Raw genomic sequence first — 250,703 nt, 5'->3', positions numbered from 1 at the left:
GTGCTGGGGGAACCATACATCATATGACTTCCATAGAAGCACACATACAAACAAAACTCATACAGAAAGCTGAGACACTCATCATACTGACAATCCAAAGCAAATAGCCTCTTATCTGGAATGGCACTCAGTTGCTTTACGAACAAATATCAACTACTTTATTATGTGTGCTTATATTTATGTATACATTTAATCTTACTATTCCATAAAGCTCTCTTTAAAGCAAAACTTAAGACAGTCAAGAGTCAGGAGTACTATCCAAAGTAACTGGAACCATTACTTTCTCCTCACATCTGCACTTCATTTTTTTTTCACAGCTGACATTCTGCATGTTTTAGGAACTGGTTACTAATGCAGAAGCTCCTTTCTGACAACGAAATTAAATCAGATGCTTTCTCTTCCCTGTTCAACTCTAATCTGCTCTGAGGCTATGCCAGTTTCAGCTGATCAGCCAATGTCATGGAGGCACCGCAGAAATCAGTTTAGTCAGGTGATAAGATACCAGTTAGGAGTTCAACTACTACACAGCTAATTCAAACTCAAGGGATCCCAAAACTCTAGAATGCACATTCAAAATGCACATCTTCCTACTCACACAAAGTGACAACTCTCAAGCACACCCAGAAGATGGGTTACCAATAAGGCAATCATCAAGGAAATTTCCTTAGATGGTGTCCCAGCTTAAGGAAGAAAGTCCTCCACTGCAGACCTGCTGCTCTGATGAAGATCAACTCAGAATGGGGTGTCTATCAGGCTCCATTTATAACCTAATCGAATCTGAACTGTGGTCACTTATGGTAGTGGTCTAGAAACGTCTCTCAATTGAGCCATTTCATTGGTCAAAGGCCCTGTCTGTTAACCAAGGGGCATGTGCATGACCATAGTGATCCATTGGTGTAGCAGTTTCTGGTGATTTTGGCACAGGGCATGGGAGGGTGTGGTGGGAAGTGCATCTGCCACACATCCACCTTGTGACCAGAGTAATGATGCAACTAGTCTCTTTAGAGTGGTGGTACAGCCATCTCTTGCTTCTGAAGTTGAGGGAGTGCAGTTTCAGTGAGTCTTGCTGCACACTATGAATCATCTTTTCTCAGTTATCTTCCAACTATTACAAATACTATCAGTAATCAATAATACACTATAAATTGTTAATCAAGGATAGAATTATAACAACAATCATCAACAGCAGCAGGGAGCACTATTCTGTGGTTGTAGAAAGCTGATTAACCATCCTGGCAAAGAAAAACTATATACATCTACACTTTTCCCAACAAATTAGTCCCCAGTGCAGCAGCAATTGCTTCTGAGTCCCTTGATGCTTTCGTCTTCTGTGAATTCCATTATGTCAGAACCCAGTTTATTACCATCACCATCGACATTAATAACCTTGACTTGTTTTGAGGGTTATCTGAGAGAGTTTCTTCATCTGGACAGCTACAATAGCTAACCATGTCTTCTTTAGAGGACCCCATGATCTCTAGATTGGGCTATTAATATTCCCATCCTCTGCTGCAGTATCACAGCTTCTGTTATACTTCAAAAGTGCCTGTGTTGGTCACTGGCACCACCACTAGGAGTGACAGGGTGATCTATTCCTCCACTATCCAGTAAGAAAACATTAAACTCACCTTGGGCTTGGAAACTAGGCCTTTGGTTAAAGGTCCAGGATTATCCACTGGATGCTGATGCAGTGGGTTTTCCCACTCCTGTTCAGAGCTTCCCAGGCATATAAATTTCTGGGTTTTGCCATGGTCATAGTCACAATGCCGATATATGGCAGCTTCAACATAACATGTTGTCCCATGTGTGTTTTTAGTGGAGGCTGGTCCTTTCCATTGTTTGATGTAGAATCATTGTCTATTGGGTGCTTCTCAGGGCAAAATGTCCTGATTTAGGGGCTTCAATAACTCCCTCAGTTGTTATTAACAATGAGGAGTGGTTATGTTACCCACGTGTCCCAAGTGGGTTGCAAGACATCAGTATGCTTTTTAATGAGACCGTTAGTCAGCTCCATGATCCCATTGGCATGCAAGTAATATGGTGTATGGAACACCCACTTAATAATCTCCCTTCATGTCCAATCTTGAACCACTGCAGCTGTCAAGTGTATTCCATTATCAATTAGAATAGTCTCAGGAGTGGGTAAAACACTGTATCACTCAAGCAACACGCATACTGTTTGGTAAAACAAGAAGTGTCTGGCCAGCCTTTGTGGTCCCTTTTGGAATGTACTAGAATAGGATAATAGGAAGCACGCTCTGCAAATCCCCATTTCACTTTTAACAGATCTTGTGGGTGCAGCTGGCCCAGCTTCTGATAAATTTTCAGTCTGTCATTTGGAATATGAAGCGCCTCTGTATGCTGTGAAGTCCAATCCCATTTCCTGTTCTTCCAAAGCAGGTCATGTAGAGGGCAGGCAATCATTAAAAATCTTTTAATGTGTTTTCTCCACTAGCCCTATGTGCTCCATAGGTGTTGCAACTCCACTTTGCTATTTGGGGCCTGCCCCTCCTCAACAGAAGATAGGAAATCAATGGGTACTGCAATAGCTCCCACTAGTCACCAAGCCCCTAGGAATTTAATTTTCTGCCTGGAACCTTGACATTTGGAAGATGAAATATCAATTTTTTTTTTGTCACTCAGTTCCAGATAGCTTCAGCTACCTGCCCAGCCTCCTTATTATCTCTGCCCACCAAGATGGCATCTATATATTGATATATGTGGATACCTGATTGCACTTTCAAAGTGTCAAGGAGCACAGCTAGGACATTGTGGGCAATAGTGGGATAGTATTTAGATCCTTGCAGAAGACAACTGAAAATGTGTTGTCTCCCTTCCCAGGTAAAAGCAAATTGGGGTTTGTTCTGCTCCCTTAGGGGAATAATGAAAAACATATCTTCGACATCTAAGGCAGAATCCATGGATGGGCTGCTGCTTGTATCACAGTCACCACAGATGTTATGTTTGGGATGGCGGCCATTAGGGATGGGGTGTTACTATTCAGTTTTTGATGATCAATAGTTAAATCCCACCACCCATTGGGGTTGTGAACTGGCCAAACTGAACAATTATAAGGAGAATGAATTTCAAGCTTGTTAATGACCTCTGTAATGCCCTGGTTTGCTGTACTCAGCAGGGGTTATTGGGGGTTGTTTTGGATAGTGGCAATGCAGAAGCAAGCTGTAAAGTTCTAATGTAAACACCATCTTTAGGCTGCAGTAGTGTGGGAGCAAAGTGCAAGGTTCCTAATGCAAGCAGCTTCCTTAAGTTTTAGCAGCACAGGAATGAGCTGTGAAGCCCTAATGTGAGTAGCTTCTATCCCACAACTCCTATATTAATAAAAACCTCTAAACTTACCCATTTTGGACCCACAGGAATATAAGGTTTGTAGTTAGTGGACCATTGGCAAAAATTTACCCACATGGGGTGGGTGTCCCATATCCCATCCTGCGACTTAATTCTTTAAATCATTTTGTTCTCCCCACAGAGGCACGAATGTGTCCCCTCCTGAAGGGTGGGGGTGCAATTGCCAAACCTTTTTTCCACTCTAGCAGTTCATTCCCTCCTGGATTGTAAATTTGACCTGGTCTACCTCAGGGAGGGGGGTTCAGGCTCCTCGGGAACAGGGGGTGCTGTCCAGTGTGGGGCTCAGGACTGGTCTGCTGGATCCCTCTAACCCCTCCTGCACTGCCTGTATCACCCCCCGCCCCCACTTCGTACACCTGAGAGTAACTACATCATGCAGTGTCTGCCATTGTGAGCACATGCAGAGGCAGATTTCATATTCCCTCCACTAACTCAAACAATCTCTTTCTCAGAAGCACTCCAGGTCCCCAGCACCCTCCTGTCATTGCTTAATAGTGCTCTAGTCTCTGTTTCTCTTGGTCCGACCAAAAACTTAGTTTGCAATTCACTGAACTTGGGTCCCATCCCTGGAGCTGCAATGACAATAGCTTCGGGTTTCCTGCCTTGTAGACCTGTGTATGTCTCTGTTTTAGTAAGAGGTTGCACGTCTTTTCACTCCAATTCCTCCATTCATTAAAATTACTTTCATCAGGGTCTCTCCAGACTTTGACAACCTGATCCTTGGAATCTGCGCCCACCATCAGCTTTCGACTTCAGGCAATGTGGGGAGGGTGTGCTCTCCTGCTTGTGCAAATGTAAAATAAATCCTTTGTTTCAATGCATATGTCCACTCACTTTCTCTTTGCAATTCTACCTTTGCACATTCTATCACTGATTGTCTCCTAGAGTAGAATTAACCTGTTCCAAATGCTTATAGTATTTATGCAGGTGCCAAGCTTGTTTTAAGCAGGGGTACAGGATGGCACACGGAACAGCACACATGGTTGTGACCACACTAGGATTGAACCATCTCCGTTCCACCCATTATGTACTGGGGAGGGAAGCATTACAGATGTGCCTGCATAATAATGTCTCAATTTTTGATATCCTGGTTGGGTACACTAATTTAAATGTCATGGAGGCACCCCAAAAATCAATTTAGGCACAACTTACACTGTGAAAGCATTGTTTCTTCACATGACTGACAGGGGACCACCAGAATGAAAGACTGTGCCCAAAAATAATTTAACAACTTAACCCTCAACCTCACATAAAATGCAGCTAGCTTCAGTCAGTGCTTTTCTCCCACTGTTACTGTGACGAGATTGTGAACAGTATTAGGGCTATCTTGTTTTAAATGTCCTTTACACAATAAGGACAATCTGTAAGCTGCAGCTCAAAGGTCAGTATCATATGCAGAGATCTCAGCAAGCTAGATGAGTAAAATTCTCCAAGAATGCACTCAAGAGTTATCTTCCTCTGTTTTCTGTCCAGTGTTGAATTTGAAGTGCATTTGTTAGTAATTCCCAGCAATCTATCACTAGTGGCTTTGTACTTGAATCTGAGATGAAAAGGTAGTAAGACTACTACTAAGGCATGGGAGAAGAAGTTTGGGAAAAAACAGTTCTGTTCCTCTCTGATACTGCAGACATGTTGACCACCCCTTCAGTCCAGGGCTCTGTTCATGTTGAAGACTGACTTCTGTGTGGCCAGAATGACTTTCAAAAATGTAAAGTGAAAGTAAAAAGTCGATATCCACACATTTGAACTCTGACTCCTGCTGATATCATTTGTAAGAACAATTGGTCACTTCTTCTAGAACTAAAAAAAAAAAAAATAAAAAAAATATAGTTAAAAAGTGACTAAGCACAAGGATCGCTCTATGTTTCTGCTGTTCATCAAAGGACATATGTGTAAAATTTGATTGGAGGCTGTAAAACTAAGGAGATGAAATGGGAGATTGCATTTTCTACCTCTTTTACAAGAGAAAAAACAAAACTGTTAAGAGACTCCCCTGAAATTATAAGTAGAAGCACATGGTACAATGGACAGAAGGTAGACCTTCTAATTTCCAATCCAATTTTTTGTTACAAAATTGTCTTTCCAGTTTTTGAAGGTATCGCCTGCCCCGACCTTTCCCATTCCCTCCAAACACATTCAGTGTGATGTTGATGTAATACTCTTATCAAGTGATTATAACATGTAACAAGCCGTGTAGACATGAACTCACAATACCCAGCTTAACAAGTTACTATATAAAGTATTTATTTTAGTTGTAAAGGCATTCTGGGGTTCACTCCTTCAGTCAACACCAGTACAGGATTGTTGTTATTATTAACCACTAGATGCCACTGTTGCTCCTATAGAAGCAGTACAGTCTACGTCTTGGTCTGTCTATGAAAACCCACAAATCTCCAACAGATTTACCCATGGTATATCAAAATACTGGTGTAGCATTGAACTAAAACTATAAATGCAGGTTCACACTTATAATATATCTGCTCCAAATATCCTTGTACTCAACTCCTTTATAAATGATAACACGAAACACCTTAAGGTCCATTTTTATCTTTCTGGTCACCTCTCATGGAGTCCAACTGCTCTTTTTGTGGCACAAATAACTACTGTAAGACCTGAGGATTTGGCACAGCTGACACTGTCTGGAGTAATTTCCGTGTGTGCATAAGCAATAGAAGTGCTTAGTGATGACACTAAGCTGTATCTCTGCAACCCCATAGCAGTAAGTTGTCTGGGAATTTAGGACACTGTGATGACAGGGTTGTGTAGGTATGAAGGAGCTCTTCCTACTGGAGGTCATACTGTGGATGACTCGCTGGGACCTGGCCACCCCCAACTATATGCAAGGAGACGGAGGGAAGGAGTGGGAGATAGTATTTTTAAGTGGAACACCCATATGGAAAGCTGAGACACTCATAATACTGGTAATTGCTAGTGCCACAGTGAAGGCTTTTTCAAGGACAATGCTCCCTCTCAGGTTGGTCCCTGTTAGTAGCTCAGTGAAGGCAGACCTAGGATCTGCCACCCTGTTGCTTGCAGTACATCTTGCATGGCATTTATGTGCCTGAACACATTCCTTGGGCTGTTTTAAATGGTGACAGTGCAGTGAACGTGCACATGTGCCTGGTACCTAATGCCTTGCTGTCTGGTAGTATAAATGCTTGTGCCTATGTGTATGTAGAGAGGAAATTAATGATCAGCTGCATTGGAAAGGATGCTCAGCCCTTGGGAAGTTAGAAGGTGTATATCCTGAGGCTGATGCTCACATGTCTCAAAACCACAAAGAACACACAGCCTTCTCACTGCTGTGGAGGAGGCAGAAGGAAAAACAGAAAATCACTCCAGTAAGTGACCTCTTCATAGCTAATGGCTATGCAGAGTAAGCTTTTTATTTCATTAGGTGGGTGAAATAATTTCTGTCTTTTTGGAAAAAGACTTGAATTTTTTCTCTCATGACTATTCCCTCACTTTTGCTAACGTCATGCAGTAACAGCTTCCATACTCTTCGTCTTGCCCTGACATATGTATCTGACAATTGATGAAGCCACGTGAAGTGACAGACAATCCCATAGACTTAGGTACAAAAATGTGTGGTTTTGCAGACTAATGATTAAATATATGCTACTGGATCTTCAGTAACTTGGATGTATTTCAGTGAAATGACAAATGGATGTCAGGAACAATTTATGGCTTTTGCTGGAGATGAGCATTTTGCACAATGAAGTTACGGATGCATATAAATATGGAGAATATTAGGGAGAGCTTAAAATTCTGAATTAAAGATGTCTCTACAGGCACAGAGGCCTGAACATTTAATTCCTATTGTCCGTCATCCTGGGCTGTGGACAATGTAGTCACCCTGAGGTCATGAGGAGGCTCTGCTCCAGCATCTTGGAGCTCATGATAATCATGATATACTCCGGCTGTGGGAATCTGCGCCACTGGAAAAGACATCTTCAGGGAAGGCTACAGTTGCTGGCTAGAGAGTTGTTAACTCTTTGGGGCTGAAGGCCAGATGGCAGAACAGGGGGCAGAGGAGATAGCTTCCCTCTTGCTGAAACTGCACCCCTGACCTGCCTTTCCATGACCACCCTTGGATTGAATAACAAGGACAGGACAGTCCTACGCCGCGTCCCGTGGCCGCCCTCGAGCGATGTGAAGCTGCTGCCGCAGATGAGCCCCCGGGCTCTCCCAGCGCGGCGGCGGGAGCGGGGCGCACCGGTGCGCGGCCGTGGCCAGGGGCCACAGCCGAGGGCAGACTCGTCCCACCGCTCGTCGGGCGGCGGCCCCAGCCCCCGCGCCGGAGGGCGGCGCGGCCACGGCGCGGCAAAGCCGCGAGCGGCACTTAAAAAAATCGTTTCCTTCCGGAGCGGCAGCGGCGGCCGCCACTTCCCCGGCGCGGCTCGGGCACCGGCGCCCTCCGGCGTGAGGCGCTCGGAAGCCGCGGAGGAAGCCAACTGAGCAGCAAGCGCGGAGCGGGGCGGCCGCCGCCGCGTGGAGGAGGCTGAGCGGTGGGAGGGGCGGGGAGGGACCAGCCGCCGCGGTGACAAGGTGCCAGCGGAGCGGAGGGGCCGCTGCTAGTGCTCAGCTGTCCTCGCCGCCGCCCTCCCGCCCAGAGAAGTTTGACTGGGGAGCAGCACAGCCGCCCGGGCCGACGCGGCGGGGCAGGGAGGCGCGCCAGGAGTCGCTGCGCCCGTGGCCGCCGCGGGACGGGGGTCTCCTCCAGAGAGAGGCAGCGGGGGCAGCGACGCTGCGGAAGCCGCCCCGCCCGCGCCATGGCAGCGCGGTCCCGAAGACCCTGGCTGAGCGTGGTGCTGGGGTTGGTGCTGGGCTTCACCGCCGCCTCCTGGCTCATCGCCCCCAAAGTGGCAGAGCTGAGCGAGAAGAAGAGGCGCGGCGCCAGCCTCTGCTCCTACTACGGCCGCTCGGCGGGGCCGGGGGCGGCCGGGGGCGCGGCGGGCGGGCAGCAGGCGCCGCCGGAGGCAGCGGCGGTGCTGGGCGGCACGAGTTTCAGGAGCAGCCCCTGGGAGCTGCCGCCGGCGGCGGCGGAGGGCACGGTCTCCAGCCCCGCCGCTGGTGGGGAAGGCGAGCCGGAGGAGGAGGAGGAAGGCGGCGAGAGACGGAGCGGCCGCACCGGCGTCAGCCACAACGGGAGCGGGGACTGGGGGGGCGCCCCCGGCTGTGCCAAGCCCCGCAACTTCCTCTACGTGGGGGTGATGACGGCCCAGAAGTACCTGGGCAGCCGGGCCGTGGCGGCGCAGCGGACCTGGGCGCCCTCGGTGCCCGGCCGCGTGGAGTTCTTCTCCAGCCAGGGCTCCGCCGCACCCCCAGGGCTGCCTCCGTTGCCCGTCGTCGCCCTGCCCGGTGTGGACGACTCCTACCCGCCGCAGAAGAAGTCCTTCATGATGATCAAGTATATGCACGATCACTACCTGGACAAATACGAGTGGTTCATGCGGGCGGACGACGACGTCTACATTAAAGGTGACCGAGGCGCGCCCCGCCTGCGGGATGGAGAGAGAGAGAGGGAAAGAAAGAGGGAGGGGAGCAGTGCAATAGTGGCCTGGGGGCCTGGCGTGGTCCCACGGCGGATGCGTAGAGTCGGTTCCCGCCCGGGAGAGGGAGCGCAAGGGATACCTCCATCCACCCCGCGCCCCGGCGGCCTTTGCCTACAGCCCCCGTATGCGGGAAGTGGGATGCGATCCGGGCGCTGAGGACCCGGTGGGAACCCGGAGGTGCCCCCACGGGGCCGGGCTCTGGGCGGCCGCGGCGTCGGTGTGTGTCGGAGGGCTTAGGCGGCGGGTTGGACCGCGCCGGGCACGGTGAGCGGTCCTTGCGTGGGCGTGGGATCCCGATGCTGCGTCCCCTGCCCTTGCTGGGGTACAGCTGTCTAGCAAGGTTCTGCTGTGGACCGGCCCAGAGGGTCCGGCCCGGCGGGCGGCGGGTCTGGGCGTGGGCAGGGGAGCGGCGGGGCGGTGCCAGTCCTGCGCCCGGCCGTGCTCTGCTGCGCAGCCTAAGGGTGGCGGTGCCACCTCGTCCCGCTAGCCGTGTGCGAGGGGCGGGCGGGAGCGACGGAGAGCGCTGACAGCTGAGTCCCGCTCCGGCCGGCCGGCCCTCGTCGGGGTTGCGGCTCAGCCCGAAGTCCGCTAGTCCTCGGAAATGGTGTTTTCATCACAAGTTCTGCTGGTCTCCTTTGCAGCGTGTATCTCTGTAAAGCACTGGCCCTCTTTCCGTGCGAGTTTTGTGGCACTATTAGAAAGGGATGTTCCTTTTGGTCTGTGTTTGTTGCTGCTGTTGCTCGTGCAGTGTCTTGCTCTTAGGAAAGAGGAGCTGAAGTTGTAAGCATAAGCCTAGTTTGTGAGCGTGGTCGCTTGCACTGCTGAAAGTTAACTGGAGGTAACTGTAAACTTCGCTATTTGTCACTTGATTTTGTTTGAGTCTTTTAATGGGCTGCTTGCTTGTCAGCTGTCGTTCATCTACGAAATACTTGCACGGGCGCATATTTATATATGTACATATATTTTGCTGCAGGTGTAGAAGTTGTCACTGATTTCTTCGGGCTCATTTTAGAGTTGTAAAGATCCTATCTTTAACCGCTTCCAAGGTTCCAAGTTAAACCTATCCAGAAACTTTTAATTTCAAGTAAATATAGATTCACAATTTCTTAAAAGAAATAGGTAAGGGGTTTGAAGAAGAAGTGTGTAGACATTGTAGCACTGGAATTGCTTTGGAAGGAGACTGAGTTTTACCTTGTTGCAACAATTACTCTGTAATCAAGCATCTTGTTTAAGTTAGATTTGCTCTTGTCTTTTCAAAAGTGAATCCTGTTACAATAATACCTGACATTTCCCCTGCCTTTCCCTTCCTCCTCAACCTGGAACTATATTGGCAAATTGTTTTACTTTAGAGAGTTTTAAACTAAGAATGGAGTGCTTTCCATTAATGTTGGTTGAACAGAACAAGATTTACTGTATGTGAGTTTTGATCATATTCTGGCTTTCGGATGAATTAAAATGTCATTGCAATGTTAATTAATTAAAAAAAAAAAAAAAAAAAAAAAGTGTGAAGGATAAACTTGTCCAGGGATATTTTCAGTGAGGCATGAATACTGGGATACTGCTTTGGAAATTATCTCCTGTGACAGTCTCAGGTGCCTGTTATACTTTTTAAAAAAGCTTGAGGAACAAGAAAAGAGATGGCTGGCACACTAGGCAGAGAAATAACAGTAATTTTTTTTTTTCAGGTGAAAAACTTGAGGAGTTTCTTCGCTCACTGAACAGCAGTAAACCTCTATATTTGGGACAGACTGGTCTGGGTAATATTGAAGAACTTGGAAAACTTGGGCTGGAGCCTGGAGAGAATTTCTGCATGGGAGGACCGGGAATGATCTTCAGCCGGGAGGTTCTCAGGAGGATGGTGCCACATATAGGTGAATGCCTTCGAGAAATGTACACCACTCATGAGGATGTGGAGGTTGGCAGGTGTGTCCGAAGGTTTGGAGGAACACAGTGTGTTTGGTCGTATGAGGTAAGTGACAGTGTAAATTGCAATGTGCTGTTTGTTTACAGAGTTTTACATTTGTAAGTAGCTGTATCCACAATCTCCTTCCACCATAATTATGTTTTAATGTATGCATCACAATGTAAACTGCAGACTCTAAGGAAGAAACAGAGGAAAACATTCATGTAATGCTGCTGTGAGCATATATAATCTACTTCTGTCTTTCAGTTTTCATTGGTAACAATTACTGCAGCCATGTTTCAAGTCTTGCTATGCTATAGGTTGCTTGACAGGATGCTGCTGTATTTGATGTATGCTGTTCAGGTTGGATCTTTTTATGAACTTGTTTTCGGAGAAGCATGAGGCATATTTGTTTGTTTGGTATCATAGGTTCTTAGAATACATTTTAGTATTTGAAGAAGAATTGCCTGCATTCACTTACTTGCTCAGATGTGTTTTAATGGAGTTCATAACTGGTGAAAGCAGAAATAAGTTGGTGGTGTGATTTTTTTGTTTTGTTTTGTTTTTGCTTTTGCCTTGTACAGAAATGAAATTTGTTACACTGACTGTGTATATGATACACTTCTAACAGTATTTTTCTTAGTGTAAAACAGTGTTAAAATGTATTAAGGACACATGCAGTGTAACAAATCTTCCTATGCTGAAGTCACTTCAGGAGCAAATCACTTCATTCAGTAGTAGCATTTTCTAACAAAATGCTAACAAAAATGTGTTTCAGTACCCAAAAAAGTTTATTTGCGATTCTGTAGCTAAAATTCAGGCCTGGAATATTTCTCTGGAAATATTGTAGTTAGTGGCAAGACTATTTTATAGGCAAAAATAGGCTAAATGTGCAACTACCAGAAGGGGTAAAGGGTGACAGCTAAAATGATGAATATGATTTTAGTTATATTGACCCGTTCTTTAATATTAATATTAATATATTAGCATATACTAATATATTAATATTAATATATGCTTGCCATTGTGGAACTCCCTTGTTAAGCAAGAAAAAATTATTTAAGTGCACCACTGAAAGAGGTTATGTGCTATTAAAAAGACAATAATTAGTGTTTTTTTGAATGGCTTGGGGAAAGGTGGTAATTTAACAAATGGGTTTGATAGGCTACAACGTTGTAAATAGGTGAATGAAAGTAAATTTTGAACAATGGATGCTAACTAGGTAGAAATCTTAAAGGTGGAAATTCTATCCTTTAACACACAATAGGAAAGTGCTTTTAGAGACTTCCAATAAATACAAATGCCACTGTAAAATAATGCACCTGTTGTACTGGTAGAGCAGGGAAGGCATATATTGTGCAGATGGATATCAATGTAGGACTAGTGGTTCTTAATCAGACTTCTAAACCCTGTGCTATGTTGGCAGCTTAATCTGGCACTGGTGTGTTTGGGGCGTGTCTGTACAAAGTCGTTTTCAAATCCTTTTGGGCATGTGATGCCTGCTGATCTGTATCAGACAGCAGAGTTATCATTCTGCCTTGACAGCAGTCTCTTGGAAGGGTTTTGCTGTAGTTTTTCTGGTTTGTCTTCTTAGGAGGAAATCTGAAGAAGGGAAGAAAACTGATGATAAATAACATTATCACTCTGGTTGTAGTTTTTTTGATGTTGAATGGCAGGAAATTTTGACTCCAAACACTAAGCATAAGTGATATAAAATGGAAAAATATGTTTACTTTCTTCCATTTTCGAAACCACGTTATATGACTACTCTGATGCTCAGCTTTTCATGGTAGGATTGGTGCCTTGAAACAAAAGCTTTTTGGAAAAAATGTATCTTTTTAGGGGATCTGGGATACAGTGACATCAGTTTTCATTGTCAGTGCTCTTGAAGGCCCTAGGCCTATACATTAAGATATAGAAAAAGAAAATATGTGTTTGGCATTGCAGTAGCAGCTGCTAATTTCTGACCAGTCTTTCCATCTGTTAGAATAATCTTTGATGTCAGTCAGCCTCAGGAGATACTCCAGAACATGCATATGATTAAGAAAAAGCTGCTTAGGATGCTATCCCAGCATTAAATTTGTGTAGAAGGAAAGGAGTGAAATAGAGTGTTCAGAGAGACGGAAGTCGCATTTGTGCTTTGGCATAATTCGTGTTGTGTAGCTGGCTGTTTCAAGCAGTCTGATGCTGCACCTGAACAGATTGGCATGTTATGGGCTGGTAAATCAGGTGGTGGCAAGGGTGCCTTTTTCCCTTGGGCACTGAAACTCTTGCTGTGTGCTTTCTCATTCCCACTCTAGATCAGAAGCACTTTTTGTATGCTAGAAGGGGAGTTACTTCCTCAGATACACATGTGCAAAACCTCAGATAGGGGACAGGACTTTCTTCATAGCCAGTTGTATTTTTGTACTGAAGTTCTCTTGTTGTATGTAAGTATTAAACCAAGTCCTTTTTAGCTGCAAGATCTTTATGAACTTCATTGCTTTTGGGAAGACGCATAGTTTGTATTTAGTATGTGTTGCTGAAGAGTAATATAAACTTCAAACAAAAGTTGAATCACTCTGACTGCAATGGAAAGTTTCTTTTTGGTGAGGATGAAAGAAATCAAAGATTTCAAGAGAAAACCTAAAAATCTTGATCTGTGCTGTGTGACTCCACTGGTGTAGGTAAGACTGGCTCCCTATTTATTCTACTGCTGTTTAGAATTAGCTAATATGCTGTGCTAACTTATATGTATAATATGCTTGCTGGCAAGGAGAGGGCTACAACTTCAACTTTTTGGGGGGATAGTATTTTTTTTTTCTTTTTTTGACAAAATGTATAAAAAAATAAGAGGTATACAAGCCTGCAATGAGCCGCTCTTATTTTGGGTGCTTTCTAGTGTTTAGTTCTCATTCTGCCAGACTTGAAGCCAGGGCTAAAGGGTGGATCTCCCACAAAGCAAATGGATTATGGCTGAGGTGATGAGTCTCTCCCTCTGCTGATTGAGCTCCTCCACTTTAAATAAAGAATTAGCCATTGCGTTGCTGAAGAGAGTGAATCTAATAACAGGTTTTTTAGGGCACTTGTGCAAAATGGAGGATACAAAAACCTGCCCTCAGGCTGCAATTTGGCAGTTGCTCTAAGCTGACATAAATAGGGGTTTTCACTGGAGGGTGGTTGCTCCTTTCAGTTTCTGTCCTGTTCTGCAGGACTTGTGCAGCCCAGTGGTGGGCTGAAGCAGAGGAGGGATCCACTTGAAACCTGAACCTGACCAGAAGTGTTTTCTTCAGCTGAATCTGTTCTCGTGGCAAAGCTTAAAAGCATCAGAAGAGAGATGGGGTGGTTGTGTTCAGCCAAGAATGAAGGGACAGGATAGTGTCAAATTGCCCTTCTTGGCAGCACCTTACATTCGAACTGGCTGGAAGCAACAGTTCAACTGCAGCCTAAATCTAGAACATTTCCTTGCTGCATGAGGAAGTATCTGCTAGAAGCATTGTATTTTGGATGGATCATTTTCTTTCTACAGAAGATCCACCCTTGTTCTGATGTATTTCATAGAATTGTAGAATATCCCGAGTTGGAAGGGATCCAGAAGGATGTATTCTATTTGTCAACTATATCTTATCTTCCAGTTTTAATGATGCTATAATGATTAAGGTGTGATAAACTTGACAATTTTGTCTAAAATATCTCTGTAAAAAGTCTTTTTATTTTTGTTAGGTGTTAGCAACATCTGCTTCCCCAAATCACTAACAGTCAAGATTAAAAAGGGTCTTTTGCTTTTGTGCTTTCAGAATCCATATTTCAAGCTAGCACTCTCTCTTCCACTAATTTTGAAGCTTTGAAATGTTTTTCTTTAAATGAATGCTGAGATTAGCTTGATTTTAGTGACTCATACTTGTTTTATTCTTTGGAAAAAAATATAGTTAAAAAACTGAGATGCAGTGTTTTTCATCGCTTTGCTATTTAGGAGGAACTTGACAACAGAGGGAAATTTCCATTTGGAAAATAAAGGCTGGCAGCTTTATCCCTTACCTCCCCCCACCTTTTTAAGATGAAATTTCTGTTTTCAGAAGACCATTTGGTAATTTGTAACCTAAGTTTATAGCAGATCAGATAGTGTAGTTCCACAAAAGGACAAAATAAAATGCAATCAATGGATCTAGATTTCAGCGAAGCCTTTGACACTGTCTCCCATAATATACTCCTGCGAAAGCTGGTAGCCCGTGGCTTGGACAAGTGCACTCTCTGCTGGGTTAAGAACTGGCTGGAGGGCCGGGCCGAGAGAGTGCTGGTGAATGGGGCTGCATCTAGCTGATGGCCAGTCACTAGTGGTGTCCCCCAGGGGTCAGTGTTGGGTCCAGTCCTGTTTAACATCTTTATTGATGATTTAGATGAGGGGATTGAGACCATCATCAGCAAATTTGCTGATGACACCAAGTTGGGAGGGAGTGACAACCTGCTGGAAGGCAGGAGGGATCTGCAGAGAGATCTGGATAGACTGGAAAAATGGGCTGATTCCAATGGGATGAAGTTCAACAAGGCCAAGTGCCGGGTCCTGCACTTTGGCCACAACAACCCCCTGCAGCTACAGGCTGGGCACAGAGTGGCTGGAGAGCAGTGAGGCAGAAAGGGACCTGGGGGTACTAATTGACAGGAAGCTCAACATGAGCCAACAGCGTGCCCAGGTGGCCAAGAAGGCCAATGGTATCCTGTCCCATATCAAAAATAGCGTGGTCAGCAGGACAAGGGAAGTGATCCTTCCCCTGTACTCTGCATTGGTGAGGCCACACCTGGGGTATTGTGTTCAGTTCTGGGCCCCTCAGTTCAGGAAAGATATTGAAGTGCTGGAGCGAGTCCAGAGAAGAGCAACAAGACTGGTGAAGGGACTCGAACACAAGATCTATGGGGAGAGGCTGAGGGAGCTGGGGTTGTTTAGTCTGGAGAAGAGGAGGCTTAGAGGTGACCTCATCACTCTCTAGAACTACCTGAAGGGAAGTTATAGCCAGGTGGGGATTGGTCTCTTCTCCCAGGCAGTCAGCAACAGGACAAGGGGGCATGGGCTTAAACTCTGCCAGGGGAAATTTAGGCTGGATATTAGAAAGGAATTCTTTACAGAGAGAGTGGTCAGGCATTGGAACGGCCTGCTCAGGGAGGTGGTGGACTCGCCGTCCCTGGAGGTTTTTAAACTGAGATTGGACATGGCACTTAGTGCCATAGTCTAGTGAACAGACTAGAGTTGGACCAAGGGTTGGACTTGATGATCTCTGAGGTCTTTTCCAACCCAGTCTATTCTGTGATTCTGTAATTAAGCGGCTATAACAATTCAAGGAATAGTCAAACATTGTCAGGGTATAAATACTATTGGAGAAGGTTTTTCTTAAGAAAATTAAAAACAACAAATCCAGTATAAAAAGAGTGAAAGATCATTTGTCAGTGTATTTGGGACATTTATTCTAATAGTAATTTTGAAAGCTTTTATTTTTGTAGCCCTTTTTTCCCTTTCTGTGGGAGAAAATATAGACTCACGGACTATCTCAAGTTAGAAGGGATCCATAAGGATCATCAAGTCCAATGCCTACTACATTCACTTTAAACTTAAAAACTACATGCACACAAAAAAATGCTTTCATAGAAAACACCCTTTATACTTTTGGTAATGCATACATTGATACTTAAGGAACATATTGTACTTTGTACATACAAGCAGTCCATGTTAATGATTGTGTCTGTTTTCCCATTGTTTCTTTCCTTTTACAAAGTTCTATGACAGTGCTAGAATACAGGCTCATTACTATTGTCTCTCCTTGGTGAAGAGGTTGGTGGATCACAACTCAGGTTTGAGTTGAATACTTCACCGAACAGAAGTGTTAGAGGTTTATTTGCCTTTGATGATGATAAGATGGTATTTTACTCATTTGGGTACCGGAATGATCAGTCTTGAAGCAGTGGTACCCACTCTAACTTAAGATGTTGGTTTTCAGCAGCTTCATTAGGAAGTTACATGAATGCAGCTGTCATTTTAAAAAAACACAGGGTGAGCTGTCAGTGACCCTAGAATAGAAACTCATGGAAGAGTGGATAATTAAGACTGTAGCAGAGGTCTCTGTGGGTATACAGAGATGAATGGAATGATCACAGAGGCCTCAGGACTGTTTTCAAAAATGTCCAATTACTGATACAGGATTGTGTATATGCTCTCTTAACTATTTGTTATTAATAGCTATCTGATTACAGAAATGTGAAAGGTAGTTATCAAACTTTTTTACTTTATTGTGAACCTCACCTGGTTACAAAAGTCAGTTATATTCCCATAGCATTATAATATAGTGTTTCTTTGTGTACACAATACCAAATAAAATGCAAATCATTAGGTGCATATCCTATTGCGGTAACCATGGTTACCATTTGGATCGTTACTCTTCCCTTGTGTGACTCTGGCTGGTCCTCATCTGAGCTGCCTGCCCCTGTTGTGCTTCACAGACTCCCTGCTCTTTTTTCAGCTTTGTAAGTAACCTCCTGTCATTCATTTGCTCTTCTGCCTGGGGAATTTGGAGGGACTGCCTTGTGTTCACATACCCTGGGGACTCCTTGTCTTCTTGCCCCATCTCGATCATGCAAGATCAGCTTGGCTGAGAATTGATGAAGTACATGGTGAAAAACCAGTGGACCCTGGAGATACCTTTCTTAAGCGTCTCTATTGTGAAGGATTCAGATGGTATTCCCACAGGTACCATGGAGGTCTGCACCAGCACACAGAGATCCATTGCTGTGGTTCACTGTGTGATGGAGCCAAGAGCTCTGGTTGAGAGCTAGATTCTCTTGGTTTTCTGGCTTGTTTGCAGATGGGGTGTCCTGTCTTTCCTGCTGTGCCCCAAGAATGAATACTGCTCGTGCCTTTTTGGAATTTGACAGCTGTGTAGTTCTGACTGCTGTTGCTGAGTTGCTAGTGTACTGGAGGACTCCGGGGATGTGTTTTCGTGTCCATGGTGTGACAGAAATGTGCATACACCTTCCTCTTAATGTACTTTCTTCTAAGATGACAGCAGCTATTTACGTGCAGGGCTGTGTGGGCTAGCTAGCAGCTTTCTAGTCTGTTATGAATGTTTGTATGTTTTTAAAGGAAATATTTCAAAGGTTTTCCTCTTTTAGAATAAGCTCTTGTTTGAATTACCAAAGCATCCCACAGACGAGCAAAAGAAACACATCAGGAGAAGTTCTTAAATTATTAAAAATCAGTTCTGCGTATGGGTTCCCTGAACCATCTCTCCACCTATGTGGACATTTAGACTTTTGCGCAATTGGTATATTGGAGGTGATATTTCCATAGAAGTCTTGTGTGGAAGGCTAGCTGCTCAAGTGTACTTAAAAATAGTGTTTGACATGAGACAATGCAATTGTGGCACAACTGTTGTAAGAGTCATCTCATTGAAACCCGTCACAGCATCACTCTTGACAGTGCCTGTCATCATACAAGGAATAATCTTCATTTTTAAAAAGAGACTTAGAGATGAAGAACTCATCTGCTTTGGGGTCAACAGTGGATTCAGTGCTTTAAGTGAATCCACAAAACAAAGCACAGTGAAACTGTGATGTCTTTGATTTTTACCCTGAAATAGTTTTCTATACTTTACCTTAAAATCAAGTAAACTGAACATAAGAAACATTAGTTTATATAGGTATTCTCAGAATTATTTTGAAAATTTTTTCTTTCCTAGGTGTTCTGAAATAAATTTCCCTTTCACATGTACTTATTTGATTGTGGTTATTGGTTATACTTTGACAGAGCATTTTGTTAAGCTGTCCTGGTTGAGCCTTTTTGAAGGTTAAGTGTTAAATGCATGTTACCAGGTAAATCAAACACTATAGAGTTGCTCAAAGCATATGCAGTCTCATTAGAAAACACTGATAGTCCACAGGTTGTTTCCTCCTGCTCCCTCTCAGCCCCCAGAGTTGCTGCGTTTTGTTACTTTTTCTGGACTGTTCTTTGTATGTCTTCTTGTCCTGACTTAGAAAACCTCCCTGAGATAACTTTTATTCCTGAGTTTCACTTCCAAGCTTCATGTTTTTTGATCTCATCAAAAGACGAGGTTCTGCTGAAGCAGAAAATGCTCATAGAGAAGCTGGAAGTTGTAAACAAAGAGAGTTATGGGTATTATTTGAAATAAGTGCTAATTAAATGTACTTGTATTTACTGTGGTATTTCATTAGGTGTCAAAAGTGGGATATGTTTCTTTTTTTTTTTTGAAGAATAAGCTTTCAAGCTACTCTCCTAGTTCTGTATGTTTCTTGTGAGTTTTCTGGAAGTAGGCAAACAGGTATAAAGTGTAGCTGCGTCATTTTAGGTCTTCAGACTTTGTTTTGTAGTTCTCACTACCAAACTGGTTTTCATTTATTTTCAGTTCTCACGTGGAAAGATACATATTAAGTCATTGTCAGTATAAGCTGCTGTAATGTATTCTCTAAAATATGCTTTTATTTAGTTATTTGATTTCATTATGTAATATGAAATGTTCAAAAAATATGTACATTATTTAAAGCGTAGCAAGAACTGCTACGCTTTGCAGAGTTTATTCCATCTGACCAGTGCTGGCTAATGATTTTAGCTTAAGGTTAGCACACAGGTTGGTTACTCTTTAGTACCTATTTGGAACGGGGCAGCAAGTAAATGTGTGGTTCTACCCTGTCTGCAGTATTTTTGGCTTCCTGGGTATCACACTAAGGAAAGGTTTTTGGCCTGCTTTTAATAATTCTTTTGAAGCATACATATACTTTAGAAAACAAAAACTGACTTAAACTAGAGGTATAATTTTAGGAAATTCTGGAGAAGGATAATCAGCCTGGTAACTGACACAGGCTTCTTGAATGCTGTTTTATGTATGCTTTAGTCTTGAAATGGACCTAGAAAAGGGGAGGTTACCTTTTTGTTTATTTTGTATTTAGCGTTTTTCAGACACATTTTCTTTCCGCAGTTATTTTCCACATTAGTTGAAGTTTTACCTTTAGTAAACTAACCTTTGTAAACATTTAAAAATGAAAAAAAAAAACCAACAGTATAAAATTAATCTTCTGGAATGCGTTGGTTTAACCATGCAGTTAGAATATTGAAGACTAAAACCTGAGGTACTGACTGGATATTTTTTTATATATATATTTTTTTTAGTTTGTGATGAAATATTTTATTTAGGATCTTGGAAGTATCCCTAGTATCAAGGAGGTGTTTGTTCATGGGGCCCTTTCTGAGTCTAACATGTGTGAATGAGCTACTGATGGCCTGGAAGCAGATGTGCTAAAGAGATGCAGTATTTCTTTAGTGGTATATGTGGCTGCAATGCAGTAAGTGTATGTGGCCTTTACAACATCAGGCTTACACTGGAAATCTATGTGCACGGAAATGTGCATTTGTATGTACATATGCATAGATTTAAAGCTTGTACCTAGTTGATAACCAAGTTCCCAGGGGCATAAGTGAAGGTCCTTTGGAGCTTTTAAGTTGTGCTTCTAGGTTTTTATTGCAGTCTCTCTACTGTAAAGCTTAAGAATTTAGCGCTCAGCCTATTTTTGATTTCTCTTCATAGTTACAGCTATGACTTTCTCTTCTGTTCATACGTGCATTTTGGCTTCCAGCTTCAATTCAGCATAGCTTTTCACTTTCCATATCCCTGAAAGCTTTTTCTTTCCAGCTGTAGGCCACCTATTATTATAATAACTTTTAATCACCAAAGGGGACTCTCTTATGGACCAGATCTTATCCTGCCTGAATTGCACTGCCTCCTATTGTTGATCAGTATAAAACACAGTGCCTTTTTCTGTCACTTTTTATCAGTTTTGGACAAAATTTTCTGAAGTGCCTGAGTATCAGTTCCAGAGATCGGGGAATTTAACTGGAATGGATGTAGCTGATGACAAAGCAAAGTGCTTAACTCAACAAATGAAAAAAAATTGTCATGTACTGTTGACGCTCTTAGTGGTTGTTTTAAAATAATTTGTTCAGTCTAAATTTATCCTGCTAGAACGAATGAAAGTAGATACTAGTAGTTTGGATTCTTCTTTTCTTCCACTCTAAATTTTTGTGTTTGAACGTACTTTTTTCATGTGGTGGGGGAAATAATTGCGCCTAATGGAGGCAGCTGACTGTAAAAAGTATTTTTTATTAATATTTGGCTGTAGTAATTTTGGGAAGTGAAGTATTTTTGTATCCAAGAGGGTCATATAAATGTGTATATATACTTCTTTTGTGGCATTTGATGCTTGAGGTTTGCTTAGAGTTGTAGACTGTATCTATTATATCTTTGCAAAAATTATTGTTTGTACCTTCAAGAAAGAATTCTGGACTGAAACTATGCATTGGGCATTCCTCCATCCTGGCCATGGTAAGCTGCTGCTCACTTCCCTCTTCCAAATCAGTTAGCCTCATTTTTTACTGTACTAAACCCAAGAATAAACCTACCTTCAGACTCCATTCTTAAACTCTTATCACACTATGCTGTTGGCATGTATGCTTGAAAGTGGGGACAGAAATGTAAGACCTTTGGTCTTTATGGGATAGAGAGCCTTGAATGAGTAAGGGCTGGTCTTCTTTCTTCATAAGTGTGCTTATGAATTATCCCAGCCCAGCCTGAGCTTCCTAGCTCATCACTGGAAAACCAGTTTGAACAGCAGTGGCTTTACTGTTTTAGCTGCACATGATTATAGAAGCAGGAGGAGAAGCTGGAAGAAGGTAAGTTGGAATAACAGACCGACATGTATGGCAGTTTGGCATGTTAGAAAACAGTTACTCCAGATCAGCTGCTCATGACTGGGAGCTGCATCTTCACAAGACTTCTTTTTTTGCCTTAAAATAGGAGACGGTGCTGATGTTCTGTGTATGTGCAGATGTGTATCTATGTGTGTGTGTGGGGGGGTGTATGTATGTTTTTAAGAATAATGCCATGTATTGCCTTTTGCCTTTTTGATCCATTTTGAGCGATGGATAACTGTAAAGGCCATTAAATTTATGTAATTTAGCTTGTTGCCAGCTGTTTCTGGTGTTGGTTATAAAAATTTTGTGCCTCGACCTATCTAGGATTGTAGGAATCTCACCCTCATAACGGAATCCAATATTATAATGTTGGTTTGTTTCTGTTAAAGGTGCCAGTTACTTTCTATAGTATTCACCTACTGACTGGGTTTTGCTGGTGCATTGAGGGATGTGAAAGCACTGATGCTCCCACATTGATCTGAATAGGATTTCCATTAGCTGTGTACTTTGTTGATAAAACACTGAGAAAAGTTTGTTAGTTCACAAGGGAAAAGTCTAACTGAGGCCCTTGGAACAACCGTGTTAAAATATGTTCTTGAGTGGTTGTTCGTTATTGACTTGATTAAATGGGAACTCTCAAATTTTTCGTATTTCTGAATGTTGGTGATACCTGATTTAGTGTCTGAAAACACACCAGTGGTAGCATTCCTGCAGGTAAGTCTAGAACTGCAGGAGCTTCCCACTCATCTCAGTTCAGAAGAATTTTGCTTTTGCTAATTGGTATGCTTGGTTTAGTACTAAACTCATAATTTTACTAAATAAATTCACTGTTAATTTTCCATTGCTAGATGTTATTTGGAGACCTCCTGTTTTCCTTGGAAAATGACTTCAAAAAGATTTATTTGGAGGTTCTGCCATGAATCTGTGGAGTTGCCAATGAAAATTAACCAGCTGATGGTTTCACCAGTTGTAATGTCTGTGTTTCCTGTAGTATAGATAGACTTGGTGTTCTTGCAAACTTGAAAGAAAATAAAATGCAATGCCCTGGGTTGTGGGAGGAAGGGATTTGTGCTTTTCTTGTTGATTTTTTTTGTTGTTGTTTCTGTTTAGCCATGATTATAATAATCAGCTTGCTCAAAATGCATCTTTCTCTGTAGACTAGATAACTACCTAGTACAAATGAAATAACTTTTCATCCTTGTCACATCCATTATGGTCATGTAGGTAGGTAACAAAACTAGTTGCGAGATTAAATACTGCAGTTACGTGGTAAGAGAGGCTTTAATGACTAGTTCAATAATAGACTCACACAGTGTTTCTCTGTTATTTTTTAAACAGTTTCAGGAAAATGTATATGTGTTTTATAAAATAATTATGATTCTTTGTTCACTGGGGATCAATACATAGTAATGAGAGATGTCCAGTAGAGTTTTTGGTATCTGTTCATCAATACAGATAATAAAACAGCAACACTACTGTATTTAACAGGTTGATATTCACATTCATTCAAGTAATTGATGGAGGTATTTAAGAAACCTTCCTCACTTCCCATCATTCCTTTTTACAAATATATTGAGGTCCATCTAAAATAATGGAGTTTTCCATTTTACCTGCTTTATGCCACTGGAATACAGTTAAAGAAATGAAATGGCTGCAATAAGTAGCTTCTTTGCTTACGCTTTTAACTTTGAGGCAAATGTGCAGCCATTTGTTCTTCTATGTGTTGATGTTATTTACTTTGGCAAGCTCCTGTTTTATCCCTTGTACTTACACATACATATTGATAAATGCTACAGAACTCTTTTATTTAGTGAGTTACAAGGATCCATGCTTTTTGTTCCTCTTGTTCTCTTAATCATAATCACAATCACTCTTACACTCTTACTTTTGCTTTTCCTTGCCTCAGTCTCTCTTTTTTTTTTTTTTTTTAAATGAGTGATCAGGGTTAGGTACAGTACTAAGTGTGGGAACTTATCTGCAACTTCTACAGTGGTGCTCAATGTTCAGCTTCACTACTGCAGCCCAGGATTACATTTATCAGTTTTAAGGCTTCATCACACTACATGTTCATCATCATTTTGCAGTTGGTTAGTACTACTAAGTCAGTGTCATCTTTGGCCATTTTCACCTATTGAGCTTCTAACTAGCAGAATATTTCACTTGTGTTAAAGTTTACTAGTGCTGTAGTCACACACTTAATCCTGTTGCTGTTGTGAAACTGTGCTGTCCTAAATACGATGTTGAAGAATCAGGTAAAAATTGCCTTTTCCCATGTAAACGGGACATACAGTGACCTCCCATAGCAAGGGCAGATGCTGTGTTAGTAGGAGAGGGAATGTGCTGTATTGCATGATCACATCCCATTTGGAAAATGCTAGCCATCGCTCCAAGTCTACTTGTACCTCCTAGAAGAAAAAAAAGAAGGATTTAATCTCACAAAGAGTTTAATCGTACATGATGTTAAATGTTGAGAGCTTTCATTCCAACTAAATGAAGCAATTCAGAGGAAAGTCTTAGAGGAAAGTTGCCTTTTGGTCTTTCAGCTTTATACTCTGTGATTTGCTGTTTTCTTTTTTGATGTTGTTCATTGTGAAATTACTGCAAATAAACATGTACATAATCAGAAACCCTCAAAAGAGCTGAAAGGACTATCCTTGAATGATGGACATTCTTTTTAAACTCAGTTACTTGAATTCAAAGGTGAACAAACGTGGAAGACATACATGCAGTAGTTTCCAGTTTTGCTCTACAGCTGTTGTAGCCAGGACAAATACAGAATGAATACTGGAGTCTGGTGGTAGAGCTGATGTTTCTGTTTGAACTATGTTGATTGTGTAGCACAGATCTTTTCAAGCCATGACTTCATATCTACTTTGGAAAAAATAAAGATCCTCTGTGTACTGTTTGAGTGTTTTAATTCATGAAGAATTGAATTGAAAGACTCCAACCAATTTTTTAATGAACCAAAACTCGAAGAAGTGTCTATGTATATGTGTATAGTCACACATGTATGTGTGTACATATATATATATATATATATATATATATACATACATATAATGGTAGGAGAGCATACCCATACTTTTGAAGCTAACAGTTTGAGGTAATTTCCTTGAAATATCTAAAAAAAAAAAAGTATAAAAATACAGATTTTTAAAAGAGATTTTTGGATAGGTCAGAAAATCTGATGAAAACAAGGCTTGTATAAATGCATTGGTTTCAAGAGATAAAGGTCTCTCAAGAGCAGGTGGCATAGGTATGGTGGAAATCACCTCTTGAAAATGCATGGTTTAGGAAAGACATTACTGCATCATGCAGACTGGATTGATAAACCGAAATGTAAAACGAAAAGTTCTGATGCCGGCTGGATGTGTCCTTCAAGCTTTCAGATTTCTGTTTTGTAAAGCCAGCAGTCCTGGCTTGCTGCACTGAGTTTGCTTCTTACTGGCAGGCTGAATGAGCTTGATGAAGAGACGTGCTAACAAGTCACCTGTATGAGGCCTGTAACTACTATGAAATGACAGTGATTTCCAAAGATGATGAAGCCTTTATCCAAGGCCATGATTTTTTTTTCCCAGCCATTTTCTTAAAAGACTTTTGTAGTAGGTACAGGATCACCTGTGCATGTGATTTAATTACATATCCTGGTATCTGCCACCCATTATGTCTCAGAGGAGGGGGCCATGTTTCTGCTGACTACTAGCTACTTGACAAGGACAGCAGCACAAAGCCTTCTATCACTGTGTATGCAAAGCCTTGTAGAAGTTACACTGTTTTGATTCTTTGTTTCATTTTGTTTCTTTGTTGTTCTTAGGAAAGATGAGGGAACACTAAGGCACAGATGGAAGCCAGGCATCAGCTAGAACATACTAGTGTTGACATGCTATGGTTAGCGTGAGCCTCTGAGGCTGTTCTTGCACCATGAGCTGACAGTCTGTGCTTGGTTTTGTAGGTCCTTCTACACCTGTTTCATCAGGGATCTGGTTTAACTTTAGTTGCAGAGGTCATCCAGGATACAACAACGAAACATGTGAACTAGGCCTTGCTTGCTGGCAGCTGGAAACCTTGTGGGCAGTTCCTGTGTGTGTCTTTTGCCAGTGCTAACAGTGTGAAGAGCAGAATTTGGCTATGGGGAGGCAGTGAAAGGCTTGGAGGATTCAAGAGAGGAGGAAAAGAGCAGGGAAAAACATCTGAGCACTGCTATGAGAAGGTTTTTAGCCACTGGTGCATGCTAGTGAGTGCAGAACACTTCCAGATGACTTTGGTTGTAGCTCCTAGTAAATGTACATTATAGCAAAAGCTACATCAGGAGAACTACCTGTTTAGTAGTAGGAAACATTCTGATTACAAATGGGAAAAAATGTACAGAACCTGTTTTTCTAAGGAGTTTTAACTTTCTCACTGTAGTACTAAGGAGCTGTCATCCTCACGTTTGTGTTACCTGATTAGATATTTAAGTAGCTTTTATTTAACATAAAGTCAGACTTGGCATATAGGCAAGTTGGTGTGTTCATCTTGGGTCTGACATGTTTGAGGATGTGAGTTCATTGTTGCTATTCCAAGGCTATCTGGGAAACCTTTTCCCTGTATTTAATCTAAAATAGGAGGTGATTGCTTGCTCTTCTGGGTTCCAGATGCTGATATGCTCATCCATTGGTCAGCAGGTGAGGTCTATCCTCACTGATATGGTCTGCATGGAAGTGGATCTGCAGAGAGAGGGAAGAGTACTATGGATTTTTGCAGTAGTTTTGCCATTTTGTTGTGATGATTCCATCTTTCTTCACTTTCCTGCCCTTCTTAGAGAGAAGAGCTACTGGCTATTCAATGTTTGGTGGTTTGAGGTGGATGGTGTGGGAAAACTTGGTTTTGTAAGTGGTGATGCTTTGGATTGTATAAACAGTGATCTTTTTCCCAGCTAAATGAAACTAAGCAGAAGAGCAGACAGGGGCTTCCATTATGTTCAGGTGGTCTTTGAATCAGTGCTGAAGCCTTTGTACACCAACAGCAGAGCTATCTTATTTTTTTAGACTTCAGAAAAGTCAAATGTAATTGTTTATATGGTAGTATGGATCATTTTTTTAGCTGACAATAGATGAGTTACTGTTTAAAAAATGATGCAAGTGTAATATAAAGACCCCCTTTCAAATTTAGCAACAGACTTTTAAACTAGTTTCATTAAATTCATTTAAATGTATATTTAATAAAAACACTGATGCATGGCTATGTGAAATACATTAGCCATTGTCTCTAGTGTGGACTTGTTTTGAAGTGCTAATAAATTATATACCATTTTGTAGGTGGTATATCCTAGGCCAGGAACAATACTCATGGAAAGAAAGAGAGTCATTCAGACACTTATATCAGATTTCACCTCAGGAAAATGTCCATTGTTGCATTTATTTGAATTGACCTATTTCTATATAGTTTTTTTTAAATGTAACTCCTACAAATGCAAGTATTATATCCAGTGTTAATGCTTCTTCAGAGCTTTTCAACTTCAGTAATAAGTAGTCTGTGTTAAATGTCATGTGTACCTATGTTCTTTTAGGAGTTTAGAGCATACCTGTGTCTTGAAGATGGCACCAGTCGTGCAACATATTAATATGAAATGAACAGCTCAGTCTTTGCAGCATACAAGCAACCTGCTCCTGCCAGCTCTGGGAGCTTTCTTGGAAGAGAAATATCAACTTTTGCAGAACTCAGCTTTTTCTAAGTAAATAAATTAATGTAAGTTGTAGACCTAAAGGTGCATCTGGAGTCTCCTTGCGGTGACCTGTGGTACATGCTGCTACCTACTTAGGTATGAAAAAATCTGTTTTCAGTGCCCCTTTTGCATTTAAATGGTGAGACTAGCCATAAAAGTCTTGAGGAAGCTCTAGGTGGCCATAGCACACGCAGGCATTAAAGCTGCTGTCCATGACAGGTGGTGTGAGCTGAGCTGGAAGCAGTCCACCTTCTCTCCTTTCTCAGATCAAAATCCTTATCTTTTTATATGCTTTTCTTATAGTTGTAACAGGAAACTCTTGGTTTGCAGGAGAGATTAAGCCCTTGAATTTGGCATAGGGTGTAGAGGCTTATTTGTGTTCTGCTTTTGGCTAACACAAAGGTCTGTGGGTAGCAGGAAACTTTACAACAATGTTTGGTTAAGTGCAGTCGGTCCTCACCCAGGGAAGGTTTGTCCTCTCTCCTGTCTTACTCTGTTTGCTTTATGTATAGAGGAACAACAGTGTTCATTCCTACATTTTATATCTTTAGCCTACTTTGTGGAAAGTGTCTTCAATTTAAAGTTCAATTAAATATATGTCACATACTGAATATAGTGGCTTATTTTCTGCCATGAAATTCCCTTCTTGCTCAATGCTCACACTCCCTCTGTCCTTTGTCCCTTTCTGTGGCTTTGCGTGTTTATGTCCTGTTGCCACCTTGTCTGCTTTTGCAGTAAAAATTTTGCTGTGGCTCTTGTCTCTGCTTTGGAAGTGACATAAAAGCCTATAGAACCATAACAAATTGCTGTGTGTTAAATGAAACTGTTTTCATAAAATCTACAATCTGTCTATAAAAAGAAAAGAAACTTCTTAATGAAGTAAATGTGCAAGGAAAACATATTAAAGGAATGAGGTGGGCTCTTAAAGTTTCATTCAGTGATTTGAACATACCTAGAAAGAGGAGATGTCATTTTCAGTACATGAAGCAGTAATAACTTTTTGAGGTTATTGAGGAGGAAGTACGTTTCTTCTAGTCATTTTTGAACTTTTATTTTTTTTTCTGAAGTCTCAGAAAAGTAGATGTATTTTCCTTGGCTTGCTTAAATAAAGAAATATGTGTATAGACACTTCTCAGCTGCATTCTCTTCATCAAATCTCTGTTTGAAAACCCCTTTTTTTTAATCTATACACACATTTTCCTAAGAATACAGCATCTATAGTCTTACGTTTCTGGAGAAAGTCTTATTATTTTTTTAAGGGTTTTTAGTTTTGCTGTTGTAGGAAGGTAACAACTGGGATGTAATCTTCTGAGGCTGGGTAGGGAACAGGTTACTGCTGCGTTGATTTGCAATGCAGTCTATCCTGGAATGGAGGAGTGTGAGTCACTAGATTTGTGTTTCTCACACAGTGATGAAGGCATTGAAGACAGTGCTCTTCCTTCTTCCTTCTGTGTTACCCTGTAGTGCTGAGCAGCTGAGTGCCATTGCCTGAAGTGCTGCTTTGACACCAGACATATTTTAAGATAAACACAAGCTTTCTTGGGCCTTCCTGTACACCATTATGTCATGAGTATTTTTTATTATTATTAGTTTTTCTTCACTACAATTTTTCTGTTGTACTAAGTCATACGAACTCTTGCTGAAGTCACAAGGCCACATTGTTTATACGCAGCCTTTTCGTTCACTCATTATCAAAAGTTCTTTAGCTATTAAATGTTCAAGGTATGTAGCATTCTTTGTCACAAATTTCCAAAGAATGAATAATGTGATCATCATGAAGCACATATGTTGAAGGTTTTGTCTAAACTGAAGGGAAGGAATAGCTTTTAGAAAGCTTTTTTAATGTTTAATGATTTCATAAACATGAATACCATAATGTTCTCTAAATTATGAAATCACCCAGCAATAAAAGTGCTTTCAGCATGGTAATGTGTGTTTTTTGTAGAGTTTCTCCTTGAATGCCTGTAGCTATGTTTTCTGTTGTAAATCTTTCAGATGTGGTCAGTTAAATATGGTTAGTTCTCAACATTATTTGGATAGGAGACATATGGAAGATCTTAGGTGTTTGAAAGAAATTATCTTGACAATACCTCATGCAGTTCTCACTTTCCTGAATCTATGCTCAGTGAATGCCTCCAGACTATAATGAAGATTGGAGAACTTGGGGTAGTGATTGTTGAGACGCCGTGCCTACAAAAGATACCAAATTGTGGGCCTGGTAACTACTGACCCAAAGAGATCCCACGTTAAATCCCACGTTAATCTACTTGACAGCCTTTGTCTAACTTTTTTTTTTTTTTTTTTCATGGTCAGCCTACATAAATGTCTTTGCAAAATGTTACAGTATTGCTATGTGTTATTAGCTCATTAATGTTCATTTTTTAGCTAGACAAATGCTGGCTTTATAGAATAGCTGAAATCCTTGGACTTCTGTCCAATACAGATAATTATAAAATCTTTCGGTGTTCACATGGTTTATGACCTTCATGCTGCTGACTATTCTTTCACTATGTGAGCGATTTAAGTAATCGATGGAACACAAAGCATAACAGGTTGTTTGGCTAGTGCATGCCATTGGATTGGCTACAGAGTTTCTATAGCAATATTGTAAAGTGTTCCTGAAATGCAGTTACAGAAAAAAAATACATAAAAACTTTTATTTTAAAGCTTTAGAAGGATACACGCACTCAAGTGATGAACAAACTCAATTAGTTGCCTTTGATCATAGATCACATAAGTTAATCTATTGTATAATATATTTATATACATACACATATGTATATATACATACATTAAAAAACTCTTCTTGAGAAAAATAATATTTAAAGTAAACTTTTCTACTAGAACTTAAAGAATATGTAATTAAATAATAATTTATTTTACCAAATATAGTTTTAGAAATAGTCATTAAACTGACAGGCACTGTCATTTGGATGATTTAGAAGCCTTGACAGGAATTTTAGTCTTCATATCAGAAAATGTCTTTGCATGTGTATTTACAGCTACTAGAGGTTATTCTCTATGCTAGTGAAAAATTGCATTGTAGCTAGGATGGAAGGGATGTTCTTGGTTCCAAAGGATGCACAGGAAAAGGCCCTGACCCAACGAGTGACTTGTCGAAAGCAAACTCTGCCACTCTGAGATGCTGAGAGGGATGGGAGCATCACATCTGCAGCTTCTACATCTGCATGATCACTGCTGAAGACAGAAGGTGAAAAGATGGAAGGCAAGATTGTGAGATGTTTTTTGTAGACAGAACAAGGATACCTGAGCAGATGCTCCCTTGAAAAGTTCTTTTTGAGTTCTTGAGAGACGAAAAGGAGAGCTGTGCAACAGTCTTGCTATTTTCTCCTGCGCAGGGGAGAAGGATGTGACAAAGTGAGAGCCTGAAAGAGGAAAGCAGAGAGTAAGGGAAATATGTGGTCATCTAGGAAGGGATAACAGCAAGTATGTCCAGTCTAGGGTGAAATGTACAGCTCCGGGCAGGGCTTTGAAGTAGAGGACTTTTGACTACATACTGTTAGAGCAGGAAACAAAGGGACACTTTCTGTAACTGTGAATGAGTTGTCTCTAGCAAAGGAGATCCATCTGGGGCTCCTGTAAGTAGACAAGGAAAGGATAAATTTGAAGCACAATTAAATTCTAGCAATGTCAAAAGGCACTCAGTTTAAAACATAATGGTAATGGTGATGGGATGTTCTGAGTGAAATTAAAGTGTCAGTAGTTAAGATGTGATGGAAGTTTGGCAGGAGCAGCTAATGTGCTGTCTCTTTAAAAGAGCCACTTAATAAAGTGCAACTTGAATGAAGGATTTAGTCGATTGTAGTTTTAATAACAAAAAATCCTCTCCCTGAGTAGCTTTAAGAAATTGGACTTTTCTTTACAGTTTTCCATGTTAATTTTTTTTTTTTTTTTTTAATAGCAGAGGTGTTGGGCACCTAAATAAACACAAGCTGAATAAAGCTGCAGAAAAAAAACCAAAACAATGATTTGTGAATGAAAATAAAGTGTGGGATTAAGTTTAAATGAGTAAAGGCATTTTTTATAGTAGTTTGCCACTAATCTTGTCTTCTTTTTTGTTGTTCTTTTGTTTGTTTTCCAGTTTAATGGATTAGTGTTTCGTTCAGGCATTCTTGGTCTATAATTTCTCAGGATTATAAATCCTCAACCTTTCACTTTTAACAACAATAGGCCGATGATGTTGTTCATCTTCACTTTCAAGATGCATATAATGCATATGTGTATCTATCTTGTTAACTTGTGGAGTGCTGGGTTCAAACACCCGGTTGTAACTGCTGGTTGCTTCACCAGTTAGGTCAAACAGAACGTGTCCATTCTACTGGGTCTGCATCTGGTTAGGAACCAGATTTTGTCAGCTGTAAAAATTTGTGATGTAGGTCCAGTCTAAATATGCAGCAAAGGTTAATGGGCAGCTTTAGTGAGTCCTAATCAACTTATGGCAACCATTTATTGGTAGAAGTTCTACTGTTTAGCCCCCATTTAATACCTTGTAGGCTCATGTTTTCCTTCAATTGTTACTTTATACACTTTGGATGAAAGCAAAGCTCTTTTTTTCATTGTCCAAATACACAGTCCAAGTCAAGAGCATCTCTCTCTCTGAAGACTCTGGTTCTTGCCTTTTCAGACATGATTCCCAGGCTATCGGGAGCAATATGGGGTTTGAACACAGGATTTTCAAATTCCTGAGGCTCTTTTTGCTCTTTACTCATTGGATGCTTCCCATCTTCCTTGAAATGTTTTTTTGGTTTCAACAGATTTGTTCTTTTCCTATGTTCTTTTCCTACAGGAAAAAAAAAAAAAAAAAAAGACTGGAAAACATGTTCCTATTTATTCTGTCAGTTTTACTGTTTTGCCCCATTGGCAGTGTCAGACAATTTTTGATTCTACTTGGTGATGTTTTGAGACACTATGTCTTATTTGTAACTCAGTATATATCTTATGCTGCATATAGTCCTTTTTTACAGAATTTCAGTTGAAAATATATACTTTTACTCCACTTCTATCAACAGTTATCTTCAGTAACCTCACTGCAAGGCAACTCAGACTTTAATACGCTGCAGCAAAGAGCAACTTCTTCAAGTGCAAACTAAATGTAAAATTCTGTCACCTTGGTAAGTTTTTGCAGACAGTGTCCTGTGCAGTACAGAAGTAGAAAAGCAAACTAAATTTGGAACAGCTAGTGTGTAGAAAAAGATTATAACCAACATAGTTGATCCCTGTGCCTATATAGTCTATAGACTTCAAGGGTTTTAAGGAGCTTGTCTAAAGACAGTAGCTTTAAATAATGTTTAAATTGTGTAGTGATATATGTTAATAAATTTTAGCAATATTTCTTTGCGTACAGTTAACAAATTGTGATTTCTTTCAAATGCTTGCTAGCCAGATGGAATTAATTTGTTCTCCCTCCCAATACATTTCAAGAGAGTTATACTGAAGGCAAGAATCCAGCATGAAAATCAATGATCTTCTTATAAAATAAAGCCTATAAACCCAGGGATGAAGGTACATGAATTCTGAATGTTCCTTTTTTTCTCTTTTGCCATAGTCCACAACACTTCCATTGCTGGTGTCATCTGTTGAAAAAAGCTCTTTGTGAGGAAGCACTGTGAGAAAGTTATCCAACAGTGCATTTATTAGTGTGAGGAAGTGGTGGGAGACACACAGAGGGGATGGTGAAATACTGTCATTGTCAGTTGCCTGAGGAAAGCAAAAGCAAAAGCAGGAGCCTTCGGTGTGGCAGCCAGGGAGGGGCAGAAATGTGTTTTGCCTTTCCAGGTGCAACTAGCCAGGAACTGCGATACCGGAGGTACAGTTCAGGTAGTCTTTCTCCCCTGTTGCCTGCTTAACAGCATCTTCCAAAACTGTATGCATGGTCGTCCTTTACTTGCCATAACATAGGAGGAATATAATGCATTCCTGTGTAAAGGGAGTTGGGAGGATCCTAAAATAGGAGCTTTTCTGAAAGCATTTTTCCTTATTCGCTGACATTTGCTACTCCCAAGAATTTTCCCATAAAGAAAGAGCTGGTTCGAGATGGTGTGATTTGCCATGTGAATTTCCAGCTCTGTGAGAATTAGGATTTTTTTAATTCTGAATTTTAGTCTTTGAATATTTTAAATTATCTAGGGTGTATATGACAAAACATGGCCTTGCTGTCCCTGATTGACTTTCAAATGAATAATTTTACAGACATTCATTACAGCTTTTTGTCCCGCAAAATTTAAAAGTTTGCATATTTCCCTTTCCTGGATTTTTTTTTTGCGTGTGTGAATCTGCCTGAGAAGCACAGAAGGAAAAAAAAAAAAAGTATAATTATTTTGTCAATTGTAGCTTATGATTGCATGTTTAATACTCTGATCACTTTTCTCCTTCCTGATTACTTTATCAAGACTATTTCATTTGCACCTTTTGTTTAAAGTCCATACTAGTTGTAACCAAGTCAGCATCGTACTTGGAATTCCTCTGACAAATAAGCCAATGTCATTTACAAGATGCAGGATTTCTACAAGGAATGGCAGCTATTTTCTTTTGTGCAGGTGCAGGACAAATATAAATATATGTGTATTTACTATGTATGGGAAAGTAATTTTGTGACTGTGTGTCACAATATCTCTTTTGTCATTTCTTCCTCTAGCCTTTTGTTCCAAAATTTCTTTCCACAGATTTTGTTTTGGCAAGTAAATGTCTTGAGATTTCAGATTTTCCTTCATGGAGTCCAACACTTTGTCTCTTACCTAGTGAGATGCATGGAAAAATGGATCTGTATGGTTGATGCACTATATTGAAGAGTTTGTTACCACATGAGTAGTGTCTTGATTTCAGCAGTTTTGCTGATAGACTAAACTCTAATATGGGATTATCTGCTACTTTTTGAAAGAGGAGTTATTGAACCTTTTATTAAAAACAACACCAACATACTGCATTCCAAGTAGCATGTGTTAACTGCTCTAGCTCATAGCCACAGCATTCATGAGTTGTACTACAGTAGAATGACATCATCATTCCTGCTTCATACATTTCTTTGTATTAATTCTATTGAAGCTTGGAATAAAGTGTTGCAACTTTTTCCCTTAGCTGGTGTTCCTTTTGGTTCCTAAATTAGAGATGTTCTTCCACTATGCTTAATGGTTTTGATAATTATCCAACAGCTTCCTAAGATTTTTAGGTGTTTGACTTAGAATCTACTATAATAATTAAGCAAGAATGAATACTAGATAAGATTTATGAATTTTCCTGTTCTGATGATTTGTCAAGATTTTATTTAGCCAGGTGTTTTTTTTTTTTTGTTTTACTCATTCAAAAATGAGCCATAAAATTTATTATTAAAATAAAAATAGAGATTAGTTGACTGAAAGCAATATTTAGCTGATACAGTATTCAAAGGATGCATTGTTTCATTTTTTTTAGCATTGCTGGAGGAAGAAGCATGATCTTAAGTATTCATCTTGTTGGTTAATAAACCTTGTTGGTTAATAAACCTAGTCTTTTGACTAATATGTAGGAGAAGAACTGGTGATAAACTCTGAACACTTAGAGATGCGTAGATTTCTTCTGTGATGATACATCTTCAGTGATGGTATCTTCTGGTTTCTAACAGATTTCTGTAAGTGATCAGGTTAATTCACTGGCAATAGTGTAGCTATTGTAAGTAGATTATTTTGTTTCTGGTGCACTGAGTTCATAATTGCTATGCGCCTTTTTCCCTCTGCCTTCTCTGAAAGACTTGACGTTATGATGGTGTTCTGTAAAAAGATTGGTAAGCAAAATTATTCTCTTATTATTTTGACTTACACAATCAAATACAGTTAAATAAAAAGACTGATTAGAAGTAAAAACCTATTTAAGAAACTTTTATATCATTCTACCTACTCTCAGCTTCTCATCTTGATACCTCATTATCCTCACACGTTTCAAAACATGTTGTTCTGTGTAGATGCTTACTTATGTTCTTCTGTTTCCAACCCTTATGTTGTATGAACTCTGCTTCCTCTTATTAATTATGCAAAGAAACCTGCTTTTTAATGAGTATTTTAAAAGTAAATGAATACCTAAATACATGCACTTTTAATACGTTTTTACTTTGTTTACATTATTACTGGAGAAGATGGAATGCTATATGACAGTTTAAAAAGTGTTAAAAGCAAAATTGGGAAGATCTCAGACACAGACTGAAAGTGCCCTTTATGTCAGTATTCTCTGTGTTCAGACTCAGACAGTAATTATAAGTGCAAATAATTTGCTTTCTCTACATCAGAAAAAAAAAGAAAAAAAAGAAAATAAAAGAAGACCAAAGCTGGGGAAAGGCCCTGTTTCTTCCCAAAAGGCAGTAAACGTTTAAATTGATTTGAAAGAATGTTACTTATAATATCTTCTAAGCTCTTGGCTATAAACATTGTATGTTTGTTGCATTCATTTGCGTATACAAAATGAGTTTTATTTCAGTTCATTAATAGGACACAAGAGCAGGATATATCAGAAAAAACCACTTAAACTATTTGGTTTCAAGTAAGCCAATTCTTACTTATGGCGGGAAATACAGTAAAACCACATGACAAAAACAGTAGCAAGGACAATCTGTGTATTGTATGTTTTCTCCCAGTGGTGAAATAGTTCCAAGCAATCCTAATACAGACTGCAAAAACTACTTTTCCTTTTTAAGTTCTGAAGCAAAGGCATTTTTAACAAAAAATGTTTCTGTAATTCTATTAATTTGTCCCTTTTGGAAATTTAGTTTTGTCAATATTTTGTGAGTTTTTATTTATTTATTTTTTAATTTCTATGGCTCATTTAAATGGCATCAGTAGCTCAGGTATTAGCTAATGATAATGCCATTGTAGTGAGCAGACACTCATAAAGATGTCACCACCATTCTAGTAATCTTTAATTTTTATGATCTATATCTTATGCACAAATCATTACCTTTTTTGAAAATCACTCTGAAATGTTTTCCCTTAGGAGTTATTTTTCCTTTCCTTTAGCCTTAAGTAGCCTTTTGTGGCTTTCAGTAGCCTCTTATGTACCACGTTCAGATGTGCTAAAATATAAAAGGTAGAAAAAAAGGGAGATAACGGAATTTACCAAGGTCTGCAGAGCAGGACTGAGTTCTCTGGTTTTGTTGGGGTAAGCAAATGTTCCACACTACTCAGCCCAAATCCTCAGGGGGAACGCAAGGGAAACGTGCAAGGAGACAGAAGTTAATCAAGAAGAGTTAATGTTACTGAGGTGAGCAGTGCTTGACCAGCCTCTACGATGCCTCTATAATGAAATGACAGGCTTTGCGAATGAGGACAGAGTTGGGGACTGAGTACACTTTCACTTTAGAAGACTATGATAATCCCCTATTACTCGCATTTGTAAGCTGAAGAAGTATAATCTGGATGAACAGGGTGCTAGGTGGGCTGAAAAATGGTGGGACTGCAGGACCTGATGGACATGAGGGATGGTTCAATGTCCAGTTAGTGCATGGTGAAAAGTTGTGTAGCCTTGGGGTCCCCTTCCAGGTGCAGTATTGTTCTGTATCTCTGTCAAGAGGCTGGTGGCTAAGATGGAAAGGAAGACTGTACCCTCAGCAAATCTGTAGAGAACATTAAACTGGGGAGCGACACAGATGGAAGAGGTGAGGTGCAGTATGGAGGGACCTTAAAACACCTGAGGAGTGGGCCTTAGAAACCTCATGAGTTAAACAAGAAATATTGCAAAGTTCTGCAGATGCGGTGAAAGACCCCCATGCTCAATACCAAGGCTGTCAAACTCATGTAGGAATAGTTACAGTTTTACAGTTCTAAAATTACTTCTGTCCCTTTGAAGGCAACCATGAGGCTGATGTGGCCCCTGATGAAAATGAGTTTGACATCTCTGCTCTATACCATCTGTGTGAGGACTGGCTGAGTAGCAGATACTCTGAAAAGGACTTTAGATTTCCAGGGGATGCCAAGTTGAGCCAAAAGTACACTCACATAGCAAATAAAGCAAGCTACATGTTTGTCTGCATTAGGAAGAAGCATGGCTGGCAGACTGAGAAGTTTTTTTACCCTCTATTCACTACTGGAAGGATGATGCTTAATTCTAAAGGAAATGTAATAGTGGCCTTCTATAAATATTAGAAGTACAGTTACAAAGATGATAGAGCTGAGCTCTTGTCAAGATCATTAGGCAGTATAAAAAGGAACATTTGTCAGAAGCTGTGGCTTTGGAGGTTCGTGTTGAACATTAGGAACTTTTGCATGAGGAGGATAGGGCAGTAGTAGGAGAGGTTTCCCACAGGGTTGTGCATACTCCATAGAGGAAAGTTTGGAAGCTGCATCCTGAGGCTGGACTGGGCAATCCCCTAGCTCCCTGCAAATCAACATGTCTGTGAGGAGAGAGTGCTCTGAAGAATGGGGAAGAAAGAGGACGTCTTGAATGATGGAGAGATCTCAGCAAAGCTCATGTGGGGTCCAAGTCTGTAATGCAGCACACTCTTAAGGTAGCTCTGAAGTGGAAAACAGCAGTCTTTGAGGAAGTTCTGCATGTGAAGTATCTAAAGTAGTCAGAGCAGAAGCTGACCCAAACATCTAATAGAGTCTCAGTGCATCAGTAGAATGAAATTGTTTCTCTGGAACTGTGTATGTTAGGAGAATGCTAACCTGATTTTTTAATAAAACCCTACCATAATACTGATTTTCTCTCAGTATTAAAATTATTTTTTGTCAATATCCGTATGAAATTGGACTTCAGGCTAGAAAGAGGTGTGGAAATAGGGCAATAGAATGGAAACAGGTCATCATAACTTAACTCTTTGTTTGTAAGATTTTTTTTTTTCTGTTAATTTTCAAGCCTCTATCAGAGGTTGATTCTTTTTTTCAGTGCTTGACAAAACTAACCTGCTTGATATCTTCTTGAAGTTTTGAACTGCCTAATTAATTGCAAGTATTTTTAGAGTAAGTTTTCGTGTTATTAATGTGCTGGACTTGTACTGCATTGGCCCTTAAGCTACAACAGATTCTGTAGTTCACGTGGGAGCATTATCCTAATTTATAGTTTACATTATTTGACTAAGAATTTTAATGTTTATATTTGATAAGCATAATGTAATGTCGTTTCTCTGCATTTCCAGGAAGCAAATTTATTTTGAAATCTCTGCTCAAAATGGTTGTGATATTGTAACGCCAATTTCCAGTCTCTGACAGATATCTACAGGAAGATGGATTTATTTGGCATGAGGATTTCAACATGCTAGTTTAGGCCTGTATGCAGAAGGAAACTAATCCAATCCACTGTCCGTTTGTTTCCTTGACCCCAAAACCTCAGTAAAATACTGCTCTGATTGGTCAAGACATGAAGGCTTGGTGAAGGTTCTCCAGGTCTGATTGGTCTACAGAGGTAAAATGTTGAAAATGTAAAAGAATGTGTTACAGTGATCAGCTTGTATCTTGAGTAATGATATGGCTGTAGGGAATAAACTAATCTGGTAAAAAAGTGGTTTTGTCTGTCTGTATGCCTGCTTCATGTGGCTGAGGTACATGAATGGGGAGAACAACAAAATAGTAAAGGAAGACTGGTGGAGGCTTGGATTGTAATCCTGTTTGAATGGAAATATTCTGGGTTAAGCAACATGCAGAAAAAGCGGACAAAACATGTACCTACTTTTTTTTTTCGCTAATAGAAAATACTAAGTAGGTGCAAAAGGTCTATTCTCTGCCTTTCAAATGCAGGCTTGGTATTTACTATTTAACCAGTAAAAAATAGGAACTGAGCACTGTAGGTCACTGGTTGTTTTTATATTATCTGGATACCAGCTCTTTTTATTGCTTGACAAAGGAAGGGTATGTGCTCTGCTTGATTACTTACTGGCTTAATAATGTGTAGCTCTCTGTTCTATTTACTGTGACCAGACCTTTAGGAAAGGCAAATTGAATATTCTGTATTTAGAATTGGAAGAATTCTATCCATATCCTATTTAGTTATTTTTAATTCTTTAGTAATAAAAACAAGATAGATTTTTTTTTTCCTATTCTTCTAAATATTACTGGTAGCAGTAAGGTTAAGTCTGTACATGTCAGCAAAACATTGTCAACTATATGATGTGTTTATTTCTTCCCTCTTAAATGCTCAAGAATATTGTTTTTTAATTTGATGTCATGTCAGTCTCCAGTTTTAGAATTTGTGGGATTATGTTGACTGAACAACAGACTGTGTGTCGAAACTAATTTGGTCTGTACCAAAGAGACATTAAGATGCTGACCCTTGCCAGTAATTAATCTATGATGCTGTCTGGTGCTAGGGAGATCAGTCCAAGTTATAAATTCTTTGAGTGAAGCGTCATCACACCAATTATACCTTTTGGAAGTCTGGATCACTGTTGTACAAATATAGCATGCTGTACAAATATCTGTGCATGTTTCCTTAAGTACCTTTACACTTACAGAAAATAACTATGGATCAAGACAGGAATTTACTTGAAGAGAAAATAGTGTGGGAAAAATGGGTTGTTTTCATGGTTTCTAGCACTTTACAATAACAAAGTTATGGCACTAGAATTTCCCAAGGTGTTTAGAAAAATCAAGGTTTTGGCATTCATACGCCAAAAGGAGAAAAAATAAATGTGACTTGAGTTTGAGAAAGGCAGAATTGCATAAGTCAGTAGCTTAAGTTTTGTTTTTAATCAGAGTGGAGCCTTGTGAAAAACACATTAAAATGTCTAACTTTCCATTATAGCTTTAAATGGTCTCCATTGTTTGGTTGCATTGATTGGCTAGTACATTTAATTTTTATAAACTTGGTTCAGATATAAAGCAGGATTATAGTACCTTTCCAGTACCTTTCATATTGCCCACTGAGACTCCTTGTTTTTTATTTGTATCTCAAGTTTTTTTAATTTTTGCTAAAGAAAAAGTAGTGTTAGTTGTTTACACTCTTTGACCTTTTCATAATAACAAATTGCAGCAATATTCTGTCTTTAAGAAGGGAACAAGGAATTTCATTGCCAGACTGGCCTTAAGTCATAGATACTTGGGGTCACTTTTCTGTACTTTTGTTAGCCTTTTTTTTCCTCATAGTGAAGAGAAGAGACTTATTTAATTTATGGAATTATTAAGACAGAACATGTTGTATAATAACGAACAATTATCAGAAACAATTGTCAATATATATAACAAACTTAAATGTATTAATATATGAAGATGCATAGTTGTCATCAGAATGAAATTCTTTCTGTAATGACAGTTGGTAGTAACATGTATTGACATGTAAGATTTGTGGTCTTGTAATATTGATGATCACAAATTAGACTAATGGCTGTTGTCTCTTTTTTTAAAGACATGTGAGCTTTTCTTTCCTAGTTACTGCACCTGATTTGAGGCTAGCCAAAGAAAGGAGGCCAGAAGACTTGGCTGCATTTAAAACCAGAAAGAAACTCACAATTTTACAATAGAAATGGTCTGTCTTCCTTCCCTTAGTTTCCTACCTTTCCTTCCTTCTTTTCCTTCCTTCCCTCCTTCCTTTATTTCCTTTCTTTCCTTCTCAAGGATAACTCAACATTTTTATTAAATATAAAAAAAAAAAAACCCATGGCAAATGTCATATTAGCTTATGCGAGAATTGTAGTCTACTTCTAAAGCTGACCTCAGCACAGTTTTGGGTGGTGTCTGTGTCCTGTTCCATTCTTTCTCAGTACGTTCTTAAATCCTGTTGACATCATCCCAAGTGCATAATTTCTGTATAAGTATTTCCTTGGCTTCTGTCACAAGACAAGTGTGTAGACCATGTACCTATATTAAAACTTCGCACCTTACTACTCAGAGAGAAATAATGGAAAGATAACGGAAAGATTCAAGATTCAAGAAAGATGTCTGCTTGTTATAATTTTATCTAGTGCATAATATAAACAGACCAAATATATTTGGACCAGACAATTCAATAGATTTTTTTTTTTCTTGTTACAGGAGCAAAATCTGCAAACATTAATTAACACACTTATTTTGTTTTATGATATATACTGAAAAACCTCACTTGTCTGTTCTGGTTCTGCAAAAGTAGTTGTTTTTCCTCACTGCAGTAGAGGGAAAAAACAAACAAACAAAACCTAGACAACCAGGAAACCAATTTTCAGCCATAATTTATGGCAATAATGTATTGTATAAGTTGAAAACTGTTGCAGCTTAATTTCAGACACTTAAAAGCCTTGTGAGGGGTGAGAAAGAATGCTGACTGTAGATGAATCAGATTGCCTCTTTATGGAAATTTCTGTTTTACATGAATTTATTTGTGGGTTTTAGAAATTAGTCTGAGGAAGCAAAGACTAAGAAGGGCTTTAAATACAGAAAACAGCAATTTTGGTGAGAGTATGAATTGTGTGTATTTAATAAGTTGCTAGAAAATATGAATTAGTTAGAATTCATTATTGCAAAATCTTATGCTTGAAGCTCTTTCAGGAAGCACATCAATCAGGTTTATCTTTTTTCAGACCTGAATTCCTCTTAAATTGTTTGAAGCTGCTTATCTGTTATAGACATCAGTATTGTCATGGTTTAACCTGAGCTAGCAATATAATGATGATAGCTGCTCATTAGCTCCCCTCCCCACCCCCCAAATAGGGAAGAGAAGGGAAGGGAGAAACTTGGATTGAGATAAACACAGTTAAATAAAGTAACAAAATACTAATACACTAGAAGTGTATATGTATATGTAATAGAAATAGATTGTAAAATAAAAGATACTCAATGCAATTCCTCACTAACTCCATCCATACCAAGCAGACAGTCCCAGGCAGCAGCACCTAGTCCCAAAGCCGAGCCCAGAGAAAGAAAATAGGAAAAAGGCAGAAAGGGGGGACCTCTACAAAACGACAGGATGGCATAAGATCAGACTGATGAAAGTGCTGAACAGAAGTCCCCCAGACAGGTCTCTGAGAGCAAAGAAAAGAACCAGAGAGCGAGTGAGAGAGTGAGAGCGAGGAAGAGAGAGAGAATACTCTTATTGATCAATCTGGATGTCAGTCAAGCTCTGCCCCCTTCCTCGATGCCTCACACCTGTGGGCAGAGCACTCAGAACATCCTTGGCTCTCAGACCATAGCAATTAAAAACATTAACTCTGTGCTGTGGTCTTATCTTATTGTTCTCAAGCTAAGTCCAAGTAATGACTATGCTAGCTACAAAAGAAAGGTTTCTAACTGTATGAAGAAAATTAACTCATTTTCAGACAATCCAGCACATCTATGTACCACGTGGATATTGTAAATTCCAGCTGATAAATTACAGATAGGTGATTCAGCTTCTTCACCACAGGAAACTTTTCAAGGTTGCTGAATGCTTTGAGTAATACTTTGTCTTTTGTAAATTTTCTGTTTGTGGTTGTGGTTTGGGGTTTTGATTGTTTGTTTAGGTTTTTGTTTGTTTGTTTGCTTTTAATAAACCTTCACATCATCCTAAATTGTCCTTTGGTGACTGGTTAGCTGTCTGGGACTTGTCTGAAGAAAGATGCTGACCTAGTAGGCCACTCTGCAGTGAGATGTTGGCTATCATCAGCTGGTGCCAAGGTCGTGAAGCTCCCTGGGATGGGAGGGTCTGGCCCGGTTCTGGTCACCATGAGCACATCATCTTTGTCTTATTCCTTTGTAGAAATTTTTGTCTGGCAGAATACAATCGAATGCTCTCAGAGCAGAAAAAAAAAAAAAAAAAAAAGAAAGTTGCAATACTGGACTATATTTTTAAAATTAAATAAATTTACATATATGTGTTATGGATTATAAATTACTGTCTTTATCAAACTTATAATAAGTAATCTTGCCTAAGTATAAACACACAGAGAAGCAGAGATGTGATTCTTGTACTTAGTGCTGCTAAATATGTCAAACACATGTCAAACAAACAAATATGTCAAACATGCTTTAACACTCAGATCAGTTTATTTTAACATGCAAGACCTGACTACTGAAGCAACTTACTTAATTCATTTTTTAAGCTCTCTTGCAAATTGGGAGTTATTTAGAAGCTACTGAAAATTGTTCTATCTGTTCTGATCACTTTTCTGATCAGAAATGCAAAAATATGATCAAGTAAAATAGTTTAAGTTGTTTCAAAAAGGATGTAATAGTCTGTTTCAAACCCCCGGTTGTCTAAATATAGTCAAGTTACTAAGGATTACTCTGGTTAATTCCATTTTTGTTAAGTCTGCTGTGTGACAGGGATATATGTAATCTCTTGAAATAAAGCAGACAATGTAATAGCTCCACAAACTACTGTAGCTCTTGTGGTAACAATCTCTCTGTATGCACTGAGACAGAAGAATGAAAACAGCACCCTGTGAAACAACGAACTTCTGAGGACAGTAAAAAAAAACCAAGAAATTTCTCTCCCTGGTTATGGATTGCCTCTCTTTGTACATAGATCAATCAAAATAACTCTTCAACATAAACAGCATTAAAAAAAAAAAAGACCATTTAATGAAATGTGTTCAAGTTATACTACTAATAAAAAAAGTTGGCTGATGTGAAAACATAAAAGGAATGTAAAAATGTTTCAAAACTTAATGTAGCTTATTTTTACATTTGTATATTACATAATAAAATCAGGGACCTTTTTAGGGGAAATACATGCTCAGGTATCCTGATTATATGTCACTTTATGGGTCTAGAAGTGAAATAGGGTGATGTGACTTGAAGAGGAATGAAGAGACTGTGTGGTATATTATAATCAGAATTCATAATTGAATTTATGATTAATCTTGCCATCATGAACCTGCTCACTGATAGATAGTTCTGTCAGCTGCTAGAGATAGAATCATAGAATCATAGAAAGTCCTGAGTTGGAAGGCACCCACAAGGATCATCAAGTCCAACTCCTGTCCCTGCATATGACAAACCCACAGTTCACACCATGTGTCTGAGGACATTGTCCATTCTCTTCCCAAACACTTTCAGGCTTGGAGCTGTGACACCTCCCTGGGAGCCTGTTCTAGTGCTTCACCACCCTCTGGGTGAAGAACCTTTTCCTGAAGTCCAACCTAAACCTCCCCTGGCACATCTTCCTGCCATTCCCTTGAGTTCTGTCATCAGTCACCAGAGAAAAGAGATCTGCGCTTGCCCCTCGTCCTCCCCATATGAGGAAGCTGTAGCCACTATGAAGTCTCCCCTCAGTCTGCTACAGGATGAATAAACCAAGTGACTTTAACCGTTCCTCACTCAGGTTCCTCTCCAAACCCTTCTCCAGCTTTGTATCCCTCTTCTGGACATTCCCCAGTAGCTTTATATCCTTTTTATCTTGTGTTGCCCAGAACTGCACACAGTGCGCCAGGTGAGGCCACACCAGTGCAGAGCAGAGTGGGACAATCACCTCCTTTACCTGGCTGCCAAAGCTGTGCTTGGTGCACTCAGGACACAGGTGGCCCTCTTGGCTGCCAGGGCACTGTTGGCTCATGTTCAACTTGTCATTGACCAGAACCCCCAGATCCCTCTCTGCAGAGCTGCTTTCCAGCATCTCGTCCCCCAGTCCGTATGTACAGACAGGGTTGCTATGTCCCAGGTGCAAAATCCAGCACTTGCGCTTGTTGACCTTCATGTGGTTGGTGATTGGCTTCTAGAATGGTGTTTTGCTCCCTGGTGGCAGTGCTAGGTCTCTGTCAACTCTTGGGACAAATCTGTGTGACAAGGCTTGTGTTGTATTTTGTTTTGTTTGTGATGGGTTTTTTTAAGCTCTGCACTAGATTCAGCTACCATTATATGTTTTTAAATTACTGCCAGCATAATAAAATAAACAACTGAGTGTACTTAATTGAACCTCCTTCTGAAACTGTTCTATGAAACTTAATTCTGGAAGCTGCTAAGTTAGTTTTCTTTCTAAAATGCTTTTCCATTTGGCAGTGAATTAAAAGCATATATACAAAGCAACAAACCCCTCTGTTTAAAGCATTAAGGTTGCTTTGGCAAGCATTTAAAACTCGAGGCACCAGGATGCAATTTAAATGCATCTTGCTTATGTTAAAGTAGAATTTCTGATGATAGCCTTGCATGTAGGTATTCTTTCAGTGGATAAATGTAAAATTTTGCTTTAAGGGGTTATCCCAAATCATAAACAGGTAGAGCGTTCATTGCTGTACAGTAGTATGTAGTGGCCTTGAAAAGGTGGCAGATCGTGATTTATTTTGTCTCTAATACACATATCACAAATGACAACAGTCCTATATGGTGTAGTATGATGATTAATTAAGTCTTCTTTCTAATGCATATTCCTAATCCTTATTAATATGTTTTGTAGACTATAAAAACAGGCTTTAATAACATAACTACATACTGTGCTTTACATTTTATACACAAGAAAGGAAATAATGAGTAAGGTATCCTTGTACTCTGTTTCAGCATTTGTGTGAATTCAGAGGTCCATCCTGATTTGACAGCATATTTGACAGTTTCATAGTTTTTTAGTTAAATGTTTGGGTGCGTTTATTCCTGCTCCCCTGTGATGTTGACATAAACTTTCTCATAAGATTTTTTTTGAAAGTCCTTAAATCTATTTCACTGAAACTTTATTAAAAAGAATAAGGAATAGAAGGAAAGGCAAAACGTGGCATGGGACATTTTAGTGAGACTGTTTGCCATAAGGGAGTTTGATACTGCACTGTTCCAAAATTTATTTTTGATGCAGTGCTATATACCAATACTGCAGCTCAAAGGGGCATTATTTTAGAAAATGCACTGGAAGGTATTTTATAATGAGAAACCAAAATACTCTAAATGTAATTTTTGCAGCAGTAATACATCTTAGCTGGACAGAACTATATTACAGTTACTAGTAAATTCCAGAGTAGAAGATAGTACATAGGATAAGAAACCTTTAAAAACACAGTTATGAATGCAGTGGGAGGGACTTTGTTCCCCCAATTCCTATCTTCCAATTCATTCTCACTTTCAGGAGAGTGCATTTAATATGAAGGCTTTAGCTGACAGGCAAATTCACTAAAAGAGAAACTTGTTTTTAACAAAACCAGGACACTATTATGTCCAGTATCACATCCCCTCTAGTAGGGCTGTATATGACCTGACTTAAGAAGTTAACCTCAATGCACTCCATGAGTCTCCTGGATTGCCCACAGATCACTGTGCTACTTTTCCAGCAGATGTCATGGTGGTTGAAGTACCCTAGCAGGACGAGAGTGTGCAAGCCTTTGATTTTAAGGTGTTTATTTCTACACTGATTATTGAATACCTTTTTTATTAGATCAGCATCTAGAATCTAGAAGTAATGTGTTGACTTATTACTACAGTCTCTCTCCCTGGCCCATGGCCAGTTGCAGGCAAAGCACAAGCAGTGCATGCAGAAGGCCATGCGAGCTGCATTTTAGATGTCTCTTGGGCAGATGGGGAGCTGGGAGTCTGCTGCTGCCTCTGCCAGCCCTCTTGGGGCAGTTAGCTCATGCCACCATCCTGTGTAGCAGTCCTGCTCTCCCCCATGGCTTTCTCAGTGCCCAGCAGCATGTCCTGCTGATACAGATGTGTAAAGTGCTTGAGCTTGTCTGGTGCTACAAGTGGTCAAACCAAGGAAGCCTCAGGAGGCTGTGTGAGAGAGAAAGCAAGAGCGTCCCAAGGGCTCTTCTTGTGGCCTGGAAAGCAGCAGCCTCAGCTGTGGGGCAGGGCTGAGAGATATGGGGCTGGGCTGGGATGTGCTTTTTGTCAGATCAAAGTCTAGAAGTATTGTGTTAACTTATTACTACCACAAAATAAGCCTAGATTCTTTGACATTTGCAGTAACTGATGATGCCTTATGCTCAGCCCTACCTTTTGATTATTCTCTCTTGTCTGATGTCTGTTCTAGGTGTTGAAATGAAATAGCTCTTTAATGAAAGAAACAATGAGGTGGAACTTGCAAAGTTCAATGTCTGTTATCTCTTAATAAAAGTGTGATTAAAGTAGGCTTGTGCAGTCTTGAGAAAGCAATCTAAATATTTTTGTGGCACTTCCTACATAGCATATTTAAAAACTGAAAAGTCTAAAACCTGAGGTAACCATTTAGTGATTAGTCAGTGTACTCTTCCCATCAATTTTAAATGAAGAAAGCAAGAAAACAGACTGTTTTATCTGAAGGATAAAATAACCTTAAACCAAGCAATTTTAGCAGGAAAATTAAATAAACTAAATACCTGCTTCTTACGACCAGGTATTTAGGTATTGTTTTTCTTTTCCATATATATAGTGCCTCTGGCCATAAATAAATGATCTTGCATCCCAAGCACTTCTACTCTAAAGTAAACAAATTTTTTCTTTTTAATAAACTCTATATCTTAAAGATACTATAATATTGGATTTAAATTCCTTTTAGACTTTGTAGATGATATTTTTAACGGTGTTTGCTTTATAAGAGTACTTTGGTATCAAAAGGTATGTCAAATGTTATAATATCTACATGTCTGTATCTGTTGATGCCTAAACACTACTATAATCTTGCCTTAGAACTTTATCTCTTAACTGCACTAAAGGCATTCATACTATTTGCCTGACTTTTGCTTAAGGAATTTCTTTGAGGTTAGTGACAAAAAATGCAAAGAAAATCCCAGCTTCTTTGCTACAGAGAAGACAAGTTATTTTTTTTCTACAGCATATCCTCTAACTTTTCTTTATGTCATCTTGTTATTTCAGAAAGCTAAGATGACAACAAAGGATTACACTGATGAGGTTCTGCTGCTAGCATAGTCTGACTCACTTCTGTGTTTGGCAAGACAAAAACTATTACATTAAATTGGAGGGATGTTACCTGATGGTCACATTTGCAGAATTTCTTGCATATCTATGCTGTTAAAATATGCTATTTCTTGGGATGAGCACTGGGATGAGTCTTTCCATTCTTCCACATACTCTTCTCACATTCAGTTCTTCCGAGTGTGTAATTTTTTTTTAAACAAGATTTTTTAGCAGAACTATGGAAGGTCAAATGTTGTACAAGTCAGTAACGTGCCAAAATTTTTTGTCAACAAGTATATTCAGATACACTTCTTTTTAATGGAGGGCAAAAATCCCAACAAATCTCAATATACCTTGAGTTAAAATTGTCTTGAAAAGAGCGTGCCTCAACTAGTTTGTTTTTGAGGACTGCAGCTGAACTGCTCACCTGAACTTGGCAATTATTGCTTGGATTATGGAGATGAGAAAAGCTGTCTTTAGTGTCTAATTTATACAATCTCAGTATAGTCCTAGTACTTTTATGGTATTCAAATCCCTCTCAATAGGTGCATTACTCTTTCATCTGAGTATTGATTTGCGTAATTGTCATCACTGTTTTTCATAATTGTGTGGAGACTGCCATTTCCTATTCTGAGGACTATCATTAGCTTTTTCTGGTTCCTGTGTTGGGTTATCAGATATCTTTACCGTTTGATGAGGTCTGACTTGAGCCTTCTCTTCTCCAGGCTAAACAGTCTGAGCTCTCTTCGCCTTTCCTCCTATGGGAGGTGCACTAGCCCCTTTGTCATCAACAAAGTACTGGTCCCAGTATGGACCCCTGAGGGACATCAGTTGTTACTTATGTTGAGTCATTGTCTACAACTCTTTGGATGCTGCTGTCCAGCCAAATACTAACCAATGGAATAGTCCATCCATCAAATCCTTATCTCTCCAATTTGTTGTCAAGGATGTTGTGTGAGACTTTATCAAAGGCCTTACGGAAGTGCAGATAGATGTCATCAGTTGCTCTTCCCTTATCCACCAATGCAGTCATGCAACTGTAGAACACCAGATTAGTCAGGCATGATTTTTTGTTGGTGAAGCCAAGTTGGCTGTGTCTTCCATATGCCTTGACATAGCTTCCAGCAGGATCTATTCCATGATGTTGCTGGGCATAGCAAGATCGCAGGGTCTGCCTTTTTATCCTTTTTAAAAATGGGCACAATGTTTCCCTTTTTCCGATCACAAGGGATTTAATCTGACTGCCGTGATTTTTCAAATATGCTTGAGAGTGGCTTGGGAACTATATCAGCAATTTCCCTCCCAATTTCCATGGATTTGTGTATGTTCAGGTTCCTCAGAGGGTCTCAAACCTGATCTTATACAATGGGAGCAAGTTCATTCTCCCAGTCCCTGCCTTAAGATTCAGGAACTTAAGAATGTGGGCAAAGCACTCGCCAGTGAAACTGTGGCTCTTGCTCTATATTTGTGGGATCCTGTTTTCTCTTTCCTCTTCTTCCTCCTCCACGCCCTCCCTAGCTAGCATCTGGTAAGCTGAATTGATTCAAGATGCAAATCCTTTTCATTTTTTTTTTATTTCTCTCTATTCCACTTCCTCCCTGCTCTCTACTAAATTCCGTGACCTAGACTTACCCTGTAACTTCTTCCAGATCTGCTTGAATACAAACTCCTTTTGTTCCTGTGTTTTGGATGGGTGAAACTTGGATTTAATAAGCATGACTGAACACTGCTGAACACCTCACTGATACCCAGTCTTTGTAACCATGGTACTAGCCTCTGTTATGAAACCTGGTTTTGCGGTATGTTGCAAAAATGTTACAAATATATTAACACACTTTTTGTTGTGACGTCTAATAACAGATTTGAACTTGAAGTTCATAATACATTAAACTTCTAAAAATAAATTTTGACACAGCTTCCCCTGCCAGTGAACAATGTTAAACTGTCTGTTGGTTATTTTTGTGATTCACAGTGGAGTATTTTCTGCAATATATTAGTAGTGTTGTCATTAGCACAATCCTGAGTATGTTCAAAGCAGATCTGCATATTATAAAAGTAGCCATAATTTTTTTGAATGCTGCTGGTAATAAATGAATTAGATATAAACTCACTGTTGAAAGATTTCTTTGTGAATTTATTAACTGATGCCATTTTATGATGCTTACCTTTTGCTCCTCGTTGCTAGTCTTAGTTGGCATAAAATCCTTCTGTTTATTAGGACAAGCCAAATGTATTTGTAATTCCTTAGTAAAACGATGTCAATTGTCATTAAGACACAATTACAGTGGAGACCTTTAAGCCTTTAGCTGCATCTCGTTAACTGGCTTATGATTTTCTAAAGTAGCTATTAATCATACACAAGACATTGGGTGAATATCATGGGTGATGAAAAGACAAGCTGTCTTGACAGCTGGTTTTGTCCTTAGGTATTGTGCACTCTCACTGTCAGGTCTTATTTAAACTGGATGTTTAGATTTTGCTATGATAACAGACTAAGGAGTCACACCCCAAATTGTCCTTTGTATTTGGAATCCTTTTAATTTAATCTATTGTCAAGTCATTTATCCTGAAATATTTGTTGGAGGCCTCTGATAGCTGGAAAGCAGCAAATAGAGTTCAGGGTGAATAAAATCTGACAGAGAGATCTCTTTTAATATGAAATCCTACCCAAGCTGTAAATGATGCTGACAGTCTGTTAGAAAGTGCCACTGTGAGTTATACTGTAATATGTTACTGTGTTGTAAAGGCATGCAGTTCAGAATATAATTACAGGTTTTATGAAGATGTGTCAAAGAATATGTTGTGCATTGTTAACCATATCATTTATGAGAAATTTTCTATTTTGTATTTGCCATGGTTATATAGTTAAACTTGGATAAGACTTATGGGAAACCAGGTGTATTTTCAACAGCGCAATAATAAAATCAGTGAAAAGGTAAAATAAATGGTATTTGACTGAAATTTAGTGGAACCATGTGTTAAAAGCAGAGTTGTTGGTTTGGCATTTGTTTGTTTGTTTGTTTGCATGAGAAAGTACTGACTCATGGGATCACCACACTCTACAAATCTCTTGCAGGCCCAAAACTTCAGGTGGTATGGCATAAGGAGGGGTAGGTGAAAGATGTAAAGCAGGGGCAAAGGTAGCTTGTTACTGATTGGAAGCACTAATAAAAGTATGCTTACTTAAGGCCTTGATGTGCTAATGTTGTGGAACTTGATGTGTTTAAGGAGGAGTTAGAGATGTGATATAAAGTAGGCTACAATCCAAAAGACAGAATGATTTAGTTTAAATTGTAGGCAAGCTAGGTCTGTTGAGAAAGATGAGACAGCAGTGTGGTCTACTGAAAACCAGTAAAAGCCTAATTAGTTATGTCCTGACAAAAGAAGTTGGGGAACTTAATAAATAGTTGATAATATGCTAGCTCTAAGCCTGAAGAGCATTTGCTAATTTTTTTGTTAAAGTTCCTGTTGTACTAGGGAGAAAAATGGGAAAAGTAAAAGAACATCTTTTATTTTTTAAATTGAAGTGAGGTGTGGATGGAGGAGCTGTTGTTCCTTCTTCGTTTCCATGTAATAAATCACAAGTAATAATGTAATTATTTATATTGCATTAAAAAAGAGGAATTAATGTTTTGGAAGAAAAGTAATAATGAGAATACCCTTTAGTAAAGGGGTTTTTTAAAAAAGAAAACCTTTTATATTTTAATCTATGGAGCATCTTGGCTCTTTCTGTGTGAACAGACATGTTATTTGCATTTGGTAGTGATCTTAAAGTTGGGCAGGGCAAATGTCAGTCAGAGCTTGGAGTTGCATCCAGCCTCTCAGTTATTTCTGACTAATGCTGTTGTGAATTAGTGTTATTTTTGGGTTGCACATGCCCCTGCTAGTATTGCTGTTTTTCTGCTTCATATCAGGACAGAAGCTCAAAGGTGTTGATGTAGCAGTTGGGAAATGAATCCACTAATGCCAGTGCTCTCTGTAATACAGAAATTGTGTCTGCCTGAAAGGATGAAGTATACCACATGGCCTGAAAACTTAACAGAAAACTCTGGAAGCAATGTCAGCATGGAGAAATATGACACTGATTTTAGGGGCTTATCTTTGCTGGGAGAAATAAGTTTTTGACCCAGCAGATTTGTGTGGATTTCATATATGTTGCTGAGTGGGTAACAGATTTTATTATTAATGGTAATTCCTGAGGTGGAAAGTGTGCGTCTTGGCTCTGAGCCTAGTCTAAATTTTCAGTACATCAGTTAGGAAAGCTTTTTGTCTACCACTTGAGCAAATTTTTCATGAAATCTGTGAGACAAGATAAACAAGGAATACCCAGCTGCTTTTTCTAGAGTCTTATTTTGGAATTGAGTCACTTTCAAAGGTAATTTATTTCTGAGGCATGTGTCTTTTAGAGGATTGCAAGCTAAATTCCTATTTTTGTGTAATAATTCCAATCCTGATTCACATGGTCTTCTCTCGGAAAAGTCAAGACTGGGTTTAGAAATTACTTCTGGAATAAGGCTGATTTTTCTTTTGATATTGCAGAAATTGTTTCAGTGGGCAGAGTGATATAATTATTGTACTTTCAGTTCATGTCTGTATCTCGTTCATATCCATGAAGAGAAAGAAAAAAAGAAAAAAAATCAAGTGATCTCTTTACAACTGATGAATACCTACATGAGAAGTATTACCAAAGAAAACTTAATGAAATACATCATGGAATCACAGTCACAATCTGAAAACAACAGCTGTATGAACTTAGATTCAAAGGAAGATCTAAAATAATGCCCAGGAAGAGAACCAAAGCATTTTGAACACTTACTTAGGCAGCCAGTGTACAGGTGTTTCGAAAAGATGAACACAGTTTGAATCACACTGCTTTGAAATTGGGTCCATCTTTTTTAAACACCTTGTATTTTTTACCAGGTGTTTTTTGGTTTTTGAAAACTAGATCTCTATTACATAATACCTATAGACATACAAGACTATATACAGCGACAAAAATAAAGATTCCAGTGAAGTTTTCTTAGCTGACATTGTCCAGCGTTGGATTACTCTTAGGGTTTTCACTGCACTTGAGTTTTGGAAGTTGTGACTCTTGAATATATGAAGTTTTTAAACATGGTTAGGAAAATATACCTGCCTGTCAAGAGACATATAAATAGTGTTGGGAGAACTTTTTTTTAATTTCAACCAATGCAGCTCTGCAGTTGAAAATAAAATTTTTTGATCCAGTATGTGTATTTGGTCAGTTCAAGGTATGTGTGGGAAACTGGGAATAGCATTCTTGGTCTGCCTGCAGTTGGAGTCACAGTGATTATTTGCTGACTAGATGGTGCTTTTTCCAGCAACATCAATCAGCTGGTATTTCATTAGCTCTTAGTGAGTGACGTTTTCATATTAGGTCATAGTGATGTGACTTAAAGCAAAGTATCTAACAGATCATGTTTTCAATACAGCAGTGGCTCTTTGGGAGACTTGTATTTTGGACACATGAAGAAGAATCAATTGCAGGACCTGATTGACTTGGATCATCAGGATATATTAACAGAAACTTCAGCAAATCTTTTCTGCCATATTAATTCAAAAGCAGAACACAGCATGCTCTGAAGAACTGAAAAGTATTTGAATATCTTCGGTGTGTCAGAACTGGGCATGCAGGCTTTTTTTATCAGTTAAGAGCTTAGCCAGAGGTGTACAGCTGCCACTGGAGCACGAAAAAGTGTGTGGTTTTCTTTTTTGGGTGAGCTCACATCAGTTTCACTAAATTAATTGAGCTAGTTGGCAGAAACACCTCCTTCTGCTCCAAAATCAGAAAGCTGTGATATTTTTGTTTCTTGTGTCCAAATGACTTTGCATTTGGAAACTAATTTCAGCTTTCTCTAAAAATATGTAGCATGTCAAAAGAAACCTTTCAATCAAACAAGGTATATCATTCAGTCTGATGCTTGTTTTCCTTGATTTGTCATTGGTAAAAGAGCCCAGAGCTTCCATGGATCCCAAAGTCATTTGTCAGACACAGTTCTTATGCAAAATGTTATGGTAATTTTTACTGGCATGCACAAGTTACATTTTTGTGTTGTTCATGTTTCTGCAGGCACTGGATGGGTCAAGGTTGGGAAGCTTCTTACCTGCCTTGTTGTTGTGAATAGGAAGCACCACCTTTAGGACTACAATAGGAAAAAACATTACTGTTGCTGAGAAATGGGACAGAAAAATAAAAAAATAGGGTATTGTACCAGTAGGTACCTGCACCCCTTGACAGGCTCAGTGAAAGTACCTATTATGTGTAAATTGCAAAAGAAACAGTGGCTAAATGTCAAGAAAGACTTAAAAACAATTTACATAGTAAAAAAATCTTATTGAGACTTTTTTCTTACTAAGACTTGAAAAAAAATAAAAAATGACCACTCAGTAGTCAGTACTACTCATCACTTTAATGCACTTTTCTCGCCTCTTTTTTTTTTTGTTTTGCTACTAACTTATTACTTGCTGTTTAGTATATGTTTATTTTAGATTATGGAATGGAATGATGTTAAACAAAAAGCAAATTTGAGCAATTTTCTTATTTAAGTTCAAAATGGGTTGTAAAGCAGTGCAGACAACTTGCAACATCAACAATGAATTAGGCCCGGGAACTGCTAACGAACACAGTGCAGCGGTGGTTCCAGAAGTTTCGCAAAGGAGATGAGAGCCTTGAAGATGAGGAGTGTAGTAGTTGGCCAGCGGAAATTGACAATGACCATTTGAGAGCGATCATCAAAGTTGATCCTCTTACAACTACCCGAGAAGTTGCCGAAGACCTCAACATCGACCATTCTATGGTCATTCAGCATTTGAAGCAAATTGGAGAAGTGAAAAAGCTTGATGAGTGGGTGCCTTGTAAGCTGAAAAAATATTTAAAAAATAGTTGTTTTGAAATGTCATCTTCTCTTACTCTATGCAACAGCAACAAACCATTTCTCAATCAGATTGTGACATGTGCCAAAAAGTGGATTTTACATGACAACCGGAGATGACCAGCTGAGTGGCTGAACTGAGAAGAACCTCCAAAGCACTTCTCATAGCCAAACTTGCACCAAAAATGCTCACGGTCACTGTTTTGTGGTCATCTGTTAGTCTGATCCACTACAGCTTTCAGAATCCTGGCGAAACCATTACATCTGGGAAGTACGCTTAGCAAATTAATGAAATGCACCAAAATCTGCAATGCCTGCAGCCAGGATTGGTCAACAGAAAGGGCCCAGTTCTTCTCCATGACAATGCCCAACCTTGCGTCACACAACTGACACTTCAAAAGTGGAACAAATTGGGTGAAAAAGTTTTGACTTATCTGCCATATTCACCTGACCTCTTGCTAACCAATTACCACTTCCTCAAGCATCTCAAAAAGTTTTTGCAGGGAAAACACTTCCACAACCAGCAGGATGCAGAAAATGCTTTCCAAGAGTTCATCGAATCCTGAAGCACGGATTTTTATGCTACAAGAATAAACAAACTTATTTCTTATTGGCAAAACTATGTTGATTGTAATGGTTCCTATTTTGATTAATAAAGATATTTTTGAACCTAGTTATAATGATTTAGAATTCACAGTCCAAAGTCACAATGACTTTTGCGCCAACCTAATAGTTGGACTATTTGAAGAATTACCTGATATCACAGTCACAAGGGTAGGACAGCTTGAAATAGAAGTAAGAAAAGAAACTGGAAACTCGCTGTATTTTTTTTCTCATTTTGAAGTGCTAGTTAGATGAGAACTGTAAATGACCTGTGAAAGTATATTGCTTTTCTGATTCTTTTAACCTCAGAAATGTAATATAGCTAAGGAATTCAAATTTATTTGTGTATGTTAGAGACATAGACTGAAATTATTACTTTCACGCTACAGCTCTGATGCTTCTATTTCTACACAAAACACACAGAAAATTCAGCCCAAGCACATGTAACATAAGCATATGTACACACAAACACACATTTATTTGTTTTCCAAATTATGTGTGTGTATTCACGTATTTTCATGCTTTATCTGCATTATCCCATATGTTCAACTGAACAGTATGTAATGTTTTCAAGATGTGCTTTCCAAAAATTTTAACTGCAGGAACAGAGCAGATGTTCTTCTCTAAGTAAGCAGGAGACATGTTAATTTTCTGTATCAAAAATCTTGTATTTTTTCCCCGCACATATATGGATGGGCACTCAAATAATGGCAGCTGTTAAAAAAACCCATATACTTTTGTAGTGTTTATATCATAACTGACCAGAGGACTGTGCCGTGTAATTTTGTAATTGACAAAAACAGTTCTTAGAGGGCAGTTGCAGAGAACAATTTTTTTGAAGGTCTGTTCAAGACTAAGAGAATCCATTAGCATAAAAACTAGAATGATATTTTTATGCTGTAGTGCTCTAATCCAGCTCTCACTTGACGGTGAACTTAAACGTGCTGACTTAGTTTTAGTCTGTACAGGCTTCAACAGAAGCAAGTAAAGGATTTGTTTGACCTTTAAGTTATAAAATTAGCATTAGAACAAAATGAATTTGATAGACAATGATTTATAATATAGTTGCATGTCAAATGTCTGTCTCTCAAACATAAATGATTACAGGCCTGGCGCAGCCTTAAATGGGGAGATGTGTTGTCCCTCTTGTTGCTGCCTGTGCTGAGCTTGCCTGCTGAGTTGCTAGGAGTGCTTGGGCTTTCCAGACCTGAACAAACACCAAACCAAAGGACCTGTTTTTTTGCAGGATACATTCTGACACAGAGCTAGTTTCTGATTATCTGCTTCAGTGAGGATATGCAAAACTGTGTTAGAACTGTAAATGCAAATTCTGGATTTTTTTCCTTCTTTGCATTTCAGATTGGTGTTAGTTAGATGTACAAAAATAAGCTTGAATGAAAATATTACAGAAAGGAGAAGTGTGACTATTACTTCGAGCCCCCAAAAGCTTCTCCCTCAAGTGAGAACACATACTTGTTTTCCTTTTGTGGTTCCTTGATTTTTTTCTTAGTGTTTCTGTGTGATGCTTAGTGCTTTGCTTAGGTGCTGATAAACAGGTAGAGGCATTTAATCTGCTATGTGATACTAATGACAGCCATGTTAACTTGCTGGTGTTTGTACCATATGGTGTGCCCCTGTCAAATCTTTTATAAGTTGACAAAAATCTTCAAAGAACCATGGTCTATAAAGCAAGTTAATTTGAAGCAGTGGGGGATGAAAAAGACAAACCCAACCTAAAAAAACCCAAAGCCAATCACAAGGAAGTAGGTGGTTGCTGTCCCAAGTAAGTACATGAAGTGAATAGTGAGTGCACTTGCAGTTCAGGTCCTAGAGAAGAACAATGAGGTCCTGGTATCCATGTAGTTTGTGTTTCACAGGCTTTGGCTATATATGAAGTCCTGTGTTGTACTGACATGTAAAACTCTGTATCTACAATAATTATCATATTCCCCCTTCTCTGTTAGCCATGGGGAAAACCACTGCTAGCCTGTAATACAATTGTATTGATATAAGTAACCTACAGAACTACAGGGTGAATGGTGGTACAACTTCCACAGCATATGCATGACATGTTTACTGTAACTTGTAGCCTGCAAAGGTGTTCACATAAAAGTTGCAGGGTTGGGTTTGTTGACCAAGATTTTAATGTTTTAATGTTTCAGGCTTCTGAAATAAATCCAGATATTCCCATTGCAAAAAAAAAAAACCAAACCAAAAAACAGAATATATTTTTTACTTGCTATGATTTGGAGAATCTGGTGGTTTCTTTCACCAATATCAGAGTGAAAATCAGAGATAAGGTGCTCAAAATATGTATGAAATACAAGAGAGTCTATTAGTGTTGTGTTTGTCACAGTGAAACAAAGCAATATTTTTTAAGCTCTTCTGATACTGATTTTAGCAGTTAAGGCATATCCTAAATGAGGATGTTAATTATTATTTAATTTCTTCAAGAACATAGAGAACTTCTACAAAGTTGGTTTTAACTCTCCAGTCCTGTTTTGCTACTATAACTGGTAGACTGGTGTAGTTTAGGTAATACAGGAATGTATCCTTGTTAAGATGGAAGTATTTTTCCCTAACTTGACTGTTCTCATTCCTAATAGCTTAGACTAGTTCACTAACTCCTCAGATCTCACCATTTATTTGAATTTGCCTGTGCTTTTAAAGAAACTTGCTTCAGCTTTGCTTTGCTTTTTCTCCCTAACATTAGAAGCAAGTGTTTTATTTTTAGAATACTGTGCGTTTGATCCCGTGTAAATAATTGTTCCCTATCGAAAAACTGACAAAACGATAGACACTACCTTTGTGTCAGTGCCAACGTGATTAAGCTGAGTAGAACATGACATTTTACACTGGAAAGATCAGATGTTATTACTGTGGTAAGTATGCAGTCCTCGTAAAAGGCAAGTATATGAGGGCTGGGATTTTGTTGAACTGTACCCTTGTAGGGCAGTGTGAGGTTTGGGTCCTCATGGGATTGAACTTTCCTTTAGCAATGACTGAGAAACAAACAATCAAACAAGAACAGTTAGCAAGCTCGTTCCTGGAACAGTTTGCAGATAATTTTACAGTAGTGGTATTTTGGTCAGAGGCCCAGTCGCTCCACGCTCAGAGCAATTAAATACTTGTTATTTTAGACTACAGGATAAAACTAAGAGAGGCATTTTATTTGCAAGCACTGACTTTAGACAGAAAAGTTATCCTGTACAGCTGAAAAGAGGTGCCTACTTTGCATTATACTTGATGAGAAATTTACCTTTTGCTACAGACTTTAGATAAACTACGTTAATCCCTGCAAGTGTCTATAAGACTGTGCCCATTCTGAGGAGAGCAGCTTGCCACTTCAGTTGAACTAATGTATCTCAACAAATATATCTTCTCAGTATCTGTGTGTGTTGTCCAGTATTTGGTGCTGGTTTGATTTTTAGCAAGAAGGTCAAAGTAAAACTAAAACCTCTAAAGGAAAATCAAAGGGAAAGGAATGGGTATGCTTTTATTATTTTATTTGCAAGTTGTAAGGCATAGTCACTGCCTTGTCACATGCAGCGAAATAAAACTGGTAACAACTAGCAAACATTCAGAGCTAATGACAAGAGAGATTGCTTCCTGGAAAGGAGGGGAGCAAGCATGTTAATGTATACTGAACTTGACTAACAGGGATTTATTCCAAAATACTATAAAGTGCTCTGCTTCAAATGGTTAAAAGTACATCCACAAGTTATGGTTTAATAACGATAACTAATGACTGACTGCAGAGAAAGTAACAGTAATGTCTTAGAAGAACATGTAGCACTGTTGAATGCCAAAGAATCTAGGCACTCTAATTGAGATGGCAGGAAACGATTCCATTGTTGTTCATGAAAATAAACTAGTCAGCTTAAAACAATTATGCTTGTAAGATCCTGTAGAGGTATTATAAAGACCATTTTATGTAGTCATTTATATCTAGAATTTTGAAAGCCATCTTTAATCTCTCGTTTACTCATTTTAATGAGCAGACAAACAATGTGGAAGTAATATTCAAATACTAAAAAAATGACTACTGTAACATAATTTAAAAATACTGTGTTTGTGACACTAGAGTTCTGTTCTGACAACCCCAAAGTGATAGTTAAGCCCCCCAAATTATTGGAAAAGTGAGAAGCTGTGTGTTCTTTAGTGCCTGACTTTAGTCCCACTAATTTTTAGTGTTTTGCTTTTGTAATTTTAGAAAAAACACTTCTGAACTTAATTTAACTGTTACTTGTGTGAAGCAACTCTAGTTTCTGGTGACTGACTCTTTGATTTCGCAGGAAGAGAAAGAACACTTGCCACAGATAAGATTTGTAAAACCTCAGGATTGTACAGAGAGGTGGAAGCAGGAACACTGTTGAAATTTTGGATTGATTTTAGTATGACTATGTTTCAAGCTCCTATTCTGCTCTTAAAAACTTGGGGACTTACCCCCACAAGTGCCAATCAGCCACCACCTCTCTTGCTCTTAGCTGGAATCATCTGTGCTCGCTGCTCTGTACAGTAATTGTAAATCCATTGTAATCTGGGAAGTAGAATTAGATAATCCTTTACATAATTCAGACATATTAAGGACAGGCATCAATGAAGGATCTTTAAACCTTCATGAACCACTGAGCAAAACACAGTATTAATTGTGTGAATGTGGCACTTGTTATCTTTTAAGTGCAGATATACTGTGACAGTTGGCTGCTTGTACTAGAAAGACAGCTTTTTAAGTTACTGCTTCACCATCGGCACTTTGAGAACCATATAATATATTGGTTTTCTGTGGGATTTTATGAAGTTACATGATGGCCTCCAGACAATATGCACCTCAAAACACAGGGTTAGTCAAGTTATGTGGAAAATTGGAAGTTACTGTACCGTAATCTGAAAGTTTCAGTGAGCATGTGATGTGCCCTCCTGTTCAAGCTGTGTCACAGGTCAGCTTACTGAACAAAGTACATGAGGTGTAGCAATCAGAACCCAACTTGAATTTTTTAACTGCAATGTTTAGCTTTGATATAATGATGTGGAATAATAAGAGGTCAATATTTTGAAACATTTAGTCCTGACTTAAGCAGGTGTATGAACTAAAGCAGGGAGAAAATATGTAATCAACTAGTCATATGATTCTTGATATCTTGTCAAACCACTATTGCTCTTCAAGTGTTAATTCCAGAATGGTCATATTTGTTTATTTAGTTCTTAGTTGTAAATTGTATGTGTCTTGTGTATATGCAGGATAAAGTTATGCTATATTCTTCTTTGTTACAACACAGCTTTTTATAGAAACAAACAGAATCTCTGCACATGTTGTAGAGATTTTGTTCTGGTGATCTCTGCCCAGGACAAACAAAAGAATGTTTTTATTTTGAAATCCTTGGCCTTCTACAGTTGTCTTGTCTGACAACAGATATTTCACAGCTGTTGGTTTCTTTCTCAGAGACCCCAACACTAAACACTGACTCTCTGACTTTCAGCAAATACAGCCAAGTTCCACAGTCTATGTGGAATGAACTTGGATGCTGAAGACTTGAGATGTGCATCCTGACTTATTCTCCTAGGTCAGTAGAATGTCATAAGCACCTGATGTCCAGGACTTTTTTATTATTCATGTCCAGAAACATTTATTTTGGCAGACCTTAGCAGATGTTGTTCATATCTGAGGCTCTTTAGATTTAACAGTTTGTTTTAACACTGCAAATGTTATATTATTTTTAATGCCAAACCCATGACAGAAGCACAATTAGTGCCAACATCTCTGTCTGCTCAGGCAGATTTCTCTGTTAGAACCATGGAGCTGTGATCCCTTTCTGTTCTCATCAGGCTTTTTGTTTGTTCATAATGACACCTCACTCGCAGCCCAAAGTCCTGGGACATGGTAAGACTTCAGGCATATCCCTCTCTTAGGTGCTTCAGCTTCATTTGGCTGACTTAATCAAGCTACTGAGGCAGGGAGAAGGCAGGAATATTTTAGATGTTGCAGGTGGTTTTTTGTTTGTTTGTTTGTTTGTTGTTTTTGTGTGTGTGTGTTTTGTTTGGTTGGTTTTTTGTTTTTTTGACTGCACAAGTTCAGCATGACATGGGCTTTTAAACCTGGCCCTTGATGCTGCTCAGCAAGTCTTGCAGAAGTCATGTATGTTTGTAACATACTTATGTTTGCTCCAAAGATTTGTTTTGTTGCTTTTCTAGCAGTGTGTTGTAGTCTGTTGTCTGTTGTCTAGATTGTAGTTGTTATTATTTTAAAGACTTTTGAAATCTGAAACTTTCCTGTTTTTCTACATTTACAGCTACTCCTGCCAGTGCTTCCACAGATAGTCTTGTGTTTTGTTGGGAAGACTTATATGCCTCATTTGAACCTCTTCCATGGTGCATTTTATGAAGTCCTTAATACCTGAGTGTGTCAACCAGATAATCTTTTAAATAAGGAGGCTCTAAAGCAATGACTCCTTAAGTGGCAGTCCTACAGCTATGTCTTGTGACCAGTGCGACTACTGATCTCTTGTGTGATGTTAAAAAGCTGTATGTATATATAAAAAGTGCAGCAAGAACTGGAAAAAAAGTCTGAAAGATAGAATATTAAAGTTGGTTCATGATGCTCGAAGGGAACTATTGAGTAACAGTGAGTAAAAAGTCTCAAGCTTTAGCTGTTTCTAAATTTTAAGTGTAGAAACATTAACACAGGGGAAAGTAGGATTGAATGAAAGGAGTTTCTTCTATGCTGATGCTACTTCCTGCATGTGATATCTTTATTTTGCCCTGAAATATTAAGGATTTTTTTTATCAAATGAGAAAAAAAAATCACTCATGGAGTTTTGAACTGCTGTGTGAGTTTGTTGGTTTTTTTTTCCCTTGAACCCTTATGCTTGCTCATGATGAATTTCTTGTGCTCTCACTCTTGGGATGACATTGTATACTCCTAAGTAGTGCGGGGTGTCTGCCAGGAGAAGACCAGGAAATTGGTCCAAAGCAGACATATTTTCCAGAAGTCCATTACATTGTTGGATACAAGATAGAGGTAATTTACATAGGCCAAAATTATTTCAATCTTGAAAATTGGAGAAATTTTGAACTAGAAGAGACACTTTGAATTGGAAAAATAAATATTTTGTCTTTTACTAAGTAGCATTTGCTTTGATGTTAAAATAGAAATACTTCCAGCATAATCTCATAATCACTGTAGTGCAACACCGTGCATAACTACTACTGTTAATTCCATTTAATTAGACTTTTGAATTTCATCATGGAAGGGAATTTAGAAATGTGGATTTTTCTATTACTTTTAATTTTAGTCCATGCTAGAAAGTGGGGTATTAGAACACATAAATTTTAAGTCCAGCTGGAGACTTTGGCAAATTAAACCCATATACAGTAATGACAGATGAAAAATGAATTTTTCGTTCAGCTCAAGAAAATAAAAATTCAGACCTTAAATTGTGCTCTGCAATTAATTATCTTAATATTATTCATCTGCTTAAATTAGCTTAGTATTATTTTTAATAAGGCTTAGAAAATTAACTTATGCTTTAATTAAACATAAATACACTCAATAGAGATTGAACAGCTCTGGTTTTTTTTGTGTAAAGGTAGGATTTTTTGTTTTTAGCAGGAGTAACAGATCACTCCTCTGCTTGGACTATGGTACAGCATAGCTGTTGACATAAAGGGACAACAATTGTGATCCTTTTATATCCTTTTTCACAGCATATAATGTCATTTTAATTCAACATGTTATTCCATTTTGTGATACAGAAAAAAAATTGTCAGTTTTTCAGAGAACTGCTTGGCTTTTAAGATCACGATTTAATTTCTGGAATACAATTTTTATCAAGGCTTGTCACTTCAGGTGTAGGTGGTGGAATTTACTGAGGTCAATTTTGTAGTTGGGGTGAAGACACAGCTTAGCGGTAGCTTCTGCATCACTTATTTAGTGCTTTTATCCACATAAGGAGGACTGAAGCATGGCTATTGAGAATGTTAGAAAAAAAAATTATTGTTGTCTTCTAGTCCAAGCACTAGGGCAGAAATTTGTTTGATGCTACATTGGAAATATATTTTATAAAATCAGGATATAGATGTGAATTAATTTGCAAAATACGTGTTCTTATTTTAGCTCTCATGCTGGTTGCAGCATTCTTAGAAACACAAGTTAACTGTTCCATATGAAGAACAGAAGTGTAAATAGAAGATGTTTGAATATTTGCCTGACAGCAAACCCCCACAGAAAAGACTGGTCCTAAGCTGTCTAGCTTTCCTCAGAAATTGTCAACCTATTTCTCTTATCTGTCCCTGATGTAAGCACAGGTTTTCTAATTCCCACTTTGGTAAACAGAAGGTTTTGTTAAGGTAGTGAGGGTAATAATGACTATCACAGAAATTGCTGTTTGATCTGTTTCAAAATTTTATTATTTCCTTTCACTTGAGCTTTATTTTGGAATTATAATCTTGCCTGCCACAGCTGTTGTGTAAGCAGTTATGTTACAGCTACGCCTATGGCATTTCTCTGAGCAGTGTGTCAGTGTCATCTATGTGAAGACAAATCGGCCTTGCTTTACTCTTACAAATACTTATATTGAACTAAATAGGTTAATTGTTATTAGGCATTTTCCTGCTTGAAATCATTTCCCTTTTACTGTAATTAGCCATTACATTCATCAAAGGTTTGCTTTGAATTTTAATAAGCATTAGTAGCATTTGTAGTAAATTTTATTACTAAAAGTTGTAGTAAATTTTATTACTAAAAGTTATGTGAATGACTGTGGCATTTATTATAAATGTGAAAAATAGTATTGTTTTTGAAAGCATAAACAATGTTAGTAATAAGTTCCATTATGTGACACAACTGATTTACATGGATAATATCTTTGCAGTGCTGATTTCTCTTCACAGTCTTCACAGTGCTGATGTGCTGATTTTTCTCTCTCTTTTTCTTTCTTTCTTTTTTTTTTTTTTTTTTAAATAATTACTAGATATAAGCCGATCTAGCATTTCTGCATTTGGAGAGGAAAAATGGAAATTGATAGGACTGAAGACTAACGAGAATTAATTCCATTTCATTCTTTATTTTATAGAAGCACATTGTATAAAAGCTGGTGACATGTCAGTTTTCTTCACTATTTGTTTATTTCCCTGTTTCAATGGGGCATGATAAAGAATGGTTGGAATTGTTTTTTACTGTGATGTTATACCCTTTGGGGTGGGGTTGGACTGGATTATGAGAAGGTATTTTTTATTTCTTATGGACTATTCTCTCTTAATTGGAAAATAATCACAGAATCACAGAATATTAGGGATTGGAAGTGACCAAAAAAGATCATCTAGTCCAATCCCCCTGCCAGAGCAGGAACACCTAGATGAGGCTACACAGGAATGTGTCCAGGCAGGTTTTGAATGTCTCCAGAGTAGGAGACTCCACAACCCCCCTGGGCAGCCTGTTCCAGTGCTCTGTCACCCTCACAGAGAAGCTTCTTCTCAAAATTAAGTGGAACCTCTTGTGTTCCAGTTTGAACCCATTACCCCTTGTCTTACCATTGGCTATCACTGAGAAGAGCCTGGCTCCATCCTCATGATACTCACCCCTTATATATTTACAAACGTTAATGAGGTCACCCTTCAGATTTTGTTTGTTTGTTTGTTTTGTTTTTTGTTGTTGCTGTTGTTGTTTGTTTGTTGTTGTTGTTGTTTTGGTTTTTTAAATTTTAAGTTACTGTAAAGACTTTGCTGCAAAGGATCCCTGGCAGTTTCAGCTCACTATGCATTACTAGTCTTCATGTTTAGAAGGTAATGAGGACAGTGTTCTGTAAAGTCCCTAGGCAGTGCTTAAAATCAGGTATTGAAGATGTGAATTCCTTTCTTACTCCAGACTTTGCTGTCTGGAAGGCAACCTGAGTAACGAGGTTGTTTACTACACCCCCTAGACTCTCTGATCTTGTGTTCATTTTTTCAGCCTGCTGACTCTCCATACCTTGCATTGTCTTTCTTGAGGAAGTCAGGTTAAAAAGAGGTACAAGGCATTCTCCAGCCTGCTGCATCCTGGTGATAGAGACAGGACTCTAAACAGGGAATCTAAGCCCTCCTCTGCCCTGTGTATGGTCAGTAGCTTGTGTTGTAAGCTTGGTCACCTGAGTTCAGGGGAATTAAATATATCTTTCAGTCAGTACACTAATTTTATGTTAATTTCTTCTGTTATCTTCCCATGTGTAGAAATGAATCGACTGCTTTTATCCTCACAAGCCTTTAAGTTTTAACTGTATATTGTACTTAGAGTGAAGAATAAATGGCTGTGACCTGCATATTCATGTGGTTATTTTTATTGATTAGCTATTGCAGGTTCTTGAAAGGAGCTAGACCTTTTGAGCATCTTAATGTTACAGCTGGTCACTGGATTTCCATTTTCATTTGTCCCATGGATGAGTCATCTTTTCTTAAAGAGTAACCATGTGTCTATATATATATGTATTTAATTTCTTTTTAAGTTTTTTTCTTTTGGTTGCCTTTCCCTCCTCTTTTGTCCTGGTGATCAGCCCAGCACCGTGAGTACATGACTTGACTCTTTAAAATTTGGTCAGATGTCTTTTGGGACTGGGAGAGTGGGAGAATGTTATCTGAATCACGTTCACACTTACTCCCTACATGATGTTTCTTTTGCAAATCCATTGTGTATATTTGATACAGACACTTGGATTTTGCAAACTCTGTCAGTTTTGTTTTCAGGAACCTTAAGCACATCTGAGCTGCTTTCATTTATCTGGGATGTGAGCATCATCTTCTGCTGTAAGAATGGTATTCTCCTTCCCCTTTAATGGTCTTTCACAGGTTCTCCGGCGATTGTTATGTGTGGTCCTTGTATCTTCAGAGTTATCCCACTTTAAATTATATCAAGGGAACCTGGTGTCTCTCTTGATTTTCCAAATTAATAGAGATATAGATGTTGCATATTTTGATTGGTAGTAGTATAGTAACTGTTGCATGTTATTTCTCTGTTTTGTTTCGGTTTGAGTTTTTTTGTAGTTGTTGTTGTTGTGGTTGTTGCTCTTTGTTTTTTAATTTATTTCCTTAGAATACTCCCTCGCTGTGTTAAAGTATCTGGTTATTTTAGCCAATCAGAAAATAAATTAATTTTAATGATGCTTCATAATTTCAAAATATTGTTTCTTGAATATTAGTGATGAATTCCTATTTGGATAACTCATCAGTAAGGAAAAGATTTAACAGAAAAATAGGTGAAAACATTAGTTAAATATAACTAAGTAATCCTCTGAGTTAATCTTACTGCAGCTTCAAATTGAGGTAGAGTTCCCTTCTGACATGATTGTACAATTGCTATTTTTTGAGTATTCTTGCAGAGCAATGTAACATAAATTGAAAATTTATGGTAATGACATTCCTATTCCATTCAAATACTTTGGCATATGGCTTTTTCTGTATTGCAGGATTTAAGATAATAAAGAGCTACATGAAGTAGCTAAGACGAGCGGTGCACAAGGCATGGCACCATTGAGTTTGCATGCAGTAATATAGTTTGCACCACTTGGGTTACAGTGTACTGCAACTGTGGATCTTCACACCATAGAAGGCTTGTTATGTTTGGGGGTCTTACAGTGTAAGAGTAGATTTACACTAAAATAGGGTAAAAACCTGAGCCCTTGAAAGAAAAATAGGATAACTATTTTATATTCTTAATTTCTGTGACAATTAGTATTTAATTCCTATCACCTTTTACTGCCAGTTTCAAGACAGAGAGAAGGAAATGAGATTCGTTCTTATTTCCCCATTGTTGCCAGCAGTAGTGAAAGTTGCAGTAAACTACAACTCAGAAGCAGTTATGTCTGTAATGATACTGATCCATGTATAACGAAGGCATGAAACTCATTGTGTTTACATCTGATTTAAAAACAGTTCTGGTAATTCTTATGGATGAGTCACTGACAAGAGAACCCCCCCCAGTCTTTGGTTTTTCACAGGGTAGCGCTTGCCCTGAAACACGTAATGCATCTCCAAAGCTATGATGGATACAGAGCAAGATTAGACTTTATTAACTTAGTATGAGTAGCAAGAAGTTTTTATATTGGTAACAAGTTCTTGAGGTGTAATTTTATTGTTCAGAAGCTGCTGATTCTGGTAGCCTCTAAACCTTGCTAATTTTGTTCTCAGTAGGATCATGTTGGAAATGGAATATCACATCTTGCAAGCATTTTCTGTTCCATCTGGCCAAAGTGAGGAATATTTTAGTAGCAGTTTGTACATTTATTTTGCTTTGAGCAAGTTTTACCATTTTTTTCCTCAGTGAACTCATCTGTCACTTTTTCAAGCTTTCAGTTCATTGAAATGATCTTGGAAACAGAAGACTTAAGAGAATCCTTAATGTTAAAAACTGACAGTCTGATCTATTTCTGCTTCCTCTAAAAATGCATATCATGGATTGGAGCTTCTGCATCTGAAACTGATGCTCTAATCCATCAGTTCTGTAATTGCTTCCAGAAGGTGAAGTTTAGAACTGCAGGCTATCTGTGTCTTGTTCAGTGACTTTTCTACTGACTGCTTGATATTTAATCCTTTTAAATATGTACCATCAGCACAGCCCAACAGCATTTTCTGCTTAGACTCTGTAACAATTACCTCTTGGAGCCTTATTCATTGTTGTATAAAGAGTATACCATTAAGCATGACTCACTAGAAGTTTTAGTATCTGCTTTATGGTCTTCACTGAATATAAAATGAATTTTTCTGTAGTATATTTCTCCAACAATCATCTAAGTTGGCTGTATTTCTTCAAAATGTGTTGCACTCAGAAGGGAAAAATATTTGGTAACATTACTTTGCCGTCTTCTGAGTCAAAATCCTAAACCATGTGAAATAAGTAATATCTTTTTCAGGATAAGCATAAACTTTATGAAAACATGCTAAATTTTTGTTGGTTATGGTGCTCTATCTATTTTTCTGTTCAAGCACTTATATTGTTATTAGTTTCCCACTCAGTCTGTTCACAGACATATTTAGAGTGGGAATAATGTGCATTTTCATGTAATGGTGGTATATGGCTCTATTCTCTCACACCTCACCACAAATATGTCACTGTCAGCAATAGCAGTTCTGTGTTACTGGAAGGAGATTGATTGCTACAGGCAACCATTTACCTAAATTACCACGCAATGACAGATATTCTGCTTCTGCAAGAAGTTATCCTTTGATGTCAAGAGTCAGTTATCAGCCCTGTGAACAACAAGAAGCACAAAACCAGGCTCCTGAAATGAGTAGAGCTCTAGGTGTGGAGAGGAAGAAAAAAAAATTTGCAGCTTTGAAGGTGTGTTTAAGGAGAAATAAGTTGATGGGAAGAGGGGTGGCAGCTTGGTAACAAGTGACATGAATGAGAAGACCAGAAAAGGGTTTTAGGTAAGCATAAAATTGTGAACACTGTTGTTCAGCATTTTCAACCAAAATCAGTAATATATTTATCTTGTTTTATATAAGCACCTATGGACTTCAGAGATTATACTTCAAATAGAATTTGGAGGTATAATTTACTTTAAATAGGTCATTGCTTGATTTGTAGTTCTGTCTGTCTCTAATTCACCGTGTGAAAAGAATGTATGAGTTTACTTTTATATGATGAAGTGTGAAGTGTATGATGGTACTCCTTATGGGAAAGTATTATACAGAGAATCAGATTGGATACCTTCTGTATCCTTTGGGAGATGTAATTTAGTCTGTAATATACTGATCTGCTACTTGAGAACAGAGCTAGTACGGGTCATGCTTTCTACCCTTGAGCCAGAATTATTGTTTCTATTTTTTCTAATATAACCAATCTGGGGAATTTTGTTCTCTATAATGTAGTAGTTTCATGTGAATATTTTCGTTTGAACTGCTTTTAAATTGTTTGGATGCTTAAGTTTGGTTGGTTGGTTTTCTGGCCTTTTCGTGTTTGTTTGTTTGTTTGGTTGGTTTTTGTTTGTTTTGTTGTTGCTGTGTGCTGGTTTTTTTGTTGTTTTTTTAATTCAAGTAGCTTTTGGAGCCAGTAAGATGATCTTGTATCCACAGATTTCCCATGAAAAGTAGTTGTAAAAGCTATGTGAGGATGCCCTTTTTAGCAACTTTCCACATACTCTTCAGTGGTCAGTGTAATCTCCAGGGAGAGAAAACACAGGTTTTCCATAGACATACTGCAGAAGCATTTGATGAGGACCGTGTCACTGTTATAACAATGCAGTGCCTCAGAGTGTTCTCATGTTGAACAAAGATGTTTGGCACTTGAGACCTTGTTCTTTTTTTCGTAGTAGACCTCTGTGGCACAAGCTTTGTTCTGTGGAAAAATAATGGAGGATAAATGTATTTTTACAGCTGCTCTTCTTCACTGAAAATGCTAAGGGACCATTAATTTTATTCCTATTTCTTTGAGAATGTGTGTTAATAAAAGGCATCAGGTATTCACTCTACACAAACTGTTGGCAAAGTTAAGGAAAACATATGTGGGTACCTATGGCATGATGTAAAATCTTCATAGTACTATTGTGCCATGCCAAATAGTCATCCAATATGCGTAGATTTCTAAATTATTGACCAGACTGCAGGTATTAGAGACAGGATTATGTGACCCTGTGATGCAAACCAGAAGAGCTTTTACAAGGAGTAAACCAAATACTGCACTGTACTACCATAAAAGTAAGTTCCTCTGAAGATAGATACGTAAATAAAGGCCTTATCTGCTAAGATCTGGGACAGGAGTCATATATTCTGAATAGAGCAAAATCAGTGAAGGCTGTGTGAAGCTTAGCCCTTTTCGATTGAAAAACTACTTACAAAAATGGCTAGATTTGTTGCTATTGATGTGATAACGCAGAAAGCTGTACCAGATTTCCAGCAAGCACATAACTCTCTGTCTTCCTCAAATTTCTGCCAGATTTCAAGTATCTTCATTTTGCTTCCAACGTTGCCAGTATAGTTCTCAAGACTTTTGATATATCAAAGAGTGGTTTTTTTAGTTGACATGACATTTCTCTTCTCTGGCCTCCCTCCTTTCTTCTCCAGAAAACAAAATTTATCCTAAGGTAGATAGTTGCCATGTTGGAACTTGGTGGTGAAGAGTTTGATGAAGTTACTTAAGTCCAGGTAGGCAGTGTCTGCTGCTTTCTCCTTGTCTCCAGTTGTTTTATTTTAGAAGGTCATAAAGTTGATCATACATGAATTCCCGCTGGTGCCTGGAAATGGTTCCCAGTATTGGCTGTTCCATCACATTCTCAAGGATCAAGGTGAGGCTTACTGGTTTGTAGTTCACTTGGTCTTCCTTCTTGCCCTTCTTGAAGACAGGAGGAGCATATGCTTTCCTCAAGTTCTCAAGCATCTCTCCCAATTACCGTGATTATTCAAAGATTATTGAGTGACCTTACAATGGTATCAACAACTCCTTACTTGTTTTCGGGTCATCTTTAAAGGTATGATGAAGTTATTTCTCTAAAGTAAAGAGGTTAAGTTTACTTTTCCTTAGAAAATTCAGGAAAACACTATTTCTTTCTGTTTTCAACTAGAATTAGGTCAAAGCCACGAAAAACTGTTTTGTGCTTTATACCGTTACAGACTAAGTGCGTGGCTGCACATGAGCATAGCTTGAATTGAATGTTCAACTCTCTTGTCACTGTAACTGGACAGCAGTCCTATCCCCTCCTGGTCCAGCTTATGTTCCCCCGACTCATAAGCTATATCTGCTCACTGAAGCAGCCAAGTAGTGACCCCAGAAACATTAATAATTTGAAATGACTTACTGGAGTTCAGTTGGCTTGGAAGGACTTCAGAATTAAGCTAATATAAGCAGTGAGTACACACAGCCAAGAGGTGACAGTGAGTCATGGAGGGGAAAGTAAAGAAAGAGACCTTGTGTTTGAAAAACTGTTAATTCATTTCAGGAGTGTAGAAAAATGATTCTCTAATAAATGAGACTGAGCAGTGACAGGATCAAAGAAGTTAAATTTAGGACAGAAGAAGGGTATGTCATAATTCAGAGAAGAAACGCAAGTTTTAAAATCAGTGTGTTAATTACAGTGACATTTCATTGAATATATTTTAAGTGATCTGTGTCTTAATAGAATATAAGGCAAGTATGTGAGTGTTTGAATATAGTAATAGTTTCAGGTACATTTTAGTTAGTTTTGCTGGTAAGCCTGTATTTAATTTTTCTTTGACAATGATTAAATATTGCTGAGATATGTTACAATGGTATAATTTACTATTTAATGAAGATTAAGTAACTACGGGTTTTTGTTTAATATTAAGCCAGTTTTGAGGATTACTGCTTTAAACGTAGCTTGTTCACTGTATACACAGTGCAATGTAAATTATTGACACATTCTGGATATGCAAATCTCCATGGCTGTGCTTGGATTTGAATCAGAATTTGAAGTAGCAGATCTCTTGCAAGTATTCTGGTTTTATAATGAGGTATTGCTTCGTTTTGTTGTAGTTCAGTTTTACAGAGCATTACTTTGTTCATTCAGCAGTTTAGTATATTGCCTGCCAAGAAGATCCTGATGACTTCCAGTTTTCCTTATGAAGAACAGAAGCACTTGAACACTGCAAAACAAATGTGCTTTCAAAATGATTACCACTAACTGCTGGCAGGGTGTCTGTCTCCCTTTGTTAGTTTCACTGTAAAATAGAGTGTGTTTGTACAGAAGGCTTTCTATGGTAACTTTGTTAATACCGAAGATGAAGGTAATATCTAATGAATGTCTTCTCTGTTTTGCCACACCTGTGAACCTCTACTTTGAAGAGAGGAATTGTTATTTCTGTCAGAGCACTGTCACCTCAGACAGTATTTCAAGCAAATTCTGCAGCTCACAAAGCACATAGCTAGTACTGAAGATTCTCAGTCCTGACAAACCAAAGCCATTGTCTTGGTTGGTAGACATGAAGTTTTCATACTTTTTGTGTTGTAGTGTGGCTGGAGAGGACTTTGTAAAACATGAGATTGCATAACTAATTAAATCTACTGCGAAACTTGAGACTTTGGCAATTGTAAGATAATGTAGCATTTGTATTATTGCTTTACCACATAGTGAGGTTTTATATAAGTGAGAAATAAACAGAACTCCGTGTTCTTAAACGTGACTGAATCAGTGCAAAGGTTGGGCTAATATTTGTCAAAGTCAGTGAAACATTAGTTTAAATAAACCTTATTTTCCAGTCCTTTAGGTTATTTGAGCAAGCAGACTTACTTCCTTAATTGTATATTATGCAATAGCATTTGATTTATGAAGATTTTAGTGATTTGATTCTTTTGTGTGTATGCTGTCAAAAGGAGCTGGCACTAGATAAGAGAGAGATAGAACAAACTAAAATTACTTTAAAAAAAAGGTTTTGTTCCTTTTCTATGTCTCTAATCTAAAATTGTGGGGAGTTTTTAATGTCGGCTTGTGCTGACTTCTGGCCAGTGCTTCCAACCATTGCTTTAGAAAGGAATGCATGAACCACTTCAGTCTCACTGACATAGGGAGCTCATTTTCCATGATATCACCAACAGAAATACGGCTTCGTTCCTGAAGGCAACACTGTATTTTGAAAACAACAAGATATTTGTGCATTCCATTGAAGAAAAATGCAGTTGCATATGATATAATTATGGCAATTATATTGCAGTTCATTTTCATCATCAAGTTTCTTGATAATGCTGTATCTTATATTGCCTATAGAAGCATATATTATGCTATTAATTTCATCACTGTGGGATGTCAGATGCCACAAGAAAAAACAAACAAACAAAAATAAAAATAAAGTTTTGCATTTCTCTTAGTAATTTTTGTTGTGTTTTGTTATTACAAGTGGTGTTTAAAAATAGCTATATTCTTAAAAACAGAATTGTAATAGTTTTTGCAGTTTCTTGATTCTGATGTTATAAATGCCTGCAGTCTGATTCAGTTGATAGTGCTTTCTCTTTTGAAGCTATGCTTATATTTTTGTGTGTGTGTGTATGTTTATTTCAATCTGCTTGTTAATTAACATTTCTGCCCAATTGAGAGGCCATCACTTCTGCTTCTATAGCATATGTGCTCTCTTCATCCATTCTGTCATATAAGCTAAGTGTATTTGTCTTACCCAGTAACATTTTCTAACCCTTTCCTTTTCTGTCTGTGTTCAGCTACAGCTACATCGTCTTACGATGATGAATTGATTTTATCCATCATTGCTTCCTTCTGTGTAAAAACTTTTTTTTTTTTTCCCCCTTTGGAGGAAGTAATCTTTTTCATGGACCTTTTTTTATTTTGAAGGTGATTCTTTACTGCAATCTCAAGTGCATTTGGTATTGCATTTGTCACACTATATCATTTTTATCGGGGATTGGTGCCTGGGAACAGCTGTTCAAAGTAATTTTTTAGGTGTCCTTTCTCCAGTCACTTTGATATTTTTATTAGGCAGTACTTTCCCTATTATTCTATGTTTATTCTTACCCTACTATTTTTTTCTGTAGTTTTGTTTTTCTTATTCTTTCATATTTCTGTCAGTCTTTGTTAAAATCTAGTCAGTATTCAGTGTCTTCTGATTTATCCTTTCATTTTCCTTTATCTAGTGTATTGGTATATTTTCTTCGAGTTAAAAAATTGCCATTTTATATTATGATACTGTTTCTGGTGGTCTGCAGCAGCACACATACTGCTCTATTCACGTTCTAAAAGGTATCAGTCTTCTCTGTCTGTATATACAACTCCAATTCTGACCTAGCCAGCAAAAATAGAAGAAAGAGCTGTTCCATCTATGCTTTTTTTCTTTTCTTTCTCCTCCCCTGTTTCATGAAAAGGGGAAGAAGGTTTTCTATAACTATTTAACACATTTCTCGTTTTGTCTACTGAGACTACCTATATTCTTAGGCTGTTTGTTCTACCATGTTTTCCTAAATCTTGTGTTCTATCAAAAGTCTTCTTTCAGTTCATTTCATATTATTTGTTGAGATCTGTTCTAATAATGTTTTCTTTGTCCTTCCTTCAAGGTCCTTCTTTCTACCTATGATTCCTATCATTGATTAAGTCATCGAAGTCCTTTCTGGAATCAGGGGCTATTTTGTCTTCTGTCTGTTATGTCCTGCAAAATGCGTTTCCTTTTGACAACTGTCTTTTAATATGTACATTTAAGTGCTTTTTTGACTGTCTATAGGAAGACATTTTTCCTCTACCTGCCTTCCCCCCAACCCCACTTCTTCTGGGAGAATAACCTTTCAAGTAAATCTGTTTCTGTGTTTTGACACTGTACTAATTTTCACTGCATAAAGTTAATGTGATCAGAAAGTGATTGCAGATTTTTCACATGTGAATCTCTGACACTTCATGTATTCTGTAACACTGAAATTTGGTAACATGTTTAGTCCTAAATTCTAATCGCTGGTTGCTTATTCACATGCTTGTTCCAACATGAACTGGAATTTCAGTAAGGTCTCTACAGCAGGTTATTGCACGGCTGCTTTTTTTGGATTTAATATTTATTTATTTATTTATTTATTTATTTATTTAGCTGCGTTTCATACATAATAATAATTCCAAGTGTTGAATGTTTTTCTTTTTGCTGCCTCCCTTGTGATTATCACTGTTGATTGTAAACACTATCTTACCACCATTTGTTGGTGCAAAAGTGTAAACTAGAATGAAATTATATGATTAAAAAATGGTATGATTAAAAAAAAAAAAAGTCCTTACAGTTCATACTGTAGCTATTTAGGTGTTTGGGGTTGTTAGGTTTGGTTTGGTTTTTTGTCGTTTGAGTTTGTTTTTTCTTTTTAATCTTAGCTCTGACTGTCAGAAAAGTATCATCTGGCTGTCTGTTTCTTTGAGAATGTAGATATGAAACTATTCATAGCACTGTGCCTATGTGAGAGACAGAGAGTGTGATTTCGTTTTTAGGCTGCCTCATTAAGCATTCCATTCCCCCACTTCTTCTGAGTTGTCCCTTTAATCACCTCCGGCAAACTGCTACTTATGGGAACTGAATCACAAAAATGTTGGCAGTTTTTTCTTCCAGTGGCTTAATCAGTTCTCCAAGCTGGGTGATGTCAGAGCAACCAGACAAGAAATTTAATAAAGATCAGGCTCAAAGTTGTTTGTCCAGATGCTTCTTGTAAAGGCCATTCCTGAGGATTTTAAAGAAGCTCTGAAGAAGCTTGTCAGTTTAAGCAACACACAAAAGGAAAATAATGTTTTTTTAAGAGTAGTTTCTAAATAGTCAAATAAGTTGTTTGTGATGATTCTGCCGATTCTTTACACAGCCTTCTGTCATACATATCTGGTTTATTACCCTGTGCAAGACAATGTAATTACACAAAGATTCTGTGACTAGTTGTAGTGAGAAATACAAATATGAAAGGATAAAATTAAATACTTCGCTAATAATGGTTTATTGAGAACGATAGGCAATCGGAACTGCTTAAAACTTTATGGGCCTGAGCAAAAAGCATGAAGTTTCCTACTGTTTCCTCTCCTATTGTCTCCAGCAAGTTTGGATTGCTGAAATATTTTGATACTTAATGCAGTGCACAATATGGTATTATATTGCTCAGGTATTGTTTAAGTAGAAAAAGAATCAAAATTATAAAGATATATTTGAAATCTCTTTAATTAGAAATGTATTAAAACTTGCAGGTTCTGCTGAATTGTTGTAAATTTTATTTAATACAATTTAGTCAAAGTGATTTTATAAAAGGGTTTTTTAAGCAGTTTGGGTTTTTTTAACTGTTTTTGTTTTGGTTTTGGTTTTCTCCTAATTGCCAATAGTCTCAAGTTTTAGCAGCGAAGTACTTTATATTGAGGATTGTATTGCATGGCAAAAAGTCTCATATAATATATTTCAGGGAAGAATTTTTTTAAAGCTTGCTTTGTACATACGTTTTTAACTTTGAATCCTGTGTTGAGTGGAAGTCATATTTTTACTTAATTTTCATTGCTGAATATTAAGATACAACTAGATTTATTTTTTCTTTCCACTATATTTGGTTGTTTGGTTATTTTGTATGACTGTTGTAGAGTAGCTTAGTTGGCAGCTATGAGGTGTGGCATGGGAAGCATAAAGGTCAGTACTAAAACAAGTACCATATTGTTCAGGTAGGTAAACACTGTCAAGGGAGATGCCTGCTCACGAGTTTTCCTCAAACTGTGTGTAATTCACTTCATGGAGTCGAGAGAGTGAGCCTCTAAGCTAGGCTAAGGTCCTGCTGAGTAGCTGCAGTTAGTCATCTAATATAGTTCTAAATCTTAGTTATCCTTAAGGTAAAATCAAGGTACTGTTTCTGCTGAAGTCTCCTGAAAAATATATGACAATAATCGTATTTGTACCTCTTCTAATATTTGTGGTGCTTGAAGATTCTGTGCTTCCTTTTTCAACTATCAGAGCAGAGGGGAAACTGCAATTACTGTTAGATCGTGGCAAACATCTAGTCTTTTGGCTTGAGTTTTAAAATATGCTTGTAACTTGATCAAAGATATGATGAGACGTACTACCCCTGCTGTTTTTTTTCTTCTTTTCTTTTAATATCTTCAATTTTCCTTTTAAATCATGGGCCAGGAAGAGGAAGCAGAGGAGCAGAAAATGTTTTAGATCAGATGTATCTGTTTGAATGCGAAGTAGTTTTGAATGTTAAGAACGTTCTGCTTAAAATGAGGAAATTTCATTAAAAAATAACTTCTCAATAAAGTAGTTTGTTGGAAACATTGAAACAGAAGTGTTTTTGTTGTTTTGATACGATTTGACAAAACTCTGGTGAACTCAGAAATTGATTTGCATAAGTTTACTTATTTTTAATTCCTAAAATAGTTTTAGTTGGAAATTTCATGTGATTCTACTGGAAGTCAAAGGCTCTTCCTTGTTTTACATTTCCTGACTGCGAGCTTTGTTGAAAGCATATCTGTACTTTTGGGAAGTGTGTTGAAATATCCTCTGCTAGTTGTCTCACTTATGTGGACTCCAGTATTACTTCTGAAATAGTTTTATTTTCTGAAGATTTTTGATTTCTCACACTATTTTTTTTATAAATTATTGCAGAATTTGTTAAAGTTGGTTTGTTTGTTGTTTTATTTTTCCAAGTACTTGTTATTTTTTACTAAAGATGAAGCTGTTTAGCCTGATACATTCTGAGAACCAGCTTGACTCTTTACATGGGTTACAACATTATAAGGTTGAGGTATGGGCTCTGTTCCATATCTCTGCCTAGTGTATTGCTTTGGTCAGATCATCTCATTTCTTCTAATTAAGATGTTTCCTCTCTGGTGAATTACATTTCATTGTAAAGGGTTTCTAGTTTTCTCTCTATATAAAATATTTGAAGTATGACTATTTTTACCATTTATTCTTTCTGCCCTCTTTGCTTGATCTGTCTATTTTTTGCAGAGAGAAGATTTATCCTTTTTCTCCCCACTACCAGGTTTGCTACCAGGTGTGACAGCTCAGTTTTGCAGCTATCTCTTTTGCATTCTTCAAGTAGTTTTATTTTTGAACCTGTGACTATATGGAGTGGAGTTTCATTCATTACTTATTTATTCTGAAAGACAGTCTGTAGGTAGAGTAATTTCTAAAATACATGTTGACCCCCATCAAATTTGAAAGAAAACTTCTTGTGGCCTAGTTTGGCATTTGGTAAATACCTTAAAAGAAGTTCCTAAAACACCTCAGGTTTTTACTTCTTGTTTAGGACTGTATTAGCACACAGAAGGCATACCTGAGATTTTACGGAAAAATTACTGTAATATCTCTTGATAAAAAGACTATGCAAGCAGCAGAGTTAAGTGACCTGGCTGGAGAAGGAGAATAATTCATTCATCTGACTGTTGGATTGAATTTTACAACTAAGTGAAGAACTTAATGTTTTCATTTTGAAGATTTTTCAGTCTAACTTTGGCTTTTCTAAATATATGTCCTTATGGTACCTATTTGCCTTCATCTCTCTCTATTTTCTATTGTGTTGGTTGGTTGGTTTTGGTGTGGTTTTTTCCTTAGTTTTGTTGGGTTGGGTTTTTGTTGTTTTTTTATTTGTTTGTTTGTTTTGTGGGGTTTTTTAGTGTTCTTTTTGGTTGTTTTATTTTTTTGTTCTCTTATGAAAAAATACTTAGATTGTAAATATTGCCCCTGAAAGACTGAAAAAAAGTATTTTTTAGTTATTAGCTGAAATTGAATATTTTTGTATTTTTCTTTATAATTTGTTTTTCCAGATCTTGTGATTGAAGAATTTCAGAAGCATCATTTTTTATTACTTTTAATTGGAATTACTGATTAAAAAGAAAGCTATTATCAGTGCTATTGCCCTTCATTTGTGGCAAGACAGAAAACATACTCAACTTTTATTACTTCAGTTCATTTTACCATAATATTTAAATATCCTAGATTCAAAAGTGATTTTACATGGGAGTGAATATTCACATGTCTTGTAGCAAGACCAAAAGCAGCACATGTGTATGTACTGTGAACTTTATCTCCTTGGAAAATTTTGCTTGGTCTTTAAATTTCAATTTAATTTGAACATTTAATAATTTGGTTTCCTTTGCAGTGTTTTAGTTTCCAACACATAGGGCTTGGAATTGTAGCTTTGCAGGAAGTGTATATTTTTCATTCACAGTTCCTAGAATATGTGTAATGTTTCCAATAAGAAAATACTGAAACTTGAAACTTAATATGCTATTGCTAATCTATGGTATCACCTACTTAACTCTAATTCTGTTGTATTGACAGAAAATAGCAATAGTGGTAACTAAGACTTCTTCTATGATTGAGTGATAAGCTTTGAGTAAGAATATGGTTTTGCAACTGAATTCTTTGATAACAGAGCTGTGAAGCCAGAGCCTGTGTTGTTGCCAGCAATCAATGGCAAATGGAAGTGTTCACTGTACTGTATGCTGGAAAACTGAATATGGACTTCAATATTTGGGATAATTATCAATGAGCAATCTGTTTCTAATAGTAATAGTAATGCTAATACCAATACCAATATCAATCAATCAGTTTCTAATACTGGACCTTGTTCTGTGCAGTCAGTCTTACAAAAACAAAACCAACCAAGCAAAAACTAGATTATACTTGGTCTTTGAAAACAAGGACAAAATCTCTAAATCAAATATGTTATGTAATAAATATGATATCCTCAAAGCTTTTGCCAAATAATTTCTTTCACTATTCTTTGCCAATGAACCCTGCATAGGTTTGCAAACAACTTCCATTTCATAGCATTTCATTGCATACTACAGCATGGCTTTATTTGTTGGTGGTTAGCTGTAGAACTAATTCTGTTTGTATTAATGTGTCACAATTACATATATGTTATTATTTTGAATTAGTGTGGAGAAATTAACTCATCTTCAGGAAATCAAAAGTTTTCTGACAGTTGGATTACTGTGAATGCTATTAAAAACCTGTCTTGTTTTGTGTCTAAATTCATTTAAGGTATAAAATAAGCAGCTAGTGCTGCCATTGTTATTTTCGTGTTGTCTTTAGGGTTGCAATGCTCCATGCATGGAGCATTGCTTAACTGTGACAGGCTGCACAGATATTTAAGGTTTCTGCTATTCCTCATTTCCATACAAGCAGTATAAATGAGAACATATGCACAGAATTAATTTAAGGACAAAACATTCAAAGGCAGGTACAAAATCCAGTAAACTGAGTAAAATACATTGACGTCATCAGATCCAAATTAAATGAGTAATATTGGGGAAAAAAAAAGGAAATCCCTTCACAATACCTCTTTTTCATATCATCTGCTAATTTATCTAGTATGCTAAACAAAAAGCAATCTATAAAGCACTCAGATGTCTGGTTTTGCTTTGTTCTGGTCTTTTGGAGAATAATAGACACAGGTACATGAATCTGATTCACAGTAACTGAAGAAGTCTGTTAAGTGTTGGTTCATGCCTTGAAAAACTTCTGATACTTCAATTTAAATAGACTTTTTTAAAAAAAAAAAGGAAAAGTGATTTCTTTGGTTTTAAAATAATTATGACCTTTTTTTTTTTTTTTTCCAAGTTAATAACTATGCAGATAAGAAAGATTACTTCCAGTTTCCACTGTCGCTTTTGCTGGTTTTGGCATGTGATGAAATCTGAACCCTTTCTTTATGTCATTATGTGAAATTAATGTTAGCATTTGTATTTTTACTAAGATTTCTGTAACTATTTCTCAAATGCAGTCAACAGTTTGGTCAAACAATTACATAAATTGTGATTATGAGCTTGTGACGGGATTCACTGTGACAATGAGGAAATGATCTTTAACAGCAAGTCAGTGCTTAGAGAAGCTTAATGTTAGGTGCATATTGCTTCTTTCCACAGGAGCTGTCATCACCAAACAGGTGTTATTTCTGTCTTTATTATCATAGAATTAAGTTATTAACATAAAAATAGGTGCTTGGTTTTGCAGAGATAAAACCGATTGAATTCATTTAACAGTTCCATTTAAAAGGCTGAGGTGGAGCAAAAAGCTATTAAATGTACATGTTCTCTCTTAATATTGCTGTACTGTTAATGAGAAATGAACTCTGACTTGGGAAAATATAACATCGTATCATGAAGTCAGTAAACAGGAGGTGTCTCTGTGTGAAGCTCTCTAACTATTGTCTTACTATGCATGAAGAAATAGTATATGTAAAAAGCTTTCGACCATATCTCCTAGAAAACAAAGCTCCCATTTAGTGATACTTGTAGCATAATTTTGTTCTGGGTCATGGTATCCTAGTCCTTCATGTTAGCTGTGTGGAAGATACAGTAAAGTAAGAATTTGCATTTTCATTTCTCAAAAGAAAATGTGAGTTTTGTAGATCAGAGCTTGAACTCTGGACACTGGGTAGGGAAAAGGAGCAGCTGCTAGCTACTAACTGCTTGAGCAGGGTGTAGCCTCAGGCTTTAAGGGACACTTTATCCTCATTGTCTCCAAATAATGTGTCAAGAGATGGATACCCAAAGTTTTTAAAGATGTTATAGTTTATTTACTTGCCTGAGATTCTTTTTTCCCCCAGAAAATTGTACTTGGCCTCCTGATCTTGCTCTGCAGATCAGTCCGTATCAATTTGGCAGACTCTTTACACTGACAGAGTTGCATGAGCTGCATAGTTATGTTTATTGAATTATATAATACTTTCCAAGTTTTTATGTGGTTTTGTCTCTGAAATAATCCATTGGGTGTTGGTCTACACATATTGCATTTGAATTGCAGTTGAACTCCTTATTCTGCAGAATATTGAACATGATTTTAAACAGTTTCTATGCATAATACTCCACTTTGATGATTTTGCCGTTTAATTTGGAAACAAAGATATGAGTGAGAAGATCCAAGGAGTAGATGTTTCATAACCTCTTTCTGGAAATTCTTGATAGCTGCAAAGTGAACAAACCTCCTTTGTCTTAACTGTCAACAGCCAGGCTAGGAAATACAACTTTCGATTGCACTCTTTGTTGAGAGATTGCTAAAAATAAGATGGTAAAGATTTTGATATGAGAATTATTAGAGTCAGATGTGAAAGAAAACAAGGGACTTCTTAAAGTTCAAGAACAGAAGTCAGCCAAGGAAGGGCAGAATCCACATTTAGATATAATAATAAGTCAGAATAATGAGGTTACAGAAACTAACAATCAAATCTGAATGGTTTGGTCATATTACTAGTGTTTGTTCAACAGACTACCAATTTCAGTTTTACAGGATGTAGAATCATAAAATTTTTTCCATCCTAACTTATTTGCTTGACTATTCAAACATGCTTTATATTGACCTTAGGTATACATACTATCATTATGCAAGACTTAATCTATCTTTTATTATGCTTTAACCTCTCTCAAATTTATCTGCAGAAGCTAATATTTTTTCTTTCTTATTTTCAGGAACATTATTGTTAATTAACATTTTTAAATCAATATTTTCTGATTTGTGATAAAGTTGTGATTTTATTTTTGGCTCCAGATTGGTTCAGTGAACAAATTGTAAGAAATGTATTCATGCACGTATTGTGCATGTATATATGTATTATGTGTAGTTTACTAGTTTACTAGCTTACAAAATTAACTTGATTGTTAGTATACCACATGGATATTTAGGACAGAAAAAAACATTTTAGTTAAAAGGGAAAGGCTGTCTAATGCTACAGCGTCTGTTGATTCAACTTGACTCCAATTTGATTTGGGTTTGGGGTACTGAGTTTGTTAGATTTAAGAGAAGGAGGTCTTGAGAGGAGAAAATCTGCCTTTTAAATAAATTTGCTATGTAGTTGGATTAGACACACCGTAGCTACACAAGCATACAATATGTAGAAATGGAATGTTAGAATTCGATCTGAACATAACTTAGAATTATGCATACTGCTGATACAATTTAGTCAGGCTTTAATGACATAGTTGATCCTTAATTTGCGACTTCAATATCAGTTTATATGTGTTTTTAGCATTTTTCTGTTGTAGCCCATTTTTGCCACACAAGCATTAACTGAAGCAGGCTTGAGGGTGAGAAGCAGTCCTTATATTTTAGATACATATATGTCCTTATCCTCTTACTAATATGCTTTGAAGCTTCCTTCAGAGAAAGTGAGATTTTCGAGATTCAGATCCAGGTTAACAATTATGCAATAAGAGAAACAGCGAAGTGGGATTCTCTAAATAACTATTAATAATATCATGTGTGCATCTACGTGTATATACATACATAGAATTAATTAAAACATGTAACTTTTTTTATAACATGGCCAAGCCAGCTCATGCATCTTAAAACTGATTCTCGGATGCCTTGTGACATACTTGTTTATTGTTTAAAAAGAAGAAATATATAAAGCATTCAGTTTTTGCTTTTTGTTATTGCTTTTAGGTGAAGATATGCTTAGATATTAAATGTTCAGCACTCAAATGACAAGCATTTGCTGATGTGAAAGGAGCATAGACCACAAAGCAAGAACCTATATTCAATGAAGTCTTCACCACTTTTAAAGAAAAACCTGAAGTAGTTCTTTCAAAGATATACTCAATATATGTCAATAGATATTAGGCAATGAAATATATGTCAAGGATCATTAGCACAGGAAATTCAACTGTTAGGTTGTTGTTTGTAATGGTAGTTTGAAGAATCTTCCAGGGGTACCTGTTACACAGCCCCACTGAGCTGACTGAGAAACTGACTTTGCAAGTCAGGCAAACAGGATACTGAGCAATTTCTGTGAAGCTCAAACGCCTCAAGCGACGCAATTGTAGCATTCTTTTCCATAGCTTCTGTTGAGCCATTCTGTGGAGATCCATGGAAAGTATAGATACTTCTATTAAATTTGATGGGTGCTTACAGCACTATGTGGAAATGTTGCAATTACCTATTAAATTGAATATTTTGTAAGAAAAAGCATTTGCATCAAATGTAGGGGGGAGTTAACTGTGCATCTTAGAGAGCAATCTGCTAGATCCTTCCTTGGAGGGCCAGTGCACAGGGACATGAGCATGTCAAATCAACACTGCTTATATGTTTGTTAGCTTGCGACAAAAACACCTGGCAGTCTTCTGTAAAATACTACAGCTTTTTCTGCTTTTCTGGCCTTCTGAAGAACTGCGGTTGGTCTCTGCTGTTTTTCCAGAAAATAAAATGCCTGCCCGTGTCCCCCACTGTAGTTAGCCCCCTACGAGTTGCTGCTCATGAGATGCAGAGCCAGGCTGGTCCTGCTGGTCCCTCAGCAGTGCAAGGGAGTTATGGAAACCTGCTGCTGCACTCAGTGAGGCCTTCTCTGCCTCCAGCTTCAAGAAGTAAGCACAAAACCACCTCCTTCAGAGGGGTGGGAGCATTTCTTCTCTTTATCAACCAGATCCCATTTTTTTAATTAAATAAGACCTGTTTCAGCAACCTTGCTGGTATAAGCACCTTCAATGCTTTGTTGTCTCAGGGTGAGTGCATTGCCCTAGAGATGACAGAAAAAAACTGTCTGCCATCTCAGTCATCACATATTATAGAAGTAGCTTCCATAGGAGTATTGCTGATTTTCCAGGTTGTCCTTGAAATACTGAAATGTAGTATGTCCATCTTCTTAACACAGTGTTTGAGGAATTTCAGAGTGAAGTGACAGAAAATTGCTGGGTATATTTTCTGCATAGAAAAGTGTGAAATGATAGACTGTGTCTTTGTTTTAAGTCTGAAGAAACTGTTATTGAAATCTAGGCAAATCTTGGTCAAGAATCAGTTCAAAAGTTTGTGTTAAGGCCATAATTTGGGATTGTGCTAAACTGAATTCTTTGGTTCAATTGTTCATTTTTTTTTTCCAAACCCCTTTTTACAAATGCACTTCATGAGACTGTATGAGTGTAATTTATGAAATATGTTTATTTTTATCTTTAGAAGCCTGCATATTCTTGGTAGAGATGAATGTATTTGATGTCATGTCAGGAGGATTAGAAATCATTTCATGCTGACTGTCAAGCCTTTGAAATGTGGGTTTGTTCTGCAAATAGAGGTAAATACCTAAGAATGTTTCAGAAAAATAGAATTGTTTGGAGGTGTGACTGCATCTGTATTTTATCAGGTAAGTAGTGACAATTTTGCTGCCTAGTACCTGGCACCTTTTCCCACTAGTATCTATAAATATCTGTGGAGGTAGACACGATTCAGCTTTCAAATGGGAGCATCCCCACCCATGGGCATGTAGAAGAGAGGCAGTATAAGTTCATAGAATCACCAGAATGGTTTGGGTTGGAAGGGACCATAGAGATCATCCAGCACCCCTGCCATGGGCAGGGACATCTTCCACTAGACCAGGTTGCTCAAACCTTCATTCAGCCTGGCCTTGTTCCCTGTAAACTGTGGCCATTGATTTGAACTGGGCACTGTGTGAGTTTGTGGTGTTAATTCTGTCTTTAGATTCTTTACATAGTCATCTATCCAATTATATTGTTAAAGTATGATTACACTTTAAATATCTGTGGTTACTACATGCTGTGAAATTTGATTGTAGACCAGCATATTGTCAAATACTCTGATGTTGAAGTTTTGGTAAATATTTACATCTTTTATATAAGTTGCTTTCTACCTACCTCCCTTGTGTAGCTAGTGTGGTATGTTGGATCTGGACAAGACTGTCTACCCTTCACTAGATTTGGCACATGGTCAAACTTTATTTGCAAAAATTTAATTAATGCCTGCTGTGGTAATCTTGTAATTTGTGTGTGTGTGTTTTATTTTGTGTTTGTGTAATAATGACATGTTATTTGTGAAAATTGCCAAGAGAATTCTGAGTATCCCTCCTCCACCTATATTGGTCTGGTCAATGAGATCATTAGTAAGTGGGTAGTGGAGAGGTCTGTCTTCATATTTGAAGATACTTGTAGTAAAGGGAAACTGACGATGGGGAGGTCTTCCTTCATCATTTTTTCCCACTTACCATTACATTAAGAAGACACAGAGGATAGCTTTTGCCTGCATTGAAAAGCATTATCTTCATATTTCTCTTATCACTGCTTTATCCATTTCCAGTTATGCTGGAATTAGGTCTGGATAATTAGGAGGACAAAAAAAAAAAAAAATATGTTTAGAGTAGCCTTGCAGACTGAAGCATTTTCAGTTTGAGGAAATAGTTTGTTAAAATTGTATGTACCTCTTAATTATTGCTTAAGATAACTGTCCCAAAACAGTGGACAATACATGTATGCTATGTGTTGGCCAGAGACTGGGCCATGTGTCAGCAATGTTTATTATAGCATTAGAAAATGTATATCACTTTTACTCCATATTTAAAATCAATGGAGTTCTACAACTAGCTTTTAACATAGCCACGGAAACTGAAGGTGTGCCCTGGTTCAATAGTAAATATACACCTTCTGCTCGAAGTAAGGGAAGCCTCTGACATTGTGGTGGCCAGAGAGGAGTAATGTGCATAGCTGCTGATGGAAGGGGGATTAGACATGTTGGCAGGCTAAACTAGCGTGGACTCAAGTCAGTCTAAAATGCAGTGGCACTGCAAACTGCAGTGTGTTGCAGCCAGCAGGTAGTGCATTTACATGGTTTGCTTGACTATTTCACCAGTTTTATCACTCTGCTACTTCACACTTTCAAGTCCTTAACTATCATATGGACTTATCACTGTAGGAGGTTAGCTATGATTAGGTCAAAGTCCTCAGGGGAGCTTGTTGTTTTGTTTTGGTTTTGATACAGATGATAGAAATTTTATTGTTAAGTTAGACCTAAAGAAAGAAATTATTTATTCTGGCCAGTCCTGTTGATTGAGTCCAGTGCTGACTCAGCAGGTGTGTCATGCTCAGGCCTCTGAAATCCAAATGTAAATTTCAACGTTAAACATGGTTGTCCTAATGTGCATAAGCTATACTGATTAATTGAATTAGTAGTTTCCTTTATCAGGTCTTCATGGACTGTCAGATTTTTGAATACCTTAAATGCACTTTCTTATTTATGATATGAGGATACTTTTATGCTTTTCACTGTTCTCAGTTGTAAGGGACATAACCTTTTTGTGAACCTGTAGGTCACTTATGAACTGCAATTCCTATTTGCATACTGAATTCTAAAGGTATTGCAGAATTTAATCTCCCTAAACTACTCCACAGGCCTGTTACAGAAAAGATCGCATTGAGCTTTTAGGTGGAATGTATCAAGAATGTGGTAGAGCACCTTAAAGAGAATGAAAGTAGATCAACTGAAGTTCCAAGTGAAGTAAATTTAAAATAAAAGAATGAAATCATATAGGGCTTTGCTAAATGTTCCTGTTTCTCCAGTTGTCTACAAAAATGTTCTTAACATAAAAAGAAAATGAAAATTCTACCTTGCATGAAGTCATGGACAGTAATTGTAAAATTATAAGTGAGCTGGTTCATATATTATTCATTTATGCAGGCTTCTACAATTCTGAAAGGCACAGGCTTAACTGAGGATAAATAAAAATGATACACTTATTCCCATTTTATTTCTACTTTTTCAGTCTTCATCTGAGTTAGATGCATGGTTTCTGCTCCACTCAGTTACGATGGTCATCTCTAGAAAGAATTCTGGTGATGCATAAGTAACAGTGATTTTTGGTAGTAAATTGAGAAGAGCTTTTCTTGAAATATGGCTGAAATTCATACAGAGGGTTTATGCTCTACTCAGTTATGATGGTCATCTCTAGAAAGAATTCTAGTGATGCATAAGTAACAGCGATTTTTAGTAGTAAATTGAGAAGAGCTTTTCTTGAAATATGGCTGAAATTCATACAGAGGGTCTACTATGTTGCATTGTAATTTCATTCTCTATTAAAAGTATCTGAGTGCTTCATATTCATGCACTTTCTACAGTAAAAATGTATTTGGAAATCTGTAATTCCAGTGCTGTGCAAAACTCCATAAATGCTCCATGAACAAGTGTATTAATGTAGCACGTTTATGCATGCTGTTGCAGAACAGATTTCAAAAATCATTGTAAATGAATGTGTCCTCAAGCCCAATAACATTTGTTTTGAGTTTATTACAAAGACATGCTGTAAATTAAATAAATTTCAGGTTGATTGTTTTTATTTTTTTGTTTTCCTTAAATGGAATAAGCTTTTGCTTTCTAAATTTATAAGTGCCAAAAGCCAGCCACACAGATTGTGTTCAGTTTGGTTTTTAAGAATCAGATATGAGAAGATGCTTTCTGTGAGAACTCTGCTTTTCAAAGTTACGTTTTCACAACCTAGGAAAGCATTAAGAGTACATGCATTTTATACTATAAACAATTTATTCTTTGATTAGCCATCTGATTTATGTGGCATTTAGATGTATTATCGTTTCTTTCTCTTAGGTAGTGAAAGCAAGTGATTTTGTTGTTGTTGTTGGGGTTTTTTTTAGGTTTTGGGGTTTTTTTTAGTTTTAAAGACCAGCAATCAATCATTTTTTTACCAGAAGTTTTATTTTAACATCTATAGAATTTAAAAAAAAATAAATAAAATTAGAAGCAATTAGAATAAGATAAAGGTAATTTTGATTGAAGCACATTAGATGAAATGCAAAAATGACTTTTCAGACATCTGTTTACAAAGCCATTAACTGCACCCATTCAGTATATTAGTAAATCATATACGTTTTTATCCTCAGTCTAAGTCTGTAATCAGATTTCAGTTTTAATGGTGCTGTTTCTGATGAAGATTACAAGAAGCAACACTATGAATACAGAAATTGCTAACTGTAATTGCTACACTATATATGATGTATTTCATACATTTAATGAATTATGTATAATTTCAGCTATTATGTGATATTTCAGTTTTTTTGAGGGAATGATAGTATTTTTCAGTAGTTCTTTTTACCAACATTCAGTGATAGATTAAAACTAATCAACTAGTGTTTCTGTAAGTCTTTCTTCTTACAGTGTCTAAATGGTTGCAACAATTCCTCTGTTTTGTTTGTTTGTTTTTGTTTGGTCTTTTTATTTGTTTGGGGGTTTTGTTTGTTTTTGTTTTGTTTTGGGTTTTTATTTTTTAAAAAATATTATTTTTGTTATATATTGTCCGTAAGAAAATTTTGTATTAGAAAGAAGTGCCCATAGAAGAAGAAAACATGCAACATTGCAATGAGGTTTTGAGCATTTGTAACACTTATCCTTTTTGCTTGTGGAACCTGTGTTATGGGGTTGTAATTTAGGGTACTGCTTGGTGGGGTCCAGTGCATCCGCTACAACCTGTCACACTGTCTTTATATACATGTTACCTATATAATACTTAATCACAACTCTGTGCACTATATGGAGAAAATAGAAAGGGAAGTCTGGAAAATGTCTAAGAAATATGCGCACAAACATTAGGTATTCACATATGTGCTATTTGAAGCTTTTCTATTATGGTTAACTAATAGAGATGAACATCCTGTATTTTGCTGAGGCAAATGCATGTTAGCACCAGTAGTTTGAATACTCAGCTTCATGTCATGCTTAAAACTCTTGTTTCAATGTGGACTGTAGGTTTTTAAAATGTAATCAGAGCACATGCCTAAAATCCTTATCTGGAATTCAAGGAGTGGAATTTTGGTCCAGCTGTGGAGTTGAGAGTAAAACTTAAGCTCACTCAGAGGCAGAATTTAATCATAAATACCAAAGACATGCACTCAGCAGGCTTTTTAATACTCTTAGCCATGACCGTATGAATACTTTTGTCAGGTCTATTCACATGCTTAAAGCTGGACATTTTCATTATTTGAAAGCTTTGCTATTTTTTAGAAGGACAGAAAGAACCGTTTTGGAGTGTTAATGTTTTAAATGTATTTTGGTGTCAACCACTGTTGTGTGTCCAGTAGTAATCAGTGATATGAAGTATAATGGTAGAAGCCTTTTGTTGCTTTTTTTTTTTTTTTTAGTGTATGTAAAAATTTTCTTAATTGAAATACACCAAATTATTCAATAATGTTCCCCTAACACTTAACCATAATCATATATTAGTGAGATATCATCCTTGTGATCAGATTAATAAAGAAAGTAGAGAAACAGGTCTTTGGCCAGATTTACTCTAAAATTTGTCTTGCCATATCACTGAATTTCTCATCTCTTCTTAAGTGAGAACCAGTCTAAACATCAAATATTGGTGAATTAAGCTAAAAGTTGTCATTATAATTATTTTTACTATTTTACCCAGCAACAAATATGATCTGATTTATGCTAAGAAATTTTAAGAAGTGTGGAAGTGCACAAGGCAATAAAATAGAATCAGTGTAGTGCAGCCTACATTACACCTTGAATTTGAGTGACACAGTATAAAGCTGTTGCATTTCTTATGTTCATTTGTTCTTTCTCAGCCTCATTAATCAATCTTTGATTAAGAGACGAGATTTGAGATTCAGTATTCTTCACAATATGCTACCTCTTATTTAAGTGTTTTCTTTACATGTCAAAAGATGTGTGGAAGGATCTTTGTTCGAGCACCTTGGCCATATTAGCATGCCAAATTATCCAATTAAAAGCACATTTGTTTTTTTGAGGTTAAGATTGGAACAAGGGGTATTTTGAGAAGATGAGGAGGCTATTGTATTTTGATAAATGCCGCAGGGGAGCTGTTCCCTTATTTATGATCCATCAAAAAGGTGAACTGCATATGTTATCACTGCATCTGAAATGAAGTTACTTTGTTCTGCTCAAAATTTAGTAAGAGCCAAACAGTAATTTAGTTCATTAATATCTTCCATTAGGTCAGAAGTTGCCATTTGAAGACTTTTCTTCAGGCTTTTCAAGACCTTACTAGACTGTCATCTTTGTGCTGAGATGTTTTGCTATCTTGAAAATCCTGTGCTTTTTTTTCATTTCTGTGCACACCCTAGGTTCACTGCAGTGAATACAATTCATTGACCCAGAAAGCCTTTGACAAGAGCTACTGGGGTCTTGAAGCAAACTGTCTGGTTCCACTGGTTAAAGCTGTACCCCATTAAAGATGAGGAAGAAAAGCCCGACAGTATGGTGTTCATGCAAATATAAAGGAGAACGATAGCAGTGTGTTGGTTTCTGTGTTATAGGTTTCTTTCCTTCCTCTTTTTTTTGCCACAGCTGTGTTTATTAATGTATTTGTCTTGGGCTATTAGTGTAATAAAAACAAGTGCTTTTTAATAAAAGGAACTGTTTGATGCATGTGGATGCTTAGGTGATAGTAAACACTGGTGCTTTTAAACCTGTACTGACTGATAGGTATCTGTGCTTCGTAACTTTTTAGATTCTTTAAATGACTACGTAGCAACAAAACCAGAAGTATTAGTCATCACAGAAAAGCATATCTGCTGTCTTTTTGCTTGTGGAACTTAATCTTACCATATGAGTGTTAGAAACCTGAGCTCCCCTTTCTTGGAAACCCCATCTCTGAGGCACCTGGAATTGTATTTTTCTAATTATTATATTGTATCTTAATTATGAACTGCCAAATGTTTGATTGCACGACTAAGTGTTCTATGGAAAAGCATGCTCTCCAACAATTTCAACTAAACTAAGCACAGATTTGTGGAGTGCTCTTCCTTTTTGCATTTAGATTTCAGCTTCTCAGTGTCTACTTACCCTATTTACAATACTTTTTTTTTTTTTAAAATAATTAATTAAGTACCCACAATTGTTAAAAATATATTAAAAAGTGATGATATAGCAGAAATTTTACACTGCCATCCTGCAGCCTCAGCCTTTGACTGCATGGTAGTGAAGCCTTTGGGGTTCTTATACTTGTCCATGTTTTGTCTGTGCAGTTTCTTTGAGACCGGAATGTACTCATTTTCAAAGGAAAGTTGAGATTTTTATAAATGTGCAGGCTGAACGCCGTCACTTCCTATTGCTGTCATCATTCCAGGGAAGGTCACTTCTCCCTGCCACTCTTGTTCTTGGAATGACATCCTGTCCTGTTTTTATGAAAATAACCTAGATTCCTTTAAACGTTAGTTTAAGGTAGCCTGACTGATAAATCAAGGGACCAGAAGTGTCTGTCAGTGATGGGCACTTTGAAGTGGTATCGCTGTCATGTCAGCTGGAATAGATACCCCTAAAGGGAATCTGTGGTACAATCCTGAACTGGCCCTTAGCTTCATCATTGATCAAATACTTGATGTAAAAAGCACAGGAAATTGATATATTTAATGATACTGTTTTACAGGATGAATCTGCTTAGCAGACATTGATTTTCCTTTTGCTAAACAGTGTATAAACATTTAAAGTTTGTGCTTCCTAGAAGCCGGTAACATTGTAGCTGAAGATTGTGAGACTCTATTAAAGCTCAGTTAGCCTGTAAACACTTTTGTGGACTGTAGCATTGAATAGTTATTGTGGAGAGACATTACATGTAACTTGAGGTCTCTCATGTAGGAAAGCTGGCCTTTTGGGGCTACCTAGATAAATATTTTAAATGTAGAAGCAACTGTAGTCTTCTTCCTTAACAGGGGTTGCAAGACAAGTTGAAAAATAAACATGGAAAGTTAGAAAAATAACAAGCAGAACACTTGATAAGTTAAGTTGCTACTTGCAATAATGCCAGATTATAGGTTAGTATTTATTTGCACTTAAGCATTTCCTTATTTAGTTCTCAAATAATTTATTTTAAATGTCTATTTAATTTAATCATTAACAACTGTCAGCTTGGAGGTTGTCCAACACATTGCTTATGATAAAAATATTGTTGGGAATTACACAATCTCTGTATTTGATAATTAGTTTGAATGGTAATTCTAATCATGAATGTCTGTGGATTCTGATAAATGGATGTAAAATATGCTGCAAGAGCTTGTCTGTAGGGGGAAGTCCCATAATTAACTCCTGCTGTTTGTGTGTGTCTTTATTTATTTTGCCCTGGTTTAATCTAGTTCCAAAGTATTTCAGTTGGAATTAGGGTATTATTCATATATATGTGTGTACGTATAATTATATAAAAGAGCAACTCTTAGTTTATAATTTCTATTTGATTCAATAGACTTATGTAAGCAGGCTTCAATATATGGTACACTCTCCTAAAATAGGAATTACTTCTTCATTGAAGGGATCTGGTCAGTATGAGCAATATCACATTTTTGTTATTTATTTGGCTTTACAGTGTGGCATTTATATGAAGTACAAAAATAGTTTTGCTTTTTATGTTAGTCCTCTACTGCTTTGCTTAGAAGATCATATATTGTTTTTCTCTCTAGACAGCAAAAACCCTGGATCAAGATTTGAATTTGGTTTATAAAATTACAACTATGAAAAAGGTAGATCTCAAGAGGTAGTATTTTCTGCTATCGCCTTCCTCTATTCTTTTGCAAGCAATGTGCAGATCCTTGTCAAGTACGTTTTATTTCTATGTTACGTTTTACTAGCAGCCTAATTCAGTATTTTTACTGGCTCCTTTAGTTATTCTGGCAGACAGTGCTCACTTTTAGGAAATGACTTCACAAATTGAGTTCTTTTCATAAATGTTTTCGTAGTGACCATCAATTCTAAGATAAATTAAAGAAGATGAGTTAATTTTAATAAAAGCTACTAGAAGAAGGCTGTTTAAGAGTGGTATTATAAATGCTCTAGAGATTCACTACAGAAGTTATGCAATGAAACAGCTTTGAAATTTAAAAGTAATAAAGCATTTAAAGAAACAACAGAAATAAATTGCAACCAATGTCTTCATGAACCACTCAGTTCTCTGTCTTGTTCTCTGTATCATATCCTTGCTGGTTTTTTAAACCTGAAGTGTAACATAATTAACCAAAATGCTAACAGAAATCAGTGTTTGTTATCATCTCTACTGTAACAGCTTGTTTATCTTCTTGATGTGTAAACTGCAATTTGGAAAATGAAGAGCAAAAGCTGAGTAGTTTTACCTCTCTGGGTGAATGAAAAGGGTTCTAAATCTTAAAATATTCTTAGAACTTTGTAACATAATTAATTTCAATTTTTGATACATAGTTTGTCACTGTGATCCAGGTAATGTTGAAACATTAAATTAAGGTTGTATTTTTATACTCTTGAGAAGAATTTCTGGAATCAAATGCCTTTCCCATCAGGACAGGTATGCAAGTTTGGGACTTCTTTTTAGTGCCTAGGTCTTACTTCTCAAAGACTTATAAAATAGTTAACTACAAACAAAATAAAAACCTGATTTTAATTATAAAATCTGTACTTTCTTTCATATTTTTATTAGGAAATATTAAAAATTGGCACCTTTGCTCCATTAAGACCTGTCAGTTTTTTCCTCTGCCTTTATGAAAATATTAATGGTAATTATAAGCTATTGTAAAGATAATATTCCTTGTTCTTGCAGCATTATGAATAGTTCTGAATTGTTGCTACAACATAGAAGAGAGTGAAAAAGGTGCCGATCAGACACACATCAGCTTTATTATTCATTTTTCCTTCTGTAAAGTTAGTGTGAAAGAGAGAGTAAGAGCACCAGGACTGCAGTTGGGTACCTCATTGTTTTAAGATTGTTATGACTCAAACTAAAAAGTGACAATTAAACTCTTAGGAAAAATCTTGATCGTCATTCAGAGGGTTTTGATTTTAATTTAATGGTGATTCTTGTATAATGGAAATACACTGAAAATGTGTTCTTGGGATGAAATGAATACAAATACCTGTATTATTACTATGCAGATGTGCAAATGGTTTTGCAACAATAATGGATGTTTTTGAAGTCTTCTTTATTTACAGACCAGAAAGTCCAATCATTTGTTGGCAGAAGAAGATATTAGATGGTGGTGTAAACAAGGATGTGTATACCTTTTATGTTTTGTAAACCATGGAGCACTGGACAGACATGCTATGCAAGGTTTTCCTTTTTTGGTTGATTTTCTGACTGTGTGTTATAAATATAACTTTACTTATGTAACTTTCTTTGGTTAGCACATATTCAAGATTTGGCTCAAAGCCACGTGTATGCAGTTCTCACAATAAATGTGTTCTGCCCCACATTTGCATTAAGCATATTAAAATTAGTATTATTTGTTTGTGAATGACAAGCTATTCTGTTTCTAGCTAAACAGCTTAAAACATGTTTAGATTATATCTACTGTGTTCTTCGTAAAATTCTTCCATTTGTAATTTTGGAATTCTACTTACAAAGATAAGCTACTAATAGTACATGATGCACAAATTGTTTGGGAAGGCACCATAATAAATGGGAAAAGAAAAAAAAAAAAAAAAAGAAAGAAAGATGAAAACATTGACTTAAAATTGAGGAATTAAAAATACTGTGTGCACCTTTTTTTTTTTTTTTTCTCCTCTCAGCAGCTTAGTATGTGTGTAGTTGTAGTTAGCGGAAAAATATTTTATTAGAATTAAGAACGGGTTAAACCTTCCACCTGCTTTCTGTGCTGGAGTATATGAAGAAGGTTAATTATATTTGCCGTTTGCAGAGCCATTCATTCAAATCATTGTTTCCTGAACCATTTTGTCCTTAGACTTAAAACATTGTGTACGTTGCCTAAACTTTACATCCCAGCCATGCCCAGTCTCCATATATGGGATAATTTTCCTTCAGATGTCATATTTAGATGTCTTTGCATTTACTCTTCGCATCACAATTGTTTCTTGCTGAGTTACTTTTTGTTGCAGAGTTCAGTTTTGTAAGATAGGCTTGTTTATAAAATGAGTAGAAAGGAATATCTCATTTACATCACTGTTCAATAAGGGGCGTTAATGTTATTGATGTTACTATAACTTCTGTTGTATTATTATTCCATGGAAAGACTGATGAAGTGAATGTTTTGAAGTGTGGCTACTGAGTAATTTAAAATTATTTGCCAGAATTTCTATGGTAATATCATATCACCTTCGTTTCACACACATTCTACTACATCTTAGCTTTATGATATTTAGGCGAGATCAGTGCTAAAGGAAATATGTTAACCTAGGGGGGATGTTTCAAAAGCTAAGAATCAGCACATTACACAGAATTAAAGAAGTAGTCCTGTAATTGTATTCTGACTTGGATAAAGTACTCTTTCTATAGGATAACACCTTTAAACAGTAGGGTCCTGTAAGCTACACTTTTTGACATTGTTCAGAAACAGACCATTGCACAGAAAAGCCTCCAGCAAGTGTAGCGTAGAATGGCCACATTTTACAGGTAATTTGCTGCCTATGATACCCCTTCAGCTGAGCTTCATCTGCTCACTCTATATTTAGAGCAATCCAATTAATATGTGTAATTAATAAGACATCAGCATACTTTAATTTGGAAAGGGAAACCACGAATTTAAAATTAAACAATGGATAAGACTTAATTAATGGACAGCTAGAATATTCTTGTAGGAACTTGGTTCATTGATTTTGAGCTCGTTGTTCTTCAGCTATCATACGCATCTACCTTACCTGAACTTCTCATTACATAAAACCAGACAGAGCAGGTTGCTGTTGAATCAAAGGTATCAGCATGTCTTCTGATATATTTTTGTCTGCTTCCTGAAGATGGGAACTTTTCTGTGGTTTCTTCTCCTCCCCACTTCTCACCTATCTTAATGGCCATAAAATCTTGTTTGCATTATAGCAGCAGTTCTCATTTGATACTTACAGTCCTCGTGTTGCTGTTGCATCGCTTTTTGTCTACCTTTTAATTTGTGAGCATCACTACAAGCAACAGTATCTTTTATGAAGAATCATGTAGGCTAAGGAGAGAAAATGTATGGCTAATAACTTCTAACGTCAAAAAGTGGCAGGAAGACACATCTCAAAGAGTAAGGATAAGGTACTAGAGCAGAAACTAGAGCAGATCTATAAAGCTGCTAAGGATATGATAATGTTCCTGCTAGGAAAGAAAGGCTTTCAAGAAATATTACAAAAATTTGATTTTATTAGTCATCATGTGTTACAAGTTTGCCAAGTCTTACAGCTCTGTAAGGCTCTTCCGACAGGGAATGAAGCATTGTGTCTGGGGTGCAAGAGGAGAAACTTACAAGACAGTCTTACTTACAAGACTTATTACTTACTTATTACTTACTTACTTATTATTACTTACTTACAAGTCTACTTACAGACTTATTTCTTAAAGTCATGGGAAAGTGGGAAGACACTGAGATGGAGGCAGCTGAGCAGCGTCCAGCCGGCATCCATAGATCCCAGCACCAAGCGGTCCCTGCAGCAGGGATGGTTCTGCCATGTCCCCTCATGAACTGTGACCCACAGGGCAGCAACAGCCGTGACCCAGTGAGAACCTTGGGGCAAATCCATGGGGGAAAAAATCCAAACCTGGTGGCTTTGTCAGAAGTGCATCCATTTTCAGAGATGATGGAAGTGGTAACAAAGCTTAAGAACCAGATTTGCAATTCAGATTTTAGTTAGATGGCTGTTAGGTTTTTTTTGGAGTAGTTACTTCTACAGAAACAAGGAGTTCAGGCAATTGTCTGCTTTATGGTGAGATTTCTCTGTATGGGCAAAGCACTCCAGCAGCTATCACATTTTAGGCAGCAAATACAGCCTTCATGCCTGTTCTCTTTGTGGCTTTGAATGGTGATTGTTTCTTGCGGGAAGGCACTGGGACCTCCTTCCTCTTAAGACAAAAATAAAAGTAATGAAATTTGCAATATAACACAGCAAATGCATCCGATATTGTGGAACAGGAGTTTTTTGAGGCTTACTGATAAATAGTATAAACCTGTAGCATTTAATGCACTACAGATTATCCTTAATATACTCACGTTTCAGAAAAGTATACTTTCTCTAAAGAACATAATCTTTCTGGTGGGTTTCTTAAATGGAAGCTGTAAATTCTGTTACTAAGAAGAATTCTTATTTAGATTCTTACTTTGAAGTAATGAAAAACAATGAACAGCAGTAACTACCATGATAAGTAAGTTGCACCTAGGTTTTGGGAAACAAGTGTGAGAGCTTATTGCATGTCTGTTACAAAGTAGTGTGACTATAGGGACAATATGTTTGCACATGCACATGCTCTACTTTCAGCTTGTTGGTGATCCAGTAGACAAAGTAGCAGCTCCACACTTGGAAGGTCTGGATATTGGCCTGTTAGGCACTTCTGTAAAATAGAGAATGGCAGTTAAGTCCTGTTGCTGGCTTCTTCCATCAAAAATTATCAGTTTATCCCTTCTTACTGACAACATTCATGCAGTGAGAGAATACAGACATTGAATTAGCACAATGACTTGGAAGTAAATCTTTTGATTACAGTTAAAGCTTTTAAAAATAGTCTGTTTTCCCTAAATAGCTTTTTAAGCAATTTAACACAGTTATTTGACCAGAGGGAACTATTGTTTTTTGAAAATGGATAACTTTGCCTACCTGGTTCTGCTTACAAATGGATGTATGTGTGTATAAAGACTATTGTTATCTCCATGAGGTCACCTATAAGCCCTTAAAACGTGTGTTTGTGAACCCAGCTGCTCTGCGCAAACTTAAAAGCATCCCTTCATTCAACTCAGACATCACGTATCTTGCCAGCCTTCACTATCTGCTGTGTTGGGGAAAAAAGATCCTTTCATAAGATCAGATGCAAGGTTGAACTGCATCAGTTGTTACTTCAAGGATTTATCTGTAGCCTTTCAGATCCCATGCCAGGAAAATACATTGAATACTGATCATTCTCAATGTTACTGAGAAAATTGTGCCACTCAGCTTTTCTGTGCAAGTCTGTCAACATATAGTCTTTAAATGCCATGTAGAATGAAAGAAGAGAGGCATGATTCTTCCTATTTGCTCATGTTATGCGGGTCAAATAAAAAGAAAAATGTACCTGTAGGATGTCAGTTATTTTGTCTCATTTTGTACTGTTTTTGAATTGATGTACTTGAAAGCTGATGAAGGCAGATAGTTTCATCAGGATGCTGACTGCTCCTTAAAATGTTTAATACCTAGAGTTGTTAACATTAGGAGTACACTGTGTAAAAAGGATTGCATTGCTTTGTGTTTCGATCTTACCACTGGTTAAGAAACCTGATATCTTAGTTTAAAAATAGTATATTTGTCTTCTTGTCTGGGTGGAGAGAAGGAAAGTAACAGGGAGAGTTAATTTTGGTTTTTGCTTATGAGCAATATCACATCTGCCTTTATTTGCCAATAATTTCAGGAAAACTCTGGAAGTATTAAGATAGAATGTTGTCAGATTCTGAAGCATGCCAATATAAGAAGGAAGAAAATTTTAAGACTATTTTTAAGAAGGGTTTTTGTTTAACCCCTGCTTAACCTTACTTCTTTTTAAAATTGGCCATTGTGCTTCAGTGTATTATAACATGAAGTATTTTGAATAGCATAACTTTATTTCCTTAATGTTGGGTAGTATGTTCAGTGTACCTTCAGTAGCTGGATTTGAGAGGTTTTTTCTTAAAGGTTTTTCTGAAAAGAACTAGATGAAATTATCCTTAGTGCTTTTCTATTCCTGATGATCCTATATTTTTGTTGTAAATGGAAATACAACCTAACAGAAGAAAGTCCTTCAGCATATTTCAGAGTACTGTTATAAATTTCACATATGTTTTCTTCTCCACTATATCTGTAAAGGAAACAGTCAGGAGGAGATCAGTTTATAATTAAGTAGGAGATACTTACTTTTGAGCTGTATTGGCAGGGTTATTTCATCTATAAGCAATGTAAATGTATGATATAGAAAGTCGAATTGCTTTTCTTACATCTTGCACTGTTTTTTTTTATAAAATGGAGAACTTTATTTACGCTCTTTCTGAATGCTGAGCCATTGTGCTCTATCTCTGTTTCTTTTTGCATCTTCTTTGGAATATTTTTGTTTGGGTTTTTAAATTTAAAAAATGGCCATCTCAAAAAAAATACTCTGTGTGATACAACCATGGGAAGAAATTAAGTTTCTTTTTTTAAGGTGCTTGTATGCTTCATGTTCTGTTAACTGTTCTGTTTTGTTATCTAAGAAGTACTTGTTACAGTTTTGCTGGTTTGTGTTGCATGAAATGCACTGACATTTAAGAAGAGTCTAATTTCTAGTATCCTTGCAGTTGCTAGAACAGCAGTTCAAATTTTCCCCTTTTCTCTGTTTCAAATTAATTATTCATAGCCTGACAATATTATGACCGTAGGAGAATGTGATCTGCTACTCTAGGCTGATGAATATCCAGAAAAAATAAGAAAGCTGCAGGAGCTGACTGTTCCAGATTTGGGCCTTAACTTACACCATTTATCCTTGAATATTGTTCTAACTCCTATAATCTTTTATATTAATCCCTTACACTGCAGACAAAGAAACATTTTCACTATATAAAACTGCAGACGCTGCTTCTGCTGAATTCAACAGTAATCATTTGAATTCAAGTGGAATCCAATTTAGTGAAAAAAATTCCCTGATGTCTTTATCTTTTCCCTTATGTACAAAACACTAAGAAGAGAAGACGTTCAGCAGTAATTATCACACGATGACATTTTCTTTCTTTTCACTGTTTTTCATCCAGCATTTTTGCTACAAGCATATGCTACTTCAGAACATACTAACTAGTAGTACAGAGATACTAGATAGATAGATTTGGATATAGAAAGAGTACTGTTTCTAATGGAAAATATTGACTCCTTTTTTACTTTAAATCTACAAGTAACAGAATTTTTTCATCCTTGTGAAGAATAGAAAAAGAGCAGGATATTATGAAGGCAACCAGGTTTGTTTTCACTAATTTCAGTGTTATATGGTTTGAAGTAGCAAATACACTTATACATATGTGCACCTTTATTTTTATCTGCCAATACTACGTGTGAAAAATTGGAAATATGAAGCAGAGCTTCAGTTAGTAAAGAAAATGAGATTTAATAAAACTTGCTGAAAGAGCAGTCTCTCAGTTCTTTGGTTGTTAACCATAAGTGAAGATGCCCTTCTCCAACACATACTGCAAATTAGAAATCTATATTGAGTTTTTAATTGTTTGTTGATTGTTGTTGTCCTTGTTGCAACAAGGAAAAGAAAGATTGTTTTAAAGGCATGTTCAAATATTCTTCTGATACTGTTTGTTGCCAATGCAGCGAAGTAAACAAACAAACAAATGTTCATCGGGGAACATTTTGCTAATGAAAAATACTGTAGATTGTTATGAATCTTAGCTATCTAAGAAACCTACTGGAAACAGGACAGTTGAAAGGGAATTTGACTTGTAGAAGTTGGCTATCCAGTAGGTAGAGGATATTGTTATTTTTAAATTGGTTAAATCCAATGTATGTTTTATGTGTTACCGAGTACACAAGTGTATTCTGGATTCTGCATTACTTCTAGTTTTCTTGTTTGTTTTACCATGAGGATGCTGCAGTTGTACTCCACTTATGACAGCAGGCCTGGCTGTTTACTGCACACTGGAGTGCAAAGGACACACAAGAAATGCAGGCAGTGGTTAACAGTGATGACTACCTTCTTCTGAAAGGGTGGTAATGAAATCCCATACTTGTAAGGTGTCTGAATTTGATAATGGAACTTGAGGAATATTTTGACTGCTTTTTAATTTTGGGCTTCTGCAACATTACCTATTTTTGCCAGTAGAGTGATGTGAGGGGAGAACAGCGGTTTTATGTGTGTGTACGTGTGAGCTTCACTCCTGCTAATGTCTTATTGCATCATCAAATAATTTTCTGAGATACTGGTGAATATATTCTTTGGGTTGTACAAGCGAAGAATACTTACTCTGTAACTGAGGGTGTTAATTTTCCAGGTAATTTGTGGCTATCTTGGTGCACGTGCACACACACAGTGTGATGGGTTGACCTTGGCTGGCTGCCCACACAGCTGCTCTTTCACTACCCTTCCTCAACAGGAGAGGGGAACAAAGTAAGACAGAAAAACTCGTGTGTTCAAATAGACAGGAGATCACTTACCAGTTAGGGTCACGGGCACAGAAAACTTGGGGAAATTTAATTTTGTTTATTGCCAATTAAAAATACAGTAGGACGGAGAGAAGCAAAGACAAAATTAAACTCACCTTCCCCCTACTCCCCTTTCTTCCTAGGCTCAACTTCACTCCTTTGTTCCCAACTCTTCTGCCTCCTCTTTGCCCCAGGGCACTGTGTAGACAGCAGAAATGTTTGTGTTTTGACTGTTGGGATTATGTTGGCTCCAAATTTTCTTCTGACTTCAAAGTACGCTATCTTGCTTTGTTTGATGTGTTTTTTTACTGTGCTGGTCACTGTCAGCCTCTGCCATTTGCAACAAGTACACATATTAGCCACATTATATGTAGAATAAATTATACATATTTTCTCTTCCATTTCCAATGGGTGTACTTTGTTATTTTTAAATTACCTTTGCTGTTTCTCACACTTGGAGATTTTCCAGTGGCTCTTAATTGAATGATTTATTAAACTTTTCAGGTATGTTATTGATGAACAAATTATCACATAAACGTAATTATTTCTACTGCCAAGTTTTCAACGTAATTGTTTCAGTGATATTGTAAATTAGCCATCTAAAAATCCATCACCTTCTATTTACTGCCCAAAGCAGCAACATAAAATTGAAATAATTCTATCATCTCTGTAATAAAGCTAGTTATATGGGGCCTAGGTTTATTCTAAGTGATAATAAAACTTAAAATTTGCCTACTAGTTTAAAGAAAATTGCGATGTAATATTTAAATATTTTTCACTCATGTAATATAAAGCGTTCAGGGCAGAGAAGGCATTTGTTCCTTCAACTGTTACACTGTGAAAACTTTTAATGTGTAGATCAATCAGGTGGCAAAGGTGTTTTTTTGTTTGATGAGCAATGCTGCTTTGATATTAATTTAGAGGATACCAGGATACCAATCTTTTCTCAACCAATATTAGCATACATAAAAACTTCATTAAATTGATTAAGTAAAATTTCACAAGTTTATATGTGACTATGTCTCATTGCTTTGGTAAGTATTGCCCTTTAAAATATTTGTAACTATGTACTTGAGAAGTTGGTACTGAATTTTACTGAGTTGGAAATCTATGCTGTAGACTTTAACTGCTGCAACTACAGTATTAAAAAATATGTAGTTATTCATTTGACTGTGTAGATACTATATCTAAAGGTATGTTGCACAGTCTTCATTTGCTTAATTTGTTCCCCTCGTTCATGTGCATTATGGTACAATTTCCAGTTTTATATCCATGTCCTTTTTAACCAAGATACTGGAAAGTGATGCTTTGGAAGTAAACAGATGGAGATCTTGCCAGTAGAACAAAGGGAAAATTATCGGCTCACTCTCATAAGGCATATTGAAAAACTGCAAATCTCCCCACTGTGCTTGGTGGGAATAAAGTGACATAGGTTAATAAATATGGCTTGAAAAAAGTAATTTTAAGGGTGAACCAAATTAATATTTATGATTATAAATATCAAGAATCCATCTCCGTGTTGACAAACAAAAATGATTTCTGTCCTCCGATTCTTATAACTCACATCTCAGTCAGCCTGAGTCCCTCCAGCAGTGGTGTTGCCTTTCCAAGGAGCCAGATTCCTTGCATCTTCAGATTTTTCCTTTGTGCATAGATACATATCATCCCCTCTTCTTTTCTCAGCACCTCCCATTTCTTCCCTCTGTTTTACTAATAGCAAATCACTTAGTAATTCAAGCCAGCCAACAGGACTGCAAAGCCTCAGAGGAAACTGAGAAGAGTGAATGGGGGGAAAAAAAAGGAAACTTGGGGGCTTGAGCAGGTGGTAAAAAAAGGGAAGAACACTCCACATAAGACCTGCAGGAGCTATACAAAACAGGACATAGATTTGAGTAGCTAGAGCTGTTGTTGCATGTCTTTAATCACCTACAGTGATTAAGTTTTTTTTGTTTGATGTTGGTGGTGGTGGTGTGTGTGATTTTTTTGCTTGTTTGTTTGTTTGCTTGGAAGTTGTTTTAGTTTTGTTTTGGTTATTTATTTTTCTCCTCTGCTTTTATTGTTTGCTTTTTCTTCAAAAGCTAGCTATTCTTAGGCATGTGTGAAACATGATAAAATATGAGTTTCATTTCTGTATTGTGTACAGTAGCTTAAGTAGACCCTGGATGTAGCTGTGAGTATTCTAGAAGTAAGCGTTTCCTTCTTTAAGGTGCCCCTCAGCCTGTAAAATGCATTAACATTATGGATGTATGTTAAAGCATGGCAACCCACTTCTCAGATTATCAGCCTCCAGCTGCAGTTTGCTGTCTTACTATGAAATAGTTGTACTTGATGTTTTACCAGAAGATAAATTTTAATGTATTTGGAACATAACCGGCATTCTGTTGGGTTTTGGAGGGGAGGATTTAATTTTATTTGTTTGTTTGTTTTCGTGGAAAACTTTCTTGTTCTCTTTAATTACACAGGCATTATTTATTTTCTCTTATCTCGCTTTCTCTGATTCCAACTTCTTTTCACGTATCATTATTTTGAGCTTTCTCTGTTTTGTAGAAGTAGTGAGTTTATTAAAAGAGAAAAATTGGCAGGTAGTATTGCAAAGGAAGAGGTTCAAAAGAACACGTGACTGAATTTTACTTTAGCTATCCTGTAATGGTGTCTTGATCACAAGATAAGAAATAGTTGTATCAGTAGCTGAAATCTGGAAAATATTTCTTCAAAGTCTGCATCTTTGTACTAGATGAGAATATTGGCTAAGACCTCTCCTGTTGTTTAAAGAGCAAAATATTAATTATATTCATGAGAAGTTGTATAATTTTGTTCTTCACAGAGGTATTTAAGTTCTGCATTCCAGAAATCATTTGTACAGATTTGATATTTTGACATGTACCTCTGTATGTGGGTTTTAACAAAAAGGTGAATTTTGTACTTATTATTCCTCCAAGTATTATAAGCCCTCTTTATTAAGATATTTTTAATCCTGGGAATGAACATGATGCAAATAGTAATCTGACTCATAACTCAAACCTGTCTTTTTTTCCCTCTATCCTTTTCCATCTAGAAATAGTTTTCTTGCGTTACACTCTTTGATGACTAGACTAGAATGTTGTGCTCATGTGTGTATGCTAGGCTGCCACCTTACTGATTTTTCCATAACCTGCAGTCTAATTATGTGATTTTTAAGAGGTGAGGTACAATAGAGACATAAACAAAGTGGGAAGAAGAAATGAGACATGCATGCATCAGAGTTTATGTTATGGAGCATCCCAAGTGTTTGTGGGCAATTTTTTTTTTTTTTTTTTTTTTTTTTATGGCATACATCAATTACATGTGGAAAATAATAGCTAGCTTCTTCTCAAGTATATTATTAGACTGAAAGCTAATGTTTGTAAAGTGGTTTGAGATGCTCAGATAGAATTAGCAGTTTACAGGCAAATAATGGTACAAGTGCTGTCTGATTTGGTTCTAATGTAATTAATCTAGTAAGATTGTTGGTCAGTGCTGTCTCTGGTGTCAGTAACGGTCAGTGTCCTGCAAAAGTAATGTGATATTTCTCATCAGAATATCATGAGAATACTCAAGTGCAGATATTCTGAATAAACTGCCCTTTGGAAATTCTATGCTTCATTAGTTGAAGAAAAGTTGCATTTTTGTTCTAGGAATTACAGAAATGTGCTCTTCTTTTGTCAAGACAAAGCAGTATTCGCTATTTTCCCACTCAGTTGCTAACACCTTCACTTGAAAAGAAGTAGAGTTCATTCCAAGCTGAGAAGAAGTAGGCTTCGTGCCAAGCTATAGCTTGGGTTGTAGATATCTCACAAAAGTAAACCTTCTTGTAATGCAGTTTGGTTAACATATCTAGGTTTTCACTGACAGTGTTTTTACTTTGCAGGTTGCTCAGAAAAATAGTGGAGGTTTTTAAGAGATGTATAGTTGAGGTTCTTAAGGACATGGTTTAGAGGTGGACTTGACAGTGTTAGGTTAGTGCTTGGACTCGATCTTAAAGGTCTTTTCCAAACTACATGATTCTATGAGACTGATTCTATACATATCATGACCATGATATACTGAGAATAGTGAAAGGTCTTGCATGCTGAGGCCATAATAAAATTGCTTACAAGTTTCATTTTAAGTTATTTATATAATTAAGTAGTGAAATGTCAAGTGAAGAGAGAGTTAAGGAGAGAATGTTAAGGGAAATTCACATCTCTTAGCTGTTGTAGCCTAAGAATATTCATATTATAGTCAGATAATAATCAAATATGAGATCTAGCTAACTTGGTCAGATAATCCTCTAGGAACAGGCAACCTTCACAATTCTCTCTTCAGGGCTATGTATCTTTCTCAGGGTTTTGTGTCACTTTCAGTCTACAGTAATAGTATTTGTTTGCAGTCCATCTTCTTTCTGTTTTCATTTTTCTCTCTCCACATACCTCTGTTTCTGTTTCTTTTGTTTCCTCTGTTATTTGATTTGCTTTTTCTCACTGCTAACCCAAGCTTGTGCAATTACAGTCTTCCTAAGAGTGGATGTTTGTCTTGATGAGCAACATTTTTTTATATTTATCCAAATTGTTGATCTGTTTCTTAACTACTATAATTTCAAACGTCTCTTCAGTTACTTCCCTGTGGATTCTTTCTTTTGCTCTCCCATCTTCTGATACTGAAGTTCATCTCCTATTTTACTACTTATCTTACTATAAGGATTATGTAATTAATTCTGCTATATTCTATGGGTTATGTTGTCTTGAACTTTACATCAATAGCCATCAACTAGAGACAAGAAATGATGACAGCTGGCGCTGAAAATTAAGTATTTATCCAGTACCTGATATCTTATTCTACTCTCTTCACAAGTAAGATCTTTCCCATAAAACTTTCAAACTTGCAATACATTTTCAAATTACATAATACTAATGATATTTTATTCAAATTATATATTAATGAAATGTTATATTAAATGTCTCCAGACAGGAGACTATTTCCTTGGCAGAGGAGGTTAGCACTATGCTGTGCAGATCCTTACTGCCAGATGTGAAAGAAGAGACATGTCTCCAAAGCTAGTCAGACCCATTAGCTTTTGTGTTGACTTAATGCAACTACCTAAGAACCCATATTTTATATAATGTATAGAATTTTCTGTTCTAATTTTAGTGCATCAATTTTAATTCACATTGTATTTCCCAAATTATTTGAATGTATATAATCCATAGACATTAAATTTTTATTAGCTAGCTCCCATTACTATTGTCTTGGTTTTTGCATGTTGTGTGGAAACTGTATGTGCCTTCTACGTATTTTCTTCAGTGTTAAACTTAGCCAAACACTAGGTCTCATCTTTGTACCCTTCTTGTTGGAGAAACATTTAAAAATAACAAACAAACATAAAACCATGAAAAACACCTGTATGCTGCTGGAAACAATTCTGAGTAGCCAGATGATAAAGGAATGCAAAGACAGAGGAAGATGGATGCAAAAGGTTAAGATGAGCTGAACTTCACAAAACCTGTAAGGTCAGATACGAAAAGGAATGGGCTTCGAAGGGCCTGACTGTCTGCTTTACAAGTGAGTGAGGAGGGAAGGGGGATGGTAGGTTTTCTAAAAAAAGGGTTCTTGCTTTGTGTTTGAGTCTGCCATGTTTACTATATCCATGCATGGGCATATCTGGATGTTGAGACCTCTGACTCTCTTTTTTAGGAGGACCAGAGCTCAAGTGTTGAAAGAGATGTTGTTTCAGAAATTTTTAGATGTGCATCCTTGCACGTCTTAGATAATATGAATGACTTTCTGACTTGAACAGTAAGAGTGCCATTAATAATGTGGTAAACTGTTTAGGAGATAAGTAATATATTTTGTTTTAAAATACTAATAGGTCTAGCTGATAACTTTAGATCAGCAGAGGTCCAGTTTTCATCTTGTGTAATTTATGTATGCTCACTAATCTAATTTATTGTTAATTCAGATCTTTTTTTCTAAAACTTTGGAACCAATTATCTTTGCCCTTCTGTGCAATTAATTTGCAGTGGCATTGTCTTTGGCTGTCCAAATCTACCTTTGGGTTACAATTGCTAGGCTTATCTGTGTCTTTGATGAAAAAAAGAGGAAAAACCAGCTAATTTTAGTAAGTGTAGGAACAGTAATTCAACTCTAGCAAAAGGGGAAATGGTAAATAATGTTTTCTTCCAATTCGCAGTGGAAAAAAATAGCTTTCAGACATTAAAGGGCTGTACAATGCCTTTACATTATGCTTATACTGTAAGATTTGAACAGATTACATTAATAATAATGATTTCTAACACATCTGGGTTTGTTTTTAACAATTATTTTCTCAGTCTATGGGAATAACATTTTCCACAGCAAATAGTTCATCAGATTTATCTGCCTCAGTAAATCAGTCTTTGCACATAGGAAAAGAAGCAGTTCATACATGACAGTTTAAGTAAGGTGCTAATTTGCAGAAGGCAAAGTAGCATTGTAAGAAGATACCAAACTGCATACATGGACTACTTTGGTATTAACCAAATACTGTATTTGCTGTAATAGCAAAACATTTATGAAAGTAAATCAAGGAGAGTTTGGGTATTTTTTCTCTTTTTTTTTTCTTCAAATTAACAATTTGACCATCAAAATATACATATAAATTAAAATTCTTTTCAAAATGTGATGAAACAAAGATTAAATATCAGTGCTATCTATTAGCAACTATTTGATAAAAATATGTGGCGTCAAAATTTGTCCTTTTCTGGCAAAGATTTACTGCCATGGACTCTCCTGAAGGAGGTTCAGTTGCTGTCGAAGCAATGTAGTTTTATGTTTGAACACATCTATTCTGATGAGATTTTTAACTTTTATTATTATTTATTAGAGTGAGTAAACACAATCACTTTCATGCGGTAGTCACTACTTGTCAGAATTTTATCACAGGGCAGGACATAAGGAGTGAATATTCTGCTGCAGTTATCTTCGTAAGAATTGATTGTTACGTTTGTCATGACAGCTAATTTAACTGCACGACGTCCTACTCTTTTAAAAATACTAATTGTAGTCACCAGTACTAAAACCAAACCAAAATAAAACCTAGCAGTTCTCATTCTCATTGAAAAACTTTATTAAAGACATTTGCTGTCAAGTATACGTACATATGTGGATGTACCTGAAGAGCTGTGGTGCAGTAGGAAACTTCTGCCAAAGTAATGCAAACTGTTTGCACCCGGTAACAAAAGTGTTACTACAAAGGGTGCTAGTGATATGTTGTACTCTTCTATTGTAGTACATATACACATTTTACAGACTTCTTTTAACACTTTCAGAAAGCTGTATGCACATTTTTTACATCAGTTTGTTTCACCTCTCCATTTTAAAAGGTTCATTTTGGAACCAATGTCCCTGAACACATGCTTTAATCTCTAAAAATGATTGAAACAGATTTTACCTCTGAATAGATTCTTCACTTTTCACGATGTTACTTCCTTTTTGGCAGTGGCGGCGGGGGGTGGGGGATGGTTTTGGTTGGTTGCTTTGGTTTGGTTTGGGTTTTTTTTTTTTTGGTTGATTGGTTTTGTGTGTTTGTGGTTTGGGGTTTTTTTTTGTTCGCTTGCATGTGGGGGTTTTGTTAGTTTCGTCTGGTTTGGTTTCCCTGTGACTGCTTTGAAAAAAGGAAAAAGGGTTGGAAAAAAATAAAAAGAAACACAAACACACACACCACCAAAAACAAACAAACAAACAACAACAAAACAACCAAACCAACCAACCAACCAAACAAAACAGCAAAGAAAAAACTGCACAGTTATGTTCTTTCCATGAGCAGGTTTTCAGTTGACTTCAGCTGGATAACTGGAAAAGTGAAATACATATAATCATACAGTAAAGCTGTTTTTTTTATTTCAAAATCTAAATAAACATGGCATGGTTTTACTGCAAGCAAATCCCATTAAGTTGCAGGGATAGTGAGGAATACTGCTTCTGCAATCCAGAATTGCATCTGAAAAGATGCTTTATGTAATTATATACATATACAACTTTTTTCTGCTACGGTCTCGTGGAGTTCCACTTTAAAATTTAGTTTTTAGTAAAGAATAATGCTTTCATCAGCTGATAACTTTATTTTAGAAGCTCTTGTGCTAAATGAAATAAAATAGTGGAAGTAAGTGAATTTGAAACATAGTGCTATAAGTATTTGAATATTAGGTATATCTACCCAAAGCTGCCACATGGATTTTAAAGTTTGAAAGTCTAATTTAACTGGGAACTTGTCCTGCAAGAATTAAATTAAATTGTGTGACCACTGATATTTGAGATTTTAGTCATAGCAGGAGTGTAATTGTATCAGAGTTCTGTTCTCAGCCTTGTTTGTGTTCAAAATCAGCTATTATAAACGCACAATTACTTTTCATTATAACTGAATACTTAGTTTCTCCCTGAGTAACACCTTACCTCACCAGCTGATTGCTTGAAATACTTGTTTTGTTTACAGCCATAATTATGCCTTTAGAGACATTTTGGCATCTTAATTGTAATGCAATATATATTTTATTGAGTAGTACTGGAACAGTCTTTGGAGAACTTACCTTAATGTAGTAGAGCATACTGAGATCGTTGAAGCAGACGGAAATATAGTCTCCAGTTTTATATTAATTTTTAAGGTTTCCAAAACCTTTTCAGAGAATACATTCTCAAGAGTATTTTGCATGCTAAAATGTAGAGTACATTACACTTGGAACAAAATGGATTGCATTATTGCTGTCTAATAAATACAGCTTTTGAAAAATTAAGAGGAACAATATTTACTGTTAGAGTTATAACTGATATCTGTATATACGGGCAGACGGTACACCGCAGTTTGCTTACTACAGCTCTTAAGGCTGACTTTTTCTGTCTGTTATTAATAAACTCTTTTACTGTTCCCTATAGATTGAACCTTGTGTATTAGGTCTTCTAACATAAATGCTTAAAATTAAATAGGAATTGATCTGGACACTGTTCTATTTTTAAGTAAACACAAACCCTTATGCTGAAATAACTATGATGGTTACAGTTCAGGATTGTAATTTATCACTACAACTCCCTCATATGTTCCCTGATTTCCAGTACTATTGTGATATTTTACTCTTTGATACATTTTGCTCACTCGTAATAGTTCTAAGACACTTGTAAGTTGTGCACCCATTAAAGAAGAAAAAATCTTTCAAGTTCTCTAATCCAGTTTGCAGTATAAAAATAAGTTATCTTCAAACTCAACTTTTTCTTTTGTTTTTGTCTTATTTTGTCTGTGTGACTTTGTTCTGCACAAGTTCTGTACGAGTAAACATGTAAGTATACCAATTTTATGTCCCATGACAGTGCGCTATATCATTGGCTTGCACTGAAATTATTTTGGGCAGTTGCTAACATTTGTGTGTTTTGTGATTTCATACTAGAATGCTATGTGCATTTAAGCTACAAATATACCAGGTTGAGATAATGTACCCTCTTGATGACAAAATTAATCAGAATTTGACCAACAGTAGAACATTTGGAAATAAGTTTTCTTTATAGATGGAACCTTATATTTGGGAAATGCAAATTAAAGTTTGCTGTATTATGTGTTAATAGACATAAATTTGATTTACCTGATTACTAAAATGTGACAGCTAATGAGAAACTCTTTTGTACGATTTTTAAACTTAATAGAATAAATTAGAGTCCCTATGTATTTTAGTTATTTTAGCACTGCAGACGAAACCCAACCCAATCAACAAATAACCCAACCAACCATAAATCTAAGTACTAGGCTTTCTCAATTGCTTTTGAATTGATTGTGCTTTTCCTACCTATCTACAACAGTCAACAATGTGTTGTTTTAGTCAAATCTTTCTGCAGTGCTTGTATGGGTAAAAAGTCGAACAGATTATTATGATTTTGTCATTAGTGCTTCTACTGTAATGTAGGTGCATTTCAGGCAATGATGCGCTTATGTGCGTTTAACTTAAGACTTCTGAGATTTGCTGCATTCAAAGTATCACTTTTCAATATGATTTTAGATAGCTTGATTTATTGGGTCATCTACCAGTAAAGCAGAACATATAGTCAAATAAAGCTTCCAAAACATATGGATTTTTAAGTACAACTTTTCTCTGTATGTACAGTCTTAGGAAGTTAGACAGCAGGCAAGTGGAAAAACCATTAAGGAATCCTTTTTACACTTGAACGTTATGTGTAGAAGTCACAATAGTAACAAGGGGTTTTCTGTTTATTATTTCTGAATGCCAGCTGAGAAGTCTGATGTGATTGCTTTCTGTGTGAAAACATTTTATGAGAGAAGATTTGCTGTAAATTTAAGAAACTTTCAAAAATCAATCTCGATCTCGTGTTGATGAATTAAGGTTTATTTTCTCTTCCTTCCCAAAAAGAGAAGTTATTAAATTTTAGTGGATTTACAACAACTCTAGTGATACTTGAAGCCACTATGCTGGACAAAATACACACTGGCATAGCACACCGTGAAAGGACTAGGGATGACACAAACAAAAAGGAATTATGTGTTTTAGGAGAGACTGAAGGCAATGCTGCATGCAAGAGCTACCTTTGCAGATTTTCAGACGTGCAATGGGAACTGATGTGATATGGATGATCTAACATACTATTTCTTCAGTATAACACCACTACCCAACCATATTCTCTCACAGTTTCATGGCTACAATTCCTTTCACTGCAACGTTCTGGCCTATGATTGTTGGTGGGTGAGTGGGGATGACTCATGTTTTCAGTAACACTTCTATATTGAAAAACTCTTTGCTTTTTGCCTTCTTTTCACCAGATACTTCCATTTTAATTACATCTGTACTGTTAACAGGAAAGTAAAATATGGAGTCTGCATGCAAAGAATCAAAAAGATGAAAGAGTAGAAATAAATAGAAGAAAAAATGGTTTGTCAGGTATTTGTCCTAATAGAAGAAAATCTGGTAAAATAAGTGTCAGAGATAGACTCTATCCAGGTAGAAGTAACAGTGGAAGTATTTAAGGGTCAGCAGAATAAGCAGTAATCTGAAACAAGAAATTTGAAACAGAAATAGTAGCCTCAGAATAGAACAGGCAACTGGTGAGAGTAGAGAGAATACAATTAAAGGACAGCACATCTAATTAATATAGTACAAACTAGTGCAGGATGAAAATAGAATTAAATACTGAAATAAGTATTTTGAGATGGATCTAAATAGAATTAATTATGGTGAAACACACAGTTTCATTCCTATACATAAACCTGTGTTGATACATATATCTGCTGCCAACAGATATGTTGTCTGTCTGTCAACATAAATATGTTAGACCAGTAAGTCCATATTTATTATGAAGTAAATAGGTTCCTCTTTATACCATTTGTCCTTTCACTTTCATGTGACAGGATTTTACAGCTGTCATAGACTGAATACTGCAATATTTTACTGTTGTTTGAGCTCAAACATTAGCTAACTTCTCTCGCATAAGCTGTAGGGTTGTTGTTTTTTGGTTTTTTGGTTGTTTTAAATCACTGTAATCTGTATTTTCTGAAGACCATGAAGTATTTTTCTTTTAAATTATGTTAGTTACATCTAGAGCTGTCACAGATAGCTGAAGTGTTTGTCTGCACTGCGTGTGGACATTCTAGTAGGGACAGCACCATTTACTTACAGATTTTCCAACATACTCTTATGAACTCTTCAGCTGCTTTACATGGAAGATTTGTTTGAGAAACTATACTTTTAAAATATGACTTTCAAACGACATCAGCCCAAATAACCCTGGAGCATGTCTGGATGATTTTGAGGACACCTGGGCTGGACATTATTGCAGGGAGAAGATTGTTGTGGAAATTTTTAGGTTTTATGCGATTACTTCAGTATTACATTTTGTTTGATCAAAAATGACTGATGGTGTTTGTTTGTTGCAGCCTCACAGGGCACTGGAAGTATGTTTTGACTGTAATAGTGCAAGGCTCTTACCTTATATAAGTCCACGCACAGCAGAACTTTACACACCTTGCTAAAATAATTCATTTTTATTCTGCTTTAGCAGGAACAGGCAGTGGCAGCATGGTGCAGGGGAGGTTTAAGAGAGCACTGTTACACACACCAAAAATCGTATAGGTTATTCAGCATCAAAACAATACTAACAAGATGGATATAGCAGTTAGGTGTTTGAGAACAAAAAAATTGAATCATTCCATGTCAAGCATGTTGTGGTTGTCTCCTGCTTGGCTCTTTTGGGGTTCAGCCTGAGCTGACACAGCCCGTCTCTGCAAGCTAGCGAATGGCAAAGTTCTCACTGAGAGCTGCCTCTCACGTGCAGCGTTGTTTGCTCTAAAATCTTATGCTAGCCTATGGAAAGGACAACTGAGGCTTGTGTATAGGAAGTACATAAGTTTTAGAAATATATTTATCTGGGCACCATGCAACACAGAGAAGTCTTGATAATGACTAAGAGGTACTGTTCTTCCCTTGGGTGGTAGCGTTCTCCACTGCTGCAATGTATGCCTTGGTACATGGACAGATACCTACACACACACCAGCTACAAAACCTTCAGTTGAGCTCTTCACTTCTGGAATATCACAGGAGCCCATACGGGATCCAATTAACTTTCTGTGCATGGAAACGAAGGCCTGGATTTCCTCTCAGTATGTTATGCAGTTTGTTGCAATCAGCAATTCAGGATAATGCCGTGGTTGGCATTTCCTTGAGGGATCTCTTTGGTCTCAAGTGGATGTCCAGTTTTTATTCTTCAGTGAGCTATGAGCATGAGAAACTTGGTATTTTTAATGCCTCATTTTAGAGCAATTCCTGATTAATGATTTTCAATAATTTCATATTTTAGCAGGAGAAAGTGGGATGACTTTCAGGTGGGCAACTTCAATAACAGAATAGTAGAGATTCTGTTGTATATTTAGCTATGAATAATGTGTTATACCAAAATATTATGTTATAATAATAAACAGACAAATTCAATCATTGGATTCAGATCCAGTTCCTTTGTTGTCCAGTTGGTGTTCCAATAAAGAAAAATAGGCTGATGTGAATTTTCTGGGATGCATTTATTCTGTATTTAGAGACACTGAAATGAAAAAGTTAGATGTTACAAAATTGAAAAAAATTGATATGATACCAATATTTACATCTTTTACTTTGAGTTAAAGCTAATGAGGAGATTCCAGTTTTCTGGCATTGGCAGTGAGATACTTATATAAGAAATGGATTAATAAATTAGGTGGTTACTGTGGGAATATAATGTAGTTTCCATTGAAAACAACAGACTTTTTAAAATGCAATATGTAACCCATAATGACTTTCAGCTATTAATTCTATAAAAGGTGGTGATAATAATTTAAAGATTGTCCGAACTGCAAGAAAATATTCAAAAATAACTGAGTACATTGTGAATATTTACTAATATAGTATTACTTTTTCCCTCTGAGGGAATCCTGTCTTTATTGCTTTTAGAGATTTAAAAGTAATTGCTCCAAACTCTAAAAAAGCACACACAGCTTACTTTGTTATTCTTATAATATTTTTAATTTAGTACTACTGAACTACTACAACAAGAAAGTTACAGTTAGGTTGATCTAGATTTCTTTAATATTTGCAATAGTTACAGAAGTTACTGTGATTTAAATACATATTTTTGTCTGTGGCACAACTCTGAAAGACCTACGTTAAGCCTAAAGCTGTGGTAAAAATCTTCCCATAGTTACAAATCTTGATTACATGTCTATAATTAACAGCAAAACACTGATTGTTAGCATTTAAAACCATACCCTCATTCCCCTCCAGTTAGCATTTTAGTTGTGGGATGGGTGTGCTTATAAAATGAATGTTCCAGTCGTGGCCACTTCCTGCATCATCCCTTTCCTGACTGAATAGATTTTCACTTTGGCCTCTAAATGTGTTTAAGGTTTGTGTTTCACAAAGTACTTGTTTTTATATGAATATTTAGCTTCTAAATATCTGAAATGTGTGACATAGTTTTGCCCCACTACACAGTGTAGTAGATAATTACTGCTTTCGTTCCTTAGTTATCTTTACAAAAGTTGGATTTACAAACTTTTGCGTGTGAAGGCTGTCACCCTGACAGGGGAGTGTGAACTTTTGAGCTACCCCAGCATTCTTCTTCTTCTTCTTCTTCTTCTTCTTCTTCTTCTCCTTCCTCTTATTCTTATTATTCTTATTATTCTTATTCTTCGTCTCATTCTTCTTCTTCTTCTTTTTCTCCTTCCTCTTCTTCTTCTTCTTCTTCTTATTATTATTATTATTCTTATTCTTTGTCTTATTCTTATTCTTATTCTTATTCTTATTCTTATTCTTCTTTTTCTCCTTCCTCTTCTTCTTCTTCTTCTTCTTCCTCTTCTTCTTTTTCTTCTTATTCTTATTCTTATTCTTATTCTTATTCTTATTCTTATTCTTATTCTTATTCTTATTCTTATTCTTATTCTTATCCTTATCCTTATCCTTATCCTTATTCTTTCTCTGAAGGCATTTTAATTACCAGGCCAAATCATGGCATATTGCCCTGTAGATCTGTTCAACAAATAGTGCAGTTTTACAGATCTGTAGATTCAAAATATTTAGAGTTAATTTCTACTATGGGTAAAAAACAGAGTGTAACCAACATGTCTAGTTAAAATATCAGCACTAGACATTAAACCACAACATTATATTTTCCCATGAATCTTCATCCACAAATGGATATTTCTGCCTTTCCAAAAATACTGATGTAATTTAGAATGTGATCATCCACAGAATGCCTAGGGACCTTGTGTTCTTGACCTAGAAGAATTTTTGAACTAGTTAGTTGTTTGGGTCTTGTTTTTTCTTCTCTATAATCTTGTGGTTCCAAACTGCTGAATTCTGATGACAGAAGATATAACATGCACTGTTCGTTTCAAAGAAAGAAATTAGAATTTCTTTCTTTCATAAAAATGAAAAACCCTAAAACCTCTTCATCCTCCAGAAGGAAGACTTGAAAATGTTTTGAAATGAAGTGCCAAAGTCTTGGAAGCACTTCACTGCAAGACACCCAGCAAGGAAAAAAAAAAAGGTTTATCAGTGGGAGAGTAGGACACAAGTTGGTTGCCTCCATCTGCCTAAGGTGAAGCTTCACTGCAGTGCAGTCCTCAGCATGTCAGAAAGCAGAAAATATGCTATGTTTTGTATGTTTACTGTGCAGGTAGGTCTTCTTTGATAAGTTCTTCTTGCATGACCTATCATTGCAGATACCTGTTTCTGGCTGGATTGGATTTGAATGCTTAACAGAATAAAAAAGATGGAACAATCTGCTCAGTCTTCACTGTTAGTGCACACAGAAGAACAGTATTCTCTGAGGAGCAAGCAATTCTGGTGCAGGTCATAAAAGAGCTAGGAACACTTTTTATAACCAAATGGCATATCCAGGGTTTGGCCAGCTCTCGCACTTACCTAAGTTGAACACCTCTCCTAATTTTTTTGCCGAAGGAGCTCTTTCATCCATTAGCCCTATTGGGAGCTGTCGGTGCTTAAAACTAATTCTGATCCCTGTGTGAAGTTAGATAGTGCTGAATTATGGTTATTTGTTTCATTTTAGCTTTGTTTGATCCTACATGTGGAAAGCAGGACCTGCTATTTTAACTCGGGTCAAGCAAGTCAGCTCTTTCTGCCTTTCATGTTAACATGTGAAAGAGGAGCTAGCTAGTGAAGGTAGGAGGACTTACAATCACTTAGAAAATTTGTTATGTTATTCCTCTAAAAGTTCAGGCAGCAATTGCTTGTGAAATTATTCTAAGACAACACAGTCTTAACAGCCTTGCCTAAATTGCCTCAGCTAAAAGCGACATTTTAGGCTTAGTGTGTTTGCGTGGAACTCAGGAAGATTCACTGCTGGTTTATTAGTAGTATCTTTAGGCATTTTGCTATAATTGTTGGGGAGAAGCCTGAAAATATGTGCTGGGAAGAGTTTCAAATGGCTTTAGGAACTATAAATTTTTACAATATGTAGTGCATAGTCCATTTCTTCTTTTCTTCAACAGCCTCTCCTTGAGAAACATCTTGCATAATAAAATATTCCATTTTTAAAAGAAAGCTAAAGCTTTCATTTTTGATGGTGTAAATTGCATGTTGAGATCCACATAGAAGAGTGAAAATTATTTTATTAGCGATGCAAAGTGGAAGACAGAAAAAAATCACTCTTAAAGCAATATTTATTTTATCCCATTAGTCCTTGATGTTATCTTACTCATTAGTGTATTTAATTTTCTGTTTTCTGTAAACCAAAAAAACTGTTCCTAAGACACACAAAATCCAGTACCTCAACTGCCCAACATTTTGTCCTGTACCATATTCCTAATCTGTCTCACCAGAGCAGTACAGCTGTTCTCTTTTATACCCTTTCATGAAATTTGCTTTTTCTGGGCCACCTACTTACAACTCATTAATTAGTAAAGTACGGTAATATTATGAAAGGACTACATATTTCTGTTGTTACTGCTATTATTTATTTATTATTGGTTTCAGAAGCCAGAAGGGTAATAACAACAGGAATTGTACCTAGATACTCTGCTAGAGGAGAAGGAAGAATTTATTACATTTAGTATTAAATACATATAACTAGAAATTTGTGTATGATACCTTGTCCTGCTTTCTTTCCTTGTAAGTTAAATCCTTCAGATGCTTCATAGCTGTGTAGTCTGGAGTATAGGTAACACTTTAAAAGCTTACTACAATCAGACAGTAATATTTGCCTGTGAGCAGTTCCAGGATAATTTTCAGTGTCTTTATATACAATCTGACCAATCTAATCTTCATTAATAGCTTTCTATTCCTGCTAAAGTTTATATCAGTATTTAATTGTCTTCAATATTTGAGGTCTTAATGATTGACTATTTCCTGTCAAGATATGACATTTAAATATAGTATCTTTAAATCTTATGTTCAAGCTACCTATTAGTGACAAAATATTTGTCTCTTATTTTTTATGTGTGCCTCATGTTTAGCTTGAAGTTCAAAAGTGAGTTCATACTGAAGGCCAAATAAACCAGGATGGTAATGGTGCAAGGCAAGTTTTAATTAGTGTGATATTTTAGGTTAGTGCTTTGAAACAATGGCTTGTGTTCCTTTTGTTCTTTCAACAGTGCAGAGGACAAACTTAATAAGCAAAGGAAAACTTTTTTTAAGATGGAAAGGTATAGATGGGAATTTTATGGTCACCTACTTCTGAGTCTACATGTCAGCTTACTGCATATCAGCTTCATTAGCTCATCTTGGACTCTTTCTACACTGAGTGGAAAAAGATGCCTCCATCTTTTTGAAGATGGTTCAGGGAGGAAGGAAAATCAGGTTCTTCTTTTATACAATTCAAATGCTTGTCTTCTAGAGCCAGATGCATTTTCCCCTTTTTTGACTCCTGCTCTACCCACTATGTACATTATAATCTGTCCTGATATCTGTCCAGTCAAAGATGACAAGGAATTAGATGCTGGTGGTGTGTCACTGCCTGTTTCTGGGTCTATGATGACCCCCTTTTCAGCCTAGGGGCTTGTCAGAGCTGGGGCTTCGTACACACAGGCTTTGCTGCACCGAAATCCCATTTCTGTTGGGCCTGAGGCTCTTGTATTATGTTGTCATGTAGACAACCTTATAACTGAAAAATATAATCTAATTAAGAGGAATCATGGTTTTCTGAAAATATTTGGAAAATGTTCACATAAAGGGTTGTATCCATAAATGGGATCTATACAGATCTAAGTAACTCGATCAACAAATTAACATACTACATTAGGCAGTCCTTATCTAGCAATACTGGCAAACTTCGTTGATGCTGTTTCACAAAGCTTCTCTTAGATCTTAGTAAAGGCACTGTCTGGCACCTTTGTAAAATGTGCACCCTTCCTGTAGCTGTCACTCTAACTTGCATGGTGCAGAGCTCAATTCCTGCCAAAGTTCAGTGTTTGTGTACATTTGGAACTTGATGAAATCATGAGATGGTAACAAATCTGAGGCCTATTGGTGTTCATAGTTAAACTGATTTAAGTTGGTTAAACCAATTTAAGTTAAGCTCATGGAACTTTCTTTCCAAATGTTTAATTTGGCTGCAGTACAGTTAAGTTTCATTTAGCCTGTGTTAATAAGGAATTTATTTGGCTAGGCTGAGTTCTTGTTAGTATTTTTAGCACTTTAAACTTCTACTTTTAGACAAACTGTTAAAATTGTCTTTTACAGAAAGCATCTGCTCTTTTAAAAACTGGAGTGTGCAAAATAATGTGGTTTGAACCCATTCCCATGTCAAATGAATAAGCCAAGGAGATGTGCCCCCAACAGTAACCATGCCAGTAAAAAAATATATTAGGTATAAATCCAGATTCAACCTACGGGACTGTAGGTCACATTAGCCATGGAAGTGTCCATATAAATAGTTCATAACTAACAAGACAAAGATATGTCTGAGACAGGACTTTTTTTAGCCCACTCGAACAGTAGATCTCTGTTTCAAAATGTCGATACAGGGATATTGCACCCCACTATATATTTTACTCCACAGAGGCAACAAACAACCTTGCCTGCTTGTGGCATTTGTAGCAGGTATGTGAAGTTGTGCATTCAATACAGAAATATTATTTTAAAAGCCATAGTCAAGAATTTGTACTGAAAACCAACTTTGTGAACACACATGATAAATGTTCTCCTGTCAAAGTCTCCCTGCAGCCCATCTGCTGGGCTGGTGTTCTGCACGCCCACACGCTGTCTGGTGCCTGCCCTGTGTTTAGATCCAGGCAGCAGGGTTTTTAGATAAGTAGTTCTTCAAGTGAGTAGTCAACACCACCACTGATGTTCTTCAAACTTGCAGTTGCTGATGTGATTGAAACTTAATGACCAAGCTGAGACTGATGACAAGCATTGACTGAACTGTGCATAAACTTTTGTATGGGGGAAAGCTCCTATTATTTAGTCTGTTAGCTGACAAATAATCAATTAGATGTTACCCTGTATTTCAATTTCAATATTGTATTTCTTTGCTCTCCTGCTTGATTGTTTTGTTACCTTTTCTATGTCGACGGCATGCTGTACGTGTATATATCATGAGAAGGAAATGGTGGTTGGGGAAAAAAAGTAGTAATGATTTTTTTCTTTTTCCATGTTTTCTTCATTCACATTCCTTATAAATATTTTTCTGTTCATCTCCTCCATTCTTACCTCATTATTTTTGTGTGCACTTCTGTTCTGTTCCGCCATCTCCTTCTCTTAATTTGTAAATAGAGAAAGGCTCTTCTAGCCTTTCCTATTCTTGTTGTTCCTAAAATTTTGTCTGTTGTGTTTGACCACAACCTAGCAACGACCTGAAAGTTTTTTAGAGTACCTATTAAAATACCAAGATCTTGTTTGTAGTTGTTGGTCATTGATTTGGAACATACTTAAAAGCTCTTTTCTGTATGATTCAAATGTTGCATGTTCCATGGTGAGAGGCAGTCACATTATGACATTTTCACATCACTCTGAAAATGTGGATAAGGTGGCTGAAACTTTTATTCATTGACAATCTGTTTATAAAAGAACCAAGTGGGAGAAACTCAGAACAGTGTGTTGTTGTGAACCCTGAGTCAGAGCGACAGTGGCAGTGGAGAAGAGTAGAAGAATTAATGAAACATGGAGATGAAATTAATGAAATGGATCTTAAATTCACAGGTGGGAATTCCAAATGTGCCTGTTCACATGGGTGTGGTTTTTTTGCACACAAGCTGAGCTTAAAAGTACCTTGCTGAACATGGGCTGCTAAGAGCTCTGATGGGGTGTAATCTCAGTCCCCAGAAGGCTGCTGCTTGTCCTTGATGTCATATTGGTTCTATTCAGACCTCTGATGTCTTCCTGGCAGAAGTCTGTTGGAGCATATGGCTGCTGCCCATATGCTGGAGAGCCTGAGCTCTTCTAGGCAATGTAGTGTTGCAGAGGTTTTGCCACTTGATTATGAATGAGTTGCCACATGTTGTGTGCCCTTGGAAGCATTCTAAAAAGAAAAACCTTGGAATTCTCCCTTTACGAAGCAGTCAGTAAGCAGGACAAAAAAAACCAGTGAGAGTTATAAAATAAACTTTGGTGCCTCTGAGCAAGGGTTTACTAGTGGTATTCAGTAGGAGAAATTTAAGGGATACGTATAAAAGCTTTGATAATTTCAATAGCCGACACAGCCCTTCTCAGTTAGCACATGAAAGGCATTCCTCTGAGGAAACCATGAATGTTTTCACCTGTCTTTGTATTTTAGAGTCAAACAAAGTATAGCCTTTGAGTTAGAACTGATTTTTTATTGCTGAGTTATTAGGTTTGAGACATTTAGAAAACTCCCAAGGTTACTGGAAGTCCTCCAGAAAGAAGTATTTCTCCAGATACTGATAGTCTTACTCAGATCTTTCAACAATCATTCCCAGGTTTGGGGAATTTTGTTTTCATTATGCTTTTTTAACTATTGTTGATACTATTTAAAATTCAGAAGGTTTTATAAATCTGTATCTATATAAAAGTGTTTCTGTGTATAACTATTATTTCATGAATCCTTAGACCTTTTTCCAAAGGATCATTTTTTAAAATAGTTCACTGTTAAAATATATTTAATTTCTGATTTGTTCTTTCCGATATGGATACATAATTTTTTGATGTTCGAATTTAACATGTGGGTCTAACTTCTTCAGGGTTATTTAGACACACAGAAATGTAACTGCATGAAGGTCATCTGACCTCAACTGATTCATGGAGACATGCTTAACGCTGCTTAGACTTCCCCTTATATTAATATGAATTTAATTAAACATAAATTTAAGAATGTAAAAATATGTTCTTAAAAATCTCCCAGGTAGGATACTCTAGCATATCTTATTTAATGGTGTCATACTTTTTTCACTGTATATGTAGCTAAAATGTCAGTTTCGAATGTGCAAGCAACTTTGCTGCAAATTAAATTTCCCTTTCCCTGGAGGCCAAATAGACATGAGAAAAAGTTCATAACCACATTTTGATAGTGGTTTTTTTAATACTAAAAGGTTGCTACCTTATTTTTTCTCATTCTTCTCTTCGTAGTTTTGTCTGGTTTTGCCAGGTAGGTCATGTTTCCAGCGTGAGCTGGTTTTGTGCTTTCCTAAACATTTGCAGATTGTTGATATCTGGATTAAAAAATTATATATAGCATCTTAAGAAGAAAGTTGAAACCTTGTTTTTGGACCTCACTGCTCTCTGCCTTAGGCTCATATTAAAAAAAAAAAAAAAAGTTAAAAATTAAGAAGCCATGTACTCCTCACTTCTCCCAAACTCTCATTTCTTCCATACTCTATAATCACATTAGCTCCAGGCTACATACATCTGTCCTGTATTGGAAAGAGTAGGGCATGTTTCTATGGTGGTTTGTTGTTGGTATTGTTTTTTTTCAAAAAAATCTTTTGATGGCTTTATTAGGTCTAGAGCAGTGAATGCATATAACCATTCGAGTATTTTTCTTTTCTCCTGTTTCGGAGGTGTTAAAATACCAGTACTGCTGAAGCTTGGCTGAGTGAAAAGCTGTTTTCTAGAAAAGCTAAGGAACAACTGTTAGGTTTTTATCTGTCACTTTGTGTCACTGAATTCTGTCTCTGGCAAATGCTCTGGTGGTTTGTATGTCTTCAAGATGAGAAAGTTAGCCGTCACGCAAAAGGCGTATTGAAAAAGATACAAACTGAATAGATCAGTTACATTTTGTATTAACTTAGATTCAGTTTATTCTTTCATCTTAAAATGAGTTTTGCATTATGATTTGTCCACTAAGCGTATTGATTTGGCCAGGTTCTCAGGAGGTTGTACTTTATTTTAGTTACATTGTGAGAAATTTAAATCTTTGCTCAGATATAGCTACTGGTCACAGTCTTACGTAGCTTAGTAAACCTAGGGTATATTCATAATATGTGCTGGTGCAGTCTGGAATTCTGGATTCAAGCGTGTTTTCAGCTTATTGGCTCAGAGTTCTTGGTGATATGTATCCTGGCAGCTCTCTTCAGACAAAATTAGGAAATTAGGTCATGAACAAGCCTTGTGATTAAATATATTGTTGCATCTGCAATGTAGAAGCTTTTAATGCCAACAAAGTGTTTGGACACTATTGCTCTGGTACTTGCCCTTGTAGCACTTGTTAAGCATTTGAGCCAGCGTGGTGGGTCACTAATCTCCCACCCAGCCGCTTGCTCACTCCCCTGCCTCAGGGAGTGGGGAAGAAAAGACCAAGACAGGGAGATCACTCAACACATGCCATCACAGGCAAAGCAGACTCAACCTGGGAAAATTAACTTAATTTAGTGCCAATTAAAATGACACCTCCTTCTCCTCCTTCTCTGACCTTGATGTTCTATCTGCTGCTCTGCTGTTCCCTCTTCCAAGCGATTTTTGCCTTTTCTTAAATATGCTTTCACAGAGGCACCATCAGTGTGGCCGATGGGCTCGACTGTGTCCTGCTGTGTGTCTTTTGGGGGTGGTTGGGACTGATTGTAACCATCTGTGGCAGCACATGGTGCTGCAGAGCACCCTCCCACCAGCACTGGGACACGGACACCCCACACATGCAGAGCGTGGAATCTGCTGTGTTACATAAGTCCCAGCTTCACAGGTGCTAGAAGATACCTCTTGATACAACCCAAACTTTTGATACACTCCAAATTTAAATGTTATCTATTCAGTGCAAATAACATTTTGTGTTTTCACTTGGTGGATTCAAAGCTAACAACTGGCTAGCTACTGGCCTCAGCATGTAGAAATGGTGGTATTTTCACTCTATGAGTTTATGGTGAAAAAAGGACTGTGCACTGCGTGGAATTTCCTTTTAATTATTTTTTTTTTTTTACAGCACAATGTAAGTTTGTGCAGCTTTTACGTGGGAGAAAGGAAAAATTTTTCTATTTATGAAGGTATGCTTGATTCTGTGCTTAAAAGCTTAGCAATAATAAACTTCTGTTTTTCCTCAGCATACAGGTTATAAATTGATTTAGAGCAGAGCTGTCCAACTCATTTTCACCAAGGGCCACATCAGCCTCCCAGTTGCCTTCAAAGGGTCAAATGTAACTTTAGGACTGTATAAATACAGTATTTATACATATCTTTTCTATATATATATATAACCCCGATCTAGAGCATTTCATGTTTTTCTTTTCTTTGCAGTTGGGGTCATACTGCTAGCAGTGGGGCGGGTATTATTAAGGTTTTCTCCACCAATATCAGGACTAGTAATCCTATTAGGGCTCATTACTATCTATAAGGCACTCTGTAAGCCTATTTTTTAAGATTGTTTTAAAGTGTTTTTAATAGCTTAAGCTAATTGTTGTTAATAAGTGCAACCTGATTTTTTTAGCTCTCTATCCTCAGTGAGCTGGACTTCTTACTTTGCACTGAAAAGCCTTTGCCTTTTCTGAAAGGCAGAGCAAGACCTCATTTTGTCTCTTGTTTGTTATTTTAGTTCATTTAAATAATTACAGCTTCTACATCCTGACTGTTTTGTGGCTGAGAAACCTGTAGAAAGAACAGTGAAATAGGCAGCACTTGCATCTCTAGCAAGTATTGTTAGAGCATGTTGTCATCTACTGCCAGAACCTGCAGACACGGCAGCTGCTGGTCATTCCTGCAGAGCTGCCTGCCAAGATAGATGAAATGGTAAGAGAGGAGAGCCATGAGTGGCAGATGCTTGAAAAAGCAGAGTAGCAGTAGGATTATGGGAGCTTAACTAAGCGAGTCCTATCCATGACATACAGTTGGCAGATGTATTTAATGTCATAGCTACATAGTGAGCAGGGTGGAAGGATGTTACATACTCTTTAAGCCACTTCAGTGGTCCATGCAGATTTCCACTTTTTGCTTTGAAACCAATTACTTTGTACCTGAGAACAGAAAATTAAAAACTTTTGGGATAGGCTGTTACTTATCTGTTGCATAAGGCATTATTTGGGGAATGTATATGCCACAAATGTGTAGTTTCTGAGTTTATGAAAATTCTGTTTGCTGAGATCATCTACTTGTAAAACAATTGGTTTCTGCAGAAGTGATGAGTATAATGCTCATCATGTGTATTTGACAGCAAAGCAGATGTGATTATCCATGGATTTGAGATTATCCATGGATTTTGAGTAAAAAAAGAACACATATAAGCAATCTGGTTCCTCTTACAGTGATGCTATATATGATGTATTGTAATTTTATGACTGAAGTACTATAATTGCAAAGCTCCTATACATATATTTATACATTTAGGTTCCTCTGAGCTCTTGTTTCTGGAAAAGGAGAAATGTAAAAGAGGGTCATGTGTATTTTTTTTTCCCTTTAGACTTGAATCTCTGGTGCCTAATCATGCTACAGTAAAATCAGCAGCTTTTACTCAGTAGTTTCTTACCACATTAGCTATATTGTTATAGTCAAACACTTTTAGTAGACTTGGATTGTGTGATTAGGTGAAAAGGTTAAGCTATAAGCTACTCCTTTAGAGTCTGAAATCTAACCAATGGAGAAAAGCATCCGATTATATAAAGATTAGATTCCCTTGAAACAAATCTGGATGAAACAGCCAAACTAATGACCGTTTTAAATGGGACTGAAAAGTAATCAGCATGGAAAACTAAAATAAGCAAGACAGGGGGTGGAGGAAACAGCACTGATTTGTTGCCACTGCCTCTGAAAAAGAAATAAAATATTTTGAAGTATGTGTTAGAGTACATTTATGCCTTTGTCCTTGTGGAATACTGACACCACTTGAAGATACATCTAGAGGAGATCAGTTATCTTATTTTTTAAATAGAATGAAATTTATTTACAAATTGTGGCTAAAGAGAACATTTGGTGGTAAATTCAGGCAGATGTTGCCCTAAATATCCTAGTTGTGTTTATGAACAGTGTAAACCAAGAATGATAGAAGATAGTGTTCAATCTTGAAGGCTCTCTTGGAAATGGAAGTAAGCTGAATAATATGACAGTGTTTTCACCCCTTTCCAGAATATATTTTTGGTGAGCCTGTTTATTTTGCTGTGCCGTTTTTTTTTAAGACTTGTATACAAGCTTAATACCTTAATACCTTCTTTACTGTAAAATGTATGGGTTTATATTATTCAGAGATGTTTACATAATGTGCAGTAAACGTTAATCTGGCTAAGCAATATTGTACCCTCTTGTGTTTTTCTTAATGCTATATTCCTGTTTCATTGTAATTGTAGTGTGATTTATTTAAAAAAAAAAAGGTTGCCTTTTCTGTCTTCTCCCACCTATCATATGCAGCAAGCACTAACTGTATTTGAACCATTTATCGTAGTTTGTTTCTTCTTATTTTCTAAGTATCATATATCTGACTCTAATACTTAATTTTCTGAGTACAAATGAGCTTTTATATAGTTACATTTTACTATTTTATAGCAGTCTGTGTATTTAATGATGAACTGTAAAACACAGGATAAGATTTCAGGGCATAAAACTTAGCTACAGGTTTTGACAATATGCTTATAATAGTGGATTTCAGCCAGGAGTTTCAAGCATTAGCTCAAAAATATTATGTCATCTGGTGACAGGATTTACAACTGTGAAATTACGTAATTTACTGTAAAGGCACAGTTAGACTATTTGGTTATTTTGGCTGCTGGACTCAGCCAGTTATAATCAGACAAAAGAAAACTTTGTTCACTTTGGAGGTTTAACTGTTGAAGTCCACAAAATGCATATTATCTCAGGATGTTGCCATTCTGTTTGCTCTTGTCTTTGTGATTCCCTGACCTGGATGTTTTCTGATAGTTCTTCAGCAAAAAGTAAGGGATTACTATGCTTGCGAGCAGCTCAGTGTTCCCAGTTATTTCCTGCGACCTTGTAGTTAGATTCTGTACTTAAGGAAGAGAGAGAAACTTTGGCTGAAACAACAAAGCATGACCTTCATTTGAATTTATCAGGACTTTCATGTCTTTCAAAAAAAAAAAAAAAAAAAGAAAAAGCCATTAGGTGTGCTGTTGGACTAGTGATGTGGTAAGACCTTACTTTTTTAAATTAATAACTTTATGAAATATTTTACTGTATTAGATCATAGCATGTCTATCTATAGACTGGGACAGCTGTTTTGCAGTTGCCAGATAACTTTCTTGTACATTGGTGATTATTTCCTCTCTCCACATCCATACACAGATTGCCTTGCTTTGTCCTTGTGTAGTGACACTAGGGAATCATATGCCCTGCAGCCTTTTGAAATCAAACTCAAAGTTAGGTAACATAAAGGAAATGGCTTGAACATAGCTTATTTTATACTCCTGTTTCAGAGAGGTTCTGCAAGGCCACACATTGGCAGCTCTAAGTCCCTGCTTTCTCCTTTGTTGTGGATTGTCCTTCTTCCATAACTTGTTTCTGTAAATTTGTTCTGGAACCTGATTAACATCTCTGAGTTAAATAGCCCACTATTTATGTTTTTAATTTCTGAAAGAAAAATTAATTAGAGTTAAAAACGAAGTATGTAGTTATTAATAACATTCATCAGAACTGTTACATGGAAAATAAAAACTGTCATCCAGATTCAATTGAATCCCTTGGTGAGATTCAGGTTTGCTTAATATAGGTAAATTGTGTAGAACTGATTATTTTTGTTAACTGTTTAATACTGCTTGGCATAATTTTTTAATAGCATTGTATGCTATGAAGAGAGTACATGTTAAAGCCATTAAGATTCAATTAACAGTATGTCAGATCTTTAAAAACATTTGGCAACTGGGAGAGATCATAATCAATTGTTTCTGGGAACTGCATTTTCTGCTAACCAGAGAGCAATGGTGAAAGGCACAATTGAAAGATAGGTTAAAAGAAAGGAGAGCAATGGTAAATTTGACCAGTGTATGCTTTAACCAAGGCAACTGAAGAGTGAATACTTCAGGAACATGAAAAGGAAACTGTTCCTATAAAATGTGGTGGGAGGCGTTTTGTCCCTGAAAACAGCTTCATACAGGTTTCAAGGGCCAGAGCAGAAAAGGCTGAATGTGAGCTCCCAGTGTGGCTACTGGAGTTAGTGAAATCTTTGGAAATGAGGAAGAAGTAAATAGAAAGGATGTGGGTTTAGTTCTATGGAGAAAACCTGTGAATGTCACTTGCAGGAGTATTTGCATTTTGAAAAATGAGAATTCAACAGACATGACAGGATTGAACACAGAGGTTCACAGAAGAAAAAAAAATTACTGATACTAGATGGTTCCTTTTCTTATCACATAAACAAAACAAAAACAAAAGGCTGAAAGTGCAAGCAGACAAACTGAAAATTTTACAATGTTGAAGGAAACGTTTAATTGCTGGATTGACAGCTGAGGCACACAGCAGATACTCTGATGCCTTCAGATCAGGGTATGCCTTTTGGAAAGCTACATATTTGCCAAAGATGATATCTAGAATTTAATATTAGGCTTAATTAGAAGGTATTTAAGTAGCTGTGGTTTGTAAGCTTGACTGTGTACTCTGATGGATGTTCGGGTCTACTAGTCTGTCTATTAGTCCATGAAAATGGATTACCCTTTTGAGTTACTTGCTGCTAGGTTGCTCTTGCTTGTAGTGCCTAGTTAAATTGTATTGCTGATGTCTTCCTGGAGTGAGATGAAGGAAATGGCAAGGGCATAACACCCACAAAAAATGATGGCAGAGGAGGCAGAAGGAAAGCTTGCATGATACTGTTGTAAATGAAAATACAAGTCTGGCACTAAGATGGAGTTAATTGGGAGGGAGGGTAGGAATGAGAAAGATGTGTGCGGTGGTAGGGAAGTTGGTCATCTTATAAAGGAAAGAACTTCTAAGAACTAGACTGAGTTCTCCGGAGGAGTGATTAAAATAATTTGATGATTCCATTATTCTGGATATGAGGAAATTTATTCACTGAAAAGGTTGTCAAGCACTGGAACAGGCTGCCCAGGGAAGTGGTAGACTCACCATCCCTGGAGGTGTTTAAAATATATGTGGAGGAGGTGCTTAGGGACATGGTTTTAGAGGTGGAAGTGGCAGTGCTAAATAATGGTTGGACTTGATGATCTGAAAGGTCTTTTTCTAACCTAAATGATTCTATATCTACCTATATTTTTGCTAATAGAAATAAGCAGGGTAAATAATTTTAATAACTGAAGAAGCACATCAAACAACTCAGCTGTGTTACTCTAACTTCCTGGTGGACTAAATAATATCATAACATAATTAAAATCAAACAAATGTTGAAAACTGTTGGCACCAAGGGGAAGAAATCGAACAGATTGGCACTTGAAACACAAGGTAACTGTTATTTGATCAGAATAAAGCAAATATGGCTTGGAGAGATCTGAGACTTTGGGAATGAGAACCAAACAGATAAGGTGACATGTAAGAGAAAACCTAGGGGAAGATCTGTCCTTTGCATCCTGTCTGTGGCTGTGATCATCCAAATGGGCAGCAGCAACACAGTGGGGAATTCTTCAGTTGCAGCAGTAAAGCCAGCTTTGTACCAGTACATTCTTTAAATGTGTTGCTCTGGGTTTGTGGACAACAGCTGTCATCTGTGCTATGCTGTTCACTGTTGCTGCTCTGAGCTGCAAAGTGCTTAGAAGTGGGAATGTGAAGGTGCAGTGAGCAGAAAGGTTAAAGGCAGTAAAAAACAAACCAAAAAATGAATAGAAACAGAAGGGTTCCACCTTCCTGTTCTAGACAAAGTCAGGAACTGCTCAAAGCTAGTACACTGAAAGGAATATGAGAGGCACCCAGTAAGTGACAAAAATAGACCCTGAGCAGCAATAATGTCTTCAGTCATTAAAAAAAAATAAAAAGAAAAAAAAAAGAAAAAAAAAAGGGCAAACAAAAATCCTCCCACCAAAGCTTTACTTTTTTAAGAGCATATTGTTCCAAATCAAAGTAAGTGCATTTCTAACAGAGATGACCATTTGAATTCATGAGATTACTTCATTTATTGCAGCACATTTTTTGGTTGATAAAGCATTTTAACAGACTGAGGTCCAAATCAGCTACAGTTCAGAAAATATACGAGAGATGGTGCTAGACTAAGAAGTTAGTATTTTCATCAGGCCATGGAGAAACTTCTGTCATTCCTTTCTCAAAACCGGTGCAGAAAATGGGGAAGTCACCCCTCCCTAATTGCCACATTTTCTTACTGACTTCACTTAACCTCAGGAGATCTTCATTACTTTCCATACCACAAGAACTGAGAAAAGTATCAGTTTAAACACATCTGAAAGTGAAAAGTGCTGGGGTTTGCTTGTCTGTGTAAATAGCAGATCTGCAAGGAAATAGGTGGTCACTGTTATACGTGCATTTTACTTAAGCAGTCTTACATTTGCTGTTATTTTAAGTGATGCTTCAGAGCATTAAGACGCTGTGGTTGGGTTTGTAGGGAAATTCAAATTCCTATAGGTATTCTTTAACTAACCACACTGAGAACTTTTATACTCATCTATTACATATAATCTTTTTTACATATTAAATATATTATTTCATATAAAACAATAGATTTTCATGAAATACATGCACAAAATACTTCATGAATTCTTTGATTTACTTCTCTTATCCATGCTGCAATATACAAAACCTGTCTTTTTTCCCATTCCATGCATTAAAAGTATGTATTTCCCATAGCTTTTCCTTTAAAGGAATGTGGTAGGTTCTCTTAGCATTAAGAAACAAACATGTGATGTAGAAAAGGAAGCAAATTTTGTTCACAATGTCAATACCTGTATTTTGTTGTAAGACCTGCTGATCTCAATTACAGTTTAAACAGAAGAAAGAAATTATGTGTTTACTAAAGATTCAGAATATCCAAGTGTCTCCAATTAAAGGCAGAAAACACAGAAATGTCTTGCTATGTCAATCCAGTCTTTCTAAAGATAAAATGCCAAAAAAAAGATTGATTTTCCTGTTACTTCTGTTACTGATAATCCAGAAAAATATATTTCAGAACAATAACACTAACTTTTCTAACCTTTTCTTCATGAAATTGAGGCAACGAGGGGTAAAACTATTATTTCATTTAAATGATGAGACATATAATCAGGCACTCATATGCTGGCATTACAAATTTTGACATCTTTCTTCTAGAGTTATATATTGTAATGGAAAACTTGATGCTGAATGTATGGTATATGTGAAAATGCAATAACTTGTATGGACTGTTGAAATAAAATATCAATTTTAAGTTTATATTTGTTGAGAATCAAAAGGTATTCAATTTTTAGATATCAGTGCTGAACATTGTCACACCTTGTTAAGAGTTATTTCCAAATTGGGTCATCTTTGTTTCTTTGGCCTTTAAATCTAGAAATTCCTACAGAAACTAATGATCAAAAAATCCTAGTTAGTTAAAACTGTCAGACTGTTTTATTTCTTCCAGTATTGGCTTGACAAGGGAAGATAATCAAAACTGGAAGTATCTTAAAGTTTTTCATAATCTGTTTCTGTGTAAATTTTATTTTTTTATTCTGACCTACCAGGTCTTACGTGTTTCCTGTCAAAACTCAGGCAAATAAAATGCTAATCTGAGAAGCCAGTGGTAGAATTTGGTTATATTCTCCTGTCATTTGGGGACCATTGGATAACCAAGATTTGAGGTCTGTATTTTGTATACGTCTTTGATGTTTAGCAATATGTAGGGTTTGATTAAAGATTTCATGAGACCGAGAAACAGGGCTTATTTTTTGCAGAGATAAAAATTTATCCTTTTCTTCAGGTTTGAAAACATGGATGCTTGTTTCCTTATATTACCTTAGAAGATGGTAAAACACCAAAGACGAAAATATTGTCTGAATTAGTGATCACCCTTAGTCTTTGATAAAATTAAAAATGTATTACAAGTCTTCAAAGAAATGCCTTTGTGGGTTTGATTTGTTCTGAGGACTCTTTAAAGCTGTTTTAGTAAGTTTCTGGAACATTATAATCAGATTGTTTTTCTGCCTTTCAGATTACTGCTCTGTATAGTAGAAAAGGCAGGCAAAAGGAGCAGTTAAATGATGAAATAATGTGTACCCAGGTCTCCTGTAAATACTGTGAATTTTACAAGGTGTTTCAAAGAGGTGGACCCAATAGAAATGTGGATACTACTGGTATATAGAATAAATTATTTTTCTCCCTTCCTTTACATATGCACTTATCCTTCTTCCCATTCTCAGAATGTCCAGCAGTATTAGATGGTTTTCAGTACAGGTAAATTATTTGCTAAGACACACAAATGTTTAAGGGATTCTGGGTGGAAGTGGTGGAACTCTACAAAACCACCTCCATCTGACATTCCCCAGGCATTCCTAATCTCTTTTCATACATCAGATTTTGCATGGGTGGGATATTTTGGTTTGGTGAACACTTTTCAATCCCAAAGGCATTGCAAAATACCAAGGCAAACACAGGTTTAAACAAGACAAATTTAGGCAGGAAGCAAGGCACAATGCTTCTTCATAATTAAGGTAAGTAACTGCTGAAACAATTTATGGGTAGGTGTATAAGTTTTTTCTCCCTGGATCTTTTATGATTGACAGTCTTTTCAAGAGAAGTGATAATCAGAATTGGTAGGATTGTTTCAGGAATTTCAGCATAAAATATTGTAGAATATGTCATATCAAAAGTCCAGGTAAATTATCACAATGGTGCTTGCTGGCCTCAATATCTGTGAACCTGTTGAGGGGGGGGACAAGGAGGAGCAGCTGAAGACTCTCCCATTAGGCTGTTGGATAAACCACCTTAAAAAGTTTCAGAGGAGTGATTCCTGGATCCATTTCCACAATTCATCATGGTAAATATTCTCATGTCTTTCCTTTGAGGTTTCCTGTGGCTGCATCTTAAAGTTCCTCAGAATCTGATTTGAACACCTGTGGCACTGCCTTGTTCTCACTCCACTCCCAAGACTGCTGTCAGCGATCATGATTACGTGATGGTCAGGGAGATCATTAGAGCAACCATGTATTAAAGCATGGGCAGAACTACCTAGGGGGTGGATAAGAAAACATCAGATCCACTGTTCAAAAAAAAAAAAAAAAAGAAGAAAACCCCAAGGTGTTTGGTGAAATATTGTCAGACAAACTGACACAGAGAGAATGTATGAGTTTGGTTTATGCCAAATGCAGTAAAGTTACTCTGAAAGCACATGTAAGTGTTTAGTACGCCTCAAACCATTGATGGATAGAGCTTTCTACCACATTATAGAAGTCTCATTAATTTCTGGTGATAAATGATAGATTTCCCATGCTTTTTTTACAAGTCTTTCCTTAACACACTGCAAGTGTCTAATTATTTATTCTAAGTAGGGTAAATGAGAAGAAAATTTAGGTAGACTAAATTTAGGTAGACTAAATGAGCTCAGAAATTCAATTGCATTAGTGTGATTCTCTCACTGAAAACTACTAGGTAGTCATACAGGGTTTCGAATTTCAGATACAGGGACTTTTATCTGTCAGGTAATTGCTACTTAAGACTTTCTTTCTTTATTTATTTTAAAACTACATTGAACTGGGTTGTGTTTTATTCTTACTTCTTTGAATATCCCCTTCCTTTCACTTTCAGAGAAGAGACCAGAAAGAAATAGAGCCCTGCACAATTGGGAAGAGAAGAACAAGGAAAGACAGGAAAAGGATACAAAACCTGAAGTCTCACGTTCCTGAAGATAGCTTGGCTTTAGCAGGAACACTTGCATGAGCTTGTGCTCATCAGATCTTTGGGAGTCAGTCAAGTGACACCTAAACTGTATCATGGTGCATCTAGAGTTTTATTTGCAGTCAGTGCCTGCTGTTGCTGTTGTTATTTAGCCAGTTTACTGAATACCTTTTTGCAGGTGACATTGGGTAAGTGCAAGTATTACCTTGGATATACGCAAGCATTACTGTAAGATTTAAAACAAATTTCAGTGAGACTTTGGATTCTACATGCCCCAGTCTCTAGTGACTTCTTGTTTGTGTCCTTTAGTTTTTTCATCATGACTCCAAGTGACTTGTCTCAAGTGTCACCAGTAGATTTCTGGTGGCATGAAGAACTGAATAGGGATTCCTCAGACTTCAGTGCTGAGTCACAGAACTGCCATTTATTTCATTTGTATTTATGTACTCTTATTCTCTTTGCTTAATGAGCATTTGAGGTATGGTGAAGAGGAAAATCACAGTTTTTACAAGCATTATGTCAGTCCATTTCTGGGATGAATACATCTTCTTTTCAAAGCGATGAAGACACTCTAATTTCTTAAAAAAAAAAAAAAAACAAAAAAAAAACCAAACAAAATGCACAAAAAAACCCCAGCACTCTATGCACCCATTAAGCGATGTATAGCAATAGATCTTGCAGTAATTAATTCATTTCTGTGGACCCAGAGAGGTTTTGATCACGTCCACTGCCTAAAGCAAATGAAAAACATGACTGATTCTCTTTATGAAAGAAGCAGGAGACCAATAGGGAGTATGATAAAATCTGTTAACATAGCAGCAAGGTTTCATATTTTGGTAAGCATTCTGCAGCTGCAAAATGTTCCCTAATGGAAACTTGAGGTTAGTAATTCTTAGGCAAGTTTGGCACACAAGTCAGATGTGCTGGAGCTCTCCAGCACAAAAAGCTAACCTTAAGTAACCTTAACCTTAAGTAGGTGTATTGTGTTGGAAAGTCACAGAGAAAAGCTGAAGTCTTTGATTTCCGGTGAAAATGTCTTACTTCTAGGCTCAATGTGACTTTTTTTCCCCTTGCAGAATCATTGAAGCCCTTTTTCTGTGTATGTTTGCCATGTCAGAGTAGGAGTTAGTGTTTCACAACTAGTTATTTTTCAGTGAAACCCAATGTTAGGGTCCTGTCAATTATTATAAGAATTTTGAAGGGTACAGATTGTTTATACGTCTTCTAATGCTGGAAATGTTAAATCTTGTTTACAGTACGTAAATAGTAAAACAGTATGTGGCTATCTGTAGTGGAAATAAGTTTCCAGATAAATTCTAAAGGATGTTTGAGAAACTGTGCACAAATACGCTGTATTCTACTCTGCGCTGAAGAAGCCTTTGTGAATCATAATAGTACATGAGAGCTAAAATAGATAACCTTGTGGTGGGTTTGGTTTTATTAATTCTGTATTTTAATGGTAAAAGAGCCACTATCAGTCCAGCAACTGTAATGGACAGCCATCACCCCCTTACCTTACTTAAGGATGAGAGTCCATTAAAATACACTGGCAGCTGGGGAGAGCTCATATTTACTAAGTAGTGTTTAACACATTTGGAGGGAAGAGTAATCACAGGAGATAGTATTTCTTTAGTTTGAACACTGTAAATCGATTTGAATTACAGAATCAGAGAATCATAGTGAAAAAGGTATTTTCCTGTTGTTAGGTTACTTCAGTGCCCCATCTTGATGGTATACGTAGTCAAAGAGCAGAGCTGCTGCAGCAGACTAAGCCGAAAAAAAACGAACAAGCTCCCTCTCCATCAATGTAACTTTTGACTTGGCAGTGGACGCAAATAGCAATCCTTAGGATTTTTTTTCCTGATTCCTATTCAATATTTTTACTGGATTCTCTTCTAACTAACAATGTTTCATTTAGAAACTGTTTTTGTCTTAAAAAGTGGAATTTGAGTTTCAAAAGACAAGTTGTAAAGCTTTTGAGTTCTTTCTTCTAGTCAGATGACATACAAAGTATTGCAGTAATCCAGAAAAGTAATAGTTACTTCTCCTCTTCTCTTACACTGCCTATGTGTAGGTGATTAATTAAAGTGGAGTGAGTGCACTACAAGTTTCTTGATGAAAACAGATGGTGAGACAGGAGGTAATGAGTCGCAGTTTCCTGTATGCCTGTGGTTGTTCACCTGTAACTGGAACGCTTCTGCTGCATAGAAGGTGTGTAAGTGGTCACAGACTCTGCAGATCATTGAGCTACATTGCTGCCCAGTGCTTCAGGTGGGCTGTGATTTCATCCCTAATGGTTCTGCTGGACAAAGTGACCCTATCTGCCAGAGGAAAATACAGTGTTTGGCACCGAAGACATAAAACCAGCATGGCTTGGGTTGATTTTTATTTTTTTTTTTTTACCTGGTGACACTTGAATGATTTTATGATTTCAGAGAAACAATCCCCCAGCATGTTTCCTGCTGAGATTTGGTGAATATCCATAACCAACTGCCCACAGTTAGGTTGTTAAAACCAAGAGTTTGTTATGCCATGTTATTCTTTTAGGCTTAAAGAATAATTTTTCTCTTACATTTAGTACTTTCATTAGGTATATCTGAATACTGGAAGAAAAGGTGAGGTGTCCTTCTGTACCAGTCTAGAAATATGAGAACACATAGGATCTTCCAACCAGAAACTGGCAGTGTCTCCCTTATGCTTTAGTGAAAGTAGCAAACTCTAACACTTAATGAAGATATTGTAACTAGATAATAATTTTTAGCATACTCCTTGCATCAGTTTTTCAATATAGCCCACAAATTGCAGTCTTGTTGCCACCATTACCATTTTTTTAATTAGTGCAGTTGGAAAATAAATGTGTTTCTTTTATACTTTAGCTTGAAAACAAGCATTTTCTGTGGAATGTAGTATGTCTGAAGCAAAAAACTACAAAACACAAGGAAAACAGTTCTGCAAAATAAGTTATATGACTTTGTGCTTGCAGGTAGCAGTATTAAAGAACAATTGTATTTTGAATCCAGCCTACAAAATTGCCGTATTTCAGTTTCCATTTGCAATACAATAATAATGGTTGCTATATTGTTATAGCACTATTAGTTGCTCTCAATCATCTTTTAGCTGAAAAGAAAATTGAATTTGCAGAAAAGTTTTTTGTTTTCTTACAATATTTTGGATGTGAGAAACCTACAAGACAAACTGGGAAAAAACATAAAGAGTTGGGAAAAGTATGATAAAATTATGTTTTGTTCAGATTAGGGAAATAGCACTAGATATCGTCTCCCATAAATGCTTTGAAAAACAGTTTTGTAATAGACCATGTTTGTCAGCAACATGCAAGGCCAGTGTTTACAACAAGGGGACTAAGAGAAACACAATACAGTATTTTAAACATAATATCTAAAGATAGCTGAATATGTCTGACTTTGTTTGGGGTAAAATTTGACGGTTTTCATCAGGCAAAGTCTTTTTGTGGCTTTTTTTCACATGTATCCTTTTGTGTGAATTAACATAATCTGTGCGTACAATAAACCTATCTACTTTAAAGTGCAGGAATCCTTAATTTTCTAAGTATATCCACCCAACTTTATAATAAAAGTAATCAGTAACCTAGAGTTCCTGCAGTGTTTATTTTGAGATGTTCCTTCGAGGATCCAGTAAGTTAGGGAGAGATTTGTAAACATTGATCCCTGTGTCCTGGGGCTTAACCATGTGTTACGGCATTGTCAGTTGTTTATGTAGTATATTAAATACATTGTTCCAGCAGACTACCAGCTCTGGTGTTATGACTTGATGTTACTGGTGTTTGTATAATAAACCAAAGTATTTCTGTTATTGCACACAACCATGCCCCCTCTTCAATTGTAATGGTGTCTTAAATTGCAATTTTCTTCTTAAAGTTTTTGACAGATGAAAGAAGACAAGGCTGTCTGCAAGGCAGCCCAGTTACAGTAGCCATCCCAAGTTAAGGCAGAGGGAAGTAGTGGTCAAGGGAAGTGATGACCTGTGATGAGATTATATTTCCAGATGCGATGTTAAGGGTTTATCTCAACCATGTCTCCTCATGTATCTTCTACTCTGACTGGAATACTTTCCGATTCTTTGAATTATTTTATTTTCTGGCACACAATACTAATCTTGGGGAAACCAAAACAAAACAGAACTTGGTTACAACTGATTCACTCTCTCCTTGTTTAGGATTTCATCATTTTATGCATATCTGTATGCTCCTCCTTGTTTCTAATTCTATCTCTTGGAAGTTTTACCTTTGATCAAGCTACCATAATTGAAGAATATTCAGGCAATTATTTAAGGTTCCGTCTTGAGGAATGCAGTTTAAAAAGAGAGAAAATGAATGGTTCCTTTTAATAGTCTGTGAAGATGTCAGATTAGCTACAGGCTACTGATGTTAGCTGCTGTTGTAAACTTAATGGATGTCTTTGTAGTATTGTTTTAAATTCATCTGCATTATGCAGAAATCAAACACACAGGTAGATGAAACTAAGTCCACATTAGTCTCAGGTTTTTCTCTATGTGTGCTGCAGAGTGCATATTTGTTTTTCTCTTTTTTGGGGGAAAAAAGGTATTGAACATTTGGTTTACCAGGATATCATTATAGAAGCAGTGTTTCTTTGTGACTAGGTACTGAAAAAGTCTCAACAAAATCTGGAATAATTGTGCTTAATCACCTTCTGAGACCCCTGTTTTTTTCAAAAGCTGGTCTCAGATATACCTCACCATTGTACATTACCCTTTGTTGGTGAGGATATGCCAAGGATTTACGCTGGAACTCTCAGTATCAAGGTTTCTAAAGAATCCCACAGAAAAGGAATGTTTTACCTCTATCTAGATAAGGAGAGCTATGATATCCTTGTCTAAGGAAACAAGAATTTTAGTATCATTTTACAATAGCTAGCATAGGAAATCCAACCATATAGCTTTAAGCAGCTAACATACCTAGAAAAGATAAAAACATATGGCTTTAAACATCTAAAATAAATATTATATGAATGAGAACTTTTAGGGAAGGAGAATAATTAAAAATCACAGAATCACAGAATGTTAGGGATTGGAAGGGACCTCAAAAGATCATCCAGTCCAATCCCCCTGCCGGAGCAGGAACACCCAGATGAGGTTACACAGGAATGTGTCCAGGTGGGTTTTGAATGTCTCCAGAGTAGAAGACTCCACAACCTCCCTGGGCAGCCTGTTCCAGTGCTCTGTCGCTCTCACTGAGAAGTTGTTTCTTCTCATATTTAAGTGGAACTTCTTGTGTTTCAGTTTGCACCCATTACCCCTTGTCTTACCATTGGTTGTCACTGAGAAGAGCCTGGCTCCATGCTCGTGACACTCACCCCTCAGTCTCCACTTCTCTAAGCTAAAGAGACCCAGCTCCCTCAGCCTTTCTTCATAAGGGAGATGGTCCACTCCCTTAATCTTCTTTGTTGCCCTGCACTGGACTCTCTCCAGCAGTTCCCTGTCCTTCTTGAACTGAGGGACCCAGAACTGGACACAGTGTTCCAGATGTGGTCTCACCAGGGCAGAGTAGAGGGGAAGAAGAACCTCTCTGGACCTACTGACCACCCCCATCTAATCCACCCCAGCATGCCATTGGCCTTCTTGGCCACAAGGGCACAGTGCCAGTTATGCATAACACAAAACCCAATTTAGCATTATAGTATCCATCTTTTTCTGTTGTATTTTTTTGAAACTTATATGGTTTTCTTGGATCAAATAAGATTTGCATCGTCCTTGGAGCAGTAAGATGACACAAGGGTGATTATCATGCATTCTTTGAAAGTAATAAATGTTTTTCTCAAAGGTTTAGCTAATTTAACATTCCGTACAGGCTAAGAAGAATCCTAATTTCTCAGTAAAAGCATCATATACAAGGCACTGACCTCATCAGTTGAGGCAGACATAGGAGAAATGGTTTCATATACGTATCAATAACCTGGTTGTAGGAATTCATCGGCTTGTTGATGCAATGAGTACGTAGTCACAAAAAATTAGTGTGCTTTGGCAAAGAGATGAAATAGTAAAACTAGTTGAGAAGTTTGCCTTTGTGAAGTAGCATGGGACTATAGTGCTTACCATGCTCACTTGCTATGCAAATGTACGCTTTTTTGTAAGTAAAGTGAGAAATGTTTAAAAGCTATTTGCAAACTCTATGGAAATTTTAATAGACATAGCTACACATAAGAACATGAGTAATCGTGTCTCCAGTTGACACAGGCAACAATTAACAAAGGACACACTTTCAAGTTTTAATGCACACATAAAAACGTCTTTGGACTTGGGTTAGTGGTCTACAGTCCTTCAGAAATCAGATATAAAATGGTCACTGCAATAAATGGTGTTTCTGCAAGCAACATGAGACTGCATTGCTGCAGTTCATAGTCTTGTGTGACAGATGGTGCAGCTGGCTTAGAGGTCATCTTCTCTGTGCTCTCAGCTCTTTTGCAGGGCTCTCACTTTAAATTGTTAAGGCTGGATTATTTGAGCTGCTAATTGAGTGGGACATGGACAGGAGCATGGATCTGGTCCCACACCATGCTGGCTCAGGGCAGACAGGGTGTATTTGCTCCAGTGCCTTCTTCACAGATACAGCCCTGTGGCTCCCAGGTAGCAAAGGGCAGTGTGATGCTTGGCCTGATAAACCTGCAGCAGGCAGCACACAAACCCATGCGGAAATGCCACTTGCAGTCCATTCCATTTGCTGTATAATACTGTTATTTCTGTTTTATCCCATCATCACAGGAATCCTCTTTGTCCTTTCTCCCCATTATTGGAGATAAGAAAGGTGGACTATCATTGATCTTGCCTTTTACCCATTATCTATACCAAATTCCTTGATTTAAATGGTGATTTAAGCTAATGTCAAGCAGACCAGGCCACAATGTGGAAGGGGTCCTAAAATCCATGCAATGCTGACAACAGAAAACTAATTTAAGGGAGCTGTGTAAGCTGCAGTTACAGAAGTACTTGGGGTCATCATCAATCATGCTGATTTCAGTATTGATTCATAGGATGTCTTCTTTCATTTGGGCTAAAGTAAGGAGAGTAATTGAGGTATAATAACTTGACCTAATTGCTCCAATAAAGCCCTCACTCTGTCCTTACAGGACCAAAAGAGGTACATTTGCTAGATAAATTTCTTATTTTTTGAAGATCTCCTAATGCTGTATAACTAGTAGGTATGAAAATGTGATCTTAATCTAAAATGAAGATCAAGCACAACAAACTACCATTTTCAAGTTTGTCCTTGGTGATGAAAGGAGGTTGTAGCATGGAAGGTGTAGCAAGTAGCAAGTGACAGGACAAGAGGAAATGGCCTCAAGTTGCACCAGTGGAGGTTTAAATTGGATATTAGGGAAAATTTCTTCACTGAAAGGGCTGTCTGGCATTGGAACAGGCTGCCCAGGGAAGTGGTGGAGTCACCATCCCTGGAGGTTGTTAGGGACATGGTTTAGTGCTAGAGTTAGGTTAGGTTATGGTTGGATTTGATGATCCTGAGGGTCTCTTCCAACTCAAATGATTCTATGATCCTATGATTAAAATGACGTATAATACTTTTGTTAACATGAACCCCGTGTTCTTGGTCAGTGATGCCCTAGTATGTTCTTGTATTTCACAGCAGCTTTGAGACAAATTAAACACAGTTGCTGTTTACAAAGAATAGTAGCATATAGTTTTTGTTTTCTTCCATCATCATCATTATTATTATATCAGTGTGACCATTGCTAAGTCAAATGTCAAAGATGTCTATTTGGGGTGCAATTTGATAGCATTTGTATCAGCCTGTTGAAAGTTTATATGCATTCTTAAAAAGACACTCATAATTTGGATTTATATACATATTAGCCTGCAACAATATTACTACTTTTCTGCAGGCTTTGTACATAATTTTGCTTACACTAGAATTGCTTTTGGAGAGGAAATTATTTATAAGCCATACTCATAAATACTTATGATATTTTACACTCCATTTGGTTGGAAACTTCTCATATGTAGAAGAGCCAGGATTAAAAAAAATACTGTAAAATATTTCATATGTTGAAGCAACCATGCCAGTTTTACTAATCCAGGTCATCTAAGGAGTTAACTACACCATTTTCCTAAATTTTATATATTCTCATATGTAACCTCCCAACTGTGAATTGTGAACTGAATCAATCACACTATTTCTTTACTGTGTTTCCTTATGACTGTTTAAGCACCTGTGCCGTTTAGACAAGATTGTGTGAGATTCCTGCAAAGTTTCATAACAGGACCCACATTATGTTTTATGGCTTTATCAAAAAAAACCCAAACCAAAACAAAAAAAGATGACACATTCTCTAGGGAGAGTGCTCTGTTTCATTGTATATGCAGAATTGCATCAAAATCAGAATGAGTCTGTCCAAGTTTGAAAAAGGAATGATACTAATTGTGTTGTAGTGTTTACATTAAAAAATAACGGACTTTTTCAGAGACCCTGAGATAGAATTTGTGCATTTGCAGAGACAATTGTAAGGCAATTCTGGGCAAACTTTATGCAACATAAGTTGTGATCAGACATTGAATTAGTATATGTATTATTTTGTCTCATCAGCAAAACTGTTTTTTACAGTTAGCTGATAAAATATAGGGACTAGTAAAGGAAATTGCAGTTATAGTTCTTACTCTCTGCAGTTTGTTTAGTTATATGTGATGGCATGTCCTATCTGTGCTGGCTTTAAAGATGCACCGTCACTTTCGTAAGGAAAATTAAGTTATTTGCATTCTTCACTATAGCCAGTAATAAAATACACAGAGATGGGTATCTTACTAAAATGGGAAATGAATCAGTAATTAAACTGCACAGATGGAATAGAAATAATTCAAATATATATAAAAATTTGCTTTATAAGCCATAAAAAAGAAACCCATCTGTTTTAAAAGAAAATATAACCAAGTATAAAATCAGCTTGACTTGTAATACTTTTCATAGCTCTTGAACATCTGTGCAAAGCACTTCGCTAGTGTAAGCGATGGTGGTTTTGCTTTTATCAGCAAAGATTTCATTCATACAAGTAGAAGCCTGTAAATACACACACTGCTGACTCTGCAAGTGTAAGTTGGACAGCTTCCATCAAAGGTTTCTTACAAAGGTGCTGCAGTTCTGCTTTGAGGCTTTTATTAGTGCAGGCTCCTGTCTCTATGTCGCATCCTGCTGGAAGGTCATAGAAAAAGTTATGGTCTGCATGATCGTGTCTTCTGAAGAAAAAACTAAGTAGGGATTAATTCTGTGAAATCATTTATTGCATTACTATCCCTTCCAAATTTTGGATATATTCACACAGGAACACTATATTGAACATTGCCTTTCTTTTTATTTTTTAACCTTTCAGGAATTAAACTTATCTACTTCATAATCCAAAGACATCGCCTTTCATTTCTTTTTACTTAATTATCAGGTTTTAGGGTTTTCTTCTTCACTTTCAGCATAGTTCAAATCCGTGGTTATACATGGCAAGAAAATTCCATGACCGTCAATTATGTATACAGTGCCTGCAATGTCCCGTATTGACAATTCTGAAGTGTACCCAATGCACCTTCGTCTTGGCAGTCAGCTGGAACCCAGAATGGCTTCTCTCAAAAAAATGCCTGGCCAAAAAAGGAAGAATTAAATTTTACAGTTAGCTGTTATCTGCAGTGTTGTGTCCAGAGAAAATAGTTATTTGGGAATAGAAATAATAATGAAGAACCTTAGTTAAAATACCGTATTTTCTGCAACTGGACATCTGAAGAAGCAGTTGCAAATATCAAACTTCAGCCACAAATATGTAGCCAAACACACAGCAGCAGTTTCCTTCAAAAAGGGAAAGACATTGAAGTGCTGGAGCGGGTCCAGAGAAGAGCAACAAGACTGGTGAAGGGACTTGAGCACAAGACCTATGGGGAGAGGCTGAGGCAGCTGGGGTTGTTTAGTCTGGAGAAGAGGAGGCTTAGAGGTGACCTCATCACTCTCTAGAACTACCTGAAGGGAAGTTATAGCCAGGTGGGGATTGGTCTCTTCTCCCAGGCAGTCAGCAACAGGACAAGGGGGCATGGGCTTAAACTCTGCCAGGGGATATTTAGGCTGGATATTAGGAAGAAATTCTTTATAGAGAGAGTGGTCAGGCATTGGAACGGCCTGCCCAGGGAGGTGGTGGACTCGCCGTCCCTGGAGGTTTTTAAAGTGAGGTTGGACATGGCACTTAGTGCCATGATCTAGTAAACAGACTAGAGTTGGACCAAGGGTTGGACTCGATGATCTCTGAGGTCTTTTCCAACCCAGTCGATTCTGTGATTCTGTGTGAAAATTAATTAACTTTTCTAATAAAGAGAAATAAATGTTGTGTTTTCCTATTGTCCTGGTTTTATTGTCACCCTGCAATTTAAACCCTTAACACCTATCAAAACTTAAAAAGTCTCTGATGTGAAATGAACATCAGTTGTATTTAAATTTCGTTTAATGCCAAGAGGTATTATTTCTCTTAATGGCCCCAAAAAAATTCACTATGACTGTTGTTAAAAGGTGATAGAAAATAATGTAAAAATAGAAAAATACATGTAAGTAAAATGATGAAAACAGAATTTAAAAGTCCAGTATTTTAAATCTTAAGCAGATTTTTAAATCTTAAATAAAATACTGAAAATCTTTACACAATGAAATTAGTACTCAAGCAGCTGCAAATCTAGCCACAAACCCTGAGAAGATGAACTCAGCAAGCACAGATACTGTAGGAGTAGAAGTGATGGGAAATTTCAGGTAAATCAGAACGCATCATGTAAACATGTCTGGACTTTTGATCAAAGACATTTATTTGTCTTCTGCTTTGGTGAGCAGAAGGAAAATTTATTTCTGGATAAGAAGCCCAAGGTTTCCCTTGTTCTTCTACAGAGCGTATGCTGTTATTTAGTGTAGTATGGGCTAATTGTGCTGCTGTTAATTACGGACTGCATAAATCTTCCTAGAAAATGGCTTTCTTTCCTTTGCTTATCATTTTGTGAGATTTGAACCATTTGGTCTTAAATTTTTCTATGCCACGAACAGATTTCTTTAAATATTGTGAAAAATGTTGTGGTCCTTTGAAGTACAAGATTAGGGAAACTATATTGCTGATCTGTATTAAGGAAATCATAAATGCCTTTTACTGATAAATTGCTTCACATTGAAACTTACTTGAAAATTAACAGGCTGGCGACCAGGGTGGAGATGCGTACTGACATAACATCACTGTGAAAATTTACCTCCAAACTGATGGTAGTTTTGTAGGAAAGCCAGAGACAGTGATGATCTCCAAAGATGCTGTCCACTGGAAGGATGTTTTGCAATCTGACAGTTCTTGCCTGCCAAAAAAACTCGTTACTCATTATCCCACCAGAGCACACCAATGCACTGACTCAAGGGGGTGAAATAGAAACATCCTTGAGCAGCAGAGAGGAGTGTAGAGGGACAGAAAATCGCATGGGAATGCAGGTAGGAAAGGAATGGGGAAGTCGAGACTGTAACTGGCAGAGGGGCACTGGAAGGACCTAGGCTTTTAGGAGATAATACACTAGGAGTTATCACAGATACCAACAAGGACAGAGACAGAAGAACCAGTACTTTGTAGCACATGCATCTTTTGGAGCCATCAGTAGGAGTTCTCATTTCTACACTTTGTTCAGCAGTAGCTAAAAGCAGGCTGCAAATTTACCTTCATTAATTCAAAGGATGAAGCCTGAAGATCTAGGAGATCAAACTGATTTAATAGTAGCAGATAGGAGTAAACATGGCCTTACCTGGCTATTTCTGGCCCAGGCTTGAGCCTTTGTGCTTTGACCATGTCCTGTACCTTTGATCTTGAACTTCCTTGTGAGGTCCAGAATTTGAGAAGAGCAATTACTTATGTGGTATGGATAGGGTAGCAGTTACTTGGTTTTAATTTTTGTTACTTGGCAAGGAACGGGAAAATTGCATCCAGAATTTAGCAAAAAATAGAAGCATTGAAATCTCCCACACTCAGAAACTGGGGCAGATCAGACTTAATTCTTTCTGTACACTAACTCTTTTGAGTGTTTTTTAAGAGAAAAGGCATGTAGGGAGACATAATGCTGTTTATTAGATCTACTATTAGATATAGGTTGAAACAGGATTTGGACATACAAACCCTCTTCAATTCTTCAATGCAGCATTCATTTCCAATTAAATACAATTTTAAAAGAATTATTTGGCACTTCATTATATGAAATTGCTTAGATCATCTGAGGAAAAACTGCAGTGAGTGGGAGGATGTGTTGACAGGGTTGGAAAGGTGAAGTCATTTATGGGATGCATTTCTGTGGGTGATCTTTTTGCTTGCAGAATATCAGAAGTGAATGTTTTAATCCTTTTAAAATACAGTCACTTAATATTTTTCTAAAGAGCCCAGTTTTTTCTAGCTTCGGAATCTTAATTTGCAAATCTAAATTATTGTAAATTTGGGTTGTAATTTGTGTAGTGTTTTCAGAAATGCATATTTTAGGTACTTCTGTTTCCAAATATATTTACGCAAGTTTTCATTCTTTGCCACTTTGTTCACTTGGGGATATTGAGCTTATTGAATTTATAATCCATATCTGGAAGGTAAATGTGTAGCTGAGGGTTTCAAGGATGTTGACTTGCTTACTGTAATTCTCAAGTAGCTGTCAGCTTTAGAAAAATATTGTTTGTACCTTGAGATCTAAAGTTAAATGTTCTGAAAATTTAGTTGTTTGATTATGGTGAACAGCCTTTACTGTAGTGTCTGGGTGATGTAGAAGCAATGATTAAGGATCATTTTGTGTGGATACTTCTTGCTGTGTGTGCTGCATCCAAGTTTTTCTTTCTCTTCCAAGTCTTGCATGGGAAGGAGTGTTGTGAAGTAAATTGATGAAAATTCAGTGATTATGATTCTGAATTTATTTTACACAAAAATAGATTTCATGTCATCATGTGTTAAGGCTTCTAATGGGGGCATTTTTAAGTTAGAGTTCAGTAAGGAATTACTTTGTAAACACCTGTCTTGGAAAGAGAAAGGACTGGTTCATATGTCTGCAGCTTCTTTAAGCTGATGCAAGAAAGAATAAATTGTAAAATGGCAAAAGAGGTTTTTCAGTTTGATTCAGGTATAGAAATGAGTTGAGGCAACTTACATGTATCAACCTGGTGACCATTTTGGCTAGATGGGGTTTTGTTCCATTGTGGTGTTGAACTGTTCTGTGTTATCAGTGTAACTATAATTCAGACTGGAGAGATACATTAACATATAGCTGCTGTCACATAGCCAGGCTAAGTAAGTCTAAAAAGGCTTAAAACTGAGTTACTAACACCAATATTTGTCCTTTTACAAACAGATTAAAAACAACATGCTTATTTGGTGAATGAGGTGACTGCAATTCCAAATGGTGCCATATCTGTATGTTTAGACCTCTTTTTGAAAGGAGCTCCTGTTGGTGATATCTGTAGGGAAAAATATGTTGATATATGTTCTAAATGTTGAAGATCTCATCTGGCACTGAAGAGAAAAGACCAAAACTATTTTCCAAAGTGAAAATAGCTGATTCTTCTGCTTGATTGCTGAAATCTTTCAGCAAATGATTGATCACTTTATAATATTCAAAATGGTGGTAGGAACAATAACCAATTATGTATCTATTTCGTAGTCTTAGTGCATTTTAGCTTATTATCAGTAAGTTCCAATACATTATTTCTTTCTTCATTTCTGATAAGGCTTGTGAACTCCATATATGAGTGAGGTCATTGGCATGTTATAGGGTATAGTTTTTCTCAGAAGGCAGAGTCTAACTGGTTTTGAGAGAGAGAGAGTGACATTTCAACCCATTCTCCTAAACCCTGTTTCAGTGTAACTTGAGTGTCAATACCATCTTACCTCTTACATCCCCGCATTCCATATCTATCTTCAGTCATAATACAGGAAAAATAATTTTGTTGCCATGTTTTTGAATGAACTCATTACTGTTATCGTATCTCTCTAAAGGTCTTTGTTGTTTTCTGCATTTCATTCAGTATTTTAAACAAACATTGCCTGGTTTTACTCTTCATAGGAATTTACAGGCATGGCTGTAACAGAAATAACAGCTCCCTGTAGGCATATATCCAAGAAAAAAAAAAAAAAAAAGTAATAATCCTGTTAGATGGGTTTCAAACAACTCTGTAATGTTTTTTCAAGCTGATAATAAAAAGATATTGTGTAAGAAAGACTTTGTCTTGCTATATGGTATCACTATCATTACAAAACTGAAGTATTTGCTACCTTGACAGAGGAGTCTTTTTCTTAATATCCATAAATGTAGTGTTATCCAACAGAAATAGCCCCAGCTCTCTATAGTCCTGGTTGCCATTCCTTCAAGGTATTATAACATTTTACAGTGAGAGACGGGAGAAAATTTAAATGAACTATTGCACTTTGGATTTTTACTCTCCTTTGCCTGTTCCCTTCTGCCCTACATCCTCCATTCAAAACATAAATTAAGCCAACGAACAATTTAATAAAAACAAGGGCCATATACTTTCTGAATTATTTAGGTCAATTGTATTGGTAAAATTTGAAGTCCTTACTTTTTTTTCTGAATTATATTCTCTGGGAACTTGCTTCTTTTGAGTATTTCTCCAAATATATCTGTCCTGGCCGTTTGCCATACCCCATCACACTTGCCCATTTGTCGTATTTTTTGTTCACTTTTGTTCTAAAATCTATGGTAAGCATTTACAGAAATGGTTTCTGTGTATTTTATTATGCTGTGACAGATTTGGTATAAAACAGAATGATGTGATATAATGTTATACAAGACAGTGCATGTAGATTATGAATTCCTTAATGACTTAATCGCCAAGAAAGACATGCTTTTGTGATTTGTAAGAAAATTGCTGGACTTTATTACTGACAGAGCCAGTGAATGCACAGGTCTTTTACTACCTGAAAGAAAAACATAGTTTGAATTCTATGGCTTGAATCAGAAATTGCCATTAGGAGGGTAATACCACTTCTTTCATAACATAGCTCTTCAAGTGTGTATTAAAAATAGGAACATTTTCAGCCATAAAGATGTATGAGGCAATGTAAAATGGGTTTTAAATTAGCACTCTGTAGCTGGAAGTCTTTTTCTTTTTACTAATCAGCAGGACTTCCTAATTCAGAAAACCAACAATGAAGTATCTTGTTAAGAATATTTTATAATACTGTTCATTGCACCATCTCCAGTACCCATGAAACATATAACTCACTAGGCTTGGATTTTGTTTATTTTTAGTGCAAGATTAAGTGTCAGTGATGATGTAAGAATACATTCTTGTTAATTAATGCTATTTTTTCATCCCATCCAGTCAGAAAACAACTCAGCTATGCCTGAGGAAAAACAAGATGGCAATATAATTACGATTTCTTCTAAGAAAAACATTGTAACAGACATCCTGCCATGCTTTTTTTATTTTAATTGGATGTTTAGCTCAGGGGGGGTTCATAATTTATCATAAACTTAATGTTAGTAAAATGAACTGGAAGAAAGCTATACTAAATCTCCTTCATTATACCATAAGAAGAAAAGTCTTAATTTAAGCATCTTTTTTTTTTTTCTCTTACTGACAAAACAAGAACGGAAAACTGGGTTGACGAGGAGATCCCGCTGTTCACTTTGTCTGCTGAGTAGTGACTCAATCTAGTGCAAGTGTAGCGAAACTGAAGCAAAAAGAGGTTTAACCTGGTCTATCATGCAGGCTATCAGTATGCAGGCTGTTGAGCAGCTTTTACGTCAAGTTAAAAAAAAAGAGATAAGTTCTTCTTAGTTTTTTTTAATTTATTTTGTTGTCCGAAGGTATTGAAAATCCTGGTTTCAGTATGTTAATGTCACGCAATATATGTGAAAGTGGTGAAATTCTCATTTTTTACTAAATACATTTGTCTGGGAAGAGTTACTAATATTGCATTCTGTAGGATTGATCTCTGCAGTGAGGTAATGCTGAGACCTTGCAGTTGGACATTATTGAGCTACCAAATTGCTTTTGCTGGGGAGCAGCAAGGGTTCTCACTGCTCATGTCCCTTATAATGTTGTCTTGGGTATTCCTGTTATCTGTATGTTTAATCATTTTAGCTCCACGCTAAGTTCTGAGCTTCAGTAATGTTAAGAAGCCATGGTTCCCTTAGGTACTTGATCACACACAGAGTTTGTCCTTCTCCATTTTACATCTGCTGATTTTCTGTTTCTTCATCCTAGTAAAAAAGAAATGTCTCATTTCTGTTATCTATTATATGTAAATTATTCCTGTGTTACTATAGCTGCATGATGGTATGTTTTCTCTGTGAAGTTAATATTCCTAGCATTATACGAATCTGGCTGGAGGCAGGTTTTAGTTCCAATTATCTTTGAGGCTCTCCCCTCAGTGCTAAACTCATCCACCTGCCTCTGCCTGGGAAGTACAGACCGTGCACCCAAGCAGGCGAAACTTCTGCGTGGTGGGAATATAAAGCCCCACCACTAGTTGAGTGAGCAAAGAAAGAACCTAGGCTTACCCATGCAGAAAAGGGCTCTGTAAATCTCCTTTCTCTTGATAATAAGGTGTCATGCCTCACTGAACTCTGTATTCGCACCTGAGTCCCCAAAGGTGAACCTTAAATTATAAAAAAAATATCTGGACACAGCAGGCAAACATTGTGGCATGGCCAAAGACAAGTGGAAAAAACATTTCCTCCCTCTTACCTCATGTGTATAGAAGGATATAACACCCTGAGCAAGGCATTTCTCAGTGGTTTGCTGTAATAATACAATTTATGCCTGTTTTTTCAATCAAATAAGAAAGGTCAGGATTACTACTCAGCAGTATTTTCTGCTGTGGGCAGCCCTTTGTCACAGCTTTAAGTCTCCCAAACCACTTCCATATAGATGTATATAAACAAATTAAGTCATGGCTGAGTGCTTGAACACACTTCAGTGCTTGCATCATCTGTTGTTCGTCTGTCAAGCCTCAATATATTGAAACCACTTGAAGTGGAATGACATTCATGGTCTCGTATCCAGACAAATGCATGCAGAAGTGGCTGTAGCTTCTGCTAAATTTAAAAAATTAGTTATGATTTTGGGGTTCTGTGTCATGGGTTTCATTGTTGGCTTTTTTTTTTCCTGGATGGTGTCTTTCAGGGCTCCTGTGCTCCAACATGTCCTTAACTGAACACCTACTTTCACCCAGCATTTTTTTCAAGCTGCAAGATTTCAAGGGCAGTTTGAATAAACATGTAGGCTTCAAAGGAAATCAAATAAATTAAATGCCTTTAGAGTTTTAAACAGGAAGTTGGTGCTCTGCTACAAGTGCTGATTTTTATGAGATTGCCTTTTTTATATTAATAATATGTTCTTCCTTGTAAGTCTTAGGTATGCACTAACCCTGATCTGTTTCTCTTTTCAGTTTGACGGTTTCCATAATCATCCTTTATCCTTTTTTTGTCAGTATTTTGCATTTATTACCAAAAAACTGAAATCCAAACATGGCCTGAGCTTGAAGCCAGCAAACATCTTAGCTGTCTAAGATGTCTGAAAGGCTTCCAGGCAGCTTTGTAGGTCTCTTAAAGTTTTCTTTCCCTAGAAGCATGTTTATATTTTCTTTTTATGCTAGTTAGATTTAAAAGCATGTATTGCCTCTACCTCACATTCTTGTGTAGATTTAAAAACATGTATGGTCCCTACCTCACATTCTTGTGTCTGTCCTTAGACCAGCACTACATAAAAGACTGCAGTGAGTTTTTATCTGATGCTGCCTGGCTGAGTGTAATTTAAAATGGATGCTGCAAACTGAATTCTTATTCTCCATCTTTAAAGATATAAGCAAGTATCATTCCTATGCTAAGCTTTCCATTATGTATGTCTCTTTACAACGCTTGTCCTTTTTTATTTTATATATAAAATCTATTCAAATGAGGCAAGTGGGCTGGGGAATTGAAATACTTTTAATTCTTTATGAAATATTGCTAATTGTGAATAAACAGAGACATCTGAGGCCAAGAGTTTTCCTACACATTTCTGTTGTATGTGTTTAGGCATTAATGGAAACAAATGTGTATTATATTCAGACAGTGGATTTATTTTATTGAATTCGTGGTGTTACTTAATGGGAGACATTGATGCTGTTCTTCGCACATCATTTCAACACTATCTAATAGTACTGGAATATAAATCTGTACTTAATCGGTTATGAAACATTTTTGAATTTTCTAATAATTAAAGGCTTTTAAAGCTTATTTAAAGGATAAAACTAGCAGTTTTCTGAAGTGTATTTGCAGTAGAATGATAACTTCTTAAGATTAAAAAACCAAAAGTGTCGTTGGTGAACAGAACAGTAGAGAAGAAAACAAGCTATGTGCCTGTGCCTCAAGAGAAATAAAATTTTAGATGCATAATTATGAATTGTGTGGAAATAGTTCTGGGATTTTTTTTCTAGCCAATTTCATTTTTTCCTGAGGACCTCAATGACTTTTTAAACAATTTTTCTCATGTTAGTGCTTGAGTTGTTTTTTTTATTACTAATCTGATTTGCTATTATGCATTATGAATATTTTCAGATATGAAAATGCTGCTTCTGCGATGTGCCTATATCAGAGGAGAAAATACTTCTAGAAATAATCAAACAAGCAGCAGTGAAGGCAAATGTAGCATTCTGTTTCTTTTTTTGCAGACTACTCAGAGATCTGAACAAACTGCATTGAGAAACTCACCAAACTCCCTTCTGTTTGGTTCCAGTCTGCAGGTGATAGCAAACTAATCTCATGGCATTTCAGCCAGGGACCAGCACTGCTCTGCCTAGCAGTCCCAGGCCTCTTTGGGACTGATCTGATGTCTAGCAGCCATTCAGTATTAGAAAAGTTGTCTTTTTTATGAACCTAGTGCTTATTTCTCATAGTCCCCTGTAACTAAATACTTTAATTCCAACTGTGTGAGCATTCCTGGCATGATTTAACTTAGCACTGGGAGGAGATGGGTATGGGCAAGACTTACATTGCAGAGGTGTTAGGAGCACACCGCTGGTATTCGCTTGTACATGGTTACTGACAAAGCAAGCCCCATGCTCATTTCCTTGCTTAGTTATCGTTACCGTGCAAAGCTTTTTATTAGCAGGGAAGAGATCTACTAATACACTGCATTCTTCTACATGGGGCAAGATACGTTTTCTGATAAAGAAATTCCTTCCAGTGTATCTTGCCTTCCCAGTTCTCCCTTGGTCGTGTAAGTGAATTGATCCTCACTACTCCCCAGGGTAGGCTGGCATCCCGTCCTTGTCTTGTTGTGAAGTTTTCTCTTTTGACTTTTTCTTTTGGCTTTAAAATGTCTCTTTCTTGCTGACTTCTATTCTTGCCTTCATGGGCTTTACGTAGAACTTTAGTAAACTGATTTTTCTGCTCAGGCAGTCCTTTAACAGCTCTGCTTTGACCAATAAATAAATATCATGTATTCAGTATTAAGCTAAATAATCTCATTTGCCACTTATCTGGTAGATGTGCATGCAGTCTTGTTAGTAAGAAAAGAAATATCACATTCTTCACAATATGTTATACAATACTCTTTATGGCATCAGCTGCATGCTACTAAACTATCAGTCAGCTTTTTCAGGTTACATGGAAGTTCAGCTGATGACATTGCCATTGCTGTAATTTTGTTTAGCTGGCTGTGTACAATACTTTTTGTTGAGACTGTGTATTTCATCTTCAGGAATATTATGGTACTCTTCTCAGAGGGCTCCTATTATATAATTCCAGGCCAATATAGACCTAATAGGGGGGCGAAAAAAAAAAACAAAAAAAAACCAAAAACAACCAGGGGAGGAAGAAAAAAAAAAAGAAGGAAAAAAAAACACCACTAGGTATCTGATTAAATGGGCATGTGTCAGTTAAGCACAGGAGAAGGTGCTGTATATACTTTCCAGAAGTCTTCAGAAGAGAAAGACACTCCCAAGAATAGAAGTAAGTGAAAATAATTAACTGTAAGATAAAGGGGAGGAAATAAAATAAACAGAGGAAGTAGAATCTATTTAAGACTGAGTTACTCCAAAAAATTTTGCATCATGCTAAATGTTTGCTTCTCCATATGTGCTGTATACCATAGGTCATGTATTAACAAGTTAAAAACACCCTGAATTGTCAATGTTTCCAGTATCACAAAGCTTATATTTTTGTGAAAGACTTCTGGAGGATGCCATGTTCAGATTCTCTAATACAGTGGAAATTCCTGCCACCTGTTCCTATTCAAATTATGTTTTGTAACATCAGAATACCTATTAATGTAGATTTGTAGAGTCATAGAATAGTTTAAGAGACCTTGGAGATAATCTGACCCGGTGCCTTGCTCTACAAGCAGGATCAGCTTAAAGGTTGAAGATCAAAGTTGCATCAGGTTGCACTGGATTAACATTACTTAACAAGTTCCTAAACTGTATGTTTTTACAGAAGAGGACAGAATGAGAAGGCAGAATGCCTATTGCTGTTCAAAGGCAGTTTATATTAATTAGCTGTCGATAAATGATTGTGATGCTAAGCCTAAAAGGGGAACTTTTCTGGTGCATTGCTTATATAGATAAATCTTGTAGTTACAGTAAAGAGATTCTTATTATTTCTTTTAATGTTTGTGGAAAGTGAGGTGCTGTTTCCAAATCACTGTGGACTTCGGAGAGAACAGGGCTGTTTGTTTTTACTGTCTTCCGTATCAAAATGGATTCTGCAGACAATTTGGTAAAACTGAGGGTAAAAAGCAATAAAAACAAGTTGAAATATTTTTTTTTTCATTTTCCTTTTAGCCTCTAAGATTATTACTTATTAGATTCCTAAAACCTACTAAAACAAGATGAGGAAAACCCTTTTGTGTCCAAATAATTGACTGCACTGATACATAGTACCTCAAAACACTTCCCTTTTGTAGGCTATGCTAAATATATTGTGCATATTAAACACAAAGTGTGGTTACTGGGGTGGGTGTATGCGGGGGGCTGCTTCTTCTTGCTTTATAAAATTATTCTCTCCCATGGTATTGAGATTACATACTCAGAGTACTTGAAGCATGAAGGCTATAGAAACACTGTATTTCTATATTGCACCATAAAATTGAGGCACAGAAAAAATCTCCCTGTTCTTCATTCAGTGGTAGAGATTTCGTGCATTGCACATGACAGGGTTTACAGTGGAAGCAGTTACTTTCCCACATCAGGCAATGTGACAGGACTGTAGATCATGTGCTGAGACTCTGGCCTTGTGTCAGCTTATCTGATAGTAGTGAAGTCACAGTGTGAAGTACAGCCAGATAGCACGGCCTCCGGCCCACGGCAGGGTGTTAGTTCTCTTGCCCCAAACGTATTTGGGTAACATGAAGTGGGGCTGGATGAACCAAAATTCTCAAACACATCATATGAGAACGCTGGTCTCTACAAGTAAAGAACAGAGGGGATCCGTTACAGCTATGTTTTTTAGAAATAGCTCTATCCAAGTTTCTATGAATAAATACTGTCCTCTGAATCTTCACACAATCATAGAACAAACTGCTCTTTGGTGTAACACTGTAGAGAACTTCAGCCTTCTTACTGTGCTGAGTACAACCATGATAAAAAACGCTGAGTGTCATTGTAGGTTATTGGCAACAATTGTAGGCAAACACGTACTAGTTGCTTGATGCACAAGGGTCCAGAGGACATCCAAACCATCTGTCACAAGCCACAAAGTATTCCATAATTCTCTGTAATAAAACACAGGATTAGAAAAACCAAAAGCTTGAAAAACCCAGCTTGTCATTAGAATAATGGACTTGCCCATGACCTTTGTCTGTGTAACAAAAGGGAAATTGTTCAGTAAAAATTCCTTCTGGGGTAATCCTGTAAAGTGGGATATGTTGCTAGACCAAATGCAACATTACCCATGTAGCACAAAAAAAAAAAAAAATCAGGTTTACAGTTTATATATAATTTGTGTATATGGAATCAGTTTTTGTGCTGTTAATACACTTAGAAGAATAATAACAGTGTTCAGATCTTTGATCAAATATGCAGATGCACAACACCATGTTTTAGTGAAGTTTATCATTAAACAAATAACACTAGGTCTGAAACAATTCAGAAAAGAAAATCCGTCATCAAATGACCATTTAATGTTTTTTCCATAAGCCAAAGGATGGAATTTGATGTTTATGACTAAATATATGACCTTTAAAGACTTCTTCCGTTTTTGTTTTTTTTTTTTTTCTGATGCAAATGTTGAAGCCTAATAATTTCACGTTTCTATGGTTTTGCCTCTGTGTGGTCAAATCAGTGACACAGTGAGAAAGAGACAGTTTAAGATCAAGAAGTAAAAATAAATACATGATTCAAAATATATCTATTATGTAATAGAGTTAGTTGTAACTTTCATTTATTTTAATAAATAATTTCATAGTCACAGTAAAACTTTCATTATTATAAATTTTTGCTAACAGAAAAAGTTGGGGAACGACCTGTAAGAGAACAGTGTAGGGGAAAGGGACCTGGGGATCCTGGTGGACAGCAGGATGACCATGAGCCAGCACTGTGCCCTTGTGGCCAAGAAGGCCAATGGCATCCTAGGGTGTATTAGAAGGGGGGTGGTTAGTAGGTCGAGAGAGGTTCTCCTTCCCCTCTACTCTGCCCTGGTGAGACCACATCTGGAATATTGTGTCCAGTTCTGGGCCCCTCAGTTGCAGAAGGACAGGGAACTGCTGGAGAGAGTCCAGCGCAGGGCAACAAAGAAGATTAAGGGAGTGGAGCATCTCCCTTACGAGGAAAGGCTGAGGGAGCTGGGTCTCTTTAGCTTGGAGGAGACTGAGAGGTGACCTCATGAATGTTTACAAATATGTAAAGGGTGAGTGTCACGGGAATGGAGCCAGGCTCTTTGTGACAACCAATGGTAAGACAAGGGGCAATGGGTATAAACTGGAACACAAGGGGTTCCACTTAAATTTGAGAAGAAACTTCTTCTCAGTAAAGGGTACAGAACACTGGAAGAGGCTGCCCAGGGAGGTTGTGGAGTCTCCTACTCTGGAGACATTCAAAACCCACCTGGACACATTCCTGTGTAACCTGATCTAGGTGTTCCTGCTCCAGCAGGGGGATTGGGCTAGATGATCTTTTGAGGTCCCTTCCAATCCCTAACATCCTGTGATTCTGTGTCTTAAGTTTTTGATTCTATGATGGCTGTAAAATATCTTCAGAAATGGTTTAGCCTTAAGTGAAAGATGTTGGCAAAGTAACTTTCCTCTTCTTTTGCTCATTGAGGTTTTTCTCAAGTGCATATTAAAAAGAAGTATGAGTTTTGTAGGTAGAAATATTTTTAAATGCTCTGATGAAGTTTTGTTTGTGAACTTTGGGAAGTTTTAGTGAGTTGTACTGAAGATGTTTTGTTTCCTGCAAGTGATTATGTGTAACTTTTGTGATCAAATTTTGAAATGCTCTTTTAAAAATATAATATGAATTCTGTAAATAATGCAAGTACATAAAAAGCTAATGTTTCTTGTCAAGTGGAGTTGATACAGATTATAGCTAGCTGGTAGACAATTATAATGAAATTAAGCATGCTATTTTAATGATGAAATATTTTACAGACTTGATACAAATGCAGAAGGAGTCTGTTTTTATTATTTCTAAAATGCTGAATTAAAGTTATGAAATAAATCGTAAAATTTGTGAAATAGCACTTATTAATCAACACTGCACCTGTCTCATACTGTGTGTATCTGAACCAGAAATCATTGAAATCTTGGTCTTTATATTTGAAATGAAAATTGATTTTCTTTACATTCATCACAGCAAATTATTTTAGGGCTCAGCAGGAGAGCATTTTAATGTACTACTTGTTGACCCTAGAACATTTACAGTCTGAAGATAGAATTTCAATATGTATTGTATTTTCTGAATGATTTAAATAGATACTGCTGTAGGATGTTACACAGCTTCAAGTTCTCTGAGCTGTATACAAAGCTATTAAAAGGATGTCTTGTTTTAAGGAAAATTCCAACCAAAAAAAATTGATTGGGAATAAATGTTAACTGTGAGCAAGCTCAGAGTAGAAAAAAAAGCAGTCAAATTCAACACCTTTTACACTGTTCTTCCAGATCTGACTTTTTTCTGAGAGCTCACTGGCAAGTAGCAAACAGCTGTCAGATCTCTTTATCCTTGAGGTGGAACAGTTTACTCAGAAACCAAGGCAGCAATCTCTTAAATTTTCCAGCAGGGTTCTAGCAATCAAATATTGGGCATCTTTCTTTACTGCAGGAATAAAATCAGAATCCCTGTTTCTCAGGGACGAAGTACCCGAGGCACAACCACCACGAGTGAGCGAGGGGCAAAACCCTGAGTAAGTGTGGTTGTATGGGGAGCTGCAGCAGACTTTGTGGCATAGCAGGAACATGGGTGAGATCTGGTTTGGCAGTAGGTCCCTGAGGGCTTGCAATGGTTTGGCTCGCCTAAGGGTGATCTGCCCCTTCACCTGGCTGAGGGAAGCCCAAGAACAGTTTTATCACTTGGAAAACTTTTAAGCAAAGATCTGTTGCTTAAGAAAGTGTATGTGTCTGCCAGGGTCTTCGAAGGGATATAAAGTACATGCATGCTTGGGGCTGTCACCTGGATCCAATAGCAAGCAATACTGCTATGATAAATCACCTTCAGTAATGTGGCACAACTGCAGACAGACATAACTGCTGTTGGACTGCAAATATGTTCAGTTAGTTCAGCTCCCAAGACTCATGTTGTAAGCATGTGTAGCTGGTCCCAGTGCACTTGCCAGTGTCTCACTGTGTAACTCCGTGAGAATATGGATGTGCTTTGCTCTCCTGAGCTCTCAATGACATGAGGGTGGAGGAATAACTACAGGTCTGAAGATCACTGAATTATACAAAGCTTAAGCTATGTTATGAAAATCAGTTATACCTTTTCCATGATCACCGCTCCTTTTTCATCCAGGACAGAGAATGAGTCAGATCTTCAACATCATCAAAACTTCTGAGCCAGCCTTTTCCCTTTCACGTGCCAGTGGAAGGAAGATTTTCAGTGACTGGGGGGCTGTTGTTCACTGTCATTCTTGGACTTAAGCAAGTCATTAATCCCTCACTTTCCCCATTACATGTGGTGCTCTGAAGCCTGGTTTGTGCCAAAGAAGGGGGTTAGTGACAACAGACAGACAAAACGTAAGCAAGCTGAAAGGGTGTCAGTCTAATTTCTTTAAACCACAATTACTCCACTTAGATAACGCAGAGGGTAATGGAAAACATTTTGCTGTTTTCTTCCATGTGTGCTGTTGTATTTGCATGACAATGCTGTTTAATTTGCCTGTTTATCAGTTATATTCCAAAAGTTCAAGTATTTACCATTCTTTTTCTAGCATATGCTTTTTTTGTCTCTACTGATTTCTTGGATTTTATTACACTGTGTGCTTGGTGAAGTATCCCTATAGCAAGACAGTAGCTGAAACAGCATGACTTTATACATCCTTCTTGTATTGTCTGTCCTACGTTGCAGGAAAACTTTGGGATTTGGAGTGGGTTTGTTTAGTTTAGAACTATAAAGAGATGAAATGTCAAAAAAGTCTACTAACAGAGCAGCACTGTTTCATGAGTGCTTTATCTTAGCTTTTCTTGATATCACCTGCCTGAACTGATTTCAGTCCAATGGCTTGACTAATGTGAAGAAGGAGGTGCAGAGAAAATGTTCCAAAAGGGTTTGCTATTAACCTTTATTTATTAATCTCATTAAAGTGAGGACCAGCAGAAGAGTTATAAAGTTCTACTTTTAATATGCATTAAAAAAATAGCTATTTTTTAGTTTTGACCACTACATATCATACCTGGCGAATCTGCAAATAAGAATTTAGATCCCTTTCTACTCAGTAAACAGTCCTAATGCTGAAGAAATTATTAATTTAATTTGTAATTTTTTTCCTTACTAACCCCTACATACCGGGGCTAGAATCAGTACATCAGATTTTGTTCATCCAGTGGATGATGTCAGCAGAAAGACAGTTGATTCTGGTGCTTAATTTATTTAATGTGTCTGTTAATGATGTGTGAAACAAAAGAGTATGGTGCACTTTCTTGTATGGCCGTGTGGGCTCAAACTTATTTCTCTAGGAGAATTAGTGGATTTGCCTTTCAATATGCAGCAGGTTGTAACTCTTGTATATATGGCATTTAACTATCATGCACAGATTATAATTACACTGCAGTTTTTCCTGTTGTTTCTGCGTGCATCATATGCTAAAGTGATGGACATAATATAGAGATAGCAGCAGGTTTTAATGCCTTACAATAATTTGAATATTTAAACACGAATATTTGTTCTGGTTTTGTGGCAAAATGCTTCACAACATTGTTGCTCTGGTAGCATTATAAACTACAAACTAATGGTTGTGTTATAAAGCTATTACATTACCAGTCATCATTTTTGCAGATATAAAGCTCATTTTTTAGGTATTACACTAAGTGGAAATATAAGGAACTACTGTTGGCTGAGGACTGTGAATAGAAAGAGGAAGTTAGATATTTTCAATGTAATGTCTGTTTGTAGGAAAGTTGACTGCTGCCTATTATTAATATGTAATTAATTCTTACTAAAAGCTGAACACTATAGCATTAGGAAAAACGGAATGGATCTCTCAGGTCATTGATTTCTCTACTCACAAGCAATTGGTTTTTTTTGTAATGTGATTAAAAGTATGCGTTACTTTTATTGAAAATCCATTCTATACCCTTCTTCTGACAGCTAGAAATTTTCCTTTAATTTCCTTCCCAGGTAAACGTAAGGCTAGTTTGCTTTCATTATCACTTTCTTATTTACTTAATGTATTTATATACAATACTATTCTTAACCTTCATTTTGCAAGGTATAACAAGCCAAGTAACACTAACCTCTTCTCATAGGAAAGTTTCTGTCTTGGCAAATCTCTTTTGTGTTGATTTGGTTTCATGCATTTGACAAAGGTACAGATTAAGAATTGTGTGAAATTGCCTGGTGTGTCTTTCAGAACTATTCTGACTGATGCAACACAAAATCACTGATGTTTCATAATCTCTCCATGTGACCTGACTATCTGCTAGTATTATGTTCTCCTTAGTTGTCAGTTATTTCCAGTTCAAGAAGTCAATTTTCCTGAGATATTTAGTCACCTACCTCTTAAAACCATGGATGTAAGATTATGTGTGTTGTATTATTATAACAGCTGAATTTCTGAAGTGTTGCTTCTCCAAGTTCTCTGGCTCCTCTTGTGGAGTGTCTTCTCCTCTTCTCTCTTCATGTTGTCCCTGACTTCGTGTCATGAGCAGTGTCTCAGATTTTGTGCCATTGTCACTAGGTATGATATTGTTCTTCGGAAGCTTCTGTAATTACTTCCCTCCAAACTAACAGTTCCCCATTTAAACATAGCTGGCTATTGCTTCTCTTTTATCCAGTGCATATGGATTTCATAATTCCAGTCTTAATCCTTGTCTTTTCCAGGCTGACAGTTTTTCTTGTAGCATCATACGAAATGACTTGCTGAGATCTCTTATGTCATCCAGAAGCTTATGACCACCCATAGCTTAGTGGTGCACTTTATTATAGCATACATTATTGAGAACATCCTCCTGTGCCTCTAGTAACCTGATTTTTTTTTTAACTCATCATTTGATTAAAGTACTCAGCTTGCTGCTGCTCAGCCAAATGATTTCATTTTGAGCACAGTAGATTTTACATGTGTTCTTCAAATGGATTAAATGCCCCTTGAAGTCACTGAAAAATTCAGTTATCATCAGTGAATAGATATTCATCTTTAGGAGAGCTAAACTCTAAAGAGCAGGGTGAAGAAAGACCAGAAATAGTTACTTCTCTTCTTATTTCTAAATTTACTAAAAGTCCAGTTTTGATAAAATGGTCAACAGTTTAGTGCTACTGTAGATTTCAGTACAGCTAGAGTGGATGAAGGATTAAGTTCCATGTCTTCTCTGTTAAATGGGAAAAAATGTTGTTAAACAATGCTCAAAGAAAAATTGTGTTTATTTAAAAACCACCATTTGCATTCAATCTTTTAATATGAGATAGTCTTGCAATAATAAAGTCGGTTGGTTTGGGCTTTTGTGTATATGTAATAAGAACATTCATTTTTTTATTACATCACTAAATCACAGAGATTACAATTATTTCCAAGCTTGCAATGCAAATTACACTGTGCTTACGTATTAGCTATTGTATTTCTCTGCCACAATAATGAGGTATTGCCTTTATTATAATTTGTTTCTTTTCATTTTATTTTTGTATTCCTATTTGCAGTCCAGAGTTCCTCTGAGCACAATTAAATTATTCAGATTTCTTGCCAGCTTCAAGTTTCAGCAGCATGAAAAGAGGCAAGCAGAAGTCCTTGCCAACTCTTGCATTAGTTGTGCTGTAAGAATTGTTCAGAAGACAGGAAACTGTTCAGGAATGTCACAAAGGCATGCAATATGAAAAAATAAAGTCTTGTGCCTCCATGTATTGTATTGAATTGAAGACAACTTCTCCCATTCACTATTTTCAGTGAATGTGAAGTGGTTGTATCATCTCAGACTAAATGTTCATTTAACAAAATATCCTCTCTCTGCAGTAACCATTAGAAAAAGCTGAGGCAGGGGTGTACAACAGTAAAGACATTTTGTGACATTTTGTGGGGCTCTAGAAGTCTTGAGCACACCAATATTGTGGGGAAAGTGTACCTTTGCATTTAACATAGCAATGATGAAAGTCTTCCACTAACGTGCTGGCTCACTCTTTGAAGCCATGCAAGATTTCACCATCAGCAGCTTACTGTGCCAGCAAGTTCTCTCACTGAGCTATGTATTTACTTTTCTGGTTTTGAATCCTGAGAGCATAATTACATGTGGTGTAGTTCTGTATGTGTGATGAGATGGTGACTTGCTATCTTTTCCCTTTATGGTGCTACTGACTTTATAGATCTTGAGGTTGGCCCTCTTTGGATTACTCCCTTTCACCCTAGTCATCTGTTCATCTAACCATCTGTGTTTGTGATCATCTGATGGCCTTGGTTAGTACCTTTCTAATCATCTTATCAGTTTTGGATGGGACATCATGATATTGATGAGGTACCTGCCCACAGGTTTCAAGATTCAGGTACACTATGGACACAACCATATAAGGATGTTTCTGATTCACTCTGGACCTGTCGTCATGCGATTTGCTTTTCCTTTCTCGCACAAAAATTGCTTACTGTGTAACTAGGTTCTCTTTCCAGAGTGCTAACAGCTTACACAGTCTGACATTCTTCAGGTATAATTAGAATTGCCTTCTCCACATGTGCTTTGCATTTATCTGCACAGAATTTACACTGCCATTTTATTACATAGGTATTAAAAATAATGAGAACTTTTGCAAGCAGGTTTACTTCTACCATGCTGAATAAATTTAATATAGATTCAGTAAATCTCACCACTTCCCAAATCACCTCATTTTGCAGATCCCTTATGACTCCATTGACCAATTCAGACACTTGCACAGATCCATTTTCCAGGAAACTTAATAATCTTTCCCTTTGCCTCCAAGGCTTGACCACCTTGCTTAGAAATTTCAAAGCAAAGTTAGGATCACATTGAATTGCTTTCATTTAGACGTTAATAATTTGAGTTGTAAAAACATATTTTTGTCCTGCAATATTGGAAATAAATTTCTGTGTGGCACCAAGATTAAAACCAGATAACTTCAGAAAGAGTTTATGATTTCAGTGTCATATTTGTTTTGAACTGTTTTCTCTGTATTGAGATCTACTAAAAGTGTTCAGTAACATAATTTAAAATGGATTAGTACAGTTTTGTGTGTGTGCGCTAATATTGTATTGCTGAGTTGATTTTTTTTTTCATTGCTGCTGTTAATCTTTTGTTGATTATAAAAAGCAAAATCATTAGTATAATGGAGTGCATCCTCTCACTGTGATTTCAGTGGAGCATATCTAATACACCCAGGCATCTGAAATTGGAATGTAATAAAAATGCAGTATTTATGTTAATACAATATTCCTGTTAAATGAGTACTGCTAATGAATCTGCTGTGAAGCTCAGCTTGTAATAAGTCGAGGGTTATAAAAGAATTTGCACAATAGGAGAACAGCATTTCATTTTACAGCGATAGTTTGTTATCTGTTAAAAATCTTTTGGATAAAATATATTATATTACTTTAAATGAATATCACTATGAAAATTAAGGTACCAAAAGTTAAATGTGCAAAGGTTGTTTTTTTTATACTCAGATACCATTCTTCACTGTGGATGAAGAAAAACTCAAGTGATTAGAGGACTTAGGAAAGAGTGAAGTGTCAGGGTTTGTGGGGAATAATGCTGATACCGTTTAGCAATTAAATTATTTTAGCAATTAAATTTATTTTCAATGTTATACATTTTCTTTATTTTCCTACAGGAGTATTTTAATATGACATTCTAAACATGAAAATAATGAATTCCAATTTTTCCAGAAAAATTGGAGAATACAGAAGCACAGTCACCTTGCAGAGCACACAGTGGACAGCTTTAAATAAAAAGGACCAGCAAGGGAGTGTCATTTATAATTGGAGAGACTGAAATCTCACCTGATCATTTTGATTTTGCCAGCACTGCTGGTTAAAAACGGACTCAGTACTGATGGTGTTGATTCCTGTTCTCTGTAATAGCAAAGAAATCCCTCAAGCCCTCACATCCCTGGTTCATCTCATATCCTGTGACAAACAAAATACCCACCTCCCAAGACAGAACAGATGTCCTTTGACAGCTTTAGGTAGGAGTTCTGGGAATAATGACTATTTGAGTAATTTTGTAAGTCTGTATGTTTTTTCACTCTCAGAATTAGACTCTTGCTTTTCTCCATGTTACATGACTGTAACCTCAGAAACACCAACCTGGCTAATAGTAGTAGCCATGCAAGAAGAGTAATTTGTGGTCTAATGGGGTGGGAGAGAGATTCTAGACAATTTGTATTAAAATCCTATTTTTCTATATATGACAATGTGTACCTTTTGTATGTGCTAATGAATTTTAAATAATTGTCATGGTGCTTAGCTTTGTTAGGAGTTATTTTACTGCTATTAGCAAAACCTTTGTTCTAGAAAGAATTGCAGTAAAATGAGCTAAATGTTTTGAGTCTGAGACATTGTGTAATCAGACCTCACCTCTCTTGATTTCCTCAGTGTATAAAAGACAAACTTCAATACCCATCTCAAAATCTAATTATAGCTCAGTCTTACAGCACCTCCTTGAACAACATTTCCTATCTAATTAGCACATTTTCCTCATGTGTTAGTTACAGACCAGTCTGTTTGTAGATGAAAAAGTCAGCCTCTTCTTTTTCTGCTACTTGTGGGAAATAATTCTATTTCTCAGGAGTTAGTAGGTGTTAGCTTAGCAAAGAGCAGTGAATCTTAGATGTATTTATGACATTAATATTTTACTCCTCCATATCACTTCCCATTTAAGAATAAACATTCATCACGTTAAATAAATATTGATCTAAGTTTTCTTTTAGGAAGGAAACTGAGTCAGAGAAAGTTTTATTATTTACTTACAGTTCAGCTGCTAGCACAGAAAGGTAAAAAAGGCAGATGCTTTAAATCCTAGACCTGTGCTTAAGCCATAAATTGTATCTCTTCTATTTAGAAGATATTACAATTGCTAATTTGACAGAAGTAGGATGTATTTTCTTGCCACAGAAATACATCGGAAATTACTCAGGGTGAGTTACACTAGCATGATCTATAGCTTAATTGACGTACTCTATTATATGTATTCCTGCCAAAACACATATTCCAATGGTTATATTTCAGTCATTGAATTCTTTGTCCACATGGAAAAAAATAGTTTTGTTGAAATGAAGTCCGTTCAGTTTTTTAATCTTAAGTAGCACTATCCCTTTGCTTATGTCTGTAGGAAATACGAGCAGCCTTGTACTCCATAGACATAAATCCAAGGTCCTTTTGAAAAACATAATAAGTGTTGCTAACCTTTCAGTAAAAATCTATGCTAATAAGGGTTTAGATGTAGGCGAAGTCTTAGTGTTTCATGCATAGCAGCATTCAGCCTGCACCTAGGAACTCAGAAATATTACCTACAGACCTTTGGTTAAGTGTTTAGTTTTGCAGTTACATGAAGTGAAAATAAACCCAAGATATCTGCCCTTCTGTTTAGTTAGAGGACAATATTTGCTTGCTGTGGAGAGTACTGAAACTTAGACCAAAACAGAGTAAATAATTCTTACTGAATGCTTTAAATTCTGTACCTAAAAATAGCTGTGATCTATTAGAATTGGTAATGATCAACAGTGCCAATGTGGGTCCATTTGTGGGTTAGAAGTGCTTCCACTTAATGTCTTTTTTTGTCTCTCTCTCTTTCTAGATGCAGCAATTGTTCCATGAAAACTATGAACACAACCGCAAGGGTTACATTCAAGATCTTCACAACAGCAAGATCCACACAGCCATCACACTTCATCCAAACAAAAGACCAGCCTACCAATACAGGCTGCACAATTACATATTGAGTCGCAAAATTTCTGAACTCCGCTATCGGACCATCCAGCTCCATAGGGAAAGTGCCCTGATGAGTAGGCTGAGTAACAGTGAAGTAAACAAGGAAGATCAGCTGCTGGGATTGATGCCATCTTTCAATCATTTCCAACCACATGAAAGGGATGAAGTTATTGAATGGGAGTTCCTGACAGGAAAATTTCTTTACTCGATGATGGAGAACCAACCACCCCGGCAGAGCCTGAGCAGTGTCCTGCGGGCTGCACTGGACGACACTGTGATGCAAGTCATGGAAATGATAAATGAGAACTCCAGATCTAGAGGAAGGCTCATTGACTTCAAGGAAATACAGTATGGCTACCGCAGGGTTGACCCTCTGCATGGAGTAGAGTATATCCTGGATTTACTGCTTTTGTACAAAAGGCACAAAGGAAGAAAAGTGACGGTTCCAGTGAGACGCCATGCTTACCTTCAGCAATTGTTTAGCAAACCTTTCTTCAAAGAAGCAGAGGAGCTGGATGTAAGAAGCCTGCTGGAGGATACTAACATTGACGCTCAGTCTTTCTCTTTTCTTTCAAATTCTTTAAAGATTTTTTCCTCATCGTTCCAAGGCACCAAAGACATTGGGGGACGCAGTGACAAGAAAATACATATTCTTGTCCCTCTCACCGGAAGATTTGACATTTTCTCAAGGTTTATGGATAACTTTGAGAAGACGTGTCTGATTACAAGGCAGAATGTAAAGCTGGCAATAATTCTTTTCAGTTCCGAGTCAGGCCAAGACTCCAGGAAACACATAGAGCTAATGAAAGAATACAACATTAAGTATCCTAAGGCAGATATGACCCTGATTCCCATGACAGGAAAGTTTTCTAGAGGTTTGGGTCTTGAAATGGCCTCATCTCAATTTGACAATGGCACTTTGCTGCTGTTCTGTGATGTTGATCTGGTATTCACACCAGACTTCCTCCAGCGATGCAGAGACAACACTATTCAGGGAGAACAGGTTTACTACCCTATCATCTTTAGCCAATATGATCCAAAAGTAACATACAGAGGCCACCATCCAGCTGACAGTAGCTTTGCTTTCACAAAAAGAACGGGATTTTGGAGAGAGTACGGATTTGGAATTACCTGTATTTACAAAAGTGATCTACTTACCGCTGGTGGATTTGATACCTCAATTCAAGGCTGGGGCCTTGAGGATGTAGACCTGTTTACTAAAGTGATAACATCTGGCTTGAAGGCTTTCAGAAGTCAAGAAGTAGGAGTCGTCCATATTTTTCATCCAGTTCAGTGTGACCCCAATTTAGATCCGAAACAATATAAAATGTGTTTAGGGTCCAAAGCAAGTACATTTGCGTCTACCATGCAGCTGGCTGAACTCTGGCTACAGAAACATTTGGGTGTCAGGTACAATCGAACTGTCTCCTGACATATCAGCCTGTTTGTCCTCTTTAGGGGAGTTTACCTCATTGTTGTTATTATTATTTGATTTTTCTGTCATAGTTTTAAACTCCCTCATCGTTGTCTTCCAAAGACTGTTGACCTCAAGCGAGATGAGTCTGCTGTTCACTGATGTTTCTTATACCTACTGAACTCATGAGGTGAATTCCTTGATATTTCTTTATTTGAAATTTGGTCAAGTCACAGCAATCATATGATCCCATGGAGGACATCTATCATAAGAGACTGCATCAGAAGAATGTTCTAATTCAGCTTTGGGATGCACTATCATCTTTGTTGCATTTCTCAGATTTGATGTGATACAAATATTTACTGGTGAAGGTACCACAAAAGTGCTTTATGCTTCTTCTGGGGATGGAACTCTATAAGATAAACTTGAGTTTTATAATTTATATGAGGACTTATATGTATAAATGCTACTTTTCTTCATCTTTAGAATTTTTAAAGTAAATTAATAACTATGATTGTACCTTTATTTTTTTTAAAAAAAAGAAACGCTGGGGAGCTACTTGCAAATACAACTGGTACTGGCTACCAAGGTCCTTAAATGTCTTATTAGAACAGGAAATTCCTCGTGGTGATTCATTCCAAGTGTAAATGAAGTTTATTTTCGCAAGGAACAGGATTTAATGAAATGCTCATTTACACTTTAGAAGATTTGTGAATCAATGTTTTTTATTTGCAGACAAGAAGAAACTATGACTTAATGTTTTATTTATGATAAAGTACAGACATATAATTTTCTTTTTTTGTAACACATAGTATAAGTTACTGTTTCTGTTTTTAGAATGAGTGTCTAATACATCATTTTTCTTTTACATTCCTTTCATAAAGCTGCACTTGATACAGAGTGTTAGAAGTATCTTTTTTCTTTTTACATTTTCCATGAATATTGGTACTCATTAGCAATTTTTTGTTTAAAAATAAATGTAGAATAATATTTTAAGTTTCAAAATTTACTATTGCTGGTCAAAGTTCCTTGCCAATATATTTATATTAGTGCAGGTTATAAGACTGTTTTAAGATTTATCTTTCTGGACAGCCTGAAGTTGTCATATTGTGGATTCCCAGAGTAAAGTATTTGAAATGCACCCAACATAAGAAATAATTAAATAAATTTTTGTGTTTTAGAGAAATGTTTCTGTAGGGATGTATATATGTGTGTGTGTGTATATTTAGACAGACAGAGAGAGAGATTAATTTCAAAATATGTTCCATTTTTCAATTCAGGCAGCAATTTGTTACAGTCATCATTATTTTTGCCACATGCTTAGAATGTTCCACATTATACTGTGATAATAGCTCAAATGCATACAATAAACCATCAGAATTCAGCCAAACTTTAATATGGTGGGTACAGATAATAACCTCAGTACCCTTGATTTCAAACTGTATTTCAAACACAGCTGTATAAGAAAGAGTAAGCAATTACTGAATTTAAGTTTTCAGATGCTTAAAAACATTTTAAACTGTAACTGACTCCTTCTGTGTGTCCTTTCAAAAAACAGCTAAGACACTGCAGTTCACTGACACATCAACTTGTATGAAATTATCCTGATATATTTCCTAAGGCACCAGGAAGGTGTGTAAGTCAGTTAATGTCTCTTACCTGAAGTTCTCTGTTCTGGATTTACCATGCAAGGAAAAAGGCATCCCTCAAAAGGAATGAGTAAACTCAGAATAAAAGAACAGATAGACGGTAATTTATGGTTGTCTGCCCTCCCCAAGGACATCTCCTGGCTTGTTATTCTCCTGGAGGCTCTTGCCTTACTAGCCCACTATTGTTAGCTCCAATGTCTGGAGAAAGTAAAATTCAGTATTACTTATGAAATAATTATTGGAAAGTGCTCTTTGAGTGCAAAGGTCGTATTTTATTCAATTAGAGAACCAAGAACAAGGAACATACAATTTATTCAATCAATCTCAAGTAACTGGTGGAGCTCAGATTGCAAATATCAAAAATTGAATGCCTGTTGGTAAATGTCTGTGATGATTTCATAAACAGGAAAAAAAATATAATTATTTACAAAGACATCTAAGGGAATCATTGTTTGCTGGGTTGTATTCCAGTGCTTATTTCAATTATATTTAAATTGGTGGCCAGAAAGTGTTTGCTCAGCTCAAAGTAAAATAGTAGATTAGAACAAGAAATGAAACCAATCATTCAGTGGGGATAAAGATGTATACATAGGGCTTGCAGGATCAGGTCCTACATGATATAAGCAAAATGCTAGTATCTACCAGTACAAATATTTATTTAGTGTCTGACTGATTCATTTGTTTATATGATGAATTACTTTGTTAAAAACCTGATTATAAATGTTTATTATGAAATATGTTGTATTGTCTTTTGAAATAACTATCCTGAGATAACTTGATAACTTGTGTTAGTCTCTTTAAGGAATAATATGCCTCTAAGGAGATCATATTAAAAGAAATAAAAGCACAGAAGTGTTAGAGTAATGTTATGGATGTATATAGATTAAGATGGGAATGTCTGTGCTAATCAGCTGTTTGCTTTTATCTAGTCTGAATCATAATCTTCATTGTAAAATGAAATTTTTATGTGTATAATGTCCCATTGTAAATGCGTAACTAATTACTCCATAATAGAACATAATGACCAATTTTTCCAAAATCTCCTTGACGTGGGGATAGGTTCCATGGTTTCATTGCTGGGAAGTAGGTTGTGAACTGCTGGCATTTTGGCTTTTCAGACACTGCCTTTCACAGACACACACACAGAAACCTCAGAAATCCCCCTACCACCCCCACTGTGACATATTTTCCCATTCACGGTACTTAATTTATCAGAGTATTTGCATCTTTTGGATGAAGGAAAAGCATCAGGTTGGGCTTCCTAAGACTTGCTGAGTATACTCTAGAGCAGGGTACTGGTTTTCCAGCTGGAGAAAGGCAGAGGGCCAGGCGGAGGTGTGAAACTCAGCATGGGAGTCGTCACCTTCTGCCCATCACATCCTTGCTGCCACCAGCACTGCCTGGTGCCTCTCCCTGGAGCTGCAAACAGACAGCACAAGCCAATGCAGAAGAGCTCCACTTGCTGCCACCAGCTGCTTTTGGGAAGCAAACAGGCCATTTTAATCAGGGCTTGGGAGGAGTGAAAGGAGGATGCCAAACTGAGGTTTCATTGGGTGGGAGCAGCAGGGTATGTTGTGTAGATACTGTGTCTCCCTGTTCCCAGTTGGAAAGGGAGTCTGGTCCCACACCTATTCCCTGCTTCCTCTGAAGGAGTGCTGTGAAGGAATGGGCAAAACCAGCAGTCTCTGTGCAGTGGGGCTCTTGGGCCTGGACCATGCACTTGGAGTCCTACCTTATCATGGGACATGTGGGGAAAATCTGCCAAATGGACTTCCCAAAAAGCAGTACGGAGAAAGGCACTTTCTGCACTTATCGAAGGCTAGAAGGATATGCACAGAAGTGCCTTCAGGGCCTATCAAAGCAGCGTGTGCTGAACAATGCCTCAAGACTGTTGCAAAAATTATGATGCTGGTAAAAACAGCTCATAGGAGTGTACTGCAGATCCTGAGGAACTGTGGAGACTTCCAAAGAGCGTTAGTTAACAACTACTTTCTTTAAATAGAGCAAATCAGCAATTTAAACTTCTGGTTTCTTAAGAAGTAATTCTAGTGATTACTGAAGGCATAGTTTGCCACAGAGATTTTGCTCCAAAGAAGAGTGCTAAGCTATAAACAAAATGCATGTGCAATCTACATCTGATTTTCCTGCAACTTGAAATCGGTTAAAATTTTTTGAAAAAAATATGGACTAAGAATTCCTGAGCCACTGACTGGAGGAAAGGTGTGTGTTTCTGCTCTATTTTTTGAAGAGAATCAGGTGAGAAGAAAAGAAAATGCCTCAAGTAGTTATGCAAAAATCAATCGTGATGTGAGGGTGGCAGTGTTGATTATGGTCCTAAGCTGCAGGACAATCAGATGTTTCACAAAAGTCCAACTATTTACAATAACTGAATATCACTGATGATTATACTCTGTCATAGATCTGTTAGTAACACGTAAATTTAACTCAGTCAATTTTTAATTCTCTTATTTGTTAGAATAATTTTCTTTACATTTGCTTCTGTTAGCATTTATTCACTTGATTAATAAGCTGGTTTTTAATGACTCACTCTCTACTTCCTATTTTTCTTTCCTTTGGTCCTCCCATTTGTGGTATGTATTAACTACAGTATTTGAAACTATTGGAGCTAGCATATTTCTGTTGTGTTGGTACGATGCCACTGCCATATAAAACTGCTGAACTAGAGTTTTTTGCCAAATGAGTTTCCAGTCTTGCTTCCAATTGTTTCCAGTTGCCTGTCACTGTAAGTTAAAAGTGCTCTGAATATTATTACTTCATCCCTTCATCTGGTCTCCTTCACACTGGAATCCTACCAAGGCAAGGAAATGCAAAAACTTTCCAATCCTTAAGTCTAGGAAAATGAATGAAATCTCTGGATTTTCTTAATCCCTTTTAATTGTTTTGTTTGGGGTTTTTTGCGCTTTCAAATATTTTATCTAGAATTCCAGAAGCATACTGATCAGTTCCATAATTTTACTAAAGTAAATAATGGTCATTAAGGTATAAGCATATGGACTGTATGATACAAAGTGTAATTTTGCATCCTTGTTTTCTAGGTACCTATTTACTCAAGAGGTGTTTGCCATTTGTAGGAACTTTGAAGATAAAATGAAGGCATCCTTGATGATTTAGCTTTATTTAACATTAGTGGAAAGCTTAACCATGTAGGCAGAGATCAAGTGTTGCACTCTTTGCCATAGGCTTCTGGGTTTTGTTTCTTTTGTAGTGCTGGTGGGAAGATCCTTAGCTCCAGGCAGGATGCTTCTAGTGTGGTAGTATTCTTCACAGTTCAGCCATGTCTAGCAATTGTTTTAAGTAGCTGCAAAGCTATGGACATAGCATCTAGGTTCATACAGCAGTCAAGACTTACTGGGCTTACCTAAACCTTTGAGAGACTGATCCTTAGATTCAGAGGGACTCTCATGTGGCATAGTCAGGTGGTAGGTGCATAGGTCAAATACATCTGCTGCAACAACTTCTGGGCACAGCCATTGAAGGAGGTACCAGCAATGCAATGAGCTCTGTGAAGATAGTCCTAATAAAAAGATGTATGGCAGCTAACAGTTGCCAAATACTTTAACTTAGGTAAATTGCCCTTAAGTTATTTAAACATACACACACAAGATAGAAAGAATAAAATGAAGGATCAGAAAAAAATTGATTGTGCTTGAGATCATGAACATTTTTATTATTTATTATTTGGGAAGCCTCTATGACTTGCTGTTGCCCTTGTTTATGGTAATATGGAGGAATAAACTATACTTATTTTACACATTTGTCCATACACTGCTGACTAAAGGAAAGCTGAATAAATGCTTTGAGGATGATGGTTGAACCATGAGTGACTGGAGAGAGAACTGTTGGGCATAGTTCATCCTCAAAACCAACACTGAGATCTACTCCCAGGTAAGGACAATTGTCTTAGCTGGCTGACTTGAACAGATGTAGGAAGTAGAAGCCTGAGTTTCTACAAAGCATCATGGCATCTGGGGATCCACCTTCATGTTTCTAATATGTGACTGCGTGGAGCAGTCCAAACCCAGTGCTGCCATCAGCTGAAGAAAAATGAGGAATGCAGTTAAGTGAGGAGTGCAGTAAAAAGTGTTTCATGAGTGACAGCATAGATAGGAATTACGTAAATCCAGAGAGGTGTGTGTGCCCGTGTTACGCTAATAGAGTGGAACACAAAAATTGTTTTAAAGTAGAACTTAGCTTTTCTGTCTTCCTGAAAGCTGTTTGCCTTGCTTTACATTCCTCTTCTACATAAAATGACAAATGCTGAAGCCATGTGGGGCAATACCAAAACTATAGACCTTTCACGCCTCGTTTGTTCTGACCAGCAAGCCCAGGTTCACTGCAATGATATTTTAACTGGCAATTATGTATTTTTCCTGGTCTCTTTAGACTTGAGACACTTTATAGTTGTTTAACTGGGAGTGAAATCATTGACAGCCTTGTTCTATTTGTGCCTAAGATGATCTAGTCTTTCCATTATAACTTCATATATCACACTGTTATGTGGCACATCACTACTTTAAATGAGGAAGAATTTCTTTAAGCAAAGGCTTCTGGACAGTAGTATGCACCTGGTGTAACCTTGCAAGCAGAGCTACATGGTTGAAATAAAGTGTGTTCATCTGTGGTCTTTTATTTGCTGCATTGATACAATTGTTTTACTTGATTAGAAATACAAAATGAAGATGAGTTATGAGTGAATGTTTTCTGTTGACAAAGCTGAGCACATTTATTTAAATAGCTGAAGCCAAGTGATGAGCCATACACCCGGCATGTGCTGATACTGGAGGATGGCCAGAGAGTATAGGTGTTTTTAACAAAACAAGTTATAGGAAGATGTGTCCAGTAAAAGTGAATGAGAAATGCTGTGTTTTCCATTCCAGAACTGCCAGTAGCAGATGACTTGTATTGCTTGTAGAATTATATCAGTAATAACTTCTGCCATGATCAACAAGTGTTTAAGGGAAGAATGCAAGGATAGATCCCTGGATCTTGCCCTCATGTACAGAAGAGAGTGGAGAGACCAAGATTTAGCCCAGAACACTCTTAGAAGAAACCTTGCTCTGATAGAAAATGGGACTGGGCAAAGAAGGAAGCATGCAAGAAACCAAAGATTCGCTTCTTTTCTTTATGCTTGACATGTTGCCGTGTTCCACAGGGAGTCACCAGGTCTCCCTGCACTCAGCTGGGCACCAGTTGAGGAAGCCCATTCATTAAGCACTGAGGAAAGAAAGCATAAGTGCTGTGTATGTGACAGGAGCAAATACTCATGGGTGATGAGAAGGAAAGTGCATGGGAAGTTATGTAAGGAGCCAAGAAAATGGATTTATTTTTTTTTTTGGCCTTGTGAAGTAGAAATCTAGTCTATGGGTAACTAATTTTACTCACCTTGATTTGTAAAGAGAAGAGCCAGTTATAAACAGAGGAAGAAATATGAGGACATACATTTGAAAGGAAGGAGAAGATACAGACACAATGCAGGAAACAAGAGTACCTGTGTAAACATGAAATTTAATTAAAGTAGACATTAAAGTAGATGGGAAAAATAGCACAAGCAATAGAAGGAAAAAACTGCAGGAAGGAAAGAAGAACTTAGAAAGGTTTAATAAAAACAACTAAAGGACTAGCATAGATGTAACCATTAAGCAATGGTATGGAGTGCTTTGCAGTGCTGCTTGAGAAACATGGGAAAAGTTATGGGAAACATTTCTGCAGCACTACACGCCACTGCTTTACCTGGGGGTGGCTTAAGAAGCAAATGTCAAGCTAATATTAAAATATTTCAACTTCTGTTTGCTTTTTATCAGAGAATAAAATACCTGCGTTTGTCTTCCTCTTGGTTTGCCCCAACCCTGTGGTAAACATCTATTCCAGTGCTGTGTTATTGGGATTTTCTTTTTCTGAACAGCATAAATAAGATGGGAGAGCCGTCTTTAATACTAACAGTCAGAGCTCAGTGGTAGAGAAATGGCAATACCAATGTTACAGTACATCTTCTGAATTTTATTTGTTTTGTAATTGAGATTATATTGTCTTCTAATTAGAAACTTCTGTTTGTTAGTACTCAGAGGTTAAGCCCACTACAGCAGGCTCCTGCTGGCTTGATCACACATTCTCCCCACAGATATTTTCCTATGAGCATACATAAAGACTATTTAGTTCCCTTTACCTCTCATAGAGCCATTCCCTCTACAAAAAAAGGTATAAAGATTGTTGAACACTCAAAATGAGTGCTGAGTAACCTCTTATCTATTTTCCTACATTTGCTTACTTGAACTCAAGTCAGCATCTGTAAGGTGTTTTTGTTTTTTCTTTTCATGGTAAATGGAACTGCAAATAAATACAGCTTATATAATGCTGATTTATCTAATTTTTAATTTTGTTTACTGTTTTCTTCAGCAGCTAGGGTTTCAAGTGTTGAAAGGATGAGCGTGAATTTTGAGTCCCGTTATCTAGTTCTTTTTGGGTCCTAAAAATGAACCCAGCATTGTTTAGAAATATGACCATCACTCAATTCACTAAGACTATGCACTGTAATGTAGTGCAGCTCGAAAGTCTTTTTTGTTATATTTTATCTCCAGGAAATCTAGCATTCTGCCAGTGCAATGTAATGAAAAGCATGAAAGCTGAGCCATTAATGTTATTCTAGATATACAAAGAAGTGTGCTGATGAGAACGTGGAGGGCTAATCGTCTTCAAGCTGTTGTTCTTAAAATGAAGAGGGACTGTGGACTCCAGCAGCAAGGGCAACTCTGGAAGTACATGTTGATGTCATTCTTTATCCTTCTCATTTCAAGCTACATGTTTTTATCCTTCATGTGGAAATACTGCATTTTTTCCACACTCTCTAGTACGTGCTGGCTGCTAAATGCATTGCTTTGTGACAAAACAATTACATAGGCTTATTCACAGCACTCCTGTCAAAGTAGAAAAGAGCAGGGACGTGTCAGTATAGTTTGCAAATGAATGCTTTTCACACATTTTCTTCTGTTCTTCTTTCTAACTGGAAAATTACATATTCAAAAGCTCTAAAGCTAATTACAGTTAGATTCCTAAAATGGAAATAGGTAACTTTGAATTTGTCAGACTGTAAGCATTTGTCAGGACATTCTGAATTTTAAAGAGACAATTGTGTCTCTGTTTTTTCCCTAGTTCCCATTACAAGGAGCTCTGAACCCTCCCCTCAAGGATGTCAGTCGGGCTACCATAATGGAAATGCTACTTTCCTGAGTCAGTAATTTCTGTTCTCTTTGTAAGCAAAGTATGACACAGCATTATCATTTAGGATCAGCATAGGAACATACAAGCATGAATAAGTTCAGAATTAGTTATAAAGCGGTTGCAGGAAAGGTATGCTGAAGGTGTCCCCTCCGTCCTTACCGCTGTTCTATAATTATACCGAATGCTATCAGATCCTGTTAGCCAACTGACATTGTGATGCTGAAACCACATTTCTTTCCAGGAGTCACTTATTTTAAACACAGAAGCTGTCAAACTGAAAGGGAATATACCAGCACTAAAAATGTTACCACTAATTACTATGGCAACTCTGAAAATTCTGATGTTAATATTAGATACTTTGGTCTGGAGAAAAAAACCCAACCTAATAAAATTTGATATATCTTACTTATAGTAAAAATATTTAAGCATAAGTACATGCTTTTCATACAAAATATTTAAATCCAAATAGAAATCCCAAACACAAACTGATTTAGATCTGTAATGTGTGAAAGACTGTAAATATGAAGAAAAATATTCTGCAGATGTGTTTTGTGGGTAGAGTTGAGAAATGCAGTTTGGAAAGTGGCAGCAATTACCTTGAACTCATGAGTATCTCACCAGTTATTAAAATGTTCTGTTTCTAAAATCACCAACAGCAATGCTCTGTATGGAGAAGTAAAAGCTTGTAAAATGTCATCAATTGAAATAAACAGAGGAATGTCAAGGCTTCATTTAAGAGGTGCAGAACATGTTATTTTATGACCTAGAATAAAAAACCTCTTTTAAGAAAGATTTAGCTGGGGAAGGGAGGGGAAAAAAAAATTAAAAACAAGTGAAAGAACATACGCTGAGATTCCCACCTTGATATCAAGACTTCAGCTGAAGCTGCCACAGCTTAAACTGAAAGGTGAGCTATTCTAGAAAACCTGCTTGTTCAGAGAGGTGATAAGGTGACCAGATGAAAGATGAGCCCTGAATTCAGTGTTTGATTTTCTTGCACACATCACAACCTCAGCTGGTCCCTGGAGGGACCCTCTCAGACTGCCCCATGGCTCCCTCCACCCATTAGTAGATGAGACTAGAAGCGAAACCACTGCATAAATCCTGTTTGCTCTGGATTCTGGGACAGGGCTTGAATGTCCTTCCAGAGCTAGGAGATGCTCCAAAGGCCCAGAGTGTAAGCTGGGTCAGAATCAAACTGAAAATAAACATTGTAAAACACTGACTTCAATAGAAATTAGCTTTTCTTTACCTGTTCTAAGTACCTGATTCAAGTCTCAGTACCATATGGTTGCCTTTCAGACATACTCCTTGCGTACTTGAATGTCTCTTAGTAGAGCCAAAGCATACACATCTCTTGACAGATATTTTTTTTACAAAAAAGGTGAACATAAGTGACAAGAAAAAAAATCTCCCTCATTTTTGTATAGTCAGATACTGCTTAACAAACAGCTAACTTCAGTGCTAAAATAGTTATTTAATGCCTTTGTTTTCTTAAAACTAACCAGCAATCAAATGCAACTACATTTTTACTGGCTTCAACACCCACTGAAAAGGCAGTGAAAATGATGGGGAAAAGTTACTGATTTGTGCAGATAGTGAACACCATAGTCCATGAATTTTCACAATGAAAAGCCATCAGATTTTCCTGTTGGTTACAGTGGCCCAGGACTACAACACAGTGGTGATAGCCTATGCTGTGTTATCTGTGTGGTTTTTTTACTTTACAAAGCATTAAAAATGTGTGGGAGATAATTCGAAGATGGAACTCTTGACAGAGCAGGGAGCTGTGCTCATTAACAGATTTCCCATTCCCTCTCTCACTTTGTCACAGTTGTCAGCTCATCTCAGATTGTAGAAATGCTTTCAGTCTGCCTTTCTGCATTAGCCTGTCATTAGTTTTACAGTTTGTTCTTTCATCAGTGTCTCTTAATTACTGTAATTTTGTTCTACAGTCTTTTATAAACTCATGTTCCTTTTTCACGTTTTCATCCTATTGACTTGAAGGCCATGACTCCAGCAGTTGCAAATGGAGTTAATGGACTAAAATACCCACCAAACACCAATTATTAGGCACCAACATCACAGCTCCCACTTTTTTGCAGTTTTTTCAGGAGATAAGGCTTTGATCTAAATTAAAGGGCAATGTCCACATGTGGAAGGGAAGGAGAACAAACCAGATTTCATTACATTTTATCTGGACCTGGTTGTGGCTTCAGTCCAGTTTCCTGGCTGGTGGATGGTTCTCTGCTGCCCACTTCTGAGTAGACATCAGATGTCCCTGCCTGTTCGCTAGTGCCAGTAGCTGGCAGGAGTAGGCTTTATAACACTTACAGGAATGGACTAGGGGTGATACACTTTGCTTACTCCCAGCTGACAAAAGCAAAATGCTGAACAAAGAGTAATGCTGTTCTAAGAATAACTTTCAGCTAACAGCTTCAGAAGAAGTATGTTCAAAGGTAGGGTGATCCTATCTAAAGACAACATGTATAAGACAACTATGTATTCGTTTGTTTGGTGGGGTTTTCTTGGGTTTTTGTTTGGTTTTGTTTTGTTGTTTGTTTGTTTGTTTTTTTGTTTTTTGTTTTTGTTTTAAACTGATCCATGAAGACAAATTCTGTCTTACTGTCACTGTTTCTCTTTTTCCGGCAACAGACATAAAAAACAAAAAAAAAGAGTGTGTAAAGTTTTTGTATGACCAAATTAATTGTACTCTTGAGCCTGATAGAGGGACACTTAAAGTGGAAAATCTACACAGTGGTAGAGGTAAGTCTCTATAAGCAGATACAAATACCCATTTTCTGGAACATACATTTTTTTGCCATTGAGTACTGTAGTTATAAACTTCTAAAGCCAGAATAATGCAATTGAACTTTAAGTTGCAAGATGACTGAGGTGCAGAACTCATTGATCTTAACACAAATTACATGGCTAGAAAACTTATGTTTCTTCTCAAATGTATGTATAGCTGTTCAGTCATTTTTTTTTTGTTATTTAGTATTTCTACCAACTGAAACATTTATGTGAAGTAAAGTAATTGGAAGTTACTGTAACAGAAATGTCTGTAATGTTCAAGTTCATGTTTTTATGATTAATGTTTCCATACCAGCAAGAAATTGTATGCTACCATATTATATGTAAAAGCATTATCTCTGCAAAGCTGGCCTCATGAGATCCTAAATCAGTGTATCATTTCATTAAGGGGTTAAGCACAAAGACAGTATCAGGCAAAAACCACATGAGACTTTTTTGTTACTGGGGTGCACTGAAGCGCACAAATGGACTTGGTGGCCTCTTGTACGTGGTACAAATATAGGCCAAAAAGCAGAATGGACCTCAGAGACCTACTAGCCATTTTTCAAATAAGAAAAGAAGGAAACAAAATGAAGATATATTAGTCAGCAATGGAAAGCAGAATGCACTCCAGACATCTGTATAAGAAGCTTGTTTAAAAGCGTAACAAAGGTTTGGCAGTAGTAACTTATGTTGATGATAAAAGAAAGGTCGTGTGTATAGAGGCGAGCTCACCTCTGGAAATGCAGAAAAGTAGCATTCATTTTAGTGAATGCAGAAGATAATTGGCTGACATTTGTGTTTCTAATGGTTCTTATCCTAACTTTGAGTTCTAGTATGGCTTCCACCAAATTTATTAAGCTTGTCAAGGAAGAAATAAGGACACAATAAATATAATTGCCCTTGTCAAAAATGTACTCTTCATATGACTTACAATCTCTTCAATGAAACTTCAGGAAAGTGCATTATGCAAAATGGAGCATGTGTTGTCAATCGGTCAAAGGTTACTCAAGCCAGACAGGTACCTTCCACAAATCATTACTGTTAATTCAAACTGATAATGTTGAAACTGGGAAGATTTCTAAAAGGTCAGTGGTGGTGGAGATGATGATGTTTAATGGCATCCTGTTTCTAGGAAAGACATCTTGATCTCACAGGTTTTAGCAGGTTGTCCAATTACATTGCTTTGATTAAACTTTGAGCTGCCAATGGATTGTTCCTGAGATCAAAAATATACAGGTTGACAGAGGGAGTCACATTTGATTCCTTTGGCATTTCTATAAGAACTACTGTGATTGGAGAAGTTTTCTACCTGCTTCTGCCATCAAAGTCCTGTGAGCCATTCCAACTCTGACAGCGTGGCCTGTCTCAAACAGTTTGTTTGCTAGCTTCAGTGATGTTTGTATCTTCACCTTTTTCTGTGAACAAGGTCGCAACCTATTTTACAGGCTAGGCAGGACATTTCTTCCTGACTTCACATTCTTATCTAAATAATTATGACATGCAGGGGGTCTGGGCATAAACCCCACCCCTATGTGCATCCTGTCATGCTTCTCCAACCACTGCAAATTTAATCTCAAAACTCACCTCAAACATCTTTCCCACTCTCCTTTTACTCTTGCACCACCTGATGTCCAAACCTGTAACCTAGACCATCCTTTCTTCATGTGACTTTTGGCCATAACAAATAACCCTTTTGTTCTCTAGATAAAGGAAGATGTGGCACAACACCTCTACAGCAGTTATTTCTCTCTGTCACCCTGTGCTTCCTCAAGGTGTCCTGTATTTCTTTCCAGGCCTGGAAGCACTAGTTGCCTGTTTGCAAATGTAATGCCATAGTTGCCAGCAGTGCAAGTAGTGACTGACAGTTAACCTTTTGCTCAATCAGTCCTAGAATAAATTAGAGCAGGTATAGGGTTGCTGCAGTGTGTACCCACCAGATATGCAAGACTAGCATGGCAATTCTTTGTCAGTGTCTTCCTAGGGTTTTGCTAACTCCATCCCATTTGGGAAAAACTGAAGATAGGGTTTGACAACCTCTCACAGCCCAATGATGGGCTGTTGTCAGTGATAATTCAGCCCTCTGAATATGAGGAAAACTTCTGTACTTTGAGGGTGCCAGAGCACTGGAACAGGCTGCCCAGAGAGGTTGTGGAGTCTTCTTCCCTGGAGACATTCAGGAACCCCCTGGACACATTCCCGTGCAATCTACTCTAGGTGTACCTGCTTTAGAAGGTGGGTTGGACTAGATGATCTCCAGAGGTCCCTTCAAACCCTAACCATTCCGTGGTTCTGTGATCATTCCTATTCTCTCACTCTACAGACATGTGCACCATTAATTTTGCTTTCTTCTCCTCAAAACCTTTAAGACGTGGATTGTAGTCCCAGTAATGAAGCTGACCTGAGTGACAGTTAACAGTCCTTCCACTCCAACAGCTGCAGGAATCCAATTGCCTCCAAAACTGAAGTTCAAGCAACCTGTCCCCTGCTTCCCTGAAGCTGGATGCAGCCTTTTGTAGCCTCAGCAGCCACAACCCCTTTGCCAAGGCTAGAAGATTTATAAAGAGTGATAGAGCTCATAAGAAAATTTGCTCTAAACTTATTCCAGCTTTCAGTGTGATTTTGTCCTGTAATCTCAATCCTTAGCATTTGTTATTATCTGTTTCTCCTGGATGTTGTTTTTTTACACCACTTTTCCAAAAGCTGATCTTATGCTTACCACAACAGCAAAGATGCTGCAAACTTTCTGAGACGTTTGAAGAGTTTCAAATCATGTCTAGTGTAGCTTTAACCAGCCAAATAATGTACTCCAAATGACATTCGTCCTTCACTCTACTCTTCTTCCCTGCAGAATTCCATTTTAATAAAAAAAAAAATCCCTGCAGAAAATCTTTAAAATCCTACATCAAAGCCTTCTGTAAAAATGGCTTCATCTATAAATGGCCCATAAAATAATAGAAATTCCTTGTGTCTTACTCTCAAAGTGAGGGCAGATGAAAAGGCAACTGTGATTCACTCCTATGGCTGAACGAAAGTGGTACAGAATTCAGAAGTCATTTCTAAAAATTAATTTATCAAAAAATGTTATATATTGCATCACAAAGATATTGTTTATTTGGAATATGGTGTACTGCAATCTATTTTATCAGTCTGATTTATGAATCCTATCTGGCTGCAAAAAGCACTTTCTGAATCACTTCGCTTTGTTGCAGTCCTTTGATACAGAAGCTGACCTCTGTATCAAAACAGGATAAACATATCCTGCTCTGAGTGACTGCTTTTCAGTTTCTCAGGAACTGAAGGAGCTTTTAGAAAAGGCAAGTAGTTTGGCTAGCTTCTGTTTACCACCACTACCCCTGCCTCCTGCCTCAACCAATCTCAGCCATTCAAGGTGGGTGAAAAAGAACATGTAACTCTGAGTCATATCAAGTTTTACTGGAGGACAAGATGGCAGAAAAACACTAAACAGTCATAAATTTATGTTTTAAAATATTTTAGAAAGGTTTTTGCAAGAATGAAACAGGTAGAACATCTAAACGTGTTTTGTTTGCAATGGTGAAAGACTTGCTTCCTAAGCGAACTTTATTTTATTTGAAGGTGAATACAGAACCAGAACCTCAGTGCTGTTCAAATGTGGTCTTAGTGAGTGGCTTCCTTGACACTGTCTACAAACATCAGGACATTCCCAATCCATCCATTTCACTAATTTTCTGAGCAAAGTTGAGACTACTGTGATACCACTTGAGCTCCTCTGTCAAGTAGCAGAAACTGTGTGCTATGTCCTGTGATGCTGCACGTTGGGCAGGAATCATATTAGCTTTATGCTTCTCTTTCAGTTCTGGCATGCTCTCAAAGACTGTTTGGAAGTTAGGTTACAGCTTTCTGTGGCGTGACTCGTGTCAAAATTAGATAACTGAAACCAGCCAGAAAGATGGTGTGAATATGCCACTGAGTATATTTATATGAAAAAAAACCGTCTACTTCCAGAGACATGTAAAATACACAATTTGTACTACAGGTATTACTCTGTAAATCCTGATATTGCTACAGTAATCTGGAGTGTCCAGCTTGCCATTACAAGATCAGTTGTTTTTAGTTACAGGAAACCTTGGAGCACTTCTATATTGAGTTCTAATAGAGGATTCAGTCATAGAGGTATTCCTTAACAGCTTCACAAAACTGTCATTTCTTCCTTCTCTTAATTGTTAAATGCCACCAGCAATAGTTTAATTGCTCACTTGCTGCTCTCCGTAGCTTTTACCTTTCTTGGTCTGTGCATGAATCTGTTTTGACAGATTTACAATGAGATTGATTTGGCACGTATTTGTTGCCACTATTGATGATCACCACACTCAGCAAGTCTAAGCGACCTAGAGTAGACAAAACAGAAAGAGGTAATACAGAGCACTAACTGGGTAAACCATTTGTTCCTTTTCATAGGAGGAAATGTCACTGCCTAAAAAAACTTAAGAACTGACAAAACATAGATTCTCTTGTTTCTATATTCCAGAAAGATAACAATACATATGGAATATTTTCTATCAGTATCAGTGGCATTCACCTTAGTGCATTTTCTTGTGGATGAGTTTTGATAGATTAAGACCTGTTGCTGAATTAGTCAGGCTCAAAGGTATCTCAAGGCCACTTCGAGAACAGAGTCTGCTGTGAGAAAGAGGGGCGTTCCTCAATCACCGGGATCCTGGCGTGGCATGAATCATCGGACGTATCATCAGTGAGATTCCAGCGCACGGACAGCCCACGATACTCATTTAATGAATCCATGCTTGGAGCGTGGACGCGTGATTAGAATATAGTTACGTATATAAGGAGACTTGTTTCTATAATAAATGGCTTAGCGTGATTCACATTGAATCGACTTGTTTTGCTTAGTCCTTATCTCATTCTACATCTGGTGACCCTGACGTGATACTCTGATCGGCGTACCACTGAAGTTGGGGAAAAGCCTAGAGCGGCCCAGCTGGAGGCGGATCAGCTGGGCTGAGGACCGGGCGGAGGCGTACGGACGTTCCGCGTTTTGTTGAAGAAGTCACCGTAAATGGTGAGCGGCTGGGAGCGGGAGGAGGGAAGAGTAAAGTTATGGGGCAAAATAAATCCTTTGAGGAAGAAACTGTAGTTAAACTCCTATTCTCTCTATGAGAGGACTTAAATAAGAAGAAAGTAACATATGTGGACTATTAATTCGGTATAGAATTAAAGGCTACCCAGGAGAAAACGAGAAGGCTTTTAAACGTTAACTTTGGGACGATAAAAGGCAGAAATTATGGAATAGGGTCAGCAATGGAGATGATAAAGAAACTAAATCACTAGCGACTAAATGGAAGCTTAAAATTTCCACCTTAAAAGACTTTAAGGCTGAGCGGGCTACCGTTGCCAGAATTTTTCCAGTGTTGCAGCCTGATAACAAACCTAAAAATGACTGTGAAGTTTACCCGGATCGTGTCTTTTGACCCCCTCCCCACTCCAGCCTCTGTTGTGCCAGCGGCACTGATTCAGCAGTCTGGGGTGGCGGGAGGAAAATTACCGAGTGGATGGCCTCCCATACCATCACACGACCCTAAAGAGACCAAGCAGTCCAAGGAACTAGAGTCAGATAATTTGTCAAAAGAACTGTGTGAAATGTAACAGCTATAGATCATTTAGGACAGAACAATGGGGATTCATCGAGGGGGGCAGGTGTCCCACAACTCCTGGAAGAGACACTAATTGACACACCGCAACTACAGACACGATAAGTTTCTGAAATCCTGAGGCAGTCAACAGATCTTGCATATCAAGCTATGAGAGAGGTGCCAAATCATTTGCAACTATTAATCAGGGTCCCAATGAGAATTACATGTAATTTATTGACCATCTTCAAGACGCCATCAGTAAGCAGGCCGAAAACTTAGAAGCTAAGGAAGCACTACTCTTGAGATTAACAGTAGAGAATGCTAATGTTTGCTATCAATGTATTATTTGCAAGTTTTCCAGTACATATTATGTGCTCCTGTGTATTGCCTCTCTGAAAATCAAGCAGCTTGTCAGGAATGTGAGTTAATTGTTTTACTAGTTGTTTTTAAGTGCGCTGTAAAACCTTCTCCCACTTTTCCCATTCTCGCTGCAACCAGCCCTGTGCCTTCCTCCCCTCCTCCCCCCCTGCTTCTCAAGGTTTTTACTTGCAAGATGGGGTCAGGAATAATTGTTTTCAGTTGCGTTCCTAAAAAATCAGTATTGGGAGGTGTTTTAAAACTTAGGAAAGCACTCGGAATTATAAGGAAGGAAGATCTTGTAAAATATTGTAATTAATGGTGGCTGCGGTATAACTTAAATGATTGGGAAAAGTGTCCGGGCAATAGAATCTTGTTGCAATTAATGTTGTTTTTGAGGCCAGAAGATCAGGACAAAATAAATCCCTACAAGAGATCATTAAATCATTTCAGACAGTTTTACAGGCGGGGTGCTTTGAACTTCAACAAGCTGAGAGTTAACTGATAACACACAGGTCACAGAAAACTTGTTAAAGTTTGCGAGATGCTTTCCTTATTAACCTGTTTTCTTTGTGGGTATCTGTTTAAGTATGTTGCAATTTTGGTAGGTCTGTGCTATATGGTACGATAAGTTCACAGTCTGTTAAATCACGAGAATCCGTTGACTCAAAATGTGCATTTTGTGATAATTCAGAAGATCATGAGTAATTTAGTTCTTTACTGCGTGAATGTGATTGTAAAATTTTGCGTGTAGTAGCTGTTATTTTTTTTTTCTCTAGCATGCTGGCTTTATTCCAGCATTCAGACTTGCGCAACTCCGTGACAGGCTGTGTCTCATCTCGGTGTGCTGGATTTGGTTTTTCCGTATGCACATCATGTAAAGAATCCTGGTTTTGGAATAGCAGCTGTGGCGCACCAGATGAGACACTAAAACGAAACAAAACAAAACAAAAAAAGGCCTTGCCCAGTCCGGCTTGGCGGATGCGGATGGGTTTCAGCGCACAACTGACTTTTTTTGTCAGGGAGACCCAGAGGTACCTCCACCTGGCTGAGCAGTAGGCGGCCCAAAGGTGCAATACAAAAAATTGAGATATTGTCTTATATTGGTGTAACTGTGATCCATCTGCATATTTGAACTCGGTATATGGTTTTCATATCTGAGCTCAGTATTTTAGTTTGCATATTCATATTTGGTACCAAAAGAATCTTGTTTGGGGAGATAATTACAAAATGGGAACCTGTTCCACTGCTAAAATTCCACCTTGCTCCCCCTTAGGATGCATCCTTACACTTTAGAGTAATTGCTTATATTGTTAGAAAAGCATTTAAATTGTTAAAATGCTATGATAGATGTGCATTTAGAAGAGGTTGTATTTAAAAGTTGCTAGAGTATTAACTGATTTAGATTTAGGAAAATAGAATAATGGATTTATGTTTATTATACTGGTTTATACTGGTTTTTGACATCTGTAAATTGTAAAAGGTAAATGGAGCTAAGGAACGTAACTATTGCTGAGCTACTTGAAATTGCATATAAAGTGTATTATGGCTGGAATGAAATGGGAAAACAAAAGACCAAAACATCCCAGGCCTGTGTGCAGCTCATTGTAACTGAGATAAGCCAGCTGCGTGACCTTGGTTATAACTGAACTGCAGTAAGAAGAGAAAGAAACAAAAAAAAAAAAAAAAAAAAAAGGAAAAACCTGGCTGCCGCTTTTAAAGCAGTGAAAGGGAGGGTTCTCTCTCCCCCCCACTGCAGCGCTGTAATACTGACTGGAGCAGTCCAAGGGTGAAGTTTAAAGGCATCCTTAGCAGACCCATAGTTCTAATGAAACTGGAAAATTAAACCAAAAATTTGTTGATAGACTTATTCTGTGGTAATTAGTTGTAAGAGACTTCTTAGTAAATTCACCATGCTAGTTTTTGAGGTCATGGGAGAGAACGAAAGAAAGGCCATTTTTTGTGACCAATGGAATGCCAAATTTGGAACAAAGTTTTAATACATGACATCTTGTAGTTGCCAGAAAGTCCTATACTTCTCTTAGGTTAGGATTTGTTAAGTAAATTGTAAGCTCAAATAACGTTTTCTGAGAATTCTGTTTAGTTGCATGGCCTACAAGAAGCTGCTGGGATGGTGCAGATCTGCTTGTGCAAGTGAGAAATCTCCAAGGAAATTTCAAATGCTCTATTTCTACTAACAGCCAATGTTTCGATAAAGCAAACACTACACTGATAGATCTGAAACAGGACTTCGATCCGGTAAGGGAAAACAATATCCAATAAATATGACAGCCAAAATGGTGTTAGAAACTTTGAGGAATGAATTTATGACAACCTTACAGGCTGGCTGCATTCGATTGGACTTGCAGATTTGTCTATTTATAGCTACAACATAGAAACAACCTGTGGCTATTGTGGGACAGTATGATGAGATTGCTAGCAAACTGATATACTGACTGTTATATACCAATTGTCACTCTGATCAAGAAAATGCAGGGAATGAGTTTAAGTTTCAATAGGCCATGATCCTTTTGTCATATATGTACCATTTGTGAGATTTAATTCTGATTTTTTTTAATTTGTAATCTATGTCTTTATAAATTGCACTAGCTGGTTTTCTTAACAGCACAGCTTTTGGCATGCCTAAATGTAAATTGCTGCAGAATCTGCAAGTCTTTAACATCAGGTCATGGGCCATACTTGTATTTGGTCTGATCCTACATACTTGCAAAGTTTTTGTTGATGGTTCTGGGCAGTCTCATAAAGCTGTAGTGGTTTGGTGTGGAGATAACAATTGGCGTCATTCTGTAAAAATTATTGAAGGTTCAACCCAATTAGCAGAACTTGGCATGGCTTTAAATTACTTAGAGCTTTTTAAGGAGGAACCTCTAAATTTGATTTGTGATTTTGAGTACGTAGTCAAGATCCAACGCACATATCTGGTTCTGAATTTTTTTGTTTGTTTGTTTTTTAAAAAAAAAAAAAAAAAGGGGTGGGGGGGGAAGTAGGGGAAGCACCACAAAACCAATTGTCAAAAGCATTGTATGTGATGAAATACTTTGCAAGTATGACCCAAAACCATGCTAAATCAGAAAGAACCTACATTAGTTATGGTCAAATCACTAGTCAATTAAAAAGGCCACATCAATTGATAACCTGGGGAAAAGGTTATGTTTGTGTCATTACAGGCCAAGGATTGAAGTGGATTCAACAAAGATTCAACGGATGCAGATGGACAGGAGGGAGATAAGTTGTGAGGACTGTTTCAGATGTAAACCATGGATCCTAATTCAGTGTTACAGATGTTCGCAGACCTGGTGGTCTAGAAGCCTATTAGCAAGCAGGTGGTGTACCTTCTGTGGAGAATGGCAATTTGAACAATCAGCAGGAGATCCAAAAGGGTGATGTTATGATTAGATAGTCAATGCATAGATAAGGTAAAATTATGAGATATCTCTACCATAGTAATCTAAGTTCAGCAACTGATAAAGTTTTAGAAGGGATATTAAGGTTAAGCTATTGATCTTTTAAATAGGTTAAGATAACTTTTAAGATATTAATTCAATTACTAGTATATGCTGATGATATTAAGTATGTTACCCTATAAACTGGGCAGTTATAAATCTTTTAGGAATTTAAGAGAATATATTGTATTAACTTGTCTGGTTATTTTGAATCTATTAAAATAGCGTGTTAATAAGGTTGTCATAGTAGAATTAAGGTTTTAAGAATAGACAGGCAGTTGTTTGATCTTATTAAGTAAGGTTTAACTGCATTATATATAATTGTAATTATGTTGTTAATCACGTGTTCTATGTTGCAGTATATTTCAAAAATGATGCACCGTGCAGTTTAAGGGGCCTGACTAATTCAGGAAAAGAAAGGGGGAAGTGTGGATGGGTTTTGATAGATTAAGACCTGTTGCTGAATTAGTCAGGCTCAAAGGTATCTCAAGGCCACTTCGAGAACAGAGTCTGCTGTGAGAAAGAGGGGCGTTCCTCAATCACCGGGATCCTGGCGTGGCATGAATCATCGGACGTATCATCAGTGAGACTCCAGCGCACGGACAGCCCACGATACTCATTTAATGAATCCATGCTTGGAGCGTGGACGCGTGATTAGAATATAGTTACGTATATAAGGAGACTTGTTTCTGTAATAAATGGCTTAGCGTGATTCACATTGAATCGACTTGTTTTGCTTAGTCCTTATCTTGCTCTACATTTTCTTCCCTTTGGTGCTTTAGACTAGGCTTGCAGGAACCAAATTAAGCCAAAATTATTTTTAATAGATACCTAACATTATCATAAAAGAAAAGGAAAGGGGCAAATAAATTCACTGTTTGACAGCAGGTGGATCACAGTCCCAATTTTTCAAAACACAAATATGCAATGGCTTAGTTTATCAATACAATATCATAGGACTTCAACAGATATCTCTGGCCATGCTGGTAGTCAAGCTGGCCAATTTACTGTTTCAGTTCAGTCCTCAGCAGGTAACTGTCTTCTTAGTAACAGCAACACTGCAGTTTATCTTAGAAATATCAATAAAAACCTTATTGACATGCTCCAAATCTTTTCTGCCTGCTTATCCCTGGGTCTTTTCCCTATAACATCTTCGTATCGTTGAGTATCCTACTTACCACTGCTGGACAAAATGGATCCTCCAGAAAAGCTCATGGTAGCTGCTTTGCAAGTACGTATTCACTCCATGGATCTTTTTCAGTTACAACTTTGCAGGGTTTTTAGCAGTACAGATTACATCTGAAAACACATTCAGGCTACTAGCTCAGAGAGAAAACAGTGTTTTGTACTGGAAGGCTGCCTGAATACCATCCTTTGAAAAACATGCCTGTGTGAATGAACAAAATTAAGTATAAAACATCCAGGAGATGAAAACAAGGACAAGTAACCCATAAGAGATAGGCACATATTCTCCTGTCATGCAGAAATGGGTTAAGAAAGCCACCAGGACTTGATCCTGGCAAAATCATGGGTCAGCTTACATGGCACCTGGCCTGCTAGTGACAAATGTGATGCTCCTGTATCAAAAGGGGAAAGGATCCTGGGGCGAGAGTTAGCAGGACTTACTGAGATGGCTTTAAAGTAGATTTGAAGGGAGGGAGACCAAGTGTGGCAGAGGCACACACAAGAATGACATAATGTCATCTGAGGGTGGTGCTAACGAGGCCTTTTGGTCTAATGTCTGAGTGAAGGTACGGGATGGAGAACCATTCAGTAAGAGAAATACAAGGGTTGTTGATGCATCAGAAACTGTGGAAGCACCTGAGGATGGCCACAAAGAAATTAGGCCTTCTCACCAGAAAAAGATGGCAGAATCAATGGTCCAGCTGAAGTGTATCTATATGAATCCATGCAGAATGGGCAACAAACAGGAAGAGCTGGAAGCTGCTGTGAGGCAGAAAAACTACCATATAATTACCATCTCAGAAACATGGTGGGATGACTCTCATTACTGGAGCACTGCAATGGATGGCTATAAACTCTTCAGAACGGATAGGCAAGGAAGGAGAGGAGGTGGGGTAGCCATGTATGTTAGGAAGGGGCTTGATTGTCTAGAAGTTGAGGAGGGTGATGATAGGGTTGAGGGTCTATGGGTGAGAACCAAGAGGAAGGGCAACAAGGCAGGCATCCTGGTGGGAGTCTGTTACTGACCACCCAACCAGGATGAAGAGGCAGATTAAATGTTTTGCAGGCAGCTGGAAAAGTCTCCTGATCACTAGCCCTTGTTTTTGTGGGGGACTTCAACCTACCAGATGTCTGCTGGAAGTACAACACAGCAGAGAGGAAGCAGTCTCGGAGCCTTCTGCAGTGCATAGAAGCCAGCTTCCTGACACAGCTAGCTAGTGAGCCAGCAAGGGAAGGAGCCACTGCATCTGAGCTGTTGTTTGTAAACAGAGAAGAGCTCGTGAGTAACGTGTTGTTTGGAGGTTGCCTCGAGTATAGTGATCATGAAATGATGGAGTTTACCATCCTTGGAGAAGTTAGAAGGGTGGTCAGCAGAATTGCTACTTTGGACTTCTGAAGGGCAGACCTTCCCCTATTCAGAAGGCTGTTTGGCAGAGTGTCTTGGGAAGCAGCCCTGAAGGACAAAGGAGTCCAGGAATGCTGGTCTCTCTTCAAGAAGCTAATCTTACAGGTGCAGAAGCAGGCTATCCCCATGTGCCAGAAGGTGAGCTGGCAGGTAAGAAGGCTGGCCTGGCTGAATAGAGAGCTGTGGCTGGAACTTAGGAATAAAAATAGAATTTTTAACCTTTGGAAGGAGGAGGAGGCAGGGAGAAAATTAGAAGAGCCAAAGCCCAACTGGAGCTGAGCCTGGCTTCTGCTGTAAAAGACAACAAAAAATGTTTCTATAAATATATTAGCAACCAAAGGAGGGCTAAGGAGAATCTTCATCCTCTGATGGATGCAGAGGGAAACATAGCTACAGAAGATGAGGGAAAGGCTGAGGTACTAAATGCCTTCTTCGCCTCAGTCTTTAATAGTCAGAGCAGATGTGCTTCAGGTACCCAGCCTCCTGAGCCAAAAGACAGGGATGGGGAGCAGAATGAAACCCCAGTAATCCACGGGGAAATGGTTAGTGACCTGCTACACCACTTGGACACCACAAGTCTATGGGACCAGATGGGATACACCCCAGGTGCTGAGGGAGCTGACAGAGGTGATCACTAAGCCACTTTCCGTTATCAGCAATCTTGGCTAACTGGGGAGGTTCCAGTTGATTGGTAGTTGGCTAATGTGACACTCATCTACAAGAAGGCTCAGAAGGATGATCCAGGGAACTACAGACCTGTCAGTCTAACCTCGGTGCCAGGGTAGGTCATGGAAGAGATGATCTTGAGTAACATCACACAGTCCATACATGGCAACCGTATGAGCAGGCCCAGTCAGCATGGGTTTATGAAAAGCAGGTCCTGCTTGACCAACCTGATCTCCTTCTATGACAAGGTGAGCCACCTAATAGATGAGGGAAAGGCTGTGGATATTGTGTACTTAGACTTCAGTAAAGCCTTTGACACTGTACCCCACAGCATCCTCCTGGAGAAGCTGACAGCTCATGGCCTGAATGGGTGTACTCTTTGATGAATAAAGAACTGACTGGAGGGCTGGACATGAAAAGTTGTAGGGAACAGAGCCAAATCCAGTAGGTGGCCGGTCACAAGTTTTGTTCTCCAGAGCTCAGTACTGGGACCAGTTCTGTTTAATCTCCTTATCAATGATCCGGAAGAAGGGATTGAGTGCACCTTCAGTAAGTTTGCAGAATACACCAAATTGGGTGGGAGTGCTGATCTGCTGGAGAGTAGGTAGGCCATACAGAGAAATTTGGACTGGTTGGATCATTGGGCTGAGGCCAATTCTATAAGGTTTAACAAGGCCAAATGCTGGGTCTCAACAACCCTAGGCAACGCTACAGGGTCAGGGAAGAGTGGCTGGAAAGCTGCCTGTCAGAAAAGGATCTGGGGATGTTGATTGACAGCCAACTGAATAAAAGCCAGCAGTCTGCCCAGGTGGGCAAAAAGGCCAACAGCATCCTGGCTTGTATCAGGAATCGTGTGGTTAGCAGGACTCAATAAGTGATTGTGCCACTGTATTTGTCACTGGTGAGGCTGCACCTTGAATACTGTGTTCAGTTTTGGGCCCCTCATAATGAGAAAGACATTGAAGTACTAGAGAGAGTGCAGAGGGGGGCAACGGAGCTGGCAAGGGGCCTGGAGCACAGGTCTTATGAAGAATGGTTGAGGGATCTGGGGCTGTTTAGCCTGGAGAGAAGGAAGTTGAGGAGAGACCTTATCACTGTCTACAACTACCTGAAAGGAGGTTGTAGCATGGAGGATGTTGGTCTCTTCTCCCAAGCAGCAAGTGATAGGACGAGAGAAAATGGCCTCAAGTTGCACCAGGGGAGGTTTAGATTGGATATTAGGAAAAAATTCTTCATGGAAAGGGTTGTCAGGCATTGGAACAGCTTGCCCAGGGAAATGATAGAGTCACTGTTCCTGGAAGTGTTTAAATGGCATTTAAACGGGGTTCTTAGGGACATGGTTTAGCACTAGAGTTAGGTTATGGTTGGACTCGATGATCCTGAGGGTCTCTTCCAACTGAAATGATTCTATGAATGCCACCAGGACTTGATCCTGGCAATTGGCACAAGATAGCAAGAAGGGCTGCTAAACGTAAGAGAAAGGGAAGAGAAGGAAAAATGTGGGTCCATTTTGGATTCAGGCAAGGAACATCATGATGAAAGAGAAGGAAAAGGTCACAGAAAGTGTCTGGAAGATTCCTAAACCATCTGGTTGATAACATCTTGGTACAGGTACTAAGAGAACTGACCAGGAAAGGTGCCTTCTTAGGTTTGCTGCTCACTAACAGAGAGGGTCCTGTGAGTGAAGTGGCGACAAGTGGCTGCCTTGGCCACAGCGAAGAAAAAACAGGTTTAAAAATCTTCGCTAACAGGAGGAACACTGGCAGCAAGACCTCAGCTCTGGATATGAGAAGAGCAGAATTCAGGTTGCTCATAGAACTACTTATTAAGCTTCACTAGGAAGAAGCTTTTGAAGGCTCTGGGGTTCAATAGTACTGGTCACCTTTTAAGTACCACTTCCTAGAGGCACAGGAGCAAGCAATTCTAAAATATTGAAATTAAAGCAGGCGAAGCAGAAGGCTGACTTGACTGAGCAGGGATCTTCTTCTAAAACTATGGCAAACCAAAAAGTATGTGGCCAGTGAAACCAAGTTGAGGTATCATGGGGGGATTACAGAGGTACTGCTCACCACTGTAGAGAGGAAATTTGTGTGGCCAAAGCTCAATTAGAGTTGAAGCTGACCAGTACTGTGAGAGACATTAAAAAAGGATTTTAAAATATGTTATTAGCAAAAGGCAAGCCAGAAATAACATTGGTCTATATTGTGATGAGCATGGTCACCTCACAAACAGGGACATAGACAAAGCAGATACGTTTAATGTTTTCTTGACCTCCGTCTTCGACACTGTAGATGGGATAGAGAAAAGTGACTTTGAGAATGATAAACTCCCAAACAACCCTGAACATTTGCAGGGTTTACTGCTCCAGCTGGGTCTCTGTAAGTCAATGGGGCCTGATGGGATTGATCCAAGCATACTTAAAGAGCTGGCTGTGGCCATTGCGAGACCTCTCCCCATGATTTTTCAACATTCTTGGGAATCTGGAGAGCTCCCAGTTGACTGGAAGCTGGCAAACATTGTCCCAGTCTTCAAGAAGGGCAACAGGGATGACCTCGGCAATAACAGGCCTGTCAGTCTCACTTCTGTGCCTGACAAAATGATGGAAAAGATTATTCTGGGAGCTAAACCACCTGAAAGACAGTGCAGTCATTGGTCCCAGCCAGCACAGCTTCATGAGGGGGAAGACCTGCTTAACAAAATGGATTTCTTTCTATGGCCAGTTTACCCACCTAGTTGACCCAGGGAAGACTATTGATGTGATCTTTTTGGCCCTTGTTACTGTGTCTCACAGTAACCTCCTGGACAAGATGTCCAGCATACAGTGGGACAAATACACAATGCAGTGGGTGAGCAATTCACTGATGGGCCAGGCTCAAAGGGTTCTAGTAAATGGGGTTATGTTGGGCTGGCAACCAGTCACTAACGGGGTTCCACAGGCTTCCATTTTAGAGCTGTGTTCTTTAATGTCTTCATAAATGACTTAGATGCAGGACTTGATGGAATACTAACTAACCAAATTTTCTAATGACACAAAATTGGGAGGAGCTGTTTACACTCTCCAGGGCAGAGAGTGTCCAGAGGGATCTGGAGGATCTGGACCTGCAGAAGGATCTGCAGAGAGGATCTGGATAAGCTGGAGAACTGGGCAATCACCAACCACATAAAGTTTAACAAGGGGAAGTTCTGGATTTTGCACCTGGAACATGGCAACTCTGGCTGTACATACAGACTGGGGAACGAGATACTGGAAAGTGGCTCTGCAGAGAGGGATCTTGGGATTCTGGTTGACAGCAAGTTGAACATGAGCCAAAAGTGCCCTGGCAGCCAAGAGGGTCACCCGTGTCCTGGGGTGCATCAAGCACAGCTTTGCCAGCTGGACGAGGGAGGTGATTGTGCCGCTCTGTTCTGCACTGGTGCGGCCTCACCTGGAGCACTGTGTGCAGTTCTGGGCATCACAGGATGAAAAGGATATAAACCTATTCGGAAGTGTCCAGAACGGGGCTACAAATTTGGTAAAGGGTTTGGCAGAGAAGCCATGTAAGAAGCAGCTAAGTCACTTGGTTTGTTCAGCCTGGAGAAGAGGAAACTGCGCTGAGCTCTAGCTTCCTCTTAGAGGGAGGAGGAGGAGCAGGTGCTGATCTCTTTAGCAGCCCATGACAGAACCCAAGAGAATTCAGGAAGATGTGCCAAGGGAGGTTCAGGCTGGACATTAGGAAAAGGTTCTTGACCCAGAGGGTGGTGGAGCACTGGAACAGGCTTTCCAGGGATGTAGTCATGGCCACAAGCCTGACAGTGTTCAAGAAACAATTGGACAACACCATCAGATATGGTGTGAACTGTGGGGTTGTCCAGTGCAGGGACAGGAGCTGGACTTGATGATCCTTGTGAGTCCCTTTCAAGTCAGGACACTCTATGATTCTACAATTCTATAAGTTACTCAATGAGTTCTTTACCTACATTGGACTATTAAGGTTTGACTTCAGGAATCTTCAAGACTCCTAAGATTTGCCTTCAGGAATTTGCCTTTATAAACAAAATTTTGATATGTGAGCTGGATAAGCAGACAGTGAGGTAGATCGAAAACTGCCTGAACCCCGAGGCTGCTGATTAGTGGCACAAACTCTAGGTGAAGGGCAGTAACTAGTGGTGTATCCCAGAGGTCTGTACTGGATCCAGTCACAGAATCATGGAATCACAGAATGTTAGGGATTGGAAGGGACCTCAAAAGATCTTCTAGTCCAATCCCCCTGCCGGAGCAGGAATACCTAGATGAGGTTGCACAGGAATGTGTCCAGGCGGGTTTTGAATGTCTCCAGAGAAGGAGACTCCACAACCTCCCTGGGCAGCCTGTTCCAGGGCTCTGTCACACTCACCATTAAGAAGTTTCATCTCAAATTTAAATGGAACCTCCTATGTTCCAGTTTATACCCATTGCCCCTTGTCTTATCATTGGTTGTCACAAAGAAGAGCCTGGCTCCATCCTCATGACACTCACCCTTTACATATTTATAAACATTAATGAGGTCACCCCTCAGTCTCCTCTTCTCCAAACTAGAGACCCAGCTCCCTCAGCCTTTCCTCATAAGGGAGATGCTCCACTCCCTCAATCATCTTTGTGGCTCTGCACTGGACTCTCTCCAGCAGTTCCCTGTCTTTCTTGAACTGAGGGGCCCAGAACTGGACACAATATTCTAGGTATGGTCTCACCAGAGCAGAGTAGAGGGGGAGGAGAACCCCTCTCAACCTACTAACCGCCCCCCTTCTAATACACTCCAGGATGCCATTGGCCTTTTTGGCCCAAGGGCACAATGCTGGCTCATAGACATCCTGCTTTCCACCAGGACCCCCAGGTCCCTTTCCCTACACCGCTCTCTTACAGGTTGTTCCCCAACTTATACTGGAACCTGGGACTGTTCCTGCCCAGTCCTGTTCAACATCTTCACTAAATATCTTGATGATGTGACAGAGTGAATCCACTGCAAGATCACTGATGACACAAAACTGGGAGCAGTGACTTATACACCAGAGGGTCATACAGCCATCCAGAGGGACCCTGACAACCTGGAGAAAGGGGCTGACAGGACTCTTGTGAGGTTCAACATGGAGAAGTGCAAATTTCGGCCCCTGGAAAGGAAAAACCTCATGAATCAATATTGGTTGGAGGCCACTCAGGTGGCAATCAGCTTGTAGAAAAGGCCCTGGGGTTCCTGGTGGACATTAAATTGAAGACAGGCTAGTACTCTGCCAAAGAAGGCTGATGGTATCCTGCTCTACACTAAGAAAAGTATTGCCAGCAGGTCGAGGGAGGGGATCCTTCCCCTCTATTGAGCACTGGTGAGGCCATACCTGCAGTACTGTGTCCAGTTTTGGACTGTCCAGTATGAAAGAGAGATGGAGCTACTGACAAGGGTACAATAAAGGGCTACGAAGATTATGAAGGGAGTGGAACAATTCTTGTGTGAAGAAAAGCAAAGAGAGCTGGGACTACTTAGCCTAGAAAAGGCTTAGGGGGATCCTATTACAGTATACAAATACCTGAAGGGAGGGTACACAGACGACAGAGTCAGACTCTTTCCAGTGGTGCCCAGTGACAGGACAAAAGGCAATGGGTACAAATTGAACCACAGGCAGTTTCATGTAAATGTCAGGTATCACTTTTTACTGTGAGACTAACTGAGCACAGACACATGTTGCCCAGGGAGGCCATTGAGTCTCCGTTCTTGGAGACATGCAAAGCCTTCTGGATATTGTTCTGGGCAACCAACTCTCTGCTTGAGTTGAGCAGGGGCTTTGGATAAGATAACCTCCAGAGGTTTCTTCCAGCTTCAACCAATTATGTGATTCTGTGAGTTCCAGGCCTCTGACACCAGTGAGAAGGTCTGGAGCAAGAAAAACTTACTTTAGGTGGAAGAGGAAAAAGTCAAGGAATACTTGAACAAATTTGATATACACAAGTCCCTATGACCAGATAGGATACACTCATGAGTGCTTGGGGAGCTGTCTGATGTCACTGCAAGGCCACTCTTCATCATCTTTGAAAGGTGATAACACTTGAGGAAGGTTCTTGAGAATTGGAAAAAAGCAAATGCCACTCCTTCTAGTAAGATGGAAGACCAAGGATCTACAGTCAGGTCAGCTTCTCGTTGATCCTAAAGGAGTGGGAAGATGGATCAAATAAAGTTGGAAACCTTTTCCAAATCCATTAAGGGCAAGCAGGTGACTGGAAGCAGTCAGCAGGATTTTCAAATAAGAAATCATGCCTGGCCAACCTTGTCACGGAGGCACCCCAAAGTCAGTTTTAGGTGGACAACAGACTTTCAAAGTTCCAAAGTTCCCAAACAGACTTTATTCTGGCCAGAAAAGTGCAGCTAATAAACTGACTAGAAACAGGGTTTATACAATTATTTAGCACTCCGACAACATCAAATACAGGTTCAGTTGAGGAGATTATTGGGGTACAGCAAACCAAGAATAATGAAGACCCACAGCGTGCATGAACACACTCACAAGAAACAAAACCAGAGCCCTCTGACCCGGGGAAGGGGAGGATGTGACTGTCAACACCGTGGTACAACCCTAGGTGTGTGCATGGGGGCAGGCACAGTGGGGCACAAAAGGTGCTAAAGAGCCATCAGCTGCCCTGTTGAAGGCTCCAGATCTTAGGGGGATGTGCAATTGTCACAGGGGGGAACAAAAAAGACAAGAGCTAGACTCTTCTCAGTAGTGCCCAGTGGGTCTGGGTAAACTGGTACAGGTTGACCTTTGAGGATGTGGACTCTCTGTCTCTGGAGATGTTCAAAACACAGTCACGTGTGACCTGCAGTAGGTGATTCTGCTTTAGCAGGGCTTTGGGCTAGATGATATCCAGAGATCCCTTCCAATCTCAGCCGTTCTGTGATTGTGTATGACTCTGTAAAACATGTGCAGTACACAAGTGTGACAGTTTTTAGTAAGGTGTTAATTCATCTTCAGGGAACCTAACCCCACTATGGAAAGAAGGGTGCCCCTCAGAGGCCTTGCTGACCCCACCGTTCTGGGAACACCAACAGAATCAGCCTTACGGTAGAGAAGTATGGGTGTATTTTTCCTCCTCTTTTGTCTCCCGAACACCTTTCTTGACATTTTAATTTACTTCAAAATTACTACTGTCAAGCAACACTCCAGCAGTTAAGTCTAATAAAGCAACATAGCTGTCATGTGTCTTAGCGGGTAAAAGAGTATTATAAAAATGTGACTTCACAAAGTGCGATATATGTCTCATGAGCTAAGAACCTCCTGTTTCTTTGTCGTTTTCTCTCTCTGTTTTCAAGGGTTTTCTTCTCTGTCACTGAGCCCTTCTATATCTGGTGTATCAATGAGTGTCATATGTTTCTGTCCTAATTTTGGAGAGGTGTTTCACAGTCTGGAAAGATTTTGTGTTCATGTTCCCGGCAGGAAACTCAAGATGTCAGGAGAAGAGACTGAGGAAAGTTGTTAAAAAAGTCAGGATATTTTAAAGAGAAATGACAAGCCAGTAGAAATGACTTGCAACAGAGCTGGAAACCAATTCAACGAAGTAGTGTAGTTCAGCAATTTTACACAGCAGTGACATCAATACAGTATCTAACTTAATAATATTTGTATGAATAAACTACCAAGGTGTTGAAATATATTTTTACCTGGAATATATGATTTTAGGTTACATGCATAGGCTCACAACAGAATTTGTGCCCCAAGTTTGCTTCCAAGGGATTAATCCACTGGGTGTGTTATTGGTGGTAGAAGAATAACTTCATATATTCCGATAACTTAAGTGCTGTCAATTAATTTGATCTCTTAAATTTCTCAAGTTCAAAACAATCTACAATCTTTCAGCCTATGTAAGATGTCTGAATAATCTTGCAGCCATGTCAAAGACCTGCAGTGTCATCATTCCTTAGAAAACTGCTGAAATTTTGTTAACTTTCTAGATTTAGTGCTAATGCTTAGAAGTAGGCATTAAATAAAGTGTCTGGCAAAAGGATACAACTTCATAAACATGTTTGTATTGCTTGAAACTGCATTTCTATTGTTGATTTATGAAAAGTGGAACATGACTGGAGAAATAACAGGCAAACACCCATTTCTTTATCTTAATCAGTGATCTCAGTTTACTAATGGGGAATGCATGTTCATTCTTTTGCATTGAGAAAACAGTATGTGGTCCTTCTCATATATCACATCAATTACATCAAATGGAAACATTTGCAAACTCTAAGGCTGTCAGTAGCAGGTTCATATTTACACTATAAAATAACTTGCCTATGATGTTTCAAGTAGGACAATACCAAATCTATTGTCTGGCAAATAGCAGGTCCTGATTTCCCTGATAGTGTAGAAATTACAAGGGAAAATGCTTAACTTTAAGTGCTGTGGGTCAAATAGGGAAGACCTGTGCTTATGACATTTAAAGTTGAAGAGTAGATTTTAATGGTAGATTTTCACAAACAAACTCCAACCAGATACAGATGAAATATGGGACACCTCAGGTTTGGTTTGCTCAATGCTGAAACTAGCTGGGGACCCAAACCCAAGCTCGCACCAACATGTTCTTCCCCTCATAACAAAACTCTACAATAGTCTTTTGTGGGAATGGGGCTTGCTGTCCTTTCTTTCACACATTTTTAGTCCTTTATATTGGTTGTATATTACTTTCTGTGTAAGGAAAGACAGTAAAGTGCAAAATAGTTCGAGGTCTGTGACAAACATGAAGCTTTTGCATTGGCTGCTGTTGATCTCTCTGTCATTAAGATCTCCTAAGCTCACAGCCAAGTCTAACTGCTGTACTTCTTTTTATCTGTAAGATCATTTTTCAAAAGGCTCTCCAGATAGTATGTTTCTGAGCCATTTGTCTTATGCTCCACTGCCTTTCAGTGCTACTACATGCTTGTTATATTTGACCACAAATGCATTGCCTGATTACTAGTTTATTTTTCTTTAAGGTGAGACACACATTGGTTTCGCTGGTGTGCAGATTTTCTTGTGCTATAGACAAAATTAAAAGTAGTGGAAATGAGAAAAAAGGAGAGAGTGTATGCCAATGTGTGCTCTGAGTTTACAGGAGGGCTGGACCTCAAGTGATGCTTGCTTTATTTTTGCTTTGTAGTCGTTACAGACTGTTGATTAATGAGCCAATCTCATTTCAAAATACTAGGATGTACTATATTATACATAAACTATTTTAAAGCCATCTTTTGGAACAAATGAATAACATGGCAAGTAGCCCCAGATAAAAGATGTGCCACTGAAAAATAGTATGACTATATTGTGATGAATATGATTTTAAAATTGTATGTTTCCGTTGTTTGGGCTCTTTGTAAGGTCAGGTATAAAACTCCACCCATACAAAGTTATGTGGAAGCTATGCCTCAGCTGTTGACTTGTATCTTTTCAATCAGGAAACATCATCTGAATCCTGAAGAAGAATATTATCAAAACCCCCAAATTTATTTATATAATTGAATTAATCAATTGCAGTTAATTTCAGTCCTCAAAGATTTCATATTTTCCTTTGATTAAATTGTTTGTTGCTTTGTAAATGATATTTGTCAAATCTGCAGACATGGCTTTGAAAGATTTGTGTTTGTGAAAGACCAGTCTGAGTATTTAAAATTGTTGAAGGGAAAACATTTCTACTTTAACCACACAGAGAGTAAAAAAAAACAACCTATGTTTCTAGGCAACTGCTAATCTGCTCCAGCCCTTTTCCTTGAAAAAGGGAGATGTCACCGATTCATCCTAACCACTTGTGCTAGAAGAATAATTGTTTGAATATTGCAACAACAAGAAAATGCCTACTTTTTAAAGGCATTTTTGGGAGGGGGAATCTATTAGCATGTTGGCAAATGCACACCCCTTTGAATGCAGCCTATCAGTACTGATCCTTAAAGAATCCATGTGACTTTGAAACAAACATAGCAGGAGAAAAATAACAGTAGAGTTTACTCAGAGGCCTCATACTGTATGTCAGAAGTGGTTTGTGGAGCCTCCAACATAGTGCCGTGCTATGCAACATGTGAAGAATTCTTAACCCAAAAATATCATATGAACTCTTGTTAGCTCTGCCAATTTGTTAAAAAAAGTCTGAAACATTTATTGTTCTGTTACAATATTCTAAATTCCCAAATCACAAATGATGTTCAGTGAGATAAAGTGGTATAGTCTCCAGGTTACGCTGCCAGGAAGCACTGTGTCACAGCCAGGATCTGCTGCTGGAGCAAGCAGGCAGGGAATGTGGGATGCTCTGTAGTTCAATAACTCTGAAATGACCACTGTGAACGTAGGGAGGACGGCTAATATTAATTCAGAATTCCAGGAGAACGTTTATAATGAAATATTTAGGTTTAAGGGATGAGTATTGGCTTAGTTCAGATGCTGCTTTTCCTTTGAATCATGCAAAAGATGATGCAGGGTCAGACAACTTTCTTTTTTAAGACTGTCATTTCTTATGATTTAAAGCATTTTTCTTTCTCCATGTAAAATATTCAGTTAAACAGCAAAGGAACTGAATAATTTATTGTTTTATGAAGACAAGCTTATGAAATTCAACGAATACATACCAAAGTAAAATGGTAAATGTTCTGTGATATCCCTTAGTTTTAGCTCCTCAGGGTAAGAAGAAATGTGCAAGAAAGTGATGATTCAAATATCTGCCAGACCTTGGCAAAGTGATATGTCCTGGTAGTCTCCAGGTGTATTTCTTGGAAATATAAGTTGCTTAAGCCCCAATATGCTGTAGGACTTGTATTATTCAGATTGAACAGTCCCATGAGGAAGAACAGCAAACACTGGGTAAGTATTCTGGTTTTTTTGAATGCAGCATCTTAGCAGATTCTGTCTTCATGAAAAAAATACCATTTTTCTAGGTGCACATCAGAGGCTGTTTGTATGTATAACTGATTTTTATGATGATATAATATTTGCAAGCTCTCCAAGTCTGTTAAAATGTTTCTAATCTGAGATGCGTAAATTTTAAGTTGTTTTACCACTGCTATCGCGAGAGACCCTGTACAGGATTTCTAGATAAATTAACTGTTCTCAGAGTTAGAGAGAGCAGTGAAATTACTGGAAGAGTAATGAAACAAAATTTTGGCCCAGATGTCCAGGAAGTATTAATCAATACTCTTTTCTTACCATGTTCACATATGTGAGGCTACAGTGAGGTAAAGCAGTTTAATGTTAAAACTCAGAACAACGGAAAGATATGCAAAGAATCCAAAACTTTCTTAAGTGTCCTTGGTTACTCTACTTCTACAGCGATAATGACAATTTTGGAACTCACAGATGATATACTGACCATATGCAGGATCTCAGGGAATTATCCTGTACACATAAAGATTTTTTGTCTGGTTTACCCTTATGTTCCGTCACCTGAACAGCAGCTGAGTTTACAAGCCTTTCCTATCTAATCCAAAGGAATTAAGTTTCAGGCAAATAGCTTCTGCTGTTTTGAATACTTGAGATAATAGTACAGCCATCTCTGGCAGAGAGGCAGAGAAGACAGCTAGGTTAAAAGTGACAGCAGAGTTAAAGAGAAAGAAAAAAAAGGACAGCTCTTCTTCCCACATCAGTCCTATGATATTTACCTGCTTAACAACAGCAAATGCCAGTCAAATTCTCTGAGGTCCTGAAGGTGATATTCTGGATTGGAGAAAGGGAAACACTTCTTTCAGCCTGCCCTGCTGTGTAAAAAGCACTCATGATTCTCCAGATTGACTGATGTGGAACGAGTGATACCTCACATCACAGGGTAACACCTTGGCAGGGCAAGGAAGGGACTGTCTTTCACACCTTGTTTCATCTCCATTCACATGCTGAGATAAAGTGTCAATTGCACCTTTTAATAAATGTCTGAAGCAAAATCCACTATGTACAATATAGACAAATCAGCTGCAGCTGTTGGTAGATTTACAGCAATTCAGTGCCCAAGTCCAGCACATCCTCACTACTACTGTAGCCTCAGTTTTTAACCATTAACAGCTTAAGGACGGCTGGGCTGCAAAGGAGCTAAATTCCAGTTGAATTTTGGACATGAACTGTGGAATTCATAGGTCTGATTATTAAGCCATGGATTCCTCTTAATGTTCTGTGGAGGGCACCATTCGCAAAAATTAATATAAAGGAATTAGTTTACAATGGCAAGCTCACTGTTAAGATAAAGGAAGGATGAGGAAAGATGCTGCAGTTGCTCATTAAGAGTGAAAGAACAAGGTGCTAGTTATTCGCAGTATTCACAGAATCACAGAATGGTTGGGGTTATAAGAGATCTTTGGAGATCATCTAGTCGAACCCACCTGCTAAAGCAGGTCCACTTAATTCATTCACATAATAATTAAAAAAGCTGTTTGATGTGGTGAACAGCCTTCCGAAGAAATAGAGAAACTATCTTATATTTGTCCATCTTCATATCATTGTTCAAAGCGCCAGGAAACTTTACAAAGTTTAGCACAGACTGAAACTCTCATGAGTAAGGAAGTGTCACCATGTAGTCCTCACTTAAACAGCATCATTCCTCTAATAGGGGGCAACCCATGGTTACTGCCACAAGGGAATTGTAGCACTGATGTTGACCTCTGCATTATTACTGAAGGTGGCAGTACACTGAATTTCATAACTGAGGTATACTCTAGGCTGTGATTTTATCATTTCCATTGAGGATCCAGTGTCCAGGGCTGAAGAAATGACTGAGAACTCTTGGTGAGTATCTGGAAGGTCGTAACAGGAGACTGGAGAAGCCCCCTCAGGGATGTTACACACAGACATGAATTATTGACTTTTTACAAGCTAAATGTATGGCATGGAATTGTTAATGAAAAACTGAACTTGTACTAATATTTTGATAGCACAAATATGTTAGGTACCTTGTCCTTCCGTCTTTATTTGCCATAATAAGATGGTCTTCAAAGGAAACTGAACTCACTTGCTACATGTTTTAGTGCAGCTGGATCACCCCCCTGAGCACTACTTTAAGGAAAGTTATCCTCTTTAAAGTGTTTCCCTTTGAAAAGATCCTAAAATGAAAACTTGCGAAGAATAAATGACAGGGGGTCAGCTAGCTGAATTTTCTCTATAACAATAATAATTCATTTACCAGAAAAAGCCATTAAAATTAAAAGTGTTTCTCTAGCCCTTCCTCACCCCTGCCATTGTACATTTGCAGTGATGTCAGAAGGCAATAATAACCTGTATTTCTTTTCCTTATAATACTGCCATCCCCACAACCCGATCTACAGTGTGCTTGGAGAAGAGACATTGTCAGACACTCCTGCTGCTGCTACCCAGAGCAATGCCTTTGGACATCACTCATGTTGATCGGGCATGACCACTTGTTTGTTGTTCTGGATGTTTTCTTGACACAGAACTATTTAAGGCTCCACAACCACTCCAGCGAAGGCTCTAATATTAATTCAAGATGTGGAACAGATGGTTAAGAACAAATTCCACTAAATGAAACACAGCTTAATCCTGTATTCTTTTCACAGCCAAAATTCAATCTCTATGGAAGTTTTTCTAGGTTGTAGTTTGTCATTGGATTTAATCTACATTCACACCTTCTAGTTTGAAAGCTTGATGATAATAAGCCTTCTCTAAAGGGAGATAAAACTCAAAACATCCAAAGATCCTAACTGATACGTATTCAAACTTCTCTTAACCTTTTCATACATGCTTTTTTTTTGAAAATATAGATTTTATTTGTTCTCTCTTTTTCCTGATTAACTATTCTGTCAAGTATATGCCAATTTTCTGTTTCCCATTGCTTTGGTTTCCTTTCCCATTTCCTTCCTCCTTTTGTCTTTTCTTCAGACAGTGACTTGGCCTCCAAACACCGATTTTCTGCCTTATTGCAAGGAAGATATTTATATTCTACATGTAACAGACAAACCTCACTCTTGCACCCTTCCCTTCTTTCCTCCTACAAAGGGGCATCCATCCAGAGTTTAATTCGCTTTTTGTATCCCCCTTGCTAGAACATAAAGGAAAAAATTTGGAATATAGTTAAAGTCTCTGTATTCTCGTGCATTAAAGCCTTTTGTTCATTATATAAACTCAAGCACCTACATATATCTGCCCTTTTTTGCCTTATAGCAATATTCTTCTCAAAGGGTATGCAGACAGTGGCCATTTTGTGTTAAGATTTGATGTTCCAGGAAATTATACTGAGCTGCAAAACAGTGTTTTGTAAAATAATTGCTGTATATCATTTGGACTACCTCAGAATATATAACAGACTATTGAAAATGCTACGTGCTGGCTGAAAAGAAGAAATTGTTCTTAGGCTGCTAGAGGGATGCAGCTTCTATGTCTGGGAGAATGGCTTAAAAGTGGCTTAAATGTGCGCCTGTTTAGTGTTTTAATGGCAGCTGAAACAGGGCCCTTGAACAGGACTGAGATTACCATAGCTATTCTTCTAAAGGTCAACCAAATACCTTGCATCTTTATCCTTCCTTTAAAAATGTGTTCTTCTTTCAGTTTGTCTGATACATCTGGCATACCTCGGTTTCAGTTGCATGCCCAGAATCTGTGTATAATTCTCCTGTAATTATTTGAGAGGATTTTGAGGTGGATTTGCAAGAAAGAGTCAAAAGCACCTGCCATGATTTTGAGAACAGTGAGATACCCATTCGCTGAGTAGAGACTGATGATAAAATGCAATATGCCATTGTGCTCTGTCTCTGACTAATGATTTAAGTGATTTACTGTCTGCCCATGGCATTTCACTTGGGTAGCAGAGATGGAGCATCTCTATCCAGCTTGGCCTTACAGGGTACTACTAGTAACTGCTTTATGAAAATGAAGGATGGGGCAAGAGGACAAGCTACAGAGCTCCTCTGTCATTATCTGCTTTCCAAGAAGATGAAGCAGTTGATGGGGTAGTTTCACATGCAACACTAGGAGAGGTTGGGCATACAACCTATTTCTAGAGAAATTTCAGGAAGCTCTTTGGAAATGTAGATGGCCTTGGGTTTTGGTTTTTTTTTTTTCATGTCCAAGTTACATGAGCACTGTGATGAATGAACAGAAGTCAGTAAGATGATTAGCTTTATCAATATAGACTAAGGGTGCAAGAAGAGAAAGGTCTCAAAATGTGACACAGATGTCAGGAGTTTGTTTAGTTATATATTTATTGGCTTTTTTTTTGACACTCACCTGCCTTTGAGTAAGCAGCGCATAAAGGCAAAGGGAATACTGAAATGGAAAATCAAGGTTTTGTTCAGGTGAAGAACAGATGGTCTCCTAGGCTAGACAGGATTTTTTTGTGGTCTGTATTATTCCTTCACGTGGTCATGGTTCTTCTTCTTCTCAAAACTGCAGGTTAAGCTCCAAAATTAAAATTATGCTGCCGTCTCTTTATTTAGTAAGAGTATAAATGAAATATACCATCATGGGAAATCTTCAATACCTTTAATCTCATTTCTTTTATAATTTCTTTCCACACTCTCAGCTGGATTTTTTTTTTAAGATGAAAAAAGTGACATAGCTAATTGCTACAATTAGAGCTGCTGCTGCTAAAGTAATTATATCTATAAATTAAAAAATTAAAAAAATCCAACCAAACCCCAAAAGGCATTAACAGTTCAATTTCGGAAAGCCAAGAAATAAAATTCAGATAGAGGCTGCTCCTCTGTCCTGAAGCTGCACCTTTGTATGTCTCATGAAGTCTGGGGGTCTGACATTATTCACTGTCATTATATGTATCTTGTCCTTGTTGAAATGAAAATTCAAACACTATTCACTTCACAGAGAAAAGTGTATTATCTCCCTTAATTCCATATATCTTTTATCACAGTTTATTTCAGATTTTTGTAATCAAACAAGAATAACTAAACCTAGACTTGCATGATCTGAGATCTCCAATTTATTGTATTCTGTTGGTATATGTTATGCTGATAGCTAATGATATTGAATGTGGCTAAGTCGATGGATGAAGCTGATGTGAATCACATAAACTGCCAGTCCTACAATTACAGTCTTACACTTGCAGTTTCACAGAATCACATAGTGGTTGATGCTTGAAGGAACCTCTAGATATTACTTAGTCTATCCCCCTGTGCTCAGAGCAGGTAGCTCAGTGCCCTGTCCAATTGGGTTTTGAATATCTCTAAAGACAGAGTCCACATACTACATGGGCAGTGTTTCACCACCCTCACAGTGGGGGGGGGAAAAAAAAAAAAAAAAAGGTTTTCTAGTGTTTGGTTTTAATTTTATGGTTTGGTTGGTTGTTTATTTTTGGTTTTGCACATGAGCCTTCTATTCTCCAGGCTGAACACTCCCAGCTCTCTCAGCCTTTTCTTGTATATCCCGTCCCTTAACCATCTTTGTGGTCTTTCACTGGACTTCAGTGAACACATCTCCCTGTTCTGGAGAACTCAGAATTGGACCCAGAGCTCCATGGGTGTCTCACCAGTACTGAGCAGAGGGGAAGGATCATCTCCCTCTTCCTACCAGTAATAGTCTTCCTAATGCAGTCCAGAATGCTGTTGGCCTTTTTTTGCTGTTTTGAAGTTCTTGATTATCTGTTTCTCCAGGTCTCTCTAAACAATAGCAAAAATGTATTAACTATTCCTCCCAGTTTTGTATCACCTGCAAACTTGCTGAGCGTATACTTGGTCTCATTGTCCAGGTATTAACAAAGGCGCTGAAAGATGTTGATCCCAATATTAACCTCTGAGGGACACCACTAGTATAACCACAGACTGGACTTTGTGCACTGATCATGACCCTCAGCCAGTTCTCAATCCACCTCACTGTCCACTTATCTAACCCATAATTTGTCATAGTGCCTATGGGGGTGTTATGAGAGATTGTCAAAGTTCTTACTAAAGTCAGTCTCCACTCATTCACGAAGCTAGGTCTCTCTTTTTGCCATTTTTGAAGCTAGGAGTGACATTTGCTTTCTTCCAGTTGTTTGGCACTTCTATCAGTCACCATAATTATTTAAAGATCATCAAGATTAACCTTGGAATGAAATCAGACAGCTCCCTCAGCACCCATGTGTGCATTCCCTCAGGCCCCATGTACTTATATATGTCCAGTTTTTCTAAGTGCTTCCCAACCTGGTCTTTCTCTATGAAGACTAAGTTTTCATTGCTCCAGATTTTCCCTGTGGTCTCAGGGGTCTGGGATTCCTGAAGGCCACTTTTACTGATAAAGACTGAGTCAAAGATTCACAGAAACATTTTGTTTGAAAAATATCTTTAAGGTCAACAGGTTCAACCATTAACACTACCAAGTCCACCACTAAACCATGTCCCTAAGCACTTCATCTGCATGTCTTTTCAATACCATCAGGGATAATGACTCAACCACTTCCCTGGGCAGCCTGTTCCAGCACTTAACAACCCTTTCTGTGAAGAAGTTTTTCCTTATATCCAATCTAAACCTCCCCCAGTGCAACTTGAGGACATTTTCTCTCATCCTGTCACTTGGTAGTTGGGAGAAGAGACCAACACCCTCCAAGCTACAACCTCCTTTCGCATAGTTTTAGAGAGGAATAAGGTCTCTGTCCTCAGCCTCCTTTTCTCCAGGCTAAACAGCCCCTCTTCCCTCAGCCACCACTCATAAGACATGTGCTCCAGACTCCTCACCAGCTTCATTGCCCTTCTCTGAACCCTCTTCAGCACCTCAATGTCTTTCCTGTAGTGAGGGGCCCAAAACTGAAAACAGGATTCGAGCTGCAGTCTCATCAGTACCAAGTACAGGGTGAGGATCACTTCCCTAGTCCTACTGGCCACATTCTTTCTGATACAAGCCAGGATGCTGTTGGCTGTTTTGGCCACCTGCACACACTGATGTTTTATGTTAAGCCGGCTGCTGATCAACACCCTGAGGTCCTTTTCTGCTGGGCATCTTTCCAGCCAGTCTTCCCCAAGCCTATAGTATTGTATGGGGTTGTTGTGACCCAAGCGTAGGACCTAGCACTTGGCCTGTTAAGCCTCATACAATTGGCCTGTACAGATCCCTCTGTAGAGATTTCCTACCCTTGAGCTGATCAAAACTTCCATGCAACTTGGTATTGTCTGCAAAATTACTGAGGGTGCACTTGATCCCCTCATCCAGATCATTGACAAAGAGATTAAACAGAACTGGCCCTAATACTAAGCCCTGGGGAGCACCACTCATGACCAGCCACCAACAGGATTCAACTCCATTCCCCATAACTCTTTGGACCTGGACATCTGACCAGTTTTTTGCCCCATGAAGTGTATGCCTATCCAAGCCATAAACAGTCAGTTTCTCCAGGAGAATGCTGTGGAAATAGGTGTCAAGGTCTTTACTGAAGGTAGACGACATCCAGAGCCTTTCCTTCACAGAATCACAGAATCACAGAATGTTAGGGATTGGAAGGGACCTCAAAAGATCATGTAGTCCTATTCCCCTACCAGAGGAGGAACACCTAGATGAGATTGCACAGGAATGTCTCCACGCAGGTTTTGAATGTCTCCAGAGAAGGAGACTCCACAATCTTCCTGGGCAGCCTGTTCCAGTGCTCTGTCACCCTCATCATTAAGAAGTTTCTTCTCAAATTTAAATGGAACCTCCGGTGTTCCAGTTTATACCCATTGCCCCTTGTCTTATCATTGGTTGTCACAAAGAAGAGCCTGGCTCCATCCTCATGACACTCGCCCTTTACATATTTATACACATTAATGAGGTCACCCCTCAGTCTCCTCTTCTCCAAACTAGAGACCCAGCTCCCTCAGCCTTTCCTCATAAGGGAGATGCTCCACTCCCTCAATCATATTTGTCGCTCTGTGCTGGACTCTCCAGCAGTTCCCTGTCCTTCTTGAACTGAGGGGCCCAGAACTGGACACAATATTCCAGATGTTTTCTCACTAGGTCAGAGCAGAGGGGGAGGAGAACCTCTCTGGACCTACTAACCACCCCCTTCTAATACACCCCAGGATGCCATTGTCCTTCTTGGCCACAAGGGCACAGTGCTGGCTTATGGTCATCCTGCTTTCCACCAGGACCCCCAGGTCCCTTTCCCCTACACTGCTCTCTAACAGGTCATTCCCCAACTTATACTGGAACCTGGGGTTGTTCCTACCCAGATGTAAGACTCTACACTTGCCCTTGTTATATTTCATTAAATTTTTCCCTGCCCAACTCTCCAGCATGTCCAGGTCTCTTTGGATGGCAACACAGCCTTCTGGCGTGTCAGTCACTCCTCCCAGCCTGGTGTTATAAGCAAGCTTGCTGACAGTGCATTCTATTGTCTCATCCACGTCGTTGATGAATATCTTGAATAATACTGGTCCCAGCTCCTTCACTCACTAAGAGACTCACCTTGTCACAGAAGAACATCAGCTTAGTCAAGCAGGACCTGCCTTTCATAAACCCATGTTGAGTGGGCCTGATCACGTCGTTGCCCTGCACATGCTGTGTGATGCCACTCAACATGACCTGCTCCATAACATTCCCCAGCACTGAGATCAGACTGACAGGCCTGTAGAAGATGATGAGTACTTTGGCCTCTTTCATGTCCTTTCTCACCAGGTCTTCTGTCCCACTCAGCAGCAGGCCCATGTTTTCCCTAGTCTTCCTTTTGCTGTTCATGTATTTGTGGAAGACTTCCTTATTTTTCTTGACATCCTATGCTCCCTGCAGGAACTCTAGGTTGACCTTGACTTTTCTAGTCCAATCCCTGCAAGATGGGACAGCAGCTCTGTACAGCTCCTGGGCCACCTGCTTTCACTTCTTAAGCACTTCCTTTTTATGTCCAAATTCAGTCAAGAGCTCCTTGCTCATCCATGCAGGCCTCTTGCCACCTTTCCTTGATTTGCTACTTGATGGAGTCAACCATTTTTGAGCTTGGAGGACATGATCTTTAAACATCAACTTCTGAAAGGCTAGTTGAATCTCAATAAAAAACACTTCCATATGAATAACCGAATCAGATGAGAAAACTTATGGAGAGACTGTGAAACTAAATTTGGCTTTGCAAAGGGAATGTTTGAATTTATCACTTGTTACTGCTTTTCACAGGCCAGTCCTAAGTGGGGAAATGTTATTTTTCAGGCAGTGGTGTACACTGTTTTAATATAAAAAAAAATGAATTTCCATGACTTTTGGACTTTTTTTAGTATCATCATTTAGTAACTTATCCTGAAATAGCTGTGACAGGATCATCTCCTGATTTAAGGCATAATCATTTAGTAGGCACATGCTGAGAGTGCCAGTATTAAAAAAAAAAAAAAAAAATGTTGCAATTGACACTAGAATGGGCAGGAAATCCTTGTGAGATCAGATATTGCTCACTTTTCTCTGTTGTCACAAGAGCAATAACACTGTGTCATCCCTGTCTCCAAACCATTCTTCTTTTCTCTTTCCAAATACCCACTCCATTCTCTCACTGTCAGCTAACCCCATTTTCTTCTTTTTTATTCAGCCAGATGTGTGCTTATTAAAAAAGGTTCAGCATTCAAAAGCACGGCTTTTCTTGCCAGAATAATTTTCCTCAATTTACTGACAGTATAGTGCACAGTATATGCACAGAGTGAAATAAAGTTTTTCTAATATAAGGTATTCCCTTAAATATTCTCCTTATGCCACCAACGCTGTCCATCTTTCCCTAAACCTGTGTTCCCCATAATTTGCTCTGTTCCACTACTATTCCTTCCCAAAATATTTTAAAGTAAATATAATAATGGACCATGTGTTGAAATACTAGTCTGGAATCCATACAGACAGAATTTATTGCAGTTTGCCCTTGAATGAGGCAGGCAAGATGCCAGAAAATGGCCAAAAAAAAAAAAAAAAGAAAAAAAAAAAAGAAAAGAAATTTTGTCAGAATTTTTCCAACAAGGCAAAATTTGCATTCCTACCTGATCAGGATTTGGGAAAAGCACACATGACCAGAATTAAAATAAAGAGAGGGAGTTCAAATCAATAGTCTTAATTTTAGGCTATGCTTGGTTCCCAGTAAAGGAAACTTACTTTTTTTTTTTTCAGCTTTGATCCAACCTTTCCAACCTTCACTGTTATAAATCCATATGTGGCATTGAGGTGAGGGAGAGATTGTAAGAAGAACACTGATAAGACATCTGTAATGCTCCTAGACAACTCCATAATAAATTTTTTTCATCATGTTCAGGATTATAAATTACATTCATTGTATTGAAGGTATACTCTGGGAATAACATAGCTCGGAAGATCTGCAGCAGTTGTCACTAATGTCACATGCCCAGATACTTCTGCTATTCTGCCAGGCTGACAAGAAAATCCTTTCCTGTCATGCTCTTTGAATTGCCTAGCCCTTTGGCTACACAGACCTCAGAGGTTTCCAGTGCTGCAGCATGGCTGAAAAGAATCCTCCTCCAACCTTTCCCACACCTCTCCACATGAAAAAGCACTCTTCTTTAATGTGTTAACTTCAACAGGTTTTAATAGCTGTTTTATGAGAGGTGGCTGTGTACAGTAGATTTGAGAAAACTTTAATTTGGTAGCAGACTAGAACTGTCCTCTTTAAGTCTAGACTTGAGCTTGTTTATAAAGGGAAGAGTTGAGTGCTTTGGCCCAGCTCAGGATAAGGCGAGTTGGAGAAGTGTTCATGTAGCTCTTGCCTTGCCACAAACTGATGCATGGTCTTCCCCCTACCTCCAGCAAATGCTTCTGCCAGAGAAGGATGTGAAGGGAAGAGGGCTTTTCCTCTACACCTCCGTTGTACTCCTCTGGGGAAATGTGTTGAGTTAGTTTAATTGACTTAATGTCTTTCTTTGAAGCAAATGCAGCAAATAACTTGCACTGTAGTAAGCAGATGAATTGAGGCTCGCAGATTCATATGAAAATAAACCAAATCCTTTTCCCCTAGGAATGAGAGAAATATCCTGTCAGGTCAACTGAGCAGCTTTTGAAGAAAAGAGCAGGGGAGGAAGAGAGAGAGAGAATTCATTGATAATTCAAGGTGTCAGTCTCTCTGAGACCTCAGGAGCCTGAAGCTACATGGTTATCCTTGGAAGAGAAAGCCAGCAGGTGCACACATGCAGGACCACAGACTGACAGTCAGCCAGAGATGCCCAGGAAACCTTTTGCCACCTGTGCAAAGACCCTGAGGGCAGCATTGAAAATATAACATTGAGTCATTATGTTTCAAAATACTGGAAAGATTGCTAAATCAATCTCTTGGAAATTATGAACTATGAGGATTAAAGTTGGCAACATAAATGATTCAGCAAGTCTGCCTTACTTTGAAGTGCTGTCTTTCTGACAATGTTACACACTACTTTTTTTTCCCCATTGGAGTGCTTTCTACATTTCTCTATGCACTTTTCATCATGTTTAAAGCTTCTCCTTTCGGCTTTTCTACTTAAAAAAGGCAATAGAAAGTGTCAGAAGAAATCTGCATGTGCAAAAATAGAAAGAGATAGAATGTTGTAGATGAATACAGTCAGATAGTCTAAGCAAAATATTTGTAAAGTTGGAATGAAAGAGTGAGTTACCTATTCCCATTCTGGAAACATGTTCCACCTCCCCACCCCTCTGCCCTACTTGATGGATCATTTGTTCTGAAAAACAAATTCAGTACTTATTCCTAAATCTACAATTCCAGTACTTAGGTAAATGGGCACTCTGAGTCTCAGAAGGTTCATTGTTGTGTTGCCATTATTTTCCCATTGGGTGAGATAACTGATTTCAGTGAAGGTCTCAGCGCTTACCCTGGCTTGCACCACTGGCTTAGGCACTGAGAGAGACCAGTACCAGCTCAGTTAGAGAGCAGAGTAGACTATTTTGTGTTAAACTGGATGCTTATGAGAACATGAGCTGACCACTCTGAAGCTGCTGCAGGAATGTAGGAATAAGAATAACGTAGTAAAGCATTTGTGACATATAAAAGGATAATGTTACCTTTTTAAAAAAACATTCCCCCATCCCCCCCCCTTTTTTTTTTTTGCTTTTCAGATAAAAGTTTCAGTTTGTTGTATTGTACTATGGATCTTAGAAATTTTTGACACAACTCCTGGAGTTCATTTTGTATATGAAGAAAAACAAATCATTCTGTTTTCCCCATCTAATATAAAAAAGACAGTTTTAAAATTACTTTAAACAACATATTAAGAAAAAAAAAAACACAAACAAAACCACCACCACCACCAAAAACCAACCAACCAACCAACAAACAAACAAATAAACAAAAAGAAAAAAGAAAAAAAACCCAAAACTCTAATACCTAATTGCTTTCCAGCAAGTATTGGAGAAATTAATGTGAATCTGTCAGAAACATTGTGGGCTTTTCTTTATATTTGATATTCCATTGAGTTAAAGATAATGAAGATCTTCCTTGTGTACAAATGGGCTTTTAAATCTGTTAGATGTGTTTCTTTTACTCTGTGCATACTTTTTGTATGTTGATTGATTCACTGTGGTATCAGCTTTATCTATCTGTTTTGTAACTGACAAGAACTTCCTCTCTTTGGGAAGTGTAGTGTTTGGAGTAGTTAACCCAAATGATGTAAGGCCTTCTTTTCCCTTTGAAATGCAAAGAACTAGTGTGGTCCTGAGCAGCATTAGCAAGGAGGAACAGGGTAGACTTTGTGCTTAAAGCTGGCCAAATAATTTGTTAAGCTTTGTAGTGGGAAGGAAGTGGAGGCTTGGGGGGAATCAGTCAGGATAACATGGAATAACTAATGTGTTTTAGCAGCCCCATTGAAAATGAGTAAGATAGAGAAGGCTCTACAGTTCTTGTTCACAACAAAAGCAGTCCAGAGATAACATTATAGTGGTGCTTTCTTATAACTTTCACATGGTGAAAGCTTCCATGTCCTGCCTTGTTCTTGTAATGCTGATTAATAAAGTCCAGGATATAATCCACTCCAGCCATGCTGTATTTGACAGACTTGGGTGATTTGCAGTCATGCCACAGAATTACTTTTTTTGGAGGTCAACAAATGCTTCCTTACTGGAGAGCTTGCAGTATCCACCACCACTGCTACACAGCCTAGGAACAAACACAGCAGTTTAGAAGTCCTTCTGTTTTAATTCTTTTAAGAGTGGCCATAGAAAGGGTGGAAATGTATGATAAGGCAGGAACAGAAAGGAAAAGAAGAAGAGTGGGGAGATATTGGTTTATCTGTTTACTCAATTATTTTATGCTGGATTTTTTTAGGCTTGTCTTAAGTCAGTATTTAAGCCACCTTATTAGAGCTGTGTCTATTTTCAGGCATGCCCATTGTGACATATGAAATCGTCTTAGAGCCTGAGTAATTTCCCTTCACTATTTCTTTCTGTATAAATTACAGATAACTGAGTGAGGAGCTAGCCAAGCTTCTGGGAAGGAGTTCACACCACCTCCCTGCACACAAGCCTGTTAAATGGTGTCCACTGGAGTTCAAAACAGCTCCTTATAGACCCAAATCCAAAAGGGAGCTTCTGTCCCTGAGAAGAATATGTCATGGTGGCACCCATACTGCATTGCCAGTCTCTTGGTTGCCCTGTCTTTCAAGCAAACTGAGCACTGCCAGGACATCACAAGTGCTGAGGAGGCATCTCTGGAGATGATAATTTTGGGGACTTTAGTTTGTATCTGTATTTGCATCTAACCAAGAAAGGGGGAAAAATGAGGAGAAGGGTGGCATAGTCCTTTCCTGGAATGGCAGGTTGGCAGTAGTTACACCCACAACTCTCGAGATCCTTATGATGAAAAACAGTAGTTTATTTTTTCTGGGCTCTTGCTACATCAACATTCAGCTAACTTGTTGAGATTTGCCTTGCCACTAGGAGTTAGCTAGGCAGTGCAAGGGAGCACTGATTATGCCAGTAATGAATTTGTTGAATAGAAGCAAATGGAAGAGGAGCACTTCTAACATGCTATTTTTATTATGGCACTGATGACAGATTTTGGCAAGTTATTAAAATCAAATCAGTGTCTGGATATGAGAAAGATAGCCTTCATTTGTACATATTTGTTCTCATTACCAACTTCTATGGAGACATTTAAAACAAAACAACAACATCAACAACAAAAACCCCAAACAAACAAACAAACAAACAGAAACCCAAAACCAAGCCAAATTTTTTTGCCCAAATTTTTGAAAATGAATACAAAAGACTCAGTTCAGGTGGTGACGATCAGTTCATTATCCTCTGAGACCCCCACAGAGAAAAGCAAACAAACAACACAGGGAACTGAGAGCTCCTGAAGAACCATTTTTGCACATATACTTCCTTTAATACTAGTTGTAATCTGTTTTTTTATATTCACTAAGGTCCTTTTTTTACAGGAAAGTAGAAAAAAGAGAATAGAGGAATTCTGCCACAAGAGATTTTATGAAATTGATCCTGACCGTATTCAGATGCACTGAAAATGGAGAGAGCAATAAATACAGAGAGCTAACTACATGTGTCTTTAATTTACTATATTTAATTTCACTGAGTGGCCCAGTTGCCTTCGTGACTCATCTGTAACTCTGAAAATTGCCTTAAGGTCTGCACACTAAAATACTTTATTTCAATATGGCTCTGTTTGGCTTACCACCTTCCAGTATTCTGGAATATGTATGATAAAATATGAATGAGTTTCGTTTTTCCAACCTCATTTCAAGGAGTTTACAGCAGCAGTCTGAAAACATGAAACTGAACTCTGCATAACAATTGAATACCCATATTTGTTTTGGACTCTACCTTGAAGTATCTTGGTATTTTTCTTGGTTAACTTGTATTGAAACTTTCTTCTCTTTGCTGTCAACCTTTATTTCTTGGGGCTGTGACAATGAGTTAAACCAAATGTGCTGAAAATATCTGCTCCAAAAACGAACACACTCTCTCATTGAAAATTCATTGCAGCTCCCCTTGCTCTTGTTGCTCGTCAGACTTTCTGGAAAATGCAGTGGTGAGATTTAATTCATAGGGTGATATAATTATTCCCTTGAATTGCACTCAGCCAGCTTTTGCAGTCCTTCATCAAACAAGAAAGGCCTGCTGGCTCACCATTAATGCAAAGACCAAAAGACTATGCACTCTGTTTTTAATCAAAATCATGTTTAAAATGTACCCCCAAAAATTCTATTTCTATTTATTTACTAATAGAATCTTCTCAGGAATTCCACTGAATTGTCTAAAACTCAGTGAGATTAGATAAATTTTTTTTTTTTTTGACTTTTGTTTTCCTTATAACAAATCATTTCCTTCTCTTGGTGTAACATGGCGATTTTGCTGTGAACAAAGCTCATAAGAAACAGATCCAACCTTTTACACTGTGATTCCTAATTCTGCATGACAGATAATGACAGATATTTAACAAATGAATGTCAGCATATCTGAGAATATCTCATGTAGCTTGGAGGTATAAACTAAACTGCTAATGAACTAAAAGTCAGCAATGAAAAGCATAAATCGTCTGTTGACAATTCCTCAGAACATCCTTGTACGTTCAATATCATAGGGAAGAATCCTTCCCCATCTGAAAATCTTGGTTGAACACTTATAACACAAGTGAGGAATAAAATCTCCTTCTCCTTCCTGCAGTTCAGTACTTCAAATGATTTCAAATTGTAAGATGAAGCCTTCACAGTGAAGGGTTATCTTCAAATCTCCCTCCTCTGTGGCCGTTGCACCTTCACTCTGGAGCTACAGTAAGCCACCTATGGGCTACTGATCTGAATCCTGCTTCCCTAAATTCTATTCAATTGCTTTGATTTTGCCTTTTTTTTTTTTCTTTCCCTACAACACTTCTGAGGCCAAATAGCTGAGCTGGCAGTAGTAAATTTGGTTTACCTACCTTAGCACTATTTGTCTAAAACAAATTTCCTGAAAACTACAATGGAAGCCTACATTGAGTGCTTGACATTGCAGCAGAGTAGCAATATACAAATTCTTCCTCGGTTATACAACTTCAAGTTTTCCAAATTAATGGTAGGAGGAATTAAAAAGAAAATGAGAGGATTATTTATTTATTAAAATAATCCTCCTGCTTGCTAAAGGCTGTTTGATCTCACAGTTTTACTGGAGGAATTTATGAAAGCTGGACACTCCAAATCATTGGCAGACTTACACCTTTCCATCTCCCCTGAAATTATGTCTTCAAGCTCAATTTTGTTAGATTGTGTTTGCTCCATGAAACTGGATACCTCTTGCTTCTCTAATGAGTGAGCACTGAGCCTGAAAATGCCTTGAATCTCAGAAGAAAACTTACTTCCATAGTAAAGTAGACAGTTTAAACAATTATTATGCTGAAAATACTACAACCTTGACGATAGTGGTCTCAATGAAATCAGCTACTTTCCTTTTTATTGGAGTTTCTAGTTTCTGAGAAATGTTTTCACTGTCAGATACCTAAAAAAACCCTACATTTTCTCATACTACAAAAAACATTCATGTTTTAAACAGACACTAAGTACTGGAAATGTTGATCTCAAAGAAGAAATGGAAAAGGGACAGCTAGAATGAAAACATCACTTCAGCCTTGATTTCTGTGATCTGCTTTAGAGAAGTATAGTTGTGTGCACAAAAGAACAACAAATATATATTTTTCCTCTATTCATAGGAGTGCTACTCTTCAGCAGGCTATTGTATTTTATGACAATGCATTTCACCATATAACAAAGAACAGTAACTCTTACTGTCTCAAAATCACAGATGTTGTAAAGGATGAACAAGACCTGCGTGATTATGGTGTTAATAGCTATGTGGCTATGGGGTTTTCACTTGCAGTAAACAGAAACTGGAACAGTATCAACATCCCAGGTCTGAGGACATGCATTTTGATTAACTTAAAATAAAGAAAAATTCAACCGATGAGCAGTTTCTTTTCAGATTGTGTTTAATATTGCATAAAGCCATGTTCTGTGCTTCAAAGTGTGTTATAAGACTATAATGCACTCTGACAAGTGTATTTCCTTCTGTCAAATGCTGCCATGTGCATTGTCTTCATCTTTATTATGATTTTTTGTGTTACACGCTGTTCTTGAGGAACAGTTCTTGACACTGTTCTTGTTCAAATTATTAAAATAAGGTGAAAATGATGATTTTAAAGTGCATACACTGCTTGAAAACAGCAATCACAGAAACATAGTGTGGTTGAGGTTGGAAGGAGCCTCTGGAGGTCATGAAGTCCAACTCTCTGCTTAAAGCAGGGTCAGCTGCAGGAGGTAGCTCAGGGCTGTGTCCTGTCAGGTTTTTCATATCTCCAGAGATCCAAACTCCACAACCTCTCTGGGCAACCTGTGCCAGTGTTGAACCACAGACACAGTACAAAAGTGCTTCTCGTGTTTAAATTACTTTTCCTGCATTTCGATTTATGTGGCCATTGCGTCTTTTCTTGTCAGGAAATACCCATCAGGTATTTGTACACAAGCACAAGATCCTTCTGGGCCTCCTCTTTTCTAGGCTGAATTGTTCCAGATCTTTCAGCCTTTCATAATATGGAAGATGCTCCAGACCCTTAATCGTATTCACAGCAATTCACTGGACTGTTGGTAATTCAACCTCTTATCTAGTTTGTGCTTCCTAAATTGATCTATGAGGATGTTATGGGAGACAGCGTCAAAATCCTTATTTAAGTCCAGATAAAGAACATCCAGTGCTCTTCTGTTGTCCACCGAGCCAGTCATCCCATTGTAGAAGGCCGTCAGGTTGGTTAGGAATGATTTATCCTTTTTTAAGTGCTTACTGACTACTTCAAATTACCTGCTTTCCTTCATGTGTTTGGAAACAGATTACAGGTTTTTGCCCCAACACCTTCCGAGGGATCAAAGGTTCCTGGGTCCTCTTTCCTGCTCTTTTTGAAGACAGGAGTGACACTTTATTTCTTCCAGCCCCCATGAAGCACCTCCCTCCTCTGATCATCTGATTAATATCACCTTTCAGAGAGGATCAAAACTGGCCTCATAAAGACAGTAGTCATCTCCCCAGGCAGTCATGGGTACATCCCATTCATGGGCTTATATAGAAAAATGTCTCATTTTTTGGTACGTTTCCTAGCCTGATCCTCCTACATCAAGAATAGCGCTTCCTTGCTCTGGATTTCCCCACTGGACCAAATGTGAGGCTTCTTCCACCTGGCTGAAGAAACCTTACCTGCTTCTCCCTGATCAGGTGGTCTGCAGCAGACACCCACAACAATGCTGCCTACACTGGTTTGCCCTCTAATCCTGACTCATAAACTTCCATCCAGCTGACCACCCATCTCAAGCAGAACTCCGTGTATTCCTGCTGCTCTCCCACATTCAGGGCAACTGCCCCTTCTTACAGTTCCAGCTTGTCCTTTACCCTGCCTGTACCCACCCATTGCAGCACTCCAGTCATGTGATATTTTCCACTGTGCTCCTGTGATCTCAGTGAGACTGCAGACCTGCAGTGGCATGCAGACCTCCAATTCCTCCTGTTGGTACCCCATCCTGCCTGCAGGATGTGTGCAGGCACTGCACCTGGTGATGATCATTTCTCAGATAGTGTGTCAGAGCTTTCCTCACAATGCTCTGTAATTACTGTGAAAATAGTGAAACAAATTCAAAACTGATTTGTTTTTCATCTAGTTTAGAGGATCACTCTTGGATTTTTACTTATTGGTGAGTATTCCAAATGATGCTTTGAAAGTTATTTCATTAAAATTAATTAAACTTTATCTTTGACTAGATAGAAGATATTTAATAAATCATAAGAGAAGTCACTGTGCCTGCTTGACAATCTCCAGGGGAAAAAATGGATAGTTACATATACGTGTATATTTTTTATCCATAGGACATGCACATCACAGAATCACAGAATGGTTGAGTTTGGAAGGAACCTGTTGAGGTCATTTGCTCCAACTCCATTTTCAGGCATGGGAACCAAGAGTTATAAGCACATGAAAGTATTTATGTATCTTTGTTCTGGCTTCTGATGAAGCTACTTCCATGACTGTGTCATTGAAATTGGAGAAATGAGTGAATACAAATCAAAGCACTTGAGCTGAATTGACTAAAATTCTTATTCTACAGAAACTCTCCTAGCAACATTAGGGAAACAAATAATTAGGATAGTGATAGAAACAGGAACAGTATCTTAGTATGAAGTGATTTACACAGAATGTCACCTAGACTGTTGACAGATTTAACTTGTGTTTCTAATTTTTCCTGAGTAATGTCCATCCTTATTGCAGGAGTGTAAAGTATATAATGAATCCCTGAAGAATAAAAAAGACAGTAAAGATCATAAGCAATGAATAAATGAGACAAAGAATGATTTTCCAGTGACTACTATAGAAGTTCCCTCAGATTCATGAAAATCCTTCATCTACTGTGTTCAAGATATTAATTTTAAAAATCTATGCTAATAGGAGAAAAACTGCCAGCAACACCTCAACTCTGGATATAAGAGCAGACTTCAGGTTGCAAAAGGCAAGCTGGAAATAACGCTGGTCCCTTACCTGATGAGCATGGTAACCTCACAAACAGGGACATAGACAAAGCAGAGATATTTAATGTTTTCTTCACCTCAGTCTTCAACACCGAAGATGGACTCTGGGGCACCAGGAGCCCTGGGCTAGAGAACCATGACTTTGAGAATTATAAACTCCCAAACAACCCGGAACATTTGCAGGGTTTACTGCTCCAGCTGGATCGCCCTAAATTGATGGGGCCTGATGGGATTAATCCAAGGGTTTTTAAAGAACTGACTGATGTCATTATGAGACCTCTCCCCATGATTTTTCAACATTCTTGAGAATCTAGAGAGGTCTCAGTTGACTGGAAGCTGGCAAACATTGTCCCAATCTTCAAGAAGGGCAACAGGGCAACTACAGGCCTGTCAGTCTCACTTCTGTGCCTGGCAAAATGATGGAAAAGATTATTTTGGGAGATATTGAAAAACACCTTAAAGAAAACACAGGCATGGGTCCCAGCCAGCATGGGTTCATAAGGGGAAAGTCCTGCTTAGTAAACCTGATTTCTTTCTATGAAAGGTTACCCACCTACTCGACCAAGTAGGGAAGCCTGTCAATGTGATCTTTCTGGATTTCAGTAAAGCCTTTGATACTGTCCTCACAGTTTCCTCCTGGACAAGATGTCCAGCATACAGCTGGACAAATACACAATACAGTAGGTGAGCAATTCACCGATGGGCCAGGCTCAAAGTGTTCTAGTAAATGGGGTTATGTTGGGCTGGCGACCAGTCATTAGTGGGGTTCCATGGGGATCCATCTTAGAGCCAGTGCTCTTTAATGTCTTCATAAATGACCTAGATGCAGGACTTGATGGAATACTAACTAACCAAATTTTCTGATGACACAAAATTGGGAGGAACTGCTGACACTCTCCAGTGCAGAGAGGACCTGCAGAGGGATCTGGACAAATTGAAGAACTGGGCAATCACCAACCACATGAACTTCAACAAGGGGAAGTTCTGGATTTTGCACCTGGGACATGGCAGCCCTAGCTGTACATACAGACTGGGAGATGAGATGCTGCAGCTCTGCAGAGAGGGATCTGGACGTTCTGGTTGACAGCAAGTTGAACATGAGCCAACAGTGCCATCGCAGCCAAGAGGGCCACCCATGTCCTGGGGTGCATCCAGCACAGCATTGCCAGCCAGATGAGGTGATTGTGCTGCTCTGCTCTGCACTTGTGCGGCCTCACCCGCAGCACTGTGTGCAGTTCTGGGCAACACAGGATAAAAAGGATATAAAGCTACTGGAGAGTGTCCAGAATAGGGCTACGAAGTTGATGAAGGGTTTGAAGGGGAAGCTGTAAGAGAAGTGCCTAAAATCACTTGGTTTGTTCAGCCTGGAGAAGAGGAGACTGATGGAGACCTCATGGCAACTACAGCTTCCTCAGAGGGGAGGGGGATGGACAGATGCTGATCTCTTCTCTTTAGTGATCAATGACAGAACCCAAAGGAATGGCAGGAAGTTATGCCAGGGCAGGTTTAGGTTAGATATTAGGAAAAGGTTCTTCACCCAGAGGGTGGTGGAGCACTGGAACAGGCTCCCCAGGGAGGTGTCATGGCCCCAAGCCTGCCAGTGTTCAAGAAGAGACTGGACAACACCATCAGACACATGGCATGAACTATGGGGTTGTTCTGTGCAGGGACAGGAGTTGGGTTCAATGATCCTTGTGGGTCCCTTTCATCTCAGGACATTGTATGATCCTATATACTAGAGAACCAAGAGCTACAACAAATGATATATAAATAAAAAATAAAGACTTGGTAACAAATGATTATGAAACTTATGCATCTAACTGGAGTGACAGAAATAAAGGGAATATTTTCATCTGGAATTTACTATAAATCAAGCTTTAAAGAAAATAAAAATTATGCGAGTAAATTTTATTATCCAAAAGGCACAATATACGTATTTGAGATAAAAATCTGAAGTCAGATATAAAATCACTATCATTTCATCACAGTTAGGAACAGAACAGACCTAGATTTACAAATTCATCACAGACATGTTTTTCAGCATTTGCATTCCCTTATAATATAATAAGCTTTCTCAGTCAAGCTTGGTGTCTGCCAGGGTCTAGGTTTGTGCCTGGGCAGAGAAACCTGAGATGCTCGGAAGACAACTAGATACCTTCTACACTAGTGCTTTGAAGGTGGTACTAAATTATCCAAAATAGTTGCATTGAAAGCTCGCAAGAAGAGCTACAGTAAGTTCATTTAATGATGCATGCCTGCAAATCAGAGGGCAAATGTCATTCAGAATCACTAAATGTACAATAGTATATGCAGGAAAAATCTATCCTTATCTTCACTTCCTCAGGGGCTGTAATTACTTGTTACCTCTAAGAAAGGAGCCATGGGTCCATTATGAACAGTTTTCTAAGGACCAGCTGCAGAACTATTTAAAAGGACAAAGAGAGCATAGGTCTGTCTTGGGAAAGGAGAACAATTAAGTGAAGAATAGTGTGGTGCTATATACTCCTATGGGTCCTACAAACCTAGGACAAAATCTTCAGTCATTATGCTGGGGAAGGAAAGAGTACAGAAAAGTCTGGAATAGCACTTAGGCAAAGTAACAGAGAACAGCAATCTTAAGCATGGGGTATCTGGATTTATCTGTAATTTCCCAACTGTTTCCCCTGGAAAATACCTTATGTTTCTCCATTTAAGCCTTTATTTTCAGGTTTTTCCCAAAAGTCATGGTGGTCAGAGGCAGAGTACAATAAAACAGTTCCTGTGTTCCTATTCACAGTATATCCAACACTATTTAATTTCACATACCAAAGCAGGAAATTCAGTATTACCTTCTCAATCAAGAGAAGGACAGGTGCCACATCATCAGGTCAGTATTTCCCCTCTCCCAAGATACAAGGTCCTTACATTGTCCTGCAGGGACAGACATACTTGCAGTCTTCATTCCATCAAAAATGAGCTAAGACGCTAGAGGTATGTGTGTGAATAACTTCTTTTTAACTGCAGAAGAAGAAGGAAGGGCAGTAAGTTTAGAAAGCACAGCAATACATAAACCAGTACATCAACTATATATAATGAAGAACACATGAGGAAAATATCTATTATCACTTCAGTAGGTTCTTGTGATGACAAAACGATGAGTTTTCAAGCACTTTTATTCTTTCCATGGCTTACAAGTTACTAGTTAACAAATTCCTTCCCTAAAATATCACATTTGTTTCTGAAATGGCTTTGATGTGGAACATTATCAGGTTGAATTTTTTTCCTGTATTATGGTAGAGTAATTAATTTAAGGTAATTGCATCTTTTGATGTACTGTGATTTCACATAATTTTATTAGTCACAGTGTAAAACCATGGAATCAAAAAAATAAGGAAAAAAAAAAAAGAACTGTGAGTGCTTCTGACTGCTAATATTGTCTATGGAAGTAAACGGCATTATGGATATAATACCATGTTTGCAATGTTCTGCAATGCAGATTTATATTAAAATTGTATGAATTGACTGTCTCATAGCAAATGAAGACTTGGTCCACTTCAGTGTAGATTTTTAAATGGTTATTAAAGATGTAATTTTTCTGACCTGAAAAATCAAAACTAAAAATACACTGTGTGGTGGCATTAGAATATTTAATACAACACATAAGTGATTGTTCTGTAAAGAAAGTGGTGAAATGGCTCTTCAAATGCAGCACACCTTGCAGGTGGAACAATTTTTTAAGTTCTTTAAATTTTAGCTCTGGGTGAGAAAATACTAGAACAATTGTAGTTCCCCATGTCTCTCGTGTCCTTGCTAGCATTCGATATTGCATTCCTATTTTGCACTAAACAGTTCTGAGAAATTAAAAACAAGTTCTATAATATATAGCCTTTGCCATACATGAAGGACAGAAAAGTCCTCAAACATTGCTACCAAACCCCTTAATACTTTGAAAATCTTTAAAAATGTATTTTCCTGGCAAAACACTCAGTTTGTGTTTCATTGTTGCTCTTTTTACCCCAAAGTCACCCACTGCATATGGATATTACTTAGAGCAAAATTATGACCTCAGGAGATTGTCATTCTTCTCTGCAAAGGAAAGTCCCACTTAGTTAGCATATATATTACTCCTTTAAACTATTATAACTGTGTATTTGAGGCATCTGCATTGGGAATCCCACAGGAGTACACCCTGAGCATTTTAAAGGCAATGCTTAGTGAAAATAAAAGGTGTGCTAAGGTCAGATTTGGAACACATTTTTTTAGTATCTAACTCTTTAGATATCCAGTTTAGATCTTATGTTATGTCCTGTGATGAGCTGCATCCAATATGTAACAGCTTTGTGAACATTTAGGAATAACACTTTGCCACAAATGGCTCTGGCTCCCCATGGCTTTGCAGCAGGATGCCAGTCCACCCAGGCAGATAGTGCACTCACTTTCAAGAATCTTAGCGTGTAAAGTAAGCAGCACAAAAGAGATTGATTTCTGCACATGAAATCAGGTCATTTTTTATAGCTGCCGTTACACTTGGATGGATTTGCAGCAGTAGCTTGGTAACAGTGGTACTGAAATGTATCAAGCTGGAAAGAAAGTAAAACTCCCTGAAGCACTATGGTTAGTGTTACATACAAATAAATAAAATTTAACAGAGAAAAAAAATAAGAAGATGTCACCTCTACACCTGGAAAAAATCTTTAGTTGTAAGAAATGGACAGATGCTGGAGATCTAAATACTGATTCAGGGGACAAAATTATACAGATTAGTTATGTGCGGTTTCATAAGTATTTAAATGTACAAGTGTAGTAGCGGTTCCTATCTATAATTTTGCCAAATGAACTCATATAAAAGATTCAGAAATGCAGCGTATAACCATTGGCTGGTTTCCTAGTGAAAATCTTGGATTTTTGAAGCATTGTAAGTTCTTACATCTGGGAAAAATAGTTACTGATTTGGTATCCTTACAGTAATGCCAACCTGGGACAATTTATTGTGTTTCACTGCATTTGATAGGTTTTCTTCCTTCAGCTGCCATTCATGGATTCATGAATATGAGCAGCTTGTCAACAAATTAATAAGAAATTAGGTATGCAGCCAAAAAGAGAGGACAAATATACACAAACTGCTGAGTTTGACAATCCTGCCTTCTAATGCTGGATCAGATCTTTTGCTACATCAATAATCAGTTCTAAGTGAAATCTTTGTGAAACTATTCACACTCCCAGTGTGAATGAGAAAGGTGAATTTATGTGAAAAGTTTGTTTTCTTTTCTCATCTTCATTAGTAATGTGTGTTTTGTCACTTCTCCTTCTCCTTTGTCCTAACACGTATATTCAACATTTCGTAAGAAACAGATCTTGCTGTAAATTCAGCTCAAATTTGGTAAACATACAGAATAGTTTACATGGTCAGCTGCTTATGACAAATGGTAGTTAATTATCATAATACATTTCATTGATGTTTAATGGTGTGAAACAGCTACCCCGATTTTTCACAGAAAATAAAGCAGAGGCTGCAGAATGAAGATTTAACAAAGGTAGAGGAAGTGTGAAAAGGCTTGACATTTGTGGTCCACTAATACAGCTTTCCTTTTCTAGCAAATACCCTCTATAACTTTGCCCTTTCCTTTTTATATCCATTTTTGCCTCATAAAGCTTTGTGAATTGTAGATTCCATACCATAATAAGAGAAAGCAAATTCTCTCCTGGCTCATTGGAGCTGCCCAAAACCTGAGACCAAGTAGTTTGTTTTATTTAAAGAAGGAACTTTATCACAGTTTGCTTTCTATTTGAAGTAAAAGACTAGCAGCAGTGTATTACAGTACTGATGTCTTCACTATTTAAGTGTCTAATCTAAAGTAATACAATATTGATTTTCTTCATAGCACAATTTCTTCTTGTTTGCATACATACGTAGTATATTAGAGTCAAACAGGTAATTGTTAGAGACTTTTTATCATCCCATTCATATACCTCAAAGAAGCCACGGTAAACTGCTATGTCTGTGTTGAGGATGTTTGAAAGCACATTGCAAATAATTTCCAGATAATTTCCCCAAGCTCGATTTAATATCCAAAAACCAAAGTGTTCACCCATGTTCATGTTTACATAATAGCTTCCCAGCTACAGGCACTGCTGGGAAAAATCTCTGTATTATCAAAATCCGGGTCAGAATGGTTTTACAGTCTCTAAAAGAATAGCACATTGACCTAAATCTGACAGCTTAGTGGCAACATAATATCCTGAATGTTTAAGACACCTTGGACTTCAGGGAGAATGAGGGTCTTTCTACCAAACCTATGTGTTTTGCAGTTTCAAACTAGCAGAGCAAACAGTTCATTTTCCAATGGAAGAGAAAGAGTACACGCAATAGATAATGGCAATGACCAGAAGAAGACCTTTATCTCAAAAGTCTGTCCAGTCCCAGAGACGGGAATGAGATAATCTATTTTTACTAAAATTGGTAGTCTCCATTTGTGGTGAAGCTATTACTAAATGGAATAATCAATGACAATGCTTCAGACACACCTGTTTGTACACCTGTACATTTGTTACTCTTTGAAAGAGAGAGACTTATGTCTGAGAATAATGTCAAATCCACACATGGCTAGATCAGGACAGCTAGAAAATACAATAAATTACATCCACAAGGCTTTTTTGCCTAGCTTGGGCAAAATCTTGCCATTGTGTTGCAGTTATCTGTGAGCAGAGCAAGGAACAGTTTTCCTTTCTTCTTTCACCACACAAAATGCCCAAACCCAAAACATGATATGTGCTTACTTTGCACTTGTGGCTGCTGATGATGGCAAAGCATCCTGCATCATTAAGGATTTGTGAACAGTAATCGCATTTACAGCCTCTGCTACTCCTTCCTGCTGTGCAGTGAGTGAACAACAAAATGGAGACCACACAGAGCTCATTTTGGAGAGGCAGTGGGAACTAATCGTGTGTGGGTTGCACTCTGCTATGCTGTGACACTAGTGTCCCTCTGCATGGGCATCTGCCTTTCTGGTCACCTCTTGCTCTTCTCTCCTGGTATCTTTTTTGTTCTGTTGTTGTAATTCACAACTAACAGATGCAATAAGGGCAGAAACTATTAAGATTTGAAGCACCATATTTTATATTTGAAAGATGATTAGAGAATTAAAAATGGCGAGAATGTTAGCAAAGGCTTTTGCATTGCTTGTAGTAAAATAAATCATGTGTGGAAGAAGTCTATTCAGTTGTTATCTCTGATGAAGCTAGCTTTCAGAAGTAACTAAATGCAGCTATTTAGAATTTAACTATAACATCTTAATTTAAAGTTGAAGCAAATACTTAAACAGCTATTTGAAAATTAATCTTGCTACAGTGCTTACCCGAGTGTGCGTGTATGCACTCAATGCTTTGTTATAAGCCATGTTTCTGAAAACTACTTTCCACTTAAATAAGCTGAAGGGGACACTTCCAAGGAAAGTTGTCCATTATTTCACATAAGATATAGTCAAGCAAGTGATGCAGAAGAGCTCCATTTTAATAGAGAGGTGCCAAAAGAGAAAGAAGATATCATGACTACAGAAAAAGCAAACTGTTTTTATGTTCCGTTTATAAGTCATGAAACAGGTGCCTGGCACACAGGGCTTCTGCCATTCTCTTTCATTTTGGCTTCAGTTGATTCTGCAGCTCCCAAGCAAGAAGCTCTCACACAATAGAGTGGCATTTGACGTAAGTAGGAGTGGCACACTCTATCCCATATGCAGTTAAAGCACAGAGTAATCCATGTGTTTATGGATTTATTACTCACTACTAACTTGTGATGGCACCAGGCAGAGAACTCTTCCCTCAAGTTAATACACTGGAATAGAATTAAGGTAGTGCCTTGATGAATATGAAATATAACTCCGTGGATGAGACTGCATCTTTAGGCTGCAGCTCTCAGGTCAGAGGAGTTGCCCAGCAACAATATTTTTTAAACAATTTCACCTTGATATTTCCCATCTTTCACACAGCAACTACTTTAGCCTACCAAAATTAACCTAAAAAACCCTGCCAATATCTGTATTGAGTACCAATAGTGTACACCAAACTCCAAAGTTTAAAACAAAGTCTATAAACATTTTGGAAAGCTACCCAATGTATTTACACAGGAGAGTAAAGAAATGTTTAGATAAAAAGAGTATATCACACTTTTTGAAAGTGAAAGTAATAGCTCTCTCATAGATATAAAAGGAATTTTAATGGTGTCCCTGAACTATTCTGAAGGGCATTAGGCTAAGGCTTGGTTTTCATTTCAATATGTTAATTCTATGCAAAACATTAATTTTTTACCATTTGATCTATTTTATGTAAGGTGCCTAGGTAACATATTTAAAATCTTCCTTCAGTGATTTACACAGAAAATTAATACAATATGATGGAAAGCAAACCTCATAGAGAAAAGAATTAAGATTTGGGCCAATTATGCCAAATATAATGAAAGTAAGAGATATGGATTGAACATCTCCTTATGAAAGGAAAAAAGAAAGATATGTTTTTCTTTAAATAAAGTAGAATGAAATCCACTGTAGACTGGAGGCCTGACCCATCTATATTGAGAGCAAAATTTCTGTCAGCATTCAGAGCATTAGGGTAAAATGAGGAATTTCCCTTCTTCATCTTCAGTTTGTTTCCTCAGATAGACATACATTTAACATGAAACACCAGTCCAAGCCATGTGACAACACGTAACCAGCTACTGGAACAGCATTCATTCTGAAATTCTTCTAGGATGAAGTATTTGATTTAATATAAAACATCAGATGTCTTTTACAAAACTGTGTAATGATACAAAATTTAGTCAAGGCTTTGAGCATGTTGTGTTGTGTTGTGTTGTGTTATGTTATGTTATGTTATGTTATGTTATGTTATGTTATATGTTATATGTTATATGTTATGTTATGTTATTTTTAATTACAGATGCCCAGAACTGCAAGGTTGAAGTACAATATACAATACTGGAAGTGGACAAAATTGTATTTTAACAATCCTTGAGGATTACAATCTTAAATAACAGAAGATTAGCATAATAAAAAGCCAGTGTTACCTTTCAGCTACGCTGTGTTATCTTTCACACTGTAATTAAAACCCACGACATCTACAGAAGTTGCCAGCTAAATGCTCAATATCCTCCCTTCTACCAAAATGAGAACATCACAAGAGGCATTTGACATTTTCAAGGCCAGGACTTTGATTTTCCATTCTGATCCAATCTTTGAACTGAAGTACCTTATTTCTGCAAGAGAAATTAGATGTCATTTTACACTTGAGAAGCTGATTTTTATATATGTATGTTTGCATATATTGTACACAAATGTACATTGTACATATACACATGCCAATATATATATGTGAAAGGTGTGAGAATAATTACTCTGATTCTCTCTACATTACAGATTTTTTGGCACAATTTGCAGTAAAAATGTGTCTTGATGGTTATTGATCGTTTTATGCATATTTCTGATCTTAGACACTATCTTTGGATTTAAGAAAAAAATCCTATTATTTTTAACTATATTTTTTATTTATTTGGGGTTTTAAAATGTTAGATATGCCAACCAGTGATTCACCATGTATAAAAGCATCAGCTGTGATGGCAACTAGGGACAAATGTTCCTAATCTCTGCAATCTCATTTTATGTGCTACTGCATAAAGTCCATTTTGCTTAATTAGAATTCCTATTATTGCTAAACACTTTATTATGTGGTTGTATAACAGCAGTGCTTTGAAAATTAGGATCTAACACTGACAAGGAAATTTTTCTGTCCCTGACTTACCTCCTTTCCTGTTCAGAACTGTGTATGAGGAGATGGTTAACTTAAAATCTTTTAACTAATTTTTTAGGGCTTGATAGTGTTGGAATTAATCTAAATGCCTATGTGACCTCACAAAAAACTACTGGTGGCCCATTGGAAGCATGGCCAAAGTGGGTGTAAAGCCACTTGCCACATCCCAGCTTGTATTTTTGGTGATTTGGAGTGGATGGAAATTCTTGGGTGATGGGACCTGGCCTCTAGGAGTGCTTGCACCATGGTAGCTGCCACATAGCTGGTGAAGGTGGACATTGCATGCACAATGACACAAGTATGGCTTGGGAGATCACCTGTCTCCCTTCCCTGTCAGCCTCCCCTGCCTCATACTTGCCACCACACCATCCTTTTTCCGAGCAGGGATGGCCAGCTGGACTACACCGGCAGCTGGTGACTTGATCAGGCTGTGTGACTAGAAACAGGTGGAAACTGCTAAGCTGAAGTTAGAGAACAGAGCAAGAATATGGTGTGGGAGACTGAGGGGCTGGTGCCACTTCTCCTCTCTGCTTTGTATGACTGTGTGGATTGCAAAAGATTGGTCTGAGAGTAATTTGTCTCAGCAAATGTGGGTTAGGAGAATTGGCATAAAGTGTCTCTCCCATCTTTAGGATCTAGTGCTGGAGTAAACCAAGCATGTAGCTTGCAGCAAGAGCTATAAAACATGCAACATGTGCATTTGGACACAGGGTGAAGATGAAGATGTACTGGAGGAAAACACAAACAGATGTAAAATATAACTTCTGCCTTTCCCAGATGTGCTAAAAATGTTTCCCTTCTCCCTAATTCTTGCTTCTGATAAAAGGATTATGCTGTGGGTGCGTGCTTGAAAGGCACAGGGCACTTGAAAATCACAGGGCAGCTCAGTGGCTGAGCTGAACCTTGTCTTGATTTATTTTCCTGTGTGATCAGGGAATAGCATTATAAATTCAGAATTGTCTTATGTAAGGGGATGGGAAGAGTTTTTTGATGAAGGATGATCTAAATAAAATATCAGTAGGAATACTAGATCTCTTCAAAATGTAGAGAAATCTTCTTGTAGGTGAGAACTTCAAAAGAAAAACTGGCTTAATTGTCTCACATGCTCTTCAGAAAGAGCATATGTGGCAGGATGCAAACCCCCCCTCTCTCCCGCTCCCTCTTTCAGTATGGAAGAAGTAGGCACATCTCCCTCTCTGTTTGAGGCTAACAGCTTCTTTTGTTTGGCCCCAGAGCACCCTGGCCAGGGCCATTAAGAGAAAGGAGAAGGGAGTGCCGAGGTGCCAGTGAGCCGCTGGGCACCCGCGGCCAGTGTGGGGGATGTTTGGAGGCTTCGGGGGCAGAGAAGCTTCTGGAATGCCTACAGTCAGATCTGATCAGCCTATAAAAAAACTGGACTCTCGTCAAGACTCCACCCATTGTCGCGGGTGTCTGGGAGCACGAGCGAGATGCTGCTGCCAGGAGCCCCCCGTCCAGGATGAAGACTCCACTTGCCTTGTTGCCACGTGTGTGAGTAAAATTTCTCAATATGAGCATGTGTAAAATTAATCCTCGCATAATTGTGGGTGTATTTTCCTCCCGTGCTTCCACATAAGCATGCGTAACTTTCCGTGCACATTTGCATGCGTACTTTCCATGCTTAATACAAGCACGTGTAACTTTCCGTGCACATTTGCACATGTACTTTCCGTGCTTAATACAAGCACATGTATAAATTATTTCCTCATACAATCGCAAGTGTATTTTCCTCACGTGCTTCCACATAAGCACTTGTAATGTTCTGTGCACATTTGCACGTGTATTAACCCTCGCAGGATTGCGAGTGTATTATAGATTTACCCTCGCAGAATTGCGAGTGTACTAACTTTCTGTACTCACTACGAGTACATGTATCTCTTTAAAAATAATCCCGCACCATGTTCAGTCAAGTATGTACTCCTCCCGGACTTAGGGACGGCTCCGGCATTGTTTTGGTGGAGCCATGTGCATGCACTCTGTGGACCGCCTGTTGTATTAGTTGCTGCCCCTTAATAATTTTCCTCAACTGATATGTGAACCTATGTTTCAGTCACTTTTGGAGTGCTAAAACCCTGTTTCTCACCGGTTTAATAAAAGTTGTTTTGGACTCTGTTGTCCCTTAAACTAAGCTCGGGGTGCCTCCATGACAGCATGACACATATTTAGAAGAGTGCATGGATGAGAGAGAGGAGCCTGGCTGCTGCCATAGCAAAATCTAAACAGATGATTAGCATTTCCTTACATGAAGAGTAATAACATTTGAACATTATTAATTATGTTACAATGGCTACTGGTATCTATTCTTAAGCTGGTAGCAGTTATGTTACCAGTTAACAAATGACATTTATAAATGTTTTACCCGAGCTAACAATACAACCACGATAGCCACTTGCTCACTCCCCTCCCCACTGCCCAAATGAGGGAGAGAATTGAAAGGGAAGGAAGAAGCTTGGATTGAGATAAACACAGTATAACAGCATAACAAAATACTAATACATTACTAGCAAATGTATACATAAAATACAAATAGAACATAAAACAAAAGACACTCAATGCAATTCCTCATGAACTCTGTCCACACCGAGCACCCAGTCCCAGGTAGCAGCACCTGCTCCCAACAGCTTATCCCAAAGAGAGGAAAAAGGCAAAAAGGCCCAGAGGCATCTGAAAAATGGCAGGATGGCAAAAGGCCAAACTAAATGTCCCAAACAAAACTCGCCCAGCTCCAACAAAAAGAGAGAAGAAAATGAAGAAGGTAAGAGAGACCAGAAGGTCCCGACTCTCCTTAAATGAGATGCATGATGCTAATGGGATGGAATACTCTTATTGTTCAGTCTGGATGTCAGTCAAGCTCTGCCCCATCCATGCCCCCCTTCCTTGGTGCCTAACACTTGTGGGCAGAGTGCTCAGAATGTCTTTGGCTCTCAGATCAGAGCAATTAAAAACATTAACTCTGTTCTGAGGTATTATCTCTTGTTCTCAAAATGAGCCAAAAAACTACCGCAGTAGTTATGAAATTAAAGGTTTCTAACTGCATGAAGAAAATTAACTCGTTTTCAGTCAAACCTTCACATAAATGCAAAGAGATTTTGTGTGGAGTTATTTTATAATTTATTTTATTTTATGTCATTATGTCATTTTGTGTTGCTTTGTATCATTTTGTGTCATTTGTCTTTGTTTCTTATGGTGTCTGATTAACACAAAGAACATCTCTGAAAAGTATTATTTATCCATTTCTTTGATGACTGAAGTGTAAGCAAGAGAAATACTTGTGATGACAGTAACAAATAATGTATTTGTAACTGTTGAATAAAGCAAATGATGACTTTTACCTAATGGTGAAAGAAGGGATGGCTCAAAACAATATGTTATGGAGAATGGACTGTTCTTTATACTATGGTTTTGGAGCAAGTTTTCCGTATTTTTTTCCTGCATGGAATGTCTCTTTGTCTCATGTGGTTTTTCTAGGAATGTTAGTTACAAAACATCACCTACAGACATCGCAGACTGAGTGTATGAACTACATTTACCGCAGGAAGTTCAGTTACTGTCAAAGACTGTGGAGGAGTTAAGGCACATCCTTGTTTTGTCCCCTGATAATATACTGAACTTTTACAAACCTGAAAGAACAGTTATAGAAGACTCATAAATACATCACAGGAAATACGTTGTGGGATAAAACAATTCCTACACATACTGCTTGCGCAGGACAAGCATTTCTTCTGGATTTTTTTTTTTTTTTTGTGAAAAAAATGCTTAGTGTAAAGTATTAAATACTCTTTAATCAACAATTGGAATTTGTTCTTGTGTTGTTAGCTATTACCATCTAAATATGGTGAGACCATTTTGTTTATATAGGTGGACAGGTATAGATATATGGATAGAAAAAAGAAGGGAACTATTTCTTTTAAATAAGACAGAATCAAACCTAGAGTTTAGCAAATAATAATAGCGAATGGATTTAGATCCTTTATTTACACTGTTTTGGTGCCTGAATTTGCAAAAATGGCAACTGCTTTACTAATAGAATAATAAACTTGGGTCCAGATCTGGAGTTTTGCTTTCTAAAATGTGAGCTTGACTAAGTTTTCTTGTATGTAGAAGGATGGACAAACTGCAGTCCTGAGCTCTTATTAATAATTCCCTTCTCATTTCCATGGAGCTGGTAGATAAATATGTCCCTCTGCAGATTGGTTTATGTTAATAACATTGGAGAGTTAAGTCTAAGTGAATATAGAAAGATAAAATGCATTAGCAGTTTTGTGATTTGATCTAAAATTCTATTATTTCACTTTTTAAAAAAAATTACTAATTACTATGATTTTTTAACCTGAAATGTCAGATCTGATATAACTCTGGAAAAAATAGAAATACATTTTAAGAAATAAGGAAGTTACATTTTTATCTCAGCCAAATTATCAAATTATCTTCGCATGAGTGCCTAATACCCATTACACATTGCTTTGCTTTGTGTTGTTCAGTGGATCTTAAGATCAAAATTTAATTTAAGTTGAAGACAAACTCATAAGAAAATGCTAATCGTTTGTACAGAGGCATCTCACATTGGCAAAATAATTTCTGTGTGTGTCTGGGTGATGTCTTTGAAAGTGATTTAGAATATTTTACAGTTATTCTACACTGTGTTTCTGTTCAAATCAGGGGATCCTGGCTCAGCTTGTTCAGGTGATGCCACCTCGAACAGCAGTGGCTCTGGGTGCTTTTCTCTGTTAGACAAATCAGAGCTGAAAATGTAGGTTATAGCTTTCTGTTAGGTAACCAAGATGGTGTCTTAGGAAGTATAGTATTCCAGAGAGCTTTGGGTTCAGATAATAGACACCCAAGGAAGAGAGAATATGGGCTCCACAGGATATTTTTAGGACCACTATGAAAGAGGAGAAAACTGGTCTATATGTAGTCTTGCTTTCACTCTCTGTTTTACACCCTTCTGGAACTGCTGGGAAGCCCGCAAAACAAAAAATGTTGGGAGCTATCATTATGGGGGAGCTATCATTATTGTATCATTAAATCTCACGTGGCAGGTATAACTTTACCTTCCTTTTTAAGAAAATGTTATCCATTAGTTCAGCTCTTTTTTAAAAAGATAACAATAAAGATTACAATTTTTTCTGGCGCTGACAGTCTTCATATTTATACATAATCATCCACTGAGACTGTGAACAAGAAGAGGCATGTTTCACTGAAAGCTGTTTCCCCTAGTAATAGCCATTACTATTGGCCTACTATTACTATTGGCCTCTACTATTTTTATTTTTGTCTGTCATTCTGTGTAAGCTTTTCTGCTGGTTTTGGCCCCTTCCAGTAGATCCCTAAAGACAAGTCAGGTGTACCTTTTCAGTTCTCTCTTTTTCTTTTCAGATACAGACACACATGTCAGGATTGAACAGATCATCCTTAGTACCATCATGTGGCACATACAGGACAACCAAATGATTAGGCTCAGTCAACATGGGTTTGTAAAAGGCAGGTTCTGCCTGACCAACCTGATCTCCTTCTATGACAAGCTGACCTGCTTAGTGGGTGAGGGAAAAGCTGTGGGTGTTATGTACTTAGACTTCAGTAAAGCCTCTGACACCTATTCCCAGAGCATTATCCTTGAGAAACTGGCTGCTAATGGCTTGGACAGGCATACTCTTCACTGAGTGAAGAACTGTCTGGATGGCCAGACCCAAAGAGTTGTGGTGAATGGAGTCAAATCCAGTTGGCAGCCAGCCACAAGTGGTGATCTCCAGGGCTCAGTACTGGGGCCAGTTCTGTTTAATCTCTTTATCAGTTATCTGGATGAGGGGATGAAATGCACCCTCAGTAAGTTTACAGACAACACTAAGATGGGTGGGTGTGTTGATCAGCTCAAGGGTAGGAAGGCTCTATCTATCTATCTATCTATCTGGACTGGCTGGTTTGATGGGCTGAGGCCAATTGTATGAGGTTTAACAAGACCACATACCAGCTCCTGCACTTAAGTCACAACAACCCCAGGCAGCACTAGAGGCTCGGGGAGGAGTGGCTGGAAAGCTGCCTGGCAGAAACTGACCTAGGAGTGTTGGCCAGTTGAACATGAGCCACTAGTGTGCCCAGTGGCCAAAAATGCCAAGAGCATCCTGGCTTGTACCAGAAATAGTGTGGAGAGCAGGACTAGTGAAGTGATTGTTCCCCTGTACTCAGCACTGCTGAGGCCCCACCTTGAGTCCTGTGTTCATTTTTGAATTACTGTAGGGGGTTCAGAGAAAGGCAAGGAAGCTGGTGAGGGGTCTGGAGCACAAGTCTGTTCATGAGCAGCTGAGGGAACTGGGGCTGTTAACCCTGGAGAAAAGGAGGCTGAGGGGAGACCTTATTGCTCCCTACAACTACGTGAAAGGAGGTCATAGCATGGAGGGTGTTGGTCTCTTCTCCCAAGTAGCAAGTGACAGAATGAGAGTACAAGTCTGCAAGTTGCAGCAAGGGAGGTTTAGATTGGAGATTAGGAAAAATTTCTTCCTGGAAAGGGTTGTGAAGCTGTGTAAAAAGCTGCCCAGGGAAGTCGTCGCGTCACCATCCCTGGGGTTTTGAAAAGGCATATAGACGAGGTTCTTAGGGGGATGGTTTAGTGCCAGTGTTAGGTTAATCATTGGACTGGATGATCTTGAGGATGTCTTCCAGCTGACATTATTCTATGGGTCTGTGATTTTATGTTTGGAAGAATATAAATTTATGCCTCCGTAGTGAGCAGTTTTCAATATCTCATGTGGTGTTTTGGAGTTGTAGGTTGTTTTCTTTTTCTGTTTCCTTAAGCAGCAGTAGTATAAGAAATCAATCCAGAATATTTTTCTTCATTTTTTTGAATGGATAGGATACTGCTTTTGAAAGCTTTTCAGTTGAAATTTGGTAGGACTCAGTAGATAACTAATAATTCAGGACATTTGTTTGCCAAACATGTCTAGATTCAGAGGATTTCCTTTCTCATCCATTGTAGACTGCATTTCCACTAATCTCCAAACTGACCTGAAATGGTAGACAACAACCTTGGTCTTCCAGACTTCCAGAAATTGCTTTTGCATGTAGGAACCCAAAAGGATTATCTGCAATACTGCAAAGAATCCTAGCAATGCTTATTGTATTTGGCTGAGTTTAGATTAAGGTAATTTCTTATTTTAAAGGTTGCTATGTGCCTAGTTTAGCAAAATTGATGGTTAAATTATTGATAATAACTTTGGAAACTGTTTCATATAAAAAATTAATAAGGTCTTTCACAGTGAGATCCTCTGTTATCTGGAACAGGGTGCAAACTGTCTTGGAGGGTGTGGGGCCAGAAAGTCTGATGAAAAACTACCTTTTTTTATTCTTCCTGTATTTGTGCTGGAAACCTGTGAGAAACTCTCATGTCTCCTTCCACAGAACTCCTCCTGGTTTTAGTGCTGGGCGAAGTGAATGTAGCAGGATTCAGAGTCCACTTTCCATCTGTTCTAGAAATTCACCTTCATTCTCCTCTGAGCATCACTCAGCAAATTCTTTCTAGCTTAAAGACCCTTTCTGATGTCAACAGTGTTTTCAAAACTGTTCCAGTGCTTCATAAATCATGAGAGAGATTCACCATGTTTGCATCTTACTAAATTGATAACCTCTAGCTTGACATTTCTTCTTCATGCAGCTCATGTGTCACACAGTGATCATAAAAATGCAGCATCTGTCTTTGGTACTACTTGGTATTAGTTTTCTAGAACTTCCAATTCTTCTCTGACCTGTTGTTATCAGGGTCTCATGAACTCGTATTTTATAATTATTATTATTATTAACTGAAATTAACATGAACTATTTGCACAATTTTTAAAAGAATTTTTACTTTAACATGAAAAAGTGAAAAGGATAACATGCAGAATGTACTTGTCCAAAGTATCTTCTACCAAGATGCTCCCCCATGCATTTCCAACTTTATTATAAGAGAGGTAGTTACTTTGGTCTGTCACTGACTTCAACTTCTTTCATTGAACTACTTGAATTCTTAATCAGGTAGTTTAACATCATTGAATGGCCAACATTTTGGGAGTACAATTATATCTTAGACTTAAGAGCTAAGCAGAGTGTATCAGTGTATCACTGTATGTTTTTCCAAAGTTTCCAGCAGAAAGATGCACACAAACAGATCTGACAGACGGGTCAATTTCTACCTATCATGTTCATTTGTCATCCATAATAACTCTTGACACTCCATCTTTTTTCTCTTTTTCCTTTCCCTTTTTTTTTTTTTTTTAGTAGTGGGGCCATGTTGCAGAGGGGGTCAGGTGGTGTGGTGTTTAATGCAAATTTAATGCAAGTTCAGGTTATTAATTAGTTACTGTATTTTCAAGACCCTAAAAGTACTAACTACAAATAAACTGCAGATCCTAGAAGACACATGTCTGGGCAATAAACATCAAGTACTTCTTTTTTAAAAATAGCAGCTAGGATACTTTAGTTCTTTTAACTAGTTCATTTTAAATCCTTGCTGTGAAGCATAGCTGTCAAAGCTGATAAAGCATTCTCCTTATTGCTGCCGCCAAAATTAGTGCAAACATGGACAATGTGAGGCCCTTAGTCACATGCACAGGGAAAATTAGATTTAAATGTTAGTCAGTCTTATCAGTGAAATGTTCATTATTTGTGTGTGTTTTTAAGCTCACTGCTGGAAGGTCAGCATGACTGAATTAAAAGTGCTTGTAATCTTGCAGTGATGCATGTTATCTCTCCTAATCTGGTCGTACTATACTCACTAGAGATTGAGATGCTTCAAGGATATTAGCAGATTAACAGTTAAAATTGATGTATCACACACAACATTTGTAATAATAAATGTACTTGAAAACTGTAGGGAGTCATAGTTGCAAGTGAGGTGACAATTCTTTTATTATAAAACCACCAACTCACTAGTTTTAATTTACTTTTGTGTTACAGTGGGTTAGAAAGGCATAGCCTCTAAAAAGAAAGGGTTTCCTGTTAATAATTGTTAATGCTCAGGGATTTCTCAGCTTTGTCCCTTTGGGGACAAAGTTATCTGGTTTTCACCATGAGTCTCTTCTTTGCGCTTACTTCTTGCGGGAGTTGGTCAACTGTCATGGTGAAGGTCCACCTCATGTAAGATTATTAAATTTATACATCTCTTGATGTATCAAAATGTATTCAGGAATAGATTTCTAATAGCAGGGAGTTTCTGTGATTCTCAGGCTGAAACCTGCCAGAGACACAGTCTGGTTGTGTGTGGGTTGCATGGTGGTGAGGTCTCCTTGGAGCTATTGTGTGACCTTGGTGGTATGCGTGTGTGACCGGAATTATGGACATGCTAAAGCACTTTTCAGAGTACATGCTTTTTGCAAATGTCTATGGTGGTGGTATTTGCTCTCCTGGAGACATCTCTTCAGTGCACCTCTGCCTTTAAAGGTAAGCACTACCTCTTCCTTGTCCAATTCTCTCTATGCAATTTTTTGGTGGAGTCTGATATAAGTATTGAGGTGGGGGAGGAGTAAGACAGATAACAGTAGGACTCTTGCCTGCTGTGTAAGATGCAGCTGGACAACTTCGAGAGGAAGCCATCTTACAAAAGGGTTGTGCATCAGTCCTCCAAGACAATCAGGCATATGCCTGCCTCTGCCATGCACAAAAGAACGGGAGATTATTTAAAGATGGCAAATGTATAGTTGGGAAAAGGCTTTTGCTTCCCTGCTGCTGAAAACATACTTTTGTTTAACACAAGCAATAGATGAATTATTCAATAATAAATATTCTTTCAGAGATATTACCCATGGTGTATTTTTTTTAACTGCTGTCATTCTGAATTTATGATAGTCAAAAGTAACTTGATATGAGCAAAATTTGGCCTCTGTATTGGGATTTTGCATAAGAGATAACACCTCTTCAGTGACTTCAGAGAGATTATGCCAAGTCTGTACAACATTTTGGATTTGAGAACTAAATTCATAACATAAAATTATAATCATACAGATTTTTTAACTGCTATTAGTTTTAATTAAGGCATTTATTAGCATTAACTCTGTTCCTTAAGGACACAGTATACACAAATTTTATTGTCATTTTATGAAGCTTATTGTTTTCTCTACAGAGTATGCCTTGAAATAATGTTGCTGAGAGTAAGATTAGAGAATGTACTGAACAAAACCACATGATCCTTTGCCTAGATGCCATGGATGGAGGATGTTGAGTGTATTGCCTTTTTTTTTTTCCCTCCTTCTAGTCTCACTTAAAAAAAAAAAGGGTTTTATTAGTTCAAATGCTCTTTCAACAAGATGGCTGTGAAGTTATACTGTACATACCAGGTAGTGAACAATTGACTACTGAATGAATGAATGAATCATTCACTTTACAGTATATGCTCACAAGTTAAGCACTGGTGTCTTCCTTCCTTCCTTCCTTCCTTCCTTCCTTCCTTCCTTCCTTCCTTCCTTCCTTCCTTCCTCCCTCCCTCCCTCCCTCCCTCCCTCCCTCCCTTACTCCCTTCCTTACTCCCTTCCTGCCTTCTTCCCTTCCTCTCTTCCTTCCTTTCATCCCTCCCTCCCTTCCTCCTTCCCTCCTTTCTTTCTTTCTTTCTTTTCTTTCTTTCTTTCTTTCTTTCTTTCTTTCTTTCTTTCTTTCTTTCTTTCTTTCTTTCTTTCTTTCTTTCTTTCTTTCTTTCTTTCTTTCTTTCTCTCAAGGGAGAGGGCTGTAACTATGTGAGGTTATCTATCAGTGTTACGTATTTATATAGTGTAAAGAAAATCAAATCATTTTAGGGGGACTAAGACCTGAGGAAACCTGATGCATGGAAAAAATGATTCTGTGAAAATGAAATTTGTGTTCTTCACACAATGATATTTGTGTTCTTCAGCTTGTCAGGATGAAATGACATGAAACAGAAAACACAGCTAAAATACATAGCCAAACAAATGTATTCACTTAAATTCAGACACAAAGTACTTCATGCTTCCATAGCCACATAGAAGAAAAGTGCTTGTTTAATTTTAAATGGCCTATCAGACTAGGGTTCAGTGGGCTTCTTGGTGTTGTCTGTCATGTTGTCCTTCCTACAGAGTCCAAGGGCAGGGTTATGTTGTGCCTATTTCAGATAAAAGATGCCTAAGTGCACAGGCACGTTCTAGCCTTTGTAGTCTGCACCAGCTGCTTGCTAAACTGTTACTGAACAGAGGACAATAAAACCACCCACATTCAAGCCAAGGAAATAAAGCAAATTCAGTTACTTTACCCAGATCTATTTCTTTAACATATGCCATGCAGCATACAAATATGACTGCAAAATAAATTTTGCAACCAGAAATCATATCAACTGGATCCAGTTATAAGGAATCTACTGCCTACCTGGTTCTGAGTCCACACAACTGAGTGTAAACTGTCAAAATCTGATGCAATTGTTAATGTTAAAAGACTTAAAGAAAAGTGATAGACAGTTTAATGGCAGCATCCTACATGTAAGTGCTGTCAAGTGATGCTGTTTTTGTACAATCCTTTTTATGTAGTATGTCTTAACCACCTGTGCTTCATCAAACTAACAGGTAATAAGAGTTGCCTGTCTTCGTTCTGGTATATTCTATAACTCTATTTTACCTCCACTAGCACTTTTGCAATTAAAATAGTTAATTCTTGATTTAATCTTGTGGTTAAAATTTTTACTGATTTTAAGTTTTTAATACACATTCTCTTAAGCTAAATGGAGAAAACTGGTTAATTCCACTATGAAATCTGACTCAATAGTACTATTTTATTCCTAGCAAAGGTTTTAGATCAAAAGATCAGCTTAGAGTTCGTAATTAAATTGAAGTAAAATGGTACTGGTTATTTCTGCCTTTTGTTCTATTTTCCTCTTTGAATTGTTAATATGAAAATAAGACAAAAAAACCACTTTATTTTAGTGTGTCATAAGGTTTGTTGTTTTGTGTAGTCATATATTATGACCAGGAGACACTAGGATTCTTTTCATTCCTGTAGGTTTTAATATGTAAGCCACAAGTGAGAGCTTCCCTGGACTAGCCCCACAAAAACATCATTGCTTTCAACACAGGTTATTCTTTAATTAATTTGACATTTTAGCTTTAAAACCTGGAAAGTGGATATGAAAGGATAAGTTCTCTGCTTTCTGATTTCAAGACAATTTATAATCTCTATAGTTTAATACACCAGAAACAATGTAAACTATGTTGTATCTTGAATTTACAAGGCTCATGAGGGAGATGCTCGTTCAAATGACAGCTTTGCCAGGGTTTTGTTTGTTTGTTTCTAATCATGTGGATGGTAAGTCAAACCAGCTTGACATCCCCTTTTGACACTTAAAGGCTTACAACGCTCTTGTAACCATCAGAGCTATGGATAAACAAACTGTGTTGGCTATGTGGTAAATGTTAAAAGGAGTAGCCTAGTGGAGTCCATCCAGATATTTTGTCCTCGAAAGACATTTGTGATAAGTGTGTTCCAAAGGGAAGTGTGTGCACATCAAGAGATAAAGTTGTTAAATAGGAAGCGATGGGAGAAAGAAAAGGCAGAGGACATCTCCAAGGTGCAATGGAGAAATTTTCTGAGAAGACCCTTTAAAGTAATGTTTAAAATAATTGATTTACTGGTAGAGTAAGCATCCTACAACTGGATTCACAGCAGAAGAGTGAAGGTCATAAGTAATATTAAATGGGGTTTACAAGAAAAATCATTAGACAAAACAGTACAAAATCAATAAAAGCAATTCAGCCTGGAAACAAACAACATAGCAATGAGGGACAGAAAGCATGCAGCAGAAATAATGCTACTTGTTAAATTAAACTGTGTGCATAATGGACTTTCAGATGGAAGACTGGCCCTGCTTGGCCTCTTTGTGAGAAATGTTGAAAGTACTTCAGATCACGCCCTTTCCAGCCAGCTATTACAGTGTGAATGTGCTGGGCTTTCATAAGGCACTTGTAATACTGATGGGAACTGAGCTCTGTTTACTTTTTGTAAATTTTAGGTATAGACAGCTAAGAAACACTGGTAGCAAAGCCATTCTGTCACGGCCCTAATACAACACCAGTACAGGCATAACAAAGACTCTGAGTACTAACTCTTCTCTGTTTAGTTCAGCGCACTATGCTTTCATTTCTATGAGAGATTGCAGAATCAGGTCACTGCAGCTCTCATGGATTCATCACTACTGACAGGAAATGGTTCTGGTATTTTGGCAGCCTCCAGGTTCTCAAAAAGCTCCAAGACTGCTTGTGGCTCTGCTGGCTCAATGTCAGGCACAAAGCTCTCAGAGTTGCACACTGAGATGGGGATGCAGTAGCTGGAGGAGGAAGACAGGAATCAAACCTGAAGTCAACAAAAACTGGGAAGGCCTCCAGAGGTGTAGAGTGGGTTGGCAGTACTTTAAACTGAGTGACTTTCGAACACTGACCTTCCCTATGCACCCTGTGTGCTTTAAACCTCTGGGGACTGTGCCTTTTCCCTAATGTTTCTGTGACTAAGATATAATTGATTAATCAATACAACATATGAACACTATAGAAACCCATCCTTGTGCAATAAATAAAAAAATTAAAATGATGCTGAGTGTGAAATATGAGATAGGGGATAAGTATGACTTAAATGATAGAAGGTCAAAAAAAAAAAAAAAAAAAAGGTGTTTTCTTAAAAGCAACAGGAATTCCATTATTATACAATAAATGGAGTTTTCTTGACAGTATTCAATTCATTCAAAGTTGGATGATTCTGCCTGTACCCTAATAGTAACTGGTGCCACGACTAAAAGCGTCAGTTATGGAATTTCAAGGGTGTTTGTAGGAAAATTTGTAGTCAGAGTCTGCTACAGGCTGCCCAGCCAGGGGGACACTGTTGATGAAGCCTTCTTACTCCAGCTACAGGAGGCTCACAGACTCTTGTCCTGCTGGGGAATTTCAATCACTCCAACATCTGCTGTGAAAGTAGCACAATGAACTAGGGCACTCCAAGAGATTCCTAGAGTGCAGTGAGGATAACTTCGTAAGCCAGATACTACGCAGCTCTACCAGGTGGGATGTGATACTGGACCTGATGGTCACCAATGCAGATGAGCTAGGAAGTGACATCAGGATTTGAGGCAGCCTGGGCTGCAGTGCTCACACGCTTGTGAAGTTCACAATCCTGAGGGATGTGGGACAGGCAAAGAGTAAAGGCAGGATCCTGAATTTTAGGAAAGCCAATTTCCAGCTCTTCAAGGATCAGTCCACAGGGCCCCCTGGGAAACTGCCCTCAGGTAGAAGGGAATAGAACAGAACTGTCAGATCTTTAAGGATGCTTTTGGTTGAGCACAAGAGCTCACAATCCTCAGGTGTAAGAGGTTGGGTAAGGAGAGGGGCCAGCACAGCTGAGTTGAGACCTGTTGGTCAAACCAAAAGGGAAAGAGGGAAATTCTCAGCTGGTGGAAGCAGGGAAAGGTATCCTGGGGAGAGGATGGGGACACTGCCGAGTTGTGCAGAGATGGGGTCAGGAGGGTCAAGGCATAGCTGGACCTAAACGTGGGAAGGGACACAAGGAACAAAAAGGGCTTTTATAGGTGTGTCAACCAGAAAAGGAAGGTCAAAGGAAGCATGGCCCCGCAATGAGCGAGACTGGTAAACTGGTAACAACAGATGCAGAGAAGGCTTCTATGACAGAGTAATGACATCAGCGGACAAAGGAAGGGCTACGAATGTCACCTCTCTGAACTTCTGTAAAGCCTTTGAAACAATCTCTCACAACATCCTTCTCTCTAAATTGGAGAGCTATGGATTTGATGGGTGGCCTGTTTGGTGAATGAGGAACTGGTGGATGGTTGCAACCAGAGAGTAGTGGTCAATGGCTCAATGCCTGGATGGACAGGGGTAACAAGTGGTGTCCCTCAGGGGTCTGTACTGGGACCAGTACTGTTCAATATCTTAATCAATGACACAGACAGTGGGATCACGTGGACCCTCAGAAAGTTCGTAGATAACATGAAGCTGAGTGGTGCAGTTGAAATGCCTGAGGGATGGGATGTCAAGCAGAGGGGTCTGGAGAAGCTCAAGAAGCGGCCCCATTTGAACCTCATGAGGTTCAACAAGGCTGAGTGTAAGGTTCTGCACCCGGATTGGGGCATCGCCTGGTATCAATTCAGGCTGGGGGATGAAGGGATTGAGAGCAGCCCTGCTGAGAAGGACCTGGGCGTACTGGGGGATGAAAGATTGGACATGAGCCAGCAACGTGTGCTTGCAGCCCACAAGGCCAATCATATCTTGGGCTGCATCAAAAGGATTGTGGCCAGCAGATGAAAGCCTCTCTACTCTGCTCTGGTGAGACCCCAACTGAAGTCCTCTGTCCAGCTCTGGAGCCCTCAGTACAGGAAAGACATAGACCTGTTGGAGAGGGTCCAGAGGAGGCCACCAAGGTGATCAAAGGGCTGGAACACCTCTCCTATGAGGACAGGCTGAGAGAGTTGAGCTTGTTTAGCCTGGAGAACAGAAGAAAAGAAGGCTCTGGCGAGACTTCATTGCAGCCTTCCGGTACTTAAAGGGGACTTATAAGAAAGATGGGAACGGACTTTTTCTTTTTAACAGGGCATGATACAGCAGGACAAGAGGTAACAGTTTTAAACTAGAAGAGGGGAGATTCAGGTTAAACATGAGGAAAAAATTTTTTACAAAAAGGGTGGTAAAACACTGGAACAGGCTGCCCAGAGAGGTGGTAGATGCCCCAGCCCTGGAAGCATTCAAGGCCAGAGTGGACAGGCCTTTGAGCAACCTAATCTAGTTGAAGATGTCCCTGTTTATTGCAGGGTGGTTGGACTAGATGACCTTTGAAGGTCCCTTCCAACCCCAATACTTCTATGATTCTATGAGTTTTCTTGGTCATTTGCCGACTTGTAGCAACAATCAGAAGTTACTGAAGTTGAACTAATTAAATAAACTAACTATATTAAATTCATATAGTAATTACTTTCCCGTACTACCCTTACTGCCATTGTCAGGGAAGAAGACATTGGATGTATGAAGTTGTGAGATAAGAGGTCTTGAGTTCTAGTTATGCAATATATAGGAAAAGCTCACACCTTAAAATGTTCTGACTAAAGTAGAAGATTCAGATAGAGCCCATATGATATGATGAAGAAAGAATGTGAAATTTGGTGTTTAGTGATTACACAAAATGGTGATATTTTCAGATCAATTGCAGACAGGTAGATAAGTAGGAAGGAGAATCAAGAGTGATAATCTACCAGAATGATCTTGGACCAATATTCAAGAAAGCCTTTGGAGACACTGTAATTTAGAAGACAAATCACAGACTTTTCAGAGTTGCACATATAAGTAAGAAAGTTAAATCCTGGGAAAAGTAAGCTGAAGAGTAAAAGAAGTTTTTGCCCTACTGTGATTTTTCTATTTGAAGAACCAACTTCCATGGTAGTTGTTACAAAATAAACCTCTTGATTTCTTTACTTACATATACAACATAGCATTTCACATTTCTTAATGTGGGGGAGATAGATGTCTGATTTCATCATATAAACAGTGACCACAGTACATATTAAGGAAAAAATAGAAGTGACTTCCAGTCAAAGATTAAAATTTCCTGAGACATTTAATGATCTCTCTTTAAAACTAGTATAAATCAGGTAAAATTCAGCTTATTTTTACTCAGAATCTTTAGTTCACCATGTAAGCTGTAACATAAGCTAAAATTCAGCGGATGAGCAGATGTGTCACTAAATTTATTCAAAATACAGAGAACTGACCAAAATATAGTGATGCTGACAAATCACTCAAAAGCCCTGGTGGTTTTTTGTGTTACTGATGTTCTTAAGAATGAGAACAGGACTGTAAGCTATACTGTAAAATTTAAACAATTAAGTAAGATTGTGTGTGGACTGGTGTTTTAAGATGCCTGTTAATATTAATTCATTTACGTGTGACCTTATACAGGAATGGGATTTAACAAAAATGGAATAAATGTAAATTTCCTCAAGACTGTCAGCCCTCTTGACTCTGAGATCAATGGGTCTGAATTCAGATAACCAATCAAAAAAGTATCACCACTTCCAGGAATGATTCTTCGATTTTATTTTTTAAAACATACTTGAAAAAGTAAATCCTTCTGCAGAAAAGTCCTTGCTGATAAATATTATATAGCACTATCTTGCTAGGGGCTTGCAAGCCCCTAGTAACTTGATCATTGCTAGAAAAAGTTTTGCATTTCAGTCATTCTGATGGGTAGGTAAAACAGTGCAAACAAAACTGAACAAAAAAATCTCAGGGTTCAAAAGCATTCACTCTACTAGCACATATGATGTGCAATAGAGGAGGGCAACAAAGATGACAAATGGACTAGAGTGCATGAATTATGAAGAGTGGATAAGGATATGAGATTGGTTCAGCTTAAAGGAGACTAACAGGTGACCTCATTGCTGTCTACAACTTCTTCAAGAGTGGTAGGTAACAGAAAGGGAGATGCTGAACTCCTCTCTCTAGTGTCCAGAGATAGGATACGATGGAAAGACCTAAAGCTGGATCATGGGAAGTTTGGATTGAATATTTGGAAAATACTGGAAGGGTGATCGAGCACTGGAACAAGCTCCCTGGGGAAGCATTCATGGTCCCAAGCCTGCTTGTGTTCAAGAAGCATTCGGACAACTCTCTTGAATGGAATGTTTAACTTACAGGTTGCCATGTGTGGAGTCAGGAGTTTAACTCAATGATCCTCATGAATCCCTTCCAAATCAGGATATTTTGGAATTCTAACTGGAAACTTTCTGCTTCCTAGCATAAGTCTCAACTATTTGTAATCAAGTGTTATTTCATATTAAAACATAAATAGCTCTCTTTCCATGACTTTTATATTTTATTAATTACGATAGATTGTTCTTCCTTGAATGTATGCTTCAAACTATCTTATGTACTTATGTTTAACATCTTTAAATATGAAAAAATAACATTATTATTAATAAAATACTATGATGTTCAAAGGCAAGATTTATCCTAGAGGATGGACCTAGCCAGTATTCCTCTGGCCTTATTTTTCAGAAGCTTTTCATATTGAAGTGAATATAAAATGTCTTCTTTGGTGTCATGTAATGTATTTAATAAGGAAGCCGACAAGTTTTCATTTTCAAAGCTGTTGTTA

At 37.9% G+C, this 250,703-nt stretch overlaps 1 protein-coding gene across 1 annotated transcript; it reads left to right on the top strand.

The window, feature by feature from the left end:
• Positions 1-8,138: 8,138 nt before the first annotated feature.
• On the top strand, positions 8,139-168,085 carry CHSY3 (chondroitin sulfate synthase 3; the record flags this gene model as incomplete). Its single annotated transcript, XM_080363083.1, has 3 exons — positions 8,139-8,847; positions 10,607-10,890; positions 166,520-168,085. The coding sequence occupies 3 exons, from the start codon at positions 8,139-8,141 to the stop codon at positions 168,083-168,085; spliced, it is 2,559 nt and encodes an 852-aa protein (XP_080219209.1).
• Positions 168,086-250,703: the final 82,618 nt, after the last annotated feature.

Source organism: Nesoenas mayeri (assembly GCF_963082525.1).
Source record: "Nesoenas mayeri genome assembly, chromosome: Z".
NCBI lineage: Eukaryota > Metazoa > Chordata > Aves > Columbiformes > Columbidae > Nesoenas > Nesoenas mayeri.
The sequence above is the reverse complement of the archived record's forward strand: the minus strand, read 5'-3'. Positions and strand labels throughout refer to the sequence as shown.